Source organism: Xenopus laevis, chromosome 6L, assembly GCF_017654675.1.
Source record: "Xenopus laevis strain J_2021 chromosome 6L, Xenopus_laevis_v10.1, whole genome shotgun sequence".
NCBI lineage: Eukaryota > Metazoa > Chordata > Amphibia > Anura > Pipidae > Xenopus > Xenopus laevis.
The window spans coordinates 5408635-5649073 of NC_054381.1; the positions used below are offsets into that span (position 1 = coordinate 5408635).

Sequence of the window (240439 nt, forward strand, 5' to 3'; positions counted from 1 at the left end):
TACTATAGGCACCATCTCTCCCTACTATACCTGCTATCCCACAGTCACACTCCCTTCCCAGAGACTATTATCCACTGTTACTATAGACACCATCTGTCCCTACTATACCTGCTATCCCACAGTCACACTCCCTTCCCAGAGACTATTATCTACTGTTACTATAGGCACCATCTCTCCCTACTATACCTGCTATCCCACAGTCACACTCCCTTCCCAGAGACTATTATCCACTGTTACTATAGACACCATCTCTCCCTACTATACCTGCTATCCCACAGTCACACTCCCTTCCCAGAGACTATTATCCACTGTTACTATAGGCACCATCTCTCCCTACTATACCTGCTATCCCACAGTCACACTCCCTTCCCAGAGACTATTATCCACTGTTACTATAGGCACCATCTCTCCCTACTATACCTGCTATCCCATAGTCACACTCCCTTCCCAGAGACTATTATCCACTGTTACTATAGACACCATCTCTCCCTACTATACCTGCTATCCCACAGTCACACTCCCTTCCTAGAGACTATTATCCACTGTTACTATAGACACCATCTCTCCCTACTATACCTGCTATCCCACAGTCACACTCCCTTCCCAGAGACTATTATCCACTGTTACTATAGGCACCATCTCTCCCTACTATACCTGCTATCCCACAGTCACACTCCCTTCCCAGAGACTATTATCCACTGTTACTATAGACACATCTCTCCCTACTATACCTGCTATCCCACAGTCACACTCCCTTCCCAGAGACTATTATCCACTGTTACTATAGACACATCTCTCCCTACTATACCTGCTATCCCACAGTCACACTCCCTTCCCAGAGACTATTATCCCACTGTTACTATAGGCACCATCTCTCCCTACTATACCTGCTATCCCACAGTCACACTCCCTTCCCAGAGACTATTATCCACTGTTACTATAGACACCATCTGTCCCTACTATACCTGCTATCCCACAGTCACACTCCCTTCCCAGAGACTATTATCTACTGTTACTATAGGCACCATCTCTCCCTACTATACCTGCTATCCCACAGTCACACTCCCTTCCCAGAGACTATTATCCACTGTTACTATAGACACCATCTCTCCCTACTATACCTGCTATCCCACAGTCACACTCCCTTCCCAGAGACTATTATCTACTGTTACTATAGGCACCATCTCTCCCTACTATACCTGCTATCCCACAGTCACACTCCCTTCCCAGAGACTATTATCCACTGTTACTATAGACACCATCTCTCCCTACTATACCTGCTATCCCACAGTCACACTCCCTTCCCAGAGACTATTATCCACTGTTACTATAGGCACCATCTCTCCCTACTATACCTGCTATCCCACAGTCACACTCCCTTCCCAGAGACTATTATCCACTGTTACTATAGGCACCATCTCTCCCTACTATACCTGCTATCCCATAGTCACACTCCCTTCCCAGAGACTATTATCCACTGTTACTATAGACACCATCTCTCCCTACTATACCTGCTATCCCACAGTCATACTCCCTTCCCAGAGACTATTATCCACTGTTACTATAGGCACCATCTCTCCCTACTATACCTGCTATCCCACAGTCACACTCCCTTCCCAGAGACTATTATCCACTGTTACTATAGACACCATCTCTCCCTACTATACCTCCTATCCCACAGTCACACTCCCTTCCCAGAGACTATTATCCACTGTTACTATAGGCACCATCTCTCCCTACTATACCTGCTATCCCACAGTCACACTCCCTTCCCAGAGACTATTATCCCACTGTTACTATAGACACATCTCTCCCTACTATACCTGCTATCACACAGTCACACTCCCTTCCCAGAGACTATTATCCACTGTTACTATAGACACATCTCTCCCTACTATACCTGCTATCCCACAGTCACACTCCCTTCCCAGAGACTATTATCCCACTGTTACTATAGACACCATCTCTCCCTACTATACCTGCTATCCCACAGTCACACTCCCTTCCCAGAGACTATTATCCACTGTTACTATAGACACCATCTCTCCCTACTATACCTGCTATCCCACAGTCACACTCCCTTCCCAGAGACTATTATCCACTGTTACTATAGGCACCATCTCTCCCTACTATACCTGCTATCCCATAGTCACACTCCCTTCCCAGAGACTATTATCCACTGTTACTATAGACACCATCTCTCCCTACTATACCTGCTATCCCACAGTCATACTCCCTTCCCAGAGACTATTATCCACTGTTACTATAGGCACCATCTCTCCCTACTATACCTGCTATCCCACAGTCACACTCCCTTCCCAGAGACTATTATCCACTGTTACTATAGACACCATCTCTCCCTACTATACCTCCTATCCCACAGTCACACTCCCTTCCCAGAGACTATTATCCACTGTTACTATAGGCACCATCTCTCCCTACTATACCTGCTATCCCACAGTCACACTCCCTTCCCAGAGACTATTATCCCACTGTTACTATAGACACATCTCTCCCTACTATACCTGCTATCACACAGTCACACTCCCTTCCCAGAGACTATTATCCACTGTTACTATAGACACATCTCTCCCTACTATACCTGCTATCCCACAGTCACACTCCCTTCCCAGAGACTATTATCCCACTGTTACTATAGACACCATCTCTCCCTACTATACCTGCTATCCCACAGTCACACTCCCTTCCCAGAGACTATTATCCACTGTTACTATAGACACCATCTCTCCCTACTATACCTGCTATCCCACAGTCACACTCCCTTCCCAGAGACTATTATCCACTGTTACTATAGGCACCATCTCTCCCTACTATATAATATATACAGTATAATATTAGTGATGATAAAAATGGTGAGAGGTGCTGCAGAACTGCACGTTATTGTTATACATTTTTGCTTAGTGTATTTCCAGAATTATTGGCCCCAGAGATGGACTCTCAGTTGCTCCTGTAAGAAATCTCAGATAATTTAATTGGGATTCACTACAAATCATGGCTTGTGTTTTATTTAGGTGCAGACAACATAATGGCAAACAGGGGATAAATAAATTGTGTTTCAGAGTTTCTTGGCTGAGCTGTCACCTCTGATTTGCCGGAGCTCGTGTTCCCTTGTGCCCAGGGCCAGTAATGCACAAAGGGATGGGGCAGCCGGTGAGGATGGAGGGAGGGGGGATCAAGTCTGGGTTTATTTTTTCTTCTCCTCCATTTTCTTGTGGCCCCTCAGAGCTGTGTGTATTTGTGGGTTAGAGGAGAACTGTCAGGTTTAATCAGAGCCAGGGGAAGGGGGAGGAGGTAAAGCCGTCAGGACAGATTATGGCACAGGCTACATGGCAGTTCCTATACTGGTTTATACCTGAATGGAATCGGCTCTGTTTGTTGCTGATCTGTCTGTTGGGCCGCACCCTGTGCTTATAATATATTGCCTGTGTCCACTTCTACAAGTTATCAAACCAGAATTACTGCAGCTTGTTTCCCCACCACTTAATTCAACAACAAACAGGAGTCAGAACCAACAGTGCAGAGAATATTACCCACCAGTCAGACTACAGACAGTCAGCAAAACAGGTAAAGCAAGTACTCTATATTTATTGGAAGAGGTAAGAGTAGGGTTAACACCATCATTTCCTATTATTCCTCAGTTTATGGCAGGTTTAAACAAAAATCGTTATTTCTTATGGCTCCTCCGTGACTCACTCCAGTCCTGCTGGGTTAGAGGCTGTGTGGGAGGTAATGAATAGCCTTGATTTATATTTAGTCTTTAATGTGGGCCCCATTTACTCAATGTGGAGCGCTGCTACCAGAACATTCAGTGCATTCACATGTAAATTAAAGCCCAGGCCCAAATTTAGCGAAACTGACATTGTCATTGGATCTCGCCCAGAACCGACAGTTCCTCCCTGATTGTTACTATTTACAATGACACAAATGTATTTCCATCCTCAGCTGAACATTCATGGTCTCAGGTTGTAGCTATGGTGATAAAATATCATGCAAAATAGGATTAATGGCGCTGTACTACAGGGATTTAACCAGAGTCATTGAGATTGGACTCGGCTAACAATGCTTTAATATAGGCCACTGTGCTGGAATAGGGTGTTGGAAGGGAGCTGCCATAGATGTAGATTGTTCTTGAGATATGAAATGGTTTCTATTTGGTCTCCCTCAGTCTAACATTTTTTCCTGCTGCAAGAAATGCAGTCGTATAATTGGGGATTCCAATCAAATCGCTGCCCAATGTTGGAATTCGGTTGTTAGAGCACAGAAACCAGCAAGTGATGTGCTCCCTCCACCTAACGTTATATTCCTGCTGCAAGTAACTCAGTCCTGCTGTCATTGAACTGAACAGTCCAAGGGTCATACTCCTGTATAAGGGCCCTAAGGATAAACAAGTATTTCAGACCACCCACGTTTTAGCACAGTGGTGCACAGGGCAGTTTTGGGCACCCGGAATCACCTTGTGTTCCAGTCCCCATGCCCAAAGGGATGCAAAGAATTGGCCTTGAGTGTAGCAAATGTGATGTCCCTACAGCAGCCTCTGCTAGTTGTAGAAGCTTTACTCACACTGTCCTTTTGACTTACTGCAGCTTTGGCGTGGGACTGTGGCACATATGTGCTTTAAGAAGCTGCGGGCAGTTTACAGCATCATGAGCAACATGTTGGACTACAGGAAGAGCGTGGAGTGACCAGAACCACCGACCGTGCTGGAAAAGTTCCAGGAGATCAGCAAGATCCTTTTAAAAAGGTAAAGGAGGGAACTCTGGGAAATCTCTATTGGTTTGGCCCCTACCATGGGAAAGTCTCTGATACTAGAACCAAAAAGGTGGAGAAGTCTCATGTGGACTCCCTTCCCTAAAACTGGGGAAGGGCAGAGAGATAAAAGTAAGGGCAGAAAGAGTCTACTACGTGAACTTTCTTGGTTCCAGTATCAGGGGGTCTCTGCCCCATTGATCCCATTAAACTCCATGAGTTTTTATTGCAACACTACAGATGGAGAGCCAGGCAGATAGTGAAGAACATTCCTCCCTCGGATATGTCTTAGATCAATGCCAAGGTGGTCGCTATGGATCTGCGTAAGGATCTGCGTTATGACGTTGGGTACGAGTGGGCCTGGAGGCAAGACTACCTGTCCTAGGTGAGTATTGGGTCGACTGGACAACCAGTGGCAATACATAGCCTATACTTACTGTATGTTATTTGGTATCAACCATAGTTAATTCATGCTGGATTACTTACCATATGTTACTCCATACTAAATACTTATATATCTGCAATAACACACACAGCTCACAGAGTGATTGGCCAGTCTCACCTACCTCTCCAGTAACACACACTAGAGTGATTGGTCTCTCCCCATTACCTCTATAATAAAAATAATACACTTGTTTGGCTCCCCAAGGAGAAAGATAACCCTCCAGCAGCTTCTCAATTTTCCAAAACCCTTCAGGAGCTGAAGAAGAATGAGAGTCACCGCTCAGTATTGTTTTCATGCCATGTACGGAAGGTAAGTGATTGGCGCGTCCTGCTGGGAAACCATTTTACATGTTTTGACTCCAGTTTATAAGCTCATACAGCCGCCTGGCTCATGTTGCTGCTGCCCTTTCTTTGGCCCAAGTGTGTTCTACAGGGCAGTCCAAAAGATTGCCCCTCCCTCTCTGTCCTCTCTTCTCAGCTCCTCTGCCCACCATTCTGCCCCCCATAGAACCCTTAGTGCTGTCTCTAGTGCATTAGTTGGTTTTGGGGACTGACTGTCTGTCCCTCTACAGTTTCTCTGCCGGTAACCATGGGCCTAATGTTAATAAAATGGGCATTATATGTCAAACATGGGCTAAAAACTAAGAGCTTACAGTCTAATGGAAAGATACAAGAGGTGTGGGCTGTGCAAGGGGGAAGGTGGTTAGAGAAAAGCTCTAGTGATGGAGGAAGCTTAGAGGAGCTGGGGATGGTTCTCCGAATAGTGACTGGTTAAGAGTGGAGAGAGTGATAGAGAGTGGGGAGTCTGATGAAATAAGAGGGTTCCAGAAGAAGGTGCAGAGAGGTGAGGCAATGTTGGGTAGAAAGCCTAGTTTGAGGAAATTATCATGTGAATTAGGGAAAATTACTCTGCTCAGTAATTCACTGAGCACTGTCCGTGGTGCTGATGCTGAATTCTACCTAGTAACAATGCCTAGTATAGTGCCACTATGGGGACAGTATGGGTACTGTATGGGGACTGGGGACAGTATGGGAATTGGGGACAGTATGGGTGCCGTATGGGGACAGTATGTGGGCTGTATGCGAACAGTATGGGGACTGGGGACAGTATGGGAATTTGGGACAGTGTGGGGACAGTATGGGTACCATATGGGGACTGTATGGGTACTGTATGGGAATAGTATGGGGGCTGGGGACAGTATGGGAACAGGGGACTGTGTGGGGACTGTATGGGGACGAGGACAGTATGGAGACAGTATGGGTACCGTATGGGGACAGTATGGCTACTGTATGGGGTCTGTATGGGGACAATATGGGAACTGTATAAGGGACTGTATGGGAACTGTATGGGGACAATATGGGAACTGTATGGGGACAATACGGGGACAGAATTGGGATGGGGGACAGTACACTGTATAAATGTTCTTGGGCAAAAGCAACTAGCACAAGACACATGTTGCTGTGTTGTTACTTTGTTATTGAATTAGATTCTCATTAGCTGAGTACTTATTAAGTCTAGTTAATGGGTTCGGGTAGCAGTTTGTTAATAAAGATAGTAAGCCAGGCTGGTTAAGTACTCTGTGATTAAATTTAGTTAATGTGGTTAGTTAAATCCCATTGAATAGAATGTGATTACTGAATCATATGGATCAATACGATTGTGAATCTCCTGAGACTTTATGTCCATTATCTCCTCTGGGTCCCAGAAGGATCCCTCTAGTCTGCTGCTCAGCTGATTCCCTCTCGTGTGCGTTTTAATCTGTTCTTGCACCTTCATGTGGGTTTTACATTATCTGATAACCAAGAAACGACAAAACCAACCTCTTTTCTCCTTTAATGATTTCCCCTTTTAGCACAAAGACGCTGGCTGGAGTAGTGGAGAAAGGGAGAGCAGTGGGGCCTCATTGTATTGCAGTGATTTTATCAGTACAGAGTCGGACTCCCAGCAGCCCCAGCGCTTTGTCTCACTCACTAATGAGGGATTTCGGGGACCCCGGCAGATTTGTCTGAGAGGCAGAGGAGGAGTGTGGGGCGTGTTCTGCCGCTTCATGGAATATTGTCATTGTCAGAATAGGAACAGCTGAAAGTGTCTAGTTACCCTTGTATAGGACCAGTTTGACCTGTTTTTACTGCCTTTTGGTATTTACTATGTTTAACTGCACCGCGAGGAGTAAATGTAAATGTTCATGTGCTCTTTATATCTCTGCTCTGTATAAAATTAAAGTGTTTGAAAGGAATAACAATAAATTGTACGGTTGCCCTGAACTGGTACAACTGCTGTGTATACAACTATAGTTTATATAATCAAGCTGCTGTTTGTTTGTATGAACTGCTGCACAGGATACTCAATAGATAACAGATACGTTCTGAAGAATCCCATTGTATACCACAGAGCTTATCTGTTATCTGTTCTGTATCGTGTGCTTTTTCTCCCTTTTCAGCTTTGAATGGCTGCCCCCATGGCTACACAGCACTTTGTTTATATATAAACTATAGTAGTACTTATCTGTTATCTACTGTGTATCCTGTGCTTGAATGGCTGCCCCCATGGCTACACAGCGGCTTGTTTATATAAACTATAGTAGTACTTATCTGTTATCTACTGTGTATCCTGTGCTTGAATGGCTGCCCCCATGGCTACACAGCAGCTTGTTTATATAAACTATAGTAGTACTTATCTGTTATCTACTGTGTATCCTGTGCTTGAATGGCTGCCCCCATGGCTACACAGCAGCTTGTTTATATATAAACTATAGTAGTACTTATCTGTTATCTATTGTGTATCCTGTACTTGGATGGCTGCCCCCATGGCTACACAGCAGCTTGTTTATATAAACTATAGTAGTACTTATCTGTTATCTACTGTGTATCCTGTGCTTGAATGGCTGCCCCCATGGCTACACAGCAGCTTGTTTATATAAACTATAGTAGTACTTATCTGTTATCTACTGTGTATCCTGTGCTTGAATGGCTGCCCCCATGGCTACACAGCAGCTTTAAACTATAGTAGTACTTATCTGTTATCTACTGTGTATCCTGTACTTGAATGGCTGCCCCCTTGGTTACACAGCAGCTTGTTTATATAAACTATAGTAGTACTTATCTGTTATCTACTGTGTATCCTGTGCTTGAATGGCTGCCCCCATGGCTACACAGCAGCTTGTTTATATAAACTATAGTAGTATTTATCTGTTATCTACTGTGTATCCTGTGCTTGAATGGCTGCCCCCATGGCTACACAGCAGCTTGTTTATATAAACTATAGTAGTACTTATCTGTTATCTACTGTGTATCCTGTGCTTGAATGGCTGCCCCCATGGCTACACAGCAGCTTGTTTATATAAACTATAGTAGTACTTATCTGTTATCTACTGTGTATCCTGTGCTTGAATGGCTGCCCCATGGCTACACAGCAGCTTGTTTATATAAACTATAGTAGTACTTATCTGTTATCTACTGTGTATCCTGTGCTTGAATGGCTGCCCCCATGGCTACACAGCAGCTTGTTTATATAAACTATAGTAGTACTTATCTGTTATCTACTGTGTATCCTGTGCTTGAATGACTGTCCACATGGCTGTACATCAGCTTTTTTTTGTGTTACGGTTTGTTTGTTTTTAAATTGAAATGTCAACTATAAGTTGTGGAGGTGGGAGGGAACCTTTTCTGGCATCAGAACACAAGCTCACCTGTAAAAAAAAGTCCTACTGTCCCTTTAAATGCCCACTTGCCCATGGATATTGCTTGGAAGCCCCGTGTGACTATCTGGAAAGGGCCGTGAGACAAATCTCCACTTGGGACAAGAGCCCATTAGTGTCACTGGTTGATGGATGAGGCTGCTCCGTGTGCTGGTTCTGCCCTCGATTCTGCTGGAGATTAATGATCCCAGTTACAGGGCAGGGAAGCCGTATCCCATTCCAGTCTATGGACCATTAATCCCAAGCACTGAGCGGAAATGTTCATGGATAAAACTCCAGATATAAAGTGGCACATGATTGGGCAGAACAACCCAGGGATGGGACATCTCCATAAGGGGACAACTGTCAGTTCTACTGAAATCAGGAGTATCTATATACTCTAAATGGAACTACATCTCCTGGCAACATTGGATGTTGGGAGTTACAGTTACACAAAAGCTGTGTAGGATTGTGATGGGATATAAATCCAATTACTTGTTTTGTATCAGTTTCACTCAAACACCCCCACCCCCCTTGGCTGGTAAATCTCATTCCTCTTTAGAGATACAAAGAGCTCTGATTCGCTCTACTCCTGGGCTGCTCTCTTTCCCATAACCAGGAATAGAAAAGGAGTCAGAGCCCTATTCCTGGCTCGTTGAGCATTGGGGGTACAGGGGATAGTGATATACTGTAACCATTGGGGGGTACAGGGATAGTGATATACTGTAACCATTGGGGGTACAGGGATAGTGATATACTGTAACCATTAGGGGTACAGGGGATAGTGATATACTGTAACCATTGGGGGGTACAAGGATAGTGATATACTGTAACCATTGGGGGGTACTGGGATAGTGATATACTGTAACCATTGGGGGTACAGGGGATAGTGATATACTGTAACCATTGGGGGTACAGGGGATAGTGATATACTGTAACCATTGGGGGTACAGGGGATAGTGATATACTGTAACCATTGGGGGTACAGGGATAGTGATATACTGTAACCATTGGGGGTACAGGGGATAGTGATATACTGTAACCATTGGGGGTACAGGGGATAGTGATATACTGTAACCATTGGGGGTACAGGGATAGAGATATACTGTAACCATTGGGGGTACAGGGATAGTGATATACTGTAACCATTGGGGGTACAGGGATAGTGATATACTGTAACCATTGGGGGTACAGGGATAGAGATATACTGTAACCATTGGGGGTACAGGGATAGTGATATACTGTAACCATTGGGGGTACAGGGATAGTGATATACTGTAACCATTGGGGGTACAGGGGATAGTGATATACTGTAACAATTGGGGGTACAGGGGATAGTGATATACTGTAACCATTGGGGGTACAGGGATAGTGATAGACTGTAACCATTGGGGGTATGGGGGATAGTGATATACTGTAACCATTGGGGGGTACAGGGATAGTGATATACTGTAACCATTGGGGGGTACTGGGATAGTGATATACTGTAACCATTGGGGGGTACAGGGATAGTGATATACTGTAACCATTGGGGGTACAGGGGATAGTGATATACTGTAACCATTGGGGGGTACTGGGATAGTGATATACTGTAACCATTGGGGGGTACAGGGATAGTGATATACTGTAACCATTGGGGGTACAGGGGATAGTGCTGGACTGTAACCCTTAGAGATACAGGGGGTCACTGCTGGACACATCAAGGGTACAGCATATAGTACTGTAAAGTAGCCCCCGTGAGTGGTATCTTTCTGTGTATTAATTCATTATTATAAAGGCTCCCACTCATCACTCTTGTTCCTGACCCAGCCGACCCCTCTACCTCTGGCCCCTGGATTGGTTTGTGCAGTAGAGCAGAGACTCAGTAATGGTGTTTGTGCCTCGGCCTCTCCATTTTCTGCAACTTCTACTTTTCCTACTCAGCGTCTAATGGGAATGGGGGGGGGAGTAGCAACTAGTAATAGAATAGAGAGAGTAGTTCTAGAAATGGAGGGGGGCTGTAACTCATTCCTACCCCTCTGTATCACAAGTAACCTGCAATTATACAGTTACCTGGCTGAGCCTGATGGGAGCTGGTAATTGGCTGAAATTGTAGTTAAATGAAATAAAGATCGGGGGGGGGTCATACATTCATCTCATTGTACAAACGTCTGAATTGGGACTGAACTTCTGTTTCTTTGCAGGTCAATCGCTTTAACAAGTGCAAAGACAGAGCCCTCTGATCACTGAGCATCACCTCAATGGAGCCCAAGAAACAATACAAGGTGATCAAGACTATTCCGCTCAGCACAGTGAGTACCCACATCCCTATAAGGACTTTACATCTCCAGTCCATCGTCTGCAGTTCTGAAACTCCCACATTAGAACCTCTGGGAAGATCTATGAGTCCAAAACTGCACTTTAAAGGCTTAATTTAGTGGTGTAAAGCCTATCTGTCCAGACTCACTTTCTCAATAAACACATTATAGATTCGTTAATTCTAAGCAACTTTTCAACTGGCCTTCATTATATATTTATTTTTTATCATTTTTTTAATTATCTGCCTTTTACTTACAACTCTTTCCAGCTTTCAAATGAGGGTCACTGACCCCATCTAAAAACAAATACTCTGTAAGGCTACAAATGTATTGTTATTGCTACTTTTTATTCCTCATCTTTCTATTCAGGTCTCTCCTATTCATATTCCAGTCTCTTATTCAGATCAGTGCATGGTTGCTAGGGGAATTTGGACCTTAACAACCAGATTGCTGAAATTGCAAAGTGGAGAGCTGCTGAATAAAAAGCTAAATAACTCAAAAACCACAAATAATAAAAAAAAAAAAATAATAAAAAAAATGAAAACCAAATGCAAATTGTCTCAGAATATTGTCCCCTACATCAGGGCTGTCCAACTGGCAGCCCGTGGGCCACATGCGGCCCGCGACCCCCCCTCATGTGGCCCTCCACATCAAAGTCAGCCTGCTGTGTCTGATTACCATGTGTAAAATTTAAAAAGTATCACTACAGAGATTAACTGGCCCTTGTATTGTCTAAACCTCAATTTCAGACTAATCCCCCTGTATTGTTCACACTTGTGACACCTCTATTGTTTATATCCTAAAGCCCCTGTACTGTTCTACCTGAGACCCCTCTATTGTTTATATCCTAAAGCCCCTGTACTGTTCTACCTGAGACCCCTCTATTGTTTATATCCTAAAGCCCCTGTACTGTTCTACCTGAGACCCCTCTATTGTTTATATCCTAAAGCCCCTGTACTGTTCTACCTGAGACCCCTCTATTGTTTATATCCTAAAGCCCCTGTACTGTTCTACCTGAGACCCCTCTATTGTTTATATCCTAAAGCCCCTGTACTGTTCTACCTGAGACCCCTCTATTGTTTATATCCTAAAGCCCCTGTACTGTTCTACCTGAGACCCAGACTGAAACTGCCACATTGTTCTCCTGTTCTCACTTTATACAAAATGCTAATGGGGCACCAGCTCTGTGTCACTGTATGTAGTACATATTAGACTGCAGTGGCGGAACTACCGGGGGAGCAGGGGGTGTGAGTGGGCCAGGGCTGCACCCCCTCAGGGCCCCCCGGCAGTCCACGCAGTCCGTGCGCCGCTGTGCGGCGCATATTCCCGGCCAGTTTCCGGGTGTACGGAGGGGGGCGGGGGCCCGGCTGCGCGTCCTGCGCCAGGGCCCGCCCCCCTCTAGTTACGCTTCTGTTAGACTGGTCCTTATTCCTGTCTCCTGCTCTGTTTTCCCTATACTCCTGTGTGTGTCATACTTTGCCTGCTCTTTGCACCCTGTGTTTGCCATACTCTGCCTGTCCTATGATCCCTATGGAACATAAGCCTGGTATTTGTTCTGGGGGTTTGTTAGCATTTGAAAATTATTGTTAGGGGCCCCTAAGGTGTTTAATCATATGCTGGGGTACTGTATTATACACAGGGGAGGAGGAGGAGGCATATGCATTTATGGGAATGTCTTAATATGACTTAGCTTTTTTAACATATGAGTGACATCCTTGCCAGGACAGGCACAAGATAGTTCGGCTCCCTAGTCAAGAGCTTCACTCAGTGCCCCCCTGTCCTGCATTACCATTTCCCTCCTTACCATGATGGTTTTTAAATAAAGAGAGCAAGAAAATGTACAACACTTTTTCATTTATATTACTGCCCCCGGTACCTGTCCCAGCAAGCTCAGCAGCTATCCATCATACAGCCCTCCTGCAGCCATTATATTGCCCCCAATCTTTACCTGTGTCAGCAGCAGCCAAAAATAAACCTGATCACATGATATTGACCCCAAGTATTTATGTACCTGTGCCAGCGCCCAGCTCAGCAGCAACAGTAAATATATGGGCCCCAAATCTGTACGTGGCTGTGCCAGCAGGGGCTTCACACTTTATAGTAATAGAAAGAAAGTCTTGAGTTCAGTGTAACTGTGCAAGTGTGAGAGCAGCGAGAGTCACACCCAGCAGCCCCCCAGCTCTCTGCCTCTCTCTGTCACCCAACATATCAGTGATGTCATTGACGCGTATACGCACGTCATAGCTATTACTTGCCAGCAAGAGGGGGAAGGAGATGGATTCCACCCAACTGGGTGACCATGATCACTGAAACAAATTATTAAATAAACACTTGAAAAAAGTGTGCCCCTCAATGATGGCGCCCTAGACAGCCGCCTACTCTGCCTACCCCTAGTTCTGGCCCTGATCCCTGCAGTGAGCACCAACCATATGTTTTTTTGGTGTGCTATTAATGTGGACATGGTCTTGCGGTAACATGGGTGTGGTTTAAAGTGGGTGTGGTCTAAAAACAGGGAGTGGCTAACACTGGCTTCCATTATCGGCCCCCCACCATGTAGATTGGAAAAATTCCGGCCCTCGGTACCATAGAAGTTGGACAGCACTGCCCTACATCATACTAAAGGTTAATTTAAAGGCAAACAACCCTTTTAAATAAAGGAGTTTGCACCATCATCATAGAAATGGTCTCATTCCAGTCAAGTTACGGAATTCCCTACCAAGAGAGGGAGAATAAGTGATTCATTTACGAGAGGCAGGAGATTTCACAATCAACATAGAATGGTCTCTTTTCAGTAAGGGCAGTTGTGTTTCGGCGATGAATGATTCAACAATGGTTGGATACTGAATTTTTAGCTAATTAATTTGGAGCTACTTATTCCCTTTCCCAGTGTTACTGGCCCCCTGCATTCCCTTTATATTGCCTCTATTCATTTTATTTGAATACAATTATATTATTATTTCTATTATGGTCGGCTATTATTCTCAGTAAGTGATTTATCAGAGGGGCACAGTGGGGGGTGAGATTGGGGGAACGGGACGAGTCACGGTTATTTACAATAAAGCAATAAAGTACAAGCTGCATCTCATGGAATTTCTCCGCCTGGATGAGATTAAAGGGGATGCAAAGCTGCGGGTGCCGGCAGCTGCCACACTGGGAATTTATTGTCTTGTAGTTTATTTGATAATTCCATGTATAATTCATTCCCCAGTTGCCTTTCTTCTATGAGAAAATCCCACCGCCCGTACAGACGCCTGTGGTGTAATTATAGCCCCGGTAGCAGGAGGCTCCCAGATTTATACACGTGGGGAGATGAATTTGCACATGGGATTCATAAAGCAGAACAAATCATATTCACGAGGGACTATAATTTATTTTCAGCCATAAAGCAGGACAGGACTGCTGCTTACAATGGGGATCAGATAGGATCTGTGCAGCCACTGGGACAGAATGTTCTGTTATACAGATAGCTAGAATCTCAGCTGCCATAAAGCAGGACAGGACTGCTGCTTACAATGGGGATCAGATAGGATCTGTGCAGCCACTGGGACAGAATGTTCTGTTATACAGATAGCTAGAATCTCAGCTGCCATAAAGCAGGACAGGACTGCTGCTTACAATGGGGATCAGATAGGATCTGTGCAGCCACTGGGACAGAATGTTCTGTTATACAGATAGCTAGAATCTCAGCTGCCATAAAGCAGGACAGGACTGCTGCTTACAATGGGGATCAGATAAGATCTGTGCAGCCGCTGGGATAGAATGTTCTGTTATACAGATAGCTAGAATCTCAGCTGCCATAAAGCAGGACAGGACTGCTGCTTACAATGGGGATCAGATAGGATCTGTGCAGCCACTGGGACAGAATGTTCTGTTATACAGATAGCTAGAATCTCAGCTGCCATAAAGCAGGGCAGGACTGCTGCTTACAATGGGGATCAGATCGGATCTGTGCAGCCACTGGGACAGAATGTTCTGTTATACAGATAGCTAGAATCTCACCTGCCATAAAGCAGGGCAGGACTGCTGATTACAATGGGGATCAGATAGGATCTGTGCAGCCACTGGGACAGAATGTTCTGTTATACAGATAGCTAGAATCTCAGCTGCCATAAAGCAGGACAGGACTGCTGCTTACAATGGGGATCAGATAAGATCTGTGCAGCCGCTGGGATAGAATGTTCTGTTATACAGATAGCTAGAATCTCAGCTGCCATAAAGCAGGACAGGACTGCTGCTTACAATGGGGATCAGATCGGATCTGTGCAGCCACTGGGACAGAATGTTCTGTTATACAGATAGCTAGAATCTCAGCTGCCATAAAGCAGGATAGGACTGCTGCTTACAATGGGGATCAGATAAGATCTGTGCAGCCGCTGGGATAGAATGTTCTGTTATACAGATAGCTAGAATCTCAGCTGCCATAAAGCAGGACAGGACTGCTGCTTACAATGGGGATCAGATAAGATCTGTGCAGCCACTGTATAACAGTTGCATGAACATTATGAGATCTAATTCACAGACTCATTGTGGCAGCAGATGGGCACATCTCAATTCAGGTTGGCAAACTGAATATTAATACAGCTGTGCAGGGGGCTGGTATCTACTCGCCTCTGGTTGGCATGGTGCCATCTTAGCTGGCATGGCTCCAGAAATCCAAGAAAGGAGTATAAATATGAATTCAATGCACAGTTACATGTGTGTGTGAGACAGTAAAGGGAAAATGTTTACTAATCACAACTTTGCACTAAACTCTTATTCTAATTGCCCCCCATGCACAGGACTAGTGGCCAGTATATAATATTCCATATACCGTAGTGCCTAAGAGAAATGATATGGCAGCTCCCACCCAAATGTAAAAATACAATTACTGGAAATGGTGAGTATTTCTCTGTTCTCAAATATGGACCTATTACCGTGCTAAGTGGCTTCATGAGGATTTCACTATATCAGCTGGTAATAAAGTCCAACAGGAGAGGGTGAGTTCTGGTGCTCGGAGGAGGGAGAAACAATGACTCGTCCTGTGATTCACAAATGAATTTCATGTTTAATATATTAACTTGTTTCTGGCACAGTTACTGCACGATGCACAGTGTGTGTGAGATTCACGTCTGCCCTGCGTCACCATCAATTCTCCTTTTTAGTGATTTTAGAAGGAAAAAACAAGCATTTACGTGACTCCCTGTCTTTTTTGTTATATATCTCACTTCTGTCATATAACCTACACCTCCCCCTGTGTCTCTGTCATAGTTTTATGGGATCTCTCTGTACAGACTATGAGCAAACTTAGGGGACTGTTCCTGCTGAATTGTGCTTAGTACAGGGGAATACCTATGCTGCCATAGTTTTATGGGATCTCTCTGTACAGACTATGAGGAAACTTAGGGGACTGTTCCTGCTGAATTGTGCTTAGTACATGGAATACCTATGCTGCCATAGTTTTATGGGATTTCTCTGTACAGACTATGAGCAAACTTAGGGGCTGTTCCTGCTGAATTGTGCTTAGTACAGGGAATACCTATGCTGCCATAGTTTTATGGGATCTCTCTGTACAGACTGAGCAAACTTAGGGGACTGTTCCTGCTGAATTGTGCTTAAAAAAGGGGATACCTATGGTGCCATAGTTTTATGGGATCTCTCTGTACAGACTATGAGCAAACTTAGGGACTGTTCCTGCTGAATTGTGCTTAGTACAGGGAATACCTATGGTGCCATAGTTTTATGGGATCTCTCTGTACAGACTATGAGCAAACTTAGGGGCTGTTCCTGCTGAATTGTGCTTAGTACAGGGAATACCTATACTGCCATAGTTTTATGGGATCTCTCTGTACAGACTGTGAGCAAACTTAGGGGCTGTTCCTGCTGAATTGTGCTTAGTACAGGGAATACCTATGCTGCCATAGTTTTATGGGATCTCTCTGTACAGACTATGAGCAAACTAAGGGGGCTGTTCCTGCTGAATTGTGCTTAGTACAGGGGATACCTATGCTGCCATAGTTTTATGGGATCTCTCTGTACAGACTATGAGCAAACTTAGGGGCTGTTCCTGCTGAATTGTGCTTACTACAGGGAATACCTATGATGATACAATTTTACATAAAAATGATTGCATTATTCTAGGTCAAATGCCAAGCTTGGGGGCTGCAGAGCAAAAATGTTTAAAAACAACAAAATAGATGACTAACTGCAAATTACTTTAGAACGGTATTGTCTACTGATGGTAAAGGTTTATATTATGATGAATGTTTAAAGAAGAACTGAACCCTAGTTGAATATGGCTAAAAAATGCCATTTTTTTTTCACATGTACAGCTTGTTTGTGGACATTTGACCTGTCCATTAGAGATTCATATAAGTCATTGATGTTACATGTATTAGAGAATAGAAAGAATTATAACATGGAGTCATTTGAGCAAGATTAATATAGTATTGTACATTTCTAAAAGCGTGTTCCGAGTTTAAGTTTCAAGTTTACACAGGCTAGAATTCGTTTATTTTAGGTAAGATGACAAAAGTCTGTTGATACGGTGACTCCTGGGGGGGGGGGTTTACCCCTAAAAATGTCTGTATCATACCATGTTGTATTTTGAAAGGTTTAGGTTGTTAGATATCTAAGTAGGTGTGGGAGGCTATTGATATAAGTGATCCAAGTAGAAAATCATTTTTTAACCTGTTGCTCTTTTTTTGTTGTGGTTTCCAGCCGGTCCATGCGGAACATATGGTGCAGTTTTTGTTTGGTAAGTGTTATTGATGGAGTGTTGCCTTCCGACATGTTACTGTACTGAACATTGCCCGATCTATGGTTAGTTGGATTGGTTTATTCACTCTCTGCACCCAATAGGAGGTCACTTCCAACCAAAACAATTGTATTTTCAGACATGACCAGAGCATGTGTATGAGGATTCGTACAGTTTTCGGACCGTGTGTGGAGAGTCCCGACATTTTTATTCCAGCGGAGATCGGTCGTTCGGTCGATCGGACAGGTTAAAAGGTTTATGTCGGCTGCCGACGATATCAGTCACCAGCTTTTGTCGGCCATAAACTTTCATATGATTACTGGCAGCGGCAGAACATCGGCTGATCTGTTCTTTTACTACTTTATTTGATCTGAATGGTTATTGGAGGGTCGGGAGATCAGGAGATGGGGAAGTCAGATAGTTAGAGGATTCGAACGATCGGATCTTTGCGTCTATGGCCAGCTTTAGGGGAGATGCATCGAGTGCATCTGTCTGAGGGGAGGCTTCCTATTTTAAAGCATCTTTCAGGTGTGAGGTATGTGTTATGGAGGATTTGTAAATCTATTTCTTGAAGGTATTTCAGCAGCACTCCGATTAAGTGAAAAAAATTTAATTTTATTCGTGCCTCAAGCTAAGCGACGTTTCGAGCTTATCCAGCCCTTTATCAAGCTTGAGGCACGAATACAATTTACATTTTTTCACTTAATCGGATATGGACTCGACCTGGGCAGACCGAGTCACGGTCGGCACCCGACGCTGCAAAAAGCAGTGAGAGTGTTTGTGCGGCGCTTCTTTGTTTTTGTTTAAAGCCATTTCTTGGTATCTGCTAGTTGGTAATAGTTTTGTTATGTGTGAGTGGGATTTTAATATAGCGGTGATAGGTATTTGTGGTATAAGTGTTGTCCATGAAAATGGGGAGATTTTTGCCGAGTCTAAATTTATGTTTGTTCGTAGTGCATGGAATATTTGTGCAGTCGAGCGCCTTGTGTTTTTTATCTACCATGTTGTTATTCCCAATGTCTTTTATTCCGTGGATTAGGTGTTTGCAATATTTGCAGACTGAGGAAAATGTGCGGAGTTGTGAAAGCCAATTTTTCTCATAGTTTTGTTGGAGAGAGCAGTTCAAAGTTTCTTTTGATAAGGTTTTGTATGTTGTATAGTCCTTTATTGTGTAAGGGTAAGGGCACACTGGGCGATTCGGGGAGATTTAGTCGCCTTTGCGGTGACCAATCTCCCAGAACACCTTCCATCACTCTGCGCTGGCTAAAATGAAAAATTGCCAGTGCTAATCACACGCGGCATTTCGTTTTCCGAAGTTGCCTCACAAGGAAACTTCGGATGACTTCGGAAAATGAATCGCCGTGTGTGATTAGTGCTGGCGATTTTTCATTTTAGCCAGCGTAGACTGAGGGAAGGCGTTCGGGGGAGATTGTTCGAGGCGATTAGTCGCCAGGCGACTAAATCTTCCCGCATTCCCCAGTGTGCCCTTACCCTAAGAATGGATTTGATAGTCCTATAGGGATTATATGTTAAATATGTTGATTGATGTAAGGGAAGGCAATGCTTTGATCACATAGCTTGCCAAATTTTATAGGTATCAAAAAATAATGGATTGTCTTTTAATGGTTGGGGGTTGTTTGAAGGTGGTGAGTGAAGGAGAAAATTTAAGATTGCCAAGATCTCATCTTACGAATTGAGGATTCGTACGGTTTTCGGAACGTGTGTGGAGAGTCCCGACATTTTTCGTCCGGCGGAGATCGGTCGTTTGGTCGATCGGACGGGTTAAAAGATTTCTGTCGGCTGCCGATAATATCTCTGCGTGTATTGCTGGTCGTACGATTTTCAGTGGGAGACTGTCACCAGCTTTGGTTGGACATAGATATCGTACGATTGCTGTCAGAGGTAGAACATTGCTGATCTGTTCTTTTACTACTTTATTTGATCTGAACGGTAAGACTTTGATCTGAATGGTTAGTGGAGGGTCGGGAGATGGGGAAGTCCATCGTACTTTGATTCGTTCGATCGGATCTTTGTGTCTGTGGCCAGCTTTAGGATGAGATCTCCTGATTGGTATTGATCTAGGTGTATGGTTGTATACCAGTTTCTGTTTACTAACCAATCCTCAGTATATCAGCAGTGCTGCTTCTTTCTATTCTTTAATATTTGGCAGATTAACCCCCCCCCTAATGTTTTTGGTTGTTGTAATTTGTACTAATTCTGGGGCATTTACTCTGCCAGATGAAAGTACGGAATATGTTGTGTATACGTTTAAGATCTGTTGGTTTGATACGGTATGGTGACCTTTGTATGGGGTATAGTATCTTCGGGATAAGAATCATTTTAATAAAGTGAATTCCTCCCAGAAAGGTTAGATTATTGTGTTTCCATTGTTGCATTTTTATTTGTATCTTATCTTGATCTGATATTTAGTTTATAGATATCTTTGTTGTTTTTTTAGTATTTTTATGCCTAAGTATTTATAATGCCAATTTTTATACAATTGCCTTATTGCACGAGGCTAAAGTTTGAGCTTGTCAATAGCAGCAATGATCCAGGACTTCAAACTTGTCACAGGGGGTCACCATCTTGGAAAGTGTCTGTGACACTCACATGCTCAGTGGGCTCTGATTGGCTGTTGAGAAGCTAAGCTTAGGGCTCGTCACTAATTATCCAGCAGAAAATGAGCTTCCCTGGCTGTAATATAAGCTGATGCTACAGGTTTTCTGATTATTAAATTCTGATGCTAATTGCACTGGTTTCTGTGCTGCCATGTAGTAATTATGTGTATTAATTACTAATCAGCCTTATATTGTGACATTTCTATTCTATGTGTACTGTATATTGTGAGTGGCTCCCTAAGCTCAGTAAGTGACAGCAGCACAGAGCAGGTGCAGTGAATCAGCAGAAAAGAAGATGGGGAGCTACTGGGGCATCTTTGGAGACACAGATCTTTACTGCTAAAGGGCTGTGGTTGCCTTGGGCTGGTACAGAAGCACAAAACATCATGTACAACATTTCTACCTACTTCATTAGTTAGGCTTTAGTTCTCCTTTGAATGTATAAAGGCTGACAAAGGACGTTGGGAGATGTAGCTCAGTGCAAGTGAATGGCCCTTTCTGGGAGCCATACTCATTGTTGCAGTGGGGAACCTCTTTGAAAAAAGAATTTTTTTCAATTAAATTCCAACCTAGTTACCATGACAACAGGGATTCTGAGAAGAGGGAGGGGAGATTGCAGCAGAGACGTTTCCCCAGTGCATGTCGGCTGAAGCCAATTCATTAAAATTGCTATTATCATTTATTCATAAGGGCCCATGGCTTACTAGGCCATGAGTGAGGAACTGCTCCATAGACTCTGTTATAAATCTACAGTATTTATGGTGCCTATAGTAACAGTGGGATAATAGTCTCTGGGAAGGGAGTGTGACTGTGGGATAGCAGGTATAGTAGGGAGAGATGGTGTCTATAGTAACTGTGGGATAATAGTCTCTGGGAAGGGAGTGTGACTGTGGGATAGCAGGTATAGTAGGGAGAGATGGTGCCCATAGTAACAGTGGGATAATAGTCTCTGGGAAGGGAGTGTGACTGTGGGATAGCAGGTATAGTAGGGAGAGATGGTGTCTATAGTAACAGTGGATAATAGTCTCTGGGAAGGGAGTGTGACTGTGGGATAGCAGGTATAGTAGGGAGAGATGGTGCCTATAGTAACAGTGGATAATAGTCTCTGGGAAGGGAGTGTGACTGTGGGATAGCAGGTATAGTAGGGAGAGATGGTGTCTATAGTAACTGTGGGATAATAGTCTCTGGGAAGGGAGTGTGACTGTGGGATAGCAGGTATAGTAGGGAGAGATGGTGCCTATAGTAACAGTGGATAATAGTCTCTGGGAAGGGAGTGTGACTGTGGGATAGCAGGTATAGTAGGGAGAGATGGTGCCCATAGTAACAGTGGGATAATAGTCTCTGGGAAGGGAGTGTGACTGTGGGATAGCAGGTATAGTAGGGAGAGATGGTGTCTATAGTAACTGTGGGATAATAGTCTCTGGGAAGGGAGTGTGACTGTGGGATAGCAGGTATAGTAGGGAGAGATGGTGCCTATAGTAACAGTGGATAATAGTCTCTGGGAAGGGAGTGTGACTGTGGGATAGCAGGTATAGTAGGGAGAGATGGTGCCTATAGTAACAGTGGGATAATAGTCTCTGGGAAGGGAGTGTGACTGTGGGATAGCAGGTATAGTAGGGAGAGATGGTGCCTATAGTAACAGTGGGATAATAGTCTCTGGGAAGGGAGTGTGACTGTGGGATAGCAGGTATAGTAGGGAGAGATGGTGTCTATAGTAACTGTGGGATAATAGTCTCTGGGAAGGGAGTGTGACTGTGGGATAGCAGGTATAGTAGGGAGAGATGGTGCCCATAGTAACAGTGGGATAATAGTCTCTGGGAAGGGAGTGTGACTGTGGGATAGCAGGTATAGTAGGGAGAGATGGTGTCTATAGTAACAGTGGATAATAGTCTCTGGGAAGGGAGTGTGACTGTGGGATAGCAGGTATAGTAGGGAGAGATGGTGCCTATAGTAACAGTGGATAATAGTCTCTGGGAAGGGAGTGTGACTGTGGGATAGCAGGTATAGTAGGGAGAGATGGTGTCTATAGTAACTGTGGGATAATAGTCTCTGGGAAGGGAGTGTGACTGTGGGATAGCAGGTATAGTAGGGAGAGATGGTGCCTATAGTAACAGTGGATAATAGTCTCTGGGAAGGGAGTGTGACTGTGGGATAGCAGGTATAGTAGGGAGAGATGGTGCCCATAGTAACAGTGGATAATAGTCTCTGGGAAGGGAGTGTGACTGTGGGATAGCAGGTATAGTAGGGAGAGATGGTGCCCATAGTAACAGTGGGATAATAGTCTCTGGAAGGGAGTGTGACTGTGGGATAACAGGTATAGTAGGGAGAGATGGTGTCTATAGTAACAGTGGATAATAGTCTCTGGGAAGGGAGTGTGACTGTGGATAGCAGGTATAGTAGGGAGAGATGGTGCCTATAGTAACAGTGGATAATAGTCTCTGGGAAGGGAGTGTGACTGTGGGATAGCAGGTATAGTAGAGAGAGATGGTGTCTATAGTAACAGTGGATAATAGTCTCTGGGAAGGGAGTGTGACTGTGGGATAGCAGGTATAGTAGGGAGAGATGGTGTCTATAGTAACTGTGGGATAATAGTCTCTGGGAAGGGAGTGTGACTGTGGATAGCAGGTATAGTAGGGAGAGATGGTGCCTATAGTAACAGTGGGATAATAGTCTCTGGGAAGGGAGTGTGACTGTGGGATAGCAGGTATAGTAGGGAGAGATGGTGTCTATAGTAACTGTGGGATAATAGTCTCTGGGAAGGGAGTGTGACTGTGGGATAGCAGGTATAGTAGGGAGAGATGGTGTCTATAGTAACTGTGGGATAATAGTCTCTGGGAAGGGAGTGTGACTGTGGGATAGCAGGTATAGTAGGGAGAGATGGTGTCTATAGTAACAGTGGGATAATAGTCTCTGGGAAGGGAGTGTGACTGTGGGATAGCAGGTATAGTAGGGAGAGATGGTGTCTATAGTAACTGTGGGATAATAGTCTCTGGGAAGGGAGTGTGACTGTGGGATAGCAGGTATAGTAGGGAGAGATGGTGTCTATAGTAACAGTGGGATAATAGTCTCTGGGAAGGGAGTGTGACTGTGGGATAGCAGGTATAGTAGGGAGAGATGGTGTCTATAGTAACTGTGGGATAATAGTCTCTGGGAAGGGGAGTGTGACTGTGGGATAGCAGGTATAGTAGGGAGAGATGGTGCCTATAGTAACAGTGGATAATAGTCTCTGGGAAGGGAGTGTGACTGTGGGATAGCAGGTATAGTAGGGAGAGATGGTACCTATAGTAACAGTGGATAATAGTCTCTGGGAAGGGAGTGTGTCTGTGGGATAGCAGGTATAGTAGGGAGAGATGGTGTCTATAGTAACAGTGGGATAATAGTCTCTGGGAAGGGAGTGTGACTGTGGGATAGCAGGTATAGTAGGGAGAGATGGTGCCTATAGTAACAGTGGATAATAGTCTCTGGGAAGGGAGTGTGACTGTGGGATAGCAGGTATAGTAGGGAGAGATGGTGTCTATAGTAACAGTGGATAATAGTCTCTGGGAAGGGAGTGTGACTGTGGGATAGCAGGTATAGTAGGGAGAGATGGTGTCTATAGTAGAAGTGGGGATAACATTCTCCAGTTCACTGTTGGGACAGAATGTTTTAGACTGGAATTATGAACAGATTTGCTGACAACAACAGCAATGAGGTCCCAAGTCGTTAATTGACTGACTGTTTTTTATAAGGTCCGTGGGGAAATAATCTCAAGATTAATTGGATTTCCATTATCTCTGTGCACTGCTGGGAATAGCACTGGCCTCTCTGTGCTCTGCTAATCATATTCAGGGATATCTTGCTCAGTGGGTTCTGGACTGTGAAATTATCCGGGATATTCAGCAACTGTTCATTCCAACTGTATTTTTAATATAGGCACCTATGGGCTGCGACCGTAAAGCTTCTGTCCTAGTTATGGGCCCTTGGGAGCCTATATATAAATACGGCCCTGTATATATATATATATATATATATATATAGTGTCAAGAACAAGTATTCCTCATTAATGTTATCAAGGTTAAGATTGTCCTGTAACCCATAGCAACCCATTTTCAGCTAGCTTTATCTGCCCTAAGGCCATACAATTGGTTGGGTGGCTCTGGGTTAAATTACTATATAGTCAAGTTGTGGAAAAAAGTCACTTCCTCTAGAACCAAAAGACTTGGCCACTCACGGGCTGATCTGATCATCTGGAAGACATCATACATTGACCAATAAGCTGCTGACTTAGTCTGGATGGGTGGAGTTGGCTTCTTCTATGGGTCCGTGTATGGCCCCTTGATACCAGCAATCTGTATGAGGCTAATCCACCAGCCAGGGAAGATAAAGAAAGGATAATGACATTCATTAATCATGGTTACCCATGGATACAGAATTGTTACCATCTCAGCTAATCTAATGTGGGGTGCACTTACCCTCGGTGCTATTAATAAGGTGCTTATGTGGCTCTTGAAAACAGATACAATGTCAATGGCTCAGTAATCAGGTGAGTTAGTGGTTCCTGGAAGTGAGGGGGGCGTAAGAGCTGACATATCTGCGTGAAATGGGAGTATTAAATCTCTTGGCAATCAAGCAAATCGCCAACGGGGGAAAATAAAGAATAAGCCCCATATATCATTTATTATTTCCCATCTTCACTGCAGTCGGGGGTTTATATTGGGAGACAAAAGGTACATTGGCTTGTCCAGAGGGCCACATCGGTTGCATACAGGAGGGGCCTATACATTGAAGGGCCCCTTCTGAAGACATGGAGCCAGTGCTGAATGGTAATGCTGTTTCATTGGCCTATGGTTGAAAGAAGGGGTCTATGGATTGGTGTCCCCGAAGGATCAGAGATGTAGGAGTTTGTAGTGATCCAATGAATGCTTAGGGGTATTGATACTTATAAGGTTTTAGGCTGATAATCCAAATCACAACTCCATTTGCATGAACCCCATTTGCCCTGAGCACGTTCTCTAGGCATCCCTACTAAAATATTGCCACTGACCTCTCAGTTTTAATTGCGCGAGGACCCTGAGAACTGCAGTTCATTGCAGCTGGAGGATCAAGACTGTCTTTCCTTGTCTTATACTTGTACTTCTTATATCTCTTGGGCTTGTACTACCACCAGTGGAAAGGTAGTTGGACTAGACTGCAGAGGTCCCCAACCTTTTTTACCCATGAGCCACATTCAAGTATAAAATAATGTTGGAGAGCAACACAAGCATGCAAAAAGTTCCTGCAGATTCCAAATAAGGCCTGTGATTGGGTATTGGTAGCACCTATGTGGACTTGCAGCAAACAGGAGGCTCTGTTAGGCAGTATACATGTTTTATATGCAACTAAACCTTACCTTTGAGCCAGGAATTCTTAAAAGAAGCACCTGCTTGGAGGCCACTGGGAGCAACATCCAAGGGGTCAAAGAGCAACATGTTGCTCATGAGCTACTGGTTGGGGATCACTGGACTAGAGTATAGAGCAAGTACTCATGTAGTTGGATTAGAGTATAGAGCAAGTACTAATGTAGTTGGATTAGAGTATAGAGTAAGTACTCATGTGGTTGGACTAGAGCAGTGATCCCCAACCAGTAGCTCGCGAGCAACATGTTGCTCTCCAACCCCTTGGATGTTGCTCCCAGTGTCCTCAAAGGAGGTGCTTATTTCTTGAATTCCAGGCTTGGAGGAAAGTTTTGGTTGTATAAAAACCAGGTTTACTGCCAAACAGAGCCTCAATGTAGGTTGACAATCCACATAGGGGCTACTAAATGGCCAATCAAAGCCCTTATTTGGCACCCCAAGAACATTTTTTATGCTAGCGTTGCTCCCCAACTCCTTTTACTTCTGAATGTTGCTCACGGGTTCAAAAGGTTGGGGATCCCTGGACTAGAGTATAGAGCAAGTACTCATGTAGTTGGATTAGAGTATAAAGCAAGTACTCATGTAGTTGGACTAGAGTATAGAGTGAGTACTCTTGTAGTTGGACTAGAGGATAGAGCAAGTACTCTTGTAGTTGGACTACAGTATAGACCAAGTACTTATGGCCCCGTTGCCTTATTTCTAACTGCAGGTGACAGGACTGAGTATCAAATTGTGAGTATTCAGTCTTAAGCAGGTTGTGCTCCCTCTCACCTCCAGCACCAGGGTGGGTCTCTAACCTGTACATTCCGGGTGCTCTCATACTGATCAGGACCACTCTCCTTCACAGAACCTTCTAACCTACAGCAGTCTTTCTCTCTCTAATATGGAACCTTTCAATCTACAGCAGTCTCCCTCTCTAATACAGAACCTTCCAATCTAGAGTCATTTCTCTCTCTCTCTCTCTCTCTCTCTCTCTCTCTCTCTCTCTCTCTCTCTCTAATACAGAACCTTCCAGCCTACAGTAGTTTCTCTCTCTAAAATAGAATCTGAAACAGAAAACTCATGGAGATTTACTTCCACTTGGACCTAGAACAGCCCACAGCTCCGATCACTGTTCTGGTTTAGTGTCTCATCTAATCTAAAACTGAGACAAAAAAAGTTATACAAAACAGTCTAACTGTGTTGTGTAGGGCATTCCTTTCTTCTCATTTGTTTTGATCCACAATATAGGAAATCTCTGCTGTCTCATATAATATAGCCTTGAACTCTCCAGTAGACTAGCCTAGATCTCTGACAGTGAACTTCATGTGGTGGGACATGGTGGTTCTGTGTAATACAGCCCAGCTGTGCCCTGTAGGCACAGTAAATAAAGAACAGTTCGGAACACAGGGATGTGGGGGGTTGATACAATAAACACCAAACACTAAATGAATATGCAATGACACACAAGGAATCCCCTCAGCACATGCAATACTGGCACACAAATCCCTTCAGAGGAAAAACATCTGACTTTTGGATGGTGAAAGAGGTGAGAGAACATTCTGAGCACTTTGTGTTCTGGAAAGTCCTAAGTTGGGAGACACTGAATGTGCCTGATTTATGGGGGTGCTGTTGTCTTGTAGCAGGGAAAGAGCTGGAGTAAAGAGTGTGGGCTCCACTGATCCTCAAACTCTATAGACCAGCCTAGAACCAAGACATTAAATAGTCTGGAACCTCATCTTTAGATTAGATGAGACACTAAACCAGAACAGTGATCGGAGCTGTGGGCTGTTCTAGGTCCAAGTGGAAGTAAATCTCCATGAGTTTTCTGTCTCTCACTTGAGAGAATTGTACTGCCCCCCCCCCGGTACAAACTATAGAAGATGCTATTAGTAATATTACTCAGAGTGAGACCAAGAGGGACATGGCGATAAACGGAGGAATCTCCTCTTAATTTTAAGACTCTGGGGCTTATTTATAAACACTGGGCAAATTGGCACCTGGGCAGTAACCCATAGCAACCAATCAAATATTTGCTTTCATTGTTCAACCTGCAGGTGGCTGAAAAAAGCCAACCACTGATCGGTTGCTACGGGTTGTTGTCTAGGTAGCGAGACGGGTGACATTTGTAGTGAGACTGGTTGTGTATATGTAAATATATATATCACTACCTGTATGTACAGCTCTGTAATAATGCCTGTCACACTAATGGATTAGGTGCAGTAGTGTAATTAGATGTTATTGGGCCCCACAGCACAGCATATCCAGAGCTTTTCGGTTTTACCAATATATGAAATTAGGGATACACCGAATCCAGGATTCGACTTTCTCAGCAGGATTTGGATTCTACTGAATCCTTCTGCCCGGCGAACCGCATCCAAATTCTAATTTGCATATGCAGGAGGGGCAGGAATGGAAATCTTGGGACTTTTTGTCGCAAAACAAGGAAGTAAAAATGTTTTTCCCCTTCCCACCCCTATTTTGCATATGCAAATTCAGATGTGGTTCAGTATTCGGCCGAATCTTTTGCAGAGGATTCGGGGGTTCCCTGAATTGCACATTCATAAGGGGCCCCCCTATACCTCCTGTGCCCCCTGCTTCCTCTGTAGTAACGCCCCTGATTAGTTGGTATAACACAATCACACTGAGCCTTTTCTCTTCCAGGTGCCACTGACTTGGCATAAAGGGTATAGGTAAGAATGCCCCCCCCCAGGCATCTCCCAGAGTCTCATTAAGAGTCTCAAGTGGGGGCTATTACTTTTCTACATTGCCAGGCCCCTGCTATCACCCCAACTCTGGGCCCATTACATGACTGTGAACATGTGACCCCATCAGTTATGGGCAGGCAGTGAGGGAAGGGTTAATATGCGAGTTTACACATCTTTAAGAAAAATAGCTCAGCTAATTATACATTGAGATAAGAATAATTAGCGCTTTCTTAGATTGCTGTGATGGTGCCAATTACAGTGGACCAATGAGAATTCAGGTACTTGTGCCAATGGCTCTATTGAATCCTGTGCAGTGGGGAATTGTAGTTCTGCTGCCAGAGCTGCCCAGTGGGTCCGATACTTGGATATGTTGTTCTGCAATAACCGTACTGAGCTGCAAAGGTTCACTGTCCCATCACATGACTAATGTATGAGCAGTAGCCCAGACCAAACCCATGCCCCAAATCACCACCAATATCTCTATTCCATTCCCACTGCCATTCAACCCTTGCATATTAAATTAGGGTCAGGGGTGTAACTAGATATTACTGGGCCCCACAGCAAATTATTTTTCAGGCCCCCAAAATTTCTAGAGGTTGACTTGTTTTACCAATGCCTAATGAAATTGTAGGGCATCATGGGGCCCCTATACCTCCTGGGCCCCCTGCAGCCATAGGGTCTGCTTCTGCTCCAAGCTGTAAGTGCAGCCGCTTCATAGTTTGGGAACCCCCGAATCCTCTGCAAAAGATTCGGCCGAATACTGAACTAAATCTGAATCCAAATTTGCTGATGCAAATTAGGGGTGGGAAGGGGAAAAACATTTTTACTTCCTTGTTTTGCAACAAAGAGTCACAAGATTTCCATTCCCGCCCCTAATTTGCATATGCAAATTAGAATTTGGATGTGGTTCGGCCAGGCAGAAGGATTCAGCCGAATCCAAATCCTGCTGAAAAAGCCGAATCCTGGATTCGGTGTATCCCTAATTTCAATATATATTGGTAAAAATATATTAAATAGGAAATCAGGATCTGTATTTCAGTAAAAAATCAAGTGAACCTGTGCACCTGCATGGCCACACCCCCAATCTGCTATAAATCCCACCCCTTTTGCAGGAAGCCCCACCCATTTCACAGCAGTCCAGGCCCCCTGAATGGACTGGGCATCCTGCCTTGTTCTTGGCCTTAGTTAGTGACTCCAGTGTGACGTGGATTCAGAGTGTAAATAGATTTAAGGGCAATAGCATAAGGGGAGCACTTTTTGGGCCTCATGTCTTTAAAGAGATACTGACACCAGAAATGAAACTCTCTTTTACATCTATTATAATATTGCCTTTAAAAGCTACTTATAACTTTGCCATAAAGTATTTGCCCAATGCTTTTCCATTACCTGTCTGACTCCCCATGTTCCTGTATGAGGGGGCTGCCATATTTGTGCATCAGGAGTCCGTTAGCATTAGAATCTCTAACTGACAGATTGAGATGTGACAGTCAGGTTGGCAAAATTGTCGGGTTTAGGAACTTCAACTAACAATTACTTACAAAAACAAACCTCCCCGCAAAGAAACGATCAACATGACCTTAAGGTAACTTTTAATATAAATTCATATTTTATTTTAAAAAGTAGTTTTTTAGTGTCAGTGTCACTTTAAATAACCTAGAAAGCACCCCGTGTGTTGTTAAGGGAGAAGGGACAGTGACACCCTTCTTTACTACTCTCCCGTTTGTGCCCAGGGTGTGATGCATCTGGCTCCTTGGTGCATATCAGTAGGGCCCTTCCCTGCACTCTGACAGTTAAAGTAAGACCAAGCGCAGGCTGCGGCTTCCCATAACAATGTGTATTTGTGCTGCCGGAGCTGATAATTAGTGTCAGGAGCAGCTGTAGCCGGAGCTGTTAACAAGCACAGATCAGCGGGCTGTGAAACAAGACTAAATGGCACCTTCTCTGAATCCTGCTGAATAAACACAGAATGAGCCATGAATTATTCATTTCCCACAGAAACCTTACGCCTCATGGAGCCGGCCATGCGCATGGATTTCTGGGAAGTGGTAAGATTCCTCTGGAAATGAACCTTCCGCTTAATCCCAGCTCAATGTTGCTCCTTGTTAGTGATTTCCATAGTTTTATGGAATCTCTCTGTACAGACTATGAGCAAATTTAGGGGCTGTTCCTGCTGAATTGTGCTTAGTACAGGGAATACCTATGCTGCCATAGTTTTATGGGATCTCTCTGTACAGACTATGAGCAAACTTAGGGGGCTGTTTCTGCTGAATTGTGCTTAGTACAGGGAATACCTATGCTGCCATAGTTTTATGGGATCTCTCTGTACAGACTATGAGCAAACTTAGGGGACTGTTCCTGCTGAATTGTGCTTAGTACAGGGGATACCTATGCTGCCATAGTTTTATGGGATCTCTCTGTACAGACTATGAGCAAACGTAGGGGGCTGTTCCTGCTGAATTGTGCTTAGTGCAGGGTTCATGTGGGGCCTTTCAGTGAATAAATTCCAAACAAATCTCTCTCTGGCCCATTAGGGCAGGAGATGGCCAATTAAGCTTTGCTGCACAACCCCAGCATGCTCTTTGCTTCCCTGTTGGATTCAGTGGGAAAACAAAAGAGGTTGGGCCTCACCTCATGTCCCCCTGCCGTCCCTGTTCCCAGGCAGAATGAAGAGGGTGTCGCTGCATCTGAAGAACAAAAGGGAGTGACCACAAGTGACCTCAGTTGGGCTCAAGGCAGATTATTTGGGATATTTATCCCTTAATGACGGGATTAGGTTCCAGTGACGGCATTCCTAAACCCTTTGTAAAATGGCCTACAACTAATTACCCCCGGTCCCTTAATAGCTCCTTAATAACACGCATAATCTTGGTAGAGACACGCTACTATGTACAAACACTTGTATCTGTATAGTCTTTCCACCTAATGAACTACAGTTCCCAGCATTCCATGTTAATCAAGAAACTTTGGCTCTCCAGCTGACGAGTACAAGTCCCAAAATTCATAAAACAGCAGCAGCAGCTTTTCTTTTAGCTCAGGATGCTGGGAGTTGGGTGGCTGCTCGCCCCATTTATCGTTGTGCATATTTCATGACTGCACAGAGACCGGTGTAGTCTGCAGCATGTATGAAAATCAATCACTAATTGCCAGGAAATATGCTGGAAGTTGTAGTTGGAGAGTTAGTGGATGCACAGGGATAGCCAACCTCTGCCCTTCAAGATGTTGCAGAACTTCATTGCCCAACAGAACTCTACACTAGATGGTGTCTGGTTGTTGCCCACAAGCTGGAGATGAAAGATTTAATCAGGGTAATATCAGAGCAATCATTTCTGTGTGTCACTGAAGTTGAATCTAGACAATTTGCATGTTTGGGTGACCTGTAGCACAAGCTCATGGAACCAAATGGTGCTGGTCGTACCTGCTCACTTTGTGATCATTGTGGTTCATATTTAGATATCACTGGAAGTTCATTTAATCAATCAATGAGTGAGAGCTAATTCTGCTAATGTTCCCATAATCAAAATCCAACCCACTGTTATCCAGAGAAAATCTTGTGCTTGGTCTTTCCGATCTTCCCATAATTTATCCATCCCATCATAACCCACAAAAACTCTTCTACCTTTTCCCTTCAATCTTCCCATAGTTCATCCATCCTCATGTAGCCTACAAGAAGTCTTCTGCTTGTTCCCTTTAATCTTCCCATAGTTCATCCATCCTCATGTAGCCTACAAGAAGTCTTCTGCTTGTTCCCTTCCATCTTCCCATAGTTCATCCATCCTCATGTAGCCTACAGTAAGTCTTCTGTTTGTTCCCTCCTATCTTCCCATAGTGTAACCATCCTCATGTAGCCTACAGGAAGTATTCTGCTTGTTCCCTCTCATCTTCCCATAGTTCATCCATTCTCATGTAGCCTACAAGAAGTCTTCTATTTGTTCCCTCTCATCTTCCCATAGTTCATCCATTCTCATGTAGCCTACAAGAAGTCTTCTGTTTGTTCCCTCCCATCTTCCCATAGTTCATCCATCCTCATGTAGCCTACAAGAAGTCTTCTGTTTGATCCCTCCCATCTTCCCATAGTGTAACCATCCTCATGGAGCCTACAGGAAGTCTTCTGCTTGTTCCCTTCCATCTTCCCATAGTCCATCAATTCTCATGGAGCCTACAGGAAGTCTTCTGCTTGTTTCCTCCCATCTTCCCATAGTTTAACTATCCTCATGTGGCCTATAGTTAGTCTTCTGCTAGTTCATTACTATCTTCACATAATTAATCCATATCATTGTGCCCTCAGGATGTCTTCTGCTTGTTCCCTACAATCTTTCTATACTGATACAATCTTTCTATACTGATTTATTCCTCCCACTGTGGCTAATAGGATGTTTTCTGATAACTCTGTTCTATAATTCATTATCCATTGCACAATGGCCAACAATAAGTCTTCTGCCAGTTCCCTGCCATCTTCCATAATTCATCCATCACACAATGTCCCATGTGAAGTCTTCACACAAGGTTCCTGCTCTGTCCATTCTGGCCTTTCTCTCTGATCGCCCGTCTGACAGATGGAGCAGACACCAGCCAAAACCAAATGGAGGGGAACAGGTCAAACTTTCACCATCTGCTCCCAGCAGCTGCTGATCTTTGGCCAGACACGAGCTTAATCAAGTTGTATCTGTTGCACAAGGGTGAGATCTGGAGGAAAGGGCAGCAGAACAAAGATCACAAAGTGAGTGTGACACTATTAGATACTTTACAATGTAGGAGCTTCCTGAGATCCTTACATAAAGATCTGGGATACCAGTACCCCCTTTACTAGCTGTTGCTGAGCTACAACTCTCAGGACCCAACAGAAGTAAAAAACACTGTAGTATGCTTTATTAGAGTAGAAGAATTTACTGATCTTATGCAGATGGATAGATAGATATAATTAACTGTTTGTTTTAATTTTTTCTGGTGGCAATAGATTAATGAAAGCTAACTGCTTATTGGTTGTTGTGGGTCAGAGCTCTATGTTGGTTCAATCGGACCCTGTTCATTTTGGGGCCACACAGAGCAGCTAAAAATAAAGGATAAGCAAAGAAATGCATTGTATCTTATTATACGGAAGTTTTTGTCTGCCCTTTCCCTGTGTATTTGCCCTTCAGTGCTTGGTGGTGGCAGCCCTCCTGCCCTTCCAGCCATGTCACTAAGGGGGCAAGCCTCACCCCCAGATGGGAGGGACAGTGGAAGAACCTTATAGGATGGATTCACATGACTATTACAAAACACCAATCTGGAGTCAAGGCTTTATACCCATCAAGCAAAGAAGCAGGGGGACCAGCGTCTGGCACCAGTGGGTAACAGAGGTCTGGGGCAGTGCCGGTTGGATAGCTCTGCATTATATACAATGTTCATGGGTTCATATTACTCTACCTATTTGTATTTGCAAATGTGCGGGAGCTGCCATAGAACTCCCCTTCCCAAAGCCTAATCAAGACCTCCATAGACTCAACAACATCATTGGATGTGACCCACAAAGTTGGCGTATGAAATGCAAAAGATGCCACTCACACTTCATATTCTGGGAATATTTTTGTTAGCCGCCACAGTCATAGTTGGTACCTTTTGCCTTCAGTTCATTGCAGTTGGTTTCTTGTGGCAGAGATACAATTTGCCCCTCACCCCTTGTTGTGTCTCCGGTGCATGAGCAGCTGGTGCAGGACCCTGTGTAATGGCATCCGACACTTTATGCTGCTCACGTCCCAGAAGGCCGAGGGAAGCCAGTCTGGTTCTTTGTGCTCTGGGGAGCAGGGAGGGGGGACACATTCCATGATTGGTGGGGGGAGATTCCTTTGAGAGAAACATATAATCTGCCCGTGGATCCACGACAACTGTCCCAGACTCCTTGTCAGTTTCTTTCTATTATTTCATTTATTCTCAGCACATTCCTGTGTTTTTATACTAGTCAACAGGATTATTCTTCTGTGGGGTGCACATTCCAGGTATCCACTACCCCTCCAGGACAGTAAGTATAGGGGCGATATAAAATAAATCATTATAAAGAATTAGTGCTTCTAATGAATAGAAACTACCCATAGCGCTAATGTTCCCCAGGTAGTGGGGGGGGGGAGGTTCGGGGAATTGAAGTAACTCCAGCTGGTGGGATATGATTGTCTGTGAGAGGGTCCAGTATAACACCTGTTTGTGAATCAATCATAGTCCTTTACTTCTGAAGGATATGGGACAGGACTGCTGCTTCTGGATCTGTGCAGCCACTGGGACAGAATGTTCTGTTATACAGATAGCTAGAATCTCAGCTGCCATAAAGCAGGACAGGACTGCTGCTTGCAATGGGGATCAGATAGGATCTGTGCAGCCACTGGGACAGAATGTTCTGTTATACAGATAGCTAGAATCTCAGCTGCCATAAAGCAGGACAGGACTGCTGCTTACAATGGGGATCAGATAGGATCTGTGCAGCCACTGGGACAGAATGTTCTGTTATACAGATAGCTACAATCTCAGCTGCCATAAAGCAGGTCAGGACTGCTGCTTACAATGGGGATCAGATAGGATCTGTGCAGCCACTGGGACAGAATGTTCTGTTATAACAGATAGCTAGAATCTCAGCTGCCATAAAGCAGGACAGGACTGCTGCTTACAATGGGGATCAGATAGGATCTGTGCAGCCACTGGGACAGAATGTTCTGTTATACAGATAGCTAGAATCTCAGCTGCCATAAAGCAGGACAGGACTGCTGCTTACAATAGGGATCAGATAGGATCTGTGCAGCCACTGGGACAGAATGTTCTGTTATACAGATAGCTAGAATCTCAGCTGCCATAAAGCAGGACAGGACTGCTGCTTACAATAGGGATCAGATAGGATCTGTGCAGCCACTGGGACAGAATGTTCTGTTATACAGATAGCTAGAATCTCAGCTGCCATAAAGCAGGACAGGACTGCTGCAATGGGAGAGAAAAGAAGGAGATTTGGAAGGAGCTGTAAGTGCCAGGCACTTGTTACCCCCCCTGTCTCCTTTGTTTCAGTAAATCTTTTTCAATACTATTTTGCACATTATCTATCTGAATAGTGCAGTAAAATGTGTTGGTGCTATATACATAAAGAATAATTATTGTTTTCAGGCATAAATAAAAACAACTTGCTTTGTACACGACTGTGTCCCTTTAGAAAGGGCAGACATTATAATACATAAAGCTACGAGAGTACATTGGTTAAAGTGATGGAGGGGACACACTGGCCCAGGGAGTTTTGGAATAGAGAAGCTTATTCCCTTGGCCTCGCACCAGAATTGTGTCCCTCCAGCCCCCCAGTTTAGACAAAGACATTTCCTATGGAAAGAAGATTCCCATTGTGCATTGGGCCCTGGCCCTTATTAAACAGCAGTTAAGAGATAATGAACAATTATCTTCCCCTTTAATGGGTGTCATGTCCTGGCAATTCCCGGGCAGCTGTCTGTGGGAAGAGGCTCTTTGTGCTGGGCCTGAGGTCTCTCTCATTGGGAAACAGAAGCAGACATGGGGCAAAGGGTTAATTGGAAGCGGATGCAGAGCACAGGCAGCACAGCAGCTCTATCAGACTGGCCCACTCTGCACGTTATAGGGGTTGTTCATCTTTTCAATAACTTCTTGTATGAAGTAGAGATTGATATTCTGAGACGATTTGCAATTGGTTTTCATTTTTTATTATTTGTGGTTTATTTTAGCTTTTTATTCAGCAGCTCTGCAATTTCAGCAATCTGGTTGCTAGGGTACAAATTCCCCTAGCAACCATGCATTGATTTGAATAAGAGGCTGGAATATGAATAGGAGAGGCCTGAATAGAAAGATGAGTAACAAAAAGTAACAATAACACTATGTGGGCCCTAGGGCCCAATGATCGGATCATAAAGGGCAATCGAATCGTTCCGATGTGATTTTTAAGACAAGATATCGGCCAGATATCTATCAGGGAAGCCCATCGGAGGGCCCCATACACTGGGCAATAAGCTGTTGACTTAAAGGAGAACTAAACCCTAAAAATGAATAGGGCTTAAAATGCCATATTTTATACACTGAACGTATTGCACCAGCCTAAAGCTTCAGCATGTGAATAGCAGCAATGATCCAGGACTTCAAACTTGTCACAGGGGGTCACCATCTTGGAAAGTGTCTGTGACACTCACATGCTCAGTGGGCTCTGATTGGCTGTTGAGAAGCTAAGCTTAGGGCTCGTCACTAATTATCCAGCAGAAAATGAGCTTCCCTGGCTGTAATATAAGCTGATGCTACAGGTTTGCTGATTATTCAATTCTGATGCTAATTGCACTGGTTTCTGTGCTGCCATGTAGTAATTATGTGTATTAATTACTAATCAGCCTTATATTGTGACATTTCTATTCTATGTGTACTGTATATTGTGAGTGGCTCCCTAAGCTCAGTAAGTGACAGCAGCACAGAGCATGTGCAGTGAATCAGCAGAAAAGAAGATGGGGAGCTACTGGGGCATCTTTGGAGACACAGATCTTCACTGCTAAAGGGCTGTGGTTGCCTTGGGCTGGTACAGAAGCACAAAACATCATGTACAACATATCTAGCTACTTCTTTAGTTCAACTTTCCTTGTCCTTTAATCCGTTGGCAGTTTATATCTGCCCGTGTAGTGGGCCTTTATACACTCTTACAGCATTTATTTATCCCTTTCTGCTTGTTGGTTCTGACTATTGAAGCAATGTAGCAAAATTCCTCCTCTGGCTTTTGCAATGTGAAACATGGAATGAATACATATGGGATTGTTATATTTGATTTCATTGTGTTTGTGGGGTGACATTCCCCATTAAAACTTGTACTGTGAAGGGACAGTTTCATAATCTGTATTTCTTTACTGCTGCTGCCTCCCCCCTCCTCCTGGTGGCACTGGAATAAGTGAGAGCAGGAGGTGCTGGGTCTCATCTTTACCCTGTAATTGATTTCGGCTCCCTGCCCGCAGCAGACATCAAGGTGAAGAGGCTGCGAGTAATATATATTTATGGCAAGTGGCAGAGCGGTGTGACAGCAGAGCGTGATACGGACACAGGAGAGGGGGAACCTGCTGGGCAGAGAATTGGGATGTGCCAGTCGCTCAGCCTCCCTTTAGAAAAAGCTTTCAGCACCACAGACAGCTCCACTAGCAGCTCATTTTATTATTATTCATCCCTATGGGGCCAACGGGGACATTCTCTTATCCCCTCCTCTTATTTAATGAGCAGCTACATCATCACTTACCCCCCCCCCCCACATACACAATTATTCACCAGTTAACTGTTCTGCTTTAAAGGAGAACTAAACCCTAAAATGAATATGGTTAAAAATGGCATAATTTATAAAGTGAACTTATTGCACGAGGCTAAAGTTTCAGCTTGTCAATAGCAGCAATGATCCAGGACTTCAAACTTGTCACAGGGGGTCACCATCTTGGAAAGTGTCTGTGACACTCACATGCTCAGTGGGCTCTGATTGGCTGTTGAGAAGCTAAGCTTAGGGCTCGTAACTAATTATCCAGCAGAAAATGAGCTTCCCTGGCTGTAATATAAGCTGATGCTACAGGTTTGCTGATTATTCAATTCTGATGCTAATTGCACTGGTTTCTGTGCTGCCATGTAGTAATTATGTGTATTAATTACTAATCAGCCTTATATTGTGACATTTCTATTCTATGTGTACTGTATATTGTGAGTGGGTCCCTAAGCTCAGTAAGTGACAGCAGCACAGAGCATGTGCAGTGAATCAGCAGAAAAGAAGATGGGGAGCTACTGGGGCATCTTTGGAGACACAGATCTTTACTGCTAAAGGGCTGTGGTTGCCTTGGCTGGTACAGAAGCACAAAACATCATGTACAACATTTCTACCTACTTCTTTAGTTAGGCTTTACTTCTCCTTTAATAACCATTTGCCCAAACTCCTCTTTAAAGGAGCCCAGTTTAGAGGGGTTTAAGGGGTTCTTTATAGAGATGATAATGTTAAATGGAGACTTATTTTTAATGGTAAATAGGCAGATCACCCAACCTACAGCAATCGTGTCAGATATATTTTATTTTCGGCCGAATCTTTTGCAAAGGATTTGGTTGTTAGGCTGAATCCAAAATAGTGGATTCGGTGCATCCCTACTTTATATTCATATTGCTTAACCTGAACTCTTCAGCTGCCTTAAATGTAGAAATCACACCTGGGATAATGCAGACAAAATGGTAATACGTAACCAGCAAAAAGATAATATAAAAGTAATGATGAAGTGGTACTTGACCCTGGACAGATTATCAGATTATAAAATATACCCCCCCAAGCAAACCCAAACTGCTGGAGGGGCTCAGCGAAAGGCTCATTGAGCCACATTTTATGGTCTTGTCTCAAAATCATGGAATTTTGGAAAGAGGTTTCTGATTTAATATGCAGTATTGCTACTGTTGTTTTCCTTTGTTTTTATGTTAAAAAAAATAATAAAAATATGTTACATTAGAATTCCCACAGTGGCTGTCGGGGGTGCTGGTTTACTCGGGGTCCCAGTGCCGCCTTACTTTACTATAAGAGTAAACTTTCCAGTTAGAAAAAATAATTTGCTGCCCCTTGTTAAGTGCTGCATTTACTAAGCTTCTCACCGTGTCTTGTGGCAAAAGTCATGATCATATTTAGAGACAGCCCTGATTTGGAGACGGTTCCCCCAAACCCTCCTTGTTGCAAACAAAAAGCATTTATTTTCCATTTAAACATTTCCCCTCTCAGGTGACAGAATTCCTGGGGATGTAGATTCTAGTCAGCCGGGATGCAGCTCTGTTTACCGTCGCTCCTCTCTCAGGGATTCAGCGTCGGATTTAGAAATCATTAGCTAATGGCCCTGGGTACCCCCGGGGGGCAATATCTCACAGCTCGTTCAACATCGTTTACAAATGAATAAAATACTCGCACCTCCTCATTTCCTTATGGAAGTATGTAAATAGGGTCGTTTGCATTTGTGCTGCCACAGCAAAGCTGCCTGCGATTGGCGTGATACTCTTGTGCTGCCCGGAGCCACCAGATCTAATTGGTTGATACAAGCCCACCATGTGACCTGTATGTCTGACTCCCTGGAGTGATTAATTGGGCCTGTTCTATTTGTTCAGGGAGCAGGAAAATCATTGTTATAAAGAAATCTTGGGGTCTGCGATCAATGAGTGGCAGTCTCGGGCCTGGCTGACTACAAACTATATAATATTGGTGTAACAGACCCCCAAATCTCCCCCTAACTGGCCTTCAGGCTAGGCCCCCTTAGCTCATAACAAGGTTACAGATATATAGAAACATTGGGGTAACAGTCACCCTGTCAGGTACAAGAGGGGGGTTGTGGGTGCACTCCTAAGGCCATATAAAAAAAAAATATATAAATACAATAATCCCCTGTCTAAAAAAAGAAAAACAGGGTTTTTTGTTACAAAGTTATGATCATAAAATTGGTAAGCCGCCATACCACGTCAAGGTAAACCCCATACGGCGGTCCCTAACCTGTTTACCTGCGATCAAAATTTAAAACCTTGGTTTCAATCTGGACTAGATCCTCCCCCGCCACCTGCATTATGCGGCTTTTGAAGGGGAGACTGCCCAGACCAACGCCCATTTAAAAAAAAAAAAAAAAAAAAAAATGTGAATGTGAAGAGACTTTAATGAAGGAAAAGTAAAGTTGTATATATAAGTGCACACTTGTGTGTGTATGTGTGTGAGTATAAGTACAGGTGTGAGTATAGATTTAGAGGGAGATGAAAAAGGAAAAGCTAAATGTGGAGTGTAATAGGTGTAATGTGTGTGGGTCTGTGCAAGTGTTACCTAGTGATAAGTGCAGCAAATATAATGAGTGTCTCACAGGCGTTGGTAATAAAAAGGCCAAAGCCTCCCCAGCCGCTAGCATTTGTGGCGGGGGAGGATCTAGTCCAGATTGAAACCAAGGTTTTAAATTTTGATCGCAGGTAAACAGGTTAGGGACCGCCGTATGGGGTTTACCTTGACGTGGTATGGCGGCTTACCAATTTTATGATCATAACTTTGTAACAAAAAACCCTGTTTTTCTTTTTTTAGACAGGGGATTATTGTATTTATATATTTTTTTTTATATGGCCTTAGGAGTGCACCCACAACCCCCCTCTTGTACCTAACAGTCACCCTGCTATAGTTCCAGGGGTACTCAGGGTACAAATAAACACTCACCCCAAATCTCCCCCTAACTGACCTTCAGACTGGGCCCCCTTAGCTCATAACAAGGTTACAGATATATAGAAACATTGGGGTATCACCCTGCTATAGTTCCAGGGGTACCCAGGGTACAAATAATCACTCACCCCAAATCTCCCCCTAACTGACCTTCAGACTGGGCCCCCTTAAAACTCATAACAAGGTTACAGATATATAGAAACATTGGGTGTATCACCCTGCTATAGTTCCAGGGTACCCAGGGTACAAATAATCACTCACCCCAAATCTCCCCCTAACTGACCTTCAGACTGGGCCCCCTTAGCTCATAACAAGGTTACAGATATATAGAAACATTGGGGTGTCACCCTACTATAGTTCCAGGGGTTCCGAGGGTACAAATAAACACTCACCCCAAATCTCCCCCTAACTGACCTTCAGACTGGGCCCCCTTAGCTCATAACAAGGTTACAGATATATAGAAACATTGGGGTGTCACCCTGCTATAGTTCCAGGGGTACACAGGGCACAAATAAACATTCACCCCAAATCTCCCCCTAACTGACCTTCAGACTGGGCCTAGTAAGTTTAATCTTAGCTCATAACAAGGTTACAGATATATAGAAACATTGGGGTAACCAGGCACAAAAATACACTTGCCCCAAACAAGGTGAGACATTTGGCCTGATAATGATAGGGTTAATTTATCCCTCTCTTTCAGACATAATCCCAGCTTTTTGCTAATTTGTTCTCACTCGCTCCCTCTGTTGCTGTTGGTGGAAGTAACTAAACTCAATGCTGAAGGTTTGGAACTCTTCTACCTGACCTGGGAAAGAAATGTGTGAAAGTTCTACCTGGGGCCCATTATTATTATTAACTTCTGCCTCAAATGAGATGGAGATTCTGACAAAATGTAACAGGGTGGATAAAACAGGGGCCACACTTTCACTGTAATCGTTATTGTGTATCATTGATGCTCGTTTTCTGCCCTAGCATTCAAGCCATTGCCTTGTTGCTATGACAAGGAAGGCCCTGGCAACCACATAATAGTTTATATTGCTAACTGGGGAGAACTAAAGGCTCAGTCATTCAGGTGAAGTAAAGGTGCGTGTCTCCTTTACACACAACTGCAGCAGGCAGAGCTTAGTTCCTTTGTGTTGGGGCCATTTGGCACTTTATTAACCCTTCGCTGCAGGTTCACGTCGGTCACACTGATGTCACCGGATATTTAGTGCCCTCAATGGCAGATGCCTGGGAACTGGCTGGTGGTTGCTTGGTGACTGCAGGAAAGCTCATTAATGGCTGAGAGTCAATTAGGAGGCTGCAGAAGTGCAGGGCACAGTGCAGAGTATGTGGCGGAGCCTATTAATGTACCTAAGCCTCTATTAACCCTTTCGTGACCACTGTTAAATAAAGGGAAGATTGGCAGAGGCCGGAAATCATATAAAAAAACTAGTGGATACATGGAATAACTACCCAGCAGAGGTGGCCCCAGTGTGCGTATAATATAAGGAGCGCCCTGTATAAGTCATGTGCTGCAGCTCCATCCCACTTGCCCTTTATTCTGTTGCTGAGTTACATGTATAACAGAATCAGTGAACAAACACCTAGATATGAGCAACACCCCACATTACTAGTGGTTTATGTTTCTATAGGAGTATATAACTAGGGGTCCCTACCCTGCACGCCTGATATGTGCAACCCCTACTACCCCTACCCCTACTACATCTCATATACTTAACCACTGCACGTCTGATGGGAAAGAAGGAATTCTTTGTCCCTGTGGGGCCCCCTGAGGCAGGTCCTTGGGCCCCAATGTGTTTGTACCCTCTGTAGTTACACCAGACACATGGAACAGTTTCCTATACAATTCTATGGTCCGACCACAGCCTCCATGCACCTCTGTCATTCTAACAGTTTATCCTTGGGAATGAGGATCTAGAACTTGTTTAGGGAATCCGAGGTTCTAGACCAGCAGTGCTAGAACCCTACAGGAATGCTCCAGACTGTGTAGAGGAATGAAATGGCGGCAGCGGGCATTTCTCTCTATGGGTTCTATTTATAATGCAAACTGCCAGGTAATAACTTTTATTTCTCTGCTCGTTAGCGAGACACGGCTCGTTACTGCGAAGGTGTCGCTGACACTTGCCGCTGTATCACCTAGATGAATTGTTACCATGGCAACTATTCAGCTCAGCGTGGTTGCACGGTTGATGCTAAGCCCGGCTCTGGGTGTCTTTCCTCCTGACTGTCCCACCTTCCAACTGCCTGTTTTTTTTTTTATATTTCTCCAGTCATTGCCAAACTACAGTTCCCAGCATCCTCAGTAAATTTAATCTGACATTCCTTAACCTGTTACTACTTTCAGTGCATCATTGTGTTAGGGGGATGTGCCTGTAACTGTGTCAGGAGAAGGGGCTGTAAATATTTATATATATAATACACCAAAGCCATGAATATCTTGTAAATTATATCCTTATAAACGGTGAGTTCTGATGTCATCAGTTATAAACGGTAAGTTCTGATGTCATTTCTGTCCCATGACTCACTAAAACGTGTGTATTATAATAAATAAAGTATCCCCAGTTGTAAAATATGAGGATATTAGAAGTAACCTCGGAGTTCCATGACCTGTATAACTCGGCCTTCTGCCTCGTGTTTTTATATGGTCATGAAACTCCTCGGTAACTTATAATATCCTTATATTTTACAAGAGGGGGTACTTTATTCACTATATATTATATACTCCACCCTAAGTGCAGAGTGCAACGCTTGATTCTTTCCCAATTGACCTTTGCCTGTCCCCTACATTGGCCCATGTGTCCAGCTCCCGGTTGGCCAATATCTGGGGTGGTAGAGTGGCCCTGGGCAAGAACAGGCTCTCCTGCACAGAACTGCCCCCAATAGAGCCTGTCCTGATTGTAGTGAGTCTCAGTTACTATTAGCAGCCGGCCCACCTCACCCCAGATCTGTCTGAGTCGTACTATTAATATTCCACGCTGGGAAGTGGCAGAGCCTGGGGGGCAGTGGCAGATGGAGACTGGGAGATTGTCTCTTTGGTGCCGCTGTTATTTATCCATTGTTATTCCCCCCCCCCCACTGTATACTCACAGCCTCCCTTCATTCCGTTATATAGGGAACGGCACTGACAGAAAGAAACTGAGGCAGTACAAATGCCTTTACTTTGTGCATTGCTTACATTCTGCCTACACTTCACATGATCCCCAGCTAACATGCACTGCTGAGGCAGGACTCATGCTTACAATGGGGATCAGATAGGATCTGTGCAGCCACTGGGACAGAATGTTCTGTTATACAGATAGCTAGAATCTCAGCTGCCATAAAGCAGGACAGGACTGCTGCTTACAATGGGGATCAGATAGGATCTGTGCAGCCACTGGGACAGAATGTTCTGTTATACAGATAGCTAGAATCTCAGCTGCCATAAAGCAGGACAGGACTGCTGCTTACAATGGGGATCAGATAGGATCTGTGCAGCCACTGGGACAGAATGTTCTGTTATACAGATAGCTAGAATCTCAGCTGCCATAAAGCAGGACAGGACTGCTGCTTACAATGGGGATCAGATAGGATCTGTGCAGCCACTGGGACAGAATGCTCTGTTATACAGATAGCTAGAATCTCAGCTGCCATAAAGCAGGACAGGACTGTTGCTTCCAATGGGGATCAGATAGGATCTGTGCAGCCACTGGGACAGAATGTTCTGTTATACAGATAGCTAGAATCTCAGCTGCCATAAAGCAGGACAGGACTGCTGCTTACAATGGGGATCAGATAGGATCTGTGCAGCCACTGGGACAGAATGTTCTGTTATACAGATAGCTAGAATCTCAGCTGCCATAAAGCAGGACAGGACTGCTGCTTACAATAGGGATCAGATAGGATCTGTGCAGCCACTGGGACAGAATGCTATGTTATACAGATAGCTAGAATCTCAGCTGCCATAAAGCAGGTCAGGACTGCTGCTTACAATGGGGATCAGATAGGATCTGTGCAGCCACTGGGACAGAATGTTCTGTTATACAGATAGCTATATTTAGTACATATCATTTACCTGCCATCCGCCATACTTTGTGCCTTTAATACGGCCTGGTACTGAACTGCTGGGACTGGGCATGTAAAGAGCAATCTCTGCAGTAAACAGCTTGGGGTTATAAATAGCCCTTTCTGTATGGGGTACAGCAGCCCCTCTATCATGTCCACTGCCCCGGCTGCAAATATAAATAGCCCTTTTCTCTGATACTATTAATTATAGTCAATTACAGAGGCGCATTAAACTTCCCTCACTCTCACAGGATTCTTTGTTTCCCTACTCGGCTCACCATTAGAGTTACTAGCAGTCTACTGAAATCTGCTTCTGCCATCTGTCCGGCCCCCAGTATATGGAATCAGTGCACGGGTACATGTAAGCTCTTGGGCTTCTGGGGTGCAGGTATACTTAGGGGGGAAGGTTACTTATTTTACTGATTATGCAAAGCTCAGAATGGGATCAGAGAAGGGGGGCCATGCTGCGGTGTGGTAAGAAATGATATAACTCTCATATGTTAATCTACTACTCCCAGCAACCCTGACAGCTTTGGGACCCTTCCTGAATAATAGAATATTTTTCAAACCACACACACATGTCCTGGGTACCCCTGGAACTATAGCATGGTGACACCCCAATGTTTCTATATATCTGTAACCTTGTTATGAGCTAAGGGGGGCCCAGTCTGAAGGCCAGTTAGGGGGAGATTTGGGGTGAGTGTTTATTTGTACCCTGGGTACCCCTGGAACTATAGCAGGGTGACAGTTACTCCAATGTTTCTATATATCTGTAACCTTGTTATGAGCTAAGGGGGCCCAGTCTGAAGGTCAGTTAGGGGGAGATTTGGGGTGAGTGATTATTTGTACCCTGGGTACCCCTGGAACTATAGCAGGGTGAGTGTTACCCCAATGTTTCTATATATCTGTAACCTTGTTATGAGCTAAGGGGGCCCAGCCTGAAGGTTAGTGTTTATTTGTACCCTGGGTATCCATGGATCTATAGCAGGGTGACTAAATGTCTGGAACTCTGAACTCTGTTATTGAGGGTTTATATTCTAAATCTGGACAATTGACTTGAGAATTTGTCCTAATTTCATGTTCCCTTTCTGTCCTTCTCACAGGCAAAGATGGGAGCTTTTGGTAAAAGTAACAGATTGCATCCAAATGAACGTCCATGGAGAAGACGTCTGGTTTCCATGGAGACACGCAACAGCCTAGCACAGCCCGACTTCTGCAAAGGACACAATGGCCTGGTTCTACTCTGGCCTGGAAAGTGAGCCTGACTAGCCTCATTCCTTGAATGGAATGAGCTTGTTGTCCTGCCTGGTTTGTAGAGAGCAGTGTTCCCTAGTCACTGAACATGGGATATCCATCCTTATGTTACCAAGCTCCACCTACTAATAATTACCTACTCCATGTAAAGAGTGTGTATATATATATATATAAAACAGGGAATTAGGAGCTTTATTTATAGATGCTTGTGGTTATTCCACAGGCAAACCCAAGTTACACAGGCCAAGTTTATAGATGGATTATAGAGATCTATGGGGTGAACTGAAGGATTCCCTGCTACCTTGGCCGGCCAGCCCACCTATACCACTAGATGTATAAGTTTTTATTAAATGTGTGTTGATATAAAAGGGGAAACTTACTTTTCCCTATGATATTTAATGAACACATCATGGGTGACCCTTGTAACCATTACTATTTCTCACTCCATGCTCTGAAACCAGGATCCTCAACTGCCTCCATTGGTGTAGAACTATAACTCCCATAATTCCTTTGGCTCCCAACTCAGCTGTGAATCGTAGTAACTGGCCCAACACAAAAACTGCTTTAGGGTCCTAATTCTGCCAAATACAATAAAGAATGAGTTGGTTCCCACACATATACTAAGAGAACACATAAAATCCTCATGTTGGACTGCACTGTCCTGTAACATAACAGGATATGAAACATGCCCAATATGGGCACCTATATTATATATTTTACAGGGACCTGTTCTACATAATATATCTAAACTGTATGTTATGTCTTATTTTTATAAAATCATTTTTTATTAATCATGTCTCTGAGTTTTATTCGTACTTATAGTTGCCTGGACCCTGCTAAAATTTAAACTATTTCATAGTTGCTAAGGATGTCATTATCCTAGCAACCAGCAAGCCGTTTTGAAATCAAAATGTAAGATTAATAGCAGAGGGTCAGTGACCCCAACAACCAAAAGAATGTGATTGCAGATGTAGCATTGATATAATGGTATTTTATAGCTATTTGGTAAGAGAGTTTATCTCCTGGAAGCCTATGGCAGTGCCGCAGCCCATTGTGTGTGCTGCCAGTATTGCCATGCATTAATAATAAGGAAAGATATGCAGGAATTATGGGTAATTATCAGATAAAGATGTAAATATTCATATTAGTGCAGCCCTAGGATATTTGTGCGACACTGTATGGAGACAGTGGAGAGGCTGATGGTGCATTTGGCTCCTTATTCTGTAGTGTAGATACAGAATGACGAGTTCCAGGGCTTGGAATGAATTAATATCTTGCCCAGAGAAACCATTTTCTGTGTGTCCCATATGTACACCTGTTCATATCTGCTAAGCAATGGCTGAGCTGCGAGGCTGACGTTCCGACTCCCCCCCAGCCCGACAGACTGTCACACGGAATAAGCAGAAATGAACTGACACCCACTGGTACCAGAGGCAATGTGTTTCATAGAAACACAAACCCCGTAATCCAGTGGAATATGACTCCCCCACCCTAAAAATCTCCCAGCCAGAGGCACAAATGGACCTGATAGGGAACCATAGCTACTCTTTACTTGTATGAAGGCAGAGCTTGTGAATTTAAGTGGTTACACCCTTTTTAGGAGAGACAGGGGGATTAAATAGCGGGTGGAGGAGTGTGTTTGTATGTAAAGCCTGAATTAAAGCCATGCGCTAAAGAAATAACAATAGCTGGCACTGGTGAGGGTGTAGAATCCCTCTGGGTAGAGATTTTGACTGAGCAAAAGGTAACAAAAAGAATTATCATTGGTGTATGCTATAAACCACCTGGTATAAGTGTCGAGTATGAAGCCCAGCTACTCTTGCAGATACAAGCGGCTTCACAGCTGGGTCAAGTTTGTCTCCTTTGAGATTTTGTACCTATTTAACCCCAGCAAGGTGCATACAAAAATAATAATGGCTAATTTATAGCCCGCATTGATAGAGGTGTCCACATTTACTTTAAATTGCCATATTTACCCACACCAATATGGGACTTAACCTCCACAAAGGAGGTTAAATCCCATATTGGTGTGGGTAAATATCCTTTGAGATTCTGTTGCAGAAGCAATTCTATAAGGGAGTAATTAAAACACAAAATTTTAGACGTGCAAACTTTGACAGTATAAGGGCATCTCTGCAGCATATTAAATGGGAAAAGCTTTTTGCAGGGTTAAACACAGAACTAAAAATGGTCTTAAAAAAAGTCTTTAAAATGCTGCTAGTGTTGGTGTTGAGGTGGGTAAGAAAAGACCTGGTTTTAAGGCTTTCAAGTTAGCTGGGACAGCCGAATCATTTATAAGGTACAATGAGGCTAATAAATCATGCAAAGAAGCTATAAGGCAAACTAAAATTGCTATAGAAAAGGATATTGCCGCAAGCAGTATAAAGAATCCAAAATTATTTTTTAATATGTTAATAGTAGAAAAATGAAACAGAAAGGGGTGGGACCTTTAATATCAGAGGATGGTCAGCTGGTTGATGAGAACAAAAAAAAGCTCAGATTCTGAACTTATATTTTTCATCTGTCTACATAAATGAGGAACCAGCTAATGAAGGTTTCCTTTTTAATAGTCCCAATTCTAGCAATACGAATGATGCATGGTGCACACACAAGGAAATTCGAAAGAGTCTAGAACATGTTAAGATGAACAAAGGTCCGGGGCGGGATGGGAAACTGGGCAGCAAACTGGAAAATGAGGTTCAATGTTGATAAATGCAGGTTATGCACTTTGGCAAAAATAATATAAATGCAAGTTATACACTAAATGGCAGTGTGTTGGGAGTCTCCTTAAATGAGAAGAATCTAGGGGTCTTTGTAGATAACAAGTTGTCTAATTCTGGGCAGTGTCATTCTGTGGCTACTAAAGCAAATAAAGTTCTGTCTTGTATAAAAAAGGGCATTAACTCAAGGGATGAAACATAATTCTGCCTCTTTATAGGTCCCTGGTGAGGCCTCATCTGGAGTATGGGGGGCAGTTTTGGACTCCAGTCCTTAAGAGGGATATAAATGAGCTGGACCTTGAGTATATTTGTGATCCAATGGCACAATGGTCACTCCATACCAGCGCTAGTATTTTGTATGCATCTAAAGGCTAAAGCACAATGTCCCTTTAGGGGTATGAAAGTTCCTTGTGGGCTGGCCATGGTGAATTTGGCTCAGATAGGGTGGCGGTGAGACACTGTCTGGAGTAAATAAAAGAGACAACCCCGATTAACTCAAACATTTTCTTTTATTTAAAAGTGCCATTGTCAAAGTCATTTTAAGACTGCATATGAATATGATCTGTCTCATTATTTCTTCCACAGTACTGCATCATCTACCCACAAAACACACCCCCTGCACATTCATCTAGACCCTGGGCAACCCTTGCCAACCATCCCAAAACTACAAGAAAAACGTTCCCCTCTCCATTCTAGCTTCCATTCAAATACAGAGCGAATACTCATTAGGTTCCTCAGACTGAAGGCCACAACAGGGTGATGACTGTACTGAAGGCCACAACAGGGTGATGACTGTACTGATGTGTCTGTCCTGGTTGTGACTACTGGTCACCATTTGCCTTCCACATCTCATACACTCAATATTGACCGTAACCAGTTGAAGCCTTAGTAATACTGTTGAGGCCAAGAATGCAACTCAGAGGCAGAAATTTCCCAGTCATTTCCCAGGCAGAGGTCATTACCAACCTTCCTTCCTCTGTGCAGTCTGAAGGGTATCATGGGGGCCACCACATTAGGCTGGAAACTCCAGTGTCAACACATTGAAAAAGTTCTCCGAAGTAAAACGTTGAACGTTGTCCATACAAAGACTTGTCTTCTACCATCTGTAAAGAGGAAATCTCCATTGCATTTTTTTGTGATTTTTTTTCTTATAAATTAAATAACTTACAAAGTGGAAAAAAAGAACTGATAACACCATAGTCTTGCATGCACCACACACAAGGAAACATCAGTACGTATCAGAGAAACCGCCAACTTCACAGCAATATATTTACAATGCAGTAATAGTCACTTTCAGCAGGAACAAAGTTTTTTCGATGGAGGGCGTTGAGAGATCTTACCCATATCTGCACATAACACACACGTGTTGGCAGTCACCAGTCATCCAGAGGAGTCATCTGAAAGTTATGGTACAATAAACTCTATAATACCATAAATCAGCTCTTGCCAACTCCTAAACAGGGATGAAGGGCTACTGGGCTTTTTTTTTTATAACATTGGGATGTTCCTGGACTCTTTCATAGGGTTGGGTTGGATAGGACCATTTGTTGAGCTCCATCATCACATGAATTGATGTTGCATAAATACTCTAAGACCAGGCTGGTGGAATACACAAATTCTTAATGGGTCTTAGCAACAATCCCCAACCAATTATGAGCAACCCCACCACTGTTGATGTTCCACAAGGTAAGTGTTCAGTTTAAATGTCTGTCTTGGAGGCACATGGGGTTAAGGAACAACCAACCATACACAATTTTTTGGCAACCGCTAGGTACCTTATTTATGCTGGAGTGTTTGAATGTTGCTCATGAGTTTAATAAGGTTGGGGTCAACTGGATCACAACACATAAAGCCTCATTTCTTTTAAGCAAGGTTCCTGCAATGTGGCTTTCTCTTAGGCACTGTTCCAATAATTACCCCTTGAAGAGTAGTGTAATATACTGTTATATTTTGGTTACAGGATCCTTAAGCTACGTCTATGCCATTGGTTGGTATTTAGATCCTCCAATGTCCACATGAAGAAGAATTACATGGGATAACTGTTGAGGACCCTAGAGTATCGCCAACTATCTCTTCTTTACAAGAAGGAGCCATATGCTACATAATAACACTGAGGTTTCCAGTAGTCCAAATTGGGTAGGTAGATCTTAACCTTATTTAGAAAGGTGCCAAAGCAGGAAAGGACTGAAAAAGACCAGATACCTCCCAACACATTTTGGAGACTTTTTCTAGATTCAGCTACCTTCTTGGAGCTCAGTAGAACTACAGCCTAACAAGGCCGCTGCCACACATTGGTCCCACAGATTCAAGTCAAATCCAAAAATGAAAACTCCCCTTGGTATTTTGAAGGCAGAGGCACAAAGTAGGTTACTTAGACCCTACCGTGTGGGATTGGGGTATCCTACACTGAAGTGGTACAGCCCTTCTTGTGCCCAATATCAGTCCCGAATCTACCACTCCAATCACATCATCACAGGTTGGAAAAGAAAAGATCTTTCATTTTTAAATAAATAACATTCAATAAATAATAAAGAAGAGGGTTTAAATCTGTGGACCCTCTAAGATGGAATGTTCTATTGCTCCTCACTCTATAGGATAAATACAGCAAACCCAGCCATGGCTGCTATTTAGCAGATATGAAATGATAATGTTCTTTCCAGTTTGTGTTTTGCCCAAAACAGCAAGAAAAATACAATTTAAAAGGAATATCTAATTCTTATGCCTGCAGATTCCCAGCAGCTGCCATGCCACTCTTCATTGCAGGGAATGCTGGTACTTGTAGTTCAGAAGCAGGAGGGTATAAACTACAACTCCCACTATCCCCTGCCAGTATTTTTCTGTGTTTCTCTAAATTAGAGGGAGAAGCCTACGTGTGGGATATAGTCAGCTCTAAGGAACATTACTGTGGTGGCCATTGGAAAAATAGGTTTAAAGGTGATGCCCTGCAGTACCACTTGCCACCACTTTCTTTCCCCAGCCGGGTTATTTTCACAGGGCTGCTATAGAACAGTGCCACAGTCCGAGGATAAGATATTAGCAGTGGAGTGCATAGTGTCATTTCTAAATAGGACTGTAAGCTGCCATATTGCTTGCCTCAATTAAAAAGTAGCTAAAAACAATGTACCTGCACTATCTTACCACTAGGAGTGCTGCAGCTACAGGTGGGTGTTTTCAATCATATCTCAGCCAAAGCAACTAATATGGCAGCTGTCGGGAATATGTCATATAATGTTGCTTCTTGCAGCCAAAGAAGCACCGAAAGCTGAATTGTCTAAGGCTTTTGATATGGCACCTCCCACCTATTTGTATAAATTCAAATATACAGAGAATGAATGCTCTGGGTACACAATATTATTATTATTATACCCTCAGGGAATCAATATGGCACCTCCTCCTACCATATGTATAAATACAAATATACAGAGAAGGAATGTTCTGGGCACACAATAAGCTATACCCTCATACTGTACTGTCTAAGGGAATCAATATGGCACCTCCTCCTCCCATATGTATAAATACAAATATACAGAGAAGGAATGTTCTGGGCACACAATAAGCTATACCCTCATACTGTACTGTCTAAGGGAATCAATATGGCACCTCCTCCCATATGTATAAATACAAATATACAGAGAAGGAATGTTATGGGCACACAATAAGCTATACCCTCATACTGTACTGTCTAAGGGAATCAATATGGCACCTCCTCCTCCCATATGTATAAATACAAATATACAGAGAAGGAATGTTCTGGGCACACAATAAGCTATACCCTCATACAGTACTGTCTAAGGGAATCAATATGGCACCTCCTCCTCCCATATGTATAAATACAAATATACAGAGAAGGAATGTTCTGGGCACACAATAAGCTATACCCTCATACTGTACTGTCTAAGGGAATCAATATGGCACCTCCTCCCATATGTATAAATACAAATATACAGAGAAGGAATGTTCTGGGCACACAATAAGCTATACCCTCATACTGTACTGTCTAAGGGAATCAATATGGCACCTCCCTCCTCCCATATGTATAAATACAAATATACAGAGAAGGAATGTTCTGGGCACACAATAAGCTATACCCTCATACTGTACTGTCTAAGGGAATCAATATGGCACCTCCTCCTCCCATATGTATAAATACAAATATACAGAGAAGGAATGTTCTGGGCACACAATAAGCTATACCCTCATACTGTACTGTCTAAGGGAATCAATATGGCACCTCCTCCTCCCATATGTATAAATACAAATATACAGAGAAGGAATGTTCTGGGCACACAATAAGGTATACCCTCATACTGTACTGTCTAAGGGAATCAATATGGCACCTCCTCCTCCCATATGTATAAATACAAATATACAGAGAAGGAATGTTCTGGGCACACAATAAGCTATACCCTCATACTGTACTGTACTGTTTGCAAGATGTGCTGGTGCCAATGATCTGGGTCACACAAGGAAGTGAATGACTCGTGGTGGGGGGGGGGGGTTGAATATTGCCCTATATACACTGCAGTGCATGGGATACTAGTAGTTAAGTACTGGGAGTTTGTCTTAATCCCATGCCGTACCCCCAAAAAAATCAATGCCAGAAATGCACTGGAGGTGGAAGTAGGGAGATAAACAGGGGGCAGCCTTGCAGCAGTTGTAACTACAACTCCCAGCATGCACACCACCTTCTGAGGTCACAAAACACTTTTATATTAAGTTTGATAGTTGTGGTTTTCTGCCGCCCCTACTTCTCAAAGCTTACAGCAAATCTGACCCAGGGCAACCAATCAGCAATTAGCTCTGATTAGTCTGTTGCACTTAGAATAATGAAAGCAAACGCCAGATTGGCTGCCCTGGTGCAAATTTACCTTGGATTGATGTAGGTCAGCTAATCCGGGGACTACTAAACAGCCACACGGCACCAGACACCTGCATTGTGTCTCCTGTAGGGGGGAGCATGGCACAGGAACCCATAGAATTGACCACATTGTCCCACACCATTAAAGGTGAGGTTATATCGCTGCTAGAGCAAGCGTGTCCCTAGCAACCAGATAACCAAAAACACAAGAGACAAAAAAAACCAAAGACCAACTGTAATACAGCTGTCTACTAAACTGGTCATTTTTAACTGATGTTGCCATTCTGGCTGAGCCCGCTGGGAGTTTTAGTTTGGCTATTTAGGTGTTAACATGCAAGCCTACCAGATCAAATAAGTTTTGGGGTATATACTTTCTTAACAGCAAGAACTGTACATGGGTCCACTGCCACGAGTTACATATAAATTAGAAACCAGCACAGTTTCTTACTGAAAACATTTATTTGTGCATAATAAATGATTATACATTAATTCTACACAAATAAATGTTTTAATTAAGAAACTGTGCAGGTTTCTAATTTATAATCCTACCAGATCCCCCACCTCTAGGCTGCACTCAAATATGTAAGACAAGGGCAGTGATTGGCTTTCCTTTACCTATTTTCCTGCACAAAACATATCTATGGAATGAGAAATACGTGGCTGCTTGGATTTCAGCACAGCCCTGTGCAATATAATTTGGTTATACCTACAACCGGCAACAATAGAGATTGCCCTGAATAAATTCCCTTGTCATGATACGTGTAAAACTACAACTCCCCGCATACTCTCCCATGCAACTTGGAAGGGCATACTATCAGAAGCCATGAAACCTTGCAAAACTACAACTCCCAGCATCCTCTCCTATGCAACTTGGAAGGGCATGCTATCAGAAGCAGTTTTTAGTTGAGTGCCAACAACTGTCAGCCCCCTCCTGCCTTAGGACTGACAGTTTTTTTTTTTGGAACCTTTGATTCCCAGTGCATTGTAGGACCCCATTGAAATGCAAATAATCAGCCGGCATTCAAGTAAAGTAATCACTGCCAAAAATTGTGATATAAGATGTTCTTTGGCACCATTTCCCGTCATCCTAACACCTATTTTAAACCAGATCCAGTTTAGCAGTTCAGTTCTGCATGACTGCACAGAAACCACAGAAGGCTGCAGCAGGCATGTACCTGCTAATTAGCATATATTGGTTTAATATGTGTCTGGTTTTAATGGGATATGGTGCCAAGCCTAGCCAGTGGGCAAACATAATGTTTAAAGGGTATACACACAGCCTGTGGATTACAGAATTACTGTGCCCAGCAGGAGAGCCAGCAGATTGGGATTCTGGGAGTTGTAGTCCTATGATGAAATGTTCTGCTGTAGCCGTCCCGATATAGAATTCCAACTCCCAGCAGAAAACAAATAGGCGTGGGCAGGAAAATTCCCAGTATCTATTAGTGAGAGCAATGCATGCAGAAGCCCTAGACACACCCCTATGGAATCATACTGGGAAACCCCAAATTATCAATAAAAAAGAGGTAATAGAATCAAGTCATGTGATCAGACCCCCCTTTTACCAAGGTTATTCCATATGTCTCCTTCATGTTTATGGAGCTGCAACCACTGCCTCATCCTCTCTATGTTCTAGAATTCACTGGCCCTTAAATGTTGCAGGAGGGCAGAACATGTGACCAGACCCTCCAGCAGTTTTTGTGAAACTGTGCACCCCCCTTTCCCTGCTCTTCCCAGAGGGGTCTCTTTGTTGGTACAACTCAATTTATCCAAAAAGAAACAAGAGACACCTAGTCGTTCTTATTGCAGAATATACATGTTAACCAAAATCCTGGGGCTTGGTTTGTAGGATTGCTTTGGAATGTGTCTCAGCAGCCACAACCATACAGTGACGGGGAAAAAAGAGAAAAAAAGGTTCTAGGGGAAAGGGGTTACGGGAAAAGAGTCAGGCACTTGTTGGCCTAAATCGACCCAGAATGCAATTCTGACAGTGGCCAAGGAGCCTTGGGGGCCAAACACTTCCCAATGAGGACAATGCACATCAAGGTTAAAACGTGGTCCCTTTCTTGTTTTTGGCTACTCGATTAAAGTCAGCCTATGGGTAGCCAAGCCGGCCTTCAAGTGCTGTCATAGATATGAACCTACTAGCCCTGGGAATAGTCACCGGTCAAGGACTCTGGAGAACTCATCTCGATTGCCTTCATTTTTGAGGTCAGCAAAGACCTGTGTGAAGTAGTGTGGGTCGGCGTTGATTCTGAGCATCTTGGAACTCATGGCATCAATAATGCAAAGACATCTGTCCCAGAAGGCATCTTTGCCCGCTTCCACCAGAAAGGGCTTTAGGGGGTAGGATATCTCGTTGCCCATGTAAGAGTAGGACAAGTAGAGGCAGGTCAGGAGGGTGGCTTGCAAGTCATGTTCAGTGGCCACAGAGTCCCCGTCAATGACATCCCTGCAGAGTAAATAGACAAAGACCACGTTGGCCGGCGTGACAAAGGCCTGGTCTTGCCATCCCTGGAGGAGCAAGGAACGGTCGACGCTACGCAGCCAGAGAATTGGGTCAGTGGGGGACAAATGTTTCAGCCGGTAGCATCTCCTGCATAGGAACTCCCCAAGGCATTTCAGCAATTCACTGGTGGAGGCTTGGACAATGACCCGTTTTGGAGAGCCACCACCACTGGTGTTGGAGACATTTTTGATGGAGGATATCTGCTTGGAGCTGAGTGGTGCCAGAGGTTGGCTGTCATAGCTGGAGAGATTGGCACAAGATAAAGACTTCTTCACATTCTCATGGTTCAAGTGGGCAACGTCCTTCTGGTAGTTGTTATTGGCCGTGCTCTTTCTAGAGGTCTTCTTTTTGGTGGAAGCCACCAGCCTTTTCCACGTAAGAGCAGGGATGAACATAGAGTGTCTCTTTAGGGTCTTATCTGACTTCTGCCCACTCCCCTTGCTAACACCGGTGTAATGGGCATGAGAGCCGGAGCCATCATCATACAAGCTGGCTTTCCTGGAGCCTGGGGATAAGGAGAGCACAGTCCCCATGTTGCCCAGCCAAGAAGCTCAGAAGCTGAACAGAGCAGAGGGCAAGAGGGTGCAGCCTTAGCGTCGGGCAATCACAATAACAGACAGGTATCTGCTGGTGGCTAATTAATTGGAAGCTGGGGAACGAGACTGGCGGCTCTTTGTTCCCTGCATTGCAGGACTCCCTGCCCTCCCCAGATGTCTGGCTTCCAGCCTTCCTAGTGTTCAGAGGCAGTGGCTGAGGCACAGGCAGGTACTGCTGATTTAATCAGACGGAGAGTGGCTTTCTTTATGTTGCTGGAGTCAGGCTTTTAATCAGCAGCAGATCAACCCCCCAATGTAAATATCTGGGGTGCAGGCAGAGGGGAGCTGGATCAGGGTTTAGGAGGCATTGGCGAGTCCTACAGCAATTGCAATGGATGGATGTTCCCTTGTCTTTCCATACAAATTGGCATGAGTGGGAACCAGCCTTGAAGGTTGGCAGAAGCAACCTGGGTATAATCCAGGGGTGAGATGGGAAATGAGCTTCAAATAAAAAGATGGAAAATAGAAATCCACCTACCCCCGAGGTGCAGTGATAAAGATTGTCCTCCGCTGTAAAGACAAGGGTGGGTTATTTAACTGAAAAGCCCCGGTTTTTGTGCCACAAAAGGTCCATGAAAAGGGCTTAGCCTGATGCCACCAGCTGTGCCACCTCTCAATGCAGATAGTCCCAGATGTAGCCTCTGCAGAATTTGGGGTTGTCAACGATAGAAGAAAAAAAGGGGGTGCAGTTGTTGCAGAATTTGGGGTGCCAGTGATTGGTGGCTTAGGGGTGCTGCAGCCAGTGCAGGGTTTGGGGTGTCAATGACACAAGGCTGGAGGCAGAGCAGTTCCTGCAGGATTAGAGGTGCCAGTGATTGATGGATAGGGGGTGCAGCAGCATCTGCAGGATTTAGGGTGTCAAAGTGATTGTGGGGTTACCCCTTTCTGTGCAGCAGGTGTATGATGGAGGTAGATGCCAGCCCACCGTGCCGCATTGGTGAGGGGGGGAGTCAGCGTCCAAGACAAACAGCAGCAGCATCTGATGAGAAGCAAGAGAGGGCTGATCCTGCTTCCCAGCTCACAGGCATCTCTAGGAGGCTCCTCCAACCAGCTTTGGGCTTCAGCACTGAAAAAAAATCCAAAGGCACCGTGATTTGCTCCTTTCCATCAGCCTCAACTCCTCCTGGCCCATCCCCCCACCCCCCATTGATGGGCTAAGGAGGTTCTTCACTGCCACCTGCTGGCCGTTAAGGGCACTGCCCATTGTTTCATAGGGTTGGCAAATGATCAGGTCTATTGTTATACTGATATGGGCAATACTGGGCCTGACATGCAGGGGCCTGGATTTTATGTGCCTGTGGGCAACTGCATAATACAGAGGTGCACACCAGGCCTGGACTGGCAATCTATGGATTCTGGCAAATGGCAGAGGGGCTGCTGTAAGGAGCCATATTGGGGGCTGTTTGGGTTTATCTGCACAAAAAATGCAAGGGCTTAAGTTGACTCCTATTCCTGGCCTGGTGCCCACTCTGATTGAGCTCTATAGACACCAATAATATGAAATTATGATTATAGAGAGAGAGAGGTGCAGGCAGATCCCTGACCAGTTATAATAAAGGATTATTATTATTCTTTATTATAGAGAGAGGGAGGCTGGCAGCCAGTTATTGGGTGTGTGTCCATGCAAAATGCAGGTGTGACTATGCCTCATGAACTACTTGTGTCAGGCTATACACACATGCCATTGTCTGCCCTCAGTTTGACATGCACCATAGATAATCAATAGAGCCATGGTTCTCCTGTTAGAAGCCGCCAGTCAGTGTGAGAGTGGCAAAGGCTAATACACAGGGAGAGATAGGCTTGTGCCAAGTGACTATAGGGACAAGGCAGTTGTTATATACAGAGAGGAATGTGCTTGAATAATCCTTGTGTGATGCATTATGTGTAACAGTTATATGCATCTGTATATGCCCTCCAGGTGTTGTTGAACTGTAGCTTTGAGTGGGATGCCCAACCCATATTGTGCAGGGACTCCCAGCCCATATGCATCAGTTATTACTCACACATAGGGATGTAGCGAACGTCGGAAAAAATGTTCGCGAACATATTCGCGAACTTGCGTCAAAAATGCGAACGGTTCGCGAACGTCGCGAACCCCATAGACTTCAATGGGAAGGCGAATTTTAAAAGCTAGAAAAGACATTTCTGGCCAGAAAAATGATTTTAAAGTTGTTTAAAGGGTGCAACGACCTGGACAGTGGCATGCCAGAGGTGGATCAAGGGCAAAAATGTATCTGAAAAATACATTGTTGACACAGCGCTGCGTTTTGTGCTGTAAAGGGCAGAAATCACACTACGTCACTCAGGTGATGTTTCTGGACACGGAATGTGAAAAAGCTCACACAGCTATGTGGCACTTGGTTAAAGACTGGGCAAACAATGCCTGCAAGGGCAACGTATACAGTAGTGGATACGGAATATATTATTGCTGCTGTAAAAACATCACTCAGGTGATGTTTACGGACACGGAATTATTATTGTTATTTAGACAGAATGTGAAAAAGCTCACACAGCTAGGTGGCACTTGCATACCTCCCAACTGTCCCTCTTTTGACCACTCAACCCCCTGTCCCTCTTTTGTACTGGAAAGTCCCTCTTTTCTCTGCACTGAACAGCCAGAAAAAAAAACAGTTTCTAACTTAATTAGCTTTTGGCAGAGAGCTCAGAACAGCTAACAGGTGCAAATAAGATACTTTGTAACAATTTTGACTCTGGTTGGTGCTGGTGGTGGTGAACTACTAGGAGGAGCAGCACACCAGTCCCACTCCCCAACACAGCTAGACTAATAGCACTGGGCTCTTACAGTAGCAAAGTAAAAAAAACAAAAAAGAAAATAAAAGCAGTCCTTACAAGGACTATTGGGTTACAGGCAGCAGTCAGCAGATGAGAGATCAGCAGCAGGACAGCTGCCCACAGCAGCTACATACAGAGCACTGCAGTAGAAGGTAGATTACTAGCCAGCAAAGCTACCTAACCTAAAATGTCCCTCAAATCCCTGCAGAGTTCTGTCCCTACAATACAGAGCAGTATCAAGTAGATTACTAGCCAGCAAAGTTACTATCAACTGTCCCTCAAATCACTAAACAGCTCTCTCCCTACACTAGCTCTTCCAAGCACACACAGGCAGAATGAAAAAACGCTGCAGGGCTTCAGTTTATATATGGAAGGGGAGTGGTCCAGGGGGTGTGGGGGTGGTCCAGGAGGGAGAGCTTCCTGATTGGCTTCCATGTATCTGCTGGTCTGGGGTGAGAGGTCAAAAATAAGCGCCAGCTAAGGCGAACCCAAATTGGCGAACGTCGCGCGACGTTCGCGAACATTCGGCGGACGCGAACAGTCGATGTTCGCGCGAATTAGTTCGCGGGCGAACAGTCCGCGACATCCCTACTCACACAATCACAGCTGTAGTGTTCACTACACACTGAGGTAGGGCTTGGTGAAACATTACCCAGTGCTGAGCAAAGTTCACAGTGATCCCACACTCCAAAGATCTCTTTATCCCTGAGTCTGGACCTTGAGTCCTTATACTGGTGGCCTTGTCACTGCAGGGTACTAACCACTACTGGCCTCCTGGTTGGAGCATCAGGTTGCTCTAACTACCCTGATCCTGCCTCTTAAGTTGGCCATAGACGCAAAGATCCGCTCGTTTGGCAACATTGCCAAACGAGCGGATCTTTCCATGATATGCCATTAACGAGCATGGCTATATCGGCGGTAATCTGAACTTTCGGCCGTATGTGCGATTACGATGTGTCATGGGCTCCGGTGGGATCGGTCGGGTCAAAATCAAACCTGACCGATCGACCGATCGACCAAACGACCGATCTCCGCCGGACTAAAGATGTTGGCACACGCCACACACAATCCGAAAATCGTACGAATCCTTGATTCGTACGATAGGATCTGTGTGTCTATGGCCACCTTTACTCCTAGGATGAGCTTGGATGATCTTTCCTGCACTTGCTACACCAACTGGGACCTACCTCCACCCCAGGCTCACAGCCAATACCTCCTCTAGCGAGTGGAAAGTTAGAAGCCGAGGAGGTGGGCTTCACTTTAAATAAACTAGGGGAATCCTGACACCCCATGGTCAAACACTGAACTGCTCTTGGTACATCCAATGATCCAAGAGCCAGCTTGCCTTTTTAACTCCTATTGCTTCCCCTCTCCACAATCTTCAATGGTTTACTCCTAGAACAGGGGGCCCATAGGCATCACACCAGCTGCAGTGGAAGCCTCCCATAATCCACTGGGAATGGAAGCTGGAGGGCTGTCAGTGGCATATGCCTGTTGGTTTGCACTTTCTCTGCCAGGATAATAATGGTAATTCTCTGAGCAGCCACATAAAGCACCGAGGTGTATTGGGAATATGGGATCCCATGAGACCTTTATATATCTACCTGCACAGCCAATAACCTCTAATAAACTTTTTTTTTTTAATGTAGTGGCTGGTATTTGCTTTTTATTTCATTTGTTATATTATACACACACACTCTAGGGTATGAACAATAGAGGTGTCACAAGTGTGAACAATACAGGGGGATTATGAAATTGAGGTGTAACCATGCAGGGTCAGTTAATTTCTATAGCGATACCTTTAAATCTTGCGCAGGGTAACCAGACACAGCAGGGAGACTTTCATGTGGGGGCCACACAAGGGGGGTCGTGGGCTGCCAGTTTGACAGCACTGCCCATTTTTAAAAAATATTGGTCTGAGAAGACTCCCCTTCAAAAGGCACATATGCAAGTGGCAGGGGAGGATCTAGTCCACATATTGAAACAAAGGTTTTATATTTTTATCACAGGTAAACAAGTTAGGGGCCGCCGTATGGGGGGGTATGGCGGCTTACCAATTTTATGATCATAGCTTTGTAACAAAAAACCCTGTTTTTCTCTCCTGATTGGTCTACACAGGCCCCATGATGTGATGTAGGAGTGCTAGTCTCATTCGGGAGGATCACATGATAAAAGGACACTAGTTAATAAGAATAATTGTGTGATCCAAATGTTTATGGATGGGAAACTGATGGCCATAATGTTGTTTTATTTTTTGTACAGCTTCTATCATTTGGCTGAGGATGATGTGTTTTGTAACTCACAGCAACTTGATGCTGGAGATGTAATATTTCCACCTTTAGGGGGCCCTTCAGCTGTTAACCCCTTACAGGAACGATAGCGAGTCAGAATAATTTTAAATAAAAATATTTCTGGTTTATTTAAAATCACAAAAATTTCAAACAGTCATACTTGCAGTTTTACAGCATTCAAACAACATTAACTTTCTTACCATAGCTGACTTTAGTTTCCACCACAGTTTCTTTAGGGCCTATCCCAGATCTCAGAGAGGGTTAACTCTTACCGTTCTGGACTCCTCCTCTGCTTGGTTCGGGAATCCGGTGCACCTTGGCACCCCTTTACCACTCCCACAAGCCTTCCCGTCTCAGTAATCCGGTGCTCGACCAGCACCCCTTTACTATTCCGACCGGAATCACCAATAGTCCTTCTTCTCGCCACCAGGCCTTCTTGTGTCTTCCCTATATTCTGGGTCCCTGACTTGTGGGATGTCCACGGAAAACTCATTTCCACTACACTCCTAGGTGGGGCAAGAAACTACCAGTGCTAACTTCCCTATCTCAGACACCTAGGGGCAAATTCACTAAAGGACGAAGTGCCTAACACTAGCGTTAATTCACTAGCGTAGCGCATTTTAGTTAATTCGCCGATTCACTAACGGACGCTGGCGTAGATTCGCTAGTGTTACTTCACACCCTTACGCCTGGCGAATTTGAGCAACGGAAGTAACTATGCAAATTCACTGACGCGCAAATTTTTCTGAACGCTACCTTTTACGCCAGACTTCCTTCGCCACCTCAGACCAGGCGAAGTGCAATAGAGTAGATAGGGATTGCTTAAAAAAAAGTTAAACATTTTTCTAAGTCCCAAAACACCCTGGCGTTTTTTTCTTTTTTTATGGGTGATAGGCTGAAAAAGATCGAAAAAATTTTTGGGGCTCCCCTCCTTCCCCCCTACATTTCCTAACTCATGGCACCTTAACTATACAGTAGGGCATGTGTAGGGCAAAATAAACATTTTATTTGCTGTTTTGAAGGTTTCCCAGGCTTGTGTAGTGATGCTACATATTCCTCCATTGTAACTTCAATTTGGCGCCGTATGCAAATTAGCGTAACTTCGCTTTGCTTGGCGAATTAATGCTAGCGCAACTTCGCAACCTTACGCTTCCCCTGAGCGTAACTTCGGATTTTAGTGAATTTGCGTAGCGCTGGCGAAAATACGTCTGGCGAAGTGCGACGAATCGGACTCTGGCGCAACTACAAATTTTAGTGAATTTGCCCCCTACTGCCTGCTAACTACAAACTGCTATGCTAGGTTCTACCTTTCTTTCCTTCCTGCTGTAGATCTTCTTCAGGACAGAGCTTCTTTCTCTGACAGCATCCTCCCATTAAAGACATAAACTCTAGGGTGTGGCCTCCTTTTATACCCTCTAGCACTCTGGGCTCCCTCTGCTGGTGGGGGAATAAATTACACCTTTTTACCTTTGAGCACCACCTGGTGGCCAATTACCCAAATAATGCTCTCAACAATTTTAACACACACTCACACACATTATTCAATCAACTTTCAACCACAAATCAATTACAACATTTGGTTCACCCTCTTACAAATTCAGTGATGTAACTGGATGTTCCTGGGCCCCACAGCAAATCCGAATTAGGGCCCCGGAATATTGGTGAATTGTACTAAACTCAACAAGATGTCTCATTAATTAGGGCCATGCTGGTCCCACTACTCTCCTGTCCCCCCTCCTCTGCAGTTACACCCCTGATTTATTTACACTTACTCCTCACCTGCCTCCTGCATTGACTGACTCATGTAATGAAGTCTCACAGCTTCAACCAACCATCTAACAATAACCATTCCACACACTTCTAATAGTTTATTGCTTTTATTATAAACATCTATTTGGTTTTACACATGTTTCATAAAAATAGATATAAAAATATATGTATAAATATATAAAACCTTTTGTATAAAAATAGATATATAAATGAAAAAGCTGTATAAAAACATAAATATTCTTCTGGCTTCTAGGAGTTTTGCTCATTTTCCGTCAGTACATCGTTGGCATCAGTTTCAGGAGTTTTCAGGGAACTCATCAAATCCTCTGAAGGCCTTTTGTGCAGTTGGGGATATTTGGGACATAGAGTCATGGGGGGTTACAATCCCCCCCTCACTGTCCTCTTCTCTAGTATCATCCGGGCTAGGGATGAATGGGGCTCGCACTTGCTTGGCCATAAGAGCTTCCCACATTATTGGCTATAAATACAAACAAAAACGTGTTACATTAAATATTGAATAAGTTGTGCCTATATAGCAATATGAACTCCATCATTAGATTCATAGAACACAGCAGAGGAATATAAAGTGTCTGCCTTGCAGTTATGTCTGGAGATATCTGCATCCCAGTGTTGGACTAGGGGGGTTCAGACCCACAGGGGCTGCCATATCAGGGCATGTACATCCCCCCTGACCTCCCTCTGCCGATTCCAGGACCCCCCTCACCAGCCCTCCTCCATCCGCCTCTCCCCTGCCCCCGACCAGCACGTACCTGCTTTTTTCTATTGGTCGGGCGGGGGGGGAGAGATGAGGGAGCATAAAGTTTCAGGCAGGGGGAGCCGATCTGGGCCGGCAGTGCCCACCGGGTTTTTACCTGTGTCCCACCAGCCCAGTCCGACCCTGCTGCCCCCCATTCCTCAGTACAACTGCCCTGCAACAGGTATAAAATAGAACTTACATCAAAGTAGCTACAATTCATCACTTCTTCTCCATCGTTTCTAAGTGATCCGAGCCGGCTTATACAGTCTTTGTCTAAGAGCTAAACAAACACAAATAAAAATTACACACAGGCCCAAAGCTGAATGAAAGTGGAAACTACAACAAGTTTATTCTATTGTTTTATTCTACATTTCTATTGGCTATAGTGTAGGCCTGTAGATACGGCACTTACCAGTTTTATCACCATACTGGTTTCATTATCCAGATTGGCTGGAAGTTCGGGTTCTTCATAGAAGACATTTTCCCGCAATTCTCTCAAATTATTTCCGGTAAAAGGCACCTGCAAAAATAGAAAGATATCAAGTCAGGAACTCGGGTATTCTGAGAAAAGAACGACGGTATTACTCCAGGGCAGGAGTTGTTATTAGTGAAATTCTAATGGCAATTTGACTGGGAAATTGAAAGAGATTTTATGGAATATTTCACTGGAACACAACATTGGACTGGGGGACCCAGAAACCACTGGTCCTGTTGCTTCAGGAACCCAATAAAAAAACCTCTGGGCCCCCAGTCAAAAAGTATTCTGTGCCCCCTCCAGCCACAAACCCCCTCGGGACCCCCGTGCCCACTGTTTCCTTCACCCGGCAGAGCCAATATTTCAAGCAGGGAGCGGGTCTGGGCGGGTGATGGAGCAGAGTGAGATCTTTACAATTTGAGTCTCTTCAATAGAATAAAGTAAATAGACAGCATTGTAGAACCTAATGGGATTATTAGTGACGGCTTTATACTCACGTAGCCAACGGCCATTTTATAGATGATTATGCCTAAAGCCCACCAGTCCACGCTTCTCCTGTAGTTTCTTTCTGCAAACATTTCTGGAGCCCAGTAACACTCCGTTCCACATGGGTAGGTCATTTCATCTCTGTAGCCAATACCTTAAGTACAAGGAAAACTGGGTTAGTTCCTAATCAATGAATGGGACTAATCTACTAACAGCTATAAAGGTGCATGTGATACATAGAGGCCAATGGAGAAGATCAATTATAGTCAATTAAAATGACCAAAGATATAATTTATATGAGAATTTAATTGTCTATTATATATGTTACAGTTATGGGACCTGTTATTCAGAATGCTTGGGACCTGGGGTTTCTTGGATAATGGATCATTCTGTAACTTGTATCATTCTGTAATTTGGATCTTCATACCTTAGGTCTACTAGAAAATCATATAAAAATTAAATAAACCCAATAGACTGGTTTTGCTTCCAATAAGGATTAATTATATCTTAATTGGTACAAGCTACTGTTTTATTATTACACAGAAAAGGGAAATCAAGAATTTGGATTATTTGGAAAAAATGGAGTCTACGGGAGATGGCCTTTCTGGATAATGGGTTTTCAGGATAATGGATCACATACATGTAGAAAATACCAGGATATCTTACCTGCTTTGCACAACCCAAAATCTGCAATTTTGGCATATCCATCACTGTCTAGGACAATATTTGCAGGCTTTAAATCTCTGGAGGGAAAGAAATAACATGATCAGCAAAGTCTTTGGTTTCTGAACAGAGAACTAGAGAATGACCCCCCATCCTTACTATATAGGCCATATCTAATATTGACCTAGAATTCAGAACCCTCCTTTCCGCACCTGTAAGAGGCCACTTTATTCTGCCTCATAATAAAAATATAAAAAAATATAACCCCTGAAAATTAAATTCCCTTTTTAATTCTCTTACCGGTGGACAATGCGATATTCATGTAAAAACTTAATCCCAAGGACGATGCAGGCGGCATAGAATCTGCAAGACAAAACACATATTTCAGTTGCAATTACAAATGTGGAAGATGTATCTATAAGAAGAAAGTGCAGTACTACAAGCCCATGTGAATGTACCAAAGTGACCCAATGATACTTACAAAGTGTCGCTTGGGGGCAGTGCTCCGTTCTTCAACCGGGATTCCAAATTTCCTCCAGCAGCAAACTCCATGGCTATGTATACATGGTGTTCTCTCTGGAAGGAGCAGAATAAGCTCACCAGGAAAGGGTTCCTTCTAATCCTCACCAGCCTTAATATGTCCCTTTCCAGGTAAAGTCTGAAACATAAACCAACCAACAAGTCAGGAGAAAGGAAATGAGTTTCCTTCTAGAACTATTTAATAGCTGATCAGTGTTCTCCAAAAAAAGCAAATAACTAAAAAAACTATAAAAATGAAGCAATAAAGACCAATTGAAAAGTTACTTAGAATTGGCCATTCAATAACATACTAAAAGTTAACTTAAAGGTGAAGCCCCCTTTAATGTGACAGTTGCCCAATGATATTAGTTTGGAGGAAAAAAATGACAAAATTAATTCCTCAACTGTTTTTATGTTAAATAGACAAGTTGCATTGACACTCGTGCAAATATCGCCAGTAATTATAATGCTCACAGGAGTTGTGTGTATGTGGAGCTTACAGGAACGTATAACGTGTATATAAGACTAGTGTAAAGGATATTAAAGATCATGGAGATGCTTCACTAATATACCAACCTGTTAATCATATGACTTTGCAAAATATTTTTCTTTTCCATCTTTTTGATGGCGACCGTTTTTCCAGACTTTTTATGTACTGCCTTAAAGACCTGAAAAAAAAGAGCAAGTTCATGAAATTTCGATAAATATGCAAATAAATAGCCTAATCTTCATTAGGGATGAGCTACTCACTTGTCCAAAGCTTCCACTGCCAAGCCACTCGCAGAACTGGAAATCCTCAATTGGAATAGAGGGAATAGCAGGGGTCGGAGAATCACTGAAAAGAAGAATAGAATGTTGGTCTTTGTAGGATTGAGGATTGGGGCTTCCAATAAAAGGATTAAAGCTAAAGAAAGAACTGGGCAGGTAACATTATAACTTACATTGAGTCTGGTGATAATTTTTCTGAACATTCACTGTCCGATCTCTCCCCAATCTGAGAGGGACGAGCACAAATCACAGAATTGGGTGGAGCCTGAGCAAGCTAAAGAACAAGAAGATTCTCTATTATTTCACATCCTTTATGGGAAAAAGGTCAATTCTTCCGAGAAGTAATACAGTTATTAAGTTCTAGAAACATTATTATCTCATAATTATGACTATTAGGAATGCACCGAATCCAGGATTCAGTTTGGGATTCGGCCAAGATTCTGCCTTTTTCAGCAGATTTGGACAAATCCAAGTGCCTGACCGAACTGAATCTGAATCCAAAAAATCATGTGACTTGTCGTCACACAAACAAGGACTTCAACATTTTTTTAACCTTGCGTCGAGGTTCTCTTTCCTCCTTTTTTCCATAATTTTCATTCAGATTTGGTTCGGTATTCGGCCAAATCTTTCACAAAGGATTTGGCCGAATCCTAAACTAGTTGCTTCAGTGCATCCCTAATCATATTATGTAACAGCAGTTAATGAATTCAGAATTATATCAATTAAAAACAAGATGTCATCAATATGTCAATATTAGGTACTTACGATTTCAAGTTTCTCAATATTATCCTTCTCTGAGTTTTCTGGCTCTCTGTTTGGAGAAACAGAGCCACCGACCAGACTGTTTGCTGGTATGTGATATTCTGCAAAAATGAAATAAAATATTGTAATTACTTTGCTTTGGGTTGTACAGAGTATGGGTTTATTATTGGTATAGGTACCTGTCACCCCTGGGTTAACTCAAGTTGGATTGAATTAGAACATTGATTTACTTTATCTTGTTTTCTATGTGTGACAAATTTAGCATCTAATAAAAGTATGTGACTATAAATATTATGGGAACAGTGAGGAATCCAACATGGAGGACATACTGATACTTGTGTCATGTAGCTGCTCACTATAAGAGAAACAGACATAAATACTGTACCTGGTCTGCTCAGCTTAACTGATCTTCTACTTGAGTCCTGTAAAGATAAAAATCACAATATTTTAGGCACAACAGCGTCTCTCATATTATATGTCTATATATGAGTTTGCATTGTCTGATGGTTACACATTTCTGTTGTACATAAGAGAAAATATACTGAACACTTGCTGACCAATAGAACACGCTGTACTTACATCCGATTCCTGTGGCAGATACTCAGACACACTTTTTATACTAATATCCAAGTATTCTGATAGAGAAACAGAGGTATTTCCACTCGTTTCTTCTGACTCTTGTGATGGATATTCAGTCTGTAATTCATTATCACTCTCCTGTCTTATATGAGACTCCTCTGGCAGAAATTCCGTCTCTAGTGATAATGAACTTTCACTGCCTGGGGAAGGCGCAAGGAAATGTTTCGCAGATAATAATGGTTTGGGCTCATCTGAGAAAGGACAAAAATAAAATAAGAGACATGTAAATTAGTATATGTATTTATATACTGTAACAGAGATTGGTTATTTATTGTGCAGGAACTAAGCACAAACCAATGACCCATCATATACTATACCTGAAGGTTTCTTGGCTTCTTGTACCATTATTAGTATAACCCCAGGACTTGGCTCAATATCAGTAGGGTTATCTACTTTGCTGGTGATGCCCTGTAAAGATAAATATTGAAAGATCAGATGATATGCAACAATACAGACCATCAAGTGCTAAAGTGAATATCGGAAAGGCGAATTGCACATAACAAGAATTACTCTAGAGCTGCTCTAGAGGTGCTAAACTGGCAAGCAAGGGAAACATCTACCTGTCCTGCACGGGTCCATTTGGGTAAACCATTGCCCAACTCAGACCCACTAACCTGCAATCTGACCTGTACCCCACACCCCGCTATACCCCCAAACCAGACCCGTTACCCAACCTGCACCAGCAAGGGTTTACTCACACCCAACATGGGGACTTGCACAATCAGAATTGACATCACTGTGGACAAGGAGTGACGTCACTACAAAGGCAAATCAACCAGGTAAAGAAAGAAAAATAGCTAGATCAGCGAGGATGGGAGGGCTAGACCAGCAGCTGAACCAGATACACAAACAGGGTACCTGCAGACCACAAGCTTGGTTGATGAACCGCAAACCTTCTACCAAAAAATTGGAGTATTTTGCAGGCGTTCTGCAGGTACCACCAGATACCCGACCCATTGCAGGTCTCTACTACCTGCCATAATTAGCTGACAAAGCTGTTTCCCAAAGAAATTGAAATTGCTGTTCCCCAAGAACCAAGTAGGTGGATGTACCAGTCATTCATTCTAAGTAAAATACCAGTAGAATGAGTTAAAAAATTCCCTTCTTCATTCTTTAAATGTTAAACACTTCAGCGATTCTATGTCTTGTCTGTTTGAGACCCAAATGAATAAGATCTATGAATGATCTTGGTTTCATGTTTGGAAAAACTTTTCTATTGTATCAATAAAAAAATTAATGAAAGGCACTTACAGCAGTAGATTTCACAACAACCCTAATCACTGCAGCTGAAGGGCACTCAGAATCGTCAGTCATAGTCTCTGAACTGTTATCAGCTTCACTTTCAGATGTGCTTGACACTTCTTCTATCTCTATGACCTCGGTGTGGTCAGATTCCTCTTCAGTGTCCTCAGCAATCTCGTTGAGAATCTCCATGGGTTCTACCTTAGCTTTCTCCATAATTTCTTTTACTTCCACTTGTTTTTTAGCCTCTTCTTCTTCTTCACTTCGTGCTTCTGGAAATCTCAACTGTGGCACTTGGAAAAGACTCACAGGAGTAGGCACGTTGTAGATCATTGGTTCCTGAATTTAAAATAGATATATATATATATTTTATTTTATCTGAAATATAATTTAATTAAAATATATACATAGAGTCATAAAGATGTAATGCCAACTTACGGTATTGTCCAAGATCAAAGGATGAATCTGTAAATAAAAGTAAAATAATGTCAGTAAGAAATCTCTATTAATACTGGTTGTTTATATAAGAAATAAACCTCTAATAAGGATACTGAACTAGATCCCAAGAACTATTTGCTTTAATAAAAATGTGTAACATTCGCCTCACCTTGTTCTTACGTTGAAAGAAGTTCCGTATAGTTTGACACGTTGATCGAATTCTTCGTAACATTTTTTATAGTTTCTGCAGGATAAACAGATTCAGATTTGATTATCTCATATTTTCATTAGAAGAATGTAAACAAGACTATAATTATATGTATAAATATATATCTCATAAACTGCTAATTGTAAGGTAATACCTCTATGTAAAAGTTTAGAAAATTAAAGGAACGTTTCATAGACATAATATATATATAATATATCTTAATTTCACCCTATTAAATATGACCGATGACCAGTAAATTATTATTAAATGCAGAAAATATCAAAACAATTACTTCTTTTAACTTATCGAAGGCCTGTTTATCTAATTTCGAAATTGTGAAATTTTAACTACATTTTTGTAACGCAAATAAACTTGTAATTTTACAAAACAAGGAAGTTTGCTTATTTATTAAAATTATGAATATTAAAATCTCAATTGAATTAAACCATTAATAAAAACTCTCAAAACTTTTACAAAATCACTAAAAGTTTTACTGGGAGAACTCCCACTGATGCCAAAGCTTAACATTCTTGTTTTTGGGTGTTTTTTAGCTTAATACATTTCAAATATTTGAGTTTTTGAAACCATAATTTGAATTCATGCATATTATTACCTAACAATTCAAATTGCAGTGCAAATTATAATTTGAACATTGATAAATCAGCCTCTTGGCCAAGTTCTTACAATTTGAAGTTAAAAACCCCCCATAAAAAAGTCAGTTGGTATCAGCACTAACAACAGCGATTCTAACTGTTCAGCAGCTAAACACCAACCAATATATATTTATAAATAGATTATATATTTATATAGAGAGAGAGAGATAGAGAGAGCCAAGTACTTACAAAGTCGATAAAATTGATGAAATTGATGAAATTGAAAATAAAAAGTACGTTGATATCAGCACTAACAGTAGCGATGCTCACTGATTAGCAGCTAAACACCAACTGATCAACAATGGCTTGTTACTTATGATATGTCTCTTGGGGCATTATGACATCATAATGATATCACATGATCCACCTGACACTCTTGGGGCATTATGACATCATAATGGTATCACATGACCCACCTGACATGAACATCCCATAAACACACACCTGTAGGATGCAGACTGTATTCCCTACATATTATCCCATGAGATGGAAACTACTGAATATGTAAACTACTGAATATAAAAATCTCAATTGAATTAAATCATTAATAAAAACTCAGCGGGTCAACAAACTCTCAAAACTTTTACAAAACCACTAAAAGTTTTACTGGGAGATTAGTACCTAACAATTCAAATTGCAGTGCAAATTATAATTTGAACATTGATAAATCAGCCCCTTGGCCAAGTACTTACAATTTAAAGTTGAAAAAACTCTAAAAACAAAAGTCAGTTGGTATCAGCACTAACAACAGCAATTCTAACTGTTCAGCAGCTAAACACCAACCAATATATATTTATAAATAGATTATATATATATAGAGAGAGAGAGATAGAGAGAGAGAGCCAAGTACTTACAAAGTCGATAAAATTGATGAAATTGATGAAATTGAAAATAAAAAGTAAGTTGATATCAGCACTAACAGTAGCGATGCTCACTGATTAGCAGCTAAACACCAACTGATCAACAATGGCTTGTTACTTATGATATGTCTCTTGGGGCATTATGACATCATAATGATATCACATGATCCACCTGACATCAACATCCCATAAACACACACCTGTAGGATGCAGACTGTATTCCCTACATATTATCCCATGAGATGGAAACTATTAATTAATAACATGAATACTGTATAATATATATTTATATATATAGATAGAGAGAGAGCCAAGTACTTACAAAGTTGATGAAATTGAAAATAAGAAAAGTCAGTTGGTATCAGCACTAACAGCAGCTAAACACCAACTGATCAACAACAGCCTGGGGGCATTATGACATCACAATGTACAACTGGCTTAAACATCATGTGACCAACTTGTAAGCTGAATATCAAATTACATGGGACTACATTTCTATTAGAGGTTGAGAAACACAAAAAAAAAAGGAAAGAGTTTTTTTTTTTTGTTCAAACAAAAACAGTTGAACAGATCATGTTATTTGGGGTGCTTGAGACAGGGAGAGGATAGAAAACAACCTTAAAGCTGATTCATTCAATAGAAACCATTAATCACATCATAACATTTGTTTCAATGTCCTTTAGTTATTTTTTCATATAATAGAATAAGTTTTATACTCAATAGGCAACAATTATACAGATAAGTCACATTGGGCTCAATAATCACTGGCAGGGGAGGATACAAAGTCCAAACAACAGCTGCCAGACACCCTGATAGGATTGCTAGTGGCAGTGCCCCTGGTGCTGAATGCAGTAAAGTCAATCACTTATTTGCTGTGCAAAACAATGGATTCAGCTCAGATGATGGGGCCTATCTGGCTACAAAGACTCTGCAATCGCATACCATGCAGCCCAGACTATTGGCCTCAGGGGCGTAACTACAGAGGAAGCAGACCCTGCGGCTGCAGGGGGGCCCAGGACGTATAGGGGGCCCCACGAGGCCCAAATAATGAGCAATTTTAACAAATATTTGTAAAACAGGACAATCTCTGAATATGTTGGGGGCCTCTAAAATTATTCTGCTGTTGGGCCCAGTAACATCTAGTTACGCCACCGATTGGCCTACTCTTTCCCTCTAACAAGATGCCCATCTCTGTACCTACTCACTGCCAGAATGCTCCTCCCCTTCCTGCTCCACTTTTTTACATAAACAAGCTGCTAGTTTGTAGCCACAGGGGCAGCCATTCAAGCTGGAAAAAGGAGAAAAGGCACATAATACACAGCAGATAACGGATAAGCTTTGTAGTATACAATGGGATTCTGTAGAACTTATCCGTTATCTACTGTGTATCCTGTGCTTGAATGGCTGCCCCCATGGCTACACAGCAGCTTGTTTATATAAACTATAGTAGTACTTATCTGTTATCTACTGTGTATCCTGTGCTTGAATGGCTGCCCCCATGGCTACACAGCAGCTTGTTTATATAAACTATAGTAGTACTTATCTGTTATCTACTGTGTATCCTGTGCTTGAATGGCTGCCCCCATGGCTACACAGCAGCTTGTTTATATAAACTATAGTAGTACTTATCTGTTATCTACTGTGTATCCTGTGCTTGAATGGCTGCCCCCATGGCTACACAGCAGCTTGTTCATATAAACTATAGTAGTACTTATCTGTTATCTACTGTGTATCCTGTGCTTGAATGGCTGCCCCCATGGCTACACAGCAGCTTGTGTATATAAACTATAGTAGTACTTATCTGTTATCTACTGTGTATCCTGTGCTTGAATGGCTGCCCCCATGGCTACACAGCAGCTTGTTTATATAAACTATAGTAGTACTTATCTGTTATCTACTGTGTATCCTGTGCTTGAATGGCTGCCCCCATGGCTACACAGCAGCTTGTTTATATAAACTATAGTAGTACTTATCCGTTATCTACTGTGTATCCTGTGCTTGAATGGCTGCCCCCATGGCTACACAGCAGCTTCTTTATATCAAACTATAGTAGTACTTATCTGTTATCTACTGTGTATCCTGTGCTTGAATGGCTGCCCCCATGGCTACACAGCAGCTTGTTTCTATAAACTATAGTAGTACTTATCTGTTATCTACTGTGTATCCTGTGCTTGAATGGCTGCCCCCATGGCTACACAGCAGCTTGTTTATATAAACTATAGTAGTACTTATCTGTTATCTACTGTGTATCCTGTGCTTGAATGGCTGCCCCCATGGCTACACAGCAGCTTGTGTATATAAACTATAGTAGTACTTATCTGTTATCTACTGTGTATCCTGTGCTTGAATGGCTGCCCCCATGGCTACACAGCAGCTTGTTTATATAAACTATAGTAGTACTTATCTGTTATCTACTGTGTATCCTGTGCTTGAATGGCTGCCCCCATGGCTACACAGCAGCTTGTTGTATATAAACTATAGTAGTACTTATCTGTTATCTACTGTGTATCCTGTGCTTGAATGGCTGCCCCCATGGCTACACAGCAGCTTGTTGATATAAACTATAGTAGTACTTATCTGTTATCTACTGTGTATCCTGTGCTTGAATGGCTGCCCCCATGGCTACACAGCAGCTTGTTTATATAAACTATAGTAGTACTTATCCGTTATCTACTGTGTATCCTGTGCTTGAATGGCTGCCCCCATGGCTACACAGCAGCTTGTTTATATAAACTATAGTAGTACTTATCTGTTATCTACTGTGTATCCTGTGCTTGAATGGCTGCCCCCATGGCTACACAGCAGCTTGTTTCTATAAACTATAGTAGTACTTATCTGTTATCTACTGTGTATCCTGTGCTTGAATGGCTGCCCCCATGGCTACACAGCAGCTTGTTTATATAAACTATAGTAGTACTTATCTGTTATCTACTGTGTATCCTGTGCTTGAATGGCTGCCCCCATGGCTACACAGCAGCTTGTTCATATAAACTATAGTAGTACTTATCTGTTATCTACTGTGTATCCTGTGCTTGAATGGCTGCCCCCATGGCTACACAGCAGCTTGTGTATATAAACTATAGTAGTACTTATCTGTTATCTACTGTGTATCCTGTGCTTGAATGGCTGCCCCCATGGCTACACAGCAGCTTGTTTATATAAACTATAGTAGTACTTATCTGTTATCTACTGTGTATCCTGTGCTTGAATGGCTGCCCCCATGGCTACACAGCAGCTTGTTTATATAAACTATAGTAGTACTTATCTGTTATCTACTGTGTATCCTGTGCTTGAATGGCTGCCCCCATGGCTACACAGCAGCTTGTTTATATAAACTATAGTAGTACTTATCTGTTATCTACTGTGTATCCTGTGCTTGAATGGCTGCCCCCATGGCTACACAGCAGCTTCTTTATATAAACTATAGTAGTACTTATCTGTTATCTACTGTGTATCCTGTGCTTGAATGGCTGCCCCCATGGCTACACAGCAGCTTCTTTATATAAACTATAGTAGAGTTTCTGAAGCAAACACTCCATTTTTACCAGTACAGGGAAACAGTACATAATATTGTCATTCCTTTAAAGCATTTTTAATTTTTTACTTCCTGTTCCTTTAACTCTTTATTTGCTGGAACATTACACAGACTGTTATGAATGGGCTTTCAAGTGTTACTTTAGGATGGAACACATTTGAATTGTTGTCTGTAAGTTACCCTCCCATTTAGACTGTAAGCCCTACGGGGTAGGGTCCTCCATCTCCTTGACACTGAGCACTTAATCTGTAGTGTAATTATATTTAATATTTATGTAAATTGTATTTCTAATGATACACTTATTGTTACTTATTAATGCAGTGACCCCTTGTTTGCTACTACTAATTTTTTGTTTTGCTGTACAGTTATTTACCCTCAAGGAGCGCTATACAAAAATAATATACATACATATATACATACACAGTCTATTCACTAATTAATACATTTACTTCCCTGATGTTATGGGCACAGGTAGGGAGTTATTAAAGATATTATTCATTCACAGCAGCCCAGTCCCTCAAAATCGTGCTCCCATTTGGATCCCCATTAAAGCCATTAAATTCTGACATTAAAAACTGACTTTGAGTCTCAGCCAATAGACAGTTTTGAGGAGCTGCTTAATACACTTCATTTTCTCAATAGAAAAAAAACCTGCCACTGATTTTTGAATAAATGTGGCTGTAGACATAAATATATATATATATATGCACAGACCCAGGAGCGCCTATATATATAAATACGGCCCTGCTGATAATGATATACCTCACAACTGTCCTAATTTTTGTGGGACAGTCCCGATTTTGACAGCTCAAGCCACAGCCCCGGATTGTTACTGAAATGTCACGACTTTCTCTTTGATCTCCTGCACTGAACAGCTTTTCTAAAACTTAACTGGATTTTGGCAGACAGACCAGAATATGTGGCAGGTGCACTTAGATGCATTTGTAACACTTTAAGATAAGCAATTAAACACTTTAAGATAAGCAGGTCTCTTGGGAGAACTTAAGCTGGCCATAGATGTTGAGATTTTTAAAAGATCCGATCGTCATCGTGAGACCACGATTATCTCGGAACGATCGTCTGAATTGTCCATCAACTAAAAAGACCAATTTGGCAGGAAAAAAAAGGGAGCTGCTTGTCCTGAAGACATAGAGACATTGCACTGGGACCGAGAAAGATTTTTTAACATAGCCAACCAATTTTCTGACAGATGTCGGCCGATGTTCGATCGTTCGAATCCCACTAACCGCACGATAATTTCGAAGGATTGGTCGGACTTTGCTAAAATCGGTAGTTCAGCAAGAGAAATGTTTGCGTCTATGGGGAGCTTTAGACTCACAGCTTAAAGGGCAACTCACCTTTATTAGCAAAACTGTAATAACATAAAAATACCAGAGAAAAACGTGGTAATTAGGGGGTGTGGCTATAAAATGGGCGTGGTAAACCAAATGTCATCATGCTCTGCGTGCCAAATCTTGTTGGGAGGTCTGTAGGCGTCTGTTTAACTCGACTTGCTGATTGGTTGCCATGGGCTACATCTCCAGACATTTATCTCTAATGTTAGTAACACACACACAAAAACAGGCCATTGCCTCACTACTAACCCCCTCATGGCTGGCCCCTCCCACCGGACACAACTCTTTGAGTTACTACCACAACATCCCAGGCCTACTCCCCAGGCGAACATGTCAGGTTAGAGACTCAGAACGCATGCGCCACGTGACCGGTGACGCTGCTGATCACCTGAGTCTGATGTCACGCTTGTAGAGGGTGGGTGGGAGGAGAAACTACACTACCCAGAGTGCCCCGCGCGTCCTGTGACAGTGACGCCAACCTCTGCGGCGCAGTTTCCGGGCTGAGGGTCTCGGTCTCCGTGACGCAGCTCGGCTGGTGACTTGCGAGATGGAGGCCGTACCGAGGATGCCCATGATCTGGCTGGATCTGAAGGAGGCCGGAGAGTTTGCCTTCCACCCGGCTGTTAGACAGGTGAGGCCCCCGGGCTGTGGGACTGGGCGTAGGCGCAGGTGACTGACACTGACTGACACTGACTGACACTCTCCTCCTGGGCTTGTGGCAACTCAGAGACACTGGACAGTAGAGCTTGTTAGAGACACATTGAGAGACATTACATGAGGAGAGACTGGAGGGCATTAGAGAAAGAGACAGGAGAGTATTAGAGAGAAAGAGACAGGAGGGTATTGGAGACAAAGCGACAGGAGGGTATCATAGAGAAAGAGAGACTTGGATAGGAGGGCATCAGAGTGAAAGAGATGGTGCCAGGATATTATAGAGAAAGAGACGGTGCCAGGAGGACGTTTCCGAGAAAGAGACCTTGCCAGGAGGGCATTAGAGTGAAAGAGACGGTGCCAGGAGGGCATTAGAGTGAAAGAGACGGTGCCAGGAGGGCATTAGAGTGAAAGAGACGGTGCCAGGAGGGCATTAGAGAGAGAGAGGATCGGGTAGAAGGGCATTAGAGAGAGTGATATGAAGCTACAACAGAAAGGCAGTGCCTTGAGGATTTGACATTAAAGGAGAACTAAACCTCTCATATCAGTGTTTAACCTTTCATGCCTCTGTTCAGCTCACTTGCCCCTTCCCCAACTCCATCAAATATCCCTGTTCCCCCTGTACCTGATCTCCAGAAGCAGAGCTGAGCACCATGTACTTTCCCCCAGCCTGTCTCCAGTCACCCCTCACCCTCTCACCCAGCACCCACTCGCTGTGGTCAGAAGATCAGTGTCCCTGTGCCACATACAGTTCTTGCCCTCGTGAGCTGAGAACAAGGCACCGCAGGGCATCCTTCATACAACAGAGAGACCAGCTCAACTTGACTTCTGCTACATTGTTGCAAGTGTCAGAGAACAGAAAGTGTCAGACAGAGAGATTTTAAATTTTTTAGTGAATGAATATTTTATACAATGACATGTTTCTTTATTTAGCTGAAATGTTAATTAACCCAATATCTGTACACCTAATGGTTCTGTATAGTTTGGGATCATCATGTCTTTCACCTGTTGTGTAAATCCAGAGTAAAAGCACATGCGTCCCTCTCAGTATTTATATAACCTGCTGCTAAGGAATAAGGAGCTGTGCTGTAAAGCAAGACTGGACTGCTGTTTCATTTCTTCAGAGGAAACAGAGACAGACATACGAGTCACATGCCGGCTATATATAATGTGGATTATATTTCTTTCTTGCAGTTTGTTCTGAAGAATTATGGAGAAAACCCAGAGAACTATAATGAAGAGCTTAAGAAACTGGAGCAGTTACGCCAGGTACATATCCACCCTCACCCCTCCATAAGGGCCCTGTGTTTTTCAGGTCAGATTGCTGTGTTAAAATATTTGAGATTAGGCAATATTAGGCTGATATGAATGTTGGTCCAAAGCCCAAATGATGGAATCACAACATAGAACCAGCAGGTTATAGGGACAAGGGCCGCATAAACAAGTAGGGATGCACCGAATCCAGGATTCGGTTCTGGATTCAGCCATTTTCAGCAGGATTTGGATTCGGCCGAATACTTCTGTTCGGCCGAATCCAAAATAGTGGATTTGGTGCATCCCTATATAAACAAGCTCATGTGTCCCTCGCCATGGCGGGATTTTCAAACCTCCCCGATATTGCTTGGCCAACACGGTCTGTCTGCAGCTTTTATTGGTCTGTGTGTGGTCACCTTAAAGGGGACTCGTCACCCAGGCATAAAAAGCTTTATAATACAAGTCCTTTTCAAATTAAACATGAAATACAAATTATTTTTTTATTAAAGCATCATAGCTGTTGTAAACTCATTTAATCTCAGCTGTCAATCAAATATTGTCTGCCCCTCCTCTATGTCTTAGACCAGGGATCCCCAACCTTTAGAAGCCGTGAGCAACATTCACAAGTTAAAGGAGATGGGGAGCAACACTAGCATAAAAAATGTTCTTGGAGTGCCAAATACAGGCTGTGATTGGCCATTTAGTAGCCCCTATGTGGATTGTCAACCTACATTGAGGCTCTGTTTGGCAGTACACCTGGTTGTAATGCAGCCAAAACTTGCCTCCAAGCCTGGAATTAAAAATAAGCACCTGCTTTGAGGCCACTAGGAGCAACATCCAAGGGGTTGGAGAGCAACATGTTGCTCACAAGCTACTGGTTGGGGATCCCTGTCTTAGACAATTACTTTCACTTTCCATTCAGCACTTCCTACATGTCACTGCTCTCCCCACATTCCCCCCAATCTCTTCACCATTTAATTGTGTAGCCAGGACATGGGGATGGACATCAGGTCCCCCATTCTGGTGCACAAACAAGATTCTGAGATGATACAAGACTTGTCTTAATGTCCACAAAATTTATCCTGCCTGCTTGTTATAATTATGAATTCCCAGACTGAAGGAAACAAGATTCAGATAATTTATACAATACAATTAAAGTTTATTTTGTTTGACTAACGCGATAAACTAGGATTCAAAATATTTTTTTAGGGTTACAGGTCCCCTTTAATGTGGTTGAAAATAACTGAACTGGAAAAGTGTGAACAGATTTTTCTTTAGAAATAAAGACTTTTTTCAATTACTTTCCATCTTTTATTTTTTTTACTGTTTTTTCAAAATTCGAAGTTTAAAGTTGAATGTTCGGATCTCTGGTGTTTGAGTCTGACAGCTCAGTAATTCAGGTGCAGACTATGAACTGTTACAATTTACAACAATTAGTTGGTCCATTTCTCAGCAGCATCTCTGGAGTATCAGTAACTATTGTATCAAGTCTAACAGCTGCCTGTAATGAAACCCAGAGATTCTGCTCTGCAGGGACAAATGTATCAACTGAATGTATCAATTTAGATCAGTTTAGAGCAGGGGTAGGCAACCCGCGGCTCCGTAGCCTCATGTAGCTCCTCATCTTGATTGCTGCGGCTCGGTCTTTTGGCTTTGCCTGTTATGTCTTCTACACAGCCCTCGCATCTGCTGGCGGCTTCCTGAGTGTCCGACCATGGTAAGCTAACGGTTAGCTTACTTCGGTCGCACATTCAGGAAGCCGCCAGCAGGTACAAGGGCTGTGTAGAAGACATAACAGGCAAAGCCAAAAGACTGAGCCGCAGAAAGACATACCGCAGTCATTGAATAATATGGCCCGCTCGCACACCCTGGCCTTCAAAGGTAGATGCCTGGTGCACGGTGTTGGAGGGATCGGCACCCTCCCAAGCAATCAATTACAAGAATACACTGGCACTCATGGCAGGTTCAAGCAGGGAGATTCCCTTACGTGTTTATTTGCAGAAATGCAACGTTTTGGGGCTATACCCTTTTGTCAAGCATTGCTTATGTTTTGCGGCTCTTTTTTTTTCTTCTATTTTTCTTTAGTGGAAGAGGGGGCAAAATGGCTCTTTTGATAGTAAAGGTTGCTGACCCCTGGTTTAGAGAGTTGACCCCCACAATCTGCTTTGGAAAGGTGAAAAATTAGACTTTTTGCACTAGAGTTCTGCACGGGTCCATTTTTTTTTTAAACCCATTCCCGCAACCTGACCCGCAATAGGCTAACTAACTTTTGTTTATCATTGGCTGAGCTTTCAAAGTAGCAACTTCCTTTTAATATATAACTTGCCTTATGGAAACAGTAGTATTTCAGCAGTGACATAAAGTTTATTGGATTAACAGAAAATATACAATATGCATCATAACAGAATTAGACAGGTGCATAAATTTGGGCACCCCAACAGAGATATTACATCAATACTTAGTTACTAATGTAACAACCTCTAGACGCCTCCTATAGCCTTTGATGAGTCTCTGGATTCTGGATGTGGCTATTTTTGACCATTGGTCCATACAAAATCTCTCCAGTTCAGTTAAATTTGATGGCTGCCGAGCATGGACAGTCTGCTTCAAATCATCCCTGAGATTTTCCCTGATATTCAAGTCGGGGGACTGTGACGGCCATTCCAGAATATTGTACTTGTCCCTCTGCATAAATGTCTTTGTAGATTTCCAAGTGTCATTGTCTTGTTGGAATATCCAACCCCTGCAGCGTAACTTCAACTTTGTGACTGATGCCTGAACATTATCCTGAAGAATTTGTTGATATTGGGTTGAATTCATCCGACCCTGGACTTTAACAAGTGCCCCAGTAGTCCCTGAACTAGCCACACAGCCCCACAGCATGATGGGACCTCCACCAAATGTGACAGTAGGAAGCAGGTGTTTTTCTTGGAATGCCGTGTTCTTCTTCCGCCATGCAAAGCGCTTTTTGTTATGAGCAAATAACTAAATATTTGTCTCATCAGTCCAAAACACTTTGTTCCAAAATGACTGTGTCTAAATGAGCTTTTACATACAACAAGCGACTGTGTTTGTGTGAGTGCAGAAAGGGCTTCTCATCCCCCTGCCATACACATGTTCTTTGTGCAAATTGTGCTGAATTGTAGAACGATGTACAGATACACATCTGCAGCAAGATGTTCTTGCAGGTCTTTGGAGGTGATCTTTGGGTTGTCTGTAACTATTCTCACAATCCTCCGCTCCTGTATTTTTCTTGGCCTGTCAGACCTGGGTTTTACAGCAACTGTGCCTGTGGCCTTCCATTTCCTGATTATATTCCTTACAGTTGAAACTGACAGTTTAAACCTCTGAGATAGCTTTTTGTAGCCTTCCCCTAAACCACGAATACTGAGAAATCTTTGTTTTCAGATCTTTTGAGAGTTGCTTTGAGGATCCCATGCTGTCACTCTTCAGAGGAGAGTCAAACAGAAGCACAACTTGCAATTGGTCACCTTAAATACCTTTTCTCATGATTGGACACACCTGCCTATGAAGTTCAAGGCTAATTGGTGTTGCCAGTAATTAGTATTGAGCAGTTACATGCATTCAAATTAGCAATTTTTTGCACAGCCAGTTTTTCACGTTTGATTTAATATCATACAACTGAATACTGCTTCACTAAAAATCTTCAGGAAACACCCCAGTACTCGTTCCTGGGAAGTGAAAGACACACCACTGTTATCTATTTTGTTGAAAGTGGAGTAAATCATTATGTAGGCTGAGAGGGGTTCCCAAATGTTTTCATATGACTGTATTTAATCTGTAGCAGTAACTAACACCCACCCATATAGTCTGCTAAAAAAAAAGCAGTTTTATGGTTTTGCATAAAACACATCTATAGTTTGAGGCAGGAATCCCTACAAGTGAAAGTAAATGGTACTGATAATTACTCATATAGTTCCTATGCAGAATGTAAGTAAGGGGAAACTTGTATCTAAACACTTTAAAGGGGTGATTCACCTTTCAGTTAACTTTTAGTATGTTATGGAATAGCTAATTCTAAGCTATTTTTCAATTGGTCTTCATTATTTTTTTTTATAACTTTAACATTTATTTTCCTTTTTCTTATGACTCTTTCCAGCTTTCAAATGGCAGTCACTGACCCTGTCTAAAAAGCTAATGCTCTGTAAGGCTACAGAGTTATTGCTACTTTTTATTACTCATGTTTCTATTCAGACTTTCTCCTATTCATATTCCAGTCTTTTATTTAAATCAATGCATGGTTACTAGGGGAATTTGGACCCTAACAACAAGATTGCTGAAACTGCAAACGGAAGAGCTGCTGAATAAGAAGCGAAATTACTCAAAAACCACAAATAATAATAAATGAAAACCATTTGCAAATTGTCTCAGAATATCACTCTCTACATCATACTATAAGTTAATTCAAAGTTGAGCAACCTCCTTTAATGTTTGCCTTTGCCTATAGTTGAAATGTGAAGGCAGCCATGTGATATTATCTTGGTTTGTGCCCACAGAGTGCAGTTAATGTGCCGCGGGACTTTGAGGGATGCAGCATGTTACGCAAGTACTTTGGTCAGCTCCATTACCTGCAGAGTCGTGTCCCCATGGGATCTGAGCAAGAGGCATCTGTCCCTGTGACATGGTAAGAAGCCTATATTTCATATAGGAAAAGGTGCCACGTATAATATAGCGTGTAGCTTTATCTGCTGGACATTTGTGCAGAGTAACGGTGGCCATAGACGCAAAGATCCAATCGTACGAATCGAGGATTCGTTTGGTTGATGGGACAGGTTTGATTTTGTCCCGACTGATCCTGCAGGAGCCCATTGCGCATCGTAATCGGATCGTTCGGCCATAGGGCCGAACATTCAGATTATCTCCGCTATAGCCATGCCTGTTAGTGACATATCGGGGAAAGATCCGCTCGTTTGGCGATGTCACCGGATCTTTGCGTCTATTGCCACCTTAAGAGTCAAACACATTGTTTAAATTGTGCTTAGTACAGGGGAATACATATGCTGCCATAGTTTTATGGGATCTCTCTGTACAGACTATGAGCAAACTTAGGGGACTGTTCCTGCTGAATTGTGCTTAGTACAGGGAATACCTATGCTGCCATAGTTTTATGGGATTTCTCTGTACAGACTATGAGCAAACTTAGGGACTGTTCCTGCTGAATTGTGCTTAGTACAGGGGAATACCTATGCTGCCATAGTTTTATGGGATCTCTCTGTACAGACTATGAGCAAACTTAGGGACTGTTCCTGCTGAATTGTGTTAAGTATAGGGGAATACCTATGCTGCCATAGTTTTATGGGATCTCTCTGTACAAACTATGAGTAAACTTAGGGACTGTTCCTGCTGAATTGTGCTTAGTACAGGGAATACCTATGCTGCCATAGTTTTATGGGATTTCTCTGTACAGACTATGAGCAAACTTAGGGACTGTTCCTGCTGAATTGTGCTTAGTACAGGGGAATACCTATGCTGCCATAGTTTTATGGGATCTCTCTGTACAGACTATGAGCAAACTTAGGGACTGTTCCTGCTGAATTGTGCTTAGTACAGGGAATACCTATGCTGCCATAGTTTTTTTAAAAAAAACAGTTACTGGTCCTTTAAAAATAAATTGATCCAATTACATTAATTATAAACTTAAATGAAAAATCACACCATTATTACCAATAAATTACAAGGTCCCCTAAATGGGTTCTATCCTCATTAAATTGATGTGCAAGCAGATTTCTCAAATCAGTTAATAAAGGTCAATAAACTGATTTGAGAAATCTGCTTGCACATCAATTTAATGAGGACAGAACCCATTAAGGGGACCTTGTAATTTATTGGTAATAACTGTTTGATTTTTCATTCAAGTTTAGAATTGATGTAATTGGATCAATTTATTTTTAACTCACTGCACTGCACTTTACAATTAAAAATCAAAAAAATGTTTGTCGTTTTTGCTATATAGATATTTATTGAATCTTAATTTATTGTGGGTTGATAAAGCTAACAATAACCTATTTCAGTGACCTGTCTGAGTTAATTGGATTAAGCGGGGTACTTTTTTCTTTCTCTAACATTATTAGATATTACTCGGCAAATTACGGCAAATTATTTTATTTTTCAGGCCCCAAAATGTCTAGAGGTTGACCTGTTTTACCAATATTTATTGAAACTGTGTATGAATTAGGACCTCATGGGGCCTTTATACCTCTTGGGGCCCCCCTTCAGCCGCAGGGTCTGCTTCCTCTGTAGTTACACCCCTGCTCAGTATCTATATTCTGCTTGCTGGGAAACAAGACCCCAAGCCATTCAGTTCTATGGGGCACTGACCTTAAAGTAACAGACTGCGTCTCTCTACAGGACAGAAATATTCTCTGGGAAAACAGTGACTCATGAAGACATAAAGTATGAGCAGGCGTGTGTGCTGTACAACCTGGGTAAGGACATTGGCTTGGCACAGAGCATGATCATATAACATAATATATGTGCCCAGAACATTCCCATTTTGTTTTTAGAAATGTGGGTGGTAGCTGCCATATCACGTAACTCAACATAATTATCAAAAGACGGATATTGCGATATTGCAGCCTTATCAGTCTCACGCTCCCTTTATCTCCCGGGATTCAAACAAGAAGGGCTGCTATTTTTTTGTAAATGAGGACATTTTTGAAAATGCCTGTGGTCTTGTTTTGTCAGACCTTTTCTGTTTTCTCCATGGGGGGGGGTGCATTTGTGCCTTATTTCTATGTCTCTTCCCTTGCTCTAGGTGCATTACACTCCATGCTGGGAGCTATGGACAAGAGAGTGTCAGAAGAGGTAAGGAAGCCACATTTTCTATGTGCTACATTGGACTCAAGTCACTTAAAGGGAAAGTAAAGTGTAAAATAGAATAAGGCTAGAAATGCTGTATTTTGTATACTAAACATAAACATGAACTTACTGCACCACAATTCTAATCAAACAAATGATTTATTTTTTCAAAGTTGGCCACAGGGGGTCACCATCTTGTAACTTTGTTATACATCTTTGCAAGACCAAGACTGTGCACATGCTCAGTCTGGTCTGGGCTGATTAGGGATCGTCATAAATGATCAAAACAGCACAAGTCAAATAATATCTGCAAGAAGCCGATACAGCAAGACTAAGATTATTAATCAGAATATACAGGCATTTAACGAAGGGGGAATTTCACTGCATACAGTCAGGTTTCTTATAAAAACGGTACACATTTTTTAATTAAAGTATATTATATATTTCGGGATAACAGATCCTATACCTGTACAATATTTGCAGTCATCTCTCCGCTACGGAAAAGGCGCCATTCAGCATTTGTGTCTCTTCATTTCTTTCTCCAATTTTATTTCAGGGCATGAAGGTCTCGTGTACTCACTTCCAGTGTGCGGCCGGGGCTTTCACTTACCTGCGGGATCACTTTGCTCACTCTTACAGCGTTGATATGAGCCACCAGATCCTCAACCTCAATATAAACCTCATGTTGGTAAGTGCTGCTGACTCCTTCACTACTCATAGTAACCTACAGCTCCATCAGCCACTCTGATAATCTTGCAGGTAACCAGTTTTGGGACTTTATTGGTCTTGGTACAAGTTCTTTGATTTATTCGTGAGCCTGTTTGGGCTGTATCAGCACTATGGAATAATAATACCCTTTTATAGTTACATAAACCTACTCAGTACCCTACATAGTGCCCCCTCCCTGCTCTCCCCCCGCATAGGTAATAGCACCTATAAGTGCCCCTAAGCCTTTGCTCACCAATAAGTGCAGAGTAAGCGCAGTGGAGCTCATGGGCACCATCTTCTGGTTCTTCGGTATTCTTCAGGTCCTGTTCCTTCCCTTCGGCAATTTCCGTCACTTTTGGCACATTCGCAGTTGCTACGAACTGTAAGACTGCTCCAACTGCGCATGCGCCAATACTGCGCTCACTTCCAGAAAAAAATCCAAAGAGCCAGAGGATGGTGCCCATGAACTCCACTGCACTTACTCTGCACCTATAGGCGAGTAAAGGATTAGGGGCACTTATAAGTGTTATCACCTATACGGGGGTGGGATGGCAATCGGTGCAATTTGAGGAAACTTCGGGCGACTTCGGATAAGAAAGCACTCCGAGTGCCATCTCGCCGGTGATTTACATTCTAGCCAACTGGAGGCAGTTCGGGGAGTTTAGTTGGCCCGAAGAAGAGGAGATTTGTCGCTGGGCGACTAATGTGACCGAATCTGAGTGTGTGCCCTGACCGTTAAAGTGTTACAGCTCTGTATGTTGTAATTGTGGTGCCCAGGCAAAGAATAGGTTTCATCGGAGCACTTCCCTCCTGCCTCTGCAGCCTGGCTGAGTTGGAAGGGGCTAAGGGATTGATAAGGCTCTGCTCATGCACACAAATCTTGTGATATAAATTAATCAGCTAAATGTCCTTCATTCCCCCAAACCCCACTGCCTGAGCGAAGAGTATGTATCTGCACAGCTAATGATTTCCTGAGCACGGCCTGAGGCTGTCGGCACAATTACCACACCTTTCCCTTATTCCCTGATTCTCCACGCTTCTATATGTGGCTTCCATTCCTGCTTCCAGCTGCTTCATCTCATTTCTGTCTCTCTCTTGCTGAGCCAAGAACATTGAGGTCCTTTCCTGTTAATTGGCTTCTTTGCTGCCAGTCTTTCACCATGTTCCTAAGTGTGCCGCCGCTTGTTTGTAACATAAACCAAATATATAGTGATGCTACAGAGCCATTTGATTCCTCTGCCATCCATAAATGATTTTATGAGCAATAGTCTGTGTGTAGGTCTCCCTTGCTCTGTGTCCAGCATGAATGTGCTCATTAGCTCTGTACAATGCTTGATATGATGAGTGTATGGGCTGTGCTATTTGTTTGCTATTTATGCAGACAGTCTTGTACTCTGCCAGCTGTTTGCCATTACTCTCTATAATCTCAGCGCTGTTGGTGCTACAGATCTATCATGTATTTATTTATGTCCTTCCATAGGGCCAGGCCCAGGAATGTCTCTTGGAAAAGTCCATGCTGGATAACCGGAAAAGTTTCCTGGTGGCACGAATCAGTGCCCAGGTGAGTCCTACTGTATGTAATATAATGACAAGTTATATTGAATATATGACTTTGGGCCTCTCCGTTAGCTCATAAGAAGGCCACAGAAACAGTCCAAACTGTAGGAGTATCCAAAACACTAAATATATTTGCTGTTCATGCCACCCATCCCCTGCACTGAGATTGTTATAATATATAAGCACTGTGCTCTTGGGAAGGCATCACCTTTAACACAGTTAATTTGGTTGGTGAATTGCACTTTTATTCCCCATGATCTTTATGGCAGTTTTTGGGGGTAAATGGAACAGTAGATGTGATGCCAAGCAGATATAAAATGCCTGCTGCCTCCTTGTGGTTGAGTTTCAACACTCTTTCATCAGGTTGTGGATTACTACAAGGAAGCCTGTCGGGCCCTTGAGAACTCAGAGACGGCATCACTACTGGGCAAGATTCAGAAAGACTGGAAGAAACTGGTGCAGATGAAGATTTACTACTTTGCATCTATAGCTCATGTGAGTTGGGGTGTTTATTGTATTGCTCATTCAGTCAAATATTTCAATCTTTTTATTTGTCAGAGTCAGTGTATCAGCCCTTATAGGACAGTGTTGTTTTCCTCCTGGACATGTTGTGCTTGTGTTCTTCACTTTTCAACAAATTTTTTCTCAAAAAGTGAAGTTGGAAAGTGGGATTATGGACTGTTAGTACCCCCGGCCACCAGTAAAAGCCAACAGGTAGGGGGGGACATTTTTAAGGGGGTTTCCAACTAGGACTTGCAGCACTCTATAGTATTGATGTAGGAGTAACTGTATAGCTGGGAGCTGCCTGGCATTGTGTACCCAAAATTTCATTATCTCTGATTACTTCTGTCACTCTTCACAGCTGCACATGGGGAAACAGGCTGAGGAGCAGCAAAAGTATGGAGAACAGGTAAGTCCCCCATTCTTATCTATTACCTTGATTAACTGCCAACCCCCTGAAAGACTGTGTAGTGTAACATTCTTACCATTGACTCTTTTCTTTCTGTTTATACTTAGAAACATTGAAAGGTATTAAACACAATTATATTGCTTTCCTCTACATTGTGTCACTCATAGGATCATATACCCTGTGTATAGTGCATTGTGTTACTCCACATTAGCTGGTGCGTTAAAAGATGGAGGGGGGCTGTGAGAACTATATTTACACTGTGGTTTGTCCATTCGAGGTCCATAGTTCTGACTCTTGAAACAGTGTAGCCGAAAACATTCTTGCTACATTTCTCAAGAGTAAGAATCAGCCATGCAGAAAATATTAGCCTGGTAGATTCTGCTATTACAAATAATTTTAAAGGCACTGAGTATATATATTTTTCTAAAGTTTTTATTTTATTTTGAAGGTAACATTTACAAAACCAATAGAAAACAGAGGCACTGAGTATATTTAATGCATATTGGAAAGAAGCTTAGCGTTATATTTTCTTTCATTATGCAAATAAAAACACATTTTTTTCTCCTGTGTTTGTGCAAACAGGTCGCCTATTTACAGAGTGCGGTAGATAAACTGAATGAGGCCATCAAGCAGTCTAAGGTGAGCAACTAATTCTGTATCCCACAAACATAGACTCTTGGTTTTGCTTTTGTAAATATTCAGATATGAGGAATAGTAATGATTGCTGCTCACATTAAGGGCAATGGCATATGGTGCAATGCGGGACACTGAGGCAAGAAAGAGTTGAGTGGGTTCTGAAGAAGGAACCCGATTCAAAGACTGAAGAAATTGGTCTGATGAGCGGGAAGATTGAAGAATATCTGTTTGACTTTAGTTGCAATCCCTTTAGGACAGATTGTGCCTCAGACATGGGAGTCCTTGTTTGACTCGGGAGAAGCCACACAAAGCTGGGCCATTTGCTAAATCCATATAATTGTAGGAAGATAAGCACAAAAATTGACGTCTTGTATCCTCTAATGACACATATACACTTGCAGCTTTAAAGGACAAGGAAAGTTAAACTAAAGAAGTCTGTAGAAATGTTGTACATGATGTTTTGTGCTTCTGTACCAGCCCAAGGCAATCACAGCCCTTTAGCAGTAAAGATCTGTGTCTCCAAAGATGCCCCAGTAGCTCCCCATCTTCTTTTCTGCTGATTCACTGCACATGCTCTGTGCTGCTGTCACTTACTGAGTTTAGGGAGCCACTCACAATATACAGTACACATAGAATAGAAATGTCACAATATAAGGCTGATTAGTAATTAATACACATAATTACTACATGGCAGCACAGAAACCAGTGCAATTAGCATCAGAATTGAATAATCAGCAAACCTGTAGCATCAGCTTATATTACAGCCAGGGAAGCTCATTTTCTGCTGGATAATTAGTGACGAGCCCTAAGCTTAGCTTCTCAACAGCCAATCAGAGCCCACTGAGCATGTGAGTGTCACAGACACTTTCCAAGATGGTGACCCCCTGTGACAAGTTTGAAGTCCTGGATCATTGCTGCTATTGACAAGCTCAAACTTTAGCCTCGTGCAATAAATTCACTATATAAAATATGGCATTTTTGGCCACATTCATTATTAGGGTTTAGTTCTCCTTTAAGCCTCAGAATTCTGCCCCCTTTCCCTGAGGATTATTATGGGTACCAAGCAGGGAACAACACTGACAGATGGGGACACAGGCCTGCAGTTCCTTCCATAGTTTGTTCCCAACTTTCTGGGTTAATTTGCCTTAAAAGCGGCATATTCTGTAAAAACAAAAAAAAAAAACATGCCAGTGAGTTATACTTTTCTATCCATATTTCATATTTGAAATATGGATAGAAACCTCAGCAGATCTATGGGGCACTTCAATCAAGGGGCCATTTTTACAGTTAAAGGGATACTGTCATGGGAAAACATGTTTTTTTTTTCTTTTCAAAATGCATCAGTTAATAGTGCTGCTCCAGCAGACTTCTGCACTGAAATTTGTTTCTCAAAAGAGCAAACAGATTTTTTTATATTCAATTTTGAAATATGACATGGGGCTAGATATATTGTCAGTTTCCCAGCTGCCCCCAGTCATGTGACTTGTGCTCTGATAAACTTCAGTCACTCTTTACTACTGTACTGCAAGTTGGAGTGATATCACCACCTCCCTTACACCCCCCCCCCAGCAGCCTAACAACAGAACAATGGGAAGGTAACCAGATAGCAGCTCCCTAACACAAGATAACAGCTGCCTGGTAGATCTAAGAACAACACTCAATAAAAAAACCAGGTCCCACTGAGACTGATTCAGTTACATTAAGTAGGAGAGATAACCGCCTGCCAGAAAGTAGTTCCATCCTAAAGTGCAGGCACAAGTCACATGACTGGGGCAGCTGGGAAACTGACAATATGTCTAACCCCATGTCAGATTTCAAAATTAAATATAAAAAAATCTGTTTGCTCTTTTGAGAATTGAATTTCGTTGCAGAATTCTGCTGGAATAGCACCATTAACTGATGCGTTTTGAAAAAAACATGTTTTCCCATGACAGTATCCCTTTAATGATAATTTTTAGCTCATAGCAAAACCTGCACCATATATAATTCATTATTCCCATATATAAATCATTATTGCCATATATTATTCATTATTGCCAAGTCGTCACTTATGCAATATACATTATGTTGCATTGAGGCCACCAGCTGGGATCATTTGATAGAACTAGAGAAATAATGATGTGTTTGTCACTTTAAGCAGCCTTACTGGTGTCTCTCTCCTGCACTAGGGTCAACCATCAACTGTACAAGAAGCCCTGAGGTTTGCCATGGATGTCATAGGGGGAAAGTAAGTGTTCCTGAGGATGAACCATGTGGTACAGTATATATATATATATATATATATATATATATATATATATATATATATATATATATATATATATATATATATATATATATATATATATGGGCTGTATAAGTGCATGTCAAATAATACACTAAACACAAATATAGACACAGGTATATACGGGTATGGGCGTGGGACCTGGATAGTGGGTCTTTCTATTATACGGAACTATGGACTTTACATATCTTCCACTGATGTGCTGTAGACTTTTTCACTGGGCTCAAAGAAGGGGTACATTTGCACCCCTTAGCACTCCAGGACTTGTACCTGTACCAGTGGTAAATAAACCTGTGCCACAAATGAAACATATTTTGAATAGAAGTCCTTCCCTTTCTTGCAGATGAGCACTGACGGCCGTCACGTGATTGCTATTAGCTGGGGGTATAAATAGGGACTGGGGTGCAAGTGCTAATAACCTCCAGCCTTGTCTTCATCATCTCCGACATGAGTCACATTGTAATTACCAGCGTCCCTTCTGCTCCCTCTTCAGAATCGCCTATTAAATGTTGCTGATAACTGTAATTGGTCGCTGTAAGTCAGCTGCTTCCCCGTGGCACAAATATCTAATTATCAGAGATTAGTTACAAGTGGCCGAGACTAATTGGATAGAGGCGGGTTGTCACTAAATATACAGGTGCAATTAGCACTGGAAGTGTTCAGATCTTAGACTGGGAACAGGATCTATTTGTCTGCAGCTTCAGCAGAGTCACGGTCAGAGCTGTGTAACCACAGAAGCTGCTATATTTCCAATCTGACCGGGCATGCCGGCGTCCAATTTGTCGTGCTGACGTTAATTGCAGGGTCGGCTGCCCAGTTCAGGACTGTACACGGCCCGGTTCTGGCCCACGGCCTGGTGGTTGGGGACCACTGCTGTAGAGAGTTATATTATTTGCAATTGGTCTTCATTTTTTTTTTTATTATTTGCGGTTTTCAAGTTATTTAGCTTCTCATTCAGTAGTTTTCCCAGTTTGCAATTTCAGCAATCTGGTTGCTAGGTTCTAAATTGCCCTAGCAACCATGCATTAATTTAAATAAGAGACTGGAATATGAATAGGAGAGACCTGAATAGAAAGATGAGTAATAAAAAGTAGTAGTAACAATATATTTATAGCCTCACAGAGCATTTGTTTTTTGATGGGGGCCAGTGACCCCCGTTTGAAAGCTGGAAAGCTTCAGAAGAAGAAGGCAAATAATTCAAAAACTATAAAAATAAACAACGAAGACCAATTGAAAAGTTGCTTAGAATTGGCCAAGATAATCAAAGTCAATTAAGGGTTGGGGCAGACGGGCAGATTTGACTAAAGGTGGGCATAGATGCAAAGATCCGCTCGTTTGGCGATGTTGCCAAACGAGCGGATCTTTCCCCGATATGCCATTAACAGGCATGGCTATATCGGGGGTAATCTGATTGTTCAGCCGTATGGCCGAACGATCAGATTACGATGTGTCATGGGCTCCGGCGGGATCGGTCGGGTCAAAATTAAACCTGACCGATCGACCAAACGACCGATCTCTGCCGGACGAAAGATGTCGGCACACGATCCGAAAATCGTACGAATCCTCGATTCGTACGATCGGATCTGTGTGTCTATGGCCACCTTAATCGGCTCTTCTGCGTGGCAACAATCTCCCCGAACTGCCTTCTGTCTGCCTTCCATCTGCTTGAATGATGAATCGCCTGTGCTAATACACTCGCAGCTCTTCCATTTCCGAAGTTGCCCAAAGTTTCCTCGTGAGGCAACTTTGGGCGACTTCAGAAATCGAAGCGCCGCGAGTGTATAAGCACAGGCGATTCATCATTCAAGCAGACGGAAGGCAGTTTGGGGAGATTGTCATCACGCAGAAGAGACGATTAGTCTCCAGGCCACTAAATCTCCCCGAATCTGCTCGTCTGCCCTAACCCTAAAAGTGAACAACACCTTTAAATACTGCTGCTTGACTGCGTTATTGTCAGTGTTGTTGCATCATGTGGTATTTGTCTCTGCCTCAGCAAATAGAATTGTGTCTCACGTGTCTATTAGAATATTGGGAGATGTGATAATCTGCATGGACAATAAGTTAAATCTTTATATTATTCTGACTAAGGAAAATAATAAGGTATCTCCAACGCATACCATATGCTGTACACTGTTCAGTCTAAGGGCAAGTAAATATATGATGGACGCTTCTAATTGCACAAAAAAATGTAGCATTTCTGTATCTGATCACTATTGTTTAGTTTTAAAACATCAAAACCTGCATAGGCCAATATTTACTTGTGTGCTTTTTCTTCCAGGTTCAATTCTGCTAAAAAGGACAATGATTTTATTTATCATGAATCAGTACCGGCACTGGACACCCTGCAAGGAGTGAAAGGTTTGTGCTGTTTGTCACTTTCACTGGGGTAGTTTGGTTTCAAAAGCATTTCCCAATTCTTTCTGCACTGATGTCTCTTCCAGGCAGCATCCATGTATAAAGGGGTGGTACACACAGAACTTTTATATACATAACTTGCCCTTTATTTTGCATGCTTTTAGGGGCTCCCTTGGTAAAGGCTCTTCCAGTGAACCCCACCGACCCTGCTGTCACAGGACCAGATATTTTCTCCAAGCTGGTACCAATGGCAGCTCACGAGGCCTCCTCCTTGTACAGGTGAGTATGATCTTCTGTGTAGGGTTGGAGTAATTGGACACACACACAGCATGGCTGCAACAAGGATAAGTAAAGTTGCTTCCTGACATTCACCTCATGTAAAATGTTATGCAGTTGCTTTATGCTGCAAGAGCTTTACAATGATTCTTTGCGAGCACAAGACACAAATAAGGACATTTTCTCCCGTCTCTTTCATAGTGAAGAAAAAGCAAAGCTGCTGAGGGAAGTCATGTCCCAGATAGAAGCCAAGAACGAAATCCTGGAGTAAGTATTCACTAAGGATGAGCAAATTTTTTCACTGCGTTTCTCGCGGAAATGACACCCATAGACTTCAATGGGAAAAAAAAATCTGCACGTCAAAAGAAATTCGCCGCGTGTCAAAAAAAATGTATTGCCCATAGACTTTAATGCATTTTGGCAAATATTCGCCAATGGCAAATTTTTGGGGAAGCAAAATGGGAAAAATTCGCCCATCCCTAGTTTTCACTGTTCCATACTTGTGGCATAATTGGTATAGGTGGATTCTTGCAGATCCAAAATATCTGTTACATCTAGGGATGCACCGAATCCAGAATTCGGTTCGGGATTCAGCCTTTTTCAGCAGGTTTCGAAATTGGCAGAATCCTTCTGCCTGACCGTACCGAATCCTAATTTGCATATGGAAATTAGGGGAGAGAAATCGCATGACTTTTTGTCACAAAACAAGGAAGTACATTTTTTCCTCCTTCCCACCCCTAATTTGCATATGTAAATTAAGGGGTTGGTTCGGTATTCGGCCGTATTTCTGGTCAGGTGATCTCTTCCTGTTACAGTTAGAGCTGCAGTATTTCTTATCAGGTGATCTCTTCCTGTTACAGTTAGAGCTGCAGTATTTCTGGTCAGGTGATCTCTTCCTGTTACAGTTAGAGCTGCAGTATTTCTGGTCAGGTGATCTCTTCCTGTTACAGTTAGAGTTGTAGTATTTCTTATCAGGTGATCTCTTCCTGTTACAGTTAGAGCTGCAGTATTTCTTATCAGGTGATCTCTTCCTGTTACAGTTAGAGCTGCAGTATTTCTGGTCAGGTGATCTTGTTCAAGGCAAGAGATGTAAAAGCAAAATTAACTTAAATATATACGGTATACCAGTTTGATAAGATTCTTTATTATGCCACTTAATTTGATGTAAACTATCTGTTCCTCAAGGGGGGTATAGCTTCCCTGCTTTTTGCACCTTGCACTGGATTGAGGACAGTCATATGCTGTCCTCAGCCTAGAACTGTCCAGTTCACTTAAATAATAATAATAATAATGTTACCTTGTTCTGAACTTTTTCTTTAGCCAGTTTACAGATTCTCTCCAGCTGGACCCAGACAAAGTGGATAATCTGGATATGTACAGTCACATCCCGTCTGCCTTAATGGAGAAATGTGCAGCGCTCAGTGTGAGGCCTGATACAGTCAAGAGCTTGGTCCAGTCCATGCAAGGTGAGCCGGATAGTGAATTCAGATGGCAGTGTTACATGCTTTGCATACTGTACTGGCACATACACATATTTCTTTTTACGAGTAAGGGCCAGTGAACCGGTGAGGGCCCAAAGCTTTTAATATATAGGACTGTAAATAGGGGCACCCCCTTAATCTGACCCACTGGGAAGTAATTATGTTCTTACATTGAATATTTCGAAGAGACAAGTCAAAAATAGATCATGTAAAGTGACTCTTCAGTGGCCAATGAAATATATAGTAACATGCATGTAAGCATGCGCCTGTGCATACCTAACCTGCCCACCCTTTTGTATCTCTGTAGTACTTTCTGGGGTGTACACCGATGTAGAGGCTTCTCTGAACGACATTAAAGAGCTTCTGGATGAGCACGAGATTCAGGAGAAGAAACTGCTTGAAGAGGTGGGGAAGCAGCCACCTCCTACTGTCCCTCTGTCTCCTTCTATTGAGGAAGTGAGCAAAGAATTGGGCAAATACATGGAGGTACATGAGAAGGCCAGTTTTACTAACACTGAGCTGCACAAGGCCATGAACCTGCATATCAGCAACCTGCGGCTTCTCAGTGGGTCTCTGGATCAGCTCCAGCAAGCACTACCTGCCCCCATCCTGACAGAAGGTAAGTAGGGCCCTCCTTTAATTTCTGCCATTGTGCTACATTCACAGGGAGCAGTTCATGCATTATGATAACAGACCAGCAGATTCAAAACAGTTGCTCATATTAGTAGGTTTGCTTCTGCCTTTAGGTTTCCATTGGATATATTGCTTCTGCCTTTAGGTTTCCATTAGATAGATTGCTTCTGCCTTTAGGTTTCCATTCGATAGATTGCTTCTGCCTTTAGGTTTCCATTAGATTGCATCTGCCTTTAGGTTTCCATTCGATAGATTGCTTCTGCCTTTAGGTTTCCATTCGATAGATTGCTTCAGCCTTTAGGTTTCCATTAGATTGCATCTGCCTTTAGGTTTCCATTCGATAGATTGCTCCTGCCTTTAGGTTTCCATTCGATAGATTGCTTCTGCCTTTAGGTTTCCGTTAGATAGATTGCTTCTGCCTTTAGGTTTCCGTTAGATAGATTGCTTCTGCCTTAAGGTTTCCATTCGATAGATTGCTTCTGCCTTTAGGTTTACGTTTGATAGATTGCTTTTGGCTTTTAGGTTTCCGTTCGATAGATTGCTTCTGCCTTTAGGTTTCCGTTCGACAGATTGCTTCTGCCTTTAGGTTTCCGTTCGACAGATTGCTTCTGCCTTTAGGTTTCCGTTTGATAGATTGCTTCTGCCTTTAGGTTTCCGTTCGATAGATTGCTTCTGCCTTTAGGTTTCCGTTCGACAAATTGCTTCTGCCTTTAGGTTTCCGTTTAGGGTTGCCACCTTTTCTGGAAAAAAATACCGGCTTTCCTATATATTTATAATTTTTCCCTATTAATAACATTGGGATCAGCCATAATTTTTACTGGCCAGGCCGGTAAAATACCGGCCAGGTGGCAACCCTATTTCCGTTCGACAGATTGCTTCTGCCTTTAGGTTTCCGTTCGATAGATTGCTTCTGCCTTTAGGTTTCCATTCGATAGATTGCTTCTGCCTTTAGATTTCCATTAGATTGCGTGTGCCCTTCAATATGCTTTAGATAGATCACTTCTGCCCGGCAGGTGGTATACATTAGATAGATGGCTTCTGCCCATTGGTATACATTAGATAGATGGCTTCTGCCTGTTGCCATTAGATCGTTTAAAGCAGCATGTGGCTCTCGGCAGATGACAAGGCCGTGTTGCAGAACCTCAAGAAGATCCTGAATAAGGTGCAGGAGATGAGAGAGCAGCGACATTCATTGGAGCAACAACTCCGAGACACCATCCAAAAGGATGACCTTACCACCTCGTTGGTTACCACGGACCGCTCAGAAATGAAGGTGAGAGAGTCTGTAGTAATTGTGCCTGATCTAAATTGGTTGAGACCAGTCTCATATATATTTGGCCTCATTTAAGGTCATAAAAACAGGGAAAGAGCAATGTTATTTGAACTTAGCCCCTTTCAGATTTGCTTGTTGTTTGTTCTCATTGACTTGGAGCATGTAGGGCTGCATACAAGCCAGTTGGTAGGTGGGCAAGTAAATAGAGATACAGCATGTCTCCTGGAACATCCCTGGCTTGCTTGTAATTCACTAATGTTCAAGCTGGGAATTAAAGGCACTTGTGTGAGCTCTGCACTCCACATTTTTTATCCAGCACATGCCTCACATATATTGTGAGATGAAGGGTACAGAAAGGAGGTCATAAAGAGAGTCAAGGAAAGGTCAGTTAAGAAGAATGTGGTATCACCCAGCAGTGGTTCAGGCAAAGGAAAGAAAGGTTCTGTATAAGAATCTGAGGGCCCATCAAATATGGAAATAGGAATAGTGGAGGAGCAAGGGAAGAAAAGTAAAGGAGGGATAGATAGTGAGGAAAAGTGGGAGTTCATTGATGAGGAGGATCTCCCGGTGGAGGGGGGAGTCGCATGGGGAAACCACAGTATAAAAGACATGCAGAACACAATCCTGGAAGAATAGCTAAAATGTTAAGACTATGGATTTTTGAATTCGTATTTATAATTCTATAATTTGATTTGTTTATGAAATTTTGAATTTGATTTTGTTTATTGTTAAGCTTCATATTTTTTTAATAAAAATCCCTATCTGACACCATATAGACTTCATCTTATAAATCCAAACATACCAGATATCTGCCCTAAATGTTTCACTCTCCAGCAAATTTTATGCATTTAGTTTGGCACTGCCCTGGTATCAAGGAGTTCAGGAGAAAAGTAACAGAGGAAATCGGACTTACACTAGCGCTCATTATCCCCCTAAACCCCGAAACTCTACTACGGAACCAAGTAGCAGAAACAGCCCTTACACCGGCTGAACAAACCCTCCTTAACTCATTGCCATGTAGTGTTAATCCAACCATCCCCCCAAAAAGAGACATTGGATACAAATGGTTAATAATACTGTCCCTCTCTACCAACTGTTGTACTGGCAGAGAGGAAGTCCAAATAAATTTGACAAGATATGGTCACCCTGGATATCAGAGCATCTCCCAGCTCTAGAATCTCAACCAGCGGAACCCCAGTGAATCACAACCCCCCCCCCCTCTATTCCCCTCAGACAGCCAAGGAAAAACACAAGTAAAAAAGGGTATTAAAGTATTTTATTTGGTTTAAAAGTTAGTATCTGAATTGTCCTGACATTAGTGACCTGATGCAAAGGCTTACAGAACGGAATGGAAACCTCTAGATTGCGTAATATGTGCCTTGAACTTGCAACTCCTTGTTGTAGCTCTCACCCTTCCCAGCTATAGTCAGGTGATCCCACTGGTGTCTAATAAAAGGGCAGCCAAGTATGGGGGTTTACTTTGAAAGCAGCAAGTAAGTTGCAGGTAAAACCTAGTCCCTTTGTAGAATGTATAATGAAGCAATAGAATTCTTAATGAATCAGATGAAATTGAGCGTAGGACTGGCCAGATATGGGATGACTGTGACGTAGTTGTTCAGCTTAAATATATTGCAATATATGGACAAACAATCCCTGTTTTGTTTAAAGGGTAAGGCATTTTTCAGTAGCAGTAGCACAAAATGTCTCTGTCTTAAATATATTGATAATGGGTTGAGTGCAGAGGACTCTTGTATGTGACTATATGTATTTCGTGGTCACAGCCTCATTGCACCCCCGCCTAATGGTTTTAAATTAGTGGTGAGCACAACTTTTCCTTGTTTGAACTTGTTACACCATAAATGCAATGTCAAATTGAGAACTGAACTGATGCAGTTAAAGTTTCTTTATTTTAATTAGTTGGTATCTAATGAAACAAAGAAAATGATAATAAAGATAAATTAAAAAAAAAAAAAATCAGCTTCTGGTACAGAGTGATCTTTGTGCAAAAAGCCGGCGTAAGTCCTGACTGATCTACCTCTCATCTGCTGCAGAAACTCTTTGCTGAGCATTTAAAGAAATATGACCAGCTGAAAGTCTATATTGAGCAGAACCTGTCTGCCCAGGAGAACATCCTGAAGGCCCTGACTGAAGCCAACGTCAAGTATGCGCCAGTAAGGAAGATCATCAGTGAGGCCGAGCAGAAGTAAGTCACCCAGTGATAGTTCTGTGGCTTTTAGGGTTTTTAGCTTGATGTCATGGCATACCAGTACTGTATGTTATCATGCTATGTGTGATATATAGTTAGATTTTTATTATAGGGATAGTTCATTTGATTCACATTTAGTACGCTTTAGACAGCAGCATAATTAGAATCTTTTAAATTGGTCTACATTCACCTATAGCAAGTATGTATATTGTCAGGCTGATCTCTTAATTGACAGGTGGAACCACACCGAGCAGACGCTGATCTCCTCCTACGAAGCATATGAAGACCTGATAAAAAAGTCCCAAGAAGGGAAGGATTTTTACGCTGACCTGGAAAACAAAGTGGCCAAACTCGTGGAGAAATCGAGAGCGGCCTTTGATGCTGCCCAAGCCAACAGACAGCAGGTGCTGGATCGGTAAGGCTGGTCTGTTTCAGTGAAATTCTCTCAAGCAAATGGAATGTGTCTGTATTATTTCCCCACTAAGAAAAGTTGGAATATTCTAACAGTCTGGTGGGAGTATTTCCCCATTAGGTTAGATAGACATTCAAGCAGTACATGACTGAAGCAGTTCCACCAACTGATCGTGTTTGTATTGATTATATGTATACTTGCAAAATAAGCAGTAGACTTCAGATCTGTCGGAAGAAGGAGCAGATTTACTACCATCTAATCTGCTTCTATTACACTTGACACACCAGTTCTCAGGTGTATTCTGGGAATTAGGGGATGCACGGGTTAATAAAAAGTCAACCTGTACCCGCCTGATCCTTACCCACACCCGACCCAAAACCTACCAGCACCTCTATTTATAGACCCGCACCCGACCCAAAACCTACCAGCACCTCTATTTATAGACTTGCACCAGACCCAAAGTCTACCAGCACCTCTATTTATAGCCCTGCACCCACCCGCAAACATTGTGCAGAAGATCTAGTGGGAATATTAAGTGTTTTTTCTTCTTCAGGGAAATAAAGAAAAGACCTCCACCACGACCGACTGCTCCTAAGCCCGCTCTGCAGAAGAAAACCTCAGATGTTGACCTTGACAGCCTTCCCCTGTCTGACTTTCCCAACCTGCAGCACTCGCTCTTCTATTCTGATCTACCCGAGGAGCTGAAGAGTCTGCCCCCAGAGGCCCTTCTTGCCCAACTGGACAGGTTGTCTGCAGATACACTTGATGCATTTCCTTTGGACCCAGCGTATGGTGGCGCAAAGCCTCCTGGAGTGAATGCCTACAGAACCAGTAGGACTGCCAGTGCTCCTGTGGCTGATCCACATGCAGTGCCTTTCAACCACAACCCCCACTTTAATCCCATGCCAGGACACGCGCCACAGTATGGAGGAGTTGGGTTCCCAGCTAACGCTTTCCCTCCTGTTATGTACAACGGTAACCCTCAGCTGAGCTCTGGATCAGCTGTACCCCCACAGTTCAAACGGTCCGCTCCTCCCCGGGCAAATGCTCCCCCCCAAGCACCAGTGTCATTGTCATCCCCACAGAATCCGTATACTGCAGCAGCTATGGGCAGAGTCCATGTACAGCCTAACCCAGAAACTGTTCCCATACCCCATGGTTATGCCCCTGCTGCCATGCCACAGCCAAGAAGCTCCCCACAGCATGTGCCCATGCCAGCTACAGCAGCTGTCGCGCCTCCGTATAAATCTAACACTGGCGTGGGTTTTGGATTTGGGCAGCAAGTCTCATCCTCAGGAGTTTTACCCAGTACAGTAAACTATTCAGTGGCAGGTTATGCTCCTCAAGGTAGCCCTCAGCTCCACAGTACAGCCCCTGTAAGTGGCTTGCAACCACAAAGTGCACTGGGCAGCCGCCCAGCAACCACCACTGTGGACAGTATTCAAGGTCCTATTTCAAGCTACACAACTCCTAGGCTGCCGGGGCCAAACCAAGCACCTCAGCACAACCAGACTATAACTCCAACTTTGCCACCTATTCACCCTCAGAGTGTTTATATGGCTCCTCCTGTACACCCAGGAATGGGTCAGCCTGCTCCATATGCCTGTCCTCAATATGCTCAGCCATCTCGACCCATTATACCACAAGCCCAGCCTCCACAAATGTTTCATGGCCCGGGACAGACTCAACACAGACTAGATTCAGCAAGGCCTCCATCTGTACCTAATCAACAGCAGTATGCCCCTCCTCCACAGCCTCCATTTGCTGCTCAAATGAGACCACCTCTTCAGCACCCTCATCCTCCTATTTATCAGCCTCAAGGACAGCCTCCTGTTGTGCCTCAGGTACCAGCTCAGCAGCATTTTCATCAGAGCCATTTTCCAGTGCAACAAGGGATCCTTCCCCTTCACCCTGGTGCTCAACCCCATATCCCACCACAACTAGGGCCTCAATGTTTCCCTGTTGCTCCTCATGACAAGCTGCCTCCGCAGGTCCTTCAACCACATTCTGCTGGTTTGAACTTTCCTGGAACAGTTCCCAGATCTGCAGCCCCAACAGTACAAGCCATCCCTCCTCATATGGGTCAGGCAGCACCTCAAATCCACCCTCATCCTGCTGCAGTAAGCATGCATTCAACACCTCCTGGCCTCATTGCACCAATGACATCAACTGTACCCTTTGTTCCTCCAGCAAGACCCACTGTTCCTCCTCCAAATAGCTTAGCCAATCAGATGCCTGCTTTAAACCAAATGCCTATGGGTGGATCTCAAACTACTCCTGTCATCCCCCACCACACACAACGTCCCAGTAGCCCAGCCATGAGCAACTTACCAGGAGCAGTAATTGTTCCGGGAGCTGCAGCTATCCCATCTCCAGCACCCTCTCCTCAGCCTTCTTTAGTTATGCAGTCTCAACCAAGCCTTCCCACTTCTGGGCCAGCCACTACTGCTATTCCGCAAAGACCACCTCCTTCACTAACACCAGGATCTACACCCTTAAACCAAGGGTCTGGTGATGTTGTGTTCCAGAGGCAAAGCTCCTCAACAGATGACCTTTTGTCTTCAAGTCCTGAGAGCCAACATGGTGGTTCCAAGACCTCAGTTGGTCAGCCATTGTTGCAGCCCACCAAAGCAGATTTAAAGGAAGGGCAGAAACCGAAGGCAATTCAGCTGATTGAAAACGACCCATACGAGAAGCCAGAACATGTGATGAGGCTGCTGTCTGAGCTTGACCGCTTCCGAGTTGTTGTTGAAGCTTTAGATAAACCTGTGCCCGGTGCATCAACCCAACTGGATTCCATGTGGAAGGAATTTCAGGATGCTCAAGAGAAGGAGGCTAGACAGCAATCTATTGCAATTGCACGCTGCTACACCATGAAAAACCGCCATCAGGACATCATGCCTTATGATAAGAACCGCATTATTCTGCAGTCAGGGAAGGATGATTACATAAATGCCAGTAAAATTGAAGATCTGTCTTCCTACTGCCCAACCATTATTGCCACCCAGGCTCCACTAGTAGGCACTGCTTCAGATTTCTGGCTGATGATCCATGAGCAGAAGGTCTCCTTGATCGTTATGTTGGTTTCTGAGCAGGAGGTTTTGAAGGTAAGTGGCTGCAGCTTGGACATTAATCCCAAGTGCAATATTCTTACATCATGTCATGTAACCTTGAGGCTTTCTTTTCAGCAAAAGGTTCTGCGGTACTTTCCTTTGGAGAGAGGCCAACCCATGGTGCACGGGCATATAACCCTAACACTCACCAGCCAAAAAGTCACAGACATACATGTGGAGAGGGTGCTGTCCCTGCAATACAAGGACCAGAGCCTCAAGCGATCCATCATTCACCTGCAGTTCACTTCATGGCCTGAACTGTATGTATTTATCAGAGAGCAGTGGGGACATGGGATGAGCTTGTAGCAGGATGAGCAGAGAGGAAGGGGATGGGCCTTAATCATAGATTTAGTTACTACAGGTGTGATGCACCTTAACAATTCAGTCCCTTGTGTTTTGATTTCTTTCTAGGGGTCTCCCAGACAGTAAAAACAATTTGCTGAGATTCATACAGGAGGTGCACAGCCACTATCTGCACCAGCGCCCTCTACATACACCCATAGTTGTTCACTGCAGGTGAGTGCCTTTCTGTACTGGACTTTTACATGATCCCAGAGGAGAGACTGTAGCATCTCTACAGCATGTGGTTATGTGAGAGACATGATTCAGCTCTAGCATCTGTCCTCTGCTTTTTGGGTATATGCCCTATACCCCATGTTTCTCTGGTATTTTTCATCAATTTTATTTTCTCCATCCCTCTCTTCCTATTTGGATATATGTCCTCTTAAGCCAGGCTCTTCTTCTTTAAAGGAGTGTTTCACCTTTAAATTAACCTTTAGTATGTTATAATGATCAATTCTAAGCAATTGGTCTTCATTATTTAATTTTTATATTTTTTTTAATTATTTACCATCTTCTTCTGAGTCTTTCCAGCTTTCAAATGACCCCATCGAGAAAAAAAAACCCAAATGCGCTGTAAGGCTACAAAATGTTATTGCTACTCTTTATTACTCATCTTTACATTCAGGACCTCCCCTATTTAAATTCCATAGTCATATTCTTATTCAAATCAACACATGGTTACTACGGTCATTTGAATTTGCAAACTGAAGAGCTGCTGAATAAAAAGCTAAATAACTCAAAAACCACAAATAATAAAAAATGAAAACTAATTGCAAATTCTCTCAGAACATTACTCTCTACATCATACTAAAACTTAACTCAAAGGAGAACAATCCCTTATGTATATTTATATAATACACAAAAGCCATGAATATCCTGTAAATTATATCCTTATAAGCGGTGAGTAGTGATGTCATCAGTTATAAACGGTGAGTAGTGATGTAATTTCTGTCACATGACTCACTAAAATTTGTGTATTATAATAAATAAAGTACCCCCAGTTGTAAAATATGAGGATATTAGAAGTTACCTCGGAGTTCCATGACCTGTATAAAAACACTCGGCCTTCGGCCTCGTGTTTTTATATGGTCATGAAACTCCTCGGTAACTAATAATATCCTTATATTTTACAAGAGGGGGTACTTTATTCACTATATAATCTACAGTCTGGTCATTTCCCTATGGGACCAGACTGTAAATTATATCCTTATAAACGGCGCGTTCTTTCGTCAGAACGCGCCGATTATAAGCTTAAAGAGACAGCACTCGCAGCTGCTGCCTTGCTTCCCACCGCTATAGCTTTCGGGCTCCACATTTCCTCACTTCCCACAACGGATTTACCCGTTTTATGAGATGAAGGGCTTCTCTTTCCTTCATCGCATCTCTCACTCCTGTCACAAGTCTCCTGCAGCTGCCTCCCTGGTGTCGCTTTCCTCACAGGATTCGGCTCCATTTTCACTCCCCCTCCCGTCCAGTGTCTGAAGTCTCGCTCCGCCTCCCTTACACTGCCTAAATCTCGCTCTGCCTCCCTTACACTACCAAAGTCTCGCTCTGCCTCCCGTCCACTCGCTCCCCCTCCTTCCCTGCATGACCGGTCTCTGATGCAGTAAAAGAAAATGATGTGACACAGAGGGGGAGCGATTCTTTAGATAGTGGATGGGTAGAGGAATCCTGTGAGGAAAAGAGCGAGACCAGGGAGGCAGCTGCAGGAGACGTGTGCCATTTAGAAAGCAAGAATAAAATACAGGTACCTAAAAGAGCTGCAGTTAAAGATAAAAATCAACTTGTAGAGACACTTCAAAAAAAGTAAAACTGAACCCAGAAACTGTAGATTATAATAGATAATGTACCCCCACTTAAAATTTATAAAGATATTAATAGTCACCTCGGAGTTATGTGACCTGTATAAAAGCACGAGGCCTGCGGCCTCGTGCTTTTATATGGTCACATAACTCCTCGGTGACATAATATCTTTATAAATTACAGTAGGGGGTACATTATCCACTATATATTGTCTATCTCCCCTCCCCCCCCATCCCTTGTTCTTTGGATATATTCCTCCAAATTTGAATCATAGAATTTTCCTTCAAGACCACCTCTTCCTATATGGATAATTTCCTTCAAGCCTCATCCATCAACATATTTTGGGCATCGTTGTTTTGCTTTCTTCTTGAAGTCTTGTTAACAGATTTCTTGTAACCCACAAGCCGTTGATCATACCTCTGTATATTGCTTGGTTATTTTATACCTCAATATTATTTTTTTTAACCATTGTAAACGTTCTGTCTATAGTTCTGGTGTGGGAAGGACGGGAGCCTTTTGCCTCATGTACGCAGCAATGCAAGAGGTGGAAGCCGGCAATGGAATCCCAGATCTAGCAGAACTTGTGAAGAAGATGAGGCAGCAGAGGAAATACATGCTGCAGGAGAAGGTACGAGGGCACAAAAGGGATGAAGAATGTGAATAAAAAACATAGGTTGTGCAATAGTCACAATCATCACTATCACTGTTTTATTTCCCTACTTGCACTACTTTGTGCCCCAGGGTGCCTGGCTTAGGTGCATTACTGTGTGTGTGTGTCATTTACTGCAGATTATGTTGTACTTTCTCTGTTCCAGATACACCTGAAGTTCTGCTATGAAGCTGTGCTAAAGCATGCCGAGCAGGTCCTGCAAAGACATGGCGTCTGCACCCCGTCCTCCAGCAAGCCTCAGCACAGCACCCCACTAAAGGTGACACCGCAGCTCTTTGCCATATTATAAAGGCTTGTCTAAATGTTATTCATTGTGCATGGATGTGAACAGTGGCCATATAACAAACACTGAGTTCATTAATGCATGTTTCTTAGCCGTGTGTGCTGTCCTTTAATAACAGACAGGAGACCTTTCTATTAGAGCTAAATTCTTCCATTGGAAGTCCTAACACAAAACCATCTCAGCCTGTAGAGACTGAGCCGAACTAGTGTGTGAAAATGTGTTTTTCCTTTTGGCATGAATGATCCAAACTGACAGTACTTTTTGTATGTAACCATGGTGATAAGAGTGACAAGGTTGCAGTCTGCACAATTTCACGTTACGGTGTTGCTGATTTTGTGTTGCAGCTGTACACTGTGCAGGACCCGCAGGACATTGTACTGGGGGGAGACATGCCTATCAGCTCCATTCAGGCTACTATCGCAAAGCTGAGCATCAAACCCTGCCCTGGTGGCACAGAGAATACAAGTTCTTATCAGCTGCAGCCGTCTATAGATCCCTGGGGAAATGAGCCAACAACTAGTAACGTGCTGCAGCCTGACGTTCCCTCAGTTACTCCTCAGCCTGACGTTACCCCCGTGGCAGTTAGTAAGGAGTATCCGCCATCACAGGCTCTGCCTCCCACTGCTTCTAATGGTAATTCTGTCTTCTTAACGGAAAGTGCAATAGAAGTGTCCAACCATCTCCCCTTGGTCACAGGCGAGGTGATGCCCAAAGCAGAGCAGTCCCCCGCTATTCCCTCCACATCAGCCTCATCCTCTTCTCTCAACCTGCTGGCCTCCATGACCCCTGAAGCCTTCAACCTGGACAGCTCCCAGAAAGGGAAACAAAAGATGAGCAAGCAAAACTTTTTACAGACGCAAAATGGAGGAGGTTTGGCACGAGGAAGCACTGCTGCCGACGACCCACTGAGCATGCTCGACCCTCTCTGGACACTTAAATAAATCCCAATGGGAAGAGGGTTCAGCCGTGGCTTTGCCTTACATGAAAGTAGGGGCTGTTACCATTCATGTGGGGTTCTCTCCTTCCCCTTCATGTTTGTTGCATTCCAGCAAAACGCTTGTCCTTGGCTCAGGCCGACCAACCGGTTAGTTGAAGCTTTGGGTATATTGCACTTATCACTTAGAAGCCAACACTAACACCCATGCCCATAAGCGAATGCGTCAAACGTCCCTAGAAGAGTTTTCTTGTCACCCTATAGACTTAATATCTGACTGCCCATTGGGCAAAATCAGCTACAGCTTCTCCATGGAAAGAATGTTCTACATGTGCAAGGTGGGGCCCTGCTCTAATGTAACACAAATTAAGATTTTCCCATTGTTATTACTGTGAGGGGGGTCACTGCAAGAGCCAGGAAACAACACTAACTGTTCAGTCTTAGCTAAAATGTAGCACTTGTGTGTCCTTGTACAGTCCTTGTGCTCTGCCCTCACTGACCTGGGGCTTGTTCGTTTTGGGGTGCCTTGTGGGCTGAATGAGAGTGATGATGTGTGACCCTTCCAGGGACCAGTGGTTTGGATATGTTGCTTTTTAAGTGTACCTTTATACCATTCACATTTCAGATTGGGGCTACATTCAGCATGGCTGCTGGGAGAGGGAAGGGGGGTGCTGCACCTTTACATCATTCATATTCAGGGGCACCCTAGACTGTAAGCCTAGAACCATGGGAACACACAGGAACCTGTCCAATCAAACAGGGAGAGGATTTCAACAAGACTGTATCAACAAAAAGCAAAATGTAATGTCTAGGAATGCTGTGTTGTACCAGCCTGGGGGTTCAGCATATTGTGAGTCAGTCCCTAAACTCAGGGACAGCAGCCCAAAACCTGTACTGTGAATCAGCAGAAATCAGCAAAGATGATGGGGAGCTACTAGGGGCATCTTGAGAGGTGCAGATATTCCCTGCTAAAGGGTTGTGGGGGCTTTGGGCTGGTACAGAAGCCTAAAATGAAAGGTGCAGCATTTCTAGCCTTAGTTTTAGTTCCCCTTTAAGTTGTCTCTTTAAGTCCACTTAATCAGACACCTGTAAAATCCGAATAGTGGATTAAGGAGGGGGTATGTACACCAAATGATAACAGAAATGTTTGTTATTCCTACTAAATGCCTTGTATCTTGCCTGGAGTTCTTGTGCTTCTTTGGAGGAGAGCTGGATCAACAGAAAAAGTCCCTTCTTTTCTTTTTTCTGCATGAGGAGCGCCCTCTACTGGCTGGGACAAGATGCATGTGAACCATTGTGACATCTCAGTACTGTGACATTAACAGTTGCTGTGAAATTCCCATTATCCCACCCACAGTTTACCGGTTATCAAGGCTGATGGGAGTTGTAGTTCAGCCATGTTGGGATGTGTCACGCACACCAAATAAAAGGGACCAATCAAGGACAAAGCTACTGGAACTGGCTATATGCTCATTGTAGATGGTCTCGTCACTAAGCCTTTAAATACAATGGGGCCGTTTCACTATAGTGTATAGCTTGGGAGGAAGCTTAATATTGTTTTTAATTCTTTTATTAAATAAATGATTGTTTCGTCTTAAGGCTGTGGCTTCCTGGTTTTAATTTGCCTTACTCCGGACTTATAAACGCACTGAATATGGGGGCTGCTCGCTGCCCCATCCTCTCCAAAGGGGTAGTTCCCCTTTAAACGAGCATTTCAAATGATGCCGACAGTGATATATGCCATTTGTCTAAATTTTATATATATTTTTTGTGTTTTTTCAGTTATTTAGCTTTCTGTTCATCAGCTCTACAGTTTAGTGTTTCCGGAGGTATCTGGTTGCCAGGGTCTTGTTTACCCTATCAACCAGGCAGTAATATGAATGAGAGACTGGAATATGAATAGGAGATGGACTGAATAGAAGGATAAATTATACAAAGCAACAAAAATGATTGTATTGTATGATTGTATTCTCGCAGAGCGTTTTTTGGGTGTGATCCTCATCTGAAAAGAGGCAGCAGAGTAAAGCAAATAACTATAAGAAATAAATAAAGAAGACCAATGGCATAGTTGCTTAGAATTGGCCATTCTATAACATACTAAAAGTCAACTTAAAGGGGTGGTTCACCTTTAAGTTAAATTTTAGTATGTTATAGAATTGCCAATTCTAAGCAACTTGCCAACTGGTCTTCTTTATTTGTTTTTGAATCATTTACCTTCTTCTGATGCTTTCCAGCTTTAAAATGGGGGTCACTGACCCCTTCCAAAAACAAATACTCTGTAAGACAACAGACTTTTTGTTATTGCTACTTTTTATTACTCATCCTTCTATTCAGGCCTCTCCTATTCATATTCCAGTCTCTTATTCAAATCAGTGCATGGTTGTTAGGGGAATTTGGACCCTAGTCACCAGATGGCCGAAATTACAAACTGGAGAGCTGCTGAATAAAAAGCTAAATAAGTCAAAAAATAAAAGAATGAAAACCAATTGCAAATTGTCTCAGAATATCCCTCTCTACAACATACTAACGGTTAACTCAAAGGTGAAGAACCCCTTTAAAGGTGCACCTCCTCTTTAATATCTACTGAAAAGAGAGAGAGAGCGAAGCTACTCACGGACAGTGCTGCCTGTGCTCTCAATGGGACAGTAAGTCCTCTGTACTGGTGCTGCTCTGAGAATATCTTCTGCTCAGTAGTTTAACCCCCTCCCAATATGTCTTACCCCCCCCCACTCTCAGATGGTTCAGCTTAAAGGTGGCCGTAGACGCACAGATAATATCGTCCGAAACGAATTTTCGTCCGATATTCGTTGCGTGTATGGTGGAAAAAGAGCCGACCGATATCGGCAGAAGACTTGGATATCGGTCGGCTCGTCGATCGGGCTGGACGGAAAATTTTGATCGGGTGCCTTTGAAGGGACCCAAACATCGCCCATTGTTAGTGCTGAATCATCAGATACAGGTAGAATTCTATTGTTTCTTCCCGTATATACACCTGTATATCTGATGATTCAGCTCTACACGTGTGTATTGAAACGAACGATCTTTCTTGGAAAGATCTTTTCCAAGAAAGATCGTAATTGTTACGTCTATGGCCACCTTAAAGTGGTACAAGTCGCTACAACTCTCAGAAGAGACCATTAACAGCTGGGGGGTTGAGTGCAGCCAGGTCCCGCCCCCTATATGTACAGAAAGAATAAGTAACAGTTACACATTCCCTCGCCCACCCCTCCTAAAAACAGGGGCCCCTGAGATGTTAGTAGCCAAGGGCAAGTTCTGTCCACGCCCACTTTCAGAAGCTCAAGTCTGTCACACGGACACGCGCTCATGATTGTGTTTCGCCGCCGCTATTAGAGGCACTCGGTAACTGACCCTACAGTTTCCATATATCCCCCCATTCCGCGCCCGTGGTACATCCCAGCAGACTCCCTGTCAGTCACACAGGCGGTAACATCCCCCTCAGTCTCATCCTATCACAGTTGCAGTTCCTCCCTCCGCCCGTCAGAGGTCGCTGTCCGCCAGCCGCTGCCTCTCTCTGGTCCGGTCCCTCCCAGCAGCAGCAGCCGTGCGCGCTCAGTGACAGGAGGGAGAGTTGAAGGGTCGGAGGTTGAGCGCTGGAAGCCGGCGGAGCTCATTTCCCTTCCCACTGACGCTACTCACACCGGGGGGACAGGTGGACACAAAGCCCGGCAGTGTCACAGGAGAGAGCTGCTCGCCCGGAGCTGAGGCATCTTCCCGAGCCCAGGTGAGGCCGCCGGCAGGTGTAAGGGGGCGGGAGGGTGGAAAGTGCGACACAGGCAGCGCCCAGTTCTCTGCTTTTCCGCTAAGAGACCGGGGTTCCGCCTGCTGCCGGGAGTGGGGTGTTAGCGAGCGCGTGGGATGATGCAATACGTGCGGTGTGACGTCACTGCCCGGACTTCTCTACGCGCTCTCTGATTGCCGTAAGTGGAGGTCGCTTTGATCATCATTGTCTTGTCGTGTGTTCAGCTGAGGTGTGTGTGACATGTGGCCTCTCACTGACTGCAACTGCCTCTGGCTGACACTTTGTGGCTTCATGTAGTGTTTTATATGGAATGTCTGATATGGTGTCTTATATGGGCTCCATGGTACATCTACCTCTGACTGTCAGGATGTTGGTTCATGTGACACATTTGCTGTGTGTGACAGTTGGTGTATGTATGTGTGGAATATACTAAGTGGGCTCAGAGGGGGTTTGTTATGTCATTTAATGGCAAGTGGAGTGTTCATGTGATGCAACTGATGTTACTCTGTGAATCTCTGACAGAATGTACATGGCACAGGGTATATGGACTGTGAGTCTTGTGCTGTTTATACTGTGCCAGACATTCTCTCTGCTCTACTCTGGGGTTGTGTAATGTGCTACAAAGTCTCCTGTTGTACCATGTGGTCTGATTGTGTAACACAGTGATTGGCATCTGATTGGTGCAATATTCAGGCAAGTAGGTGGGTACAGTGGGCTCTGTGCTTTAATCCCCATTATTTGCCCTAGTTTATGTTGCTTGTGTGCCCAGCCATTACTGTGTGCATTGCATGTGCTGGGAGTGTAATCTTCATGCAGATTTGCCTGGCAGGGATGATTTATCTAATAGGGTTATATCATCTCTTGCATCATCCCTGGACTTGAGTTGTGCCAAGTGACTGAGCCAATGTCACTGTAAGGATCACATGGTGCCGTAGCCTTGTTTTATACTCACTATTTCATTGCCCATTGTTATATCTGCACCTGGCCATGTGCCCTCTGCTGCTTCTTTCACTTTACCCCGTAACCTGCGCTTGCCCCCCGTAACCTGCGCTTGCCCCCCGCAACCTGCGCTTGCCCCCCCCTGCAACCTGCGCTTGCCCCCCCCTGCAACCTGCGCTTGCCCCCCCTGCAACCTGCGCTTGCCCCCCCTGCAACCTGCGCTTGCCCCCCTGCAACCTGCGCTTGCCCCTCTGCAACCTGCGCTTGCCCCCCCTGCAACCTGCGCTTGCCCCCCCCTGCAACCTGCGCTTGCCCCCCCCTGCAACCTGCGCTTGCCCCCCCTGCAACCTGCGCTTGCCCCCCCTGCAACCTGCGCTTGCCCCCCCTGCAACCTGCGCTTGCCCCCCCTGCAACCTGCGCTTGCCCCCCCTGCAACCTGCGCTTGCCCCCCCTGCAACCTGCGCTTGCCCCCCCTGCAACCTGCGCTTGCCCCCCCTGCAACCTGCGCTTGCCCCCCCTGCAACCTGCGCTTGCCCCCCCTGCAACCTGCGCTTGCCCCCCCCTGCAACCTGCGCTTGCCCCCCCCTGCAACCTGCGCTTGCCCCCCCTGCAACCTGCGCTTTCCCCCCGTAACCTGCTCTTGCCCCCCCCCCTGTAGCCTGGGCTCGCCCCCCCCCTGTAGCCTGGGCTCGCCCCCCCCATGTAGCCTGGGCTCGCCCCCCCCCCATGTAGCCTGGGCTCGCCCCCCCCATGTAGCCTGGGCTCGCCCCCCCCCCATGTAGCCTGGGCTCGCCCCCCCCCATGTAGCCTGGGCTCGTCCCCCCCCCCATGTAGCCTGGGCTCGTTCCCCCCCATGTAGCCTGGGCTCGTTCCCCCCCATGTAGCCTGGGCTCGTCCCCCCCCATGTAGCCTGGGCTCCCCCCATGTAGCCTGGGCTCCTCCCCCCCTCAAGGATTCGTACGATTTTCTGATCGTGTGTGGCATGTGCTGACATCTTTCGTCCGGTGGAGATCGGTCGTTTGGTCGATCGGACAGGTTTGATTTTGACCCGACTGATCCCGCTGGAGCCCACGGCACATCGTAATCTGATCATTCGGCCATACGGCCGATCATTCAGATTACCCCTGATATAGCCATGCTTGTTAATGGCATATCGGGGAAAGATCCGCTCGTTTGGCGATGTTGCCAAACGAGCGGATCTTTGCGTCTATGGCCACCTTAACTTACTTACTTACTGAGGGGGATCCTCTGGTCCAAGCTGGAGAGGTGCCAGCCCAGTTGGATGAGTTCTCACTGTTGGAAAACACTGCCATTAGATCTTTTGGAATATGCTATTTTTGTTTGTCAAATCCAGCCCAGAACAGCTGGGGGTTTAGAACAGGATTTTCCTCTCTTTGCTCCTAATTGTATTAGATCTCAGATAGAGAATTGAACATGTTTCATGAAAATCCATCCAGCCATTCATTAGAGCAGTGAAAACATTGTGCCTGCTTGACTTTACTAGTCTGGTACCACTCTGTGCTGTGCAAATATATAAATATCCAATAAACCTTTCTAGTTCAATAGCACCTTGCAAAAGGGCACGTTTTATGGGATCTCTCTGTACAGACTATGAGCAAACTTAGGGACTGTTCCTGCTGAATTGTGCTTAGTACAGAGGAATACCTATGCTGCCATAGTTTTATGGGATCTCTCTGTACAGACTATGAGCAAACTTAGGGGACTGTTCCTGCTGAATTGTGCTTAGTACAGGGGAATACCTATGCTGCCATAGTTGTATGGGATCTCTCTGTACAGACTATGAGCAAACTTAGGGACTGTTCCTGCTGAATTGTGCTTAGTACAGGGAATACCTATGCTGCCATAGTTTTATGGGATCTCTCTGTACAGACTATGAGCAAACGTAGGGGCTGTTCCTGCTGAATTGTGCTTAGTACAGGGAATACCTATGCTGCCATAGTTTTATGGGATCTCTCTGTACAGACTATGAGCAAACTTAGGGGCTGTTCTTTCTGAATTGTGCTTAGTACAGGGGATACCTATGCTGCCATAGTTTTATGACTGAATAGACATAGGGACTTTTCCATTGTGTTTTCTGTTGCCATTCCTTAATGTTCACATTAAATACCATAAACATTGGGCTCTGCTGGCTTTTCCCTTTGTATAATAATCAGCTGGGCCAGTGAGTCATACAACAGTGTGTAATATGCAGCATGGGGTGAGTGAATGATGCTGACTGATAACATTAATGTTTATTAATTCTTCATGATCTGACACTTCCTGTTTCCTCACCCAGTGCCAATCAGGGGGCTGAATGTTCTATGTGGTGTCCTGTGTGGGGGTTTTTTCACAACGGGATCTACCATGTAACCCTGTAGGGAGGGGGTCAGTGCTCATATTACTGCTCCTCGCTGTTTCTTTATGTATTATTGCTTAAAGGAGAAGGAAAGCTACGGAGGCATTTTATTGCCAATAGATTATCTGCAATAGTGCAAGCTAGAATGCTATATTTATTCTGTAGAATGTTTTACCATACCTGAGTAAAAAGCTCTAGAAACTCTCTGTTTGTTTAGAATAGGAGCTGCAGTATTAATGTGGTGTGACATCACTTCCTGCCTGAGTCTCTCCCTGCTCTGGGCTCAGATTACAGTAGAGAAGGGAGGGGTGGGGGGAGAGGAGCAAACTGAGCATGCTCTTGCCCAGGGCAATGAGGTTTAAGCTGAAGGCAGGAAGTCTGATACAGAAGCTCATGAGTACACAATAGAAGGAAAGAAATGCTGTATTTCTTTTGACAGGGGACTCAGAGCAACATTACTTTGGGGGTTTACTGGTATATTTAGATGGACCTTTCTGATAAGGCTTACTTAGTTTTAACCTTTCCTTCTCCTTTAAAGGAATCACCAGGCCCTGCTACCTACATTTCATTTTCTACCTGTGAGTCATAACCATGGTTGCTGCTGAACTACTACACCCAATGTGCTTTAATTAGAGCCTGAATGTTGATGAAAGTGTTTATTTGTACTCAGTAACTCTATAATTACTTTTCTTCATTCAGTGGTACATGCCATAGTGTAGTCAACTGAAAGAAATGTACAAGGAACAAGCTCCTTTTCTAATAAAGGCATGATAATATTGATAATGAGTGCAAGCCTTTGGTTCGGTTTCATCACCCTACTTAGGCTTCACCGTAATAAATCTGCTCATTTTTTGGACTCAAGGGACTGTAAACCCCTCCTTGTTCAACATGAGTGCGATGAATTGGGTTTATGCTGAACATATGTTGTACCTATTGTATTGTTGTAAATTAACTGTTAGCCTGATGTAGAGTGATATTCTGAGACAATTTGCAAATGGTTTTCTTTTTCTATTATTTGTTGTTTTTGAGTTATTTAGCTTTTTATTCAGTTTGCAATATCAGCAATCTGGTTGCTAAGGTCCAAACTACCCTAGTAACCATGAATTTAATTAATTAAAAAGACTAGGATATGAATAGGAGAGGGCCTGAATAGAACGACGAGTTATCAAAGGTAGCTATGTCCATAAATTTGTTTTAGTTAAGTTGTTTTGAGCTATTTCAGCTGAAATAAAGATTGTTTTCGAATACCTTCTATTATCTATTTGTGACAGTTTTTTTAATATTGAATTTAAAGTTTCATGTTTCACCTTATATAAAAAGCATCTCTGGGAGGGGGAAGGGTCACTGACCTTGTAAATTGTTCTAAACCAATACAATTAGTTGATCCATTTCTTATTTTTGTCCCTGCTGAGCAGAATTCCTGTAAGGGCTTGTTCACCTTTGAGTTAACTTTTAGTTTGATGTAGAGACTGATATTCTATGACAATTTGCAATTGGTTTTAATTTTTTATTATTTCTGGTTTTAGAGTTATTTAGCTTTTTATTAAGCAGCTCTCCAGGTTGTAATGTTAGCAATCTTGTTGCTAAGGTCCAAATTCCCCTAGCAACCATGCATTTATTTGTATAAGAGACTGGAATATGAATAGGAGAGACCTGAATAGAAAGATGAGGAATAAAAAGTAACAATACATTTGTAGCCTTACAGAGCATTTGTTTTTAGTTGGGGTCAGTGACCCCCATTTGAAAGCTGGAAAGAGTCAGACGAAGAAGGCAAATAATTAAATAATTATAAAAAAAACAAATAATGAAGACCAGTTGAAAAGTTGCTTAGAATTGGCCATTTTATAACACTAAAAAGTTAACTGAAACATGAACCACCCCTTTAAAGGCAGCTGATAAAATTGATACAATAGTTGCCAATATTCTAAAGAGAAATGTATCAACTAATGTAGCAAATTGTTCAGAATCTGCACCTGAATCACTGAGCTGCCAGACTGAAAGAGACAGACAGTCAGGGACATTCAACTTTAAAGGGGTGGTTCACCTTTAAACTAACTTTTAGTAGAATGTAGAGAGGGATATTCTGAGACAATTTGCAATTGGATTTCATTTTTTATTATTTGTGCCTTTTGAGTTATTTAGCTTTTTATTCAGCAGCACTCCAGTTTGTCATTTCAACAATTTGGTTGCTAAGGTCCATGTTATCCTAGCAACCATGCACTGATATTAACAAGAGACTGGGATATGAATAGGAGAGGTCTTAATAGAAAGATGAGTAATATAAAGTAACAATAATAATTAATGTGTAGCTTTACAGAGCATTTGTTTTTAGATGGGGTCAGTGACCCCCATTTGAAAGCTGAAAAGAGTCAGAAGAAAAATGCAAATTATTCTAAAACTACAAAAAATAACTAATGAAGCTCAATTGAAAAGTTGCTCATAATTGGCCATCCTATAACATACTAAAAGTGAACTTAAAGGTGAACCATCCCTTTAAACTTAAAGGAAAACTATACCTCCAAAATGAATACTTAAGCAATAGATAGTTTATATCATAATAAGTGGCATATTAAAATAATCTTACCAAACTGGTCTATATATTTAACTAAATATTGCTCTTTTTACATCTTGCCTTGAACCACCATTTTGTGATGGTCTGTGTGCTGCCTCAGAGATCACCTGACCAGAAATACTGCAGCTCTAACTGTAACAGGAAGAGATCACCTGACCAGAAATACTGCAGCTCTAACTGTAACAGGAAGAGATCACCTGACCAGAAATACTGCAGCTCTAACTGTAACAGGAAGAGATCAGGTGACCAGAAATACTGCAGCTCTAACTGTAACAGGAAGAGATCACCTGGCCAGAAATACTGCAGCTCTAACTGTAACAGGAAGTGTTGAAGCCAGAACTCTGTGTGTTAATTGGCTCATGTGACCTAACAAGTATGGTTTGTTAGTATGTTTGTGTGCACAGTGAATCATACGATCCCAGGGGGTGACGCTTATTTTTTTAAAATGGCAATTTTCTATTTATGATTACCAATGGCACATACTACTAATAAAGTATATGATTATGAAAATTATTTATTTACATGAATCGGTGTTTTACATATGAGCTGTGTTATGCAATATCTTTTTCTAGAGACCTACATTGTTTGGAGGGTATAGTTTTCCTTTAAGTTTTGGAAAAACATTAAGGAATAAAAGAACGAAGCAATTGGAAAAAAAAGTCTATGGTGAACAATCTGAAAGCAGTTGAAGTGAAAAAAGTTTTTGGAAGGTGAACAACCCCTTTTACAGGTGTTCTTCAGCAGCAGCACCAGGAGACCTATTAGCCATAGTGCAAATGTAGAGAAATGGACTCTACCTGTAGATGTGGGACCTGGGTATCACATGCAGCTTTAGACTGGGACACTGGGGGAAAAACCCAATGGGCCCCCGGCCTTTATGGGCTTCAACAACCCAGGCCACTTCCTCGCAAGGAACATAGCCTCTTCATCAACTTGACCCAGTAGTGGCAAATTAAAGAAGAGGTAAGCGGCACATACACACATGGAGGGTGGCTAGCTTGGTCTTTAGTTGCAGTCCTGGTGGAATCCGGATTGCCCAGTACGACCTGTGGAAAATGATAGACTGAGAGATATTTGGTGTGTGTGTAATTACGTTCTTATATCGGCTTATAACTGCTAGAATGCCTTTTTCCCTGAGATATTGTAAATCAGGAAGAAATGCACATTGTAGACTGGGGCCATGAACTTGTGCAGAGAGGCATTTGATGTCTCTGAGTTGCACCTCTAATGTACCTCTGGGCTGACACTTTGGGGCCCATTTACTTAGCTTGAGTGAAGGAATAGAAGAAAAAAAACTTCGGATTTCGAATGGTCGAATTCGGCTACTTCGACCATCGACTACGACTTCAAATTGAACGATTCGAACTAAAAATCGTTCGACCATTCGATAATCAAAGTACTGTCTCTTTAAAAAATACTTCGACCCCCTACTTCGGCAAGTAAAACCTACCGAGGCCAATGTTAGCCTATGGGGAAGGTCCCCATAGGCTTCCTAACAATTTTCTGATCGAAGGAAAATCCTTTGATCGATGGATTAAAATCCTTTGATCGATGGATTAAAATCCTTCGATCGATGGATTAAAATCCTTCGATCGATGGATTAAAATCCTTCGATCGATGGATTAAAATCCTTCGATCGATGGATTAAAATCCTTCGATCGATGGATTAAAATCCTTCGATCGATGGATTAAAATCCTTCGATCGATGGATTAAAATCCTTCGATCGATGGATTAAAATCCTTCGATCGATGGATTAAAATCCTTCGATCGATGGATTAAAATCCTTCGATTTGAAGGATTTAATCGTTCGATCGAACTATTTTTCCTTCGATCGTAGGAATTGCGGTAAATCCTTCGACTTCGATATTCGACCCTATGTAAATTTGCCCCCAAGTGTTGCTGCTGGATACTGGTACCCTCAGTAAATTCTTCTCCCTGCATTGCCTCTAGGCCGGTCGCATGCTTTCAGAGAGCAGCATTTGTAATTGTCTGGTTCCATAATAAACCGGAATCTGCCCCATCACCCCTTTGGGTCCGTGTTCTTAGAATGGCCCAATGTTTTGAGAGAATGGCATGAATGCTAAATGATGTTACTGAAAACCCGAGCTGACAGTTCTTGTGTTTACTGTGCTCAGACCTTGGCCGGTCAAGGTTGTAATGATGTAACGCACACAGTGTGTTTCCATTGTCACAACAACAGTCCTGCTGTCCGGGGAGGCAAGTAATGTAAGTTGATAGCCCAATGGAGAATTAAGGCTCAGGTACTAATGCTGTCTGCTGCTTCTGTACATGCCCTCGTGCCCGCTGCTGGGAGTATGCCAAGCTAAACAAGGTAATATAAACCCTAATGGGAAACATACAGAATGCATAAGTGTCTCTTACTCTGTAAGTGCTTGGGGATAATGATTGCAGCTCATTAAAGCTTGGTGCCTTGTTAGCGTGCTTGGGCTCACTAGTCAGTGGTTGCCCTCTGCAGTGGGTTATTAGCATCCCAAATACTGTCCAGGGCAAAATGCCACATGTTCATGCCTATATGTGATAGAGAAGAACAGCACCAGTGTATTTCTGAATAAAAAAGCCTTTATTGGTGCAAGGGCATTACACCACAGTGTGGCACGTTTGCTTGTGACGAAGGTTCTAAAGACTAAGCCGACTTAAAGGGATTCTGTCATCATTTTTATGGTGTCGTTTTTATTTACAAATGACACTGTTTACCCTGCAAATAATTCACTGTACAATATAAAATGTCATTCCTGAACCAACAAGTGTATTTAGTTGTAATATTGGTGTGTAGGTGCATCTCAGCTCATTTTGCCTGGTCATGTGATTTCAGAAAGAGCCAGCACTTTAGGATGGAACTGCTTTCTGGCAGGTTGTTGTTTCTCCTACTCAATGTTACTGAATGTGTCTGAGAAGTAGTAATCCATTACAATGGAGTGCTTGGGCAGAGACGGAGTAGTGATCCATTACAATGGGGTACTTGGGCAGAGACGGAGTAGTGATCCATTACAATGGGGTGCTTGGGCAGAGAAGGAGTAGTGATCCATTACAATGGAGTGCTTGGGCAGAGACGGAGTAGTGATCCATTACAATGGGGTACTTGGGCAGAGACGGAGTAGTGATCCATTACAATGGGGTGCTTGGGCAGAGAAGGAGTAGTGATCCATTACAATGGGGTACTTGGGCAGAGACGGAGTAGTGATCCATTACAATGGAGTGCTTGGGCAGAGAAGGAGTAGTAATCCATTACAATGGGGTACTTGGGCAGAGACGGAGTAGTGATCCATTACAATGGGGTGCTTGGGCAGAGAAGGAGTAGTGATCCATTACAATGGGGTGCTTGGGCAGAGAAGGAGTAGTGATCCATTACAATGGGGTACTTGGGCAGAGAAGGCGTAGTGATCCATTACAATGTGGTACTTGGGCAGAGAAGGAGTAGTGATCCATTATAATGGGGTACTTGGGCAGAGAAGGAGTAGTGATCCATTACAATGGGGTACTTGGGCAGAGAAGGAGTAGTGATCCATTACAATGGGGTACTTGGGCAGCGAAGGAGTAGTGATCCATTACAATGGGGTACTTGGGCAGAGAAGGAGTAGTGATCCATTACAATGGGGTACTTGGGCAGAGAAGGAGTAGTGATCCATTACAATGGGGTACTTGGGCAGAGAAGGAGTAGTGATCCATTACAATGGGGTGCTTGGGCAGAGAAGGAGTGGTGTTCCATTACAATGGGGTGCTTGGGCAGCGAAGGAGTAGCGATACAATGGGGTGCTTGGGCAGATGAGGAGCAGTGATTCATTACAATGGGGGGCTTGGGGTGGAGAGGGAGTAGTGATCCATTATAATGGGCGCTTGGGTAGAGAAGGAGAAGAAATACAATGGGGTACTTGGGCAGAGAAGGAGTAGTGATCCATTACAATGGGGTGGTTGGGGAGAGAAGCAGTACAGTAACCTGTAAGGCTCAGTGCCAGGCGTTGGTTACATATATTACATGTGCTACATATACATAAAGGCTGGGTACAGTGGGCAGTCTGTTACGTTCTCATTTAGAAACCCAAGAGCCACAGCAGTGAGTAAAATGCCGAGCTTTGGCACATTCTCTCAGTACAGTAGTAGTCGTCACTAGAGGGGAAATAATTCAGCCTGAGCCGGGGACTGAATATTTAATCACACTGAATGAAGCTTTGTTTCCTTCCTTACTGATCCGATAAAGCCAAAGCATTTGGGATAATCCCCATTTAATTTTAGTTTTTTTCTTTTACATATCTTTTTTTTTTTTTCGAAAGCAATGAAAGAATCTGCTTGTGGAACACATACTGTACATTTACTCTTTCGGCCCCAACTGCTACACAAATGGCTCTGCCTTGTGACTTTTCGAGCTCAGATGCCAATTGTGCTCCTCCAACCTCAGTGAAGTGTAACATCCAGCCCCCGAATCCTCCTGCTCTGGCTATAAATGCCATTAATGGGGCCACTTAGCACCGACCTGCGAGTACTGAATAATGAATGGGGGAAACCAGACCCACTACCTTTGCACCATATGGCTGCTTCAGGCTTCAGCGCTGCCTATAACATATCCCAGTAACATAAGTACATTGCTACTGTATAACTGCAAACTGCTCCGCTGTATATCTGCCGACCCCTGTATTGCTGAGTTCTACAGCAGCGCCAAGTCTTCCCATAGTATTGGACTATTTTGTGCCCATTCAGTTCTGAACAAGCAAGTTTGTATTTCAAACACTATTTTCAATTTGTTTTCACACGGCAGACAAAAATGAATCACTTTTCCAGTTGCTTTTTATCAGTGTCCCAGTAACAAATAATCTTATAATGGTTACACTTTGCTACATTAGTGGCATTATAGGGATGTGAATAATAAATGTAACAGTTGATTTGAGAAAAGCTCAGTCCAGAGATTGGGATTATGCTCCATCTAAAAGATGGCTTCTGCCTCTCCTGTGATATTAAAATATTGTGGGGCCAGAGAAGATCTTTTAGATCTTTATATGTTTCCCAAGGGATCCATAAGGGATTCAGTCCAATACTAGGAAGCGTTGGACATGACTGTATTGAAGGCAGAAGTCAGAACTGTTGTGGCCAAGGCCTGATTATTTCTAGGGATGCACCAAATCCACTATTTCGGATTCGGCCGAATCCTTGGTGAAAGATTTGGCCGAATATCGAACCGAATGCTAATTTGCAAATTAGGGGCAGGAAAGGAAAAAGTGGAAAACATTCTTCTTTTGTGAAGAAAAATCAAGTGGTTTCCCTACCTGCCCCTTATTTACATATGCAAATTCGGATTCAGTTCAGCCAGCCACAAGGATTTGGCCGAATCCTGGATTTGGTGCATCCCTAGTTATTTCCACTAAGCCACATGAGTTTGCAGGTGGATATTGTACAGGTATGGGACCTTTTATCCAGAATGCTCGGGACCTGGAGTTTTTCAGATAAGAGATCTTTTCCTAATTTGAATCTTCATACCTTAAAGGGGAAACAAACCCCATAATTTAAAAAAAACCTACCCCCTTACCCCACCTAGACCTCCTCCCCCCCCCAGCCTAGCTGCTACCCCGGGCAAATGCCCCTAACTTTTTACCTACCCCTCGGTGCAGATTCAGGGATCAGAGTTCACGGCAGCCATCTTCCGGGTCTTCGTGTCTTTTTCTGGTGCTTCGGCAATTTCGGCAGTTGTCGCGAACCAGGAAATTGCTCCAACTGCGCATGCACCGCCGGTCCTGTCAGATTACCAAGGACCCGGAAAAAGGCTGCCATGAACTCTGGTACCTGAATCTGCACCAAGGGGTAAGCAAAAAAGTTAGGGCCAATTTCCCAGGGTAGCAGCTAGGCTGGGGGGGAGGAGGGAGGGGGTCCACGTAGAGAGGTATGTTTTTTTAATAAGGGGTTTGTTTCTCCTTTAAGGGGATGGTTCACCTTTTAGTATGTTAAAAAAAATGGCTAATTCTAAGCAACTTTTCTTTTCAATAGTTTTTATTTTAGTTTTAAAATTTTAAGTTATTTGCCTTCTTCTTCTGACTTTTTCCAGCTTTCAAATGGGGGTCACTGACCCCATCTAAAAAAAAAATGCTCTGTAAGGCTGCACATTTATTGTTATTGCTACTTTTAATTACTCATCTTTCTGATACAGGCCTCTCCTATTCATATTACAGTCTCTTATTCAAATCAATCCATGGTTGCTAGGGGAATTTGGACTTTAGGAACCAGATTGCAAACTGGAGAGCTGCTGAATAAAAAGCTAAATAACTCAAAAAACACAAATAATAAAAAACAATTGCAAATTGTCTCAGAATATCACTCTCTACATCATACTAACCGTTCACTCAAAGGTGAACAACCCCTTTAAGTGTACTAAAAAATCATGTAAACATTAAATCAACCCAATAGGCTGGTCTTGCTTCCAATAAGGATTAATTATATCTTAGGTGGGATCAAGTACAAGCTACCGTTTTATTATTACAGGCGGAAAAAAAAAGAATAATTTTTAAAAAATTGTAATTATTTAATTATAATGGAGTTTATGGGGGACAGCCATCCCGTAATTCAGAGCTTTCTATATATGAGTTTGGATTGAGTCTTGTGAAGCCCTGAGACACCGGGCATAGCTCCCAGCATGCTGTGTAGTATCCCTATGTATGAATATATCTGTGAGCCGACTGCATAGAAATACGTGCTCTTTTTGTGGGAGTTATTTATAAACACTGGGCAAATTTGCACCTGGCCAGTCACCCCATTCAGATGATTGCTGTCAGTGTTCAACCTACGGTAGACTGAAAAAGCTAATCACTGATTGGTTGCTATGGGTTACTGCCTAGGTGCAAAGTTTATAAATGAGCCCCTGTGTGTTTCCTGAACCCATAATTACCTAGAATTACCTGTAGGACTCAAGTGAAATATTTTCACTAAGAGCAGCCTCAGCAGGGGGGTTGCCCGTGTGTTTGGCACTGTGGGTGGGCCTTTGCCCCCCCCCCCGTGCTCTATTAGTCGGGGGTCTCTGAGTGCCCCTTTGTACCTGCCAGTGCCTAACCCTGTGTGACAGCTGACTGCCTCCCATTCTATCCATAAGCCTGTGTTTGTCCTTTCCTGACTTGTATTTGGGATAGTGAGTGTAAAGGTGCAGTGCAATTTGCCCACGCACAGGTCTCACACACACAAAGGTCTTAGTGTAAGCCTATTAGAGAAGGAGCTCTCTGGCCGCCCCTGTTTTTCTCATGGGAACAGAAAGGGAAACAGAGCGGGGTCTTTGTGCCATAGAGCGCTGCACTGGGGGGACACAGATTAAATGTAGATGGCAGGCATGTGACACTGGCAAGTGAAAAGCCAGTCTGCTTCTGTTTCCCTGGGAACAACATGGGTGCCAGCAATGAAAGGAGCCATTGTTCTAGCTTGTGATTTACATTTGGCTGCGGATGAACCATATTCCTGCCTTCCCTGACTCTTAAGGTGACATTTGGTGGGTTACACAATATAAAACTGCCCACACTACCCATGCCATTGTATTACTTCTGCTGTGCCCACACCAGCAACCAATACCCTGGGCATTTTATTTTCTTTCTCACGGCTCCATATTTCTGGGATACAGCCCTCCAAACATCTATGTCCTGTCACTTGGAGAACCAAAAATAACATTGCTTTATCCAGAAAAAAGTCTGGCCATAGCCCTCCTGTAGGGTCACAATCCCTATAGGACTATTGCACATTTGCTGCCCATGTTGACTGTACAATTATGGAATTGTAGGGGGTCATCACAACTGTTTGTTTCATATTACTAGAGTGTAAGCTCTCATGAGTAGGACTGCCATGTGTAAATCAGCAGGGGGCCCACGTGTTCTGCCTCAGCCATGTTGGTGATGTATAAACTGTACCTTTAAGCTGGTGTTCCTTTAATGTGGGCCATGTTCCTTTAAAGGAGAATTCAATCTGTGGGGGAAAAAACACGTACCCCTCACACCAGGTATACTGTACCTCCCTCCCTCCTTCCTCCCTCCAGGCTAACTACCCCCTGGGGAAATGCCCCATACTCTATACTTACCCCTCGGCGCAGATTCTTCCAGCGGTGTTGCAAGCATCCATCTTCCGAGTCCTCGGTAAGATGACTGCGAGATTGGCGATTTCCATGTAATTCAGCGCATGCACAGTTGTCGCATACCGGCAAACTGCTCCAACTGCGCATGCACATAAATACCGATCTCCAAGTCAGCTTACCGAGGACGCGGAAGACGGATGCTTGCAACTCCGTTGGAAGAATCTGAGGGGTAAGTATGGAGTATGGGGCATTTCCCTGGAGGACTAATTAGCCTGGGGGCAGGAGGGGGGTCTACCTGGGGGGGGTACGGGATTTTCCCCACAGGTTGAATTCTTCTTTAAGCTGGCCATGTTCCTTTAAGATGGCCATGTACCTTTTAAGGTGGCCATACCTCGAGGTGAGCAATATCAGGCTGATCCGATCTTGGGCCCTAGGGCCCAATGATCGGATCACAATGAGAAGAATACGGGTGGTCTGATCGAGGACCAGATTAAAGCTGCCAATGCAGTCCTCATTCTGATGGGATTTTTAACCCTGCCCGATTGTGGGCCCTAGGGCCCAATGATCTGATCAGAATGATAAGACTACATTGGTCTGACTAAAGGACCAGCTTAAAGCTGCCGATGCAATCCTCGATCCAACGTGATTTTTAACCCTGCCTGATCGACATCTGGGTGACTTTTGACTTTTGGTGATCAGGGAAGCCCGTCTGAGGGCCCCATACACTGCCCAATAAACTGCCGACTTAAACTGTCGTCAGCTTATAGTTGCTCGTGCATGGGGGCCTTCAGGGCCCTGGAATGAGGTATGTTTGTACTGCGGTTAGCAACATAACAAGGGAGAGCGTGGTTACACGTGTGTAAATGTTTGGCCTCCAGGTATGTGAACGTGTGTTGTACTTTCTTGGCTGCCACCCAGCACTGCGTCAGAGAGAGCTCCCCGGATAGGGTGCAAGATCCCAGCTCCTGGGAGTTTATTGGGTCCCCTATATAGCAAGAAGCTTTATATGACCTGCATAGGAACCTATTTAAAGGAGTTCCTTGAGCTCATATAGACCCAATTGCTTGTATATAGCTCATAGGCCCGGAGCTCATGTAGACCCAAGTGCTTGTATATAATTCATGGGGCCCGGAGCTCATATAGACCCAAGTGCTTGTAAATAGCTCACAGGGCCTGGAGCTCATATAGACCCAAGTGCTTGTAAATAGCTCATGGGGCCCCTGAGCTCATATAGACCCGTGATTTTATATAGCTCATGGGGCCCAGAGCTCATATAGGCCCAAGTGCTTGTATATAACTCATGGGGCCCGGAGCTCATATAGACCCAAATGCTTGTATATAGCTTATAGGGCCCGGAGCTCATATAGACCCAAGTGCTTGTATATAACTCATGGGGCCCGGAGCTCATATAGACCCAAGTGCTTGTATATAACTCATGGGGCCCGGAGCTCATATAGACCCAAGTGCTTGTATATAACTCATGGGGCCCGGAGCTCATATAGACCCAAGTGCTTGTATAAAGCTCATAGGGCCCAGAGCTCATATAGACCCAAGTGCTTGTATATAACTCATAGGGCCCGGAGCTCATATAGACCCAAGTGCTCATGGTGTCCGGAGATAATTTTCCAGATTCTGTCCACGCATAGGTACCTTACGGCTATAACTACAGTTTATTGCATTCTTCATATAGGACCACAGGGACATACTGAGTTGCAGCTCAATGATTTTGGATTTGATAATATCTCTGCAGCATTTTAGGAGCCCGTCCTGAATACTTTTGGTTAATATAATGTAGTCGTGGCCCGAAGAAAAGGGGAACTGCAGGGAAAAGGCCTGACCCCAGACTATACTTTCCAACTGATTGCGGAACCCTTTGTGGTTTTGTGCTTTGTACTAAAAGCAGAATAAGTGGTTTATAGTAAGTGCTTTCTACTCCTTATGCACTGCACGTGGCACCTTTCTACTCTGACTCCTGCTCACCCTATTTGTTTTACTCCCAGCAGCCTCTTTAGGCCTTTGGCTTTGTGTATTTCATATACATAACTACCCAGATATGGATATACTGCCTTTAGCTCAGCCTTCAGCTCTGTCAGATCATGAGAGTTGTAGTTCTACAGATTACCTGTGCCCAGTGACACCTTGTCTCCTTAGTTTGGGAGGGTATGGGGAAATTTGGGTGAATCAGGAAATGAATGCTAAAACCATCCACGTGCATTGGGTTTGTGTAATCTTCTCCTGAGAATGTTCTTGCAGTGTTGCCTTGAAATCTTTCTCCTGTTATCCAGGGACATGCAATCAACAGAACTCTTATCTACTGCAGCTTCTATATTTGTTCCTTGGCATCAGTCGAGCCCTGCGTCTGTATACTCCTGGCATGGGAACTATGGTGTGTCCTACTGTCTGGCCAAAGATTCCTGCCAGCCTCCCGAATCATAGCTGAACCCACGTTATTCACTCAAGGCTACTGAACGGCTTGAGACTGGGACTAACTAGCAGGGGAAATTACCTCCCGTCCCAATGAGACCTAAATCTATCACAGCTGATAAGTATTTATTACTTCTTATTAAAGGTGGCCAAACGCTATTAGTTTTATAGTCTAATAGTCGAAAAAATGAGCGGATCTTAACCCAATATGCCCACTAATTTCCGGGGCGATATTGGGCAAATCCGAACTTTGTGGCCCTAGGGCCGAACAATCTGATTACAACTAATTGAATGGCTGCCAATGGGTTGTAGGTCCGCATCAACTAGACGATGAGGTTCTCTATAGAAGAAAAATCTAACCTACCCGATCGATATCGGGCCAATTTTTGGCCTGATATCTATCGGGGGGACCTGTTGTAAGCCCCCACACAGGGGCAGATAAGCTGCCAAATCAGTCTAAAGGACCAATATCGGCAGCTTTAATCTGTCCCTTCAACTGGACTTCAGTTCCTAGTATCCCAGCTGTCAGTCCAGTATGAATGTCCTCCTGGTTAAACAAGAAGGCTTTGATTCTTTGTGCTTCTGGCTGCTCTTCTTCCCATGGGCTGTCAGGGAGCTGGGTGACTTTTATTAAGAAGGGGTTGGATTTTTGGGTCATGCTACTAGTGGGGCTGCCGTAATTGGTCTCTGCTTTTATCCAAAGTCATTGGTCCTTTCAAGTACATGTTCTGTTTGGCTAGCCAGGCTAGAGACTTGCTAGGTTCTGGTTTGGCAAACCTGCAACTTCACCCAGACCCACCATCAAGCTTTGAGCCCCTTTGTCCCCACTTCCTTATTACCCCACATGGGGTATTCAAAGAAGCTGACCAGACTCCCCCTACAACCTGACCGTGATATCACTTCAGGAGGGAGAGCCTATGACCAGTTGGGGGTTGACGAGTTAGGGGCCCCATCCCACCCTCTGCACATGGGGGCCTCAATGTCCCAAGCTATACCCCTATGTGCCACCCAAGCTATACCCCTATGTGCCACCCAAGCTATACCCCTATGTGCCACCCTTAACTTAAATGCCACTTGTTGGACCTTACTTTCTAGTTGCAGGAATGCTTAAATACATCTGTGCTGTTGGTCACCTTTACAAACTTGAAACTAAAATGTACATTTTGGGGCAAAACTCAGAGCTAGTGAGCGTGCCTGGATGTGCATTTGGCAGCCGAATGTTCTGCACGTGTAACTGGTTATGAGCCTGATTACATATTGTAGCTGGGAAAGCCCATGTGCTTGTGCTGGTGATTTTGGATACCAAAGTCCCTTTATGACTCTCCCAGGTCCCTGGCACGCTGAGCCCCCTGCTAATCATTTAACAAACACTTGTCCCTATCAGATGGGCCAACTGCCAGTTGTCCTGTAACGTCACAGGCCATAAATTCATTAAGGGATCATTTCTACTGCCACTGTGAGAATGATGAGACAAACTGTATTATACACAGACCAGCCTGTGGCATGTAACACCGATCCGGTCATGCTGACACCCATCTGAGTTGTCCCCAATTTCTGTACAATGAGCCATCTAGACCACTTTGTACTTCATTGTGCCCCCTTCCCAGAATTTATAGCAACAAAGGTCAAGTTCACCATTACAGAAAAACAAACATGTACTGGAATGTCCTTGCCTGCATCACACAAGCAGATAACTGTATTTCAAAGGAGAACTAAAGCCTAACTAAAGGAGAACTAAAGCCTAACTATAAATGTTGTACAGTGCATTATGTTTGTGCTTCTGTACCAGCCCAAGGCAACCACAGCTCTTTAGCAGTAAAGATCTGTGTCTCCAAAGATGCCCCAGTAGCTCCCCATCTTCTTTTCTGCTGATTCACTGCACATGCTCTGTGCTGCTGTCACTTACTGAGCTTAGGGAGCCACTCACAATATACAGTACACATAGAATAGAAATGTCACAATATAAGGCTGATTAGTCATTAATACACATAATTACTACATGGCAGCACAGAAACCAGTGCAATTAGCATCAGAATTGAATAATCAGCAAACCTGTAGCATCAGCTTATATTACAGCCAGGGAAGCTCATTTTCTGCTGCTGGATAATTAGTGACGAGCCCTAAGCTTAGCTTCTCAACAGCCAATCAGAGCCCACTGAGCATGTGAGTGTCACAGACACTTTCCAAGATGGTGACCCCCTGTGACAAGTTTAAAGTCCTGGATCATTGCTTCTATTGACAAGCTGAAGCTGAAACTTTAACCTCGTACAATAAGTTAATTATATAAAATGTGACATTTATATGCATATACATATTTAGGGTTCAGTTCTCCTTTAAAAATAAAGGTTGTATTTAGATTTGTGTGTATCTCTCTCTTTTAAAAGAGGAAGAAACATACAATAGATAATAGTTACCCATTGCAACCAATCAGCTGCAGGTTGAACAGTGAAAGCAAAATTTGGATTGGTTGCCAGCGGTTACTGCCCAGTTGCAAATTTGCCCAGTGTTTATAAAAGAGCCCCACTGTGTTTTATCTTCAGGCAGTTACCCCCTGCCTTCTCCCAAAAAAAACACAATGTTAAGTTCAAATATTGGCATCCCCATTCATAGCCGCCATGGGGATACAAGGAAAGAGACAGTTATTTGAGGATGTCTCCAACCAGTAGTAGAGATAAGGGTATATAGAGGAGTCCAGAGCTGTGCATTGTGGGTTCACAGACCCTAGCTAAGCCGTTGTTCCTTTGGGCTTGGTGTTTACATTGGGCATGGAGAAGGTACGTTACTGTGTTTTCCTGAAGACCCAGTTAGGACTGGCTGAGGGCATGGAAAGAATTTCAGTCTTGCCTGTTAACATGATGCAGTCTGTAGTAAGAGCATCGTAAATCTCAGGCTGAAAGCAGCTATTTTTGGCCATTTTCACCGTGTTTATGGCCTGAATTATTGTAAAATGCCTGACATTGTATGCCCTTGTACCTTTATTTGCCAATAGTCCGTACACAAGCACGCCGGACCCACAAACATAAAAACAAATATTGTTCTCCAGTTGGGATGAACATAAATATGATTTTAAAACCAAATACTTGATTCCTGTTCAGTCCACAGTGATTTTATGGGTTTTCCCTAACCTGGGAATTTCTGATAGAATCCTGACAAATGGCTAGATTCTTTTTGGTTTGAAGCTCAGACTTAAGAAGCAGAAATAGACATTCTAAAGGTGGCCATACACGGAGAGATCCGCTTGTTTGGCGATGTTGCCAAACGAGCGGATCTCTCTCCGATATGCCCACCTTGAGGTGGGCAATATCGGGCTGATCAGATCGTGGGCCCTGGGGCCCAACTATCGGATCCTAACGATTGGGAACGTGCGGTCAGATCGCGTGACCGCATCAACGAACAGATGTGGCCGCGATCCGACGGGATTTTTTGTCCCATCCGATCGAGATTTGGCCGATTTTCAGCCAGATCTCGATCGGGGAAGCCCATCGGGGGGCCCCATACACGGGCCAATAAGCTGCCGACTTGGTCTGTCGCCAGCTTTTATCGGCCTGTGTATGGCAACCTTTAGTTCTTAGGAGCTTGTTAGGTCAAGTCAATATAAAGTCAGTCCCCAGTTACGTACAAGATATGGTCTGTAGGGTTGCTCTGTAGTTGAATTTGTATGTAAAATGAAACATATACATTTACTTATTAAGTGCAACGTAGACAGATGTCGGAACATAGTATTTATTTTAACCTTTCTGTGTTCCGCAGTAGACAAAACACAACAGAGGGGAATGGGCAAGGTGGTTTATTAAAGTTAAATGCTAATAAAGGTCAAGCAAATCATAGTATGTTATTGTAATAGCCTCTATGTGTAAGACTGAGTTGTGTGTATGTCTTAGGGATTCGGCCAGGATTCAGCCTTTTTCAGCAGGATTCGGATTCTGCTGAATCTTTCTGCCCGGCCGAACTGAATCCGAATCCTAATTTGCATATGTAAATTAGGGGCAGGGAGGAAATCACGTGACTTTTTGTCACAAAACAAGGAAGTAAAAAATGTTTTCGCCTTCCCACCCCTAATTTGCATATGCAAATTAGGGTTTGGTATACAGACGAATCTCTCACAAAGGATTTGGGGGTTCGGCCGAATCCAAAATAGTGGATTCGGTGCATCCCTAGTAAGTCTGGGTGGTGTGTTTAAAGCTGGCCATAGACGCAAAGATCCGATCGTACGAGTCAACATACGATCGGACTTTCCCATCTCCCGACCCTCCACTAACCATTCAGATCAAAGTCTTACCATTTCGATCAAATAAAGTAGTAAAAGAACAGATCAGCCAATGTTCTACATCTGACAGCAATCGTACGATATAGATATGTCTGACAACACTAGTGACAGTCTCCCACTGAAAATCGTACGATCGGCAATACACGCAGAGATATTATCGGCAGCCGACAGAAATGTTCTAACCTGTCCCATCGACCAAACGACCGATCTCCGCCGCACGAAAAATGTCGGGACTCTCCACACACGGTCCGAAAATCGTACGAATCCACGATTCGTACGATCGGATCGTTGCGTCTATGGCCAGCTCTGAGTTGTAAGTCTGAGGTGTGTGTAAGTCCGGTGTATATAACTCGAGGACTCCCTTTATATAGTCATGGACTGGTTGCATTTATGCCCCAGAAAGGGTTGATCAGCTTTATTCAGTGCCCTGGTTAATCATAACATGCAGTTGTCATGACTTGTGGTACAGGTATGGTATTCGTTATCCGGAAACCCATTATCCAGAAAGCTCCGAATTAAAGAATGGCCGTCTCGCATTGACTCCATTATAATGAAATAAAAAATTATTTCCTTTTTCTGTGTAATAATAAAACAGTAACTTATACTTGATTACAACTAAGATATAATTAATCCTTATTGGAAGCAAAACCAGCCTATTGGCTTTATTTAATGTTTAATTGATTTTCTAGTAGACTTAGGTAGGTATGAAGATCCAAATTACAGAAAGATCCTTTATCCGGAAAACCACTGGTCCCAAGCATCCTTGATAACCGGTCACGTACTTGTACCAATGCTGAACAGGTAGTAAAGTACTGCAAGGGTCTAATTCAGATCCCCACAGCCCATTAACTGAACCTTCAACCCATTTCCCAATATGACCTGCAAACTCTATCTGCACCTTATCGGATATGGATTGGGAAGGTTCCATATTGTTGTTCCATACAAAGAACAACTGGCAACTTGGCTGGTGGATGGATAGTAACCAACCTTTAGGCTAAAGGAGGCCACACACTGGCTGAGGAGGCCACACACTGGCTGATACTATCCAATTAGTAGAGCATGTGTAACATGAAGTGTGATGCTCGCTGTAGTATGTTGCTGTTGGACGTAAACTAATGAACCTTCAGATGCGTTATTTCCATTGCCTCTTTCATGTGTAAGGTAAATACTATCTACTTTATACCATCAACGACGGATTGTGTGGCTTATTGGTTTTATTGCTCAGCTTATCTCTTTTGCATTCATTATTCTATCCTGCAGTGTTGTTGCCTTATAATATAAGCAAATTATATGTCAGCCCTTGCTTTTAGTTCGTTAACCTTTTCTTCTATAGCTTAATCAGAATTAATGTCTAGAAATGCTGTATTTTTATTTACTAAAGATACTGGTTCCACAACCCTATTGCATCAATTATCCAGGCCGTCACTTTTCACATCTTGGATGTTGGTCAGCCATCTTTTGTGTGTCCGTGGCACTGCACATGCTCAGTGTGTTCTGGGCAGCTGTCGAGAAGCTAAGCCTTGGTGTTGTCGGAAAGCATCAAGCAGAAAATGTCAAAGAAGCTGATGCTCCAAGACTGATTATGAAGCAATTCTTATGCAAATTGCATTGGTTTCTATGCTGCCATTTAATATGAATCTGCATTAGTTACTAATCAGCCTTTTATTGTGAATGGTATATTGTGTGTGTGTGTGTGTGTGTGTGTGTGTGTGTGTGTGTGTGTGTGTGTATATATATATATATGTATATATGTATATGTGTGTGTATATGTATATATATATATATATGTGTGTATATATATATGTATATATATATATATATATATATATATATATATATATATAGTATATTTTGTGTGGGTTCCTAAGCTTGGCCCAGAGCATGTGCTGTGAACTAGTAATGTGCAGGTCGCAAAAACATCTGCCTGGACACACCCGCACCCACCTTCCCCCCTCCATCTATAAACCCGCACCAAACCCACCACGCCAATGATGTCAAAAAAGGGGTGGGGCAGGCGAAAACGCAAGCCTATAAAGTGAAGTCACCCCAAACACACCCGACCCGCAGGTATTGGGCCGGCCCGCACATCACTACTGTGAACCATCAGAAGTGAAGATGGGGAGCTACTGGGGCATCTTCAGAGAGATCGATCTTCCCTGCCGGAGTCAATTGGAGCTGGTACATAACTCCAAAACACGTGTAGTGTTTCTTCCCGACTGCTTAGTTAATCTTTAGTCTCCTTTAAAGAATGAAGGCTGCAGGGTAATATTTCATGTGGCTGGAAATAGCCCCCTGGGCATTCTCTCCCATGTATTGCACTGGCAGAACAATGTCGCAACTCGCTGAACACAAGGTCAGGCCAGTGCCACGCAGACTTTACTGCTTCTTCTGTTGGTAAAAATAGCCGAGACTGATGCCTGGTACAAACAACATGTCCCTTCCAGTAGAGAACCAGGGAGCGGAGGTAAATAGCATTGAACTCATCGCCCTGTGTCATTCCATAAAGCAAAAAACCCAGCAGGGTTTCTGTGTGAGAAATTCCTTACACGCACACACCACAGGTGTAGCACTGGGAGCCGCGTATAGAAAAACAATGAGCCTTACTGGAGTCTGACACCGGGTAAGTGCTTGTGAGATGAGTCAACATGGGCCGCTCCTTGGCTTGTAGGATCTTCTTCTCTGCTCCGTTTTGGAGAAGTTGCACCTCCGTTTCCACTCCCACCATTGCAGCATTTGGCTTTCTGGTTTAAAGGAAAAGAAATACCATTTTACATTTGGGGGTGCCAAAACTTAGGCACCCCCAAGTGACTACTTTTACTTACCTGACACCCTGGGCCTGTGCTCCTATCAGTAGAAAACCGCACCAGTCCGGGGTTCTTCTAGTGAGCACCACGGAGCAATCCTCTTCCTGCTTTTTCGGGTCTTCTCGTGGCTACGCATGCGCAGTTGAGCGAAAAGCCAAATGGTATTCCTTTTCCTTTAAGGAAACCCATGGGGCAACAGGTAACTGGCCGAATACATTTGGGAGTTGGACCTCAAGGGGACCGTGGTGTGACCAGACTATGCCTCGTGTTGGAGGCAATGGCTGGATTATAATAAAGGTGTAGACAGGCCTGGTGGGAGAGGACTGATGTGGACCTCGCTCAGTGTTATTTTCTAATCTTACTGATTGATATTGAGCTATACATTGTCCATTATAAGCTGCCATCTTGGTTGGGGAGGGCTGTGCGCCGTATGTGAGTGGCTTATTTCTATTTATAAAACACACCCAGAATTACTTGGCTCAGTCCGAATTGTGAAGCCTCCGGCATCGTGAGGAGAGAGACTCCCGTCAGAATCTTGTCAGCATGGTAACTCTACCTGTCATCCTTTGGCTGTAATTCCGGCTCAACAGGTCTCTCCTGCTATTGCTTTAAATGCCCAAGGCTCACAACCACAAATCTGCGTTCCCACCTTGCCGACAAGTTCTGCCTCGTGTCTCATTAACCCACACAAATCTGGATTTAATAGGAACCCTTTTAAAGTGACAGAAGTCAGAGATAGGGTCATTCAGATATGGATTGTAGGGGTACATATTACTGAATAAAGTTGCACTTGATGCCATGTTTGGGGGGGGGGAATAGGGCCATGTAACGTTATGCTCCCCTCGCCTCCAGCCGTGTGTTTCTAAAGAGCCATGCTTTTGTGTTCCCCACAGAACCACTGATGTTCCGTGTGAGCAGAGGGACGGCCATGGAGTAGCCTCGTAGAGCCATTGCGTGATGGGGTTCAGGTGACAGTTGCTGAGGATGCCCCTGACTGACAAGCTGCGGGAGAGGATATCACGGGCCTTCTATAGCCATGGGCTGCTCTGTGCCTCCTACCCTATCCCCATCATCATCCTCACTGCTCTCTGCATTATGGCCTCCTGGTAAGTACCTGAAATACCAATTATCCTGCACCTTTTATGTACTTTCACTTTCCAAGCAGCCCTCTCCAGGCTCTCAGCAATGCTACACAGACATCCAGGGTTTCGAGGTTTAAGGTTTTTTTTCCACAAAGAGTTTTCGAGTTGATTAAAACTCACATATTCAGGCTAAAAAAAATACTTCAATTATTTGTTTTTTTAAAAAAAAAAAAACTCTAATTATTCAAGATTCATTGTATTCCGACCCTGGAAATAGCCTGAATACAAAAATACACCATCTAAAACCTGTCGAGGTCATGTAGGAATCAATGGCAGAGGTCCCTTGAACCATTTGAAGATCTTAATAGTCTTCATGAGGTTCGAGGTTTTTTTCGGGGGGTGTTGCCTGAAAACTCGAATGATTCGAGCGATTCAAAGTTTGGTTTTTTTTTTGCCGAAAACTTGACCAATTCAAGTTTGCTTGGTTTCGGGACTTGAACTCACAGTATCGGGTTTTTGCAATTCGAGTTTTTTCTTAAATAAGATACCATTCAAGTTTTGAGTTCATTCGAGGTATAAAAAACTCTAACACTCAACCCCCCAATGTTAGTGCCCCTATAGTCTCCTTATCTGTATTGTTGTCCAGCACATTCCTGTTTTTATGCTCCTATTTCAGCAAGTAAATGCTCTATTCACCTCATTTTCTTTCTGCTCACGTTCCAGTGCCGGCTCTTCCCAGGAATTTGCCTTTTGGCCGCCCTCTGCCATGACTCTATGCCTCTATATTGGGTGGGATTAAATAAAGCCTCCCTGCTATTTGTGCTGTCTGCCAAAGCTCAGAGTTAAGGTGTTCCTTCAGCCTTTCATTTTGAAATGAGCTTTGTGTGTGTCTTATGGAAATATATTATTGTTCCCCCAGCTTCTGCGTAGGTCTTACTAGCTCTTCTGGCAGTTTCAGTCTTGTGTGCAGCTCCATTGTGTAGCGAACTAGGGATGTCTTTAAAGGGGTTGTTCTCCTTTAAACATACCTCCCAACTGTCCCTTTTTTGGAGGGACAGTCCCTCTTTGACAGCTCAACCCGCAGTCCCTCATTTGTACTGGAAAGTCCCTCTTTTCTATGCACTAAACAGCCAGAAAAAGAAACAAAGTTTCTCACTTAATTGGCTTTTAGCAGAGAGCCCAGAACAGCTAACAGGTGCAAATAAGATACTTTGTAACAAATTTGAGACACAAAAACACAGTTTAGATAAGGAGAAATATTTTCAAACTTTCATAACCTGCCAAATTTTGTAAAACAAACATGTTAATTAGGGGGTGTGGCCACAGAAAGGGGTGTGGTCAAAACATTGCTGCGCTACGTGCGGGAAAATTTTTTTTGTCCCTCTTTTTACTTCCAAAATGTTGGGAAGTATGCTTTAAATTAACTTGTATTATGATGGAGAGATTGATAATAAATTATTTTAGGTTTTGGGTTTTTTAACTTTTTAATCACTAGCTCTCGAGTTTGCAATTTCAGCAGTCTGGTTGCTAGTGTCCAAATTCCCCTAGCAACCATGCATTGATTTGAATAAGAGACTGGAATATGAATAGGAGAGACCTGAATAGAAAGACGAGTAATAAAAAGTAGCAATAGTACCGTAATAAATGTGTAGCCTTACAGAGCATTTGTTTTAAAAGGGATTGTTTGCCTTTGAGTTAAATGTTAGTATGATGTAGAGAGGGATATTCTGAGATAATTTGCAATTGGTTTTCATTTTTTATTATTTATGGTTTTTGAATTATTTAGCTTTTTATTCAGCAGCTCTCTAGTTGGCATTTGTAAACCATCCATTGATTTGAATAAGAGAATGGAATATGAATAGGAGAGGCCTGAATAGAGGAGTAATACAAAGTAGCAATAAATGTGTAGCCTGGCGGAGCTCTTGGTTTTTAGATGGGGTCAGTGACCCCCTCCATTTGAAAGCTGGAAAGAGTCAGAAGAAGATGGCAAAATTTTAAAACAAAATAAATATAAATAAATTTTAAAGGGGTTGTTCACCTTCCAAAACTTTTTTCAGTTCAGTTGTTTTCAGATTGTTCCCCAAAAATAGAGTTTTTTTTTCACTTTCCATTTATTTATTTTTTTACAGTTTTTCCAGAATCTAAGTTTAAAGCTGATTGTTGGTGTCTCTGGTGTTTGAGTCTGACAGCTCAGTAATTCGGGAGCAGATTCTGTTACAATTTACAACATTTAGTTGATCCATTTCTCAGCAGCATCTCTGGAGTATCAGTAACTATTGTATCAAGTCTAACAGCTGCCTGTAATGAAACTCAGCTGGGACAAAGATAAGAAATGTATCAATAAATGTATCAATTTAGAACAGTTTACAGGGTCGGTGACCCCCCCCCTCCCAGAGCTGCTTTAGAAGGGGAAAATTACACTTTACACTTCAATATTAGAAAAACGTGACACGTAGAAAATGGAAAGTAATTTGAAAAAGTTATTTCTGGTGATCTATCTGAAACCAACTACCGTATATACTCGCGTATAAGCCGAGTTTTTCAGCACCCAAAATGTGCTGAAAAACTCAAACTCGGCTTATACGCGGGTCATACCTCTGCTCTTCCCTCTGTCCTTCCCTCTGTCACCTCTGCCCCAGCCGGACTGCCTGTGACTGCCTGTGTCGCCGCCCGGAGCAGGTCCAGGAGCTCCGGGCGGCGCGTCCTTCCCTGCCGGCGTTCGCTTTCAAAATGGCGGCGCCCATGGCCGCCACGTGGGTAGCGGCGCCGGCCGCTACCCACGTGGCGGCCATGGGCGCCGCCATTTTGAAAGCGAACGCCGGCAGGAAGGACGCGCCGCCCGGAGCTCCTGGACCTGCTCCGGGCGGCGACACAGGCAGTCACAGGCAGTCCGGCTGGGGCAGAGGTGACAGAGGGAAGGACAGAGGGAAGAGCAGAGGTGACAGAGGGAAGGACAGAGGGAAGAGCAGCCAGGGTGGGGAGAGCGACAGATGGGGGGGGAAGTGGCAGAGGGAAGCAAACATGAAATCCGGTCGGCGACACAGTCAGTCACAGACAGTAACAGGTACCTGCCCAGTGTCCCCCAATTGTTGCGGCTGGGTCACATTCACATTTTGAAATCTGACATGGGGCCCCTAGGCTTATACACGAGTCAATACATTTTTCCAGTTTTCTTAGGTAAATTAGGTACCTCGGCTTATACACGGGTCGGCTTATACACGAGTATATACGGTAGTTGTTTGAAGGTGAACCACCCCTTTAAGACCAATTGAAAAGTTGCTTAGAATTGATTATTCTGTAACATACTAAAAGTTAAAAGTTAAGTGAGTCTGACTGGGGCAACTCGCCCATTATTTAAATAAAGTAGATGGTTTAGCTGCTGTTTTCTCTTTTGTGTTGCTTTTTATCTTGTTCCCTTGCTTTGTAGAACTCCCACACCCCAATCATTTGTTCTCTTTCACTCCCAGGATGTGCTTGCAAGACTTTGGGTAGGAGAAGGGATCACAAGGCAATCCTTACCCTGTTGTGCAAACAATATAAATATATAGCGTATGACACAATCCTAGACCTTGGGGCTGGCACCTGTATGAAGGCAAACAAATACGTTCAATGTGTGTCTGTACAGTGCAAAGCTGGGATTGAGCAACTGTAACAATCTGTGCACAAGTAACATGTGAGATTAGCCCTGCACAATACACAGGATTACACCGGTCTCTTATATTGGCATCCAGGGGTATAATGTATATTTATAGTTAGTGGGGCCTAAGATTGTGCAGCAACTTTGCCCTATGGTTGAAATGTTCCCAGGAAAGGTGCAGGGGCCCAGTGTTAGTGAAATTTTGGGTGATCAGAAGTTGCTTGCGTTGGGTGCTGGGGATTCCCCTGGTCTAAAAAACAAATTCCAAGAAAAAACTTTGGAGATGACAACTGCAAACATCATGAGTTGTTAATTTGGGGGAATTCTATGTAATATGTTTAACTGAGAATTATTAGTCCTGCCTGGCGAAATATGTTAAAAAGAACGGTAACACCAAATAATTAAACTGTTTTAAAGTAATACAGATACAGGTATGGGATTCGTTATCCGGTAACCCGTTATCCAGATGGCTCCGAATTGAGGAAAGGTTGTTTCCCATAGACTCCATTTTATCCAAATAATCCAATCAATCTTTGTAATCAATCTTTGTAATGATAAAACAGTATCTTTTACTTGATCCCAACTAAGATATAATTAATCTTATTAGAAGCAAAACCAGCCTATTGGGTTTATTTAACATTTAAATTGTTTTTTAGCAGACTTATGGTATGGAGATCCAAATTACGGAAAGATCTGTTATCCGGAAAACCCCAGGTCCCGAGCATTCTGGATATTAGGTCCCATACCTGTATAATATACTTTTGCCCTGCACTGGTAAAACTGATCTGTTCGTTTCAGAAACTACTATAGTTTATATAAACAAGCTGCTGTGTAGCCATGGGGGCAGCCATTCAAGCACAGGATACACAGTAGATAACCGATAAGTACTACTATAGTTTATATAAACAAGCTGCTGTGTAGCCATGGGGGCAGCCATTCAAGCACAGGATACACAGTAGATAACAGATAAGTACTACTATAGTTTATATAAACAAGCTGCTGTGTAGCCATGGGGGCAGCCATTCAAGCACAGGATACACAGTAGATAACAGATAAGTACTACTATAGTTTATATAAACAAGCTGCTGTGTAGCCATGGGGGCAGCCATTCAAAGGATAAAAGGCTCAAGTTACACAGCAGATAGCAGATAAGCTCTGTAGAACATAATGTTATCAGTTTTCCACTATTTAACCTGTGCCATATAGCCTTTTTTCAATTCCTGCCATTGCTATACAGCAGCTTGTTTATATAAACTATAGTAGTGTTTCTGAAGCAAACAGATCAGTTTTACCAGTGCAGGGTAACACATGATATTTTTATTACTTTGAAACACTTGGTGTTACTGTTACTTTAATACACGTTGCCGTTTTAAAACCACGATAGTTACCATGATAGTTACCCTTTAAATATTGTTCTTTACGCACCTCAGCTCTTTCAGAGAGCACAATGTGCCCTTTATACTATATATTCAAATATCTAACTAAATGTCTCCTACTTTCTCCCTCCAATACATTCTTATTCACAGTTACCCCCTGCTAAAGCTTCCGCTGCCTGGGACTGGCCCAGTTGAGTACATCACCCCTGTGAAAGATTATTCGCCTCCACCTTTAGAGCTGAGCCCAGAAGATCACAGCGACCGACCTGATTGGGTAAGCTGCAAAGCATTCTGGACTTTCCCACATCCCCGCACTACACAACCGCTTCTCTCCAGCTTTATGTTCAGGCTGGAGCTAGTAGGGATTTACAGAAACTTCAAATAGTCCCAGCAGTATGTACAGTACAGACGGAGCACTCACAGGCTGTTCTAATGTATCCCAAGGACAAGTAAACACTCATTCAATCCAATCACAACAGTGTTGCCTTGACCTGGGTTTGTTTGATATTATCTACTCGCTGTAGATCTGATAACTGACCTTAGTACCAACGACCTGCCAGAAAGTCTGCTGCTATAGCAGTGTGCAAAGCCAGCCACTTATTTGTTTTCTGGCACTGAGGGGTCATAGGGTTTGTGGCACACACAACTGTCAGTTTCTGGTTCAAGAGGAACCGTCGCTGATATAGATGTGCAGATAGGTGTAGTGACTGCTAATCCTTTTTCACAATGCTACACACTGCCCACAGTGTTTTAGTATCTCCTAAAGCAGCACCTCTTCACTTTCCTCATCTGCTGACACAAATGTCAAACTGACAAACAAAACGTCCGCGATTCATATTACAGGTATGGAACCTGTTATCCAGAATGCTTGGGACACAGGGTTTTCCGGATAATGATTCTTTCCGTAATTTGCATCTTCATACCTTAAAGAAGAATGAAAGCTACCGAAGCAGTTTATTGCCAATCGATTAGCCACAATTGTGCAAGCAATAACACCATATTTATTCTGTAGAATGCTTTACCATACCTGAGTAAACATCTTTAGACACTGTCTCTGTTTGTTTAGGATAGCAGCTGCCATATTAGCTTGGTGTGACGTCACTTCCTGCCTGCGTCTCTCCCTGCTCACTTATAGCTCTGGGCTCAGATTACAGCAGGGGGGGGTAGAGGAGCAAACTGAGCATGCTCAAGCCCTAGCCCTGGAGGTTTAAGCTGAAAACAGGAAGTCTGATACAGAAGCCCATGAGTACACAATAGAAGGAAAGAAATGTGATGTTTCTTTTGACAGAGGACTCAGAGCAGCATTACTTTAAGGGTTTACTGATGTATTTATATAGACCTTTCTGATAAAGCTTACTTACTTTTAGCATTTCCTTCTGCTTTGTCTACTAGAAAATCATGTAAACATTAAATAAACCTAATAGGCTGGTTTTGCCTCCAGTAAGGATTAATTATATCTTAGTTTGGATCAAGTTTTATTATTATAGAGAAAAAGGAAATACTTTTTCAAAATTTGGATTATTTGGATAAAATGGAGAATAAGGGTGACCACCTTTCCGTAATTTGGAGCTTTCTGGATAACAGGTTTCCGGATAACTTTTCCCATACCTGTACATAGATATCAACAGGACAGCACATACACATTGTGCAAAGCTTTAAAAAATCGATGTGTTTATTCAGATCTGCATATTGTTAATATATTGATGTATTATCTTCCTACAGTACGTGGGGCTGCCCGTGGCCTACATACAGCAGGTGTTGGTTAAAGCCGTCGTGTCTCCGTGGGACAAGGACTTCCTGGCCGTGGATGTGTTCCGGTCTCCGCTGTCTCGTGTATTTCCATTGGTGGAAGAGATCAGGAATCATGTGCTGAGAGAGAAGTAAGGTTATTTGCACTGCCACAACCTTCATTGCCTAATAAGTCGATTGGTATTCCAAGGGGAAGGATTGCGAAAATAATATAATCAATTAAAAATTCTGTACTGTTTCTGAAATAATCAAGTTTATCTTCACTATTCCTCTTTCAGCATCTGTTTCTCTTCATTCTCTCTTCATGCAGGAGTTGGGTGTCAGATATTCATTGATAGTTAGATCCAATATATCTTATAGGGGGGCTCCTTTTGCCTAGAAGATGTATTAGAGCTCACTTTATTAAAATCACCAGACATCGTCTCTCTACATGCAGAATTTGTGCAAAAGGCAGTTATTTAGTTAGATTTTGTTTGTACTGGAATCAGTTATGTGAGTGAGCTCTAATTCATCTGCTAGGAAAGGGAGCCCACCTATAAGATATATTGGATCTAATGGTCAATGATTATCTGACACCCAACTGCTGCATGAAGAGAGAATGAAGAGAAACAGATGCTGAGAGAGGGATAGTGAATATAAACTTGATTATTTCAGAAACAATACAGAATTTTTAATTGATTGTATTTAGAATGTTTCTTACTTCTGTATGAAGACGCTTATATTAAATTTTCATTTCCACAATAGTTACCCTTTATACATACAGAAAGGAGCAACTGATAACACCATTAGAGGGCATGCTTTGTAAAGGGCTAAATTAAAGGATACATTATAACCTATACAAGCACATGTAGTTAGCTACTTAGCAGTAATTATCCAGGAGAGATCCAGGCATTTTCACTAGGGTTGTTATTTCACTAGTTTTGCCTATTCATTATAAAAAGCTGACATTCTGGCCATAACTACGTACAACGGTCTCCTAGATCCCAGGCAAAGAGTCTAGAAGATGTGTGTCTCCAGGTGACAGACCTGCTGCCTGGCCTGAAGAAGCTCCGTGACAAGTTACCTGAACATGGCTGCCTACTGCTTTCTCCTGCCAACTTCTGGCAGAACAGCCAAGAACACTTCAGCAGTGACCCAGACCTTATCAGAACCATCCACCAGCATGAGCCCAAGACCTTACAGACCTCTGCTACTCTCAAAGGTAGGTGGTGCATGTTCCCTTGTGGGACCCATCATCTTATGTTCTAACATAGTAAAATAGTAAGTTAGGTTGAAAAAAAGACACACATCCAAAAGTTCAACCTTTTAACTCTATTTCAACCTGCCTAACTGCCAGTTGATACAGAGGAAGGCAAAAACCCATCTGAAGCCTCTCCAATTTGCCTCAGAGGGGAAAATTCCTTCCTGACTCCAAGATGCAATGGGACCAGTCCCTGGATCAACTTGTACTATGAGCTATCTCCCATATCCCTGTATTCCTTCACTTGCTAAAAAGCCATCCAATCCTTCTTAAAGGGATTAGTTTATGATTTTCTTGGTGTAGTTTTTATTTCTAAATTACACTGTTTACACTGCAAATAATTCACTCTACAATATAAAACTTCATTCCTGAACCTGCAAGTGTATTTTTGGGGGGTGTTATCACTCCAACTTGCAGTACAGCAGTAAAGAGTGACCAAAGTTTATCAGAGCACAAATCACATGACTGGGGGCAGCTGGGAAACTGATATGTCTAGCCCTATGTCAGATTTCAAAATTAAATATCAAAAAATCTGTTTGCTCTTTTGAGAAACAGATTTCAGTGCAGAATTCTGTTGGAGCAGCACAATTAACTGATTTATTTTGAAAAAAAAAAAAAACAATTTTCCCATGACAGTATCCCTTTAAAGCTAATGTGTCAGCCAGTAATACTGATTCTAAATCAATTGTGCAAGAAGTTATTCCTTTCTTCCCTGCAGACTTGCTCTTTGGAGTCCCAGGAAAGCATAGTGGAGTCAGTTTGTACAACCGCAAGAGGATTGTGTCCTACACCATCACTATCGCCCTTCGCAGATACGATGCCACGTAAGAGAAAAGAGGCTGCGGCCTAGTCACTGCATGTCAAAGGGAAACGTTAGAACAAGTAGTAGATTTTAGTGCAACACTTCATTAAGATACAATTAGTCTTTTTTTTTTTTTTTTTTGATGGTGGGGGTTGGGTTTAATTGTTTAGTGTTAATCCGTATTGTTAATATGCTTAAACAGTTCATTACAGAGACTGAGCATTGTATTCAAAGTAACAAATATCCCATACACTAGTGCCACACATAGTGGATTCTCGGCTTGTGGATTAACGTTGTTGCATTGGCCCAGGTGCAGCATGTGTAGTGGAAATCTGCTTCTTGTTCCTGCTCCTGGGCTGACACAATGGCTCAATGGGCACATCAGAAAGCTTTTATGAGCATAATTAGCTGCCATAAGGCACCTTAATAATGTTGATAAAAGAAAAATTCTCATTGGTTGCTACCCCACATTAATATCTTTCTGTTTTTAAAAATGCCCTCACTCCCTTGCTGCATGTTACCGTTAGATTCACATGCCATTTCACCCTTACTGGTCTTCATATGAACTTGGCGTGTGTTGACTGATTGTAAGGATGTGATTGGATGCGGCTGAATTTATATTTAGCTATTGCTTCCTCTCTAGTAATGTGCAGGATATTCATTCACAGCAAAACCCTCCTGTGTTTTTCTTTCAGCTTCCTGGAGAGCTTAAGGTCCCGACTGAAGCAGCAACACCCCAGCACCAACTCCAGCGCACAGAGTCAGCACATTGTACATGTACATTTTAAGGAGGAAATTGGGATAGCTGAGCTTATTCCTCTTGTCACCACCTACATCATCCTGTTTGCTTACATTTACTTCTCCACGAGTGAGTACACTTGGCTTCTTTTGGGCTTCTGAAACACCAAACAGAAAAGGGTCAGTCTGTTATTTACTCCTTCCAGTGTATTAGATGTTCTTATACATGTGCAATAGTGATGTGTGGGGCCGGCCCGATTCCTGTGGGTTTACCAGGGCGGTGGGTTTGGCCTGATCTTGCTGCTCCTCTTGCGGGTCTCGGGCGGGTTCGGCATGAGCTCTTCTACCTGCTCTCCCCACCCGTGACCTTAGACTGCCGACTTCCGGCTCCCGGTCATGTCATCCATGGGGTGGGTCCACGCGGGTCTGCAAATGGAAGGGGTGCGGGTCGAGAAAAACTCGACAAGCACATCACTAATGTGCAATAACAGGAGACAGACATAGTGGGACATTCACTAAGATTCGTAGTTGCGCCAGGCGTAACTTCGCCGCACTTCGCCAGGCGTAGTTTCGCCAGCGCTTTGCAAATTCAAAAATCCGAAGTTGCTCTCAGGGGTAGCGTAAGGTTGCGAAGTTGCGCTAGCGTTGATTCGCTAAGCGAAGTTACGCTAGCGATGGTTAATTTGCATACGGCGCCAAACTCAAATTTCAATGGAGGAATATGTAGCAGAACTACAAATGCCTGGGAAACCTTCAAAACATCAAATAAATTTTTTTTTTTGCCCTACACATGTGCCCACTGTATAGTTAAGTTGCCATGAGTTAGAAAATGTAGGGGGGAAGGAGGGGAGCCCCCAAAAATTTTTTGATCTTTTTCAGCCTATCACCCATAATATAGAAAAAGCGCCAGCATTTTTTGGGACTTAGAAAAAATCCCTATTTACTCTATTGCGCTTCGCCTGGTCTGAGGTGGCGAAGGAAGTCTAGCGTAAAAGGTAGCGTTCAGTACACTGCGCGCGTTAGTGAATTTGCGTAGTTACGTCCGTTGCGCAAATTCGCCAGGCGTAAGGGTGCGAAGTTATGCCAGCGTCCGTTAGTGAATTTGGGAAGTAACAAAATGGCCAACGCTAGCGAATTGACGGCGCATAGTGAATTTGCCTCATAGTCTTTTGGAGGCCAGAAATGTTTCAGGAAAATAACTTTATGGCATTGATGGAAAAAAAAAAAAAAAAAAAGGAACAGCAGTGATTCATTTGAGTTATAAAATATCCTTGGTTTAGAGAATAAAGGCTTATTCTTTACTTAAAGGGGTGGGTCACCTTTCAGTTACCTTTTAGTATGTTATAATATGGCAAAGTAACTTTTCAATTGGTCTTCTTTAATTATGTTTTATAATTTTTGAATGATTTGCCTTCTTCCGTCTCTTTCCAGCTTTCAAATGGGGGTCACTGACCCCCATATAAAAACAAAAGCTCTGTAAAGCTACAAATGTATTGTTATTGCTACTTTTTATTGCTTGTATTCCTATTCCGACACTCTCCTATTCATATCCTGTCTTTTATTCACATCAATGCATGGTTGCTAGGGGAATTTGGACTAAATAACTCGAAAACCACAAATAATAAAAAATGAAAACCAATTGCAAATTGTCTCAGAATATCCCTCTCTACATCAATGTGAAAGTTAACTTAAAGGTGAAGCAATTCTTAGATTAAAAATAGTCCTTGCTGTAGCTGTCATGTAATGTATAAGGGTAGAACTACATGGGCGATTTAGCTCCAATCCGACGCCACATGATGAAATGCTGGCGTCAAGTCAGATGCGACGAAGATAAGGTTAGTTGTAGGAATGTTGGATGTAGTTGCAGCGTGCATACAACACGACTGTCGGATGCAAACGCTGCATGCAGCGTCTGCATTCGACAGTCGTGTTGTATCTGATAAATGCTGCGACTTCAACCGACATTTCTATTTCTAACCTATTTCTAACTTGACGCCAGCATTTCGTCACATGGCGCTGGATCGGACCTAAACCACCCATGTAGTTCTACCCTAAGAAGATCAGCGAGTTTTGAGAACAAACAGTCACAAAGCTTGTTATCATTAGGGCCCTTACACATGGAACGCAGGGGAGCGCAGCCTAAAACGCCTGTGTAAGGACCCTTAGATCCGTATATATACTTTGAGAAAGGCCTCGGAGAGGCCGAAACGTTAGTCTTTTAATAAAACATTTTTTATTTTCAAGTAAGTCCTGAGAGTGCGGACCTTTTGTGACTTAGATGTACTGAATTTGGACACTGCACCCAGGCACATAGTGACGAGAGTGCCGGCTTCTCTATTGACTTTTTTTTTTTATATATATATATATATATATATTAAGAGGGCTCCATATGTTAGTTTTTATTGGATTCAGCATAAATAACAAAGATGACCATAATGCACTGTGAGATGTTTGCTAAATTAAGGTTTGTCAAATTAGAGGTAAACGGTCCGGACTGAGAATTAAAATAGGCCCTGTCATTTCAGGTACACAGAGGCACAATCAGCCCACACAGAGGCCCAAACAGCCTCCATCAGCCCACTAAATAGTGACTTTCTATGGGACCTTATAGCAGCCCCTCTGGCATTTGCCAGAACCCACAGATTGCCAGTCCGGGCCTGAGAGGTAACAGTGCTCGGCTGATCTCTGTGCACAAAGACTCCTTGTGTCAGGTCACAGAAGCACCATTCAACCACCAACACTGTATTCTTTCTGACTCCTGTAGCCCTCACTGTGGGGCTTGTACCTTCTATATTATTGTATTGCCTTGTGCAGCTTCATTCTAAGAGACGGCTGTGTTTTCAGTAGTCACACCTTGTGTAAGCCGAGTAGCCACAAAACCACATTATAGTGATTGCTGCCTGGATTTCCTGAATATCCACTTCAGTTTGGGTGCATATTTATAACTATGAAAGTCCCCTTTTAACACTATATAGCAGAGTCAGGGACATGCAAATTGTTATTTTCATTGGATACAATATTAACATAATCAGGTAGAAAGAAACCAGAGAGGGTGGGCAGGTGCCGTGCTGGGGACTGATCACGGTAACTTGGGGGACAAGGGAAGCAGGCAATATGGAGAGGATAGATGGATACAATTTCACTCCTTTGTTGGATGATTTCCAGTGCAGTGGTTCATTTAAAGTTCACCCCATTAACTCATCATTTGCCAGATTCAGTGCATAGCAGCCTCAGGGGCCTTCCTACTGACAGCATGAATTGAATGAATGGTTGGAGCCTGAGGTTTACGGCTGTAAGCTCTATCTTGCAGTCCACTTCCTCTGATTGTACTTACCGCTACTGCAGAATATTATGGTACTTTTAAAATCATTATGTTTAATGAAGAATGAAAGCTACCGAAGCAGTTTATTGGCAATAGATTAGCCAGAATACTGCAAGCTATAAGACTATATTTATTTTGTTGTATGGTTTACCATAAGTAAACATCTTTTGACACTAACTCTGGTCGTTTAGGATATCAGCTGCCATATTAGCTTGTTTTGACATCACTTCCTGCCTGAGTCTCTCCCTGCTCACTCTGCTCAGATTACAGAAGGGAGGGGGAGAGGAGCAAACTGAGCATGCTCAAGCCCTAGACCTGGAGGTTTAAGCTGAAAACAGGAAGTCTGATACAGAAGCCCATGAGTACACAATAGAAGGAAAGAAATGTGGAGTTTATTTTGAGGACTCAGAGCAGCATTACTAAGTTTACTGATGTATTTATATAGACCTTTCTGATAAAGCTTACTTACTTTTAGCCTTTCCTTCTCCTTTAAAGGGGTGGTTCAGGAGTATGTTATAGAATGCCCAATTCTAAGCAACTCTTCAATTGACCTTCATTTTTCTTTTTTTGTAGTTTTTTAATTATTTACCTTCTTCTGACTCTTCCCAGGTCACTGACCCCATATAAAAAACAAATGCTCTGTAAGGCTACAAATGTATTGTTATTGTTACTTTTTATTACCCCTCTTTCTGTTCAGTCCCTCACCTGTCCTAGACTCCTTATCAAAGCAATGTGTGGTTGCTAGGGTACTTTGGACCCTAGCAACCAAATACCTGAAACTGCGAACTGGACAGCTCCTGAATAAAAAGCGAAATAATCACAAAAAAAATGAAAACCAATTGCAGATTGTCTCATGCTAATAATTAACTTAAAGGTGAACAACCCTTTTAAAGTATATTATGTTATTCTTCCAGGGAAGATCGACCTGGTGAAATCTAAATGGGGTCTGGCGCTGGCTGCAGTAGTAACAGTCCTGAGCTCCCTGCTGATGTCAGTCGGGTTGTGCACTCTCTTTGGACTGACACCAACTCTCAACGGCGGGTAAGTGTTGCCTTCTGCTAACTGGAATTTACTTTATGACCTTACTGAATGCAGATTGCTGGTGGAGTGACTGAGATTTGAGAGGTTTTGCAGCAAATGTAAACCATTTATTTCCATGTTTTCTTCTAGGGAGATTTTCCCTTACCTGGTGGTAGTCATTGGCTTAGAAAATGTTTTGGTTCTGACTAAATCGGTTGTATCCACTCCTGTTGACCTGGAGGTGAAGCTCAGAATAGCTCAAGGTAAGCTCAGTACACAAGAGCCTTATTGATGCAACTGCCTGCAGATCTGGCTCTAAAACTAAATATATACATGTCTGTGTCTCTCTGCAGGGCTCAGTAATGAGAGCTGGTTCATAATGAAGAACATGGCTACTGAGCTGGGCATCATTCTTATCGGTTACTTCACCCTAGTACCTGCTATACAGGTATGATCTGATCTTGAGCGTGGTTTCTATGCTTATTCTCCCTCGCACGAGAGCTCTGCATAACAAAGACTCTGCTTAATGTTCTACTGTTCTCTGGCATATATACATTTCTACCACCTGCCCCCCCCTTAAAGGAATTGTTCAGTATGAACATAAAAACTGGGTAAATATATAGGCTGTGCAAAATAAAAAATGTTTCTAATATACTTAGTTAGCCAAAAATGTAATGTATATAGGCTGAAGTGACTGGATGTGAAACATAATAGCCAGAACACTACTTCCTGCTTTTCAGCTCTCTTGCTTTCCACTGATTGGTTACCAGGCAGTAACCAATCAGTGACTTGACGGGGGCACATGGGACATAACTGTTGCTTTTGAATCTGAGCTGAATTCTAAAGGATCGATTGCAAACTCACTGAACAGTTATGTCTTATGCAGCCCCCCTTTATAGTCACTGACTAACTCAGAGTTAGAGAGCTGAAAAGCAGGAAGTAGTGTTCTGGCTATTATGTTACACATACAGTCACTCCAGCCTTTCTACATTACATTTTTGCCTAACTAAATATATTAGAAACATTTTTTATTTTGCACATACAATCTATTCACCCAGTTTTTATTTTTACACTGAACTGTTCCTTTAAATATTGCTGCAGGCAAAACACAGGTACTTCACAAGTTGAATTCTGGTATGTATTGCCCATAAAATCTCTATATAAAGCAGCGGAAAGACCTGTCTAGAGAAAGTGCCCATAGCCCCACATTTGCTGATTCTGGGAAGTTTGTGGTTTATCCCAAGCTTAGTGAAAACTGTGCTCTTATCATATCTCCTGGCTGAAGGACAGTGATAACAAGGTGCAATAGTGTAACAAAGTACAGGCTTATTGTATTGCTGTTCATACACTGCACACAGGAGCTGACTTGCACCCATTCCTACCTAATCCAGCAGGCTTCAACCTTGTCCAGCTCTGGCTCATGGCTTGTGCCAGCTACAGGCACACACTAAAGAAACTGTAAAGGTTTGGCACATATATCAAGCAGTTTCTATAGGGCTGTGGTTATGTAACAGTAAATACATTTAGGGAACCAGACAAACCATGTAGCAGACCTGAGACCAGCCCTACACCGTACCCATATGTGTGCTCTCTCTATTGCAGGAGTTCTGTCTGTTTGCAGTAGTTGGGCTGGTATCGGACTTCTTCTTACAAATGTTTTTCTTCACCACTGTGCTGTCCATTGATATCCGCAGAATGGAGGTAGGAAGCCAATGGGTGAATTCATTGTGTGTCTCCAAACTCTGTATTATATAAAAGGGAATTTGCTGTTCTAATCACTGAGAGAAAGAGGCAGCACCAGCTGCTGCAAAAGTGTTGATTCACTTCGGGCTCCGGGCCCTTTATATACAGAGATGATGGGAGTAGTGTGCTTATTCCATATTGTGCAGTCACATTCACTGATTCATTTATGTATTAAATGTGTGAGCTATGTACAGAGGCAGGTGCAAAGAATTCAATAGATTAGCTGCGAAGGCCTGTAGGAAATATGAGGGACCCATACAGGGCTGCCATCGGGGGGACAGGGGGGAGTATTGTACCAGGCCTGGAGGGTAAGGGGGGCACAGCCATGCTGCACTTACTTGATTAGCCGGCCCCCCCTGCTTTCAGAGAGCTGACGACTTCAGAAGGGAGGGTGGGAGCACAGGTGGAGGCATCTTTCACAGAGTTTAAGTCCCGGTTGAGCTGCTCAGGAATTGGATAGCTGAGGTTTGAGCTTCCCCTCCAGCTCATCCAATCACCATGCAGCTTTACCGGGACTTAAAATTCTGTGACCAATAAGAGAAGAAAATGCAGCCACCTGTTCTCCCCCCATCCCTTCCGAGGTTGGCAGCTCACTGACAGCAGGTGGGCCCTGCTAATCAAGTAAAGGTGGCCATACACGGGCCGATAAAAGCTGTCGACAGACCGAGTCGGCAGCTTATTGGCCCGTGTATGGGGGCCCCCGACGGGCTTCCCCGATCGAGATCTGGCCGAAAGTCGGCCAGATCTCGATCGGATGGGGTTAAAAATCCCGTCGGATCGCGGCCGCATCTGTTCGTTGATGCGGTCCCGCGATCCGACCGCCCGTTTGCGAACGTGAAGGATCCGATCGTTGGGCCCTAGGGCCCACGATCGGATCAGCCCGATATTGCCCACCTCAAGGTGGGCATATCGGAGGGAGATCCGCTCGTTTGGCGACATCGCCAAACGAGCGGATCTATCCGTGTATGGCCACCTTAAGTGTAACATGGCAGGGCCCCCCTAAAGTTAACCCTTTGTGCTCCCTGTAATTGTATGGGGGGGATTGCCACAATTTTTTTACATGGACGTGTAAGGGGGCCCTTACCACCAATGTTTTTTTTTCTTTACTGTGGGGTGGGGGGCTGATCTGTGGGTGGGGCTTGAGCTGGAGTGGGCACAGCCCAGGGGCCCCAGGAAATGTTGTCGTATGGGACCCTTTGAGTTCTGATGGCGGCCCTGGACCCAAGCAGTGTGGGCTTTGCTGACTTTGCCTGAGCATTGCTGATGTACTGGTATCTGTTTAGGACATAGTGTCTTAATGTTTGATTTGGACCACTGTGAGGCTCCATAACAGTCTTTGTGCTATAGACACAGGTATCAAGTGCTGTTTGCTGCCACATTGAAGTCTCCACCAAGTGTTCAAATGCATTGTGCCACCCTAGAAGCATCACACGACGTTTAAAAAAAAAATAGTTTGAATGATCATTAGTCCATTGTTGTTTGTAATGTTCCCTGCTAGGGTCAGGTCTGGACTGAGATTCAAAATAGGACCTGGCATTTTTTAAGCACAAACAGGATCAAACAGCCCCCAACCAGTGCACTCAAATAGGGACTGTCTATGGCATCTTGCTGCAGCCCCTCAGATTGCCAGGGCAGAGGTGCTTTGCTGTAGGGCAGAACCTGAGGGGAGCTTCTTGTTAACGTTACTATATTGTATAATTCTATTTTGTAACATGTTGATTTGCTTGCAGTTGGCTGATCTGAACAAACGAATGCCAGCAGAAGCCTGCATGCCTCCCCCTAAGCCAGGGGTTAAAAGATATGAACGCCAGCCAACCCTGCGTCCTGCCACCCCTCATACCATCACCCCTCATACCATCACCCTCCAGCCTTCTTCCTTGCGAAATCTGCGCCTCCCCAAGAGACTGCGCCTGGTGTATTTCTTTGCCAGAACCCGACTTGCACAAAGAATCATCATGGTAAGAACACTATAATACAGACTCTGGAAACTGGGTAATGTGTGTTGTCTGAATATATCAGCAAGTGCTAAGGAAGCTCGATAACGCTTCAAGGTCCTGGGGCAATTAGAGTAACAGAGCCACAGTGTTCCTTATGTGCCCAACTCATTCACTTGCATCCTCCATGAAGGACACATTGATAAAGAGCTATCACTGGTATGAATCCAAGGTCTGAACTTTGCCCAGAACTGGAGCACACCAGCATCTCATGTACTGTATTCACTTCTTAGTATGGAATCCTCTGCATTTTTCATCTTCTCGTGAAAGGAGACCAATAGCCTAAAATGTTACATAGTTTAATCAGTTGAAAAAAGACAGTCCATCAAGTTCAACCCTGTTCAAATGAAACCCAGTATCCATACACACCCCTCCCTACTGTCACATAAATGATATATCCCCATATCTATACTAACTATAGAGTTTAGTATCACAATAGCCTTTGTATTATGTCTGTCCAAGAAATCATCCAAGTCCCTCTTATAGTCATTAACTGAATCATCACCCGGCAGTGCATTCCCCAACCTCACTGTCCTCACTGTGATGAACCCCCTACTCTGTTCCTTTAAATGAAACTTCTTTTCTTCTAGTCTGAAGGGGAGGCCTCTGGTACGTGATTCTCTTTATGGGTAAAAAGGTCCCCTGCTATTTGTCTATAATGTCCTCTAATGTACTTGTAAAGTCTAATCATGTCCCCTCACAAGCGCCTTTTTTCCAGAGAAAACAACCCCAACCTTGTCAGTCTCCCCTCATAATTTAACTCTTCCCTCCCTCTAACCAGTTTAGTTGCACTTAGTCTCTGCACTCTCTCCAGCTCATTTATATCCCTCTTAAGGACTGGAGTCCAAAACTGCCCCCATACTCCAGATGAGGCCTCACCAGGGACCTGTAAAGAGACATAATTATGTTTTCATCCCTTGAGTTAATGTCCTTTTTTTATGCAAGACAGAACTTTGTTTGCTTTAATGTTCTTTTGTTTTATACTTTATTAGTGACTCACAGGCAGGAGGATGTACTGTTATCACACAGGGCAGTGGCCCGTTCTCTGTCACATCCAATTTATGTTTTCCTGTTTACTCTACAGGCTGGGACAGTGGTCTGGATTGGGATCCTTGTATACACTGACCCCGCTGGGCTGCGAAATTACTTAACAGTTCAGGTGACAGAGCAGAGCCCCCTGGGAGGAGCAGTCATGCCTCCTATTCCTGTACCAGTGCTGCCGGCATCCAACCCACAGGGCCCCCTCTCAGCTGTCTTCCCTACAGGCTCCTCCCAGCTGCTGGAAAACCAATCACAAAGAGACCATAAGGAGGTGATTGATTCTCTCAGAGGAGGCTCCAGGGTTTGGGATGAGAGTCACCCTGAAGACAAGAGCAGAGAGAGAGATGCGAGTAGAGAGGTCAAAGCTCACACACAGGTCACCTGGGGGCCTGAAGATGAGGAGACTTGGAGGAAGCTGTCATTCAGACATTGGCCGACCCTCTTCAGTTACTACAATATCACTCTGGCCAAAAAGTAAGGGACCACTACTTGTAGAAGTCTGAACCACAATAAAGTTTTAGTATAGCCAGTTATACCTTATTGCAGGTCCAATGCCAGAAACAATATGTCTGTGTGACATGAAGGCCATAAATATGGCAGCTCTCACTCATGCTTTAATTTAAATATGCAAAGTAACAGGTAATAATTCTTGTTGTGTATTCCCTGTGCATTAGATGTATCAATTAAAGGTCTTCCTTGTTTACAATACACAGGCCCTGTTCTGTTCCATTCTACTGTAGAATGCTATAGGGTTTCTTCTAATCTGTAATGAGGCTCAGATGGAGGTTCCTAAACCTACAATCTCATCTAGAAATGTATTTATCAACTAGGTACATCAGCATCCTGCCCATGATTCCCGTCACCCTGTACCTGACACCACAGGAGGTGTCTGAAGCAAGGCACCCACAGGAAGCTCAGCACTCGCACCCTTATCTGCAACGGGAAGGGAAGCCAGAAGAAGCCTGGGCTCGAATAGAAGCCAAAGGAGCTGAACAGCCAACCAAAAATCAGATGCCGGCAGATGTCACCTTGTACAAGTAAGAACTGCTGGGATGTTTCTGACATTTGCCACTCCCACTTTTCTAAATATTTTATGTTCCCCTATTGCAGCCTTCTTATGCATATTTATGAATAGATTACACATGGTGGCACATGGAGTTACAACTCTTCGCTTAAAGGATAAATAAACCTTAAAAATAAGTAAATGTAAAATTGATGAGGGTGCTATTCTAAGCACTTTGCTATACATTTTTTTTTAATTCCAAGATATTAAGGGATACATGTGCTGTTAATATGAATGAATTTTGTTACAACAGCGCCACCTGCTGGTCATTTTCTCACCAGTCTGACCAGCAAGTAGTCACGAAAGTTGTCAGGAGAAAGAAAGAGGCTGCTCTGATGTTCTTCTGCTTAGGAAAAAAAATGAAAAACCTTTCTCAAAACTTTCCTAATAAAAGAACATCAGAGCAGACTCTTTCTTTCTCCTGACAACTTCCTTGACTACTTGCTGGTCAGACTGGTGGGAAACTGACCAGCAGGTGGTGCTGTTGTAACAAAATTAATTCATATTAACAGTACATGTATCCCTTAATATCTTGATATAATGTATATTGTAAAAGTGTTTAGAATAGCCCCTCATCTATTTTACGTTCACTTATTTTTAAGGTTAACTTATCCTTTAAGTCCTGGGAATACAGTATTGCTGCAAAGACTCTAGACATGACTGAAAGCAGCCCTATCTGCATTATTACTTCCCATTAGCTCACCGGTTCCAAAATGGTGGCACTGACCACCCCTTTAATCAGCTTTGTGTATTTGCTCTGTTTCCTGGTTTTGGAGTGGCTGTTCAGAACTGACCCAGATACATCTCTTGCTTTGTCTCCTTAGGGTCGCTGCCTTAGGTTTGGCCTCTGGAATTTTCCTGGTGTTGTTTTTCTTCCTTCTTTACCGACTCCTGTGCCCGAAGAATTACGGACAGAATGGAGTGTCCCACGGCCGCAGGAAAAAGGGGGATCTGCCTTGTGACGACTACGGTTATTCTCCCCCTGAGACAGAGATTGTGCCCCTTGTGCTGAGAGGGCACCATATGGTATGTGGCTCTGGTTTCCAAATCTCAGTGTATTTGTGCTATATCAGCCCTGGGTGGGAGGAGAATAAAAAAATCCTCATACACTCATGGCCATGCCCTTGGTGTGTAATTTACAGACACAAATAGGAGGGTAATATGTACTGCAATGTACAGTGATATCCAGGCACCAATCCACTAACCAGTGCCTCAGCCAGACACACAGTGCAATTACTAGTAGTGGTTTGATTGATACTACTCTGCTCGTACCCTTTGTGTGCCCTGCAGGACATTGAGTGTCTGGCCAGTGATAAGATGCTGCTGGTGAGTTGCTGCTTGGCTGGACAGATCCGCGTGTGGGACGCTCAGAGTGGAGACTGCCTAACAATCATTCCCAAACCAAGGTGAGGTCTTGTACCTGTTGTGTCTAGCGTTGTGTCATAGGAATGTGCCAGGTATTCATTTGTTTTATATGGCACAGGGGTAATCTTACAGTTCAGTGTACAAATAAAAACGGGGTAAATAGATAGGCTGTGCAAAATAAGAAATGTTTCTAATATAGTTAGTTAGGCAAAAATGTAATGTATAAAGGCTGGAGTGAGTGGATGTGTAACATAATAGCCAGAACACTACTTCCTGCTTTTCAGCTCTCTAACTCTGAGTTAGTCAGTGACTATAAGGGGGGGCCACATGGGACATAAATGTTCAATGAGTTTGTAATTGATCCTCAGCATTCAGCTCAGATTCAAAAGCAACAGTTATGACCCATTTGCCCCCTCCCCTCAAGTCACTGATTCGTTACTGCCTGGTAACCAATCAGTGGAAAGCAAGAGAGCTGAAAAGTAGGAAGTAGTGTTCTGGCTATTATGTTACACATCCAGTCACTCCAGCCTTTATACATTATATTTTTGGCTAAATAACTTTATGAGAAACATTTTTTTTATTTTGCACAGCCTATTTATTTACCTAGTTTTTATTTTTATACTGAACAATTCCTTAAATGGGTTATGTGTTCCAATGACAAGCAACCTGGTTGAGTGAGTTCTGCCTGTCACCACTATAATTGCCCACCACGGAACTTGTACTTGTATGAAGAGCAGTGACAGCCGGAGACTGGCCTCCATAGGGCAGAGATGGTAAAAACACTGCGTGTGCCATAACCAGACCCAATACTTAAGATCATGTGACAGAATTTGAAAGTGCAAATTAGTTTTTGGTATTCGGCCAAGTCCAAACCCAATGGATTCTGTGCATCCCCAGTGTCACATTAATCAGGTTTTATTCAGATATTAGATTGTTTCATTACTCCTCACTCTCTCATCAGTCAAATCCTGTATTCCTGTCTTTGCTTCAGTTTGCGCAGGGAGAGCAGTGGGGTGTTCGAGTATCAGGATAATTGGGAGCCGACCCCTGAGTGCAAGTACAATCCTGAGGATTCTCTGGAAAATTGTTACCACCTAAAGATGAGAACACTGCACCCTCCTCTCTTCTCTGACCAGCCAGATTTAACCAGTCTGATTGATACTAACTTCTCTGAGCAACCTGTGAACGAGGAGTCCGGGACCAGGCATCGGCTGAGCTGCATCAAACAGGAATCCCCTACCATAGGTTATGACTTTAGCAGCCTGGTACAGAAAGTGTATGAGGAGCATGAAGCCTCCAGTTTTGGCAGCTTCCCTCTTGTCTTCTCCCCGGCTCCTTACGGACATTGCCAGCTCTCTTCAGGGAGGCGGAGCCGATCGCCTGGGGGCTGCGTGGATGGCAGTTGTGCCAGAAGGAAAAGCTCTGTGGAAGAGACTACTGGTTATTGTAATGGGACCTCTTCGCCGACCCCAAGTTGGACTGATTCTTTTGAGAGCTCAGTTTGGAGCCTAGGCCTGCAGGGAAACTTGATAGTAGTTGGGAGGAGTAATGGTAACTTAGAAGTAAGTACAACCTATACTGTGGCCATATATATATTTCCTCATTCGGACCTTACTCATGGATAATACAATGGCATTTCCTCGAGAAAGGTCCCAATGAGGACCGAAACGTTGGATACCTATGCGATGTATCAAAAATAATGATGCAACGATTTTTTAAGGATGTGCTGGTCGAAGATTCGTCTACGTACAAGTGCGACCCAATTATATATAAAAAGGTTATTTAGCTTCGGAGTGCGGATACTCGTCTTGTTATATAAATATATATATATATGTACTTCACTGTACTAAGCACAATATAGCTGCAAACATGTAGTCTCTAGTTGTCTGCGTGCTTCTAAATCTACTAGTGTCTTCCTCTTCTTCTGTTCTATATGTGCCTCATCCTGCCCCAAAACCCAGTGCCTGTCTCTCTGCCTCCATATTCCAGTGCCTCGATCTTTTCTCTTGTACTGTTGCAGTTAGCACTTAGTAGCCTTTCTGTCTCTGTCTATAAAAGCTGTGTTGCATTAATCACATCCCAATGCATGTTCTCCATAGGTTTGGGACGCCATTGAAGGAAGTCTCCGCTGCAGTAACTGCGATGGGCAGAGCGGCATCACTGCTCTAGTGTTCCTCAATCACAGGTGAGACATAAATGAAATAAAATCATGCGTGTGCACAGGGTCAATCGATTTGACTTCGTGATTGCTCTGCATGGAGAAGGGAGTCTTAATGTTTGTTCTTTTTTGTGTTTCTAAGGGTTGTGGTAGCGAGGCTCAATGGCTCCCTGGATTTTTATTGTCTAGATTCCCAAAAATCCTCCAGCCAGCTACAATTTAGAGGTAAGAAATAAATGTGTCTTCCTCCTTGGATCCTATATATAGTGAGAATACTATGGGAGTTTACATGCTTTGTCCTGCCTAAAAGCAAACTTTGTAATACTAACTTGATGACAGAGATGGGAAAATAAGTGCTAGGCTAGCAAATCCAGTCCCCCTTTGTATTTACTTTTGTGGACTTCTGTCTTTATGGGACAGAGCCTGGTACTGATTGATACAGCATTACCTTGATGCCTACATGTTAAAGAGATACTGTCATAGGAAAAATGTTTTGTTTTTTTTCAAAATACATCAGTTAATAAAGCTGCTCCAGCAGAATTCTGCACTGAAATCCATTTCTCAAAAGAGCAAACAGATTTTTTTTATATTCAATTTAGAAATCTGACATGGGGCTAGACATATTGTAAATTTCCCAGCTTGTGGGAAAGGTTTCTAATTTTATTCCTAAGCAGAAGAACATCAGCCTCTTTCTCTCTCCTAACAACTTCCTTGACTACTTGCTGGTCAGACTGGTGGAAAACTGACCAGCAGGTGGCGCTGTTGGAACAAAATTCATTCATATTAACAGTACATGTATCCCTTAATCTCTTGGAATAAAAACAAAATAAATAATGAATGTAAATTACAAAAAGGCTTAGAATAGCCCACTCATCAGTTTTACATTCACTTATTTTAAAGGTTTACTTATCCTTTAAGGAATTCAATGTAAAACATGGGGGTGGTTTCCATTCACAGTCAATGCATGTAACCTGGTCTTTTCTATACTGCAGGTGCCCCAAACAGAAGCAATGTCCCCAGCTCCCCACTGTACAGTAGTGATGACGTCATTGGCTGCCAGCGGACCCATACAGTGGCCTGTGCCCATCAGAAGCCAATCACTGCCCTGAAAGCAGCAGCAGGCCGGCTAGTGACGGGGAGTCAGGACCACACAGTGAGAGTGAGTGTAGAAACATTTGTTCTACTCTGCCAGTGGGAATGTCATAGGTAATCAGTACAGGGCAGCGACTCTAGCTGAAACTGGGTCAGAACTCCCTGCAATTGCTTTGTGTTGGTCTCCTAAATCAGAATTTGTGTGTGTGTGTGTGTGTGTGTGTGTCTGTCTCAAGTCCAATGATTTATTGACCTGAACAGGTTTAGTCAAGGTGACTTTGGGTCTGTGTTCTGTGCAGATATATCGCCTGGAGGATGCCTGCTGCCTCTTCACTCTGCAGGGACACTCAGGCGGCATCACAGCCATTTATATCGATGAGGTAAGTTGCACCGGGACTCATTGTTTTGCTCTGGTCACTCCTAGAGCCTATAGCTTTGGCTGATTATGGGCAAAAACAAAACATATAAATATTTCAAGCTACAAACTGAGCTTTGTGTATTGATTTTTCCATCTGCAGACAATGGTTCTGGCCAGCGGGGGCCAGGATGGAGCAATCTGTCTGTGGGATGTGTTAACAGGAAGCAGGGTCAGTCACATGTTCGGGCACCGCGGTGATGTCACGTCTTTGCTTTGCACTGCTTCCTGTGTAATCAGCAGTGGGCTGGATGATGTCATCAGCATATGGGACAGAAGCACAGCGATTAAACTCTACTCCATCCAGCAGGTAAGCTCCTCCCCAACCAAGTATCCTTTGTGTGTAGAGACGGCCATACTTAAAGCAACCCCTAAATTACATAACCCCTCCTCTTCCTGCCTTTATATGCAAGCTATTGGCCCAGAAGTCAGTTAGAGGATTGTCTAATTGCGTTGATAGACATTGTGTAAGCGATTCATAGAATATTGGCCTCTAGAGGGCGCTATTGCGCAAACACACTGCTTTCTGTAAGGGGCAGATTTATCAAAAGTCAAATCCAAAATTCAAAGTTTTTTTTATGGCCAAAACTGTCAAATTTGACTAGGGAGTTATTCAAATTTGATTTATCAGACTCTGGCCCTTTAAGAACTATTTGCCACCTAAAACCTGAAAAATTACGGTCAAATCGAGTTTTTAAAACTCAAATTGAATTCGATTCAATTCTAATATCGAAAATTAGATTTTAATAATAAATTTTGATTGGTCGAATTTCGAGTTTATGGGGCAGAGTTATCAAGGTTTGAATTTCAAATTCATGGGAGTTTTTTTTTTTTTTAACTCCCATAAACTCGAAATTTGACCAATCGAAATGTAATAAAAAAAAATTTATTTTCTAAACTCGGGTGAATGGGATTGAACCGAATACTCGACTTGAATTAGAATCAAATTGAGTTTTAAAAACTCGATTCAAGTTTTTTCTCCGAATGTCAGGATGGCAGCAAATTGATCCACTACTCGACCCGGACCCGCAACTGCCTTATCCGCAACCCGCCAACCACCATCAAACAGGAAGTGATGGTGCTGCAAACCTGGAAGTGACATTATCAAAAGTGGGCAGGGACAGAAGCAAGTTTTCTAAAACTTTAAAATAAGTAAAATATAGACAATAGTACATAATATAAGAAATTTCGATTAGACCCGCAACCAGACCCATGACCCGCATCTATACCCGCACCTGAAAATCCTCCCCTCATTCTGCAGGGTGCACTTTTTTTGCGGGTAACCCACGGGTACCCGACCCGTTGCAGGTCTCTACCCTGGATGTCTCCCATTGACTAAAACAGCAATTCGCCAGGTTTTAGGTGGCAAATAGTCAAATTCGAGTTCTTAAAGGGCCAGTGTCCCTTGATAAATCTGCCCATATGTGTTAAAGCCCTTGTCTCCCTTTTGCTTAGCTCAGTAGCGTAATTGTGACGTCCTCTCATTGTCTCTTCCATCTCTGTAGGATTTGGGCTGTGGTTCCAGCTTGGGGCTCATCTCAGACAACCTCCTCGTTACAGGAGGACTGGGTTGTGTGTCTTTCTGGGACGTTGGTTATGGGGACCTATTGCAGACGGTTTATCTGGGGAAGTGCGACGAGGTGCAGCCGGCGCGTCAGATTCTAGTGTTGGACAATTCGGCTATAGTGTGTGACTTTGGCAGTGAGCTGAGCCTGGTGTACGTCCCCTCTGTGCTGGAGAAGCTCGACTGAGACGGGTGGACTGGGACCTACAGCTCACGCTTAGGTTTAACCCTTGCAGTTACTGTGACGCAGGCTGTTTGTTGCATATAATATATTCCAATGGAATTCTACAGTATACCTGGTACACTACCAACCTGTCTCCTTTATTTCAGCTCTGATTTGGATCCTGTTTTATGTTTCCTCCAAAGCAGCCGCAGGTTGGTAGTGTACCTCCGGAAATACAAGACCAAAAGATTCGTAATGAATCAGTAGCACTTCATTGTCATCCATGGGTTTCCAAGCCCTAGAGGGAATGCATTCTGTTATTAGGGTTGTCCAGTCTCCGGCCAGTTGAATGTGATTGAACAGCTGTTGGGGGGATGCTGGGAGTTGTAGTTTAGCCGTTAGGTGGGACGACCCTATGCTTTATTTATATCATTATAGGGGTGGCCAAGAGGGAGGAGCTGTACAGGCAGAAGGAGGGGCTGTACAGGCAGAGGGAGGGGCTGTACAGGCAGAGGGAGGGGCTGTACAGGCAGAGGGAGGGGCTGTACAGGCAGTGGGAGGGGCTGCACAGGCAGAGGGAGGGGCTGCACAGGCAGTTTAGGGTAACTTGTCATGTTACAGCACAGGCAGTGGGGTCCTTCCTTGCAGGTGGGGTGTAGGGTGTTTGACTCAAATCAAATTCCTGTTGGGGAATAAAACTGCTGCAGTGTTTCCATTCCACTCCCTGATATTCACAGCTGCCTTATACAGGTATGGGACCTGTTATCCACAATGCTCGGGACCTGGGGTTTTCCGTATAACAGATCTTTCAGTAATTTGGATCTTCATACCTTAAGTCTACTAGAAAATCACGTAAACATTAAATAAATAAGAATTACTTATATCTTAGTTGGGATCAAGTACAAGCTACTGTTTTATTATTACAGAGAAAAGGGAAATCATTTTGGTTTATTTGGATAAAATGGAGTCTATGGGAGACAGACTTTCTGTAATTCGGAGCTTTCTGGATGACGAATCCCATACCTGTACAATGTAAATGTCCTATAGGATTAGGAACAGGGGATCAGAGCTGATACACTCAGTGTATAACCAACCCTGCAGCTTGGAATATACTGGCTCCTCCCACTTATGAACGTCACATGATCTGACTAAATCAATACAACACAGACCTTGAGATGAGGAGCATCTCATATAAACTATTTGTTACCCCCTCCTTCCTATTCAGTTTGTGTCACATGGTATGGGATGAAGAAGTGAAAGAATCACCCCCCTCCTAAATAGTTTGCTGGCACTCATTTGGTTATGGGAGGGGCTCAAGAGTAAGACCACGCCTTCCCCCGCATGGAACAGCGTCAGTCACATGACATGAAAGGAAGCAGCCTGCTGTGTTGACTCGAACGTGTCACGGTATATAAAAGAATATTTTTGGTAAAGGTTATAATTTATTTTGATGTAGATCTTATTCTTTATAGAGCTTTAAACCGTTAATTGTACATTTGCGCTCTTGGTTTCTATGTCCGTTTTGTTTTTTTGGAATTTTTTTTAATCTCTTCTCTTTTCTTACATAAAAGAATTCTACCTGATAATCCATTGCTCAGTCTGTGTCTTAAAGTTGGAGGGTGATGTCTAATAACTCAGCCTTGTGTCTTTATATGGTCTCAGAACAACCCCTTAGTGACTTCTAATATCCTTATCATTTACAGTAGGGGGTACATTATCCCTTATAATACATGAGTGATACTCAGAGTTCCCTGTATAACTCAGCCTGCAGCCTTGTGTCTTTATATGGTCACAGAACAACCCCTCAGTGACTTCTAATATCCTTATCATTTACAGTATGGGGGTACATTATCCCTTATAATACATGAGTGATACTCAGAGTTCCCTGTATAACTCAGCCTGCAGCCTTGTGCCTTTATATGGTCACAGAACAACCCTCAGTGACTTCTAATATCCTTATCATTTACAGTAGGGGGTACATTATCCCTTATAATACATGAGTGATACTCAGAGTTCCCTGTATAACTCAGCCTGCAGCCTTGTGCCTTTATATGGTCACAGAACAACCCCTCAGTGACTTCTAATATCCTTATCATTTACAGTAGGGGGTACATTATCCCTTATAATACATGAGTGATACTCAGAGTTCCCTGTATAACTCAGCCTGCAGCCTTGTGCCTTTATATGGTCACAGAACAACCCCTCAGTGACTTCTAATATCCTTATCATTTACAGTAGGGGGTACATTATCCCTTATAATACATGAGTGATACTCAAGAGTTCCCTGTATAACTCAGCCTTGTGTCTTTATATGGTCACAGAACAACCCCTCAGTTACTTCTAATATCCTTATTTACAGTAGGGGGAGGAAAGAATAGGAAAGTCCTATTTATTGTGCTCACTTCTAGGAAGGGTGTATAATGGCACTTTAAAAAAATAAAATAAGACTTGTGTTACCATCTACACTTGACAGGTAAATCACTAGTCCAAGCAGATTTATTTTCCCTGCTCCTGCAGGCAGACAACTGTCTGTATTGTGTGGCAGTTGGACAGCTGTCTGTACAGTCAATAGAAGCAGGACACATACATGTAAATTGCAGGGAGTTGTCCAACAGTCTCTAAACGTATTTATCCCTGCAGTGTTATTACAAAGAGACACCAGCAGGGGGAGCACTTTGTCTATAGAGTTAAAGCACAGCCGCAGACAGACCTCTGGCAAAGAACGCGACATGTTTGTCCTGGATCTTGTACTGATAGATTTCCGGCTGGTTTTTCCCCCGTTTCCCACTGGACACGGCCCCCCTGATGATCTTCAGCTGCAACGAGGCAAAAGAAAAATTCTATTAACCATAAGAATCTACTAACGTTCATATGAAAGGGCAGAGAATCCCAATGGGCATGAGTTGTCCCTACACAGAAATGAATCGTTAGCCCATGGGCTCGGCTAGAAGAGAAGAATGTCTCACTTTAACCCTTCCCTCACACCATTCCTTTCAGCACATGCCAGTACCATTATTACTGTCATTTATACAGACACTCACCTGCCCATGCACATCCTTACAGAATCCCGTGCTCAAACCCTCTGCCTGCAGAATCAGATGGCTCTGGTGGGACAGAGATCTCAGCACTAACTCATTCTCCTCATCCCCCGACTCCTCCGCTCCATGCACCAAGCACAGGACATTGCCCTGGGAAACATGGGGGAAAGGGTTAATCACACAGTCTAATCATGTGACACTGAAATCTAATAGGGTAACCAGATGGAGAGGAAGAGCAATGCCTGTTTGAGGGATATTGTTGGCCTAGGGGTGGACTGATGGGATCAGACAAAGACAGGAATGATATATTTTAGGCACAGGGTTTCCGTATCAGCCAATAGGTACTGGGGTTCCCTGACAGTAGAAATCTAAGTCTCCAAAGCACCAGATCCTTGTGTAGCCTTATCCTGTATGAAAGCGAAAGTATTATGCACCAACCACAAAATCAAATAACTCACAAAGTTCTCCCCCAAAAAGCAACAGAAGATAGCACTTGTTTTATCTCCAGGGGACAAGCACAAGATATTGTGGGGAAGCACATGGCCGTGCCCCCTATATCACCCACCTTGTACTGAGTGCAGACAGTGGCTCTACAGTAATGCATGAAGTCCAGCACCTGCAGAGAGGTCACCCCCAAACTGAGCAGCACACTGAGATCATCCAGGATCAGCACAGGACACTTCCACGACTGACCAGCAGATGGAGCCAGCGCAGCACTCACAAAGCTGTATAAAGGTCTCAGGTCTGATCCTGCCCTGTGTAATAATAATAATAATATAATAATCCGTGTATCAGATACGGAGCATTATCTCTCTGCACTGCGGAACTGCAGATTGTACCTTAGGAAACAGAGTGGGTTGGTTTCTTCTGCCTCCGACTTGTCCCCAAAAAGCAAATCTGTGTAAGATTTTAGTCCTTCCAGGAACACCAGCTGCCCCTCATCCTTAGCCGAACTCAGGTTAACGCCCTGCGGGGTGAAATGGGGAACATCAGTACCTGCAGCAGCACTAATTGGCACCCTAGTAGCACCCAGCATGATTAGAACTAGGGATGCACTGAATCCACTATTTTGGATTCGGCTGAACCCCCAAATCCTTTGCAAAAGATTTGGCCGAAAACCAAACCGAATCGGTGGGAAGGGGAAAACAATTTTTACTTCCTTGTTTTGTGACAAAAAGTCATGTGAGTTCCCTCCCTGCCCCTAATTTGAATATGCAAATGAGGGTTCGGCCAGGCAGAAGTATTCGGCCAAATCTGAAAAAGGCTAAATCCTGGATTCTGTGCATCTTTAATTAGAACTATATCTTGGGCTACAGCCGCTTATGGGGAAACAAGGAATTGTAGCACAAAACTCTGGTTCAGGAAGTGGCTCAGAAATGACAATATTGGCCTAAAGCTGAAGCAGAATAACCCCCCGTATTGTCAGTAAATAGGAGACACTTACCAGCTTCTGGGCCACAATGTTGTAGTGACTGAACGACTGCACAAGGGCCACAAAGCAAACCCGGCACCCCGCTGTAAAACAGAACAACACAAGGGTCTCACATGTATAACAATTACACAATGTCACTCTCATTACAGGGAGGAACCAATGAGCTCACAATCTCATGCAATCACTCAAGTGCCTTAGCAGGGTGCTTCACCCTTAAGTTAACTCTTAGTATGTTATGAACTGACCTTTTTTTTATAGTTTTAAATTATTTGCCTTCTTCTTTCAACGCTTTCAAATACATATATACATACAATAGCAAAGGGGAATTCTATGGACTCTACCCATGGATTTCCCAGGCAGCCCTGCTTTAGGGTCAGGGCACATGCTCAGATTCGGAGAGATTAATCGCCTGGCGACAAATCTCCTCTTCTTCGTGGCGACTTTTCTCCCCACCGACAATTTACATTCTAGCCGGCTGGAAGGCAATTCGGGGAGATTTGTCACCTGAAGAAAAGGAGATTTGTCGACGGGCGTTTCGTTTCCCGGAGTCGCCTCACGAGGAAACTTCAGAAAATGAAGCACACAGAGTGCCATCCTGTCGCCAATTTACATTCTAGCCAGGGGGAGGCAGTGCGGGGAGTTTAGTCGCCCCGAAGAAGTGGAGATTTGTTGCCGGGTGACTCATCTCCCCGAATCTGAGCATGTGCCCTGACCCTAAAGCAGCTCTGTGGGGGTCGCCGACTCTTTAAGTGTTCTAATTGATACATTTCTTATCATTGTCCCCAAGGCAGCTGTTAGAATTGATACAATAGTTACTGATACTCCAGAGATGCTGCTGAGAAATGGATCAACTAATTGTTGTAAAATTGTAACAGAATCTGCTCCCGAATTACTGAGCTGTCAGACTCAGACACGAACATTCAACTTTAAACTTAGATTCTGGAAAAACTGTAAAAATAAATAAATAATGGAAAGTAATTGAAAAAAGTCTATTTCTGGGGAACAGTCAGATGACAAATGAACTGGAAAAAGTGTTTGGAGGGTGAACAACCCCTTTAAGCCTGGAGTCAACTGGAAACAGGACCATTTGAAGGGGTGGTTCACCTTTAAGTTAACTTTTAGTATGTTATATAATGGCCAATTCTAAGCAACTTTTCAATTGGTCTTCATTTTTTCCTTTTTAGAATTTTTGAATTATTTGTCTGACTTTCCAGCTATCAAATGGGGGTCACTGACCCCATTTAAAAAACAAATGCTCTGTAAGGCTACAAATATATTGTTATTGGTACTTTTTATTACTCCTCTTTCTATTGAGGCCTCTCCTATTCATATTCCAGCAAAGCCTGGTTGCTATAGTAAATTGGACGCTAGCAACCAGATTGTTTTTGATACTGCAAACTGGAGAAGCTGCTGAATGAAAAGCTTAATGTCTCAAAAACCACAAAAAAATAAAAACCGGTTGTAGCGAGTGATATTCTGAGACAAGTTACATGATAGTAACAGTTAAGACTAGTGGTAGTAAGAGTGGGATTGTACTTACCTCTCAGGTAGTAGGACAGGAAGTGATGGACAAGGAAGCTTCCGTCTGTATTAGAGTCACAGAGGAGAGTAAATTTACCCTGATGTATAATAAAGATGAAATAAAATTAGGCAAACTGCAACATTTAACAAAAATCCTGTTTCATTGATTCAGTTCAGAGAAGAAACAGAATACGACAATTATATTATAGGAGCCTCCCTGCAGGTCTGGACTGAGGCCCAATCTCCCAAGGTGAGAGGAGGAGGGATGTTGGGGACTTGGGGTCAGTGGGAGGAGTAGGAGGGTTGTTGGGGTGAGTGGGAGGAGGGTTGTTGGGGTGAGGAGGAGGAGGGATGTTGGGGTGAGGGGGAGGAGGGATGTTGGGGTGAGGGGGAGGAGAAATGTTGGGGTGAGTGGGAGGAGAAATGTTGGGGTGAGTGGGAGGAGAAATGTTGGGGTGAGTGGGAGGAGGAGGGTTGTTGGGGTGAGTGGGAGGAGGTGGAGAGATGGGGTGAGTGGGAGGAGAGATATTGGGATGAGTGGGAGGAGAGATGTTGGGGTGAGTGGGAGGAGAGATGTTGGGGTGAGTGGGAGGAGAGATGTTGGAGTGAGTGGGAGGAGAGATGTTGGGGTGAGTGGGAGGAGGAGGGTTGTTGGGGTGAGTGGGAGGAGAGATGTTGGGGTGAGGAGGAGGAGGAGAGATGTTGGGGTGAGGGGGAGGAGGAGGAGAGATGTTGGGGTGAGGAGGAGGGTTGTTGGGGTGAGTGGGAGGAGAGATGTTGGGGTGAGGGGGAGGAGAGATGTTGGGGTGAGGGGGAGGAGAGATGTTGGGGTGAGGGGGAGGAGAGATGTTGGGGTGAGGGGGAGGAGAGATGTTGGGGTGAGGGGAGGAGAGATGTTGGGGTGAGGGAGGAGGAGGGTTGTTGGGGTGAGTGGGAGGAGGAGGAGGAGAGATGTTGGGGTGAGGGGGAGGAGAGATGTTGGGGTGAGGAGGAGGGTTGTTGGGGTGAGTGGGAGGAGAGATGTTGGGGTGAGGGGGAGGAGAGATGTGGGGTGAGGGGGAGGAGAGATGTTGGGGTGAGGGGGAGGAGGGATGTTGGGGTGAGGGGGAGGAGGGATGTTGGGGTGAGGGGGAGGAGGGATGTTGGGGTGAGGGGAGGAGGGATGTTGGGGTGAGGGGGAGGAGAGATGTTGGGGTGAGGGGGAGGAGGGATGTTGGGGTGAGGGGGAGGAGGGATGTTGGGGTGAGGGAGGAGGGATGTTGGGGTGAGGGGGAGGAGGGATGTTGGGGTGAGGAGGGATGTTGGGGTGAGTGGGGGGAGGGATAACACAGGGGGTCTCACCAGTGTCAGGGTATCAGTAGTGACTCCCAACAGGCTGTTGAGCTCTGGGAACATGTTCTCGTCTCTCTGCAGCTCAATTAGACGCTCGGAGCCCCCGCACACGTGTTTGTCATGGAGATTGTGCAATTGGCGGTCGCTCTGGGCCTTTGACTTGTTCCGTTAGGGAAGTGAGACAATATTAGACGCACTGACTCACCATTAAACGTGCGAATGTAACTACAGACATATAAGACTGACACTACAAAATTAGCCGCCTCTGACAGCCATGTTTAGGTTGGCGGAAGTCCTTTCCAAATTCTATAAGATCAATTGGACGAGGAGCAAACCAATGAACGGACCGTTTAGATCAGCCAATAGCAACGCGTTAAACACTGAGCCTGTCGGAATGAGAGCGGCGGCGGAAGTCGGCAGAGTCAATTTACTTCCGGTGAAGCGGTGACTTCCTGAGAGCAAAGATGGCGGGGACCAGCCTGGTGGCGGGGGATGTTGTTGTGGACGCGCTGCCTTATTATGATCAGGGATATGACGCCCCGGGAGTGCGGGAAGCGGTGAGTGAGTGAGTGAGTGAGTGAGTGAGAACTGCCAGTGGCCCCGGGGTTGGGATTTCAGCAGGGCCCGGGGTGTGTGTGTGAGGTAATAATATGCAGATAATTCAGTATAAACAGTATTTGTCCTCCTGTAGCAGTAAAACTGCCCCTGTCCATGTGATGTGGGAGTTGTAGTTGAACAATAAATAAAGGTTTATATGTGGCTCTGCCCTGTATATAAATCTGCCTCAGTCTCAGGGCTGAACTACACGTTGCACCAGATCAACGGGAAACTGTATAATAAATAACCAATATATTCCCTTTATTATCAGCCACAGAGCAATGGAGCTGCCATATGACTTGCACTCAGCACTTCTCTTGTGGTCTGTTCTGTTTCCCGCTCATTAATGTCCCTGTAGATTGTCAGCTTCACGGTTCAGCATGTGCCACTCAGTCATGTGGTTTGTCAGCACAATGATGGGAAATTCAGGCCCGGGCTCACTGATTGGTCAACTCCTGTGTCACATGTCTGATTTAGACTCGCTCTGTAAATAACTCCTCTGCTCTTTGTTTTCCAGGCTGCAGCTTTAGTGGAGGAGGAGACGAGAAGATATCGACCTACGAAGAACTACCTGAGTTATTTGCCCACCCCAGACTATTCCGCATTTGAGGTACAGACTTCTTTTAACTTCCTGGGGAGGAGTTTTGTGCTGCTCATCTGCTCCATTCACTCTCCTTTCTCTTTGCCCAACCAAGTGGACTTGCCTGCGTGAGACATTAGTGATGTAAGGGGAAGTTAAACCCAATGTATAATCTGTGGAGTCTGTTTTAGGGAAAATACTGGACCTAAAGGTGGCCAGAGACGCAAAGATCCGCTTGTTTGGCTACATCGGCAAACGAGCGAATCTTTCCCTGATATTTCATTAACGAGCATGGCTATATCGGGGTAATCTGAACGTATGGCCGAACGATCCGATTACAATGTGCAATTGGCTCTGACGGGATCGGTCAGGTCAAAATCAAACCTGTCCGATCAACCAAACGACCGATCTCCGCCGGAAGAAAGATGTCGGCACTCTCCATACACAATCCGAAAATCGTACGAATCCTCGATTCATACAATATGATCTGTGCGTCTATGGCCATCTTAAGTCACTGTATAGAGACAATGCAGCCTCTCTATGTGGGACTGTGTGAGCTCAAAACTGGAGCTTCTCCATCACACCCGCGGCTTCTATAGTAGAGTCCTGCAGCGGGCCGGGTACCCGCAAAAAAAGCTGGGACCCTGTGGAATGAGGGTAGGCTTTTCAGGTGCGGGTATGTGGGGTCGCGGGTCTCCTGCTTTTCCTGCAGCTTTCCCTCCATTCATTTTCCGAAGTTTCCTCGTCAGGCAACTTCGGAAAACGAATTGTGCCGAGTGCCATCCCGCTGGTGATTTACACTTTAGCCAGCGGGGAGGCAGTTCGGAGAGATTGTCGCCCCAAAGAAAAGGAGATTTGTCGCCGGGTGACTAATCTCCCTGAATCTGACCATGTGCCCTGAGCCTAAAAAGTAACAACCAGGAATTAAAGGGGTGGTTCACCTTTAAGTTAACTTTTTGTATGTTCTAGAATGGCCAATTCTAAGCAACGTTTCAATTGGTCTTCATTATTTATTTTTTGTAGTGTTTTAATTATTTACCCTTTTCATCAGAGTTTTTCTAGCTTTCAAATGGGGGTCACTGACCCCATCTAAAAAACAAATGCTCTGTAAGGCTATACATTTATTGTTATTGTTATTGTTTATTACTCATCTTTCTATTCAGGCCTCTCCTATTCATATTCCTGTCTCTTATTCAAATCAATGCATGGTTGCTAGGGGAATGTAGACCCTAGTAACCAGATGGCTGAAATTGTAAACTGGAGAGCTGCTAAATCACTCAAACCCTACAATGATAATAAAAAATAAACGATTGGAAATAGTTTCAGAATATCCCTCTCTACATCATACAAACAGTTAATTTAAAGATGAACAACCCCTTTTAGCAAATGCTGCTTTCAATAGCAATTGTTTTTACAAATAGCTTTAATTTATAATTAATGTATATTGTAAAGTTGTTTAGAATCGTATTTTCTTTTCTTAGGCACTTTTTTTCTTTTGAGGGTGACTTAAAGTCATGAAAGATCAACTGTCCGTTTAACTAGTTGGTACTGTTGGTCAAGTTGCTCATAGTCCCCAACACACACACCCATATATATAGTGAATAAAGTACCCCCTCTTGTAAAATATAAGGATATTATTAGTTACCGAGGAGTTTCATGACCATATAAAAGTACGAGGCCGAAGGCCGAGTGTTTTTATACAGGTCATGGAACTCCGAGGTAACTTCTAATATCCTCATATTTTACAAGAGGGGGTACTTTATTTATTATAATACACAAATTTTAGTTAGTCATGTGACAGAAATGACATCAGAACTCACCGTTTATAACTGATGAGATCACTACTCACCGTTTATAAGGATATAATTTACAGGATATTCATGGCTTTTGTGTATTATATATCTATATATCTCTTCTAGGAGCGTTTACATGCAACTCATTTCATTTCTTCACAGACTGAAATCATGAGGAACGAGTTTGAAAGACTTTCGGCGCGCCAGCCCCTTGAGCTTCTCAGCATGAAGAGGTGAGTGGTGTCTGGTTGCTATGGGTTACTGGACCAAGCTGTGCAGTATCAGAACATGTCTGGGTCTGAAGGCCATGGCTGGAAACATTCTGAGCCTCTCTCCATTTCTAGGTATGAGTTACCGGCCCCCTCATCCGGCCAGAGGAATGACATCACGGCTTGGCAGGAATGTGTCAATAATTCGATGGCCCAACTGGAACACCAGGCCGTCAGAATAGAGAACTTGGAGCTCATGTCCCAGCACGGCTGCAACGCCTGGAAAGTCAATAACGAGTGAGTCTGAAATATGTTAATTAGTGTGTCTGTTTCACTTCTCATCCTGCTGTGATATCATGTGACCTCCCAGCACAATTCTTGGGCCACATGGGAATGGGATTTACCTGCAGTGATACAGTCTGTCAGTGAGCGGCTTCTTCCCACCCCTCCTGTGCTCCTTATAGCAGTAACGTGTATACAGTCTTCATGCTGGGGCTGCAGATATCTGGCCTGGGCCATCAATACTCAGGTCTGAGCCATCATTGCCAGGTACCCAGGTCTGGGCCCTCCTTCCCCCTGGGCTTGGGCCCTCCTTCCCCCTGGGCTTGGGCCCTCCTTCCCCCTGGGCTTGGGCCCTCCTTCCCCCTGGGCCTGGGCCTGGGCCCTCCTTCCCCCCGGGCCTGGTACTATTGCCTCTTAAACTCACATGCATTTTCTGTTCCCTCTTAGGAACCTGGTTCATATGATCGACTGTGCGCAGAAAGATCTTCAGAAGTTACGGTGAGACAAAGCTATAATTATTAGTGACAGTTACTTGTGTGTGAGTAATCCCCCCCCCCCCCAGCTAAAAACACACACACACGGGATCTGCTCTTCTCTGCACCCGTTTCACATGGGCACCGACTAGGGTATCACTGGAACATCTTTTTTTGATTTTTTAGTTTCTCAGTATATTGATCTCTGTGGGGCAGAGAGAGTGCAAATCCGTTTGATGGAGCAAGTCAAAGCTCTACGACCCAGGGTCGTGGTATAATATACAGTATCTTGAAAAAAGGTTTTTGTTTTTTTTTAACCCAAAAATTAATCAAAAAAATTAACAAATTTTTGTGGAAAACACAACTGGAACCTTAATAAATCTGCCCCTATATCTATCAGATGGGAGTTTTTGGTCAATTTCTACCCCTGCCTGACCATAGGAAAAAGAACCCGCTCACTTCCAGGGTAATTACAGGGGCAAGCTTTCATTTACTTACTCGTAAACAATTCAAATTCATTTAAAATATTTTAAGAAATATATCCCAATTTTTTTTCAATCTGGGATTGTGCCAGCAGTTGCAAACTTCTTCTGTAACACCCTCTCTATATTGTCTATTGCCTGACCAGAAAAAAGATTCAAGACTTGAACTGGCAGAGGAAGAACTCCCAACTTACAGCGGGTGGGCGACTGAGAGAGATGGAGTCAACGTAAGTGATATTTGTAATCTCCAGTGACTGCAACTGCCTCTGTACATCAATTTATTTCTCCTGGGCTATACAGGGCAATATGTCATAATTTTATGGGATCTCTCTGTACAGACTATGAGCAAACTTAGGGACTGTTCCTGCTGAATTGTGCTTAGTACAGGGAATACCTATGCTGCCATAGTTTTATGGTATCTCTTATGGGACTGTTCCTGCTGAATTGTGCTTAGTACAGGGAATACCTATGCTGCCATAGTTTTATGGGATCTCTCTGTACAGACTATGAGCAAACTTAGGGTCTGTTTCTGCTGAATTGTGCTTAGTACAGGGAATACCTATGCTGCCATAGTTTTATGGGATCTCTCTGTACAGACTATGAGCAAACTTAGGGGGGCTGTTCCTGCTGAATTGTGCTTAGTACAGGGAATACCTATGCTACCATAGTTTTATGGGATCTCTCTGTACAGACTATGAGTAAACTTATGGGACTGTTCCTGCTGAATTGTGCTTAGTACAGGGAATACCTATGCTGCCATAGTTTTATGGGATCTCTCTGTACAGACTATGAGCAAACTTAGGGGCTGTTCCTGCTGAATTGTGCTTAGTACAGGGGATACCTATAGTGAAGTTAGCTAGTATTTATCTGTAACAGAATTGGTATTTTAAATGTTTTTAATTTTTGTCTGTCCCTAACTTGCTTTCTATACCTGGTGCAGGTGGGTGTCCCTTGTAAGTAAAAACTATGAGATTGAGAGAGCAATTGTGCAAATGGAGAATGAAGTCTATCAGCTGAAAGAGCAGAGTGGAGAGAATAAGGAAAATATCCAAGATTATTAAGACCTTTCCCCCAAGGACTAGAGGTTCCAGGACAACCCCACGTTGATTCAGCTACAGAAGCCATGTTGCTCTGGGTGCAGCTGTTCTGCTGGGACTTCTGATTGGTTCATGGAATAATCTCTGCACTCGCCTTGGTGCTTTTCTGTCAGTATTCTGATTGGCGCAGGGATTGGTCTGTTGCACCCAAATGCCCAGCGACTGGTTTATATACCTGCCACATTCTGGGTTTTGTTAAACAGATCATGAAATTCTGATTTTTGTTGCTTTTTCACTGTAATGTTAATAAAGTTTTTTCCAGAAATGTTTTTTTCACCTTTAACTCAGGGGGTTAGAATTTAAAGGCATTACAGGCCCATCAGTGGTTTCAGGGGAGGCAATTTCTCCAGGGAGGAGCCGCTGAGCCGAGTACAGACTAGAAATTGAGGTGAAACAAAGCTGAACCCGAATAACACTGGCACCAATGAGAGAATGAAGGGAAATTGTGAGTTCTAATAGAGTTTATTATACAGACAGGTTTATTACAGAGACTGGTATCAGTTTATTATACAGACTAGTATATAGTATAAGACTGGTATCAGAGCTAGGACAGAACAATGTACAAGTGCTGGGGGGCTCCAGGCTTATGAGGCTTCAGCTGCGTTCCTCTCCGCAATCATCCGGTGTTTCTGCTTCATCAGACATTTCCGAGCGTTGCCATAAGCACCGAGGTCGCCATCTGCAAACGCACAGTGAGTTTAATGATTAATATTTCATGACTCGAACTTAAAGCACAAGCAGGAGATCACACTGCTTTTATCAAAGAGCCTTAAAGGACAAATCAACTCAAAGTCACTGGGGTCCCAATGTGTTGGGTGCTCTGCTCTTCTTGGCACCCACCAGTGACTTTGGAAGTTTTACATCCATTTAAAGGAGAACTAAAGCCTAACAAAAGTAGCTAGAAAAGCTGTACATGATGTTTTGTGCTTCTGTACCAGCCCAAGGCAACCACAGCCCTTTAGCAGTAAAGATCTGTGTCTCCAAAGATGCCCCAGTAGCTCCCCATCTTCTTTTCTGCTGATTCACTGATTCACATGCTCTGTGCTGCTGTCACTTACTGAGCTTAGGGAGCCACTCACAATATACAGTACACATAGAATAGAAATGTCACAATATAAGGCTGATTAGTCATTAATACACATAATTACTACATGGCAGCACAGAAACCAGTGCAATTAGCATCAGAATTGAATAATCAGCAAACCTGTAGCATCAGCTTATATTACAGCCAGGGAAGCTCATTTTCTGCTGGATAATTAGTGACGAGCCCTAAGCTTAGCTTCTCAACAGCCAATCAGAGCCCACTGAGCATGTGAGTGTCACAGACACTTTCCAAGATGGTGACCCCCTGTGACAAGTTTGAAGTCCTGGATCATTGCTGCTATTGACAAGCTCAAACTTTAGCCTCGTGCAATAAGTTCACTATATAAAATGAAATTTTTAGCCACATTCATTTCTAGGGTTTAGTTCTCCTTTAATGTCAACTCAAACACTTTCAGTTCTATTGTTTTCAGATTGTTCCCTAGAAATAAAGACTTTAATTACTTTCCATTTTTTTTTACAGACTCAAAACACCCGAGACAGTCGGTGTCTTGGGTGTTTGAGTCTGACAGCTCAGTAATTCAGGTGCAGATTATGTTACAATTTTGTAACATTTAGTTGATCCATTTCTCAGCAGCATCTCTGGAGTATCAGTAACTATTGTATCAATTCTAACAGTTGCCTATAATGAAACCCAGAGATTCTGCTCAGCAGGGACAAAGATAAGAAATGTATTAACTTAAAACCGTTTACAGGGTCACGACCCCCCCCGAGCTGCTTTAGAAGGTGAAAAATGACACTTTACACTTCAATATTAAAAAACAGTCACATTGAAAATAGAAAGTAATTGGAAAAAGTATATTTCTCGTGATCTATCTGAAAATAACTGAAAAAAAGTGTTGGAAGATGAACAACCCCTTTAGGTTCATTTTTTATTATGTTATAGAATGGTCAACTATTTAATTGATCTTCATTTTTGTTTATAGTTTTGCCTTCTGACTTTCAAATGAGGGTCATTGGCCCCATCTAAAAAAAAAAACAAGTTTTTATTGCTATTACTAGGCCCGCTACTATTTATATTCCAATATTATTCAAAGCAGTGCATGGTTGCTAAGGTAATTTGGACCTTAGCAACCAGATTGCTGACATTGCAAACTGGAGAGCTGTTGAATAAAAAGTGAAAACTCAAAAAATGAAAACCAATGACAAATTATTTCAGGATATCACTCTTTACATCATACTAAAACTTAATTTAAAGGTGAACAACATGTTGAAGCTATAGGAGCAGACGTGCACTCACATCTAGACTGGTAGCCCTTGGCTGCTTCAGTGAACTGGGCCACCTCCTTGGCACAATTCTGTACATAGCTGTGGCCCTCTCTCTGCTGACAAGCTCTCATTCTCTCCTGCAGGATCTTCACAATCTCCTGATCCACTTTGCTGCAAAGACAAATAGAATTTAGTAGCCTTCCATCTGTTTAACTGGTCGCATGGTGCTCACCAGCTCATTAGCCACAACTCCCTGCTGAGCAACGGCACGTGCCTCTAGGCTCTCTCTGTGGAACCTCTTTTACTTACTTCCCTGTGAGAACTTTACATAGTGACATAGTAAGTTGGGTTGAAAAAAACACCCGTCCATCAAGTTCAACCTTTTAAGTCTATATATAACCTGCCTAACTGCCAGTTGATCCAGAGGAAGGCAAAAACCCATCTGAAGCCTCTCCAATTTGCCTCAGAGGGGGAAAAATTCCTTCCTGACTCCAAGATGTAATGGGACCAGTCCCTGGATCAACTTGTACTATGAGCCTCTCCCATATCCCTGTATTCCCTCACTTGCTAAACACCATCCAACCCCTTCTTATCTAATGTATCAGCCTGTACCACTGATTCACTTCCCAGCTCTCCCTGTAACACCCCTTTCCCTCCTCTAATCTCATTGGCTCCCTCCTGTCTGCTGGGAGGAGCTACTGGTGAATAAAGCATCCGACCCTTCCTTATACCTATCTAACGTATCAGCCTGTACCACTGATTCACTTCCCAGCTCTCCCTGTAACACCCCTTTCCCTCCTCTAATCTCATTGGCTCCCTCCTGTCTGCTGGGAGGAGCTACTGGTGAATAAAGCATCCGACCCTTCCTTGTACCTATCTAATGTATCAGCCTGTACCACTGATTCAGGGAGACAATTCCACATCTTCACAGCTCTCACTGTAACAAACCCCTTCCCAATATTTAGCTGGAACCTCCTACAGACGGGGCTTTACAGGACTAAAAATAAAGGGGAGATACTCACTAATCCCTTTTCCACTGCATTTCAGCTTCATAATAACACAGGTAGTCGCCCACTTCACACTCAGTCAGGTAAGGGACACGGCGATATTCCCTGTGATAATAATTATATTTCTTCTTCAACCGCTGACTCTCAACCCAGTCTGAAATACACAAAAGGCAAAGTGAATGAGAAGGCCAAGAATAAAGTGGGAGACTAAGAATAAAGTGGGAGACTAAGAATAAAGGGGAGACTAAGAATAAAGGGGAGACTAAGAATAAAGTTGGAGACTAAGAATAAAGTTGGAGACTAAGAATAAATTGCACAGAAAAAAGAGAAAGTATGACCCATATAGTTGCACCTTCCCACACTGATTAGCTAATCAGTGTGGGAAGGTGCAACTATATGGGTCATACTTTCTCTTTTTTCTGTGCAATTAATTATAATTATTGACCTTGCACACCACCATTTTGTTTCCAATCTCTACCAATGGATGGTGCTACCTACCAAACCAATATATCTTAATAGACTAAAAATAAAGTTGGAGACTACGAATAAAGGGGAGACTACGAATAAAGTTGGAGACTACGAATAAAGGGGAGGCTAAGAATAAAGGGGAGAAAACAGTGGGACAATAAATAGGAGAGAATTGGCTCAGTCCCAGGTCTCGCAGTGATTGGGCAGCCAGAGAAGCCAATGATTTAAAGGGGTGGTTCACCTTTAAGGTAACTTTTAGTATGTTATAGAATGGCCAATTCTGAGCACTTTTGAATTGGTTTTCGTTATTTTTTATAGTTATTTGGGTTTTTTTCTGACCCCATCTAAAAAAAACAAATACTCTGTAAGGCTACAAATGTATTGTTATTGCTACTTTTTATTCCTCGTCTTTCTATTCAGGCCTCTCCTATTCCAGTCTCTTATTCAAATCAGTGCATGGTTGCTAGGGGAATTTGGACCCTAGCAACTAGATGGCTGAAATTACAAACTGGAGAGCTGCTGAATAAAAAGTGAAATAAGTCAAAAACCACAAATAATAAAAACCAATTGCAAATTGTCTCAGAATATCCCTCTCTACATCATACTAACAAGTTAAACACAAATGTGACCAACTCAATGAATGAGCCGATTCCCGGGGCCACTGAAGGAAAGAATGGCCCCACTGGGCTCCCGTCCCGCCAGTAATAGACGTTTAATATCACAGCGCCCCCTGCTGGCGGCTCCAGGGAAAGACAAGTAGCGGACCCTGCACATCACTCAGCTGCGAGCCCAGTAAGTAAGTGACCCCAGTCCGCACCATGGAACAGCGTGACCGGAGCATCCACCGCATAGTTAAAGAGTTTCCCGACAATAACGGCCGGATTGGGGAGAGCGGTCTGTTTGTCCGAAGCCGGGGTCCGGCCGGGAGGCTCAGGGTACGCGTCCTTCTTCCAATCGTCCGGCATCTCCAGGTCACAGCGGACTCTGACAGATCCAAAATGGCTGCACCGCCGGAACTCAACAAGAAGCTTACACCCGCCCCTTCCGGCCGCGCGGTCAAGTGAGACCAGCTTGTCAATAATGAGCAGGTGTGAGGTTGTGCTGCTGAGGCGGTTGAATTGCCCAGTGCTCCAGAAATCAATAAGTAAATAAACAGTAAAACCTGTGGCCTTCACCTTCTATTAAACCTTTTTGTAATGGCCGACTTGAGCAGGAGGGACTGTGGCTCATTGATTTGTAGTATAAAAGCCCAGCAGCACATTCTATAGAGTTACACAGCTCTGTTTTATTTGTCACTCTGTGAGACTCCCTTAGACTCCCTGTCACTGAGAGACTCGCTGTGTCACTGAGACTTCCTGTCACTGAGACTCCCTGTCACTGAGAGACTCCCTGTGTCACTGAGACTCCCTGTGTCACTGAGAGACTCCCTGTCACTGAGACTCCCTGTCACTGAGACTGACACTCCCTGTCACTGAGACTCCCTGTGTCACTGAGAGACTCCCTGTGTCACTGAGACTCCGTCACTGAGAGACTCCCTGTCACTGAGACTCCCTGTCACTGAGACTCCCTGTGTCACTGAGACTCCCTGTCACTGAGAGACTCCCTGAGACTCTGAGAGACTCCCTGTCACTGAGAGACTCCCTGTGTCACTGAGACTCCCTGTCACTGAGACTCCCTGTGTCACTGAGAGACTCCCTGTCACTGAGACTCTGTCACTGCAGTGAAGTTTCTGGTCCAGTCATTGAACAACAAGTAACTGATGTTTTAAAGAATTAAATGTCATTGGGACATGGGCTTTATAGACAGTGGCCTAAAGTCATTGAACCCTCCACAATTGCTGTGACTTCATTCACTAAAGGCAGAATTGCAAAGACACCGACGTTGATGCAAGTTTCTATGGCCAGGCTGGAAGGAGATGGATCTAATGTGAGGTTTCCTCCTCTGCTCATTTATACTTTAACATGAGCCCCACGTTGTTCAACCCTTACAAGCATTTGTTACTTATAGAGCTGATCCTGGTAACCTCAAAAGCCAAAATTCATATTTTTAAATTGGTATTTAGTTTCTTCTAGTTCAATAAGCACAGAGAGGGGCAGCATCCAAAATTCCTCCTCAGGGCGGCCAAGGACCTCGAAACACCCTGTACTTTTTCTCTGGACTGAATAAAACCACTTTGGTGCCACTTTCCATTCCTAGAACCATTTTGGGCCAGGCTGGAAGGAGCTGCAGTTTTATGTAGGACAAGCCTGTGTATAAATGTTTTCTTAAATCTTTGGCTCATGCTCATTTAGTTCTGAGAAACAGTGAGTTTTGATTCTTATCCTTAAAGTAATTGCCCCTTCCTCCATTGGTTTCTCATATATTAGACACATTCCATCAATGTTCCCCTTTAGCATCAGGACATGCAGGGCTGCAATCAGAAAATCACATAACAAGTGTAGCATTTGGGCTCCCCAGGTTAGGGCCTATCTAATGTATCAGCCTGTACCACTGATTCACTTCCCAGCTCTCCCTGTAACACCCCTTTCCCTCCTCTAATCTCATTGGCTCCCTCCTGTCTGCTGGGAGGAGCTACTGGTGAATAAAGCATCCGACCCTTCCGTATACCTATCTAATGTATCAGCCTGTACAACTGATTCAGGGAGACAATTCCACATCTTCACAGCTCTCAATATAACAAACCCCTTCCCAATATTTAGGTGGAACCTCTTTCCTTCTAAGTTGGATGGCCCCACACACAGGCCAATAAGCTGTAGACTCGGTCTGTGTATGGGGGGCCTTTACTCCCACCCTGATCAGCAAATCATTTCATCCTCGGCAGCATCATTATGTGTAATGGGTGTAACTGGCTGAAGTTACAGGGAGATTTGGCAGTTTGATACACAAAGGTCAGTTAAAGAGTGCAGTAGAGTGCCAGTGGGGGAGTGAGGTGTTGCTCTGTACTGTCGCAGGAATTGGCATAATTCTTGTTGCAAGTCCTTAAGTTCTATAGTAGCGATCCTGAGAGTTTTGTTGATGGACTGTATAAACCATTCCACCTCCCCATTGGTCTAGGGCCAGTAAGGAGTCATTTTCAGCCTATGTAAGAACTGAACGTCTGTAGGGCCATTGTCAGACTTTACAGTTTCAGGTATAAAATGTTCAGAAAAGATCTGTCTAATTTGGGTGTGACAGCTCTGGCTGAGGTTTTAACAACAGCAAATCTGGAGAGATCACCCATGACGACTAGTAGGTAGGAAGTCATTTCTAACTGCAGTCCAAGGACTATTGTGTCATTTGCAAGGTGCACACTTGTAGTTAGGTGTTGTCTGGCAAGGTATACAAGTATAGATATGTGTCTCCATAAATCATAGTCACTGTCAGCTCCTGTGCCAGACAGAGTTACAAATATATCATATACCTGCTCCCCTGTATAATGTAATAACGTGGCTTTCTTACTGCCATTGTCAGTAATGTTCTTCAGCCATTTATTCCAGAGTGTTCCTAAGTTTGCTTGGACCTGGTGCACATCCAAACATACCTCTCAACATTTTGGGAATAAAAAGAGGGACAAAAAAAGTTGGCGTGAGTAGTGCGACAAATTGTTTAGGACCACGCCCATTTTTATAGCCACACCCCCTAATTACCATGTTAATGTAACGGCTTACCCTGGTGGTCTAGTGGGGGGACGGCAGGGATGCCTGCTGCCCCCCTCTGCGGCGCCGCCCGCCGCGTCTTCTTCCTCCTGCGCCGGTTCGTTAAGGGTGCGCCCGACATGCCTCTCCTGCTGTATAGGCGCATGCGTGCTGGCGTGATAACGCCAGCGCGCAACGGCGCAAAAATTCAAATATTTAAAGGGCCATCCGACTGGTTCTCATTGCCCGTTATAGGTTTGTTCCTGGTGCCTTTAGCTTTTGCTATTCTGGACTCTGAGCTTGATTCTGATTATCTGTTGTGACCCCTGCCTGTTCCTGACGATTCTGACCTCTGTATCCTGATCCATTGCCTGAATTTCGACTACCTCTTCTGCTATATCCTTCTGATTAATCTCCCGGTTTTGACCCTTGCTTGCCTGACCTCGCTTTGAACGCTGCCTGCCCAGACCCGGCTTGATTTGTTTACACTCACTTTCTGCATGCCTTGACCCGGCCAGTTCCAACTACGATTCTGTCTTACACCTTGTACCACGACCTTCTGCCCAAAGACTTTGCTAACAGTCCTGCCCCTCTGCCTATCCAGAACCTCTAGCCTTGCACCTCTCGTTTAAGTCCTGGTGGCATCCAAGTAGCTTAGGGCTCCTCATGAGGCCAACGGCGGTCACACTACAGGTGAAACACGAGCCGAGACCAGGGTGCTTGGCATTTGTTCTGGTGTTGGGTGCCGACAGTGACATTATAACGAGCAATGAGAACCAGTGGGATGGCCCTTTAAATATTTGAATTTTTGTGCCGTTGTGCGCTGGCGTCATCACACCAGCGTGCATGTGCCTATAACGCAGGAGAGGCGCGCGCCCTTAACGAACCGGCGCAGGAGGAAGAAGATGCGGCGGGCGTCCCCGCCGAGGGGGTGGCAGGCTTCCCTGCCGTCCCTCCACTAGACCACCAGGGTAAGCCGTTACAGTTCATTTTACAACATTTGGCAGGTTACAAAAGTTTGAACACATTTCTGGGTTTTTTTTTCAGTTATTACAGTTTTGCTAATGAAAATGAATTGCCCTATAAGCTGTGAGTCTAACTTCTCCCAAGAGACCTGTTACCTTATATTGTTACAATTACTTATTTGCATATCTCAAAATTGTTACAAAAGTATCTTATCTGCACCTCGTGGCTGTTCTGGGCTGTCTGCCAAAAGTCAATTAAGTTAGAAACTTTGCATCTTTTTCTGGCTGTTCAGTGCAGAGAAAATCGGGACTTTCCAGTACAGACACGGGACTGCGGGTTGAGCTGTCAAAAGCAGGACTGTCCTGCAGAAAACGGGACAGTTAGGAGGTATGTCAATACAGGGGACCTTAGACAGGCTGGCCATGCTGTGTACTGGCACTAATGTGCATTGTGATTGTATTACTGTGATACCTGCAAATGGTATGAATCCTCCTTGCAGTTGTGATAACCCAGTGCAGGGTGTTGCAGATCTGGAAGAATGCACACAGATATGCTGAACCTTGGTCACCTGGGCCCCTGGGCAGAGAAACAAGTAGCATGTGGGGGAGTCTCAGGGTGTTGCACCAGTAGCCCAGTAGGTGGCAGCAGATGACTGATATAGTTGAAGCATAAGTATTCCTTGTAAATAACACTTTATGCTTATTTCTACCTGGGTGTGTAACTATAATAATAAACAGGGGCATTTCTCTTTGTTGCCTGTATCTAATTGGATTTGCCCCTAGTTTAATGAGAACCTTCTCCCAATATCCTTAGAACTGAAAAACCGCTTAGTACCAATACAGAAACAAACTGCAATCCAATCAGAAATGAGCTTTGAGTTTGTGGGCTTGGACCAAGATATTGTTAAGTACAGGTATGGGACCTATTATCCAGAATGCTCGGGACCTAAGGTTTTCTGTGATTTGGATTTTTCCATAATTTGGATCTTCATACTTTAAGTTTACTAGAAAATCATATAAACATTAAATAAAGCCAATAGACTGGTTTTGCCTCCAATAAGGATTAATTATATCTTAGTTTGGATCAAGTACAAGCTACTGTTTTATTATTACACAGAGAAAGGAAATTCTTTTTTTTTCATTTGGATTATTTGGATAACAATAGAGTCTGTGGAAGACGGCCTTTCAGTAATTCGGAGCTTTCTGGATAAAGGGTTTCCAGATAACGGATCCCATGCCTGTACAACTATCAGTCCCAGGATGTCGGAGCTGGGGAGGGCTTCTTGTTAACTGAATTATAGACTAGGTTATGTAGTAGCTGCCCTTCCCCAGAGTATGTTCTCTTTCCCATGGCTCAGTACTCCTGAGCTGTTCTCTTTCCCATGGTTCAGTACTCCTGAGCTGTTCTCTTTCCCATGGTTCAGTACTCCTGGGTTGTTCTCTTTCCCATGGTTCAGTACTTCTAGGCTGTTCTCTTTCCCATGGTTCAGTACTTCTAGGTTGTTCTCTTTCCCATGGTTCAGTACTTCTAGGTTGTTCTCTTTCCCATCGTTCAGTACTTCTAGGTTGTTCTCTTTCCCATGGTTCAGTACTCCTGAGCTGTTCTCTTTCCCATGGTTCAGTACTCCTGGGTTGTTCTCTTTCCCATGGTTCAGTACTCCTGGGTTGTTCTCTTTCCCATGGGTCAGTACTCCTGGGTTGTTCTCTTTCCCATGGTTCAGTACTCCTGAGCTGTTCTCTTTCCCATGGTTCCAAAGGGTATTAAAAGACTGACCAAAGTAAATCTCTATAGGTGAGTCCTACATGATCTGGTTTTCAGCTTCCTACAGAGATCAGTGTAAATGTTTCTACCCCCAACTGTCACATCAGTGTGCCCCCGAGGATGCTGGGAGTTGAAGCTGTGCAAATACTGCAGTGTGGCCATTTCTCTGATGTGCTCAATATTATAGATTTCCATTACCCTGTTGGAATGTGAAGGGAAGAGCATTGGCTTTAACTACAGCCGCATTGTTGGGTCTCTTTACTCATCTTCCCTCCATTGAGGCCGGTGTAAATCTGACAGTTAATGGAGCAATGAGTAATGGAGTCACATCAGCCGCTGTTCTCTTCTGGGAAGATGGAGCTCTTGCTAAAATGCTTGGGACATGGTGTTGGGGGGAGACAAGTGAAGAGTGGGGTGTCCCTGGTTGTGTTCTAGAGCTCTGGGGGGGATTCATCAGCCTTGAGCATCACATGTGCCCTTATGTCCAATCACCTTTGTGTTGCGTCAGGGGGAGTATTGAGTTAATTAGAGTCACTATAAAGGGTAACTGTACAGTTAATAGATAGAAATGTTTGTATTAAACACAATTATTTGAATACTTATGGAGATTTCATTCTGAAAGGAGCCCCAGGCCCTTCTGCAACCAATCAAGCCTTTCCGTTCATGATCCAGACTGGGCCAGCCATTTCTGCTAACTGCTAATTGGTTGATTGGACTGTAGATTTATGCTGTGCCATTAGAATTCCACTGGATTGGAGCCAAAGGCTAAACTTTACAATTCTCTCCATACAAACTTACAAGTTGCCCTTTAAAGCTGTAGTACAACTGTGGGGCTGCAGTAGGAGTTCAGTTCATGAACTCACAATGTACAATGTAATGCAATAGAGTGTGACTGACGCTACAATATACAATGTAATGCAATAGAGTGTGACTGTGACTGACGCTACAATGTACAATGTAATGCAATAGAGTGTGACTGTGACTGACGCTACAATGTACAATGTAATGCAATAGAGTGTGACTGTGACTGACGCTACAATGTACAGTGTAAGACAGTGGAGTGCAACTGTTGACGCTACAATGTACAGCAGTGGAGTGTGATTGATGCTACAATGTACAGCAGTAGAGCAAGGCTGTGGATATTACAGTGAGTGTGACTGTTGATGTTACAATGTAGAGCAGTGTAGTGTGATTGATGCTACAATGTACAGCAGTGGCTGTTCCTATTACATTGTACATGAGTGGAGTGTTGCTATGGATGCTACAATGTACAGCAGCAGAACGTGGCACTTGTGGGGGAATGTATCGCTTCCCATTAAGACATGACTCTAATTTTTATGCCCTCTGATCCTGACAGTTATTGGTACAACATGGAGCCAATGTGGCCTGATAGTGTCTCCCACTGTTCATTGATTCCAATCTCCACCTGCCGCTTAAAGTCACCATGGCAACACAGCATGGCGTGACCTTGGCTCTGTTACATTCATAAACTGGCTGAATGCCTTTAAAGGCACAAATGGGGCTGCGGAAACGACACGAGTAAATGGGAGGAGGGGGCGAAAATCCAATTAAAATGGGAAGGCTGGGGTTACGGCACATGGAGGGTGGTTATAAGGGGCACGTGCAGCACTATGTTATAGAATGGACAATTCTAATCAACTTTTCAATTGGTCTTTATTTATTTTATATAGTTTAATTATTTACCTTCCTCTTCTGACTCTTTCCAGCTTTGAAATGGGGGGGGGGGTCACTGACCCCATCTAAAAAACAAATGCTCTGTAAGGCTACAAATGTATTGTTATTGCTACTTTTTATTACTCATCTTTCTATTCAAACCCTCTCCTATTCATATTCCAGTCTCTTATTCAAATCAATGCATGGTTGCTAGGGTAATTTGGACCCCAGCAACCAGATGGCTGAAATTACAAACTGAAGAGCTGCTGAATAAAAAGCTAAATAACTCAAAAACCACAAATAATAAAAAATGAAGACCAATTGCAAATTGTCTCAGAATATCCCTCTCTACATTATACTAACAGTTAATTTAAAGGTGAACAATCCCTTTAAGGAATGTTTATACTGTGATACTGTTATAGAGTCCTGCAGTGGGTCGGGTACTTGCGGGTTACCCTAAAAAAAAAACGGGTACCCTTCAGAATGAGGGGAGGATTTTCAGATGCGGGTATAGATGATGGTCTTCGGGTCGTGGGTCTGTGAGTCGTGGGTCCGGTTGCGGGTCTCATCTAAATTTCTTATCTTATGTTATATTGTCTATATTTTACTCCTTTTAAAGTTTTACATAACGTGTTTCTGTATCCGCCAACTTTTGATGATGTCACTTCCGGTTTGCAGCAAGATAACTTCCTGTTTGATGGTGGTTGGTGGGTTGCGGATAAGGCAGTTGCGGGTCCGGGTCGGGTAGCGGATCAAAGTGGGTAAATCTGGGGTTTCGGTTCGGGTCACGGGCTGCAAGTTCGGGTCTTAGAAATTGGTTCCGCGCAGGACTCTATCATAGTATCCTGTCCCCAGTGATGTCACAAACTTCTGTGTATGACATCATCAGTAAATATTATGAGACCCCCAGTCACACGGCATAGCCAATCTTTGCCCCAGGAGGATACAATGGTGCTGGGGGAGAATGAAAAAAAAATAGAGCAATTTAAGTTTAAAAACATTTTATTCTGATTCTTGCTTTTTTTTAATTCTTGTTATTTTACAGTATTTCCAAAAAAAGTCAGGTGAAAGTACAAAAAAAGTCAGTTGGACACAATCAGGGTTTTGTTTGTTTTTTTTTCTTCTTTTCTTAGAAATCACACATGGCAGTAATACAAGGGCACATGGCAGCAAAAAAGGAACACACTGGGGTCACGCACACACCAAACTACACTCGTTACACGTCAGGTCCGTGTCTACGTGTCTTAGCATCACCAATGAAAGGCTGGGCCACCACGACAGCTCTGTAATACTGTTACGTTTGGGTAGAGGGGGGTAGTGGGGTAGTATTGCTACGGGACAACCATGATCTCACAACCAAGCCCTAAAGTGTTACAAGAGAGGGAACACTGGATGCACAATAAAATGGCCACCTGCCATCTTCCTGTTTCATTATCCCCTTGTTGACCAAAGTCCTGTAGAAGGTGCATTTGAGACTACAATGCTCATGTGAAGACAAGTAGAAGGTTTATTTGAGACTACAATGTATATGTGAAGCCCTGTATGAGGTGCATTTGGGACTACAATGCTCATGTGAAGACCTGTAAAAGGTTTGTTTGAGACTAAAATGTACCTGTGATGACCTGTAGGAGGTGCATCTGAGACTACAATGCTCATGTGAAGTCCTGTAGGAGGTGCATTTGAGACTACAATGCTCATGTGAAGACCTGTAAAAGGTTTGTTTGAGACTAAAATGTACCTGTGATGACCTGTAGGAGGTGCATCTGAGACTACAATGCTCATGTGAAGTCCTGTAGGAGGTGCATCTGAGACTACAATGCTCATGTGAAGTCCTGTAGGAGGTGCATTTGAGAATACAATTCTCATGCAAAGTCCTGTAGGAGGTGCATTTGAGACTACAATGCTCATATGAAGACCTGTAGAAGGTTTGTTTGAGACTAAAATGTACATGTAATTACCTGTAGGAGGTGCATCTGAGACTACAATGCTCATGTGAAGTCCTGTAGGAGGTGCATTTGAGACTACAATGCTCATGTGAAGTCCTGTAGGAGGTGCATTTTAGATCACAATGCTCATATGAAGACCTGTAGAAGGTTTGTTTGAGACTAAAATGTACATGTAATTACCTGTAAGAGGTGCATCTGAGACTACAATGCTCATGTGAAGTCCTGTAGGAGGTGCATTTGAGACTACAATGCTCGTGAAGTCCTGTAGGAGGTGCATTTTAGATCACAATGCTCATATGAAGACCTGTAGAAGGTTTGTTTGAGACTAAAATGTACATGTAATTACCTGTAGGAGGTGCATCTGAGACTACAATGCTCATGTGAAGTCCTGTAGGAGGTGCATTTGAGACTACAAGGCTCATGTGAAGTCCTGTAGGAGGTGCATTTTAGATCACAATGCTCATATGAAGACCTGTAGAAGGTTTGTTTGAGACTAAAATGTACATGTAATTACCTGTAGGAGGTGCATCTGAGACTACAATGCTCATGTGAAGTCCTGTAGGAGGTGCATTTGAGACTACAAGGCTCATGTGAAGTCCTGTAGGAGGTGCATTTTAGATCACAATGCTCATATGAAGACCTGTAGAAGGTTTGTTTGAGACTAAAATGTACATGTAAAGAGCTGTAGGAGGTGCATTTGAGACAATGCTCATGTGAAGACCTGTAGGAGGTGAATTTGGGACTTTTAAACGTTTTATACGTTTTATGTTTTCTACCTGTTTTACACTTTTACTCTGGACTAATGAGTTAATTGGTGGGAGGAGGAGCACTGTTTGGCAATTAAGGTTATAAGATGTGGTTTGATCATGTGATTGTTACACTTGAGAAAGGGTCCATGTGACTAGAAACATGTCGTGTGTACAATAAAGCACTAACGCAGCAGAGCTCTGCAGTCTATGGCATCCTTTCACTATTCTTTTGTTGATGCTAATTGAGGTCTATACGGTGTGACCTTTGAAAGGAGTGCCTGCTATTGCAAAGATTGGGAAAAAGCTGGTAATTCGTTTGTTGGTGAATTTGGGACTACTATGGTCATGTGAAGTCCTGTAGGAGGTGAATTTGGGACTACAATGCTCATGTAAACTCCTTCAGAAGATGCATTTGAGACTACAATGCATATGTGAATTCCTTTAGAAGATGCAAAAACTTAAGATGGTTCAATGGTCCATTGAGCTGGATGGTTTTAAACAATTTAGGCGAAATGAGCCATTTCATTTGTACGGTCACCTCAGCTTTTGAATCCACCATATGAAGCATCTCCAGTTGGCTGGAACAGACTAAACCGGCCCTTAAGAGCATTTCACTGATTCTTTCTAACCTACGTCTGCTATTGAGAAAAGAAGATTAAAATGCAGGATTAGTCCAGTAACCTAAAGACATTAGATTACCTTACGGTAAGACGATCACATGACCTCAGCTTGCCAAAAGCCGGCTAATACCCCCTCGCTGTTTGTATCCCTCTATTTAGCTTCCCATCATGTAAAAGTCACATGTATAGTATATCTGTGTATATGTATGTTTAGCATTTTCTATAGTATATACTGTCTTGTTGCCTCCCAGGGGGGCACCCACCTTAAAATTCTTTTATATATAGATATGACTCTTTATATTTTATCTGCTGCCCCCATAACTCACTTGTTAAGGGACAATAAATGGCAGATAAACCCAAAACTGTTAGAGGGTTATCCATCCAACAAGAATACATTTACCTGTATACATCTGGGGAACAAGTGCTCTGCCCCAGTTAGGGTGGGGGCAAATCAACTGGAACTAGAAAGAGCAGGTACAAAGTAATTTCTTAATTTAACAGAAACTCAACCTGATGAATTTTGTTCTTTCCTTCACCCATAGTCATAAGCTATTGTCCTATAGATATGTGCTAGGCATGAAATGCGTTGGGTTGCGTTGAATTTAGAAATTGTTAAGGATGACTTTTTTGAGTTCCTGCCATTCACAGTTTCTTTAGACCCTAAGTGATTTTATTGTAGCTATCAGCAGAGAACAATTCTATGGCATTAAGCTCTATGATATACATCAAGTATGGCTGGACTTTGACTGGGTGTTCGTTGCTATGCCAGGGACAAGTTCTATTTATTTTCCTGGGTCTTTCAGGCAGATTCCTGGCTTAGGCTGAACACAGCACCCAAAGGAGTTTGAGTAAGGAGTAAAATGATGAAGTTGCTTCATCTGCTGATGGTTCTGAGTTTGTTGAAGGCCAGGAGAACACCAAGCATGCATCCCATTGCTCCAACCAACCACCTGTCAGTCTCAATAAAAACAGAGCGATTGACTGAGGCACAAAAAAATAAAAGATGGGGCACCCATAGACTGTTGAAGACCACTAATGCCTGAAGAGCCTCAAAGAGACCTAAAATAAACTGGTTCATGTGCAAGCTACCACATTATCCAGCAGTATGAGACATCACAAGAAGCATCTTGCCCTGACTAGTCAGTATGAGTTAGGCTTATAATACACCAGTCCTGAAAAGCCTCTATATAACCATATAAGCGGTACCTTAATGCATTCATGGAATGGAGAGATGGGGAACTATCTCCAGTCTGACTTGGTCCACTCTTGGTACAGTAGAGCATACCTTCTCCAAGACACTGCACCATCTTTCTGCCAACCTCTGTACAAAATACACCAAAGCATGCCAGGGATTTGGGGGGCACATTAGAGGGTGTGGTATGATAATAATACATTAAGCTCCTGTCAGTGCTGGAGGCGGACTGTGATTTGTCCTCTCACACGTCCCTTCAGCACTGGAGAAGTGAAGTCAGAGAAGATAACATGGAGTCACCCTCTTTTATTTATCAAACACTTTAGTTTTTCCTCATGTTAAATTGTTCAGGACGCAGTTGACGTCAGCATTGTCCGGGTCCCCTTTGCCGCTGTCATGTTTGGGGGAGAGTGAATTTTGGATGTTGAAAGGTTCTTCATCCTTCAAACAGGCTTTAGGGAGATCCTGCACCTTCTGTGGAGCATTGGGATCCTCCTGTGGGTGTAAAGGCAGAGAATGTGAGGAACAATATGGCAGCCATCTAATATTCCTGCTCCCAGACACTTAATCCAGACTTTAGGTTGGAAATCTGTAGTTGAGTGAAGGGAAGCCGAGGAACGGTGAATTTCAGAACAAGATACATTAGTCCCTATTCCCAAGATTTCATTATAGACCTGGCTGCAGATCCTATTTTAACTGGTGTTATATATCCGTCCTCATTCAGTGTTAAACCAATCGGATTATTAATTAAAGGATAAGTAAACCTTTAAAATAAGTGAAAACTGATGAGGGGGGCTATTCTGAACCTTTTTGTAATTTAAATTCATTATTTATTTTCTTTTTATTCAAAGATATTAAGGGATACATGTACTGTTAATATGAATGAATTTTGTTACAACAGCGCCACCTGCTGGTCAGTTTCCCACCAGTCTGACCAGCAAGTAGTCAAGGAAGTTGTCAGGAGAAAGAAAGAGGCTGATGTTCTTCTGCTTAGGAAAGATGTGAGAAAGGTTTCTATTTTATTCCTAAGCAGAAGAACATCAGCCTCTTTCTTTCTCCTGACAACTTCCTTGACTACTTGCTGGTCAGACTGGTGGGAAACTGACCAGCAGGTGGCGCTGTTGTAACAAAATTCATTCATATTAACAGCACATGTATCCCTTAATATCTTGGAATAAAAACAAAATAAATACTGAATGTAAATTACAAAAAGGCTTAGAATAGCCCCCCTCATCAGTTTTATATTCACTTATATTAAAGGTTTACTTATCCTTTAATCTAACCACATTAGGTCATTCCCCACACTCAGCACAGAGCCCGGGAACTATAACCTGCAAGAGAAATACTATTACACATGCATCCCAATACTTCTATTATATAGAGGAGCATTCTGCAGTCAAAGTTTCACGTGCAATAAAAATCTCTGTTATCAAAGGACTATAAACTGGATAGCTATGTTCTATCTGTAACCCACCAACCCATGGAAGGAAAAGCCATTGGAAATCATTATGACTATAAATCACGTGTGAATTGGACCAGTGAGCTGACCTAATTCTGTACTCGCTGCATTTAATCTGCACGTGAGAGAGTAGGGACCCAGCCGAGACTTCTATGGTTGGGTATTTGTATGGGTAGGTACTCAGGGGATGCTGGTAAGTTCCCCATTGGTAAAAGGTTTTGCCATATTATTAATATCCATATAATTATCTACTTCCCACCAAAAGAAAAGGCATCCCTTGCAGTTCTACAGCATCTTAAAGGGGTTGTTCACCTTTGTGTTGACGGTTAGTATGATGTAGAGAGGGATATTCTGAGATAATTTGCAATTGGTTTTCATTTTTAATTTGTGTTTTACGAGTTATTTCGCTTTTTGTTCAGCAGCTCTCGTTTGTAATTTCAGCAATCTAGTTGCTATGGTCCAAATTCCCCTAGCAACCAGGCATTGATTTAAAAAAGAGACTGAAATATGAATAGGAGCGGCCTGAATAGAAAGATGAGCAGTAAAAATAGCAATAACAATACATTTGTAGCCTTACAGAGCATTTGTTTTTAGATGGGGTCAGTGATCCCCATTTGAAAGCTGGAAAGAGAAGGCAAATAGCCATTCTTTAACATACTTTTTTTTTTAGTTTTAGTATATTATAGAATGGCTAATTTTAAGCAACTTTTCAATTGGACTTCATTTTTTTTTTTTAAAGTTTTTAATTATTTCCTTTTTATTCTGACTCTTTCCAACTTTCAAATGGAGTCATTGACCCCATCCAAAGAACAAATGTTCTGTAAGGCTACAAAAAATTTTGGTATTGCTACTTTTTATTGCTAATCTTTCTATTCAGGTATCTCCTATTCATATTCCAGTCTCTTATTCAAATTGATACATGGTTGCTAAGATAATTTGGACCCTAGCAACCAGATTGTTGAAACGACAAACTGGAGAGCAGCTGAATAAAAGCAAAATAACTCAAAAACCGTAAATAATAAAAAATGAAAACCAACTTCAAATTGTCTCAGAATATCACTCTCTACATCATACTAAAATTTAATTTAAAGGCGAACCACCCCTTTAATGCCTCTTGTTCCTCTTCTGCCTCTTGCTGCCTTCTACACAGTTGGCCTCCAAAATTCAGCTACAGGTTTGCTGATTATTCAATTCTGATGCTAATTGCACTGGTTTCTGTGCTGCCATGTAGTAATTATGTGTATTAATTACTAATCAGCCTTATATTGTGACATTTCTATTCTATGTGTACTGTATATTGTGAGTGGGTCCCTAAGCTCAGTAAGTGACAGCAGCACAGAGCATGTGCAGTGAATCAGCAGAAAAGAAGATGGGGAGCTACTGGGGCATCTTTGGAGACACAGATCTTTACTGCTATTCAGCTGTATAGTGGCTGTGCAATTTAAGGGACACCATCACCCCTTTCCCCCCAGTTTATTCCACAGTATTATAAACTCCTCAGTTATTTGATTTGAGAGTACAGGCAGCACAGAATCAAGGGAAGCTATCATCTATCTATCTCTATCTGTCTTCCCTCCCTCCCTCCCTCTCTCTCTCTCTCTCTCTCTCTCTCTCTCTCAATTATCTATCTATCTATCATCTATCTATCTCTGTCTTTCTCTCTCTCTCTCTCTCTCTCTCTCTCTCTCTCTCTCTCTCTCTCTCTCTCTCTCTATCTATTAATCTATCTATTTATCTATCTATCTATCTATCTATCTCTTTCTCTCTCTCTCTCTCTATCTCTCTTTCTCTCTCTCTATCTATCTATTATCTATCTATCTATGCATATACCAGTGACTCCCTGAGTGCAATGTAGGCAAAAGGTTCATCTTATGAAACAAATTCTGCACATTAAGTCCAGTCACTTAAGTCAAACCACAATTGTTATCCTGAGGCCTAGTTTCACCCTGGAGCCTGCCTGGCGTTGCCTAGCAACCTGCATTCTGCTCAGTCTAATAAATGGGCCACTGAGCATCTGACTATACTCGCAGGGAAGGGCTGCCTAGACTGATGTGATATATATATATTTATCATTCACCACCTCCCTCCCTTCGCTCTGATGCTCTGAATATAAAGATATTTGGTTCTATTGTTCCTGCACTCTCAATAAAAGATAATAATAATCCAATGAAACGGCTGATTGATAGAATTCTTTTTCTTATTGGCATAGGAAGGGCAGCTGCCAGCTGAGTAGATTAGTTGATTTAGAGTAGACTGCTAGTTGGGCATCCCATGGACTGTTCATTGGTACAACTGAGAGATATTAATGGAGGTAAATCCAGGATATTTTATGTACAGTATATTCCTCAGGAAGTACAGTGTGAGTTTTTACTTATTGTGTCCTGCTCCTTCTCTGTATATTTAAATTGATACACATGGGTGGAACATAAGGCCATAGTTAATTGTGTGCCCAGAACATTCCTCTTAAATGAACACATGAGTTTGTGGCTCCTCATTGTTTCCTTTAGGGTGAACTTGGTGTCGCCCAATCGCACTGCCAACAGGTGATAAAGCAAGGGCCACATGTTCCTAGAGGAAAGTAACACCCTAGTAGTGTCGCCCTAGTAGTGCCTCCTGTTGGGCTGCTAAGCAGAGATAATGGGTGGTTGCAGCAGGTTCAGGTGAGCCATGGCATATAGAGAGGGAAGAGGGGGATGAACCAGAAAGCAATGTCAGACAGGGGGTCTGGGGCCACCAGAGCTGCGATGTCAGGGCCCCGCACACACCCACCAGGCTAACCATTCAGGTTCTCCTCACGCCAACATCTCAACCCCAATAACCCCCCATAAACCTTTACTTTTTTCTATGAAGCCATAATCAGAAAAGGCCCAGGGAGATTGATGTTAGTCTCAAGTGGGTGAGATGCAGATCTGAGCTGCCGAGACTCCTTTCCAGAAAGGTTCAGACTGGGCTGACAAGACACGGGGGAAAAAACCCAGTGGGCCCGACCCCCTGTCCGACACTGATTTCTGGTGTCCCACTGCCCAGTCCGACCAAGAGGGTGTCATACCATAGACTGGCTATTATTTGTGGCACGTGTTCATTGGGGGGGGGGGGGTGAGCCTGTCAGGGATCCAGTGGGGCTAATAGTAACCATGCAGGACTGAGTTCTGGTCACTCAGATACAGAGACTGCAGGGTGTTGGGCAAGCGATAATAAAGGTTCATTAGACAGAGCAGAGGAACAGTGTGTGGGCTGCTACTGTCACTTTAACAGAACATGGCTGTGCAGAAAGGTTCCGCTGTGGGAAAGCAGTTTGGCTCCAATAACAGTTACATGAATAGCTCAATAATAGATCCCTGGGCACCAATTACTTCTTTATGGCCGGCACTTGCATCACTGCATTAACTGCCACTCGTCTGCTTTATAACCACCAAACTGAGCAGCACACATACCCGGGCACAGATTGGAAATAGGGCCTGGACCATAAAGTACCTTGCCCCCACCACCCCTACAGGCCCAATAAAACGTGCCCAGACCCCCGTCTTCATAATGCTCCAGGCGGGGGGCCAGAGGGCACAAAGCTGCAATTTGGCACCCCTCCACACTCCGGCACTTGCACTTGAACCATTGGTAAATTCTCACATGGTACAGAACAGCAGCACTGCCTTGCTTTCTGGCAGAGAATCTAGATATACACTATTGCATAGGAGCACCATAAAGGGAAAATTCACATTAAAATCAGGTTTCAGTATAATGTAGACTGGTATTACTCCCTGCACAATCTACAACAGTGGGAGTGTTATTCTAAGTCAGGTCTGACTATGCAGAATTATAACTATATATATATATATATATATATATATATATATATATATATATATATATATCAGATATCAGATATATCCTCAGCTCTAAGCTAAGTCAGTCCATAGGTCTAAAGCAGGAATGTCAATGTTAATCAGTTAATCAGTCTCATGATGAACATTCAGATTCACCATCAGATTCCAGATGAGCCCTGGGGGTCCTCCTGCAGGTCTTCACTGACAGGGCAGCGGCTCCTCCACACAGACAGACAGACAGACAGACAGACAGAGAGGGATGAGACGGCAGCTGGCACTGCCCATGGAACACCCAAATCAAGGCAACAAGAGGGAGAAGGTGCAGCAGACAGGACATTGCATTTGAAACATGCTGCAGAATGGAGCTCAGGGAGGAGGGGCATGCACAAGGGTGGGCTCAGGAGGCGCATGCAAAGAACGCATGTTTTACGTTATTCTTCTTACAGAGGACTCTCGTTATCTATCATTCAAATTATTGGGTTTTTTTAAGCATAAAATGAGGTTAAATGGTGAGACCCTGAAGCAGCCAGAGGTTCCTGGATTCCCCATGCATCGCTAACTAATAGTAAATCCTTCCCTGACCATAATGGCCAACTCCTTGTCTGTTTTACTCCTGGGGGGTGGGGGTTAGAGGAAAACTTGTACTTTAAAATGCACAATGTAGGAATTATGTAAATAGGTTGAACTAGAAACACATAAGTCTCTTTTCAGCCTCTACTGCTTGAGTCTATAACGCAAGCAATAGGCAGGATTAGAATACTCTGATGGGAGCATAAAAAGGGAGGGGCAAGGACTTTGACATATTAAGCTGAACTAGAAGACTCTGATGGAAGCTCTGGGGCAGGGAGTCTATAACTCAAGCAGTGGGCAGGACTTTGGTACTCCAATTAGAGTTGGTTTTTAGTAATAGCTTTGATTATAAGAAAAATACACTGGACTCATTCCTTCCTTTCTATGGCGCTCACTACACATTGCCAAAAATTCCCTGCAGGGGGCAGAGTTTGTGGTGAGTGGCCATTGAGGGGGGCCCACCTACCCCCAGAGCCCACCCGCCGCAGTTGAGAGAGAAAGCTGGAAACATGCAGAAGGGGAAGACATGAAACGAGCAAGTTACCTGACAAATAACGTTATCATAGTAAGCCAATGCACGGGCATGGGGGGAGAGGTTAGATGGAGTGTCGCATAGTTTCCTTACATTTGGGTGGGAGCCTTCAGCAATGGTGGACAGAGAAAAGTTATCGTTGTGGAGCTCGGAAGGAGTCCTGTACCTGCTGGGAGAAGAGCGGGGAGAGCTGGAGGTTACACAAGACAAAGCACAATCTGGGCACACACAGAACAATCTGAACACACAGACAAATATTGAACAGGATAGTGTCAATGATAATCATGTTCCCTAGAATTCAGCAGCAGCAGTGGGATATAGTTCTGCAACAACTTTTCTACCAACCGTAGGGCTCTTCCTGCAATGCAATCACTTGGCCTTATCACCCAAAAAGTCACTTACACTGCAGAATCCAACTAAACACATAGATAAGACCAAGAATAGGGGATTCTGGTGCAGTAGGACAAGATAGTGAAAGTAGGGCAAGATGGAGAAAGTGCAACTCCCAACACCTCAACTAAATGAAGGCAGGGGGGTGAGGGTTCTATTTTAAACCAAGCTAAAGGATCATAGGTCGGATTGTTCCATCCGCAGAAATAATAGGGCCCCTGATAAATATGCAGTTTCTCATTCCCACTCGGCTTCTGTCTTATTGTTTTGTTATAATGAAAACGTGGGAATTCCCACACTCTGCACATTTCTACAACGGATCATGGGAAATCCAATAGAATATTAGTAAATGGAGCTGCAGGTCTGTTTTGGGAAACTTTTACCCCAGGAAATATAGGGGTGAGTATTTATTTGTGCCCTGGGTACCCCTGGAACTATAGCAGGGTGACACCCCAATGTTTCTATATATCTGTAACCTTGTTATGAGCTAAGGGGGCCCAGTCTGAAGGTCAGTTAGGGGGAGATTTGGGGTGAGTGCTTATTTGTACCCTGGGTACCCCTGGAACTATAGCAGGGTGACAACCCAATGTTTCTATATATCTGTAACCTTGTTATGAGCTAAGGGGGCCCAGTCTGAAGGTCAGTTAGGGGGTGATTTGGGGTGAGTGCTTATTTGTACCCTGGGTACCCCTGGAACTATATCAGGGTGTCTGTTACCCCAATGTTTCTATATATCTGTAACCTTGTTATGAGCTAAGGGGGCCCAGTCTGAAGGTCAGTTAGGGGGAGATTTGGGGTGAGTGCTTATTTGTGCCCTGGGTACCCCTAGAACTATAGCAGGGTGACTGTTACCCCAATGTTTCTATATATCTGTAACCTTGTTATGAGCTAAGGGGGCCCAGTCTGAAGGTCAGTTAGGGGGAGATTTGGGGTGAGTGCTTATTTGTACCCTGGGTACCCCTGGAACTATATCAGGGTGTCTGTTACCCCAATGTTTCTATATATCTGTAACCTTGTTATGAGCTAAGGGGGCCCAGTCTGAAGGTCAGTTAGGGGGTGATTTGGGGTGAGTGCTTATTTGTACCCTGGGTACCCCTGGAACTATATCAGGGTGTCTGTTACCCCAATGTTTCTATATATCTGTAACCTTGTTATGAGCTAAGGGGGCCCAGTCTGAAGGTCAGTTAGGGGGAGATTTGGGGTGAGTGCTTATTTGTGCCCTGGGTACCCCTGGAACTATAGCAGGGTGACTGTTACCCCAATGTTTCTATATATCTGTAACCTTGTTATGAGCTAAGGGGGCCCAGTCTGAAGGTCAGTTAGGGGGAGATTTGGGGTGAGTGCTTATTTGTGCCCTGGGTACCCCTGGAACTATAGCAGGGTGACTGTTACCCCAATGTTTCTATATATCTGTAACCTTGTTATGAGCTAAGAGGACCAGAGAGTGGAGATGTAGGAGACCCACAACATGAGGAAATCGGAATAATTATAATATAGAATGTTAATCCTGGAAGTTTGGTAGATATCATTATGCCTTTATTGTTGTGTGCACCTCCGCCTTGGGTGAAAATCAAGATTCAATATAGGTATATTACAAGAATTTTGTCTTGACAAAGAGCCTCACAAGCTCGAAACATGTTGTAAGAATAATCTGTTGTGGAGTGCCAAATTCTTGTGATATACCTATATTTGAACATGGGGAAATTTTGATTGTCTACATTAGGGATCCCCAACCTTTTTCACCTGTGAGCAACATTCAGATGTAAGAAGAGTTGGGGAGCAACACAAGCATGAAAAATGTTCCTGGGTTGTGCCAAATAAGGGCTGTGATTGGCTATTGGTAGCCCCTATATGGACTGGCAGGCTACAGGAGGTTCTGTTTGGCAGTACATCTTGTTTTTATACAACCAAATCTTGCCTTCAAACCTGGAATTGAAAAAGAATCACCTGCTTTGAGGCCACTAAGAGTAACATCCAAGGGGTTGGGGAGCAACATGTTACTCACAAGCCACTGGTTGGGGATCACTGCACTACATGATGTGTCTGGGGAAGGTTTGGGAAGTGAAGGTGCAGATAGAAGTGAGTGTGGAAATGTGGGGCAATGACAGCTGGGTGGGATGTGGGGTCGATATATTAAGGTGCAGATACAATTATAGGCACCAATAGGGGTGTCTGGACCAGAAACAGAAACTTAGACACAAGAGCAGAAAGAGACAGGTTGGGTCAAAGCTCAGCAAAGAGACTGCTAAACATAAAGGGATGATCACATGCAGACGGACACAAGGATCAGGGGTGCAGGGGGTTCAGCATCGGGTTGTTTGTAGCCCTCCAGCTGTTGTTAGGCTACAAATCCCAGTATGTCAGTTTTGGCCATCTGTATAATGCAGAGAGCTGTGGTTGCACAAGAGATGGAGGAGCCTAGAACCTTCCACTACACTGTGATGAATGTGTTAATTGACTTGGACAGGTGAATAATCTGTAGAATATTTTATAAAGATATCAATAAAGCAAAATAACAACTTGCCATTTCTTGTGGATCAGTAGCCACAGAAGCAGAGACCAACAGAGACCAGACAGATAATGTAAGTCTCTGTGTTTAGTGTTGGTGCCGTTCCTGTGGCTACTGATCCTCTTGTGTGCAGTTATTTAGGTTTATTGTCCCTTTAATATACATGCAAAGTCCGTCAGTCCCCCCAGGAATATTGCCCCCCATCCTCCTGTTCTTCCTGCAGGAAAGTTTAGAGAAACCTCCTGAGCTTCTAGAGGTCACAGAACTGTCTGGGATTTCACCGCACAACACGGTGTTTGTGTTGAAATGCAAAATAAGCCTCCCACATCGGCCCCTGCCAACTGCAGCACAAAGGGCCCCTCCGCCTGGCGGCACCTCAACAAAAGCCCCTTCCCTCCCGACTCCCACCCCTTCCCTCAGCTCTGCAAAGTCTGGGAGCAGCTGCCGCTCCGCAGGAGTTTCTTATTCTAAGGGACACAGATGGGGCTTTGTCTGCTCCGGCGCTGACAACTTGCATTGCGGTAAAAGCCAAAAAATTGTACCGCCGAACCACAAGCACTTCCAATATAATATCCTTATAATAAACAAGAGCCATGAATGTCCTGTAAATTATATCCTTATAAACGGTGAGTTCTGATGTCATCAGTTATAAACAGTGAAAGAGTGAAAGAGTTCTGATGTCATTTCTGTCACATGACTCAATGAAACTTGTGTATTATAATAAATAATGTACCCCCTCTTGTAAATTATAAGGATATTAGAAGTTACCTCGGAGTTCCATGACCTGTATAAAAACACTCGGCCTTCGGCCTCGTACTTTTATATGATCATGAAACTCCTCGGTAACACTTCTAATATCCTTATCATTTACAGTAGGGGGTACATTATCCCTTATAATACATGAGTGATACTCAGAGTTCCCTGTATAACTCAGCCTGCAGCCTTGTGCCTTTATATGGTCACAGAACAACCCCTCAGTGACTTCTAATATCCTTATCATTTACAGTAGGGGGCACATTATCCCTTATAATACATGAGTGATACTCAGAGTTCCCTGTATAACTCAGCCTGCAGCCTTGTGCCTTTATATGGTCACAGAACAACCCCTCAGTGACTTCTAATATCCTTATCATTTACAGTAGGGGGTACAGTATCCCTTATAATACATGAGTGATACTCAGAGTTCCCTGTATAACTCAGCCTGCAGCCTTGTGTCTTTATATGGTCACAGAACAACCCCTCAGTGACTTCTAATATCCTTATCATTTACAGTAGGGGGTACATTATCCCTTATAATACACGAGTGATACTCAGAGTTCCCTGTATAACTCAGCCTGCAGCCTTGTGCCTTTATATGGTCACAGAACCCCTCAGTGACTTCTAATATCCTTATCATTTACAGTAGGGGGTACATTATCCCTTATAATACATGAGTGATACTCAGAGTTATTATTCTATGTATGACCTATTTCTGCCAATGGGAGTTATTGTTGGACACTGGTCACAGTAAATAAACGTTGCTACGGTGTAATATTAGGTAAGAGTGCAAGCTCATCTGCCCAGGAGGGTAAAGGCTATGTCTGGCAATACAAGTGCAGATACAGGAAGATGCTCATATTTCATGGATGAGATGGATCAATAATTCAAACATAAAAACTTAATTATTTCCCACTGCATGAAATAAATACAATTAGGATATTGATTTAAGTGTTTATGAAATGGCGCTGGGGATTTGCCCCAATGATCTGGTGCCTGTTGCTGGGGCCCTGGGGCCCATATTCTGCGGCAGCACCTGTCAGTAACAATCATTTTCCTTTGCTTTGTAGGTTTGCAAGGCCCAAGCCACGAGGCTAAACCGGCCAAAGCTTAACAGAAAATACAGGTAGTTAGTCTGAACTGTAACACTGATGCCAGTGATTGGACCTTATCTATTTGCTGCAATTAAATGAAAAGTAATACCAAAAAATAAAGTGTTTTAAAATATTAAAAAATAATATGTTGTTGTCCTGCACTGGTACAACTGGCGTGTTTGCTTCAGAAAGAAGTGTGTATGCTGTGCTTGAATGGCTGCCCCCATGGCTACACAGCAGCTTGTTTATATAAACTATAGTAGTACTTATCTGTTATCTACTGTGTATCCTGTGCTTGAATGGCTGCCCCCATGGCTACACAGCAGCTTGTTTATATAAACTATAGTAGTACTTATCTGTTATCTACTGTGTATCCTGTGCTTGAATGGCTGCCCCCATGGCTACACAGCAGCTTGTTTATATAAACTATAGTAGTACTTATCTGTTATCTACTGTGTATCCTGTGCTTGAATGACTGCCCCCATGGCTACACAGCAGCTTGTTTTATATAAACTATAGTAGTACTTATCTGTTATCTACAGTGTATCCTGTGCTTGAATGGCTGCCCCATGGCTACACAGCAGCTTGTTTATATAAACTATAGTAGTACTTATCTGTTATCTACTGTGTATCCTGTGCTTGAATGGCTGCCCCCATGGCTACACAGCAGCTTGTTTATATAAACTATAGTAGTACTTATCTGTTATCTACTGTGTATCCTGTGCTTGAATGGCTGCCCCCATGGCTACACAGCAGCTTGTTTATATAAACTATAGTAGTACTTATCTGTTATCTACTGTGTATCCTGTGCTTGAATGGCTGCCCCCATGGCTACACAGTAGCTTGTTTATATAAACTATAGTAGTACTTATCTGTTATCTACTGTGTATCCTGTGCTTGAATGGCTGCCCCCATGGCTACACAGCAGCTTGTTTATATAAACTATAGTAGTACTTATCTGTTATACTTATCTGTTATCTACTGTGTATCCTGTGCTTGAATGGCTGCCCCCATGGCTACACAGCAGCTTGTTTATATAAACTATAGTAGTACTTATCTGTTATCTACTGTGTATCCTGTGCTTGAATGGCTGCCCCCATGGCTACACAGCAGCTTGTTTATATAAACTATAGTAGTACTTATCTGTTATCTACTGTGTATCCTGTGCTTGAATGGCTGCCCCCATGGCTACACAGCAGCTTGTTCATATAAACTATAGTAGTACTTATCTGTTATCTACTGTGTATCCTGTGCTTGAATGGCTGTCCCCATGGCTACACAGCAGCTTGTTCATATAAACTATAGTAGTACTTATCTGTTATCTACTGTGTATCCTGTGCTTGAATGGCTGCCCCCATGGCTACACAGCAGCTTGTTCATATAAACTATAGTAGTCTTTCTAAAGCAAACACATAACTTTTACCAAAGCAGGGCAACAGTACATTATATCTTAATTACTTTTTATTTTTAGATGTTACTGTTCCTTTCATAGGCCAGTGCTTTGTAGGTTATGCCAGAGCAGGTGACATTAATAGTAAGTATATACAAGCTGTGTCACTCTAGTGGTGGTAGAACTATAGCTCTCAGCATCTCTGGCACAGGTGGATACAGGCTCAGTGAATAGGCCTTTTCCCCTAATCCAGACATAACCCAAAGGTTTGTTAAATCCATTTCTGCTGCTCTGATGTATTAACTCAGTAATGTGTTTAGACAACTCCCAGCAGCCCCTCTAAGTCCCCGTCTTACTCACTTTCTTTTCCTCAGTTTGTAGTTCTCGGTTTTGAGCAGGTAGAGTTTCTTGGCAAAGAAGACGGTCATCATGAAGAGGAGAAGAACCACCAGAGCCGCCGTACCCACAGCCACGCACATCACCTGGAAATCCGTCACAATGGACTCACAGCGCATGCCCTTGTGCCAAATATAATCCTGCGTGTTGCACCTGAAACACAAGATTTAATGCGCCCTCAGGTTAATGTGGACTTTATATTCTGCTGCTGAACTGTTTGTCATATGGAGGAACGCTGCCCCCTGATTGGATGAGGAGCTGCCAGTCTCATATCCCTTATCCCATATATTCTATGGCTCATTAACTGATGCAGACATACAGCATTCATCAGATCCAGGTACAGGTGTAGGATCCATTATCTGGAAACCCATTATGCAGAAAGCTCCAAATTACAGAATGCTTCCATAGACTCCATTGTAATGAAATAATTGGGTTTATTTAATGTTTATATAGTTTTCTAATAGACTTAAGGCATGAAATCCAAATTATGGAAAGATCGGTTATCCAGAAACCCCCAGGTCCGAGCATTCTGTATAACAGGTCCCATACCTGTGCTTATCAGCCCCTCTTTCTCAGGTTTGGGTCCTCAGATGTTGCTGTACTACAACTCCCAGTGTGCACCAAATTGTGATTATTATTATTATGTGTAGGAATGCTGAGAGTTGTAGTCTAACAACATTTGGGAGTATTAAAGTCAGTTGGTGACCACTTTAGAGTATATTAACTTCATGGACCTACAGGAGCACCTACAGTACAATTCTGGGGCAGACTAGGCCAATGGCAGCAGCTCTGAATGCAGCATGTGGGTTCCATATTTATACTGGGATCAGATGTTGTTGTTGCACTGTAACTCCCACCATCCATGACAGCTGAAGGCCACTGGGAGTTGCTGTTTGATGAATGTTCCCCATGTTTCTCCTGAATGTTAATGGAGTGAAAATCTGCAACTGAGCAGTTAAGGCAACCGGGGCCCATTAATGAGCAGGAAACATAACATTTGCTTTAATTGCTTTTCCAGTCTGTTTGCCTCCCCCCGATGCCCTGTCTCACAGTTTTCCCATTCCGATGGGCCCCATGTACCTACTCAACGTCCCCGGCTCAACCAAATGATCTGGGGGTGATGCGGAAAGCTGAAAGCAAGGCTCTGATTGGTTGGAGCACATTACTGCTGCATGAATGAATGGGGCACAGATTATTGGATAAAAAAATCTGCTATTCCTGGATACAAATGTCACAAACTGCCATCTGGAGGAGGAGCTTCCTGGGATAAAAAGAGAAGGTGGAGCTACAGATTCTTCAATGGTCCTGTCTCCAGTGGTCTCCAGGGGTTGTTCACCTTTAAATTCACTTTATGTTAGTAGTAGTATTAGTTGTAGTATTAGTAGTAGTATAATGTAGAGTGTGATATTCTGAGACTAATTGTAATATTTTATTATTTGTTCATTAGCTTTTTATTCAGCAGCTCTCTGGTTTGCAATTTTAGTAGTCTTGTTGCTGCGGTCCAAATTACCCTAGCAACCATGCATTGATTTGAATAAGAGACTGGAATATGAATAGGAGAGACCTGAATAGAAGGATGAGTAATTAAAAGTAGCAACAACAATACATTTGTAGATTGTTGGATAAAAAATCTGCTATTCCCAGACACAAATGTCACAAACTGCCATCTGGAGGAGGAGGAGCTTCCTGGGATAAAAAGAGAAGGTGGAGCTACAGATTCTTCAATGGTCCTGTCTCCAGTGGTCTCCAGGGGGTTGTCCACCTTTAGTAGTATTAGTAGTACTATAATGTAGAGTGTGATATTCTGAGACTAATTGCAATATTTTATTATTTGTTAATTAGCTTTTCATTCAGCAGCTCTCTGGTTTGCAATTTTAGCAGTCTTGTTGCTGGGGTCCAAATGACCCTAGCAACCATGCATCGATTTGAATAAGAGACTGGAATATGAATAGGAGAGGCCTGAGTGGGGTGAGTAATAAAAAGCAGCAACAATAATACATTTGTAGCCTTAGAGAACTTTTGTTTTTTTAGATGGGATCAGTGACCCTCCCTATTTGAAATCTGGAAAGAGTCAGAAGAAGAAGGTAAATAATTCATAAACTATTAAAAAAAAGAAGACCAATTGAAAAGTTGCTTATAATTAGCCATTCTATAACATACTAAACTTTATTTTAAAGGTGATCCCTGCAGTTGCATAGGCTGAAGAAGACCTCGTCGTACATTGAATGTCTTTAACCTTTAACGAGGAGTTTTTACAAAGCATAAAGCAGGATATCTATGTGTTTCATGCACTTTGTAGAGCTCTTGAATCATCTCCATTGAAATAAATACTCAAAAGGGCTTTTTTACTAAAATATCTGAATTTATCTCATTATTTTATTAAATAAAGCTCCACCAAACTCCTGCCACGATTTTGCCTTATTAATCATTGAAATAACTTGAATACGAGGCCTGAATAGAAAGAGGAGTAATAAAAAGTAGGAATAACAAAACATTTGTAGCCTTACAGAGCATTTGTTTTTTTAGGTGGGGTCAGTGACCCCCATTTGAAAGTTGGAAAGAGTCAGATGAAAAAGACAAATAATTTAAAAACTGTAAGAAATTAGCCATTCTATAATATACTAAAAGTTAACCTAAAGGTGAACCACCTCTTTAAATGGTCCTGTCTCCAGTGGTCTCCAGTGGTCTCCAGTGGTCTCCAGGCTGACAGGGGGCTACTTGGGAAATCCATGGGGAGAGTCCATAAAATTCCCCTTTGCTTTATGAAGCCATTTTAACAAAAATACAAAATAAAGTTGATAGAAGGGTCACTTACTTATAGCCCTGACTGAAGGGCAACATCACTTGCACCTAAAAGCTTGATTTTCCAACAGATATTGGTCAGGGAAGTCTGTCAGAGGGCCCCATACACAGGCCAATGAGCTGCCAACTTTGTCTGTACAAATATTAGACAATCACTTCACTTTCAGGCTCAATATTCCTGAGCAGGATCATTGCCAATCAATGCACATTATATTAGTGCCAATGAGAAGCCCATGTAGGGTTAGGGGCAAATGAAGTGCCAGTCAGAAGCAGAAGAGGCATTACAATGAAGCAACAAGGCTCCGTCCTGGGCCCATGAATATTAATGGCTCATCAGAGGAGCAGACTTGATAAGAGCTTTCTGAAGAGCCTCAAGGTGATTGAGATGAGGAAACAAATGGATTTATTCAGTCTGGTGGCATTTAACAAGGAGGCAGAATGTGGCAGCAAGTCGGGAAATTGAATCAAGGGCAGAGGAAAGGCACCAGGGATGGGCATTGATTTCCACAAATATCTCCTGTAATGTCTCCTTTCACACTCCACAGGGGCCACAAGCTGCAACTCAATAGCAAAGTAGAGAAGCTGACTTTAATATGAATGTTTATAGGAAGTAAAAATACATTGAGAGACAATTCAGTCAGTTCTGAAAATTGCAAACCAGAGAGCTGCTGAATAAAAAGCTAATGAACAAATAATAAAATATTACAATTAGTCTCAGAATATCACACTCTACATTGCTACATTCCCAGGAAGCTCCTCCTCCTCCAGATGGCAGTTTGTGACATTTGTGTCTGGGAATAGCAGATTTTTTATCCAACAATCTACAAATGTATTGTTGTTGCTACTTTTAATTACTCATCCTTCTATTCAGGTCTCTCCTATTCATATTCCAGTCTCTTATTCAAATCAATGCATGGTTGCTAGGGTAATTTGGACCGCAGCAACAAGACTACTAAAATTGCAAACCAGAGAGCTGCTGAATAAAAAGCTAATGAACAAATAATAAAATATTACAATTAGTCTCAGAATATCACACTCTACATTATACTACTACAGCAACAAGACTACTAAACTGCCACCAGTGTCTCCTAGTCCAGCCCACTGCTTGAGCCACAGACTCCTTGTCCCACCCCTGTAAACTGCCACCAGTGTCTCCTAGTCCAGCCCACTGCTTGAGCCACAGACTCCTTGTCCCACCCCTGTAAACTGCCATCAGTGTCTCCTAGTCCAGCCCACTGCTTGAGCCACAGACTCCTTGTCCCACCCCTGTAAACTGCCATCAGTGTCTCCTAGTCCAGCCCACTGCTTGAGCCACAGACTCTATTTCTCACCCCTGTAAACTGCCATCAGTGTCTCCTAGTCCAGCCCACTGCTTGAGCCACAGACTCCCTGTCCCACCCCTGTAAACTGCCATCAGTGTCTCCTAGTCCAGCCCACTGCTTGAGCCACAGACTCTATTTCTCACCCCTGTAAACTGCCATCAGTGTCTCCTAGTTCAGCCCACTGCTTGAGTCACAGACTCCCTGTCCCACCCCTGTAAACTGCCATCAGTGTCTCCTTGTCCAGCCCACTGCTTGAGCCACAGACTCCTTGTCCCACCCCTGTAAACTGCCACCAGTGTCTCCTAGTCCAGCCCACTGCTTGAGCCACAGACTCCTTGTCCCACCCCTGTAAACTGCCATCAGTGTCTCCTAGTCCAGCCCACTGCTTGAGCCACAGACTCTATTTCTCACCCCTGTAAACTGCCATCAGTGTCTCCTAGTCCAGCCCACTGCTTGAGCCACAGACTCTATTTCTCACCCCTGTAAACTGCCATCAGTGTCTCCTAGTCCAGCCCACTGCTTGAGCCACAGACTCCCTGTCCCACCCCTGTAAACTGCCATCAGTGTCTCCTAGTCCAGCCCACTGCTTGAGCCACAGACTCCCTGTCCCACCCCTGTAAACTGCCACCAGTGTCTCCTAGTCCAGCCCACTGCTTGAGCCACAGACTCCCTGTCCCACCCCTGTAAACTGCCATCAGTGTCTCCTAGTCCAGCCCACTGCTTGAGCCACAGACTCCCTGTCCCTGTAAGCTGCCACCAGAATGTTCTAGTCCACTGCTTGACCCGCCTGGCCGCTGTTCAAGTAAGTTGTGACACGGAATTACAATCCCAAACTGTTTTTACATTGGGCTCTTTAAGGAAATCAGAACCAAACCTCACAAAAAAAAAAACCAGACAGGTCCTGTATGTGGATCGATCCTCTTCAGAGACAAATCCTGTGCTGGCAGATGGGTTGAGATATTCTGAGCCCTTCTAGTAACTCCAATTACACTAAGATGGGTTAATGAGGGCCCTGTCCTTGCCAAATACAATTAGGATCTTGGCAGTAGCGCTTGTGGGAACCTTTTGGGTCAGCACGAAATCCCTAATGATTAGCCTGCTTTGAGGTTCAGTCACAATGCTGGTCTGTCCTGGTACTGAGCCACCGACGATTCATTTACACCCTGCCCTGTATGAGCTTCTGACACATTCACTGCCACATGGAAAAGCTCCGGCATTATGGGGGCACTTTCATCCTTCAGTCAGTCCCAGAATTTGGCAAAGCAAAACCTCAACTAAACACCAAGGGAACCCTGTTGTCCTGTTTTATTGCAAAACACTGGCGAGTAGCCAAAACCACATAGTCATCCTAGATCATGCACTCCTCCATCACTGTCACCCCATGCAACTCCCAGTACCCTCTTACACCCACAACCTGGGCACTGACATTAGTGCAATATGATATAATGGGGGCACATCTCTCCCTACTATACCTGCTATCCCACAGTCACACTCCCTTCCCAGAGACTATTATCCACTGTTACTATAGACACCATCTCTCCCTACTATACCTGCTATCCCACAGTCACACTCCCTTCCCAGAGACTATTATCCCACTGTTACTATAAACACCATATCTCCCTACTATACCTGCTATCCCACAGTCACACTCCCTTCCCAGAGACTATTATCCACTGTTACTATAGACACCATCTCTCCCTACTATACCTGCTATCCCACAGTCACACTCCCTTCCCAGAGACTATTATCCACTGTTACTATAGGCACCATCTCTCCCTACTATACCTGCTATCCCACAGTCACACTCCCTTCCCAGAGACTATTATCCACAGTTACTATAGGCACCATCTCTCCCTACTATACCTGCTATCCCACAGTCACACTCCCTTCCCAGAGACTATTATCCACAGTTACTATAGGCACCATCTCTCCCTACTATACCTTCTATCCCACAGTCACACTCCCTTCCCAGAGACTATTATCCACTGTTACTATAGACACCATCTCTCCCTACTATACCTGCTATCCCACAGTCACACTCCCTTCCCAGAGACTATTATCCACTGTTACTATAGACACATCTCTCCCTACTATACCTGCTATCCCACAGTCACACTCCCTTCCCAGAGACTATTATCCACTGTTACTATAGACACCATCTCTCCCTACTATACCTGCTATCCCACAGTCACACTCCCTTCCCAGAGACTATTATCCACAGTTACTATAGGCACCATCTCTCCCTACTATACCTGCTATCCCACAGTCACACTCCCTTCCCAGAGACTATTATCCACAGTTACTATAGGCACCATCTCTCCCTTCTATACCTGCTATCCCACAGTCACACTCCCTTCCCAGAGATTATTATCCACTGTTACTATAGGCACCATCTCTCCCTACTATACCTGCTATCCCACAGTCACACTCCCTTCCCAGAGACTATTATCCCACTGTTACTATAGGCACAATCTCTCCCTACTATACCTGTTATCCTACAGTCACACTCCCTTCCCAGAGACTATTATCCACTGTTACTATAGGCACCATCTCTCCCTACTATACCTGCTATCCCACAGTCACACTCCCTTCCCAGAGACTATTATCCACTGTTACTATAGGTACCATCTCTCCCTACTATACCTGCTATCCCACAGTCACACTCCCTTCCCAGAGACTATTATCCACTGTTACTATAGGCACCATCTCTCCCTACTATACCTGCTATCCCACAGTCACACTCCCTTCCCAGAGACTATTATCCACTGTTACTATAGGTACCATCTCTCCCTACTATACCTGCTATCCCACAGTCACACTCCCTTCCCAGAGACTATTATCCACTGTTACTATAGGCACCATCTCTCCCTACTATACCTGCTATCCCACAGTCACACTCCCTTCCCAGAGACTATTATCCACTGTTACTATAGACACCATCTCTCCCTACTATACCTGCTATCCCACAGTCACACTCCCTTCCCAGAGACTATTATCCACTGTTACTATAAGCACCATCTCTCCCTACTATACCTGCTATCCGACAGTCACACTCCCTTCCCAGAGACTATTATCCCACTGTTACTATAGGCACCATCTCTCCCTACTATACCTGCTATCCCACAGTCACACTCCCTTCCCAGAGACTATTATCCACTGTTACTATAGACACCATCTCTCCCTACTATACCTGCTATCCCACAGTCACACTCCCTTCCCAGAAACTATTATCCCCCTGTTACTATAGGCACCATCTCTCCCTACTATACCTGCTATCCCACAGTCACACTCCCTTCCCAGAGACTATTATCCACTGTTACTATAGGCACCATCTCTCCCTACTATACCTGCTATCCCACAGTCACACTCCCTTCCCAGAGACCATTATCCACTGTTACTATAAGCACCATCTCTCCCTACTATACCTGCTATCCCACAGTCACACTCCCTTCCCAGAGACTATTATCCACTGTTACTATAGACACCATCTCTCCCTACTATACCTGCTATCCCACAGTCACACTCCCTTCCCAGAGACTATTATCCACTGTTACTATAGGCACCATCTCTCCCTACTATACCTGCTATCCCACAGTCACACTCCCTTCCCAGAGACTATTATCCACTGTTACTATAGACACATCTCTCCCTACTATACCTGCTATCCCACAGTCACACTCCCTTCCCAGAGACTATTATCCACTGTTACTATAGACACCATCTCTCCCTACTATACCTGCTATCCCACAGTCACACTCCCTTCCCAGAGACTATTATCCACTGTTACTATAGACACCATCTCTCCCTACTATACCTGCTATCCCACAGCCACGGTCCCAATGTTATAGCCCTGTGTCAGTTATCTTTATATTTATAGTCCCTGCCACTGCAGTTCCTCTTCCCCCCATCCACAGATACCACACAGGTGACCTTTGAATAGTTAATAAATCTGTATAATGGGGGGGAAATCGTTTTCCGGCTTCTTTTAGCTGAGCCATAATTGCAAATGCACCAAGATAAAATATGCTTTGTTCTCTGCAGAGATATCGCATTATAAGGCTTCCTATTCCTGCTGCTCAATGCTTCCTGTGCTCATATCAAGTGCCTCTCCTGCTGACATACGGAGCATAAGCAGGTCTCTCCCTGGTTCCAGCACATCATTGTCTTTATGCTCCGTAATACGCAGTACATCGAGTTTTATAAAATGCCCCAGGAGACCAGGCTACTAGAGATCTAATAAGACTAATTACCAAGTAAAGACCCGAAGAGACAATGTCAGGTTACCTGGTTCTGTTACTAAGAGGAGGAGACAATGACAACTGGACATGTTACTGCTAGTACATGAGTCCAGGTTACTAAACAAAGCTACAGAAAAGAAGATTATTATTATTAATATCTGGTAAATGCCCACTGAAGAATAATAGAAGTTAGCAGCTTGCAGAAGACGCCAGGGTATCAGGTAATCCAGGGGTCCCCAACCTATACAGGAGTTGTTTGGCAGTACACCAGGCTTATTATTTAACCAAACAGAAGTGTACCTGGAGGTTTACCCTTCAGAGGGGACCAGTGCTCCTGTAACGCTAACCCTCTCCCCCGCTGCATTCTCACGTCAATAGTGACACCACTCCAACCAAAACTTGCCTCCAAGCCTCGAACTCAAAAATAAGCACCTGCTTTGAGGCTACTGGGAGCAACATCCGAGGGGCTGGGGAGTAACATGCCCCTCACAACCAACAGGTTGGGGATTACTGGTGTAATTAACAAAATAACAGACAGAAATTCTTGGATAACATTTCCTGTAGAACAGAACTGGACTGGTAGGTTACTAGGTAAGTCTCCTGAAAAAAACCAACAGGCTACCAGGTTATTTTTGGCCAGGTTTGCAAGTAATGTTCCTGAAGAATAAAGGAGGTTACTTATTAAAAAAAGAATGTACCAGTTTTCTAGGAAACAGAGATCAGGTTATATCTAGTAGAAGTAAATCTAGAGCAACTGGACTTGCTGAGTAATCATTGAAGATGTGTTCACTACTCATTCAAGCAGCTTCATCAGTTCAACTTTTTGTTCTTCAAGTTCTTAATGAGTAGTGAAACATCTTCAATGATTACGCAGCTCCAGTTGCTCTAGATTTACTTCGACTAGATATACCATGGCCTGGACAAATGAAAACCTTTATAGACCAGGTTACTTGAAGAACATTACTTGGTAATCTGCTCTCTTATTGTAGCATGTTATTAAGTAACCTAGTCACCTAACCAGGTTACCTGATAACATGCAGGAAGAATAGAGAAGGTTACCAAATAAGGTTACTATAGAGGATAACACAACAGAAGAGAGAACCAAGTTCCCAGGTAATTTCTAGGAAGAAGAGATTAGGATGCAAAGTAATGTTCAGAAACATGAGAACGTGTTACCAGATAAACCAAAAGCGAAAACAATTTTACCAGGTAATTTTTAAGAATAAGAGAGTAGGAAGTACTCAGTCGTGTTTCTAAAGAGAAGACCAGGTTACCTCATAACATACTAGAGGTAGAGTGTAGGATATCAAGTGATGTTCCTAAAGAGGAGACTAGTTTACCTGATAACATACCAGAAGAAGAGGGCAGTTACCATTTAACGTGCCTGAAGTGGACACCAGGTTAACAACACAACAGAAGAGAGGACCGAATTACCAGATATGTTCTAGGAAGAGGTCAGTTGGCCAAGTAATGTTCAGAAACATGAGAACAGGTTACAAGATAACTTGTCAGAAGAGAAAACAGAGAATACCAGGTTACCTCATAACATACTAGAGGTAGAGTGTTGGATATAAAATGATGTTCCTAAAGAGGAAACCAGGTTACCTGAGAACATGCCAGAAGAAGAGATGACGATACCCAGTAAAGATTCTGAGGAGGAGACCAAGTTACTTTATGACATACTAGGAAAATATTACTGGGTTACCAGGTAATATCTAGGAAGAAGAGATCATGTTATAATGTTCGTTATAAGGACACCAGGTTACCTGATAACATACCGGAAGAAGAGAGCAGAATACCTAAATTGGACACCAGGTTATCAAATAACAGAAGAGAGGACCAAGTTACCAGGTATGTTCTAAGAAGAGGTCAGGTGGCCAAGTAATGTTCAGAACTATGAGAACAAGTTACCAGATAACTTGCCAGAAGAGAAGACCAGGTTACCGGGTAATTTTTAGGAATAAGAGAGAAAGTTATTCAGTAATTCTTCTAAAGAGACAACAAGGTTACCTAACAACATACCAGAAGAAGAGAGCAGGTTACCAATTAACATTAAAGTTACCAGATATGATACCCAGTGATGTTCCTAAAGAATACTGGGTTACCTTATAATGTAGCATATCAAGTAATGCTCCTAAACAGAAGAACAAACCACCCAATAACATGACAGAAAAAGAGAAGGTTTAGGTAACATTTCTCTGTTGGGGTAACATTTCTAGTTACCTGGTAACATAACTGAAGAAACCACCTTACTGGTCATTGTGCCTAAGAAAAGTAGCAAAAACCTAATTGGGTCTCAATCAGTGGACCAGAACCCAAACTGGACTCTACACCCCACAACTGCCTTTTACCTATATGTCTCTTGCAAACCTTACCTCTTAAAATCTAACCACAACCAAATTTCACGGAGAAAGGTGGAAGTGAGGAAATCATTGAGCCAAGGGCAAGGAGTTTGAGCGAGGTAGGTGATTCTGGATTGAAGATACATCTACACACAACTGCCTAAAACACAAAATGTCCAACCTGGGCTCCTCCAGGTGTCATATAATTGCAAGAGCTAGGGGGGGCACAGGTTATTGTTTAGTATTAGCCAACACTGATAAAACAGACATATCCGTCAGGTTCAAGCCTTGACTCAAACAAGTCTTACAAAGCTTTTAGCTGATCCAGTGGCATCTCCTGATCCAAAACTATTCAGATATGAAACACCTGGTTCTTCATTTGTCTCATCCATGTAAGGAAGAGCGTCAGGCAGACATCGGAAATCACTGCCATTCCCAAGCACAAAAGCGTCTCTGATGACTCACCCCCGGAGGGGAACATTTGGAAACGTTCTTCTAACTTCCTGCTGACGTAACAGGCCAGATGTGGAGGGTCTCAGAGACAAAAGCTTCAGCCTGAGCCCTTGGCCAGGGATTGGGGACATGGTGGACAGAGCTGTGTCTATTGGACGATAACTGTCTTGTCCTTCTCTAAGAACCCATTTATCACCCTACATCATGTCCTCACTGCATTCTATCTCCACAAGGCAGATCTATGGTTTCTATCAGGAAGGTTTTATCTATGCGCTAAAAAAAAAATCTATGGAGCATCCAACAGGACGTCCATGTGCAGGTAGCGCTGTATTCAAGAGAAACTTGCAGGTCTTTTTGCTCCAGAACCTTCATCTATAGGCGCTAAGCCAGGGGCAGAGTGCAAAGTGCAAAAACATAGTGATTTTACATGTATTGTGTTGTGCCTCTCTACTCTGTTGGTATATGGGGCACCTCTCTGCCTTACACCACCCCACTATGCTACTATATGGGGCACCTCTCTGCCATGCATCACCCCCACTATGCTAGTATATGGAGCACCTCTCTGCCTTGCACCACCTCACTATGCTACTATATGGGCACCTCTCTGCCATGCATCACCCCCACTATGCTAGTATATGGGGCACCTCTATACCATGCACCACCCCACTATGCTAGTATATGGGGCACCTCTCTGCCATGCATCACCCCACTATGTTAGTATATGGGGCACCTCTATACCATGCATCACCCCCACTATGCTAGTATATGGGGCACCTCTCTGCCTGGATTTTTTAGGTATGTCCTTTCATTGGCTGGGGAACTGTATGGGGGCTATGTTTTTGTGTTATATTAATGAATAAATGAATATACGTCAGTAGAAAGTAGAAATAGATTGGTGATTACCAACTGGAACTGTCTCTTATGATTCCCTGGGAGACTCTGGCACAAGGATGGATCCCAAAAATGTATCTGAGACTCTCTGAGAGGCAGCGGAACAACAGACCGAGGGCCAATCTCTGCAGCAGAAAAGTCTGACGCACTCCAAACCACAAGCATCCCACGTACGTCCCCACGAAAATGCAGATATAATGTGGGGGGTGCTGGATACATATATACATATATATATACTGATTGTACATACATCATTGATTAAGCCATCACATAGCATTTGCACCCAGCAAAACCAAACATGTGCCAGACAATCCATTCCACAGCAAAGAACTACCAGACTAAGTGCTTTACCTGCCAGTGAGCTACTAACTGTCATTATATAGTATTGTCATGTACTGATGTGTTTGTTTTTGGGTCAAAAACAACACAAGGACAGTTGTAGGGTCACGAACCTCATCATTATCTTTGATACCCCGGCCAGCATATAGTACAGCCCAGTGTTCTGAACCATAGGCTCACTGTCCCATTCTATTCTCCTGGACCTCTCCCTGGAATGAAAATAACCCTCTCTGAGTGTGTCCCCTAGTGGTCAGGTTGGACCCCGCGCCACAGGGAGAATTCCATTGGTTGAAACTATTGTTGATGGGGTCAGAACCTTTTCAGGTGTCTTCTCCTTCCTGTAGAACCAATACATGGGCATTACAGAAGACAAGTGGTCACTTCCCATATACAGATGCCCCTTGCTTTCCCTCAGGTTTCCATGCCAACTTCACTGTCACTCTTAATGCTCAGTAAGTTGGGCATCTCATGCCAAACCTGCCTCTAATATCAGGTCAGCCGTGTCTCTCTCACAGTCACTGAGGTCTCTTCCTCTAATATATATATATATATAATACACAAAAGCTATGAATATCTTGTAAATTATATCCTTATAAACGGTGAGTTCTGATGTCATCAGTTATAAACGGTGAGTTCTGATGTCATTTCTGTCACATGACTCATTGAAATTTGTTGCAAAATATGAGGATATTAGAAGTTACCTCGGAGTTCCATGACCTGTATAAAAACACTCGGCCTTCGGCCTCGTACTTTTATATGGTCATGAAACTCCTCGGTAACTTATAATATCCTTATATTTTACAAGAGGGGGTACTTTATTCACTATATATATATATATATAACCAAAATATTGGGCAACAGGTCCTTCTTTATTGTATCTCCTACCAAAAGTCAAATATGACTATTTCTGTAGCTGCACTTAGTCTTTCTGTGCCTATTGAGGGCTAATGGCTGATGTTATCAATAGATGTGAGAAATAATGAGCTGTAGCCTCCGAGGGCTTTCAGGGCTATTGATCCAGCGAGGCGGCTGCCTATTGCCCCAGGGACAGATCTGAATGGGATCAGGAACAATATTACTTCTGGCTCAGAGAGCTTGCGCTTCACTGCAGCCTTTTGGTTCATTTTCCTCTATACATTATATCCCTATGCAGAAAGTAGCAGATTTAACATGTATGGGGGGAACTAAAGTTAACTGCACCTCTGAGCAGGGGCCCCATAACCTGCCACATGGGAAGGTCCAGGGTTAGAGGAGAGAGAACCTGTTGGACCCAAGCACTTCAGCAGCTCAGGACTATTCCAATGAGCCCTTTCTTATTTGCAGCGTATGCTGAGTCAACTCCTATTATATTTATCCCTATGTACAAGTTCATAAGCTGACTGCCCTACAGTAATGAACCCATCCTATGCTGATAGTGACATCCCCTTTCCTCCAGTCTCCATGGTTACTCTGTTAATGCAATAAGTTAAAAGCGTGCTGTCCCCGAGTGAGTAGCGGAGCCTGGGGGGGGGGTGTATAAGGTGATGCTGCTCAGGTAACAGATGTTGAACTGCACGTATGAGGCCCGGGTAGTGCCAGCGGGAATGGGAGGTTGGTATTGATCAGAGGGACTGGAGGCAAAACGTGTTTCTAATTAGTAAGATCAACATCTCCGGCTGGGGGGTTCCAGTAAATCTTTCTGTACAGTCAGCACTTCGTCCTGTGCCCATATGTGCCCATTATCTGCCCTGCAGAGCCCAGTGCCAAGGACTGGAGGGCACACACATGCCACTGGAACCTGCCACTCTATCATGGGAAGGACAGAACAGCTTGCCCTTAGTTTGGGGGGGCTGCTGCACTGCTTCCCAAGTACAACCCCAATACCCAAATAAACCCCATCCAATTACCTTCTAGGTCCCAATGGCCTTGTGGCTGCCCCTAGTGGTGACAAGATGCACAACACATGGACAAACAAAGAGAGAAGCTACAGAATGTAAGCACACGGGGAGAATGGGATTCAGCACTGCTTTATCTTGTTACCTGTACAGCAGCCCTTCTGTATATCTGTATTATCTTCTGTGGCTCTGATTATCCCACTGGCTGTTCGTTTGCATGGCTAGATGCCCCCAGTGACCACAAGCCCAAGTCACTTCAAAGCAAGAAAAAACTTCTATCATATACGCAAAAAACTATACCCTCATGTTGAAGTGTATGAAAATGGGGAAACAGTATGGCAGCTCCTACCTGAGAGAAATATATATATATATAATATATATATATATATATATTTTCATAACAGACTGCACCTCATGTCAGATAAGCCATTTTATGGCTGCCCCTGTGCACGGAGATAATTAGTGTGTAGTCCAATCAAGAAAAACCAGCACCAAGGGACTTTAAATATGAAAAAAATTTGTATCTAAAACATATGTATCACTGACGTTTCGGTCCCTATTGGGACCTTTTTCAAAAAAAGGTCCCAATAGGGACCGAAACGTCGGTGATACATATGTTTTATATACAACTTTTTTTCATATTTAAAGTCCCTTGGTGCTGGTTTTTCTTGATTGGACTATATATATATATATATATAAAGAGTCCAAACTGGCGCACTCCACAATAAATGATTGAATGCCTTGGTGCTGGTAAAACTTACGTGTATTCAATGAAACAAAAGACCGCATTCACAGGACTTATCATGATAAGTCCTGTGAGTGCGGTCTTTTGTTTCATTATATATATATATATATATATATAGTGAATAAAGTACCCCCTCTTGTAAAATATAAGGATATTATAAGTTACCGAGGAGTTTCATGACCATATAAAAACACGAGGCCGAAGGCCGAGTGTTTTTATACAGGTCATGGAACTCCGAGGTAACTTATAATATCCTCATATTTTACAACTGGGGGTACTTTATTTATTATAATACACAAATTTTAGTGAGTCATGTGACAGAAATTACATCACTACTCACCGTTTATAACTGATGACATCACTACTCACCGTTTATAAGGATATAATTTACAGGATATTCATGGCTTTTGTGTATTATATATATATACACACACACAGAGAAAGGGAATGAACAACAATAGAGAGAGGGGTTGTTCCCCACGTGGAGCTTTTGTGTTTATTGAGATGCCTCAGACTAATATTGATGTTCTTATGTTGTTTTGCAGTAGACAATGTTAATAACCCACAGCTGTCAGAGAATCAGATCCTTCTTGGGACCCACAAGATTCATCTCTCACCTTCCTTGTGACCTTCAGTTACATCTTCCCTGGCACCACTTGTCAGTCTCACTAGAGACTCAGTGCCCCCCAATATGTACTGACGGTACTACTGGTACAAGGGTAACATTATCCCTGTGTGCTCCCCTTTTTAATTTAAAAAATCCATGAGTCCTAAATGATGGGCTGAACTGATGTTCTTTCATCTCACTGTCCTACAGGAAAGAACTCATGTATTATAAGGGATAATGTACCCCCTACTGTAAATGATAAGGATATTAGTAGTCACTGAGGGGTTGTTCTGTGACCATATAAAGGCACAAGGCTGCAGGCTGAGTTATACAGGGAACTCTGAGTATCACTCATGTATTATAAGGGATAATGTACCCCCTACTGTAAATGATAAGGATATTAGAAGTCACTGAGGGGTTGTTCTGTGACCATATAAAGGCACAAGGCTGCAGGCTGAGTTATACAGGGAACTCTGAGTATCACTCATGTATTATAAGGGATAATGAACCTCCTACTGTAAATGATAAGGATATTAGAAGTCACTGAGGGGTTGTTCTGTGACCATATAAAGGCACAAGGCTGCAGGCTGAGTTATACAGGGAACTCTGAGTATCACTCATGTATTATAAGGGATAATGTACCCCCTACTGTAAATGATAAGGATATTAGAAGTCACCCCGGAGGGTTGTTCTGTGACCATATAAAGGCACAAGGCTGCAGGCTGAGTTATACAGGGGACTCTGAGTATCACTCATGTATTATAAGAGATAATGTACCCCCTACTGTAAATGATAAGGATATTAGAAGTCACTGAGGGGTTGTTCTGTGACCATATAAAGGCACAAGGCTGCAGGCTGAGTTATACAGGGAACTCTGAGTATCACTCATGTATTATAAGGGATAAAATGTACCCCCTACTGTAAATGATAAGGATATTAGAAGTCACCCCGGGGGGTTGTTCTGTGACCATATAAAGGCACAAGGCTGTAGGCTGAGTTATACAGGGGACTCTGAGTATCACTCATGTATAAGAGATAATGTACCCCCTACTGTAAATTATAAGGATATTAGAAGTCACCCCGGGGGGTTGTTCTGTGACCATATAAAGGCACAAGGCTGCAGGCTGAGTTATACAGGGAACTCTGAGTATCACTCATGTATTATAAGGGATAATGTACCCCCTACTGTAAATGATAAGGATATTAGGAGTCACTCAGGGGTTGTTCTGTGACCATATAAAGGCACAAGGCTGTAGGCTGAGTTATACAGGGGACTCTGAGTATCACTCATGTATTATAAGGGATAATGTACCCCCTACTGTAAATTATAAGGATATTAGAAGTCACCTCGGGGGGTTGTTCTGTGACCATATAAAGGCACAAGGCTGCAGGCTGAGTTATACAGGGAACTCTGAGTATCACTCATGTATTATAAGGGATAATGTACCCCCTACTGTAAATGATAAGGATATTAGAAGTCACCCCGGGGGGTTGTTCTGTGACCATATAAAGGCACAAGGCTGCAGGCTGAGTTATACAGGGAACTCTGAGTATCACTCATGTATTATAAGGGATAATGTACCCCCTACTGTAAATGATAAGGATATTAGAAGTCACTGAGGGGTTGTTCTGTGACCATATAAAGGCACAAGGCTGCAGGCTGAGTTATACAGGGAACTCTGAGTATCACTCATGTATTATAAGGGATAATGTACCCCCTACTGTAAATGATAAGGATATTAGAAGTCACTGAGGGGTTGTTCTGTGACCATATAAAGGCACAAGGCTGCAGGCTGAGTTATACAGGGAACTCTGAGTATCACTCATGTATTATAAGGGATAATGTACCCCCTACTGTAAATGATAAGGATATTAGAAGTCACTCAGGGGTTCTGTGGCCAGATAAAATGAAACTCTGTGCCAACATAACTGCTGCTAATTGTTTTAACAAGAGGTGGATAAAGGACCCCTGGAGTATTCCTCTGCTCTGCTGTGCAGTTTGGTAATGATGGGACTGGCCGTGCAGCTCAGTCTCTTTACTATGAGTGTAACCAGATTCTGGGAATTCTTTCCACATGAAACAGGCAGAACCGCAAAAAGGAAATTAAAAGTGAAATTGGAGAATTTCCTTTGGAAATCTGGAAAGCGTGAGGAGTGCATGGAATCTTCTCATGGAATCACAATACAAAATCTGGGTCGTAGTCTGTTTAGTAAAGTATTAAAGGGGCAGTGCGGCTAATCATGTCCTATGGTAACAGACTTAGCCATTCAACTAGGACTTTTTTTCTGCAACCCCTTGGGATGTCAGACAATAGAATAGGGGGAATAGGAATGTCTAATTTGTCTGACTCCAAGCAAAGCACTAAAATGGAACTTTATAATACAACATTATATTTACTAGTTAATGCAACATCTAAAACTGGAAAAGGACAATATAGGGGGTCATTTATAACAACCCCAAGCAAAAGTGCAAGAGCATAAGAGTCTGCCCCTTAGATCTCATGCAGAGGTCACTTCTGCTCAGGGCGGGTGTCAAACGCAGGCAGGAGAGTGTTCATGGGGGTGACAACAGGTCTCTGTGTAATGAAATGGGGCGCAGCAAAATGCAGCAATTCATTTAGACCCTAAAGTAGGGTGCTGAGAGCGAGAGGCAGATTGTGCCTGGGTTTTGCACTTTGCACCCAGCCTTCCAGTTTATTAATGACCATATAGTAGGTTTAACCACAGAGCTGGCAATCTGATGTGCACATGCCATGTTGGACCACACCCAGGTCAAAGATTTCCAAAACAGATGCATATTGGGCAAGTCGCTATCCATGGCAAATGTCCGGAGCCAAATGGTTTGGGTTCAATCAGAAACTGGAACCAAAAGACAGAGCAGAGTAGATGAGAAGATGGGGCACAAGAGACTGTGAGGGGTCAAACTAGGGGAGAAGAATAAGGGGAATGAGACAAAGGCTGAGAAGAACAAATGAGAAAATAAACCTGGGAACAATTACAGGGGGAAGGAAGGGGAAAAAGAGAGGAAAAGAAGAGAAGAACGCAAAGGCAAAAAAGAGAAGAAGGAATGAGAGGAGGAAACGTCAGGGAGAAGGAGGAAGAGAACGATTGACTATAGAGAACAGAGAGCATTGCCAGGCCAAGGTGGAATGGCACCCAAGACAAGCCGCCCATGAGCTCATGCCCCCCACCCTCTGAAAATCTGACGCCCAACTAGGACCCTAAACTAGACGCCAGCAGACAGAATAAAACTTTGCCTCGCGCCCCACACTGTTGCACCCCAGGCATGTGCCGCTTCTGCCTCCCCCCGACCCTGAGAAAAGGGGGAACAATCATAGAAGAACAATTGGTCACTGTTTTTGATGCGTCAATGGGTTCAATAACCCAACAATGAATTGCACCCAACCCCAAAGAGGCAAATAGAAAGAATAGGGGCTCCTGATATCAAACTCTAGTGGCCCCTAAGGGCCTCCAACCCAATGCACATTGTGACAATACTTGTAATTGGCTTGCTAAGCCATGAATCTATTTTAAGTAGGTTTTCATGCATCTGCCTTACCTGCAAAAAGCCCCCGTGTTCTCCACAATGTAGCACTGCCCCCCGTTGTAGCAGTAGGTGGGGTAGATCTCACACACTGACTTGCAGGAGTTGTTGCGCCGCACATATCCGTTCCTGCACTCGGAGCTGCTGTCATTTGACGCTGTTTGAGACAAATCCTTGTTAATGTCTGGGTGGAATTTAGGGTGTACGTCCCCACCATACAGGATAAAGGTTTGATGAGGGGTGTGTTGTCTACCAGTGGGCTTCTCGTCCACCATTATAGTCTGTAGTTTTGGGGTAAGAGTAGCAGCTTTGGGGGCATTTGCTACATCTCTTGCCCTGGTATCTTCATCATCTATGTCATCCGTATCTTCAATATCATCGTCATCGTCGTCATCTTCAATAATCCCTTCATCATCTCCATCCGCATAGAAAGATGTGGTGGGGTAAAAATCAGATTCGTCAAAAGGTGTGAAGTCATCATAAAGTTCTGGCATGGGCCATGGGACTTTCTTGTCATGGTTTTTCTTGGTAGAGTCTCCACCAGGGATGGAGGAACCAGGGAAGTGGCCCAGACCACCATGTCCGTCTATGTTGAACAGATCATAATAATCAAAGTTAATAAGGTCATCAACTGAATGATCCGGTGGAGCCTCAGAGGCCTTGTCTTGACTGACCGGTGGAACACTGGCATGAGGGGGACTTTCTGTTTTATCAGTAACCATGGTGATGTCTGTGGTCCCCTGAGCTCCCTGCGCAGTCAACGGATCAGAGGCTCTTTCTGAAACCGTATAGGACCCCTGATCTTTTTCTTTTCTAGAATTTTGGCTGACTTGGCCACGATGGTCAGTATCTGAAGAGGAAGGAGACTGAAGAACGGCTTCCCTGGAGACTTGCAGAAGATGGTCAATTTCGGCTGAGTCTGGGCTGATGGCTTTGTCCGTTGAGGGGTTCACAAGCCCCTTGCTGAATGTGATGGTCGTCTGTGAGGGTGAGGCGGTAGCCCTGTCTATAAACTCATCCAAATCCCAATCTTTCCCCAGGGAGCTCTGATGCGTTACCTGACGTCCTTGCTCTTGAACATGGTGGTCTCCACTCCCAGCATCCTCTTGGCTTTCTGTAGCTGAAACAATTCCACTTTTAAGTAATCTCTTTCTGATTTCCAAATCCAAGGCTTCCCGGCTAAAAGGCCAGACCATACCAGTAACTGGTTCCTCATCCTCCCCATGGTTCTCTGCCAGTAATGACCTCACGGGTGGTTTCCGAACAATGTCTTCCCCTCTGCAACCCTCACAGGTTGATGACCCATTGTTCTCAAGAGCAAGCCCACTCGGATTGAGTTGATGAGTGCCATCTGTAGATGAGAGACCACCAGCCACTTGGCTAGCTGTTGTACTTCCATCAAAGCCCTCTGCTCCAGTTGACAGGCTCCCCTGTGATTTTTCAGCTGTGGTTGGGCTCCAGGAACTTGTCTCACCTACAAAGTCTTCTCCTCCAGACTTTGATTCAACATCAACTTTTTCATTCAAAATGATTCCCTCTGCAGTTGGTTGGTTGTAGGAATAGGTTGTGGGATCCACCTCCAGACCAATGGTCTCCATGCCTGTTCCATTTTTAGGTTCTGCGTTCCAGGTGGTTGAATAGGGGGTAAAAAATGAGAAAGAGAAGAAAGAGTAAGAGGTGACACATTGTCATGTATTATAGTTACATATAATGGGCTGGCAACTGGGAACCAACCAGATGTTCAACCACCTGTAAGTGGAATTCTGGGAGTTGCAGTCTACTTTAATGTGGGGAATGCACTGGCCTTTTGGTTTTATGTACATGAGGGTGACAATTAAGGTAATAGAAAGATTAGAAGAAAGGTTTGCCAAGCTGAGGATATAATTGCTGTGCTGTATAATATATATAAGGGCACACCAACAAACGACAAGGTTTTATGTTAAAGTGCATTTTTTTGTAAAAGCATGGACAGGGAAATTCTTTTCCAGGTTGTATGGGCTGTTCTAGTAGATTTCTTCAAGGAAGGGCCGGATGCTCTTCTAAACAGAACTCAGGTATCTATACAAGAGCAATGCTGACTAGTCCAGGGGGCTGTAGGTAGCAATTAGGTTACAGCCTGATGGTTATATTTGTTTTAATTCAACCTCAACATCTATGTACATAATGAATGGAAAGATTAGGAAGGCTGCTCTCTGTATAATAGCCTCCCCTCTATACATTGAATGAAATTAGACCCCTATAGACTTATTATATCTAATGAAATGGTTCAGTCCAGGAAGCAGTTAATACACAATCATATCCCCCTTGCCTATAGGTAGAAATAAAGCTTTATAGAGATGTAAACAGGTGGGCTGTGAAGGTGCTACGAGCGGCCATTGCTGGGCTATGAGGATAAACATGGCTGAGGCCATTAGACATTCAGAGCATGTGCTGGAGCACTCGCATTGGTTACCAGCTCCCTCTCTGCCTAGTTACCGGCTCCACAAAGGCAACTCAATGTCTGCTCCTCCTCTGGAATCTACTGCCCCACAATGGCCAATCAGCACCGCCATTAGAAACACCCAGGAGGCATGCTGGGACTTGTAGTCCAACTACAGCCAGGCTACAGATGAACAAGGGCACTGGATTGAGGGCAGATGATTAATAAATACTAGATATTACCAGTATATTATATATGAGCTCTCCCTCTGTTGTTTGACTGTAATTCCCAGGCTATAGGGGGGGGGGTGCTGGATGTTGAAGTTAAACAATAGCTGGGGGGGGCAGACATTTGGGATTTGGGGGGACACAATACAGATTTTATATACAATCAATATATTTTTGAATATAAAATTATCCAAGACCCCCCCCCTCTATAGGTTGGAATGTCCCATATGATGGTAAAATTCCTACACATCCCCGGTAACATCAGGCCGACAGGGGGGGGGGACTGGAGGAGCGATTCAGTTAACCCTTTTCTCCCCGCGCACCTGCTCTCTATGGAAGGGCTGCTCCTGCTGCAAGGAATGGAGTTGCTAGAACAATCAGCGGTGCAGCACACATGGGGTTAATGAATACACCCCCCCTTATTGTGGACGGCAGCTTGGGGCTCATGTAACCCTTTCCATGGCCTTTTTTTTTAATTCACATGCCCCTCCCCAGCACTGACATACGATCTTTCCATCTATTGTGCAAATACCCATTGTGTATATGTTTATATAGTGAATAAAGTACCCCCTTGTAAAATATAAGGATATTATAAGTCACCAAGGAGTTTCATGACCATATTCGGCCGAGTGTTTTTATACAGGTCATGGAACTCTAAGGTGACTTCAAATATCCTCATATATTGCAACAGGGGGTTCTTTATTTATTATAAAACACACATTTCAGTGAGTCATGTGACAGAAATGACATCACTACTCACCGTTTATAACTGAGGACATCAGAACTCACCATTTATATGGATAGGATATAATTTACAAGATATTCATGGGTTTTGTGTATTATATATATATATATATACATACACAGGAATATCCTTATAAACGGTGCTTAGTGATGTCATCTGTTATAATCGGAGCTTAGTGATGTCATTTCAGTCACATGACTCACTGAAACTTGTGGATTATAATAAATAAAGTACCCCCTTCGGCCTCGTGTTTTTATATGGTCATGGAACTCCTTGTAACTTATAATATCCTTATATTTTACAATAGGGGGCACTTTATTCACTATATATTCCTCCCTTACACACACACACAGACCCATGAGTGAGACAGATGAAACAGCCTGGAGTACATGTGGCCCAGATCATTCCATTTACCTGTGTCTCTATGATCTGTTCATCTTGATATGTAGCACGTGTGTGTGTGTGTGTGTGTGTGAATAGACATGAGTGTGTCAGTGTGAGACAATAGGATTTTGGACAGTGTCCATATCAGCTGACAGTTGCATGCAGAGTAGTATGGCAGCACCAGCATATGAAGCCAACTGTTCCCTGTCAGTCACACAGAGCAGAAGCAGCTCCTAAAACTGACAGTCCATCACCCCACACTGTCACTTCCACCTCCATCCACAATTTCTGCCCCCCAAGTTCTTACAACAGCCACAACATGGGTAAGGGGCAATAGCCCAAAATACCCTCCACTCAGCTGCCCCGGCAGGTGCAATTTGGGCACAATGACAAGATGTACAGTTTATAATTATATATATACGGGGAGATGGAACTGATGTGGGTGGCAGTGAATATATTATACACAGGGGTCAGTGCATGGGGCAACAGTGACTATATACATGGGCTAGTAATGGGGCAATAGTGACTATATACATGGGCTAGTAATGGGGCAATAGTGACTATATACATGGGCTAGTAATGGGGCATAGTGACTATATACATGGGCTAGTAATGGAGTTATAGTGACTATATACACAGGCTTGTAATCGGGCAATATTGACTATAACAGTTAAATTATATACACAGAGTATCAATAATATATATATATATATATATATATATATATATATATATGTGTGTGTGTGTGTGTTTAAGTATGTATCGGGGTGTCAGTGTAGAGATATACAGATATATATATGGGGTGTCAGTGTAGAGATATAATATATATATATGGGGTGTCAGTGTAGAGATATAATATATATATACGGGGTGTCAGTGTAGAGGTATATATATATATATATATATATATATATATAGATATATAGATATATATATATATATAAATGGGGTGTCAGTGTAAAGATATACAGATATATATATGGGGTGTCAGTGTAGAGATATACAGATATATATATGGGGTGTCAGTGTAGAGATATACAGATATATATATATGGGGTGTCAGTGTAGAGTATAATATATATATCTATATATATATATATATATATATATATATATATATATATGGGGGTGTCAGTGTAGAGGTATATATATATATATATATATATATATATATATATATATATATATATAGATATATAGATATATATATAAATGGGGTGTCAGTGTAAAGATATACAGATATATATATGGGGTGTCAGTTATATATATATGGGGGTGTCAGTGTAGATATATACAGATATATATATGGGGGTGTCAGTGTAGAGATACAGATATATATGGGGGTGCCAGCAGAATAAGGGGAATAAGGGAACTAATAAGGGGAATAATAAGGGAAATAATAAGGGGAATAATAAGGGAACTAATAAGGGGAATAATAAGGGAAATAATAAGGGGAATAATAAGGGAAATAATAAGGGGTACGTACCTGCTCGGAGGAGGAGGATGAGGGGACACAGCAGGGCAGCCAGGCTCCAGTATCTCAGCCAGGAATCCATAGTGGCCAGTGGGGAGATCACAGAGGGTGAGAACTGGGCAGGGTCGGCGCCACCGGGATTAGAGTCTCCGCCCGGACATGATGCTCCCGACACACTGAGCAGCGGGTAGAGCAGAGCCCAGAGCCCAACAGCAGCCTCACTCCTCCTATAGACTGGGAGGGACCGGGGGAGGGGGGGCTGCCAGAGAGATGTGGGGGCTTCACTTCTCTGTCCTTCTCTCCCTCCCACCGACCCCATCTACTGGCCGTATTCACTGCTCTTTCATTAACTGCCCCTTATTATACTGCGACTGTATCGCTGCTCCCAGAACACTCCCGACATCCCTCCTTTAGACGATTCGGCCGATTATCTGCCCGTGTGTGGGGGCTCCCGAAGGGTCCTCCCATCGATATGGCCAGATATTGATCGGTCAAATTAAATTTTTTACACAATCCAGGAGCGCATCGGCTAGTTGATATGACCCTGCGACCCGTTGGAGCCCATTCGTAGTATTGTAATCTGATCGTTCGGCCCCAGGGCCGTTAGTGGGCATATCGGGTTAAGATGCACTTGTTTAGCGACCTTGCCAGACAAGCAGATCTTATAGTGTATGGCCACCCCATACCCCCCATACACTGACACTGGTACTGACACTTACAGACTGGCACCTGGGCAAGGGATTGATGGAGAATCAGGGATAACAGACATATATAATTATTATACAAAGGGAACTGTGTCTCACGTGGGTGAGTGGGCAGTGCCAGGCTGTGGGCAGTACATGGAGATTGACTGTATAAGAGGACTGTACCAGTGTGGGGGTGAGTGGGCAGTACATGGAGATTGACTGTATAAGAGGACTGTACCAGTGTGGGGGTGAGTGGGCAGTGCCAGGCTGTGGGCTCTAATCTCTCATGTAAATAGTCTGTAGAAGGAGCCAGTGAGTGGGGGTTGCTGATGGCAATGCCAGGCAAGTGGCAGCTGCTGTGTAATGTGATGCAGATCTTGGGAGACAGTCAATGTTGTGAGTGTGTGGGGTGTATGGAGTCTGCCTGTTCCTTCATAACAAACAAACCCTCCAACGCAAATGAGCGACCCCCTCAATTCAGGGCTGGAATAAAGACTTGGAAGTGTGTGGGCTCCCAGAGCATTTGGAGCATTCTAGAGCACTCCAGAACCAGGGCTCCTACTAATTGGCATTGACTGGAACTGACTGGTATTCACTGGTATTGACTAGTACTGACTGATATTGACTGCTACTGACTGGTATTGACTGATACTGACTGGCATTGACTGGTACTGACTGGCATTGACTAGTACTGACTGGCATTGACTGGTATTGACTGATACTGACTGGCATTGACTAGTAATGACTGCCATTGACTGGTATTGACTGGTATTCACTGGTACTGACTGGCATTGACTGGTACTGACTGGCATTGACTGCTACTGACTGCCATTGACTGCTACTGACTGGTATTCACTGGTACTGACTGGTATTCACTGGTACTGACTGGCATTGACTGCTACTGACTGGCATTGACTGGTACTGACTGTCATTGACTGGTATTGACTGGCATTGACTTGTACTGACTGTCATTGACTGGTACTGACTGGCATTTACTACTGGCTGGCATTGACTGGTACTGACTGGCATTTACTACTGGTTGGCATTGACTGGTACTGACTGGCATGATGCTCTACACTCCCCTGGCACCTGAATATCAGCACCTGTATCAGGAGGATTGTGCCATTGATATTTAATGCTGCTGTAGGATCTGTTTGCAAAGGGATCACTTTTGCTGGAGGTGGGATAATCCCATTTATAAAGTGAATAAAAATTTCTAGTGCTTGAAACATAGATGATCTGAGAGTTGCAGTTTAGCATCAGCCATTCTTATTGTGTTCTGATCCTTTAGTAAAGCAGCAGCTCCCAGTCCAGGTGCCGTATACATTGTATATACATTACATTGTGCAGCTGTGAGTTCCAATACAGGGTCCACATTCCTTCTCACTGTCGGCTCAGGGCCCAGGGGAGGGAGACTAAGGGAATTTCTGGGAACAGGTTGGGAGCAGCTGGTCTCCTCTCTCATCCCTGAACAAAGAGCCGTCATCCTCCTCATACACAGACTGACTGGGGCACATCCAGGCCAGGAGACCGGGGGGGGGGGGGGCTGAGGCTTGTGTGAGGCTTGTGTTACCTGCACGAGGGGGGGGGACAGAGCCTGCACAATAGAGCCCTGCATTCATTAGCCTACAATTAACTGCCATTAGCCAACTGCCCCCCCCCAGAACATTTGTTATATGCAACAGCAAGATTCATGGCACCTCACATTTATATGAATTCTACACCACCTGGGCAACTAAACTGCTGTACAACTGAACTGAATGAGGTCTCACCAAGTGGATTCTGCCCTGGGTCCCACCACCCCCACTGGACTGAGAGATGCTTCATTGCCTTGTTATGTCTTCTCATAAAGAGCAAGAGGACAACATGGAGACAGCAGAGTAAGATGGAGACAGTAGGGCAAAAAGATGGAGACAGTAGGGCAAGATGGAAAGATGGAGACAATAGGACAAGATGGAGACAAGATGGTGACAGTAGGGCAAGATGGTGACAGTAGGGCAAGATGGAGACAGTAGGGCAAGATGGAGACAGTGAGGCAAAAAGATGGAGACAGTAGGGCAAAATGGAAAGATGGAGACAATATGGTGACAGTAGGACAAGATGGAGACAGTAGGGCAAGATGGAGACAGTAGGACAAGGAGGAGACAGTAGGGCAAGATGGAGACAGAGGGACAAAAAGATGGAGACAGTAGGGCAAGATGGAGACAGTGGAGCAAAAAGATGGAGATAGCAGGGCAAGATGGAAAGATGGAGACAATAGGACAAGATGGAGACAAGATGGTGACAGTAGGGCAAGATAGAGACAGTAGGACAAGATGGAGACAGTAGGATAAGATGGAGACAGTAGGACAAGATAGGGACAGTAGGACAAGGTTGAGACAGTAGGACAAGATGGAGATAGTAGGGCAAGATGGAGACAGTATGGCAAGATGGAGACAGTAGGACAAGATAGGGACAGTAGGGCAAGATGGAGACAGTAGGGCAAGATGGAGACAGTGGGGCAAAAGATGGAGACAGTAGGGCAAGATGGAGACAGCAGGGAAATATGGAGAGATGGAGACAATAGGACAGGATGGAGACAATAGGACAAGATGGTGACAAGATGGAGATAGTAGGGCAAGATAGAGACAGTATGGCAAGATGGAGACAGTAGGACAAGATAGGGACAGTAAGGCAAGATGGAGACAGTAGGGCAAGATGGAGACAGTGGGGCAAAAAGATGGAGACAGTAGGGCAAGATGGAGACAGCAGGGAAATATGGAGAGATGGAGACAATAGGACAGGATGGTGACAGTAGGGCAAGATGGGGACAGTAGGGCAAGATGATGATCGTAGGACAAGATGAAGACAGTAGGGCAAGATGGTGACCATAGAAGAAGATGGAGACAGTAGGGCTAAATGGTGACCGTAGGACAAGATGAAGACAGTAGGACAAGATGGAGACAGTAGGACAAGATGGTGTCAGTAGAGAAAGATGATAACAATATGGCAAGATTTCACTGTTAGGGCAAGGTGGCAAAAGTACAACAAGATGGTGACAGTGTCACTTAATATCAGTTAAGTCCTTCAGTTGTTGTGCAACTCCAGCAGTGTTTTGCGGTCCATCACTTATACTTTATATAATTATCTGGGCCCCACAAAATGTGTGGTCTCTTCTTTAGTAATGGAACCACATATCCCAGCAGCCACTCAAGCACAGTGGATGATACAGCTATTATGGAGGCATGGGAGAAACTAGTCAGGTAGAAGGTGTCTTGATATTTACATGGAATCTTTCGGAGCTTGCTGACTGCTCAAAAAACAATCATACTCCTATGCAACATCTCAGGTAGAAAGGTGCTTTAGCTCAACACCCTGCTACCTGCATCACAATGTTTTCTTTAGCCACGCCTACATATTCACTATCCTTTGTCTTCTGGAAGCCAGAAACAGAGAGGATCATGGACTCTTCCCATAATCCTCAGAGCAAGAAGGCCTCCATTCTCCTCGAGCACGGGCAAGTCTGTCTCAGCCAAGGAAAGTCATTATTCAGTCTGTGCAGAGACATTATCCAGATCATTGTCTGCTTCTCGCCTCTCCCGTGATTCTCCCCTGAGAGCAACTTGTCTCCATTCTCTTCTGCATCTGACCTATCTCATTGCTCATAGACACCTACCCCATTCTTTTCTGTCTCTTCTCCTCTTCCCCACTTTAGCCTCTCTCTCTCTCCTTTCCTTCTTCTTCCATTTCTCTCATTCTGTCTTTATCTGACCCCCCAATTCTACAGTTACCCTATAATAAATGCACCTTATTTGTTTTTAGGGCTACAACCGTAAAGGGTTTAAGGATGGTGTAGAATCCACAGTTGTTAAGGAACAGCAAGTCAGCTGACCCCAGGGAGTATAAATGCAGAGTATGTGTTATGCTCGGAAATTGTTCCCCCCCAGTATAGAGGGAGGATACCTGTGTAGACCCTGGAGTAAATAACCCAGGAACAGGGACTTAGAGTAGAGGTGACGATTTAAGGGAAACACAAAAGAGGCAATTTGTCTTGGACCCCTGGTGTCATATGGCCCATTGGGTCGGTACGGCTTCCCATGGGGGTGTGGCCATTACAATAGACAAGAATTCATGATGAATATCCAGGAGAAGACCCTACTCCAGTGTGTAGAGACCCCACAGCTGGGGAGAAGATTCTCCATTCAGCGGGACAATAAGGCAAAGCACAAAAGCAACAAAGAATCAATAAGGAGAAAGGGCCCTTCCTCGGGGGTCCCAGCCAATGGCAACAAAGACTCCATGGCCGGGCTCAGTGATCCTACTAACAACTCCCGCCCAACTTGAAAAAGCTTCATCTATTCTGCAGGGGAAAATGGACAGAAACACCCCCCTCCACTCAGTTGGTTGGGCCTTTCAATAAAGCAGCTGTGTTTCCTGTGGAAGGGGATGCCACCATGTACTATGTCCGGGGGTGCTGGCATTTATATAAAATCTTTTATTTACATTTCTAGAATTATTCTTCCAGACTGACAACAGCAGATGAAAGTGATGGGGAACATGGGGCCCCTATCCCTCCCACATCTCATTGGCCCCTTTTTCTCTTACTGTGGCCCCAGTCCAGCCATTAATGTTGGAGCTTTGTGTCTCTCCGCTGCCTCTATATAGTAGATATTTCCTAGTGAGAGTGATTGCTTTATCCACCGCAGCTGCCTGTATCTCTATCATTGGCCAGAGATGGCTTCCTTCTGTCTGTGGCGCTTGGCTACAAGCCATTTTCATTGGCTACCAGCCATTATTTATGAGCTTCCCGGCTCAAGAGAATCTGAGAGAATAGCCAATAGGGAAGGTGGAACAGGGCTTCAGATGTCAGACAGTAGTAAACTTGTAGAACAAACAGACCCCCCAGCACAAATATTTAGTTCCCCCCATGCCCCACACCCCAGGGAAGTTATTCTATATTCTGTATGTATCTAGAACAGCAGATGATAACAAATCCCCAATGCAGTGACCTCGTTGAGTTAAGTTTTTAGCAACCAATCACGTCAAGAGGGTGGAATTTGCATGGATTTAAAATCTTGTTTGTAATGTGCACTGATTAACACTTGAAAAAGAGCCACTTTAGCTCGAAACATGTTGTGATAAATAAAACCTTGCAGCAAAGCACCTGCGGTTTTCGTTCCTGTTTGTCCACAATTCTAAAGACTTGTCACAGCATATTGGGTCAACCTGGTCAGGTCCCCAAGGTCCAGCAAGGACCTTTATTCCTATTAGTTCTAATGGGAAGTTGTCTTCCACATCAGAGCTCTCTTTAGGGGGTCTGAATAGGGGCAAATCTCCAAACCCCAGATTTGTGATGCCACACGATGGGGACAGTGGAGCAAGATGGAGACAGTAGGACAAGATGGAGACAGTAGGACAAGATGGAGACAGTAGGACAAGATGGAGACTTTGGTGTAAGATGGAGACAGTAGGACAAGATAGAGACAGAAGGGCAAGATGGAGACAGTAGGACAAGATAAAGACAGTAGGACAAGATGGAGACTTTGGTGTAAGATGGAGACAGTAAGACAAAATGAAGACAGTGGGAGAAGATAGAGACAGTAGGACAAGATGGAGACAGAAGGACCAGATGGAGGCAGTGGGACAAGATGGAGACTTTTCTGTAAGATGGAGACAGTAAGGCAAGATGGAGACAGTAGGACAATATGGAGACAGTAGGACTAGATGAAGACAGTAGGGTGAGATGGAAACAGTAAGACAATATAGAGACAGTAGGAAGATGATGGATATGGAGCAAGATGGCAACCACAAGGCAAGATGGACATGGTAAGACAAGATAAAGAGCTGAAATCTTTCTCCAGCATTCTTTGCAAGCTTTTGGATTCACCCCACTAGTCTACCCCCCCCCAAGTCTGTGTTGCCCCAGGCTCCACTTGCTCTAAATGTAGCCCTGGCTGGACAGTTTGCTATGTCCTGGCTACAAAGATATTCAGCAGTCCACTAAATGCTCCCCACTGGTTGCTTGGGGTTACTAGACAGGTGCAAACTTCACACCTGTTATTACATAGCCCCTTAGGGTCATCAATGCACCTTATTAAAATGAGAGCATCTTCTGCGGGGGGTTAGTTTGTGCTGGGGTGGCGGGGGCTATAGCTGTAGACTGGGAGCAGAATAATCATGTCCCAGGGGCCTCTGTGCCCCCAAACAATGTGTCCCTGTGTCCCGCAGCACTTTCCCAAAGCTCCTGAGAGCGGCCATTCACACGGCTCCCATTCATGTCATTCACAGAGGCAGCAAAGAAAGGAGCCTTGGTAATCAGCACTTGGGAAGGGGACAGGGGAAATTTGGGCAGTGGGGACAGGGGGTGGGGGTTGGGGGAAGCTGATTAGACATAAAAGAGAAAGAGGAGAAAGATATAAAGAGAAGAGGCTGAAGGGGAACTTGTGATGTGAATGATAAGGAGGCAGATGGGGCTCCCGCATGGAGGGGACTCGCTCTCTCTCTTTCTCTCTCATGGTGATGGAATCTCAGGAGCTTCACTGGGGGCAACATATATCCAATCATGTCATTATAGGATGCCAAGTCCATCATGTGGCATCATTAGTACCAGCTTCACATCTGCTCTGGGCCCTTATTAAACAGTGAGACCCAAAGTCAAAACAGGGGACAAAAGGCTGGATCAGGACTATTATTATGTATATGGGCCACCCTTGGGTTTTTGTGCTGAAATGAATTTGCTCCAGCCAGTGTGGGTGCTGGTCCTTCAGCCCAGGAGATGGATGATTGGCTGGGTGCCAATTTGGGTGCAGATCAGGCCAGGTTTGTGTCTATATGTGCTTCCCAGTGGTGGAGCACCCGAGCCTTGAGTAGGCACTAAGCACTGGGTGCCCATTGTAAACCTGCCCATATCAACTGCCAATTGCAGCAGCAGCTCAGGCACCAGAAGTCTCTTGAATTTGCTTGGGGACATGAAAAGAACAAGACATTACCATTTAGAGAAGAAGAGCTTTAACTGAGCAGTGCAGAGAAAAGAGCAATTACATGGCAGTGGGCTCCACCATAGGCATTGGGGTTGTTCACCAGGTCTAGTATCCCCTAGCAACCAATCACAGTCAATTCTGCCTGCTGATTGGTTAATATTGATTCTTTAACCTCATGCAAACTTTGACATTTTTATTACAATATAGGGACACAGAGCAGCCATATTGCAGAGGCCAGGAAGGCCAGGGGATGCCCAACAGTATAATACAGGTGTCAGGCTCCCAAATACTGGCTGTAAGCACCCATGTCTGGGCCCCCCAGTAAGACCAGCAGTAGGTGAGGAAGAGGTTATTTAGAGCCAGGGGGCCCAGAATCCAGTTAGTGGGCTCCAGCCATTGTATGGAGGGTTCTGCAGGGGCCTGTGACTCTGGGAGGTACATTATTGCCCAAGCTGGGAGGGAAAGATCCAAGAGCTTACTAAGTGTCAGTGTAAAGCAGTGTCATATTGGGAGAAGCCATATGCAAAAGAGGGACATGATTTTTCTTTTTTTAGCAGCCCAGGTGTGCTCCATTCACCCAAAATGCAAAAACTGTAACACAGCAGGTCTGGACTGAGAATCAAACTAGGCCCTGGCATTTCAGATACCCAGAGGCCCCAACAGCCCACTAAATAGTGACTGACTATGGCATCTTACAGCAGCCCCTCTGACATTTGCCAGAAGCCACAGATTGCCAGTCCGGGTCAGCGACACAATACATAAGGGTTCATAAGTTAGCTACAAAAATTCCAAACTCCGGGTCATCTGGCCAAAAGGCACCAAAAATCTCTGAGCTCCCTTTGGCCAAAGCTAGAGGAGCCCCTTTATCCCTGACCTCCCCAACCAAAAGTCCAACAGGAAAAAAGGGTGTTCAGGTCCCCTTCTCCACAAGTGTAAGGGGCCCCTTTATCTTTCCCCCTCCAGCCTCCAATGAGGTCCCAACTACAAAATCGTCCCATAAATTAGTCATGCTCCAATCTGTAAGCTCTTTGGCCAGAGAATCAAGTGCTTCCTCGGCTCTCATACCAGTGTGAGTACTAAACGCAAACACCCCATCACTGGAGCACAAACCCCACAACTGATCCTACTTGATCTTAGCCAATAGGCCGAGCAGAGGAGCAGGATTGGGGGATACACAGGGACTCCCAACACTAGTTGCTCCCTACTTCTCCCAGGTTAGGAAGAACCATTTCCTGCAATGAGATGGGGGAGAACCTCAGTGATGGGCCGGGAAGGTTCCTGTGTGTATGTGCAGCCCCCACCACACGGCTGTTTGATTGAGGGGAAACAAATGTACATATGTAGGTCAATGCATAGTATTTACATGTTCTTCCCATTCTGTGCTCACCCTGATGGGGGAAGGGTGGATTTGAGGAGAGTGAAGGGCAGGGAATTAAAAGGGGGGGTAGATAAAGAGGAAAATCCATGGAATGAAAAAAATGTCCGACTGCAGCAATGTGGCCCTCAGGGGATGCTGGGAGAATATCCCAATTGTGCTCACATAGAGGGGTGCAGGGATCAGGCATTAGGGGTGAATTTTGTAATCCTGCTGGAATTCTTGCATTGTGGCATATAAACATGGTAAATTTGCACTTTACACTCATGTGGTGAACCCTAAAGCATCTGTCCTGTCCTAAAATCACCCCTGAATAAAAGGCAATGACACAACTCTAATGACCCCCATGCGGTGACTCTAAGATGCCACCTGGTGCCGCCAATGGGAGAGGCATGAAATGGGCAAACAATAAGAATGATGACTGGTATACTGAAGCACTGAGAATGCTGGGAAACAACCATTGCCACCAGCATCGCCCATTATTAATGACTTTGTCCCTCTGTGCCCAATGCCAATCCCACACACTTGCTGATCCCCCCACTGGCACCAAATAGCCCATGTCTACTTTGGGAGCCTCCCCACTTAAGCTATTGCAGGTTGTGGGAGTTGTAGTTTAACAGCAGCTCAAGTACATCACTCAGTCTGTGCTGGAAGGATAAACATCACATTCATTTGTAATTTCCCCCATCTGTTTCCCCGGTTGTTCATTCTGCACCCCAGTATCTAACAGGTCCTGAGTACGAGCCAAAACTTTCCTCGCCCTCACTGACAGGTCTATAGCGGTACCAAGTATCAACCAGGATTAAAGTGCCAGGATTAAAGTGGCAGCTGGGAAGACGTCAGCTACATCCCCATATTAGCAGGGACCACAGGAGTAAGTGATACACTGGAAACTCTTTGCACCTTCCATAAAACCAGAATATCATTATGCTGCCAGGATAAATCCCTTTCAATGTTGCCCATTTTAACCAGTGTGACCAGTGCAGAGAAAGATATATATATATAATTATTATTTAGCAATATATTTATAATATATATATATATATATCATTCAAGCACTAACTCAGTGAAATCCCTACTTTCTCTCTGCACATTCCTGACAATTCACGGCCCCAGCAAGTAACCAGGAAACATTATCTGCCCATAATCTCCCGCTGGCGCCCAACACATTTCTAGCACTACAGACTGGCACAGGAACTCACACTCATTATGTCAAATATGTGTCCGTTAATCTGGCCCAGGCAACTGTCACTCACTCAGTCTGGCCCAGCCCAGAGATCCCATTTCTCTAGGGAATGACAACTGCTTTTTACTTCTCCTTTCTTTGTATTTCTTTCCTTTTGTATTCCCTCTTCTTTCCCTCACTTATCTCATTCTTCAGTTTTATCTCCTTTATTTGCTCCCCTAACAATGGAAACAAGTCAGTAAAGAGGGTAAACAGTAATTCCTCCTGCCTCTGCTGCGATCCAGAGTGTATGGATAGAATCCGTGCCATAAAGCAAGGCTGTACTGCTGTCATTTTGCCAGAGAGGAAGTGAAGACAGTTACAGGCACATGAAGTGACCATAATGTCGGAAGAATTCGGTTCTTATTGGTTGCTGCTTATTGTGGTGATCGAGACTTCCCTACCTGCCCAAGATCATTTCCCAATCTCTTGAATAGGAAACGCTATTGGTCAGCTGCCCCCAAACTGGCACTTGGGTTCTTAAGAAATAATTGTGGGTGTCAGGCTTCCCCTTTGAGTGAATGCAGCTCAGGGCAGGTAGTGCCATAGCCCTAATAACAGAGGAATAAGAGGTGTGGGAAAGGAGGGGAAATAGCAGAAATGTTTAAAAGCACATCATGGCTATTATTTTCGTTGTGTTTGAAATGGTTTGGTTCCCCTTTATTCAGTATAACATTGCCATAGCTTAGCCGCCCTGCAAACCATCTTCTGCCTCGCTCTGGTTATTGGAAAGATCAGTCAACTTTGCTTCCATTGGGTTTCCTCGCCCACAGCCTCTAATGAGACAGCACCCTCTAGTGGATGGTCAAATACTGACACTTCACAATGAAAGATTCTAAAGAAATCAGCCGACGTTGGGGAACAATCGTATTAATGAGAATGGAAAGTCCCTTTTACTCTACATAGAGGGGGTTCAGCCCAATTCAGACGCCTGAGGCCTTTTCTGTAACTGGGAAATAAGTTAGGCCTATGGCATTCTGGGTATATTCTCTCTTGGCATATCTTGGCTAGTCCCTACTAGTCACTACTGGTCACTGCTGGTCACTACTGGTCACTGGGCTGGGAGTTGTATCTGGGGCAGAGGATGATACTGTAAGTCCTTTTGGTGGCCTCTCTCTGCTCTGTACAGATTTGTAGAAGAGAAGGCAAGAAGGGGTTAAACCTGGGAACTGCAGAAGATTTCCAGTGGAAAGAGACATATTATTGCCATTTAGTAGCAGCCGCCAGAGACTGACGAGGAAAGCAGATTTCTTCCCCATACGATTGTGCAAAGTGAGAAGCCAATGCTGAGAGCCAGGAGACTGAGCCTCAACCTCCCCAAAACCTCCTCCTGCTGGGGATCCTCTGGGGTCACAGTTAATACAGTCGGATAATCCCATTACTAAATTCACTGGGTGAGACGGACAGATTTAGGGGCTGCTGT

The 240439-nt window shown here is 43.6% G+C and overlaps 8 protein-coding genes and 1 long non-coding RNA gene across 15 annotated transcripts; 4 read left to right on the top strand and 5 right to left on the bottom strand.

Annotated features, from left to right (window-relative positions):
* Window positions 1–2802: 2802 nt before the first annotated feature.
* Window positions 2803–11279, top strand: LOC121393125. Of its 2 annotated transcripts, none has more exons than XR_005961740.1 (5): window positions 2803–3585; window positions 4605–4762; window positions 5008–5152; window positions 5417–5521; window positions 11072–11279. It is a non-coding gene; the product is annotated as an uncharacterized LOC121393125 (long non-coding RNA). The 2 variants fall into 2 exon arrangements; XR_005961739.1 differs by lacking the exon at window positions 11072–11279 and adding an exon at window positions 7065–7672.
* A 41866-nt stretch (window positions 11280–53145) lies between these two features.
* cdk5r1l.L (cyclin-dependent kinase 5, regulatory subunit 1 (p35) like L homeolog) lies at window positions 53146–57882 on the bottom strand. Its single transcript, XM_018267008.2, has one exon. The coding sequence runs from the start codon at window positions 56692–56694 to the stop codon at window positions 55813–55815; it is 882 nt and encodes a 293-aa protein (XP_018122497.1). The 5' UTR covers window positions 56695–57882; the 3' UTR covers window positions 53146–55812.
* A 5507-nt stretch (window positions 57883–63389) lies between these two features.
* Window positions 63390–67606, bottom strand: LOC121394521 (serine/threonine-protein kinase N2-like). Its single transcript, XM_041565720.1, has 9 exons — window positions 67453–67606; window positions 67262–67346; window positions 67088–67179; window positions 66474–66650; window positions 66293–66355; window positions 65996–66072; window positions 64781–65483; window positions 64568–64648; window positions 63390–64089 (listed from the first exon to the last, which is right to left on the bottom strand). The coding sequence occupies exons 3-7, from the start codon at window positions 67126–67128 to the stop codon at window positions 65254–65256; spliced, it is 588 nt and encodes a 195-aa protein (XP_041421654.1). The 5' UTR covers window positions 67129–67179; window positions 67262–67346; window positions 67453–67606; the 3' UTR covers window positions 63390–64089; window positions 64568–64648; window positions 64781–65253.
* A 9771-nt stretch (window positions 67607–77377) lies between these two features.
* Window positions 77378–109169, top strand: ptpn23.L (protein tyrosine phosphatase, non-receptor type 23 L homeolog). Its single transcript, XM_018267010.2, has 25 exons — window positions 77378–77602; window positions 78817–78891; window positions 83394–83521; window positions 85246–85322; window positions 85652–85701; window positions 86252–86383; window positions 87884–87964; window positions 88324–88455; window positions 88823–88870; window positions 89453–89509; window positions 91675–91733; window positions 94069–94148; window positions 94310–94424; window positions 94623–94688; window positions 95742–95887; window positions 96210–96521; window positions 97654–97808; window positions 99860–100011; window positions 100250–100429; window positions 100980–103533; window positions 103615–103799; window positions 103951–104055; window positions 106174–106312; window positions 106500–106613; window positions 106982–109169. The coding sequence occupies exons 1-25, from the start codon at window positions 77519–77521 to the stop codon at window positions 107576–107578; spliced, it is 5823 nt and encodes a 1940-aa protein (XP_018122499.1). The 5' UTR covers window positions 77378–77518; the 3' UTR covers window positions 107579–109169.
* Window positions 109170–110729: 1560 nt separating this feature from the next.
* Window positions 110730–163171, top strand: scap.L (SREBF chaperone L homeolog). 2 transcript variants are annotated; one of them, XM_018267011.2, is made up of 23 exons: window positions 110730–111313; window positions 135635–135847; window positions 140987–141110; window positions 142559–142716; window positions 143566–143786; window positions 144544–144649; window positions 145323–145495; window positions 149602–149728; window positions 149858–149970; window positions 150061–150155; window positions 151310–151408; window positions 153181–153408; window positions 154529–154959; window positions 155316–155522; window positions 156373–156574; window positions 156839–156954; window positions 157905–158475; window positions 159013–159098; window positions 159214–159296; window positions 160064–160230; window positions 160463–160543; window positions 160682–160888; window positions 162084–163171. In XM_018267011.2, exons 2-23 carry the CDS (start codon window positions 135726–135728, stop codon window positions 162327–162329), a joined length of 3963 nt encoding a protein of 1320 aa, XP_018122500.1. In that variant the 5' UTR covers window positions 110730–111313; window positions 135635–135725; the 3' UTR covers window positions 162330–163171. The 2 variants fall into 2 exon arrangements, with proteins under 2 accessions (XP_018122500.1, XP_018122501.1); XM_018267012.2 differs by lacking the exon at window positions 110730–111313 and adding an exon at window positions 111488–111509.
* A 1507-nt stretch (window positions 163172–164678) lies between these two features.
* elp6.L (elongator acetyltransferase complex subunit 6 L homeolog) lies at window positions 164679–169921 on the bottom strand. Its single transcript, NM_001096896.1, is given in 7 exon segments — window positions 164679–165121; window positions 165347–165493; window positions 165909–166098; window positions 166183–166310; window positions 166788–166858; window positions 168316–168394; window positions 169638–169921. Coding segments are annotated over 7 exon segments (798 nt in total). The 5' UTR covers window positions 169692–169921; the 3' UTR covers window positions 164679–164992.
* Window positions 169922–170029: 108 nt separating this feature from the next.
* bcas2.L (breast carcinoma amplified sequence 2 L homeolog) lies at window positions 170030–175406 on the top strand (the record flags this gene model as incomplete). Its single annotated transcript, NM_001095483.1, is given in 7 exon segments — window positions 170030–170185; window positions 170743–170835; window positions 172761–172831; window positions 172943–173104; window positions 173537–173587; window positions 174191–174271; window positions 174985–175406. Coding segments are annotated over 7 exon segments (672 nt in total). The 3' UTR covers window positions 175106–175406.
* A 178-nt stretch (window positions 175407–175584) lies between these two features.
* On the bottom strand, window positions 175585–179946 carry LOC108718674 (NADH dehydrogenase [ubiquinone] 1 beta subcomplex subunit 10). The gene is made up of 4 exons (XM_018267014.2): window positions 179744–179946; window positions 178474–178612; window positions 177483–177622; window positions 175585–175820 (listed from the first exon to the last, which is right to left on the bottom strand). Exons 1-4 carry the CDS (start codon window positions 179889–179891, stop codon window positions 175726–175728), a joined length of 522 nt encoding a protein of 173 aa, XP_018122503.1. The 5' UTR covers window positions 179892–179946; the 3' UTR covers window positions 175585–175725.
* An 11356-nt stretch (window positions 179947–191302) lies between these two features.
* LOC108718675 lies at window positions 191303–229213 on the bottom strand. Of its 5 annotated transcripts, none has more exons than XM_041565722.1 (5): window positions 228784–229213; window positions 223538–225140; window positions 204330–204518; window positions 197843–197996; window positions 191303–191943 (listed from the first exon to the last, which is right to left on the bottom strand). In XM_041565722.1, the coding sequence occupies exons 1-5, from the start codon at window positions 229088–229090 to the stop codon at window positions 191782–191784; spliced, it is 2415 nt and encodes an 804-aa protein (XP_041421656.1). In that variant the 5' UTR covers window positions 229091–229213; the 3' UTR covers window positions 191303–191781. The 5 variants fall into 5 exon arrangements, with proteins under 5 accessions (XP_041421656.1, XP_041421655.1, XP_041421658.1 ...); XM_041565721.1 differs by having other exon boundaries at window positions 197843–197999; window positions 228784–229209; XM_041565724.1 differs by having other exon boundaries at window positions 197924–197996; window positions 228784–229207.
* Between the last annotated feature and the right edge of the window lie 11226 nt (window positions 229214–240439).

Coding starts and splice junctions, on each gene's coding strand:
- cdk5r1l.L (XM_018267008.2), bottom strand. CDS start 56,694: ATGGGGACTGTGCTCTCCTTATCCCCAGGCTCCAGGAAAGCCAGCTTG.
- LOC121394521 (XM_041565720.1), bottom strand. CDS start 67,128: ATGGAAAAGAAAAATATTTTGCAAAGTCATATGATTAACAG. Junction 66,356..66,473: donor CTGCCCCCAAGCGACACTTT/GTAAGTATCATT, acceptor TTTGTCTTGCAG/ATTCTATGCCGCCTGCATCG. Junction 65,484..65,995: donor TTTTGGGTTGTGCAAAGCAG/GTAAGATATCCT, acceptor CTTGTACTTAAG/GTATTGGCTACAGAGATGAA.
- ptpn23.L (XM_018267010.2), top strand. CDS start 77,519: ATGGAGGCCGTACCGAGGATGCCCATGATCTGGCTGGATCTGAAGGAG. Junction 77,603..78,816: donor TCCACCCGGCTGTTAGACAG/GTGAGGCCCCCG, acceptor TCTTTCTTGCAG/TTTGTTCTGAAGAATTATGG. Junction 85,323..85,651: donor GTGTGTGCTGTACAACCTGG/GTAAGGACATTG, acceptor CCCTTGCTCTAG/GTGCATTACACTCCATGCTG.
- scap.L (XM_018267011.2), top strand. CDS start 135,726: ATGCCCCTGACTGACAAGCTGCGGGAGAGGATATCACGGGCCTTCTAT. Junction 149,971..150,060: donor GAAGCTCAGAATAGCTCAAG/GTAAGCTCAGTA, acceptor GTCTCTCTGCAG/GGCTCAGTAATGAGAGCTGG. Junction 160,544..160,681: donor CAGCCATTTATATCGATGAG/GTAAGTTGCACC, acceptor TTCCATCTGCAG/ACAATGGTTCTGGCCAGCGG.
- LOC108718674 (XM_018267014.2), bottom strand. CDS start 179,891: ATGCCGGACGATTGGAAGAAGGACGCGTACCCTGAGCCTCCCGGCCGG. Junction 178,613..179,743: donor TCCGGTCACGCTGTTCCATG/GTGCGGACTGGG, acceptor TGTGTATTTCAG/ACTGGGTTGAGAGTCAGCGG. Junction 175,821..177,482: donor CAAGGGCTACCAGTCTAGAT/GTGAGTGCACGT, acceptor GTGCGTTTGCAG/ATGGCGACCTCGGTGCTTAT.
- LOC108718675 (XM_041565721.1), bottom strand. CDS start 229,090: ATGGGGTCGGTGGGAGGGAGAGAAGGACAGAGAAGTGAAGCCCCCACA. Junction 225,141..228,783: donor CATCCTCCTCCTCCGAGCAG/GTACGTACCCCT, acceptor CCTGGAACGCAG/AACCTAAAAATGGAACAGGC. Junction 204,519..223,537: donor AACACGGGGGCTTTTTGCAG/GTAAGGCAGATG, acceptor CTTGTGTTTCAG/GTGCAACACGCAGGATTATA.